The following is a 288,358-nucleotide window of genomic DNA, read 5'->3' as shown; positions in this document are numbered from 1 at the left end:
TTTTGGGAACAGTTATCCCTAAGGCTGGAGTCAGTGTGCTTCACATCTCCAAACCTGGATATGTTTCCACAAGCCCATGCTGCTGGTGAAAGGGATGGTTCAAAGCTTTCCCCTGGGTATGTTCCTGCCCTTTCCACTTTGGTTAGCACTGTCTGTGTGCAGGGGCATGGTGAGTTGGACCAATCAAAAAAATCACCCTATTGGATCCCACTCTGCTTAATTCAATGACCTAGTGGGCTTTGGGACACAGCTATGAAAGATGCATAAATATTCTGGGTTTTTACTTTTTTTTTTTTTTTTTTTTACAGAACACTGCTTTTACTTTTCAGAAAATGAGAAAGGAAATCAACAGGAAAGATTTTCCTTTACCTCAGCAGTCAAAATACACAGGTACCGAACAAATCCATACTTTCAACTCCTGTGAACACTGCCAGCATATCATGGTTAATAATGATACTGATAATTGGCCTTGGGAGACTGGGAAGTCTGGTTTGAGAGGGCCGCTGCTGTCACTGATAGATTTTAGCAACGACAGACACAACCTTTTGCAACTTTTTTGTCACCTGTGTGTTAAGTATTGCAATAGTTGTCTCTCTGTTTTGCCTGTTCTAAATTTGTGTATACTGTTTTTTGAGACAGAAAGAACAACTGGTTCAAGTGGCCTTTCTGGTGGAGAGAAACCACTGAGCCTTCTGCCAGGGCTGAAAGAAGAGAGCAAATGCAGGGACAAAAAGAATGATGCTGAAATTTATAAAATATGGAGAGAACAGGGTGCAAAATCCTACAATTATTTGATCTCCCCTAGGGACCTCTGTAGGATTTGCTACAATTCAAAATTGGCTAAAATCCATCCTGGAAACACACACCTTTTTGCAAGGACATTAAGGTTGGGGAAAAAGTCACTTACAAAACCTTTAGTCTCCTTTTCTGCCTAACCTGACTTGTCTGGCTTTCTCTCTTTAAAAAGTTAAACCAACTTGGTTTACCATCTAAAACCCCATGAATTTTCTTTAACATAAAAATCTTTTGATCTTCCTTGGGAAGTTCACTCTCAGGGAAAAAAAAAAAAGTCTAGACAGCTCTGCCTGCTGGTTTGGGGCCTCATCACAGCTACCTGCTTCCTGTATTACCAGGCACCAAGCAGTTGTCAGTGATGACCCTCTGTCCCTACAGACCCTGCCAGGATACATCTGGTATAAGAAAGGAGCAGAAGAACAAATCTAAAAACAGAACAAAAGAGAAAGATGAGACGTGAAGGAAACATGGATCTCTGAAATTTAGAAAGTACAACAGACAACTGGAAGAAATTTATGTAAGAGCTTTCTCTGCTTATGGAATCAGGTAGAGAGATACTAAAGAAAACTTTTTTCATTTAACGCAACCTTTCAGACACTCAAAAGTTGTTGAGCAGTTTAGAGAGGGATTAAAGAAGTCAAAACCAATTACCAGTTTAGCCTATAAAAATTTGAAAACATTGCTCTCTAAAAGAATTGTTTTAGAAAGTGAAGAATTTCATCTGAGAATACCAGGAAAGTAAGAAACTTGAGTAAGAAATTTGCAAAAATTTTTCAACAAATCTGAAATCCAGTCGAAGTCCCGTTGAATTAGACAGTTTATGAAAACATAATCTGAGGTCAAACAGAAATGGTATTAGAAATCAAGATCTCAGAAAAAGAGTGCTTAGATATCTTAACTAATATTAATAATATTATTAAGCAATTAATTAATTAATAAAAGAAGGCACTATCATAAAGAATAGAACGAAAACAGATGAACCTAAAATGATGGCCTTGGATAGTAAATATCAGGGTTTATGGAACAGGAAAAGGAAAAGAGAGATGAAGTTTGAAGAAATATCTGCAAAATACTATTGGAATGAGTTGATGTAAGATAGCATGAAAGGTTACTCAAAATCTTGACAAGGAGATAAACTGAGCAGTACTCAATGCTTGGATGGAGTCATTATAGTTGAAATGAAAACATTTTGCAGAAGCCTGCAGTCAGAGAACTGAAACTACCTAAAGAGAAACAAAATATGCATCATATGCTCAGTGAACAAAGAACAAAATTCCTTTATGGGAACTATTCGAGAGAAAGACACAATTAGAGGTTGTTTTTATCTCCTTGAATATGAAAAAACCTTTATGACTTATAGTTTACACACTCATATATAAGTTAATATGATAACTGTAGTCCATTAAATAAATGGTTTTAATAGAAAAAAAGAGAATCATATTGAACACAGGGATGTAAAACTCAGATTGTGCAGTGGGGAAAACACTTATTGTGAGTGACCATGAACTAGTTGCAAAAACGTGGCATGCGTTATTTCAGTAAATAGAATCCCTCCTTGGATTGAAAATATGGAATCCACTACAACTCATACAAAGAAGTGCCTTGGAATTAAAGAAGCAGGTAGGGAACACTTTAAAAGTAACTAACAAGCATGCAAAACTACAGAAAGGCACAAAGGCAGGTAGCAAACAAGCAAAGGACAGGAAGGCAAAATTTTTTTAAAAAAAGTAACAATGAAAAAAACAGCAAAGATAGGAGCAGAAACTGATGCTGTGTGTAACTTCGAGTATGTGTAAACAGACTCAAAGGCAGATTAGACTAATGATTATTAGTCCATTATGCACTGAATCTTCCCTTATGAGGTACCGGTTCAAGGTTATTCTCCTTGTTATTCAGAAGATGAAGAATTTAAAAATGCGAGTCTCCAGCATGTAAGATCATGCATAACACCCTGTGTGTTGCAGTTGACACCTTGGCTGGGGTGACAACAGACAGTGGACTGCAATTTCATTATGCATGTAAAAGTTGTGTTAATTAATGTGTTTTTAAGTGTCAAGCTTCAGCTGCGCACGTTCCACAAGCTTGTACAAACTAATGTAGGGAGAATAGCAGAATCACAAAATGGTTTGGGTATGAAGGGAACTCAAAGATCATCTAGTTCCAACCCCCCTGCCATGGGCAGGGACACCTTTCACCAGACCAGGATTCTCAGAGCCCCATCCAAACATGGTCTTAAATACTCCCAGGGACGGGGCATCCACAGCCTCTCTGGGCACCCTGTTACAATGCCTTACCACCCAAACAGGGAACCTTTTCTTAATATCTAATCTAAACCTACTCTCTTTCAGTTTGAAGTCATTCCACCTTGTTCTATCACTACATGCCCTTGTAAAAAGTCCCTCTCTGTCTTTCTTGTAAGCTCCTTCAGGTACTGGAAGGCCAGAATTAGGTCACCTTGAAGCCTTCTCTTTTCCAGGCTGAAGAAACTCAATTCTCTCAGCCTTTCCTCATAAGGAGAGGTGCTCTATCCCTATAATCATCTTGGTGGCCTCCTCTGAATTTTGCTCCAACAGGTCCGTGTCCTTCCTGTGCTGGGGACCCCAGAGCTGGAGGCAACACTGCAGGTGGGGTCTCACCAGAGCAGAGCAGAGGGGCAGAATCCCCTCCCTCACCTGCTGCCCACACTGCTTTGGATGCAGCCCAGGACATGGGGGTTTCTGAGCTCCCAGTGCACATGGCTGGGTCATGTCCAGCTTCTCACCCACCAGCACCCCAAATCCTTCTCCTCAGGGCTGTTCTCCATCTCTTCATCCCCCAGCCTGGATTGATACCAGGGCTTGCCTCAACCCAGGTGCAACACCTTGCACTTGGTCCTATTAAACCTCCTGACATTCCCGTGAGCTCATTTCTGAAGCTTGTCCAGGTCTCTCTGGATGGCATCCCACCCTTCAGGCGTGTCGACAGCAAATTTGCTGAAGGTGCACTCGATCCCTTCATCTGTGTCATTTAACGAAGATATTAAATAACACTGGTCCCAATATGGACCCCTGAGGACATCACTTGTCACTGAGGAAGGACTATTGATAGCTGGCCACCTGAGGTAATTTTTGCAGACACAAGCGAGTATGCATGGGCTACTCAGAACAGCTAAAGCTGAAACGGCAGGAAAGACAAAGTCTTTTCACATTCCTCCTGACTTCTGCACAGAAAACAGTAACAACTCTCAGCTTCTTCCAGAAAGAATATGGAACAAGAAGTGGACATTCAGAATTTAAGATCTGACACAGAGAAGACGGGAGAAGATGCTGCAGGAAACAGCCAGGAGAGAGCCAACCCCCCTGAGGTACCTTGGGTTCTGCAGGGCTGCCTGCAACACCTTGACACGAGGCTCAGAGTGCCAGTCCCAGCTCACCTTTCTCTTCTGCTTGCTGCCTTGAGACACGGTCTCCCATGTGCAGAACCGCATCCCCTGAAGGTCAGGCAGTCCCACGCTGCCTCCCTCCACCTCCTGCTCCTCACTGCTCCCCTGCCTTGCCTCGTGTGTAGAAACAGGGTTTTCTCCAGGGAGGCAGGTCAGCACAGTCACCTGGCAGAAAACATGTTGCTTTAACAGGTTTATTTTCCACCAGGCCAATGAGCCAGCTGAGCAATCCCAGCTCTCAGAGCCTTCCTTACAGCTTAGTTAACCTGATTCATTCATTAAAGACCCACCTAATTAGTTCTGACAAAAGACATCCTGATAATATTACATGATGTACAACAGTGGATTTTAGCACAGTCTTCATACACTGGCATGTGCCCTACCAGTTCTGTACTCAGGCTACACCACTGGAATACTTATAATGAGATCCACATCCATAACAGGAAAAATGGACTTAGTTTCCTTCCAAGAAAGGATTGAGGGGTTAGGAGAGAGAAAAAGAAATTTAAACCCACCAGTAATCACAAATTTGGTGACAAAATATCAACTGTGTCAACCAACTAGAATGTCAAAATTCCAATTGAGGAAATTTTTTAAAGGGTCCTGCACTGGCCTAGCTTCTTCCCTCACTAAAATCTTACCTTGGGATATTTCATGGATAAAACTTACCCCAGAACAAGATGTGAGCTGTAACACATAAGCAGAGTGGGTAATGAAGAGAAGTTTAGAATAAGCAAATCAATTCACTGTTTATTAGAAATTGGTTTATTCAAGGGCTGGTCACATAAGGAACCTAATTTTGCTATGCATGCAATCTGCTTCCATTGAACATTCAATATTGATCATGTTGTGACCGCTATATACAGAGACATAGACCACATCTGGTGTCTGGACAAGTGCCATGTCTTTCTAAGAGAGATGGGGTTTACTATTATTCTATGTAGGAGACTAAAAAAATTTGTAACTCAGACTCTCTGATTTACCATTATGATTTTGTTGTATACTCTCTTCCCAATGGCTATGTACAGAGTATAATTACAACCCATCTTTTTTTTTTCCTTAATATTTTTTTCTGCTGGGAAAAATGCAATTTGGCTGAAGCTAAATGTTTTGTGAAAATGAATAAATTCCAATTAAACATTTGCTAGGATGAATTCTTATACACAGGAGTCTTGGATGGAGAGCTAGGAAAGGTTGTGGAAAGAGTCTCTCAGATTCAAAATAACAATTGCTGGAATCAGAATGGACAAAAATTAATAAAACCTCTCTGCTCCAAAAGAGGCAAAGCATAGAATCTAGTTCAGCCATCCTCAGTCCATGCATTAAATACTCAGTAGGGGTCTGTTTGAAGTCTTTCTTCCTCTGTGAAAACCTAGTCTCACATTCATTTTACTGCAAAACGAAACAGGCTTCAAACTTCCAATGTTTCATAAAATTGATTCGCTTTTCCATTTTAATTGTAAGAGTGCCTTACTTAGAGAGCTGGCCAGCTTTTGTCACCACACAACCGATGTCTTGTTTAAGAAAATCCTTCCGACTGTGTGCTAGTTGGAAAGATGTAACCCACACTAAATCCGCTTCAAGTCACACAACAAAAGAAATGAGTACAATGCACAGCTACATTTTTGCCTGTAGCAGTTTCCCGAGTAATTTATTTATTTGAAGAAATGACCATTCAAAGAATCACGATGAAGTTCTTAGATTGGCAAAGGAGCTTTTGGAAGGGTAGATAGAATAGTGGATCACTCAGGTGGGACAGGTATCTTTTCCAGTGAGCTAACATAGAGGTATATAAAAAACTTTCACTTTTAAGATGCAAAGGTCCAGTTCAATACTGCTTAAACTGTGTTGTTTAAACATAGCCATGAGGTGAGATAAAAACCTGGGTGGCATCAGTCCACTCCTGGTATGACCATGGCTAAAATACTGTATTGTCTCAAGCCAGGAACTCCAATCTAGAAATGCAGTTGATCACTTCCACTAATTCTTCTTCTGTACACATTTACAGTGAATTCTACTTCTTAACACAGTTGTGATTTTAAAAGAAAATAATCTAAACCAATATTTTCCTTAACTCAGTCTTTTTAAGTGTTTATCAGAAAAGTAATTTTTTCGTTGACTTTTATTTTTCTGAAAACTACTGTATTACCCTAATAGCTGTAAGGTTCATGTTATTAAAAGGATCTACTAAAAGGTGTTTACTACAATAATTTCCGTAATAGCATATCTTAAAAAGAAAGAAAAAAACCATAAATATATAGCCTCACTTCTTTTTGAAGGTCACAAGTAGCATGGTTAAGCAGATGGTCTAGTCTAATACGAATGCTGGGGACGGGGGCTGAGAAAAAAAGGGAAAGAACCATCTACAAGAATGTTAATTAAAATGTGACAACAATTGATTGTGCCCTTTCACTGGGGGCACTTTAACAAATTTTTGCATTTGACCTTCACTGCTAAGCCACACGAACTATGAATTCATAGCATAACTAATTAATGATTGATCGCGTTACTGTTTGCGGCTGCAAAACCCAGGTGGTTGCACACACTGAGCAGCACAGGATGGAGCTGCGTGTGCAGTTCCTCACGGTGCCAGCTCAGTGTGCTACAGCCCCAGCAATCAGGGCATTGTGCTCTTTGCTCTGCTGGCTTTAAGCACTCACACGCACGTGGGCATGAATAGAAGTGTGTTCACACAGCTCCTCAAAGCACGCAGGGAGGCACTGCTTGGTTCTTCTCTCCCAGGGGGAAGAAGGGGAAAAGAAAAGAAAAAGAAAGGAAAGAAAAACGAATAGAAGAGGCATATAAATAGAGCTGAAAACCTGCCCTCACACACCCCTGTGTGCTTTGGGGAGCAGCGCTCTCCCTCAGGACCCCAGGATGCAGTGCCCTGCGCCCACCCCGCCACCACTGCCCCGCTGGCTCTCACATCCCCCACTCCTTTTGTTACTGATCCACTTCACACCCATATCCCTAAGGCAGGGCACATAGCACATCACCTTTCTTCCACAGGCTCTCCCTCTGCACCCAACCCGTTCATCCTAAAGCCGTGTGTTTTAGCAAAATACGTAATCCACGTGAGAGTGATGTGTGTTCAAAGCATTCCCACCACGGACAAGATGTTTGATTCTTTTCTCTGCATCACACTGGGGTTCTTGAGTGATGTTTCCTGTGTCTGGGTGCTGCTCTGCTCTGGTGAGATGAAGTAACCACCGAGTGAGGTGTGTGCTACCTTGTGATTGAAGGAGTAGAAATGTTGGCAAAGGTCAGAGGTGTAACATGTCTGGGGAACAGGTGAGGAGAGTCACCCACAAAATATGAATAAAATATCATAATAGGTACAAATAAAGCATCATAATAGGTTCATACTGAATCAAGCCTAATCTAAGACCCATATGTATTAATGTTTTGTCTCAGACAGGCCAAATAAAGGTATCCAGAGAATACAAAAATGAAGCAATTGTGCAGTAATACCTACCCAAAATGTGAAGGCATGGAATTGGGATTGTTCAGCCTGGAAAAGAGAAGACTGGGGTGATGTAGTTGCGGCCATCCAGTGCCTGAAGGGAGCCTACGAGAAAGACAGAAAGGGACTTTTTACAAGGACATGTATTGGCAGAACAAGGAGGAATGGTTTCAAACTGAGACTAGGTTTAAGTCAGAAAAAAATTCTAATTTTTGGAGATTGGGCTACAAATGTTCTCTTCCTCTGCTGTCCCCTCTATCCTACGTTGTTTGTTTGGAACCAGGTATCTATTGACCTAATTCCATGTCCCCATGTTGTTACACTGAACAAGATGACAGGCAATCAATTTTTACTCATCTTCTCCCAGCCATTCACCAGTCTGCAGGTTTCTTCTGTATTCATCAGCTTTTTCATTTTACGTTTTCCAGACAGAAGAAAAGTCACTCATTCACACCATCTGTTGGAGTTCTACAAATAATCAGGAGTCAAAATGTGACCTTTAATAGCAACAGCTTAATGAGCTCCATACTTCCCCAAAGTGGGTTAAAGCTCCTCAAAGCTTTCCTGAGGGGGTCCTAAGCTTTAAACAAGATAAGTCACACACCTGCAGTGACAAGAAGTACATTGAGTGCCAGTTGCTCAATTTCCAGGGGAAAAAACCTCTATTGAACATAGGTGGAGCAGCACAATAACGTCTTTGTGGAGTTAGGTTACCTATGCTATCTAAATAACCAGATCTATTTGATAAAATTAGAAAACTTGAACAAAATAAAGAATGTCTGTTCCAGTTAAGAGTATGTCATCAAAAATGGCTGAAAAAATTCAAAATATTGCTATAATCTGCTTGATTTTCCTGATGTTGTGGAAGAAGTAAGCAGGTGATTAAACATATTTTTGCAAATATGTGTAGACTTTCAGATTTTTCTGATATTGGTAGGATTTAGGCACCTACATGCATTTATAGATCCGCTTATAAGTGGTGGTTTTTTAAATATTAAAAAATTAATAAGCCCTCAAATAGGATTCAGAAAGCCTAGAGGCTCTCTCACCTGCTATTTAGTAATGCTCTCTCATTTCCCTATAAACAGAAAGATACAGTAATCTTATACAATATCTTATTTTAGCTTTTGGACATTAAAAAAACCCTTTTGCTTAACAGACTTACAAAGCTATCAAGGGATCAAAAATGATTGGCAAATATATCAATGCTTTTTTTCATCTCTAGTGGGTGATAACAGGGCAGTAAAGTGGTATGGTAATTAAAATTAAATGCCAGCTAGAATAAATTTAGGGGACGTTATTACTTATCTCTAGTAGGAGTTTAAAAAAGAACATGCTGCCTTCCCTAAACTTATTAACCACAATGTGATAGTGCATACTAGGATGTAAAGTAAGAGTAAGAAAGAGTAAGAAAGTCATGTAGGAATTATCCTTTCTGTGACCAAATCGATCATCCGTCCTTGCTAGCTCTAGTTTAGGCCACTGAAATCAGGAGATTAAAAACCATGGATCCAAAACTAGGATGCCAAGGCAGTAGAAATGCAACAACACACAGCTCAGTGCTTCACCTCCTGGGTACAAATGTACCAGCCATCTGTAACTCCACTCACAACCTGCTCCAGAACAAGCACCAGCTGCATTGCAGTACTAGATCATGATTCCATGAGGTACCAGATTCACCAAAGTGTAATACTAAAAGTCTTTGAAGAGTTGATAATAAAATACTGGAATATTCGCTTTGCTTTGAAATGCAACACCTTGATCACAAACCTGTCACAAAAAGGGTTTCAAAAAGGAAGCAGTGGTAATATCAGACAGCTGTAACTGTCCAGCATTGAATTTTATCCAGAGACAGAAAAATCACTACTTAATGCCTATTTCTCTAAGTCATGGAAAATATAAAAAATTAAGCCAAGAGTGATGGTAATAAAATGCGCAAGAACTTACAACATTGCAAAGTAGAGCTTTAGGTAAATGTTATCTGAACAACTGCTCAAAGAGTAATAACTCTCAACATTATTTCTAAACAATTAGAGTTTCAGTACTGACCCCAGTGATCTGGTTCTTACCTACTCCAATGCACAAAAATCTTTTGTGGAGGATCCATACCCAAATTCCTCACAGGCCCCTAATACATTAAAACTCCCTTTCTCAAGGGATTACTCAGCTCATAATGTATGACCAAAAAAAGGTATGGATTTCTCTCTAAGCTTCTCTTCAAACTGTGAGCTGTCAATCACTGAAAGAAAAAGCAAGGGAGGGAAGGGGATGGAGGGTAGGGGATAAAAAGGCCTGCACGTTTCCACACAAGAAGGAGCTAGAAGGCATTCCTTGTGATGAGTACATAAGACACTGCTTTCTGAAATCAAATCACCAAATTCACCCTCCCCCTTCCTGTCTGTCTTTCACTGCGTACTGTTTGTCATATTCTGTTTTCCCATCTGGTGGCACTTGTGTACACCTAATGAATCCTCCAAAACTTTCAATTTTGTACCCTTCTTTGGCTCCTCAGTTCGTTTACTGTTAACTTCTTCAAAGCTTTTGTCAAAAGCAGCCGCTCAGGTGACACGTTTCCTCTTTGCAGGTGTAAGGCAGGTATTACTGCTGCTCTCTGTGTTGCCTGCCCTGTTCTAAACCCCATTTTTATGGCTTTTATATTACAGTAATAGGCACACACTATACGGAACACTATTCACAAATGACCCCGTTGTTCAGTATGCTGCATCCCATATGTTTGCTTATGGCAATAAATCCAATTGCATTACTTCAGCCATGGCAGATTTATACCTGCTTCCTATCAGTCAATGCATTGACTTTAAAATTTTGTTCTGAGTTTTTCATTACCTGTCTGAATCATCTCTTTCACACCTATAAAAACTGGTCACCATTGATACATACCCTCAGTCCTTACTTTCTAATAATAAATCTCAAATTCATCAGCCCCCTTGCCAGGTCTCTCATCCATGAGTAGCAGAGCATTCACCTGTTATGCCCCTGAGCTGTGGAATTCCCTGAACTCAAGTCTCATCTCCAAATCCCCTGAGCTTTTCTAATCCCTCTTTGATTCGCACATATTAAAAATTACTTTTCTTATTTGATCCATTACTGACACATGCTGTAGGCTTTACTGACATAAAAATAGTTCTATTTTCTTTACAGATGATACACTGACAATGTCAAGACAAAAAAATCACCTTTTTATTGGCTTTCCATAGAGATTTCAAGACTTACCTTTCTTTATCTTTCTTTTCTTAGGTTAAGCATGAGTTCATCTGCTTAGGCTATGGTGTGCAGACCCAAACTCTGAAAACAAAAGTAGAAGTTCCCATTGTTGTTAGTAACATATTATGAATCAGATGTGGAGTACTGAGTAGGCATATCATAAAAATCTAATTTGTCATAAGGGCATTTTACAAAACATTAGCCTTGCGGCCTAATTGGGTGCTATGCTCAAGAAAACTGAAGCAGAGAGTCAAAAACCACAGCAGGGCATTAGCAAAGGGACTCAGGTGTTCCAGGGTCCAAACCCTGGACTGAGACAAGGTCTCTTTTTTATCAGTGGGTACTACCATGTCTTCCCTGCACACACTCAGTCTGTTTTTTATCAGTTATGAAAAAACATGTTTTATTGCAGGAGCACACACATTATTTGAATACTTTGAGGTGAAGCTCAAGATGCTCTGAAGCATATTAGGACTGTAACTCCTGAGGGCAGATGTAATCTTGACCCAGAGTCTGCATCCAAGTGACCTAAGCTTCATCTCACCCCTTCAGGGTGAAGAAAGTGATAGTTCTGAAAGCAGGTTTACCTCAGAAGAGCATATTTGTGGGAAGTGTGTATGAGATGGAGATTTCTTTTGTGATCATGTAAAATGGCTGCACTTCCAATTATTTCTATTCCCTGACTGAGTTTAATAAACTCAATAAGCTTTGAGTTTTCAGTGATCTCTCAAGCCTTGTATATCCTAACGAAACCCAGGCCGCGGGTCACTGCTCAGCTCCAGCTACTCTCTGAGCAAACATTTGGGAACACCTACCTGGTGTCGTATGCCCAGATATGAAAAGAATTGCCCAGTGGTGCTTGTTGCTGTATGATTAGAAATGTTGAATAGGGCTAATGAAGGGAAAACCCTGACAGAACAAACTAGTTAATGATGATGATTTCTCCTTTACATTCACATTCTCCACCAGTTAAACATGGCACAACAGGGTACATGTATTTGTCATACTTATCTTTACTCGTTGAGTTCCAGGTGAGCCTTTCCAAGTTTTGATCTGAGATTAATAGCAGTTTACCAACTCAACTTACAGCAAGACATTTACCTTCATAAATTATTTGCGCATCGAATTTGCTTTACCGCTCTGGAACTTATTCATTGTTCTGTGGTTTCTTTAAATTCAGCAGTATGGTTCAGAGAGTTTCCCAGCAAGCCCTTTTAATGCTCAGGTGCACCTTATCTGGCCCTGTAAATTCAAAACACCCTTTAGCTCTGACAGTTGCCATTTAGCGATCTCCCACTTTATTGATCGAGTAGAAAGTAGTCCTTATCACTGTCAGATACGACCAGATCACACTGGTTCTTTCCAAATCAGAACAGAAACATTCATTGGGTTCTTTTACCTTTTCTGTGCCGTGGTTGACAGCTTTACCTCCTTGTTTAGTATCAGCAGCGCGCCACTGTTAGTCTTCCATGTTTCTGCTGCACTGAAAGAATTTCCTCCTCTTTGTCCCACATTGTTATGCTCTAACTATTCCACACATATCTATAACTCCTATTTATCAAAGTACATTACTCCAACAGCTTCCCGAATGTTTTACACTGGGTTTAATGAAGAACATTATCCCCCTTCAACTGGTGAAGCCTTCTTACACCATTTCAAAAATGTAATTTTCTTCTCTAACTTTGCAAAAAAGAAATGATTCAACGTTAACTACAGTTTTCCTCAGTACAGTTTTGAAGCAAGTCTATTACTGGTTGAAGACAATGCTTCTTTGTACTTAACAAACAGATCCATATATATTTTTTCATTCACTAATTGATTTTCACTTTAATAAGAATTTCACATTTTAACTTACTTCATAATGGATAAATACTGCAAACAGAGACTGAGTGCTGGGCTGAACACTTTTTCTGCCAAAAGTGTTTATCCCTGGAAATTTTTTTAATATTAAATATAAAAATGTTAAGGAAAGAAAAATGCCTTCCATTGAGTATTCTTGTTTAGGAAAATTAAATGGCTTTATTGTATTAATTTATTACAAAATTACTAACACTCCAATAAACAAATTCATCTTTTTTTTCTTTAACATGAATGAAGCATGTTAATGATTCTTTTTTTTTTTCTCCTCTCCATATCTAACAGAGGAGTTCTTTAACCTTGCTGCAGAACAAGGTAAAAAATCTGCGAGTTCCCTGTGTCTGTTTTGAAACCATTATAGGGGAGGTCAGAAGAAGCCTGAAGGGGTAGGTTGCCACCTGCCCCAGCTGCAGAAGCTCTCCCACCAAGCACTGAAGGTGTAACTGGTGGGAACTGTGTGGTTTTATCTTCCTGAGGCTATTTGGTCAGACCCCACCTCACCCAGGTTTGGGAGAATGGTGGCAAGCATAACTGTCTGGAGGCAGGAGTCAGTTTTATGGAGGCCAGAGAGGATTTTAATCAAAGTGAGACTCCTTTGTACTGCATTAACTTTTCCTCTGCCTCTCCTTCAATCTACTTCTCTCTGTTTCACTTTGCCTTTCACTAAACTTACTCCTTTCTGCTTAAACTTGCCTAAATTGCTTCAATTTCAGTAACCATCATACTGTCACCTGCTTTGGCAAGCCACTCTCTCCTTTTTCAGTTGTGTTTATTTTAAAACTAGTGTGAGGAGCTGCCTCTGCCCTGTCTATCACATGTGTTAGGCTGTATCCAGGTTCGCTTTTCAGCACCTGTGATACAAAAGTTGATTAGCAGTGGTACCAGAGAAGGGAAAAGAGGCAACACATCCAGGTTTTTCACTTGTGAAAGACAGAAAAGCATAGCTTACTGTTGCTTTGGAGTTTTTTGATTTTTTAATTTTTGTAGATTTTAGAAGTAGTTGTATTTATTATATCCCTCACTCTTTAGCACAGCAGTTACACATACCCAACCCTATTACCCCATTCCATATCAATTCCCCCTAAATTCCAGTAGTATATTTAGTCTCTTTTTCAAGGTAGGCCTTCATTCTGTTTAAGAACATCTGCACCCTGGCCTGGACAACAGGATATCACCCAGGCAAAGCAACCTTCAAACCCAGAACCCCGAGGAAGATGAAGATGAGGAAGAGGGGGGCCCAAAAGTCCCCCAGACTCAATTCTGGAGGGACGGGTCAGGGGGTGGAACGGAGCAAAGGCTGGGGGGTGGATGAACAGGGATTGGATGGACATCATTGTAAAACTTGTAGCACCTGGGTCGGGGGTGTGCGTGTGGTTTGTATTCTCAGAGCCTGAGAGGCTTCATTAAAACCTTCCCTTATCTTACCTCCTACTTAGTTTGCCCTGGAGGTTTTTTTTCCTGGGTCTTTTAGGCAACATTACCTTACTTCACAAAGGCCTATTGAAGAGACCCCTTTACACATCGAGCCAGAATACTTGCTTTAAACTGATGATTGCAAGGTGTCATCAGAAGACAAATAACTTCTTACTGTGATCCTCTTAATTTCCCACAGCACCATTATACTTGCTGCATCAGGGAATGCAAAAGGGAATTTCCCCCCCCCTCCATGCTGTGTGCCCCGGGGGTCAGTGTCCATCCCTCTGGGGTTTGTATGCTAAATGCCCGTCATCAAGCATTTCAGGGATCCAGCCACTTATGCTGTGGACAATAGCCAAGGGACAACACTATTTAGGGCTTTGAACTTACAGTTTACAAATGGTAGGAGGGAAAGCGTCTGTTTAGTTCAAGTTTCTGGATGGAGAAGCTCCTCCAAGCACCACAGGCAGCTCAGGAATACATACACAAGTGGCTGTTTAAAAATTTAACAAGTAGGCAGTGGAGGCTGCTGTAACAGGTTGATCAAAGGCAAGAGCCAGCATCCTGACAGTGAATGAGAGGTAACAGCATGATAGGGTTGGACCTGGAAGGCAAAAGCAGTTATTTCTGATGCAGCACAGGAAAAGAAAAGATGTGAGAAAAGGATAATGAAAGAAGCTGATCTTTTCAGCGCTATCCTCCACAGCTACAAGTGCAGCAGAATGCTCTTTGTCAAGGCCAGAGTGAGGCGTGTTGCTGTGGCTGAGGCAGAAGAGAGGTTGAATGAGCTGGGTATAAAATCTTTAGGAGTGAAACCTTTTTCAGAAGTGCTAAAGAAGGGGAAGCTGTGAGGCTGAGATGTTGTCCAGAAGCCTCTCTAGTCAAAGTGAGCAGACTGTGGGCCTGACGGGTGTGGGTGAGGACAGCAGGCAGGAGCTCTTCTAGCACTGCTGAGGTTGCCTGGTGCCAAATGCAGGTGCCAAAGGTGGGGATGTGAGCTTAAGGAAAACATGCAGCAAACTAGGTGAGAGAAAGAGGGAAATAAATGTTTGCAGAAAATATTGCCAAGGGCCAAACAACAGGAGGGAGACAAGAAAAATAAGCTTTGAGAAACAGCTGAAGAAAGCAGGAAGCAGGGATCAGGATCAGACCTCTTGGTAAGTTTATTCCCGACTACTCAAAGACCCATCACTTCAATTACTTCATTCCTCTGGCTCATCCTGCACCTGCTACAAAGGACTGCAATAGAATAGTCATCTCAGGGTGGGGAGCACCAAGGCCACCTAATGCCAGCCTTAAGGGGGGCTGCCAGAGCAGGAGAGAAACAAAACACAGGCAGAGAGGTCAGTCACCTGTACTCATTTGGCATAAGCAATTGTTATAGCTTAGCAAAATCATCTGCAGGTCAAAGACAACCTGGGAATTTTCTGTGAAAAGTAAACTACTGCCTTTTTTCTTTTTAATGCACCATTTTATCTTTTCTAATGTTCTGCTTAGTCATTCTAAAATATTCCTTTCTGCTTAGCTATACAACACATGGCACAGTGGGAGTATTCTGTGGTTACAGATTAATTTTAAAATCAGTTTAAATCAATGTGGATACAATTTACCATGTATATGCCCTTAACATTCCCTTGGAAGTTGCATCCTTTATTACAACCAGGGAAAATCTTTTACTGTAGTTCTTTGGTTTTCCACGTTAGTATTTTAAAATAATATCATTATCCTTTAAACATGTATTACAGATACTTATGATTCTTACAGAAAACTAATCCACTTACATCTCTACATCCTGTGAACACATTGAGCTTATTGTTGTTTAAGGTTTTGGGTCTAGAAGTTCTTGCTTATAATGATTGTAAAACATTATAATATCAAGAGGAAAGAGGAGGATAATAATTCTGTTTATAAACTGAAAGAGTCAGAGGACAATCTATTGAAAACAGAGGCAAGAAAGCCATGGAAAGTACAAATCTCAGGACATGTGTGGATGACAGCATAACAGGCAATTAGCAGTTCAGGGAACAGATCTTTGGCTGTGAACAAAACTAGAAGGCTTGGAAATAATTTGGAAAAGTAGATTACTCAGGATTGAAGCTAAATTTTAGAAAATCTGGAACAGAAACACAGTTGACACATCCCAGGCAGAGGCAAATGGGACACCAGCATTTATTTAAGGTGGTAAAAAATGAATAAAAGGAGAGTGAGGATGAAATACAGATGAAGTAATCAAGAATGGGTTCAAAACGTTCAGGCCAAACAGACAAAAAAGAGCAGAGAACAAACCAGAAACACTAATACGCACAGCATTGAAGAGAGAAGGGAAGGAAAGATAAACTTACTTTTGTCAGACTTTGCATGGAATAAATTTGCAAGAAACTTTGCAGAGATAGCTGAAATGAGAGAAGAGCAGAAAGGTTTTGAGATGTTACCTTCGGACCACCTCCTGACCATCAAATTAGAAATGTTGTTAGAAAAAATAAAAATGTGAGAAAACAGTTTGACTTTGGAAGAGGAGTCTTACTTTGCATAGAACCATACAGTACTTTGTTATTTGAATATTTTAAGTGACAATTTCTCTGAAAATAGCAAATTTAACCCACAAATTACCAAATACTTACAGAAAGAGATGGCAAGTTGTAGAAGGGAATCTGAATTGAAAAGGACCTTCCGCTCTTCTGCATAGAGATATGACATATCTACAATTTTCCAAATCCAGTTGCTGCTTGATTTCACAGTTTCTATCCATTTTTACCTGCATTAAAATCACAGTTAAAGTCAGCTTGAAGATAGAAGCACTGTATTTATCTCTCATCTCAAATTTATACAATATCCTTGAGAAAGGAAATCCCCAAACCCTGATTTATCTACCTTAGGTTTTGCTGCCTCTTCTGTCCCTCAGGAAGCAGGCTGAGTGCCAGGTCCTGTTGGATAACAAAGAGGTAGGAATAGGACTTATTTTCATACACTTAGTTCCTTCTCATCAAATACTGGCAATTTGATGTCTTTCTTATATCATTTCTGTGATCATCCAAGAGTATTTCCCAGAGGCATTAAGGTATTGTTTTCTGCGTCTCTGACAATATTGTTTATTCATAAAAAGATGAGACTGCTGAGGAAAAGAGATTAAAAAGGTAAGTTGAAATCTAATAGAAAAATTACATAACGGGGAGAACCCTACATATTATCCCTTCAAATAATTATGAGAACATCCTGAGGTGAGAAAAATACCTGAGTCAGTGTGCTCATAATCATTACATCAGAAATTAGGTTGCACAAGGTGCGATCGCACTTGGATGAAAAAAAAGGTTATCCAAACAGGTAAGGCTGATGTGCACAGAAGTTCCCCAATGCTAGAAAAATCTATTTTTAGAGACTCAAACTGTAAAGTGACTAATGTTGTCTCAATGACAGAAGAACTGAGTACTGCACAGGATCTCAGTACCATCATTTTTGTGAGTGAAACAAAACTACTTGGGTGAGGTTTAAGTCACACTAACAATTAGTAAATTATCACAGCTACATTCAATTCATTAATTTGACTGGAAAAACATTCATAATTGGTAAAACACAACAACAAAATCCTAATTTAAAATATACATTCATATTTTTAGCATATTAGAATGAAGACTCCGATTTTCGGTGTACTGAATCGCAAATTTTGGGGATGTTGTATCAAAGTGAGCATGTGAACTCTACACAGAGAAGATGACAATGGGAAAGAACAGGTCAAATTTATCCCCTTTGTATCTTCATTGAGGCCCACAAGATGCCCAGAAGGTCAGTGAAGTTCCCCACAACTGAAAAGAGCATTCCATATGGATCTCCTTGCATTATTGGAGCCACCTAAAACTGTTTCTGCAGGTGTAGGCTTAGATTTATTTTATCAACTGTCAAAAGAAAGAAGTAGAAAGTAGATGCAGCTAAAATAAAGTTACATGCATTATTTCACATAAGGACCCATACATTTCTGGAAGGAGGAGAGATTAATTATTTTCTCTTTAAGATAGATTCAAACAGCAAAACTGAGAAAAAAACCAAACACAAATATCCTCTCTATTTAATTTAGTTTCACTTGGATAAACTATCTATCTGGTGGTGAAAATGAAAATTATTTTACTTTCTTTTTATCAAACTAATTTGATGCAGAAATTTCATTAGGTTAAAAGTAGAAGTTTAGTTAATACAGGAAAAACATTTCCTTGAGTATTAGCAGAAATGCTAGGGGGGTTTCAGTGTCAAGCACAATTTTTGAAAAGCAAAAGATATTGAAATCAAATGGGACAGTCATCTCAAGAGCCCTTGCATTATTTTTTTCTTGCCTTGTCCATCATGAACTGTCATCCTTTCCACTACCACTTCCAAGAACTGTTACAGAGCAGAGCTGCATGGGATGCAGAGGAGGAGTTTGTTACCTTTGCCTTGGGTTGTTGGTTTCTAACAATATGGTTTCTAACGAAAAACACTGAACAAGAATTTAATAAAGAAACGTCTCCTGTCCAAGATGACCCATGACCAGAGCTCATTGCAGAGTTCAGAATACAGGATCTAAACCCTTTTTCCCCACCCAGTTCAGGGAAGGAATCTGAACATGTACGTCTCAGATGCAGATTCTGACCAGCAGGAAATCTGTATAGAGCAGGCGAAAACAGGAGAGAAGTGGGAAAAAAATCTCTTTATTGCAGCCTCTCTTTACTCAGTATATCATGCCAGCCCCTCAAAAAAGCCAGCCTTCCTCATTCAGGTATATATGCTCATGAGCACATTAAACAACGCTGAGTGCAGCCTTTTGATCACAGGTCACCACAAAGTACGTGCCAATAAACTCTGCCTGTAGCGTGTAACAGTGTGCCATTCTTTAAAATTTTCAAAAGTTTTTTCAGAAGTTGCCAGCCAGAAAAAAAACTGGAGGAAAGAGCAGCGTGCTCTTTTTACCAGGAACATCCAGCTTTCCCTTGTTAGGCATGCACTTAACAACCAGGGCTGGTTCTTTTGCTCAGACACGGGCAGAAATATGTCCCATGTATTTTATTAGTATCAAGGGTACAGCTGAACATTTTCTGCTAGGTACAGGTATTTCATCTGAAATGCAGTGTGCACATATTAAGACAGCTTCATCAGATTGAGTGTGCTGGTACAAAGGTCTAAGATTATATCTTCAGACATCTATGGAAAGAGCAGACAAATGGTACTGGAGTAATAGCACATGATTGAAGAGGACAACTACTTTGAATATGCAGGCTATGCTGCTCAGAGTAAATTATATAAAACACAGGAAGAATTTCCCACAAACTAGTTTTCAAAACATACCTTTGGCCCAGGATCAAACAAACAAAAAAAATAAACAAAACAAGTCACAGTGAGCACTCAAAAAGGTATGGAGAAATGTTACTGGGAAGCTGTTTGAACAGGAAGAGAGGTTAAAAAATGGAAGATTCCAGTAACTAAATATTACAGAAGCTTTTTGTTTCACTGGAAGAAGTGGTAGGTGAAATGAGGCACAGTGAGAAGCAGCTATTTCCAGTTCTAGCACCAAGAGTACCAGTGCAATCCCATTGCCCTTCGCTCGCAGCCTCGGAAAAAGCTTCACTGTGGGGAGTTGAAATCACGCAATGAAATCGAGGACATTAAAGTAGCAAAGAGTAAGTTGCAGAGAAACTAGAGAAATTTCTGAGCTGATCTTTTACGCTGAAGCAGCAATAACATTTCCACATATCCCAGTGATTGTGCTTCTCTGCATAACAAGTGGTGCAACAAAGAACAGGCAGTCAGCGTGTGTCAGAGCAGAGAAATGCCTCCCGAGTTCATGTTCACACATAGGAGACAAGGAAAAGCTTGGGTCACACACACTAGATCCAGGAATTTAGGTTGATGTTTGTTCACCAAACAATTTGAATAATGCCTCTTTTGACATGAAGAGTGCTTCTTGAAAAAGACCTGCTATATCCGTTTTTTCCTTCTTTTCACACCACTAGAAGTGGAAGAGCAATTTCATATCTGATTTTCTATTGAATTATTTTCTTAGTTTAGTTATAGCAGGCAAAAAGATAAAGCACTGAATTATCCAGCTCCTCACTGCTTAGCATTTTATTCATAGGGAAAAGCTTGTTTTTTCAGCTACCCTAGTCCATTCTCCGTTCTGAAGAAATACTAGATTCTTTTAGGCTCTTTTGTTCTTCCTGTTTCTTTCTCCTAGCATGAACAAGAGCCTGACAACAAACGTGCAGGCAAACAAACATTTTCACAACTATAAATATAGACAGAAATAGCACATTTCTCTGTAGGAAGACACTGAGAAATGCTGTTTACATGTGTACAGAATATGATTAATGAAAGACAACATACCTGAAAGTTACTAATAAAGGTGTGTTGTGTGTTCTGTTTTGTTTTCACACCAACACAGAACATCTCAAAGCTGCATCTTTAAATATGCCAATAAATCACCATCGGGAGCTGAAGTACATGCCCTTTGTCGTTTCTAGGGAAGAACCTCAAGCTGAAAGGGGAAAAAAAAATATCCTGACAATAAAATGATTGTCAGAAAGTTGATATCCTTCTAGGTATTTCAATGAGTTATCTGAAGAGGTAAAGACCTGTTGGCACTAAATACAATGTGTTTTGTGCAAATGACTTGAAATAGCATTATGATAGAAGTCCATACACATTGTAAAACATATAACCTCCAGAAATAGAATAGGAAGAAAAAATGCCTTATAAATAATTGAGAAGTTCAAGGCTGAATTTTTGAAACATTGGCTGGAAAACACTGTTTGCTTGTGTAAGAATCAAGCTAGTCTATAAAATTCAAAAGTATTATTTCTCATATTATTTGTTTCATATTCACTGTTACAATGAAATGCCGTGACTGAAGTTTTGTACAGAAGTTAGAAGAGCTGCTGAAGTTTAAATGTCCTTAAACTCTTTTAGATACTTTGAAATATTCTTGGCTTGTGATGATTGTTTCACACTAGCTGATCTATCTACCTGTTATCAAGGTTTAGCTAATTATAGTCACGTATTTGTTTGGTACAGCTCAGGTAGCCTTGGCAGTTGTCGAAATCAGGCCTTGCCTGAAAAGTCTAAAATAACAAAACCAAAGTCTATGAAATATAAGCCTCAATGTCAAGCTGTGAATTTATACTTGTGTAAACTGAAGACAATTAGGAGCACTACTTGAACTGCCTATGGTGGTAGAGGAAGGCAAAAATAAAAGACTGGAGAAAATAAGAAAAAAAATCATAATGAACCCCATAAGGAACACATTTAAATTATCTTAGATTGTTCTTCTTTACCTGTGGACCACAGTCCATCACCATCAAGAGGCTTTCTTGGGCCCTGCTGAGGAGACAAGTTTTGGCAATGGGTCTAGGAATGTGGTATCCTCAGAAGTGCTGTGCTTTGCATAAAGATCGGTTGCAAGTGGAACTGACAGAGCAAATGCATGAATTTTGTTACCGTAAGGAAAAGGCTTGAGAGAGAGAGAAGAAATTACCAAGTTTCTTACATTTTTCACTGTTATAATACATTTTTGTCCACTCTCAGCTATCAGTTCATTATTTCAACTCCAGTACTACCTGCCATGTTATTCAAGTACCATACAGTAAATTTGTGCTAGGCAGCTTCTCTCCTTTCTACCATTCATATTTCCTAAGGAGACAGCACAGTTCTTACAAGAGGAGGCATTTAATTCACAGCCCTGCCACAGGCTCCCTGTGTGACCAGAGACAAGCCACTTAACCTTTCAGTGCTTTGGTTTCCCCTTTTCTAAAATGGGAAGAATAACAATGCATTTCTTACCTTTTATTCATTTTGTCTGTTTAGACTGTAAGCTCTTTTAGGGTGGAGGTTATCTGCAATAAGTTACAGGGACTGTAGCATTTATCAGTATAAAGATATCAGTTGCTCGTCTAAAATAGTTCAGAATTTTTATTTTCATAGAATGAATGGAAGTTCAGCACTATCTGAGCAAGTGCAAAATGTTCAAATGCTTTTTAAAAAAGCAACTAAATTGCTCCACACTGCCTGTGCTTACAGACACTGTGCTGTCAGCCTCTAACAGTGGCGTTTAAGCAGCACTGCTGTGCCTGGATTCCTGATTTCTGACAGCTGAGAATCTTACAGACAGAGAGGGGATTAGGGACTGCCTTGTCTCTGAATTCCCCAGCTTTCTCATTCAGTGCGTTTTTTATGTAATTTTGATGTAAATTTGCCACTGGTATGTTCTTGTTTGATGCAATAAGCAGAGTAGCCATAAGAAGCACAGTATTTCTTGTTTCAGTCCAGACATGGTGTGACAATTTGGGGGCTTAAACTGTTAACACTTAAATGCACCCAGCTACCTTGTATTACAAGGAAAGAAGAAATGTGTGTCCTGGCTTGCTAAGATCCCTGACTCCCTGTGAGCATCTATATTCAAGCACAGACCTTCCACCTTCAGCAGGAGGATTTGTGACTTTTGAGAATGGGGGAAATGGACATATTAATCTGTATTGAGACTCAGCATGGAACATGGTAGAATTGCCTGACAACCTTGTGGCAATGGAAAAGCATTTGTCTTTTAGGCTGTCAACCGTGTGGTTGTGTCTACAGGCTTTACTTGAGGTGCCACAGTCAGTATGGTTTTGTTCTCCTCTATGTGAGCTCCTACCCCTCCAAAGATAGCATGGGATGCTACACCTGGGCTTGAAACCCATTTTATGGAGTTCAGCAAGGCTGATTCCCCCTTCCTAGTGAATTCACACTAAGATCTTGAGGGAGAAAGACAGTACAAGGGACTGTGATGAAGAAATGCATCTTATCCAACTACCAGTACTGTTGAATTATTAATGTGCTTTCTAACAAAGGCTACAACATAGATGACAAGAGCATCAGCAATTAGATATGCCACCACTATGAAAAATATTTTTCCCCATTCTTGAGACAGCTAGGACTTTCTTACAGGTGAACTTTAAAAGAAGATTGTACTGAGCTATTTCCCGACTACCTTTTTTTTTTAGCGTCACACTCAGATTTATTCAACATACAAATTTACTAGTGCAATCTGAATTTTGTACCCAAGATGGTGACTTACAATTGCAGAAATAGCAAAGTTCCAAATCACAGGGACAGTACAGAAACCATTTCAGTTTTGACTCAGAGCTGTGTATTGCTGACGGCCCAGGTTCCCAGGAAGTTCGGAGGCTGAAGGCTCATACTGTTCAGCAGTCAAAGGCTGCCTTTGAAGTGCAGGTAGGGAAACATATTTTAAGAGTTTCAAATACCAGCTTTATTTCTAATCATCCAAGAGTGTTGTGTTTTTCCTTGAATTCTGTTCTCTGTCAGCTCTTTCTGGGTAGGTTCTTTCAGAACTGATCAGACACAATGAAGTGACAGAGAGCAGAAATTCTGGTGACATTCATAAGTATTCATGAAAATCAGAGGCTTAGAGCTGAGTTTTAATTTACACTCAAATATTTGAAATGTTAATCATCCTGACTTGTAAGTGAAAGTGGGTGTGCATCATGGTTTTTTATGATACTCAGTTTTCAATGTAAAGCAGTGATACCAAAATAAGAATTGGAATCAGTTGGAATGCAAAAAAACTAAACGAACCTACTTTAATATTAAAAAAAATTATTGAACTAAAAAGAAAAAATATTTATTTGTATTTTATATAGATGTGTCTGATTAGCTTGACCTATGGACAGTTTTACTTACTTCTTTTCTAAAGAACAATGATACCGCTAGCACAGGAAATAGTTTGGGGTTTTTATTTTTAAGTTATCAGTATTAATAAGCATCATGGTTTGATATATAATAATAGTTTTATATGCAAGCAGACATTCATTATTTTCATTTTTCCACAAAGTGGAAAAAAAGCAACATTTTTGTAGGGAGTTATCACACACACATTCACACATTAAATACTTCCTAGAAACAAACCTGCTACTGTTGGAGAGGATGTTGATCTGCCTCTTCAGGACATCCTGGCAGCTGGGAACTCCATCCTTAATGGTTCCTTTCCTATTAACAGGGAAAATGGATGAGCCTGCAGTTTTCCCCTCAACGCAACCAACAGCATTAATGCTACCTTGCTTCAGGCATAATTCCTAAACCAATCCTGTGGTCCATAATCACCAGAACCACAATCAAAATCATTTGCTATCTGAACAAAACAAGGAAGACAACAAACAGAAGGCAAACACGTATTTCTAAATATTTCATTGTAACCACAAATTATCAGAGGAAAAGTGTCAAGGCTGGAAGCAGCAGAGAAAAGCTGTTCATTTAGTAAACAACTGTAGATGGTAAAATGTAATTATCACAAAAGCAAACTTTACTAAGGGGATAACTGTGAGACTTTTAGAGTAAAAGGTCTCTTTGCATTTCTAATCTGACAGGCTGAGCGTTCTCTGGAGGAAACAGCTCTTAATAAAACCACAGAGGCAAGAGGTTCTTTTCAGCCCTGATTCTCCACTGAGCCTCTCATAATAAGCTTACAAAGCAAATTAAACTTGTTTGTTTGCAGTAGTGACCACGTGTGGAAGATAAACAAAAGCCTTGCTCTGTGTTCACTGGCAAAGTAATATAAGCAGATTTTAGAAAATGAATCATTCTTGACTCACAAGCTGAACTAATAATCTGGATCCCAATTCTTTCAGCCTTTGAAAACTGTGATAACTCTTTAAACTCACTTTTAGGGATGAAGTAAAAGTACTCAAGAGGAGTAATAAAAGCCAAGTTCATTCCGTGACCAGCTTTCTAGCCTTATGCATAGAGCTTTACATAGAGGGTACAACTAGATATAGGAGAAAACAGAAGCACCAGCTCTTTAAGAGCAACCACACGCAGTTTCTGCCTACATTTTCCCTTGAGAGCAATTTCCCCAGAAGTGTCTTTAATACTGTAGATAGATTTATTCAACATTTTAAATGGGACACACAGTTTTTATTTTCTACATTTTTATTTAAATATAGCCAACTCTCTCCTTGTCGTATGGCTTAAAAATCTATTACTGAGATCTTTCTTACTACTCAGTTGCCAAAAATACACATATGCAAATTCTGAATTGTAGAAAATATACCCTCACATGGGACTGGTGAACAAAAATTCCTAGTCAGGGTCCTTTTAGGTTCTGTCCCCACAGGAATGGCTACAGAGCTTTACTAAAAACAAAAGGCAGACTCCCACACAAATGTCAACAATCAGATCTGTAGATTGTAAAAGGAAGTTGATAAGAAATATTAGAGGAAAAATATTCTAAATGCAACCCTTTAGGAGACTAGGAGGAGGCTTGGAATAACCAGAAGCAATCTGTATTCCCACTTGCTTCCATTCCACAACTGTAAATCTATAAATCCCTGTTATATGAAGTCCAGTCAGCTTTTTGAAGGTCCAAAATGTCTTTTGAGAAAGACTTGGAATTGTTTCATCATTTTAGCCAATTAATTTGGGAACAGGTAGTTTGATGTTCTGAACATCCACATTTATTTCTTGCTTTCCAAGTCCCCAAGGACCAGAAGAGCTTCAAACCAAGAAATCAGTTGCCTGTGCAGTGAAAGACCAACCTGCTCTTCGTGAGTTATCATCATTCAACAACAAGGTTTTGATTGATAAATCTGATGATCTTTTTTCACAATTCTTGCTTGATTCTATTGCTCTTTTTCAGGCAAAGTTCCCAGTAAAGTTAAATAGAGCTATGCCCTGGTAAAGATGGTTGCTCTTAATTTAGCAGCTATGCCTATGTCTGTGGACTAGTGGTTTGTTTGTGGCATCACAATCACCTTTTCTGGTATGATTAAGGAGCCATCATTGTCTCAAGCTTCAGGGCCATAATGCCTTATTGATTTTGAAACAAACTCCCCATTGATTTAAGTAGGAAACTGTAAGTTTAAAAGGGAAAAAAGAAAAAAGGAAAAAATAGTCAATGGCATATTTTGGCCCTTGGAAGGTAAACAGGACAGGAGAAAACATTTGAAGATGTATCAGGCATTACAAAGGGATTTTGTTTCAAAACATGAGGAAATAAGACTACTGCATTGTCTGAACTTTCTTATTGATTTTCAGGCTCAAACAACATATAAAGAACAAACATACAATGCTCATATCTGCCTGAGGGAAAGATAATAAAACCTGCTAAAGTTGTGTTGCTACTCATGTCCAGTGCACATCTATAACAGTTGTGGAATGGAACCTGTATGATGATGAGGGCAGAGTGTGACTGTAGTTTCCTCCAGACCAATTATTTCACAGCTAGACTTGGTCAGAGAAAATATCTTTCCTCTAAGCCATAATCACTGGGAACTTAAAGTTTATTTGGATTTTAGGGTTTGAGTTTGTTTGGGTTTTTTTATCTTATTAGTTAGAAACAAATTGCTATTAGTGCATAACATTTAGGTTGAAAATAATAAAATAAACACCCCTAAGCGATACAGAGAAAACCTTCAATTTATATTACTGTAAGATTTTTCCAAAGGAAGGGAAAAATAAAGGTGCTTAATTGAAAAAAAACATGCATGCTTCTCCTGCATCTCTTCTTCTTGTTGGTCCTGCGAGGACATTGTAACAAGGAGCTACAAGACTCCAGCAGAGTCTGGTTCTCCTCTCCAAGAGCATCTCTGAATCTCTTTCTCTCAAAGACCAACAAAATTTTACAGTGCATTAGCCTGTCAAATAAAACCCCTAATATATGCTCTTCAATTCCTCGCTCATGTGGTGTTTAGCTCCGCTACAATGTAACTGTCCTCGCCAGGTTATTCCTCCCAGCGGCGCAGGTGATTTATTGTCATCGCCAGCGTTGTAAAACCATCAGAGCCAAATGGATGAGAGCTGCCTGTGCCACCCAGGAATAGCAGGATCGTCTCCAGCCGAGCGTGGAGAACAAGGAGAGGCACAGCCTGGGCCGACCTGCAGCCAGCCTTGAGATTCAAATAGCAAATATTGTATCAAATAGCACTCTGACTCCCCAGGATGATGTGTCCTTCCTCCAATTGCTGCCATTTCCACTCTCACAGAGACTGAAAGAGGGGGTGAGCTTGAGCTCTGCCTAAGTCCTTCTCTGCAGAGTCTGCAGCCTGAATGAGCGCGTTTAATCCCTCGCGTACAGACTGAGGTCAGGGCTGTCAAACTACAGCTGTATCTCTGAGGCTGGAAACTTCAGCTGCTACTGTCTGAAGTGAAGGATTGAGGTCTCTAGATGGGACTATAACAGACACACTCTCTATATATTGACATAGGTAGGGCTGTAACATGCTCAGCAGCAGGTTACATGTTACCTCTGACAATGTCAAACAGTATTATTCTCTCCACTTCCCATTCTCTGTTTGTGCTCGGATAGAAGATATTTGATCTTCCTACCTTAGGAAGATCAAATTCACATTCAAATTACAGCAAGAGAGGGGAGATGTATTCCTTTCATGTCTTGGTATGGTAGTAGCAGTCAAAACTTGGAAGAAAAAGATTCCTGTCCCTGAAGAGTTTTCTGAAGATCTCACATCTTTTCTTCCCTCCTCCTGAATCCTCCACCCCCTGCAATCAACAGCAAAAAAATTTAAACTGTGTAAATTGCACAAAGGGAATAAACAAATTGAATAAAGCTGTTAGAAATTTGGTATGTTTTGTTTTCTTTCATGTTGGGTTTGCCAGTAAGTCAACAAATTATTTTTTTTAATCCAAAACTCTAGTGAAAGAAAATAATTTCAATTAACAACTGATCACTCAAAATGGAGGTTCCATGCAATCAACTCCACCCTGTGAAAATATTTGAGCACCTCTGTAAGTCCTTGTGATGGTTTCTCTCCCTGTCCCAAGGGAGACAATTCCTTCATTCATTATGGCACCTTCCCCCCCTTCCAGCCAGCTGCTGTGACTATCCTGGCTGCCCAGCAAGGACACTCCACCCCACAGTTCCATGGACAGCTTCCCTAAGAAAACATACAACACCCAAAATGGGATGGGAAATACAGAGAAATTACTTTTCTAATACAATGGTGATGAAGGTACCTTCACAGACCTTCCTTCAAATGCTGTGTGCTGAGTATTCAAGGAGAAAATAAAAATGATTGAGATGTTATTTTGTCTCAAAATGGGGCTGAAAATGCAGTAACATCTCCAATAAAATGCTCAAGGGTGTTTTCAACTTGCAGTCCAGCACATATTCATGATCAATGAATAACCCATGATTTCAAGGTCTGTAGAAATTCATGCACATGTTATCCTAGGACTGCTCAAAAAAATAAAGAAGCTGTCACAACCTCTTTGTTTACAGATGAGCTTTTGAACGAGTTTTTAATGACAGGCGTACACAACAGATTATAATAGTTCTGAACATGAAGGTTAGTCAGGTAAGGGAATTCACACAATACACATTTTAAGAGTTTTGTGTTTACCTGAGAGACTCAAATGGCTCCTACAGAGCAATTATGTCAATCCAGAAACAGAGCATTTCAGGACAATGGTGCTCTAAGAAAAAGAAAAAAAAGAAACACATGTAAATATTCTGAACATTCCTCACATCACAAGAACCGAACTCAGAATTCAAACTGAAGCTGTCCCCTGAATGCATTGCACCAGGAGATTGACCTTTCCTGTGGCACTGAGACCAAAAACTGTGATCTTAGAGAAAGAGGAAATTTTTTTTGTTATTCAAAATATAATTCCTCTGTAGCTGTGGCTGTAAAGTGACTTCTTGAATTTCTTTACATTTCAAATGCATCTCCCTCCTTGAATAGTAGTGCTTAGTATTTAATAAGAGGGAGAAAAGGTGATTCCACTTTTAAAAATGCTCCTGTTACAGGTGGTGAATTTCAAAGCACTCTACTTGTTTCTGCTGTTATTTCTGAGTGCGAATGTCACAGAATAATTCTGCTGGTATTTCTCCATGTTACTTCTTGAGTTAAAAGACTTGACTGCTATACATTCCGAGGTTGCTGATTTCCACAGGAATTCTTCTGCATTCAGCCTTACATTATTTATACTGCTTCATCTGCCACCTTCATACCCAGCTGTCTTCTTCTTAAATATTAAAGTAACTTTTATGCATGCTTTATACTTAAAACAATATCATATGGCACAAAAAGTCCTTGTGTTGTCGAAGGAATCCAACTCACAAACCATCTTTTTTTCTTATTTCCGTTTGTCTTTAAGCTAAAGCACTTTGGTGTATATTCTGTTGTACTGTTTGCTTGAAAATCATAGAGAAGCATTATCAAATGCAATATGTAATCAAATGCAATTAATCAAATGTCTTTGTAATCATACTAGATGATTTAACTGAAAGCTCATGCAAGCTTTCAGAAGCAAAGGACAGGTTCGTGAAACACAATAAAACAGAAAAGGACAGCAAATGAATCAGAAGGATCACCCCATCATACAGTGTCTGTGACTGAACTAAGGTTACACAGCAACAACAAAACTTTCTTCAAATAACCCACCTAGGTAACATCATTGATCCTCCAGTTCAAACACATGCTGCTCTTTGGGGACCGGTGTTCAGAGCATCAAAAGCATTCTCTTCAGAAAGGAGAGCTCAGGTGGCTGAAGCAATTCTGAGACCTCAGCAGACCTTTCAGCCCGTGCAGGAGCTGGGTGGTATTTGCCGTGCGCTGCAGGGATTTGCAGAAGAAGCTCCCTTGGGGTCAGATCAGTGGGACATCCTACCCATGGCTGTGGGCCTGGCAACCTGAGTGCAGGGCAGGATGGGGAAGGTTAGCTGGCACAAAAACAGACGAGGCAACAGAGGTGCTTGCGACAAGAAAAAGACTTTATAAACTGAGGTCATGCTTTCAAGGGAGCACTGACGGGTTTCTTGCTTTGCTTGAGGTTCTGGAAATTTTAAACGGGCTCTGGCAGAAGAATGATATAATGATATATATTGGGTTTACTTTCCTCTATAATAGATGATAGATTTCCCTAGAGTGCAAACAGCCACAAATAACAAGCCGAGCTTACCATTTCTTGGGCCTCAGATGAGAATCCCTCTGACCCTTCTGAAAGACAGTGCTGTGCTGCAGAAGTGGATCACCTGGGTAGTAGATTTTTGTGGTTTTTTTATAGGAGAGGGTGAAGTCCTTTTCAATCTGCCTCTCTGGAGTTCAAATAACTCACAAGAAAAATTGATAAGCAGGTGCTCACTTCTAGGACTGTCTATTCCTTGCTTTTATTTCTGGTTATTTATTATTGTATTTTCTTTGCCTGTCTATCTGTTAATTAGGAAAACACTCAAACAAATATTACAAAATTTGTGAAGAATTGAGCCCTCAGTAAACAAACCTTTCATAGTGAGAGTCTAAAAAAGAAACATCTCGTCAATTTAAATGTCAACATGTATCAATAAATTGGAAAAGATGGAAAAAGCTGAATTTCCATACAGAGACTCCTATAGTAAGAATGAAATGAATTTGTGATAACTTCATTCCCCTTCCCTGGGTGAACAGTTGTCTAGCCATTGCCATGCACATATAGAGTAATGAAAGTGTAGATAAGTGATAACAAAATGTTCTTTAAGGTATGAAATTATTCTTATTGTTCACTGGTATTGAGACAGAATAAACACCTAATTGACAAATAAAAATTATTTTTATGACAAAAGACATCCAAGTTCCCTGACACCAAAGAACACTGAGTATTAATTCTGAAATAACATTCAGACTTTATTATGGCATAGCTTCATATTCTAGTAGCAATGGAATGCACTGAGCTTGCAAAGCTGTACATGAAATTAGCCTCTTTCTTTAATGTAATTTTTAAAAGAAGCAAAAGAAATTGCACATTTTCAGAATGGTAACCATGTCTTAAAAGAGGGGCTGCATAAAGCTCTACCTTTGGGTAGAGTTGCTGTGGTAAGGCTAATTTCTCTCAATTACAGAGTACCATGCAAAGCCCTGGGGATACTGATTCTATTATATTTTATTGTTCCTGAGTTCAGTGAAATTCTTTAAGGAGCCCATTTTACCAATCAAGCCACAGCAATTCTATTGTAGTAATCTGTATTCTTTATTAAGCATACATTTGCTGACTAAACAAACGTCTCCTGTTTATTTCCATAAGATAATAGCTCTGATGCTATATTTGTCTGCAAGTCTATTGCATGATTTGCTGCCCAAGGAAATTAGAGTTTTGGCAATGAACAAGATCCAACTGCAGAACCAGACCTGAACCCACCTGATCATAAAATGGTTATATTCTGTTGTTCACCAGTAACAACATTGAACATTTAAGCCTATTAAGATGCATTTCAATACCTCTGCCAAATGCAAATGACTTTCAAACTTTTCAGAGCAGTGAGATTTATCGTACCATTTAAGGAATGATTGTGCCTTCTTTCCTATACGAACAGGATTTGTTCTCATGAGTGTGCTCCCAGCAATTTAGTGGCTATAATTCAGTGGGCTTGATACACTCCGGTAAATATTTGTGATGGAACTTGAGTAACAGCCCTGGCACATCTACTTTGATTTACTGAGAGATGCTTTCAGGAATGTAACCACAAATCACATTGCAGTTAATGTTGCTAACTATCGAAGTAATTACACAGTTAAAACAGTTACACAATACAGTGCAGAGAGCGACTCAGTCTGTATCTCCTGTTACCAATAAGGATGTTGTTCTATGATAGGACATGGGATGACAGTTATGGAAAAAGGTAATGTTTATGACCACATTTTCATCTCCACTCTTTGATGATTATACATCACAGAAAATAGGTTACAGAATTAATAAACTTAGTGTAAACATACAAATGTGCCTTAGATTATGCAGATCAGACAGGAAATTAAAGTTCCAGTCCAAGTGCAGATTTCATGTAAGTTTGTGTAGGACTTTAAACTTAGAGGCTTTTTTTCTAAATTTCTAAATAGCCTGTGCTATTAAGGCATCAAAATATCCCTCAAATCACAGCAAACAACATAATACTGCAATCAGTTCTATTCATCACCGTCTGCTCCTTGTACCCACCACCACTCTGATATAAAGGCCAACACAGTGCCACGGTCACTACCTCTTCCATCTGTCACCCTGTTCCTTGTCCTCCCCTTCATTATGACAGATTAACAACTCCACTAACTACAGCTGATGTGGGAAGCACAGGTGCAGCAGGTCCACCCTCCTACACCAGTAATTACTACACAGAGACAAAGGCAAAATAACTACTCAGGTTCAAGCACTGATGAAGATATTTCCCAGTCACTGGCAGGGTTGCAGGGGAGCAAACTAATCCACAAGAACATGACAATGAAGTATGAAAACAGATCATGGTACAAGCTAATGGGTTCAGTATTTCTTTGTTCCACTTAGAGGTGTCCAAAGTTACCTGGAGCTTCTGGTAATACTTCTCCAAACAGGAAATTCTTCTGGTGTAAAAATATTGCCCAGAACTAGAGCGTCCAATTACATAACTTTCCAAACCACGTGTTTATTTTTATTTTTGTCAGATCTGAACATAAGTAAGGATTCTGCAAACAGGCAGTCTTTTAAAATTAGTAAGGTTGTGCCTTCATCAGTAAAGAATCTTTTTGATTTCAAAGTCTTTCTGATTGGATGTGAAACGGTAATCTGAAGTCAACAGACACCTGGAAGTATTTCCACTCTTCAACAGCCTACAGAACATGTTATTCCATTTATTTTCCCTGCGCACTGAAAGAAATATGCCTTGCAAACCTAGAGTACAGGCACTATAATGCCATTCCTATAATTCTGAAACTCTTCTCTGAGGTTCAAGCGTGGGAATTACTTGAAGCTAATTGGAAGAAGGAAAGATGCATTGGATAATAAAATGAAGTTAGAGCAATATATGAGCACCAGGAAGACTGTAATTACTCAGCACTGCTTTGAGAAAAATCTCTGCCTTCATTTTAAAATACCAACTGTCTAGAATTGTTGTGGCAAAATTACCCTTGAAAATAAATGTGATTAGTCACTTAAAATATATTTCTGTATTAGAAAGGCTGTAGACTTGTAAGGTATAAAATTTTAACACATAGAGTTAGGAATGTTAACAGCTAGTCAGAAATCATTTCCCTAAATGACTCCCAGCCTCAGACTGCCATCTCCAAGAGAAAGATTTTCTTACAGTCGTGAAATCTGTGGGACAGAAGCCTACTGCTTAGTTTGGGATGTGAGTGGCACCACAGATCTGTCTGGTTTTCAGGAGGATCCAGGAGTGCCAGGCCATCCAAAAGGAGCCTGGCTTCCACCCACCTAAAGCAAGGGTGAAGCTACTCCTTTCTCAAAGCCTTCACACCCTCACTGCCAGGCCTTCCACTCTGGAAGACTGATAATTACACAGGCTCTGAGCAGCATTAAACCAGGCCCCGGAAAGGGGCACAGAAGGACCTCGCAGAGCATCTCCAGAGCCTTCCTCATGCTCTGCCTTTGGGCTGCAGACAAAACCATCAGTTGGCAGGGAACACTGTAAGTCCATGCAAACCTACTGGAAGCAAAGAACTCCTTCCACTAACAAGAAAGATCTCATGTCCTGAAATAATCTGATCTTCAGGGAGATGAAGTCTTTGCTGGTGTGACTGGGTCACCAGTAGGCAGTTACCCCACCCCTGTGAAGATCAGTCACTAAGGGTTTCTGCAAACCCCACCATCACACCTGCCAGTGTGATTTGAAGCAGAGATTTCAAGGCAGGCATCTGAAAAGCTCCTGCCAGAACACAAACACAGTTTACCTTGTTCTGTAAACTCTCCCTTTGGAGAGGTGGTGAACAACAGGATGCTTTTTACTTGTATTTATTTTAGCCCAAACACCTTCATAGTTTTTGGAAGTAAAACTCACATATCTCCCTCTCTCTGAAGCTTTCCTTTACTGGACCAGAATGCAATAATTACAATGTGCCCGATGTCTGGGAACGATTTCAGGAATAGACATTTTGGCTAAACCTACTAAGACAAATGTCTACATAAGACAACTCCACACAACAGCTTTAATCGCATGTGCAGTCACCTTTCTTCATGGTTTGGCTCTACCCTGAATGTGACATTTTTTCCTGGAGTTAGCTTGCTTTCTTTTCTGCTAATGACAGGTGCTTCTTTGTTGTTGTGGTCGTTTTCCACACTTGACATATAGAGCATATTTGCCTAGTGAAATAAACAAGAAAACAAGAAATACACATTTTTTTACAACATGATATCCAAGGCTTTGGCTATTCCCCCCTTCTGTTTTGCATTACTCCAACATGAATTTGAGTGAAAGAATAGTGATCACTTAATTTTGCTACAAACCTCCAAACTTAAATGTAATTTGAAGTTATACATGGATACATATAATAGATTTTTTTCCCTGGTGCTCTTTGAGGGACTACTATTCTGGCCTTTCAAACTATTATTCCGGTTTTGTAACCCTATCTGCCCATAATCTATAAATGTGTACAGTACTATTTATAATAACATAGTCTACAGTCACTCAATATATAAGTACTATTTCAACTTGAAGTCTGTATGCACTAGATATGACCAAAAAAATGGAGGAAACTGAATGAAAATTACAAGTTCAACATCACTCACAAGGTTTCCTAAGTCATGTAATTACCTCAGTGAACACTGAGCTAAAGCTACAGTAGCTTGTATTAATTCTGTCATAGAAACACTCCATTCAAGTGGGTCCTCTACCCTGCAATCCCTTCCTAAATGCATGTTATTCAAGCTCAATTACTAGTTTTGTTAGAATGGTACAGAAGCTTTCAGATACTTGCTTAAAGTCATGGCAGCTCTGCAGAGTAGATATCACATTATTTATTATTCTTTAAATAAAAATCATGGCCATGATCAAAGGGAAAGTTTTATACTATGCCCCCCAAGGAATATTTAAGGGTTGACTCCACTTTCTATATTCCCTGCAAATTTACCAACCTTTTTAAAAAGGAACAATTAAATCCAAGTTCAGCAAAGACTTTCAATGTGAATGTAAAAAGTGCATCAGTGAAATGACATTTTATGTTGTATGACCTTCAGACTCTGAATGTAATATTTAAAATGTACTTGTTAACCTTGGCTCTAGACTTTAAATTCCCAGAGGCAGAACTGGCCAGTAGGTATCACTGCACACTGCCTGATGGAGATTTTTACATTTATGTATAAAGGCACTGCAAAGATATGAAGTTTTCCTTGCAAGCTGTTCCACATGCTGGCTCCAGCACACAGTTTTACTGAGGTGAATGTAAGAGGTTATGAAAATGAGGTGTGCTTGAATCCCTTAAAGGATGCCTGAGCTATTTTGGAGACTTGCAATATGTCAGGTGTATAAAGTTTCGCCCTCAGAAAAATCCTCCCTTTCCTGAACACCATGAGGACTTTTGCCAAAACACAAACAAGCTACATATAGTATTTCAAGTATTATGTGACAGACTAAGGATGATTCTAAACCATTTCATTACAGCCTTAATTCTCCTGGCACACCAAACTCAGAAACAGAACTACCCAAACTCTATGACATCAGCTGCTGTTCAAAAACATCCAAATGAGACACTCTTGTCTGAATCCAGTGAATGCATCTTGGTGCCATTTAAGTGATTGTACAACTGGTACTGCAATGGTGAATTTGGAGTAGCAAAACAAGGTTGCATCTTTTAAATTATATGTATATGTATGTATATATACATATATCTTATCTTGGAAAACATACCAGAATGTAATAGGCACCTCAATAGATCCATTGGTCAGCACGTAGTGAACAACTGTATTGTGCACCAGTTGTATTTCTTGGGCTTTATTCCTCTCTCTATTTTTCTTATGTCTTTATTATTATTATTATTATTAACAACTTTATTTAAATTATAAAACTGTTTTTATCTGAACACACAGGTTTTTTTCTGATTCTCCTCCTTCTCTCTCTCCTTCCCGTGTGGTACTTAGTTGCCAGCTGGGGTTAAACCATGATAGTGAGGTAGACATCAATTTGACTTAATCTGTTTTGCCCTTGACTAGATTACAACCCCCTGAAGAATTAAATACTGCTAATGAGCCTTGGACTATATTCAGAAAGCCAGGCCTTGTGAAAACAGGAGTTTCAATTCAGCCCAACACTTCAGAAGAAGGGTATAATAAAGTACAGAATGTGAGTGTATTTGGGAGAACAGAGTGGTACCTTATGAGCCTCTTCAGAACCTACAGTCTTGACACCATAATGCCACATGTCAGTGCTCTTACCAGCTAAAAGTTGGCTATATTGACTAGGGACCAGTAAAGAGGGGGGAAAACGGAAGAAGAAGGAAAGCAAAAAGTAGTTTTCTAATAAAGCATTCATACTGCTATCATGTACCTGCCTTGAATACAGGAAATACAGTTTTTAGTTTGCAGCTGCTAAATTTAGTTCACTGCCATTTCACTATCATAAAGAAGTAAAAAGAGTTCCTGAAAATAATCGTGCAGGACTTCTCATGGTTTTGTACAATTTGTTATTTGTTTGGTTGTTTTGGGTTTTTTTTTACATAGACCAATTAACATCAATACAACCTGATGAGCTCATACGAAAAAATAAATAAAACTCCTACCTTTTCCAACTCACTCCTGTCCAAACCAATCAAACAGTTTAACTCAAAAATTCTAAAGGAAACGTTCATTACCTTTGTAGACACGATCTAATCGATATGTCTTTGTCCTCAAAGATTTTGTATTAGAGTACACGCAAGCTAAAAACTTACAATAATACGCTGTACTAAAGAAAATTAGGAAGAAAAAAAGGATGACGATAGAATTCAACAATCCAGCAGTTACACTTTCTTTCTCATGCCATGTTCTGTTCTGTTTATACCCATCCCTTGGACAGCTGCTGTTTGGAGACAAAAATTCCTCCCAGGTGTGCGGTGACTGGGGTCCACCAGCCCTGGCCATGCCAGGTAAGGATGACACAACGATGGGACTTCATCATCTTCTGGAGCTTGGTATTCCATATTTTCTCCTTCTGTCTTCAGATGGACAGTTGGGCTCTGACCATCTCAATGATACCATTACTGCCACACTGTTGCAAGATCCTGAAAGTTAAAGTCATAAGTTCCCTCTGTTTCTGCTTTGTATTGCACGTGTACTTGCTTTTGGGGTGGGAGCCTTGTGGAAGCAGAGGGACACAACTCTGCCCTTCTTATTCTGGTATAGCTAATGGTTAGGGAATTTATTTTCCAGTGAAGTTGATCAAGGCCTGTCTCAGACTCCCACAGGAGGTACAGACTACTTTTCTGTCCCTCTCTTACCCCAAAGGATGCTAGGCTAGGCTGCTTTAATAATGAAAAAACACACATACACACAACCTCCAACACTTTTAAAATTACACTAACAGTACAAGTAGGCTAGGATGGTTTAAGAAAGGGGCTTATGGGTACCTTCTCCTGTTATTGATGAAGATCAAACAATGAAAAAGTGCTTTTCCTTTTTCTTTAAAAATTGTGAAATAAGGAAGCTGGTTTGCTTTATTCCTCCAGACAGTGCAAAGTACAGCTGTCTAGCTGGTGGCAAGAAAGCAGCTTAGCATACGGTGATTTTTATCCCAAAGAAGACTCCTTCCCTGCTGTTCGAGGATTTTTTTTCCTTCTCCCCCAAACCCAGCATTTGATTGCTGTCTAATTCCTGACTGAACTGCACACAGTTGTCTCACTCCATGCAGTGTGTGACCCAGATATCTAGCTTACTGCTCTGCAAAGCACATTCCCCTGCACTGACAGATAAAGCAGTTTCTTGTGGCTGCTTAAAAATAGCAGCTTTAGCTGCTGGAGAAGTTCTCAGCAAGTGGAGGCAAAACACGAAGGAGAGTAATCCACCATGCTCTCGACAACCAAAGGAGAGCCCGATGCACTTGCTATCACCAGCCCCCACATACAACCCCACTGGCAAAGGAACAAAGCTGGAAAATCCTCGAGGTGCAGTGGAGGCTGCCAGCAGCACTAACATGATTAGTTAAGGGGATCTGCTTGTTTTCCTCACACAGACATGGGAAGCGCTGGTGTGGTTCAGCTGGGGCGCTCCCCTTAACTGGGTCATCTCTGCTGCAGGCCCTGAGTAGACATAAAAGCTGCCAATTTGTGCTAAATGCTGTCAAAACCAGCCTGATAATCTTGTCGCTTTTTCCTCAGGTATCAGCAGAATTGGGCTTGGTCAAGAGGTAACTCGGCTACTTGTGTCCATGCCATAGCTTTTGGCCAAGGGTGCTTGTTCCACTTTTCACTCATATCATGTTCCATTACAGACAAGCCCCTAAACAACACCTGAATAGGTAAAAAAAGCTTGCCCAAATGATATTTTTTTCCCCCAATGAAAACATTAGAGACTAAAAGACTGATAATTTAGTGAGAAGTGTCCCCTTCTACCTAACCTGACTTAATACAATATTTCTTCTCAGACCCTCCCCCAAACCTTCTGGCACAAAAAGCTCTAAAATATAAGCAACATTATGAAACACCATAAAAAACCTAGTGGTCATAGAGGTGGCTTTAGAAACTAGTGGAGTTACAGGATCTCAACTGCAATCCTTCATCCAGACAATACACTCTATGATATCTGTAAAATGAGTATTGCCTGCTTGTGGGGTGTGGGGTTTTTTGTTTATTGTTTTGGTTTGTTTTTTGAGAATACAAGAGATGTCATTAAAAAGTGGGAGCAGGTGATGGCGACTGCAAAATATTTGCTACATATCCTCTTTTCTGATGTGAAAATAACAATTTTTGGTTATCCATTTTGTGTACCATAAGGTCCACGAAGGATATCTTTAAAGCAGAATATGGTCCTCAATTGAAAAACCTGAGATGTGAAGAAAAAAATCTTTAGAAAGGTGAATTCATTCACTGCAGTAATTGGGTCAGAAAGGTCTACGAGGAGGTCAGCCATTCTTGTTAAGTGTTTAATCACTCAGGATGATTAGGAAGTCTGTGCACATATACACCCTAAACCAAAGAACAATATTGTAGCTATTGATTCCCCCAGAAATATAATATTAGAGTCAGACTATCTACCCATTCAATTTGATGGATATGTTTTCCAAAATCCAGCATATTTTCCTTGAAGCCTGTCAAATCTTGAATATTCACATTCAGGGCAAGCTGGGCAAGGTGATCTAAAGGCAGCAAGAAAAAAGAATGAAACTCCTTTGACAGGTTAAGTTTTGTGGCACATGCTGCAGACAGGAGGTCACATTCTTATCAGAAAAATCCATTCTGACCTTAGAAACCTTCTGAGCAATGCTAACATGCCTAGATTTTTCTCCACATTGCATACAGCCCAGAATGAAAACTCTAAGATGGCTCTCCAAACATTATGAGCCTGATTTTTCTACCACTTGCCTGTTCCAGGAATTTGTAAAAAAAAAAGCTAATTAAAGATTGAATAAAAATAGGTATAAACCTTTTGAATAAAAATAATATTTTTTATTTCACATAATAGTGAAAAGTAAATATTTTTCAGTTGCAACACACTAGATAATATGGCAAATGTGAAAAGTATTTCTTACGCTGTTTTTCATTGAAGACATCGAGTTTTTTTAATAGCTTTGTATCTTTACATGCTGCATGAGGTTATCCTCACTTTAATCTTACCAGTGAGATCAGTCAGCAGAACACATTTCCCCAGGAGTACTAATTCTAGTGGCTTGTCCTCCAAATCAACAAGAAACAAGCCAGTTCTAGTCTGGAAGCCACAGTGATGCGGAGTTCGATCCAAATTGAAATGCAGTGTTTCTCATCCAGCTCATGGCAGGGCCAGCCCTGAATTCATGCACTTGAGAGGTTTCCAGATCCCAGTTGATCCTCTCTGAGTGTGGGCTGAATGGATGCATGACTGCTGCTGTCACAGGAATACTAACTCTCTGAAAAGGATGCTCAGTTTACACACACGCTGTATATTTGTAGCCTGCTTGTGAGTCAGTTCTGTTTGCTGGGAACAGGCATCCTCAGAGGGCTTCACAAAGGCTCCTTTCAGCAGCTCCAGCCCTAAACTTCCCCCTCCCTTGTACTTTCTATATTGTTCGTGTTCCTCAAGTATCCCCCACATCAGCAATTGGTAGGGTCTGTGGGAGCTGGGCAGTAAACCTCCAGTAAAATTGGTACTACTGCTGCAACACTGGTCTTAGTGGTATCCAAGCAATAAACCAGAAAGGAGGAAGAGTAATTGCTGAAATTGATTGCTGTTAAAAAAAAAATAAAAGAAGGGAGAAAGGAGGTGGGTAAAGGTGTGCTCACATACTGCAAACGTACTCTTAGCACTGACATTAACCCCTTCCAGAGTTGCCTCTGAACTCAATAAAGGCAAGCCCAAACCCTCTGAATGCAGACTAATTGTAGCAGTAAACCTGCATTATATGGGAAAACTGTGGTTTGAAAGTGTTTCAAAATGGCTTTTTGTGGTCCCTGTGCTTTCTTCTTCCCAAAATCCCCCATGGCCAGATCTTATCTCTGTCCCAGGAATGTCCTGGAAGATACCAAGAAGTCTTCTCATTGGACCTTTAACCCCTGCCTGCGATTGGGTGTTTTGTAAGACCCCTGACCCCGTAATTGGTCACTCTCTGAATCCTCCAAAACCCTATAAATGTAACCACCTCATCAATAAACTCCCTCTCTCGCCTCCTCTCCAAGTCCTGTGTGCTGTCTGTCAGCGGCTGCCATGGGACCACATGGATGGGGGGAGGGGTGAGCACCTAACCCCTCCATGCGTCCAGGACCCTGAAGAAACCCCTGGAGCTGGAGTAACCCCTTCCCTATCCACCTCAAGCCTTCGGAAATGGAACCCCACAATGGGAGGAATGCACCCAAAACTAATCACTTCCATGAGGAGGATCATAATTTGCACTATTATTTCCAGGACAATTAACAGGAAACCATGGTTGCTAGTATCTTTAACTTCATTTGTGGCAGCATCTGTGGCACAGTTCTGCTGAAACTATACCCCTCTCCTAGGCCAATGCAGAATGGTTATCTGCTCCCACCTGGCAGATTTACCTTTTAGTTGCCAGTGTAACCAAGTACCAGGTATTAAGCCAGTTGCAGATTGTCCCTCTTTTAAAAGCAAAACCTGATAAAAATACCAACTATTTCATCGAAGATCATTAAACTGCAAGAAATGTCTTTTGTTTCATATACTGTAGGTACCGAATCAAAGAGGACTCTTTTATTGGAAATTTTCTGCTACTTTTGATAAACTGCCAGAACCTACATGCAGAAAGCAGAATGGGTAATAAGGAACAGTAATTTGCAGTTCTCAAGAATCTTATACTCAACACTTAGGAACATAAAAAATATTAATAATTTAATTAAACCTTAGCATTTTACCAAATCATATCAAGAATCCCTTCAATAAAATGGTCTGTCACTATTGACTTAAAATCAATATCTAGCTTTTAGCCAACACAAACTTAGTTGATAAGCATTAGTTGTATTCCTGTAGAAGGAAATAGGTACTTATGAAGCCTCTCAATACGTGTTTGGAATCAAAAAGTATTCATATGATTCTTAAGACAGAAAAAGAAGGCAGAGTGTCTGTAACTCACTGATTTGCCCTTTTTTAACCCAAGGCATATATGGGTTATATAGGACCCCACACCACTATCAAATTTTACCAATAATCCTTGAAGCTTTCTATTACACTATTTTTCATTCAAATTTAGAGCACTCCAGGAAAGATAGAGGAGACAGCATTCAAAAAAACCTTCAACACATGGCTGAAGTGAGAGACTTAGTTTGGAACCATCTGCCTTGATGTTCCCTGAAGATTCAAAGTTGCCAGAGTTTTAGAAAGGTAAGAACATTGTGCAGTTAAACAAGAGGCACTTGCATTTATATTATACTAAAAGAAGGGGCAAAAAACCCCAAATAACCCAGCCAGTACTGCTTGGCACTGTGGTAGATGGTTTATATAGTAAGTATAATAAGTATGTAGAAAATCTTCGAATCTTAAAACGTCTGAGAGTGTAGAGCATTTTATCTTTGGATTCATACCTACCAGAAAAGCTGTAGCTGTATCAGTCTGTTTAAAACAAACCTCCTTAAGAAATGATCACAATTCTGATTTTTCTGCAGCTCTGGAAATGCACATTGACTGCACAACCCCACTGTTACTGCAAAGCTTTAATCTCATTTGTATATTCTGGTTGTTCTCCAATCCTAAACATGCCTCTAGCAAAGCAGAACTCAGCCTATTAGCACAGATTTTTAATCATTTCTCCCTTCCTTTTCTCCCTCATTTTATTCTATTTTTTTTATATTATCCCTTTCAAAGTGCTTGCTTTTTTTTTTTTTTGATTAGACACTAAATTTAAGTTGATGCAGTACATAAAAACCTGAATTATATCAACTGGCAATAAATACATTTAACCTAAAGATTTATTTCTTTACTATCCATGTATTCTTCCCCTGTCATACTTCAAGGTCTATTGTAATACATCTGGCTAAAAAATCTTGGTTTATTTTTCAGTAAAAATATGGATTCTTGCTGACAGCAAAATTTTATTGCAGAGGTATTTGAAAGTAATATCTGTTCACCTAAGAAGTTCTCCTGAATTCATGCTACCAACTAGAAACCTGTTGGGGCTCATTTGTTTTGTCTTTTTTTTCCCCCAAGTATAATGGAGGCCAGAGTAAAAAGGCATCCTTGAAGGACAGATCTTGAAAGGTCATCCTTCAAAAGCATTACACAGTATCCAACTGCATTTTCATAGCTGAATTTTCTTTCAGGTCTGTGAAAAGCAAATATTTTATGACCCTGTACACCTGTTCCCATTAACAAAAAAAACAAACCATCCAAAACAACACATGTGAGCAAGGAATTCTTTACTAAGACAACACACCTTCAGCTCTGAAAACAGGGGCTACATCTTTTGAACACAGCTGCAAATAACTCCCTTGAAGTAAACACCAACTCTCAGAAATACACTGGGTCCAAATTCTTACTTGTCTACATTAGATTTTATGAGAGAGAGATACTCCTATTTTTAACTGAGCGTAATGAAATGTAGGAATACAAATTTAGCTGATCTGAACTACCACTACAGTTAGGGTTGGAAAGCAAAACAGTGAGAGAGCTCAGCCAGGGACAGGGTACCAAGCACCCTCACTCACTGACTAATATAATTGTGGTGCTACTTAAAACAGTAAAGATAGCGGCAGAGACAACTAGTTTAATACACTACTAGAAAGGGGAATTTTTTGTCATAAACAGTTTTGGGGGTTTTTTTTGCCATAGATTCTTAACTTTCTGTAATATTGACAAAATAAACTTGCACAAAGATTCTTTGAAGGGACAATCTTTGCTCTTAATTACACCTCATTTTTGAGAAAGAAAGGCAGAAAAAGTCACTGTCAGAAAAATAAAACCATAAAATTGTGACTTTTACAATTCCTGATTTATATTAACATAAGGAAGAGAGAAACTTTTGTCATCAACAAGGTTGGAAAGCAAACAAAATTTAAACAAACAAAACATGATCATTTCCAATTAATCACTCCAAACTCTTCTTTTTCTGTTCTCCATTTTTAGATTAATCATATTAATTTTTTCATATGAACAGTTTTTCCATGTGAGATAGTCAGAGCTAGGGAGAAATCCGAGAAGGTGCAAATAATTTTTTAGACTTTTAAATTTTTCTCATTGGTAATATTTCAATACTGTGAGACAAATCTGATTCTCTGTATTGCTATTCCTCCTAGAATTCCTCTGCCCCATTAGCGAGGCTGATTGGAACGTCATTACAATTCAATTCCTGTGACTTGAATTTTTCTCACACTGTTCTAGTTTGGCACATTGAACTGCTTTTATTCCCCTTGTATCTTTTTACTATATCAAATTACTATAATAAACAATAGTCTTAGCAGAGAGTTCATCAGCAAATGACAAGTAAAAATTCTACCCCAAAGTGGGTGACTGTAGCACCAGCTGCAGTGAAAGTGATATATATTTCTAGAGTGTGCTCAAAAAATGAGACATTACTGGGAAGAAAGTTACCTGCTTGGCATCCCCTATTCATAAGCAGTGCTGAAGTGATTCCTGTACTCTACTGCCTTGTGTACCAAAAATATTCCTGTACTGTTTAAAATGTTAGGAAGTGTGAAATTAAATTCTCCATTCCCTTTTCACAGTCTTCTAGGAATGAGATCAGTTGAAGTGATGCCTGTGCTCCAGCCAACATATCGAGGCCACAGGGTTCAGTTCTTCACGGTCCCTACGCACCCATCTGACCTTCTCAGACATGCTGACACAGATCCACAAATCTTGTTTGGGCACTTACTTCCTTATGATTATCACAAAGTGGGATAACTCAATTGGTTTGTTTAGCTTGAAGTCTGTTCAGAAACAGGCTGAATCTTCAGGTACTGTCCAACACCTCCTGGTACTGAACTCATCATTGTTGAGGCCTTCTGTCACCATCTGAACACAAATAAAATACCAGCAGCTGGCAGAACAAGCTCCAGTTGTGGGGCTCAGTTGCCACAGCTGGAGAAATTCTGGCCTCCCTTGTTTAGCAGCACTTCAGCTCACCACACTGTAACTGTTCAGTCTTCTCCTCCTTGAGACCACTTCTCTTTCCTTTGCATCTCTTCTTGGTCTCCTTAGTTGGGTGTTTTCAACCCACTTGATCTTTTACCCAGGAGAGGTTTAGGAGCATGTATCAGAAGATGTTCCATCAGTAGGAGGTTTCTCAAGTATTTTGGTCAGAGATGATTTATTAAAATGCAAAAAAAAAGCCCAGACATTCTGCAAATAGAAGCAGTAGTGCCTGAGGAAGTGTTATACAATAATGATTTAAGACATGTATACATACTCATGTAACATGCATGTTCCTCTGTCACAAGAGGTAACTTTCTACAAAGGCACAGAACTGTGCCAAGTTGATCATGACAACTCAGGAATCAGAGAGGGAAACAGGAAGCTCTAAACAATGAATTACCATCTATCAAGATGCACCTTGTCTTAAAAATTATTGTAGCATAACAAATACCCATCTTTGTGTGCCTAGATAGAGAATCTCTTTTTCCTCGGTTACTGATATTGATCAGACAGACTATAAAAGCAAATTTTCAGATATTCTTCATATGCATGTACCATTTTAAATGCATTCTCTGCCATGGGTTGCTTCAGAACCACAGGACTGTATATGGTCAGCATAGCCAGGATAAGAACTAACTATGAAGCACACTCTATTAATCAAATTTTATGTCAGGAAAGATGATAAATCCAGAGCACCACTGATGGATTTCTCAAATGAAATATGAAGTTGAGGTTGACCTGGAAAATGTTAGTTGTCAGCAACTTATAAGTTTAATTCCCATCTATGTCTTATGAGCAACTGTACTCCAGATGGGATGCTTTGTCGTCAGGTTCTGCTGGAACTATTTCAAATGCATTGTCTATGCACTGAATCATAATCAAGTTTCAGACATGTTTAAGAGCACATTTGAAATAAAAGTGAAAGCAAGATAAATCTTTGATCTAAGGAATAAGCAGTACGACAAGAAAAAATGTCTCAGTTCATATCTCAAAACAGAAGGAACTTCATCAAATATTAACATGAAAATTTATATGTATTGAAAAGTCAAGTTATTTTACCATAAGATGATAAAGGCAAAATGATTCAAATGTCATCCTGACTTAAGTGCGTCATTATGATTCTTTATACCTGGAAATACAAACCATCTCCACTTTAGGAGTCTAAAAATTTGAGAGCAATATCACCCAACAACCTCATCCCAATTTATTGAATTTTGCTCAGAAATTTCATCATGAACTTCTAATTTACGTCAACCTCAAATAGCTAAAATTCCAAAGATCTGGTTTAATATGTATTTTAGCCTGTGAATATCTGGAGGGCTAGCATACAAGTGTCAAAACAATCAAACTAAACCCAAGATACCTCTTGCAGGTTAAAGACCACAGATGACACCACTGGACCTTTTCTCTGTTGCCCTGTTCTGCAAACAAAGGAAGCAGAACACCAACCTGCCAGTTTGGGCACATTCAGATTCTGGCCAATAAAGCACTCAGGGAATCTACTTCTAACCCAGGATCTATTTACAAATAGCCTACATTTTAAAACTGAAACTATTTTAAAACTTTTAGAGAAGCTTAGAATGGATCTGACCTACTAGACTATACCCTGAGCAGCCACTCACTGTAATGGAGAATGAATCTAAGGCACCAGAACCATAGATCTTATTAACTGGTCTGGATCTACCTGTATGAGAAAAAGAAATTTCCAAAACATCCCTGAAAATACAGCTTGGACATCAAACTTATAAATCTGTCCTACAAGAATAGTGACTCGTACCACCAGAATGGGGAGCAATGAATTATTTCAAACTAAATCCTAAGTGTCATTGACTAAATATGGACTCCAAAGGGGACTGTAAAAACTGGTGATTTAACTTGAAGTGGCTTAAGAGATGCTGAGTTTCAGATACCAAAATAAAATTGCCAGAAAGTTTTCTTGCTGATGCCGTACATATCCCAGATTATGACGAAAAAAGCCTCACCCTTATCTACCACATTTATCAAATTGAACATCGATCTACACTCAGAAATTTGACAGCTTGCCTTCCTCTTCAATAAGTCTGGGAAAACATTTGCATCTCTGTGTCCCTTTAGCACAGGCAAAGAATTCCATCGTCCCCCCAAACTGCCACCCAACTTGCAAAATGTGTCTATGAATTAAGTCATGACATGTGGAAAAAAGGCATTTGTTTTTTAAGAGCAGAATGCCTGTACAGAATGCAACAGACTCTGTGACAACAATATTTTCTGTTTAGCTAAAGTGTCAGGCAAAGGATGTGCTTCATCCCACCTCAGTGTCCCTTCAGTTCAAAAGGCAGTATCCGTATTGTGCAGCCTCTTCTGAGGAGCAGCTCTCTTATTTCTTCATCAATTCATATCTTTCAATACAAGTATATTTAAAAGCCTCAAGGCTTGCAGTCCTAGTGGAGGCTAATTGACTGTTTTCCAAAGTGGAGCAGAAAAACATTCAAATACTTTTGAAAATACCAAGAAATGCTTCATGAAGAAAAATGCATGTGAAAAATAATTTTCAACCTGTCTGCTCTTAGCATTCCTCTTCTAACTTTTCTCTTAAATCTCATAGCAACAACAGACTGACTCCAAAGTATTAAAAAGGGAAAAAAAGAAATTTGCTGTGACTTGAATGTCACAGTTGATTGAGACACCCACTTTTCATAGATGGTAAGGAGTTGATGTTAATAATTTTATGACATCATTAATACCTTCCATTAAATTTGACATAAATGACTAAATCAATGCTTTTTAGAACCAGGGTTATGACTTGATCTAATACCACTTGAGGGCTCATGCCTAATTTCATGGCAGTGAGTCATCCCCTCTTACTCTCTGAGGCTTTCTCCATCAGGAGCAGGGCAGCAGTACATCAGAGACATCCAAACTCATTCCCAGAGCAGCACACACTTTACAGAGCTCCTGGATTGCAAAATCTCTGCTTCTGTGTTAGGAAAGTATCACACTTTGTTGATCTCATATACAGTTTCCAGGTCTAAAACCAGAGTACTGAACACCTCTGCAGGGATCTGATGTGATTTTCCTGGGCTGGACACTAAAATATCTAAATAAAAAACAAAACAAAACAAAACAAAACTGTTGTTCAAAACCTCATGTAAATATCTTGTTTGCAGTGGGAAAATATAGCATACTAGAATATGGCTTGAGGAACACTAGGAATTAGGACAGTATTAAATGCATTGTATCAAGAGGGATTGCTAAATTTAGCAGTATGTCAGATAGTCACAGTTAATTCAAGGTTTAGTTTTTGCTAACACTGAGCATAATCTCTTTGAAGAGATTGGTTTTGGGTGGGTTTTTGTTTTGGGGTTTTCTTGGGTTGTTTTTCCAAAAAAAAAGGAGCTTACATGTAACAAGTAGTGGCTAAACCAAAATATATTTCAGAGAAAAAAGTGAGGATTTGTACTACTATAGGTCATTAGGTCAAACAACGTTGTAGTCTTCACTCTAGTGTTTACCTGGACCTAATGCTAAAACGCCAGCCTTTACTAACATTTTTATTGTGTTATTTACTGCATTGTGTAACGTCCATAAAAGCTTTCTTTCCCTTTCCTATTGGGAGTTTGCTCTGTGTGTGTAGTCACACCTAATACTGCCTCCATTACTTGACCCCTGTGTGTGCACCAGAGAGATGTGATTTTTACTATAGGGCCATGATTGGGCAGGTCACACACACACTGCAAATTCCTCCAGCTCTCCCATGACCACAGGAAGAGAAGTCTCTGCAAAGGCAGGTAATTATAAAGCTACATAAAGCTCTGTGTGGAGTTCTACACTCCTTACCATCCACAAAAGGAAGAGAAGCTAACAAAAAGAATGATTATAAGTAAGGAAGAGTAGACCCAGCTAAGAAACAAAAAATCCTATGAAGTTTTATCCCCCTTTAGTCATTCTGCATGTAAGAATCACAGTAGAATCAGTACCTATAATGTCAGATTCAGGGGTATTTCATATTCAGCCTTTCAGAGTATGACAGTGTGCAGGGATTTACATGTAGATCTATAGGAGTGAAAATCAGGACAAGAGTTACTATTCAGACCTTATGTGGAAGCCAGCCAAATGTAATTATAAATGGAATTAAGAAGAGTCATCTACTTCTAGCCATCTATTCTAGGATTTTTTTGGTGGAAAAAATGATCCAGAATATAACAAGCATGCTGAGAATCTGTGTTAGGCATTTCTACACATCTTCTACTCTGCACTTGATTTTTTTAAAAGCTTTTCTTTCAATACTGCCTATCTGAAAGAACAATTTTTTTCTATCTTTCTTTTTAAAAACAACAGTGTATAGTCAGTTCTTAAAGGGTTAGAAAAGTCAAACCAGAAATTATAGGGAAATGAACTATTTACGACAATGTAGCAATTAGAAGGCTGAGGTTTCTCCTTCTTGCCACTCTGCACACATATGGTGATCTCAAATGATCAGCCTATATTTTCAAGCGCCACACAAAGTGAATTTCCAGCAGGGCTGTAAAAAGACTGGGAAAAATCACCTTGCAAGTCAGTTCACTTTATTTTTTAAAGCTCACCAAGGTCACAAGCCCAAGGAAAGCTTAATTAAAGTCGATGGAAGATGCAGAAGCGAGGCAGAAAGAATAAGATGGCAAGAAAAATCATTTTTTAAAACATATTAGATTATGTGAAGCCAGAGAGGCTTGACACCATCGATTTCAGAAATGGGTTAAAGATAAGGAACCAAGTATTGTAGGAATTACAATGAGGCAAAGCAGGCTGGGAACATCTGCTGCACACATCCACTTTCTCATTCCAAGGGATACAACGAAGGCTAACACTTAAGGGTGTCTAAACCCAAAAGACTCTCATGTGGAGCCACATAATTAACTCACAGGTCTACAAGGAGGAAAAAAACCCAGGCCAGTGGTGTTGCTGAGCAAATATTTTAGTTTAGCCTCTTGTTGATTGCTAGGAAAACCCACAATATTTTTCCCCCATACATCTATATTTTACACAGCCCATTTTACCCACACCACCATTAGTCCTGGGAAAGGTGTAATCTGAAACATTTCCTGTTCAAGAAAACAAACAGCTTTCCAGCAAGCTGAGAAGCTGCCTCAGCAAAGAACAGAAAATGAAACAACCCACAAGCCCAACTAGCACTTATTATGCATAAAAATATTGGCAACACACGATTCTTTCATGCAGCTTCTCCTTCTCCTCGTTGTTTAACAGCCAAAAACCTCTCCACAGGTAATATGGAGTTATGTATAAAGCACTTTTATACAACTGCATCTTATACTGAGTTGAATGACATAAGGTCAGTGCTTGAAGGTGTAATCCCTGTCAACAGAGTAATTTTCACTATCTCGGTGAAGAGTTTGCATCTTAACCTCCAAGACACTTGACTCCTCTCAGCACTCATTGTCCCCCAGTGTGCTCTGCTGCAGGGAGCAACACCACGGAGGTGAAAAGCCACATGCAAAATAAGGAATGGAAGCTCCTTACATGCTGTGTGCCAGCCATAGGCAACGAGGTCAATTACAAACTTCAGAAACCAGCACAAGGAAAAGCTTTCTGAGGGTTTGTGCAGAAACACAGAGGTGTGTGGGAGACCAAGTGCCACTGAACTCAATGGTCAGGGGCATTGTAGAATCAAGATGAGGAAGGGTTCTCATTCAAGGAACTTCCCAAAATCTCCTAGGAAGTTTTTAGCTGAAAAATTAATATGATTATTCCCTTGCTTTTTAAATAGAAAAATAGTGATCTTTTCGCAAAACATTTGAAAATACGTTCCAGGGTTTTATAATGCAGAGCTAGAGTCCCTTTGCAAAGCAGAAGAGCTGTCTGATTTCAATATGATAAATGCTTTTTAGCATGAGGCTGTGGTGGCTACAGCAGTATTAGAAGATTTGTAATCAATTTTACCAGCCTGTGTTGTTTTCATATGCGCTTATTGATTATTAGTTTCAAACAGTAATATTTAGTCTGAATAAAACGTAAGTAGTCAAGAATCACACAAAGATTTAATTACTAAAAAAAAAAAAACAACAAAGGATAAGTTAAAGGGCTGTATGTATACCAACAACTACCATACCTTGACATACCATGTTGCCTCCCTTCCTGAGAATGTGATGGTTGCTCAGTGGTCAGATGAAATTAATGAAGAAACTACATCCACCTAAAAATTCTAGAGGATTCTGGAGTTACCTGATTGCTCTTAGAATTACCTGACTGATTACTAGCCAAGGAAAGAATTTGACCAAATACCAACGTTGTAATATGTTCAGTACTACTACATTTATGAAACCCATTTTCTCTGCTAATTTGACCACACTCTTCTCTTGTGCACCACCAGTCAAGGTACTGTCATTACTACCGAAGGAAATCATTGCCTGTTAAGTAACACATGAACTATACATCTGCCTCTACCATTTGTCCTATATATAGTCTATGTAGAACAAATAAATGAATTTATTGTTCACAAAGATATTTTCACTTTTTCAAATGCTGCTACAGTCTGTAATTATTTGGAGATCTTATGTCAGCAGCATTTGCCCCATGACATGCTTCAAAATTCTGTTTAGAGAATTAATATTACTGTTTGTAGTAGGTAACCTTGAGATATGTTTCTGATCTTCCCTTTCTTGATGGTACACTTCATTATATTTAAATACATTCATGGAGAAGACAGACTGAAGCAAAGGCAGTTACGGGAAGCCAGGTTAACAGATCAAAAAGTTTAAGTGTTTGGGAGTTTTCTTTTTAACATATTGCAAAACTTATGTGTTTCTGAGCACCTCTAAATATCTGTGGCCAGATATTTTGGATCATTTTAAGAAAGTTGGCTGCAAAACCTAATGGCCAGACTTTCCCTCATGGCAAGGATATATGGCTGTGTCCCATAAAATCCAGCCTGCGTCAAAGGTTTCTGGTTCAGCTGCCCTCCTCACAGACCCCTCTGTCAGCACAGTTCTGCTTGCATACAAAGAGCAGGTATGAATATTTTGGTCTTCAGAATCCTGCTGTTAGCACTCTTCACAAGGATTGCTGTGACAAACTAGCTGACTGTCTGTGTGCCCAGTCCTCCCTGAGAAACTAAAGGGAGGACCCATAGGTACCACAAGAATAATATCTTCTTGCTGAACCTTTGGAAGAGTGAATTTCAGCGAAGATTTGCTTGTTTCAAAGAAGGACTCACTCTCGGTACATCTTCCTAATTCATTGGCAGATATCACCTGCACAGAAGTGAGAGACAACAGCAAGGGCAGCAGGATGTGCAGGAAGAAGGAGGAAATTTCTTTAAACAGGTCTCCCCAGATCCTGTTTAGAGCTTCAAGGACAAGATTCAAATTGTTTTCAAAAGTGTGTCCTTCTCAAGGCGGTTCTGATTAGGAAGAAGTGTATAACTGATTGGGAAGAAGTTTATAGTGGATAGACAGAAAAAAAAGAGAAAAAACCCAATTCAGATAGATCAACAATCACCCTAGGGTGAGGTATAAAAGAATGTTTACAGTGTGGCTGTTAAAGATTATTCTATCATGATTCTACAAAGCAAAATATTACAGAATTTTATTATTGGAGATACTGAATTGTTCTATTGAGTGTTGAATTTGTATATAGAGCTAGATAACAGTGGCACCTGGGACACCAAGGAACTGGGTCATTTAGAGTCATAGAATCGTTTAGGTTGAAAAAGACCTCTAAGACCATTGAGTCAAACCATTAACCCATCACTACCGAGTTCACCTCTAAATCATGATACTAAACTAGGTGTCATGCCTACACATCTTTTAAATACCTCCAGGGATGGTGATTCCATCACTTTCCTGACCACCCTTTCGGTGAAGTCATGTTTTCTAATATCATGAGCCATTCCTACTCTGAATGCTTCCTAGGGAAGAGAGAGGGAAAAGGGGAAGAGAGAGAAAAGAGCCTTCTGACAAATTTAAAACCAGAAATCTGTATCTTTCACTTTGACCTGAAATGGATTTGGTATACTACCAAACTGATTTCAGTCTATTTCTCAAACTTTCGTACAAATAAAATTTCATTCACAGGAATACAAATATTTCTGAAGAGATGAACATAAAAATCAATAGGACATGGCCAGGTGTTTCCCTTTCAACATAACTCCAAATATTTGTGATTTATTCTTCCTGTTGTTTGCCCAGCTTTAAGTTGAACCTAAAGCCTAACTATTCACAGCCTTTAGGGGAAAACCCAAGAGTTCTCTTCAGGTAGGCTACAGCAGTGCTCTGTCTACTTGGAAAAAAATAGAAATTATACCATTTAGTTTGTTGAGCTTTAAATCCTTACTAGACTCTAAACACTGCACCTTCACTAAAACACATTACCTTTTAAAAGTCACCTTTTTCTTCTAAATACTCAGCTGGCCGAGTAGATAGAAAATTTTGGCTTTTTATATTTTTCATGGGACAGTATTTAAAATGTCCTATGTCAGGCTTTGGTAGTTCTCACAGTATTTCATAATGTGGAAATTTGCACTGGTCACTGCCCTTACCACTGTAACTCTTAATGGTGGTGATTAAATGAGAAGGAAAAGCCACTTCTACTTTATCTTTAGTTTTCAAAGGATAATGGCTACAGTGCAATCTTAGTGTAAACCAGAGATGCAAAGAAAGGTTTGATCCTGAAAGTACTGGAAATGGATGCTTTTTGGAATAATGCCCAGTGAACTGCAAGTTTCAGAAAGTGAAGAGAGTGTCCTATTAAATCTAAAAAGTTGGTTTGGCTAGTTGTCAATAGATAGTAAAGTCAAAGAACAAAAGTCAGATCGACTTGCTGAGTCATTTCTCTGCTGGAACGATGATCCACCTTTCACCATGTTCTGCTAAACTACCATAGTCCTAATCAAACCTTTATGCCCATAGAGGTATATGAGCAACACAAGGCAAATGTCAAGAGTCAACTCAGAGATCCTAAGGCACGTGACAGAATTATTAACACCTATTTCTGCCTTTTAAGAAAAAAAGGGGCATATATTGTTTAAACACTTGACAGGAATATCCTTTTCTTTCCAGGACTGACATTTTTGCTGCGTGACCCATTCCTCTCTCCGGTATGAAGCTTCCTCCTCTGTTATCCATGGTGATTTATGGGGAAGAAGGCAGGACATGGTCTGAATTCTACCAAAACTCAAGATATACTTCCATAAAGAGAGGAAATGAGTTGTTATGAAACAAGTTACCTGTTTTTGAGCACCTGCTCAGGACTTAGTCTCTTAGCAGAAACCCCAGCAATAATGCTGTTTCTCTGCATTCTGATGGCTGAGTCTAAAGGGGCTTTGTTTGCCCCAAATAAGAAGCTTGACTCCAGAACATCCTAACTCTCTTTTGAGGAAAGAAGCCAAACCCTTTCTCTCCCTACTCCTCGTGTTTCTACCGGACAACTTGCAAATGGGACAAGAGCCACACAACACCTGAGCTGGTGACAGAAAGCTCAGGTTGCACAGGGGAGCGTGTTCAAAGCTCATACTAAACAAAAATTATTGGACTTGATCTTCTTCTCTCCACTAAACACATGTGATTCCTTCTCCTTGGCTAGCATCTCACAGAAATAATGGTTGCAGAGCCAGGTATTGCCCTTACTTGTAGTCAGCACAGAATTCTGTCGTGTGATTTCACAGATATCCTTGAGGTGCCACTTAGCCATCTTCATCATCATTTCCCTTCAGCCTCAGGCTGAAAATGAGAATGAAACTGAAACAGGAAATTAGCCCTTGGGTCACAAGTATGAACATGTGAATGGGACCTGTGTCACCAGTGCAAATGGCTTATTTCTGCTCTTCCTTAGAAACAGGCAGGAAAAGCAGTGTCAGACTCTGAATCCCTGTTCTCAGTTTTAATGAGCATGAGAGAATAACACTGAAAGGACTCACATGTTTCAAGCTGCAATACATCAGGCTGTCAAAAACACTAGGATGCTACACATTGTAATCTTTTCTTGCTCCCCATTGCACAGTCAGTACAATTATCTTGTTGCAGCAAATTGGGGGGAAAAAAGTATCAAGAGTAAATTAGTGTTTAAAAGCTATGAAATCTGTATTGCAGGTTGTCCCATTTCCTATTAAAAATAAATAGAGGAATGTTATGAAAGCATAAAATCAGGATGTGATTTTTTTTTTAACAAGCTTATTTCTCCTTTCCACAGCATTGCAAATACTTTTGGTGCCCAGTCATGACACAATCTTTAATACTATCGGTGACAAAGGAAAAAAAATTAAAACTGGACAAGACCTGTAATTTTAGAAGCAATACATAACAGCGAACAAATCTGATGGAAAATGCCATGAATAGTAATTGTTGGCTTGCAAAAATATGAAGGTCAGGAACAACACCGGATAAAGTTTAAAAAATAAGAATCCATCCTGGGAGAAAATAAGAAATTGTTTTTCATGTAGATGCTTTTCTCAGTCGGCATAAGATTTTCATTGCATCTTTAAAATGCTAAGTGTACTCTTCACTAAAAATAATTAACGGTAAATAATTTGAAAAACTTTACCTCTTTTCAGGTTCCTGGTGTTTATTGCACTTTAAAACTGCCAGGATGAATTATCCACCTCTGCTTGCTCACAGAAGTTCAAGAACCACATGCAGTGCTTGGATACTCCATCATCAAGATTCCCATATCATATCAGAGGTACAAACCTAAAAGGGCCATGGACAAACAGAAATAAATTACCCTATTTGGTCTTGTCATTATTATTAAGAGAAGAAAAGTAAGAAGAAAATATTAGAAAATCAGTCTGAGATTACATATTTAAAACATCTCCTAAAATTCGTCCATTGTGAAAAAATAAATAGGCTGCCTTTTGTCAGTGATGGAACATTATTTTGGAAGCTGTGAGATTCGTGTATCTGTTTCCCAACTGGGCTCTTAGGGGGTGCTGCAATATGTAAATATTCCAAAACATGTATTCCCAAGGAATGATCCCTAAATTCAGTTGTCCAAAGTTTCTGTCTCAGAAAAGTTTTGGAATCTGTTTTCATTTTGCTCCTGAAGGACTTTGCAGTGAGCAATGGATGCTGATCTGCTAATGACCCTCCGTGGCTGCAGCCTGGTGCAGCTCTGCAATAGATGATTCAGCTAATGCCTCTAAACATATTAGTCTTCACTGTTGCCTTGTTTTGGACTCTTGTTGTACTTCTAGTCAGTCCAGTGGACTTCCAGTGAATACACACTAATTTATTCTATTGTAAAAACTAACCTCCTGATGGTGCTTTTGCAGCAGTAGCGACTAAAGGATGCAAGACAGATTAATTTTTTAGGATTAATATTACCTCTCTTTTGGGCCAATATTAATCTACACACTATTACTTCCACGAGCACCATTTACCCATAGAGAAGCTGGTGCGAGACTGGGATTATCAACTTTGTGTTTCTCCTTGGTGTAAAGTCAGAGGACTTTTGAGTAAAACACAATTTTTTTGGTTTTTTTTTCTTGGCTGGATGTTGAGCTGCCACAAACTACTATTTCTGGGTGAAAAGTAGGTGTGCTTGTACCTACTCTAAACTGGGAGGCAGCTTCATGCAGTGGGCCAGCTCACAGTGCCACTGCCACCGACCTGGCAGGAGATCCACTGGCTGCCCACCAGTTCCAGGACCCTCCCTGGCTTCATGACCATAAAAACATGGGGCATTGGAAGACTCATGCAATGCCAAAGCCACATCCTTGTGTAGACCTGGCTTGTGGCTGAGGCACATCATCAGGAGGCACAGGACGTCTTGATGCCATGTTGTTGTTTCCCAACTCGATAGGCAAGTTTATGTGGATAATTTATGCACAGAGAGGCATTCATCTACTATGGTAATGGGAGCCATAAAAGACCTAAAACCATTTGCTTCTGTAATTAAATCATGCATCTCAGGACAACCAAGAAAAAACCTGCAAATGGAGACTTTTCAAATTAAAAAAAATTATGTGGGAAATAAATATTTAAAAACCACACAGGTTAAATGGGTTTGCCTTTAATAGACTGAATATCTTGCTCTTATAAAAACCCCCAAACCAAAAAGAAACAACCACCACAATAACCCATGAAAGCTGAAGTTATTCACTAAGTACTCACTTGGTCTATTCTGTCTGACTTAGAATATGAAGTTTAGGGATCTAAAACCAGATTTGAACGGGTTTTTTTAATTATTATTGATCAGTTTTCTTCTATCTTATGAAAGCCCACCAACAGATGAAGTAGCCATTTCATATTTAGAGCTGTTGGTACATAATTCACATGTGTAGAAAATTTAACAGTTGTTTGTTGTTGTTCTTGCCCTTTTAAAGAAGTCTAAAGGGGTTTTTGTTACTTCACCCTGGTACCCTCCTTTACTTGAAAACATCTTTTCCATTTAGATAAGGCTTCTTCTTTTTTTTATTTTTTTAATATGCCATCACACCACTGTGCAGATTAAGGGAGACATTTGATTATATTGGTGAACCCTGCACAAGGGGCTGCCTTCAATATCAGCGTTTAATCGATTTTATAGACACAAACAATGAAGCCCTTGAAAACCAAATTCATACTTGAAGTGGCTAAGCCTTTTCTGTACATCCCTCTAACTCCAGCATTCAATTCTAGCTAAGAAAGATCATATTCTTCCTGAAGTATTTTTCTCCACACATTTTTTGGTGATTAGCAATAGAAAGGAGTAAAATGCCTGATGTACCACATTAAGAAGGATGCTAAGCGGTTTACAAATCTCAGTAATTAATGACTATTTTTATCACAGAGAATATAGACGACTTTCTTATATCTATCTGAAACTCAATATAAGCCTCTATAAGCCTCCAGGCTGCATAATTGGTGCAATAGAGCTGAAAATGAGATGGAGGATATAATACAGCTCAAGTAATCCTGCCTTTAGCTGAAATGGAACAGTGGAGGCTCTGAGCATCCAGAAATGTTGTTTCCACTAAGATTTAAAGCCAGCCAGCTGTCGGCTGCTGCAGTGAAAATTGTAGTGTTATTTACTTTCTTTAGTATACTTCAAATATTTAAAGTGACACAACCATATTTATGGGCATTCTTTTATCTCTAGCAACTTACACAACGTATATGTTCACATTTTTTCTTGTTCGGGGACAAATGAGTGTGTATTCTTCATAGAAGTTTCAATTCAAGCACTCTGGATATTATCTCAAGTTACAGCACCCTGGAAAAGAAAAATTTGGTTTTACCTCCACTATGCAGTAGCTGTGAGGAATAAAATCTTTTTAAAATTATAATGGGTTTATAAAGGGTTTAGAGAACGGGAGGGAACATAGAAAAGGTTTATGCAGTGGTGACATTTAAAGATTGAAAAAGAGTGCTTGTTATACAGAGACCTGTCTAAATCTGTCAGGTTGGGATTTACTGTTTAGCACATTTACCTCAGATGTGAAATAGAAAAAAGTTTTAAAAAGTAAAATTAAAAAATCCCACATCAATCTCACCTTCTCTTTCATTTACAGTTTGCCTTGCAGAGAAAGTTTGAATGGACTGATGACAATAATGACAAAATCATTAATATAAGTTCCTGTAATTTGTTATGTAACTTATTAGTAAATGATCTCCTTTTTGTGTGAGAGCATTGGAAAAACCCTCAGATGCAGTGTCCTGGCTGAAATACACCCATCAGTTTAGTTTTTTTTTTTATTATTTTTTTCCCTATGGAAATCCTTGTTATTTTAAAGTTATAACAGACAAAATGCAGTCTATAACCTTAGGTTTTGGTTAAGGATTATATCTTTTTTTAATTGTGTGCAAGGAGCCTAGCAGAACAGAGCCCTGAGGCACTGCTGTATAACAATCATTAAATAACATTAAGCCTGTGGCAGGGGAGGAGGAATCAGTACAATCATTGTACATCATTCCTCCCAGATCCACTCTCAGCCCAGAGTGTAGTCCTTGGTCTGCTGCAAATGCCATCTTTTGATTACCCTAGAAAAATCCCATTAAAGTTTCTGCCATTACCACAGTCCTACTGCATTTGTCCTTGTGACAGACACATTACCACGTTCTGCTTCATCATCTGCATCACTAAAATAAGGACACTGATTTTCTGTCTCAGGGATATGTCGTGGATCTTGACACTGCTGGACTGAAAATGATGCGGAACAGCAGAACATTGTTATTACTGCTTAATAATGTTGAACAATACTTGGAAGCTTCTTCAGACTCCCAAGTCCTGCTCAGAAAGTGCAGCCACCTCTCAGAAGAGAGGACTGGTAGGCAATCACTAGGCACTGTGCTCCATCCAAATAGGCAATGGAAATAACCTCTTGTAACACTTCTGTGGGAACTGCCCTTATGCTACAAACTGTACCCCATGATCACTTACTGAACACTGAAAACACTGTGGGACTGTGAGCAGAGAGTGTTGGAAGGAGAAACTTGAAGAGCTGGTGGTACATGGTCAGTCATTATCACCTCCCTACAAGAGAACATAGAGATTTCTCAGTGCCTTTAACCCAAGAATGGATAGGTTAATAAGAACTTGTTCATCCCAGAGATCTTGAAATTCTGTTGATTGTGGTCCAGCCAAAGCATCACTTAGAGTGACAAGAATTTAGTTTTAAAACTGCAAGGATGAGGTATTCTGACTTTTGTGGATGGACAGAAGTTATTTGAATGTGCTTCCCCTCATGGTACAGCTCGGAGCTCAAAAGGAAATCTATGCCCTCAATTTATCTTTCTTTGTACTGCATCATTTATGTATTATTTTGTCTTTATGGATCACACTGCCAAAGATCTGCTAGGTATTATGCAAAGAGATAATATAAAATGTTATACTAAAAACTGCTTTGTCACACATTAAACCAGTGTTATCAAATATGTTTTGGTATTCACTGTGGCATATAGAAATGCTTCTCCTTTTTTTATGCTAAACTTTCACAGTTTTACCAGCATCAGATTTGAACAGCTTTGCCTGGCTGATTTCTTGGAAAACTGGGTAAACGAGGAGGAGGGGGGAAATACATTAAGTTGGAGACGTTGTGAACCTCACATTATTTTCTTTGGTTCCCAAAGCCCATTTGACTGTATGAGCATTTACTCCAGGAATATAAGACCACTCTTTCTGAGTGGCAACTCCCCCATTAAGAGACAGGCTTATGGGCCACAGAAAGTTTTGATGATGTTTCTGGAGCTATACATGACCAAGGTAACAGTAGTTTGGTTGAAAAGGTTGCAATATTGCCAGATGAAAACTTCAGCTAAAAGAAAAAAAAAGTGGGGAAGCAGGACTGAAAATTCGCTCTAATAGAAAAAGTAATAGAGCTGTCCTTATGAAGATCACATTCTCTATTCATGTCTTGGAAGAACTAATAAAAGTTTTGATTTTACTGCTCAAATCTCCTCTATTTTTTTCCATAGGTTTTCATATGTTTCAAATTTGCATTTGCAAATACAATCATCATCTTTCTAGTACCACCTCCTTCTGTGGACTGCTGATGAACACTGTCTTCTCAGAATCACACAACTCATTTTTCTGTTGCCTTCTCAGTATTTTCCCTTTCATTCCTTCCCATATTGACCTATTTTCAGGAACAGTTTCTCGTATTGTCAGAGTTTGAATCCAGGAGGATACGCATTAGAATTAAGTTTTAAAAATCAACCTACAGGGTAAAGGGACACAAAACCTCTACCTGTCACACTTTCTCTTCCCTGCAACAACAGATCAAGATGACAATATTGCTGTCTGGATATACACACACACACACACAGAGATTGCCCAAAGTTTAACAGACTTGTGCTACAGGGCAAATGTTCTGTTAACAGCAACTTTTAAAGTTTACTTTATAGAATTTAGTCTAGCAGATAAATCCAGTGTGGTTCCTAAACCTCAATAATACTGGATCGCACAATGAGTTATCTATTTCTTAATGTTACAGGAACACTAAAGTTGAAAATTGTGCCACTTGCTCAAAGATAATGTGTAGCCTAAACTTTTGAAGCAGATTGCTTGCACAGTTCCATCGCCAAAGATATATTTAACACATCAGAGTGGATGTAGGAAGAGGGAAAAAAAAAAAAAGAAAAAGAAAAAATACTTATCTGCAGTTGGGAAATAATTATGGGAGGATAGTTATGATATATTACATAATATATTATTAAAGCCATAGAATTGTTGTCTGCTGAGCCTTCTGGGGGTTTAGGTGCCATATAAACTGTAAAACGGTGGCAGTCCAGGCACAGTGTGAATAATCTGACCAGGTAGCTGAGGGAAGCCGATCCAAGAGGCTCAAAAAAGTGGAAGGCTTTTGGGAGAAAAAAAAAGAATTTGTTTTCCTGTAAGATTATCAGGTCCAGCTTGGTGCATTAAGTCTCCTGGGATCCCACAAACTCCCTCTGCCATACTGAAGGACAAGAAGCTCTCACACTGCATGCAGAAGCCTAAGGAGGAGTGTTTATATTTCCCCTCATTTGACCTTGATACATCCACAGTATCAAACTTGATCTGTGGGAATGGCAGTCTGCATCTGCCTGACGTGGCCATCCCCCACTGCCACGAGCACTGTTCTGTGGCAGCGAAGGCAGACGACTGACAGCTCTGCTCTCCCTCCCCTGGGAATAAAATAGTGACACAGAACCCATCGGGGAGCTAATGTGCACTGCCCAGGGAGTAGGTAACTTTTACTCCAGTGGGGCTGCAGCCCCATAGGCCAAGGGAAGAAAGCTGACATGTTTCCACTGTTTCCCCTATCAGTTTTGTCAGCCTAGCACTATATACATATGTGTATATATGTATATACATATGTGTACATATGTATATATATATGTATATATATGTAAAGGGACATGGTGCAACTGTGTGTGTGCATCTGCACAGCAGACTAGTGCAGAAGAGCTGGGGTCAGCTCAGCACTGCATAGTTCAGGAACAGCCATTTAAACTCGAGTCCTGCTGTTAAGGAACCTTCCCAGTGTGACCATTCACAAGACTCTCAGGCAGTCACACTCCAGGCACCACAGACTTTCACTGCTGGGACTGAGGCCCTTTCACAGCAGTGGCTCCAGTGACCCAACAGGTCCCCTCTTGACTCCCTGCACACCTGACTCACACAGTCACACCTCCTCGGTTCCTCATCGGTTTGACTACGAGCTTTCCGTATTAGTGTGTCAGATGACTCATTCCATAAAGCAATTTATTCATGGTGCACTAAAGCAGAAACAGCTCGAGTTGGTGCCTCTGAGGAGGGTCTTCGAACAAAGGAATCCCTGGGCTTTTTTTCTCTCCTAGTCCAAGTATGTCAGACTCACTCCACCCAGAGCTTAACATGCAGCCCTGAGCCACCTGCACTGAATGTATTCCTCAGCACTGCCATCACATTCCCAGGGGAATACAGCACCTGGGACATCTTCACAGAGCTCTGGAAGGATATACTGTGACATCCAAGCTCAGCTCTGACCCTGCTGGGTGCATCAACTGCAGCAGAGCCCCAAGCTCACCTTCAGCCGCTCAGGGACCGTGGTGCTGTCCTTGTGAGTTTGCTCAAGATGGATGTTTCTGTATAGCCTGAACTGGACACAATAACTTCTCCTTTGCTGTCTGGGGTTTAAAAGAGAAGGAAACAGAGCTCTGATGAGCATGAGGGATGAATTGTGAGGCAGGTAACGAGCAATCCTCTCTCAAAGGAAGAGAACTAAGCTCTCTCCTCCTCTCTCTGTGGATGCTGTGAGGAGGCTGGTTGCACTTACCGTGGCTGCTGAGCAGCAGGCCTAGTTACTGTCTGCACACTGACAGGAAAAAAATAAGCCAAAGAAGTAAACAACTAGTATTTATTTGTGTAATTAAAGATGACTAAAATATGATAGAAATATCTAATCACCACAAGAAATCCCGTAACCAATTTCCAACGTGATTAAACTCCCATTGTTGCAAAATAAAGTAATCTAATCAACAGCCTGTGTTCTAATTACATCTACCTGATCTTGAAATATTCCTGAGCTTGTTTATATCCCCAAGCCTTTTTATCTTGACGTATTGTAAAATCGTTTCTAAAATGAATCAAGTAATGTGTTTTTCTTTCCGCGGCAGGTACAGCGATGTGAGCACAGAGAGGTTCAGAGAACACTGCCATGAAGTGATGATTGAAAATCTCAGGCAAGTGGGGGGAGCAACGGAGAGGGAAATGAGAGTGCTCAAGGGGAAGAATTATACCAACTGCTGGAAAAGAGAGGAAAATACCCTGTATACAAATGATGGTTATAACAGACCAACAGGGTGAGAAGAAACTAAACAGAGAAGGAAAAGAAGGGAGAGCAGAGAGATGAAAGCAGGGTGATCAGAGGCACTTAGAAGTAGGATGGAGGAAGTGGAGAGAATTCAAGACTTTAAATTACCACCAATTAAGTATTAAAATTTCATATTTCTACCTCTTTCTCACATTTATTCATTTAAGCATTTCCTCAAATCTGATCTTTGCTCTTGTAACCACAGGAGTTCAAACAGTAAATGATAATTGGTGGAGGAGGAGACGGATGGAAGGTGATATATATATATATATGCACATAGCTAAATAGTTAATATTGTAAGAAATACAATAAGTTACCTCCAAAAGATAGCAAAGGATAGGGACTTTGGAGACAGGAAAAACTATGTCTTCCTGTTTTGCTGTACAGTAAAGTGCATTAAGAGGTTTTGATCATGTTATTTGCTTCTGGATGCTACAGCAACATGGAGAATTAAAAAGCACGGCATGGCAGGGGAAAAAGGCAACATGCTTACAACTAGAAAGACTAGAGACAGGAGCGTAGATACTTTCAGCAGCAGACTAACCACACAAACGATGAAGAGGAAAAAAGAAACTTTAAAGGTTTTATTTTCTATTATAAATTCTTTCGTTACTCAAACTACTCGAAAAACCTTCCCCCCACACAAACACATTTTACTTCCAGTGTTATGATTTAAATCAAGCTTGATGAAAATCAAAAGGACACGTAGCACACAGGCAGGGTCCCAATTAAAAAAACTCCACAGGAAACACTGCACAGTGTTCCCCCTCATTTCTCTGACAATAGGGCCTTACCTCAGGTAAGAAAATGGTTAGTTACTTTTAATCTATGTGACAACAGCAAGACCATTTGGACAGGGGAAAAGGCAGAGGAGACAACTTTCAACTGACAAATAAGAAATATTCAGCTCTTGCAGAGATGGGAAAAATTATGGTGTTTCTTTAACATTCTTGAAGAATTCAGGACTTTGGTGTGAAACATCAGCTCTCCTGCTTTCTTGCTTCTGTGGGTAACCAGAAGGATACAATAATTCAGAAGAATAATGCAGAGAATAAAATAATGCCTTGTTTAACATACATGGAGTAAAATTCACCATGTGAAAGCTTTTTACTTCTCATCTTTTTCATTTTAGATCTCTGAGATTTAAGGCCTTTCCCATTGTTAGTCACTGTTAATGAAAAAGCTCTATTATGGAGCTCAGTACCTGAGAGAGTGCTCTGTCTTCTTTGAGAAACAGCAGGGTTGTGAAATTTTAGCAGGGTTCCTCTGAAGCACATCTAGAGACCCCTCAGTGCAAATAGGTACTCAAAGAGGCAGCACCTGGAAAACTGAAGAGATAATTAATATTTTGATAATGACCTCCATATCCAAATTGAAAAGAAAAGAATAGAAACCCAACAAGAGCTGTCACCAGGAAATGTCATGGATGCAGCTTCAGATTCAGAAGAGAGGAAAAGCTTGGCTCAGACTTCCACATTTACTTTGTACGAGACAGGACCATACAATAAGGTTAAAAATACCTTTCTCTATGGAGAAATTGGCTTTGTTGAGAACCCAGTGTGTGACACACATGTCCCAGAGGAGATTTTTCCCAAGATCTGAAGGGTCTTGGGTGCCCAGTCCAAAGGCAAAGCAAGGAAGGGGCTCGGAGAACAATTTGTTACAGGGGAATGCCAGCAGATCAAACTCTCCTCAACAAGTATGAGATAGAACAAAAATGAGAGCAAACCAAAACATGCAACAACAACAAGAACAAAAATTACCTGGGTTAAAAAAATTAAAAAAAAAAATCCACAAATTCAGAACAAGGTTAGCAATTCCCACAAGTCTTCACAAAACTTACATGGCTTTTGTTCAGCTATACCAGTGCCTATAATACACCATAGAGACACTCAGGCCACTTTATAATAGGGCAGGACTGGTCATAGGGAAAACCCTGACTGTGGCAGCCAAGAAATCAACACCTAATCACTTACCTTTTTTTCTCACCTCTTCTCCTCTGGCTGCAATGTTTATATTACTTAAAGTGCTCAAATCTCATTTATTTGTGTACTGCCCCTTTAAGAAGGTTTCTGAGCTTCTGAGTCTTTACTGTTCCTCCTAAAACAGAGAGACAGAGAAAGAGGAAAATTATGAACTTCCAATTACGCAAAAAGTTAGCGTAGTTGCTGATGATTTATACTTTGTTTCATCTTTTATAGGTCATCTTAAAAGTTAACATTTAAATTATTTGAGAAATTCTGACTCTTAAATTGCCTGTTTCAATAACATTATTGCTGCTGGCTCCCTCGAGTGCTTGTGCTCTTAGTTTCCTGATTTTAATTATTAATCCACCACCGCATGTTGTGTTTTTCTCTGTAGCAGCAGAAAGGTTAATATTCATAACCAGTGTTTAAGGCTATTTTTAAAGGTAGGTTAGGAACAGTGCAGGGGAAGATGGAGCAGGGAATCAAGTTTTAATTACTTGTTAATATCCATATCTAGGCTGTGGAGCTGATTGCAGCTCTGCTGCTTCCCAGGCCCTTTCCACACACGTCCAGAAGCACAATTCCATCCAAGGGTGAACATCACTCCCTGCCCCTCTGACATTACCTCTGTGCCAGCTGCTTTCGGGAACCTCTGACCATCAGCTTTTGTAATACTGATCTGCTGAAATGAGGAAGAAATGTTAGAGAATTTTTCATAAAACCAGAAAGCCTGTACACACATGTAATCTCCTCCACTCTCATGCTGCACTGCAATCCAAATAACACATATTGGCTTCTTTCTTTGCTTAGGAAGGACCAAACCCAACTGCATACCTGAGCTTCTCTCTGCCTTACTCCTCAGTGTCTCAGACTGCTTTTTCTCCTGACAGAAATCCAGACTGAAACAATCATCACAATTTATTCCCTGCTGCCTATCTCTGAGACTCCCAAAAGCGTAAAAACTTCTTTTCTTTTTTTCCTCCACAAAGCCACACTCAGAAATCTTCTTTTATATCAGCTAGGATTTCTATCACAGGCTCAACTCTACTTTTATTATCAGAATGCAATATTTGATCCTTTCTCAATAACGGGTGCACTCAACTACATCATTTAGATTGAAGCCAAAGTGAGAAAGAAAAGAGGAAATGAAAAAAAACCTTTCATAACCAATCTTCTCCCCATTTCTATTCCTCATGACAAGGTGAAAGTAGTTCACAATTAGTCACCTCAAACTTGAATCAAAGCTCAGAATTGCCCAACATAGATTTCTACATGTCCCTGCATAACATCTCTGTGTTCAAACAGGGAGGCTCCTGCTGGGATTACTTGCTTCAATTCTACCCTAAAAATAAAGATTAAAATGGACCAAATTTCTACCCTACAGTCTTTTAAACATATAAAGGAAATTGAGACACACACACTTTTGTGCCATTTTAAATTCTCAGCCCATTCAATAGAGAACCAGAGGTCACTTTCTTCCATTTCCCAGTCTCTCCTTCTCTTCCTCTCAGAAATGAACCATCAGGAGTTACAAGGTAAAAATTCAAGTCTTCCCAGAAAATGGAATTTTTTTCCCATGTATTCTCATCAGAAAACTTCAATTTAAAAGGCAACCCAGCAGATATTTATGGAAGACAGAGTAGGATACATACTATAATATTCATTTTTCCCCTCTCACCCAGAGGTTCAGGATTGTCTTTGTAATAGGAAACCCCTGGATCAACAGCATTAGTGAGTTCAAACTCAAAAAGTAATGTTTACTTGGCACTCCTCCTCTTTCCAGTCCTGTGAAACGTGTTCCAAAGTCCATTTTCCCAGGTTCTAAGGGAGTAACACAACTACAGTACTGCCACATAAATTAAATGTCAATTGCCATCCTGACAAGCACCCCACATATTTAACTGATGAACAAGTAAAGTAAGGATTATATATATTTTAGTGCAAAGTAAAAAAAAAAGTGGACTTGATTACATTTTTTCTTGTAGGGTTGTTACAGAATGAACCTCATGGACACTATTATTGCCATTTTTTTGTTTTCTTTGCTTTCAGAATTATAATGCTTTGTTTCACTGCCTGTTAAGACACAGGCAGGACTAGGAACAAAAAATCATGCCTCACGTTTTAGATAGTTTCACTCATCTATATTCACTAGAAGACATTTACCTATTCCTCTATACTGTAAAGATAATGCAAATATTTATTATGCACCACCACTTGAAAAGCCTTTTTTATGTTCTACGTCAAAAAGATGAAGTGAATGAAAACTGAAAGTCTTGCTGCATACACAGAAGATAAAAATTCTAACCTCTTAACTGCACACCATTTTAAATCGCTTTTTCTCATCAAAAAAATGATGAAACTAACCTCAGCTTATTCCCTGTCACCAGCACACCTGCCCATGGTTTCATGCAGAAAGCTGAGTTTTAACTAAGATTATGCACAGTTAAGGCAAAATACTTACAGAGATACTGTATTGATGTTTCTCTGAAGACACTGAAGTGTTATTTCTGTTCTGTCAAAGTCCTCTAGATGGCATCCTTCGGTAAACTTTAATGATTGTGCACATTTTGGCCTCAGTGCAATTTACAGTGTTTTCACTAATGTTTTTAAGTTAATCTACTGTAATGATTGTCAGTTTAATGAGTTATTAGAAGATATTCGTGCTTTTGTAGTGAGAAATGTAAGAAAAATAGAATAAATAACAGCTAATTTATTATAAAATATCATAGAATAAAATATATTTTTGTCTGAAATGTGTTGCAGGCTATAGGAAAAATAAAAGAAACAGTATTTTCAAGCAATAAAATATCTCCTGGAACAGCACACGTGCCTGCAAATACTATAGCAACCCATCTTCCTCCTGAAGTAAGGTGTTTATAAATGAGAACTTCACTAAGTTTGAAGAGTTTATCTGGTAGGGATTCTCTGAAGGCAAGAACAGTTTTACAAGCAGAGCACCTAGTAAATAAAATGAAAACCTGCTGCTGGGTTCCCTGCTTAGCCTTACATCAGGATGCTGCATTCATTTGTAGTAGACCCACAAATGTCAGTCTCTGGATAGCACAAGCCCTCTGTTACTGCTGCATGGAGCCCCATAGCTTTGCAGAAGTAGGTCCCAGCACTAAGGCAATCTGTCTGGAAAAGGACAAGTCAAGGAGACGCCGACTGTTGGTGCCACCAAACAAGGTGATAATCTCCCACTGTGGGTATAGATACATGTGTCAACTGAGATTCTTCCATGCCAAGTCAGCACAAGAAAACTGGACCCAAGCAGTGTGGTTACTGAACAGTTCACTTCCCTTTTATCCAAGGCTATGGGCTACCTGAAGAATCCTGACTCACAGAAAATTGATGCTGGCACAGGTTCTCCAGGATATGGAATGGGCACATCCTTGTGTCCACTCAGATTTCCCACTGAGCAGTGCAAGTTGTGTGCAGGTTCCCTCATGCCAGCGCTGCTTCCAAGTCCTCATTCAGGGCTGTGTGGACTGAGGGCTGCAGGTAACAACGTGCTGACTGTTCCCAGACCATCCCTACACAACTTGCCTTCTCCTTGTACACCTGCTGCTTTCTCACCTCCACTTGATTTAGGGCCCCTTCCCAAGTCACCTCTTGCACTCCTTTCTCTCAGCTGCCACACTCCTCCCTTCCTCATCTTTTCCTTCATCTTCTTGCCCAGGTCCTAAATGCTTGGAAAAAAGTACAACAGAGAAAGCCTTTCCACCTCCCTCCCAGGCAGCACCCAAATATTGAGCTGGATTATAGATCCTGACCCACACAAAGCTACCTGGTAATAATTGCTCTGGGGCACGTCTGCAAGCCTACATTCTTTGCTAGGGAATGTAGATGTTTCAAGGAGACTTGAGAACCAAAACTCTAAACCTGAATCATTAGTTAGTTATGTTTAATTCAATAAGTACATAGGTGTTTCATTTACTTTTTTTAACACCCCAAATTAAGCCATGTATTCCCTCTTGTCTGTAGGCAGCAGGTGGATGCTACTGCTTGCCTTATGCTGAATACCATAGGAAAAAAGAAATGAACAAATGCTATATAAAACAAGCCCAAGCCAAAAATACCCTGAGGTTATTTCAAATACCAGCAGAATTTTGCAGTTGTTCTGGACTTCAACAGCACTGTGAGACTTTTTCATTCATGTTCTGCTGGCTTCCTGGAAAACAACACTGATGTGAATATCCAATCTACAGAAAAAAAAGCCCAATGTATATTTCAAAAGGAGAACTGGCCTTATATCCCAAGGATTATTACAGAGCCGTGTTCATAAACTGTGCCTAGGCATCTCAGGCATGTTGATCTATTCAAGCATAAACAGAGCCAAAATTATTTATAGTTCTATTGTGTCATATTGGATGTTGCAATTGGACAAATAATAGGGCCCAAGGTGACATACTTTAATATTAATAGAGGAGTAGAGTGGGAAATTACAAAACTGAAGAGCTGGGATATCTACAACCTATAGCAAGAACAGACAATGTCATAAGAAAGTCATTCCTGACTAAGACCACATGGATTCAGGTTCCTTTTGATCATTTTGTCTGGTTGTGTACTCCGTTTTATGATGGTTTAATTGTAGCTGTACTTCAAATGCAGTGCACTGATGGGGGACAGCATGGGAGCATTAGGCATAAAATTTAACTGCAAAGCTCAATGCAATCCTAATTATTGTGCTGCTGTGACACCTCCATAATTACTCATTCTTATCCACTGGCTCTACTAAAATAATTCACAAGAAAAAAAAGCAAGCTGAGAATGCCAGCATTGTCACTGCAGCCAGGACTAAAACATGGTGATGCTTGGCTTTTCGACACCCACATCCCTCCATAGAATTTACAGAAGCTCTAATTTAAGCACTCAGTTTCTGTATAATTCAAAGATCATCTTAACTAAGCAGTAGAAAATGTGAAAAAGTGCATAAAATTTCATGTTCCTCAGGTGTCTCTACGCAATCAGCGTTAGTTGTTTTTATTCAGTCAGGATCCACAGCCCTGCAGGACTCGGAAACACTTTTAACACAGGCAGACAACTTACACTTTCCTTTAAAAACATAGAAACTTGTCGAAATAGAAGTGGAAGTTTTTGCTGCTATTTTTCTTCTTATAACAACCTAGGAGCAGTACATTTCATTCATGGACAAAGTAAATAAGCATTGCCGTGCCTTTGTCCCTCTCTACACCAGGAATGCAGTGACAGGACTGACATCCTCAACTTGCTTCTTGTCTCGTGAAACACTGAGTGGAGAGAGTGGATAGGGAAGAGCGATGATAAATGTGTCACAGCAGAGCAGTAATTAGGATTCCACTGGGTTTTGCACTTGATACAGGGAGCATGGATCAATCTCCAGCCTTCTCCTTGCCCAGGGAATGCCCTTATCATGGGATTATGGGGACAATCCTTCACTCTTTTTAAAGATTGGGCAATCCAGCCTCCAGCTTTACAATTAGGATACTTTGATGGGAAAAGACAAGCAAGGATCTGCATTTTCAGTTAAAGAATTAATTAAGACTTGGATCCTCACAGGGGATATGTTTTAGGTCTGGGGAAACCCCCTTCCATTTCCTCCAGACATGTTTATAATGTAATGGAAGCTAAATCAAGACTAGACAAATAAATACTTTTTCAAAAAGATAGAAATCTTGGCTACACTGTTGAAAAAACTCTCAATTTTAGCCACCCTGACTAGTCCACTAAGACAATACAGGTGTCTATTCATAGTCCTTTCAGTGTCAAGAGAGTTGTTCTGTACACGGCACTCTTGTACTTGTGCCCCATTTTACATGCTTTATTTTTTTATACTATATGTCTCAGTGTATCATCAGAGCTGGAGGAGCTACATAACTCCTGATAACCTGTAACACACACTCTGGGACCTGCAAAACGACAGGAACCTCTTCTGTCACAAAAAGGTTAAAGAGCACCTGTTTTGGCTGTGCAGAAAAGGTTGAGGACAATAACTAAAACTCTCCTTGCTGCATTTCAGTGTTTCTGTCCTCTAATTTTAAAGCAGCATAAGTAGGGTAAAAAAAATCATTTATTGGATCATGACACAAGAGTTCTTTAAATTTTCAGAAGGTTAACAACAGACATACAGGTTTCCTCTAGTACTAATAAGTTCAAGTCGTACAAAAAACCTCAAACGCTTTGAAATAAAAAGCTTTGAAGATCTTTTGAAACAATGGACAAACAACCCATAATTTTAAGTTTTTCCCTTCTAAAAGTGAACACTAAAACAAACAAAACCAAAAAAAACCACAAAGAAAACCACAAACGCAAAATACCCCCTCCAAAACAAACCTAAACACAGATTCTGCAATAACATAAAACTCTGAAACTAAAATAAGACACCACTTAACTGCAAGAACTTCAAATAAACAGTGACTTTGCAACACTGTCCCAGCTCAGCTCATTCATTTACTGAGTGCAAGGTCGGCTGATAGGTACTGACAACAAATGTTAGATCAACTTCCCAATCTGCTGGAGGTGTTTAAAGGATTACTACCAAGAGACTTAATAGTATTGAAACTACTTGATTCTCTCTGCTGTTCTAGGCTATAATAGGGAGCTTCTTCCCTCTGCCTACACCACAGGAAAATATCTAATCAAAGGTAAAATCAGATACATTTTTCCTTTCCTGATTATTTCTGAAAACTGAGACCCATTTCACTGAATCAAACATGTGAAGCAACGTGGACCCCTAAAGCACAACAGCCCATCCATATATTTGAGGCTCAGGGCAACAAAAACAGAATGCGTGTTGTTGACTATAAAAGTGAACTATGTGTTTGTTTCACAGTAATCATTTTTAAAGTAACCAAAATATTCTTTCCTACCTCAAATTTTTGCTTAGAAACCATCTAGACCCATGCTTCTGTTATATCAGGATATACATATATATACACACATATACATGCATGTAAGGATACACTGATAGTGTTCCCTGAATTATTTTCTAAATGTAACTTGAAATTCAAAGCTTTCTCTTCATGCGCACTGACAAAGCAAGGGAAAGGAAGTTTCAGTGCTTCACTTCCCTGGAATCAGATTAGGAGTCATCTGCCTGCCTACCAAAAATGCATCTATAATGTAGATGGAAATGTGAGTGTACAGGCAACTAGACTTTTATTATAGTCGGCACAGAAACGGAGGTTTATTCAGAGTGTGCCTGATTGCATTTGAAGGTAAAGGTCCAGGTGAGACTAGAGGTCTAAAAATCTGGTGAGATTTTAGCCCATTTACTGGTCCATTCCAGAAAATGAAAAATAACAGCAGATTTCCATTACAGAAAACAATTAAAAATCAAACATCTTCAGAACGTGTACCTAAAAAATGCTCTGGATTCAAATGCAACTTGCTTTTTTCTTAGCATCTAAAAATCAAATACTACATCATCCATTAAATTGCATATTTGCAGCTCTTCTGATTCAAAACATATAGAGAAACCGAAGCTAACTAAATTTTCTTTAATCTCAGAAATATAATTTTGAATCTGAAGCCTAACATGGAACTTGGCAAACCAGAAGGGATCTGGCTAAGGAAGCTGTGGAAAATTTAGGTGAGAATGGTTAATGAAAGACAGTCCTAAATACAGTCATGCTGCATCAGCACAATATGAACATTTCAAAACCAAAGATATCACGAAGAAGGATTTTTAAAATATACATATTTATAATGGAAAAATTTCCAAAGACACATATTATACATGAATTATTTTCCTTTTCCCACCCAGAACAGTCTGGAAAATATCCATCTGGTGCCTGTTATCTCTTGTAAGCCTACCAGGGAAGGACTGGATAGGTGAACATACCTTGCAAATGGGATTGCAAGGGAGAGGTTACAGATTCAGGAATTAAAAAGATAGGAAGGGTTTTTTCTGCAAAATGACTGACATCCATGTTTCATGTAAAGTGTTCTATTTCACTATTAGTTGTTCACAGATAAAAGGTAAAGTGCGCATAAGAAAACTGTTAAATCTGAGTTGTTTTGGTAATACAGAGCAGAAACACGCGTCTAAACCTCTGTATGTCATTTCTTTAATGGAAAAAAGCTTCCTTCCTACTGTAAATATGTTCATATACACATACAGGAAAATGGGTAATTATGGTGGTGACCTCTGTTATTTATTTAAGAAAATTAGCTGCACAATAAAGAAGTACATTTTGTCTCTTCTGTAGGAACAAATCATCCTTCTTAGCCTGTAACAATTCATCACAACTTTTTTGCCATAAGCTGAAACCACCAGCTGAGGGGATTTTGCTAATTAACTACAAGTTGCTTGGTGCAAAATTCATCCATCAGTTTGTTTCTTCTTCTTCTAAAAGATAACATATTCAGGACATTCAAATGCTTCTGTTGGCTTTATCTTATATTCTTAAGTCAAACAGAGTTATTTAAGAACTAGAATAAATATTAAGACTATTAACTAGTAAAAGCTAGTGGATGATAGAGGTCCCATGATGCTAAAAGTGAATGCCAAAATGCTCCAGCAAACTAGGCCATTAGATTTTCCACCCACTAGGCTGCCAATAAGGCAAATACAATGATTTCATTTATCTAAATAGCTGCTGCTAGTCACAGATAATGGCAGCTTAAGCTACTCAGTGTGCAGGAGGCCACTTGGAGAAGCAAAACAAAAACAAAGCACACTTCAGAGGACTAAAATAACCGTGCAGTTGCGTGTCTAGGCTTTTATGGGGAGTGACCATCACTTGTGGTTACCAGAGGGAGCACACAGGTGACCAGATAACTGCTTGGATAAACAAATGTTCACAGCATAACTCAGGCACCAGAAAACTGGCCCGCAGACCAAACGTGCACAACCCTGAGCATAAGTAGCCTCTTTTTTCTCTCTTTTTTCATGCCTGCATGTACCAGATAAACTCATACTACTCACAGCCAGCGACTAGAACAAATGAGCTCCTTCAAAGTGGTGTTGTGAGGCGCTCTCTCACTGTACAACCAAGTGCCATTTTTCCTTTGCGTGCTCAGTGCCATCTCTAATCCAAAGCAATTGCCCTGAGGTGCCAGACACATACAGAATGAGACAGCCAGGAACACCAAGTAGCATTAATCTGTCTCCTCCAGATACTAAGTGCTGCTGGACAGAAAACTCGTGCTCCATTCTGCATGTGCCCACCCTTCCAGGAGAAGTCGTAATAATCTCAGCTGTTGCCCCTCAAATCGCCACAGTAATTCTGTAACGAATGTGTCACTAAGGAGAGAAAAGTCATATAGATTCCTTCAGCAAAGAATACAAAGAGGGGGTTTAATTACAAGCAGGATGCTTTACTTTTGGACAGTTCACAGTTATTTTTTTTTTGCCCTGCCATCGCAGGAAAGATGTTTCAGCTGATAAGCAAGCAGACCTTGAACAACCATTATTTAGAGAACTTCAGTGTAAATTGAAGAAGAAGTTGCTGATTTACGCCCTGCAGCTGAGGCAGTAACTTTCTCAGCTACATTATGCAAGGCTTCCCATGGTCATGTAGAAACCCTGGGGATGAAGTTAAAAGAAGTGTGTAGAGAGATTATCAATAAACATTTCTAGAATCAATTGCTTGCCAGAAGATGGTGTAACTCATATGCCATGTTTGAAGTGGGCAGAAAAATAGAAAAACCAGAGAATGGACTGGATTTTTTTTTCCTCAGTCTGCATGTCAAAGGACTCTGAAGCCTCACTAGTACTTCCCTTCTCTAGAGAAATTAAATATTACCAAAAACTCAAATATGTTACAACAGAAAAAACAGGGTAAGAAAAATGGCTTATTGGTAGCTTGAACCACCTTTGATGAGCAGGTACTCTGGCCTCCAGAAAACCAATGTAAGATGAACCTTGGAAATTCTCTGAAAGAGCTCTGAGTAGGTTCTTCTTTTTAATCTCTTCCTGGGACGCTGATATTGTCAGTGGTACAGCGAATGAAATTACAATTAAGAAGCCTGTGAAGAAAAATTAGCATTTAGGATTATCAGTACTCCCATAACATAAGGCTTAGAAGGACAAAGATAAAACACAAAATTATCAGACAACTATTCTGTGTTACTGAGGAAATACCATTTCACCAGAAGAAGCCTCCACACGGGACCAGTGAAGCATTTTCCACTCTCTGAAACAGGATGGTTTCTCCCAACAGTAACAGTGTAAAGATAACTTAGATTAAGTAACAGGAGATAATTTTTTTTTTTATGGAAAGCCAATTAAGAAAGGACTGTTCCTCTAAAGGCTGAAGTGCAGCTGAATAGAGCCCTTGTAACTGGTGTTTATTGGAGGGTCAGGAGCACCCAGGAGTGGAGGGAGGCCACCACCAGGGCCCACATCCTGGGCTTCTACCTGATAGCAGGAAAATCCTCTCTCAGCCCACAAATAACTTTGGGGTCTGAGTATCAGCTCATGGAAAAAACATCAGTGCAGTTTCACTGATTGCTCTGATTTTATCTCAGGAAAGGTGTTCTGCCCAAATCTTGTACTTTTTTGAACCAGAAGAGGCTGTGACCAGCTCTGCTACCACACCAGGTAAAATGCTGAAGGGCTCACATGTGCTTAACACAGGAGGGACCAGAAATCAGCATCAGTGGGTGAGATCAAAGCAGAGCTGCCTTTTTCTTCCAAAAAAAGCACCTGATTTCAGTCATCAATTTGATCTCTGCCATTAGATGTGACCTTGAAAATGTCGCTTGTTCCCTTCCCTCCTTTGCCTTCCCACCTGTAAAGCATCTTGAGAGTTGCTGCTTATAGAAGAGTTAAGATGGAAGGGACCTTAAAGATCATCTAGTAATGCTTTATGTACTAGTGTGATCTAAAACCTGCAAATTATTCTTTTAACCTGCAATTTGTCATAATTAAATTTCATGGATTCAATTTTATTTAAACCCCTGTATTTTACATCTTTCACATATTTCAGCAGAAGTGTAGCTCTTATTTTTTCAAGAAACACTTGACTTTTTTGTTATTAACTGTACAAGATGTATCTGTTCCCCACTAATATCTCTATAATGTAGAATTTAATTTACTTTCCACCATTTTAGTTTTAATTACTGCAAGACTCCCAAGCAATAAAGTGAAGCAACATATTGATGGGACAAGCCTTTTAAATGATGAGGCGTAATAATTATTAATTACAACTTAAAAGTCCCTAGCAGCATTTTTTTGCTATAAATACTGGCTGGCTTCAAAAGCTGGAAAGGACTAGTATCGTGCAACAGTCAATTAATTAGATATACTGCAGATACCTTTGTTAATGAATTTGATTATTAATAGCACAACTCTCAGATTGAAATATTGACTCAAGTATTCGCAACCATAGATTTTTTCCAAGGAGAAATATATTAGCATGTATGGGCCACCTAATTTAATTGCAAATTATTTTCTCTACTATTGTGGACTGTGTAGCGTCTTTGGAGTTCACATTATTACACTTATTCGAACAACTGTGCTAGGTGGCAAAACTTTTAAATCATCCATAAAGACAAACAATCTCTTTTGCATTTCTTTGTTCTGTTATTTTCTGTGGAACACAACTGAATTTTATTGTTAGCTTGAATAAGAGAACAGCATTGTAAAATTGCATGCCTGTCACAAGTAAATCAAGAGTGTCCCTCTTAAAGATATGAATATGCTTAGCAAGTTTGTTTTAATCCCAGGCATGTCTGGGAACTGGTAATTTCTTTTCAGAAGGTATGTCTCCACAGGTAGGGAAGTTACTTTGTCAGTTCTGTGAAAGAGCTTTTAATTACCTGCATTTAATTGAGTCTTATACATACACATCGGGAAACAATTTATGAGGTTTTCTGAGTCTACAGCATAGCTCACATAATAAATCATTCCATTCTGTGTTTACTTACCCCACGTCTTGTCTTTGAGACATGGTTTGTTTTTGTTTTGGGTTTTTATCTTTTCAAGGAAAATGAAAAGCACAGAAAAATGGTCTTTTGGTACCAGTAGAACTGGCATGGACCAGGGTTTAGCAGAACAGGATAACTCAGTTTTCTTCTCAGCTGTGCCAGTTAAACATGAGGAGACTAGACAAGCCATGTCACCCTGTCATGGTTTGAAAAGGCCCAAAATCCAATTCTGATTCCTAGCCCCCCACCCACATCTCAACCCCATGTGAGATGGGTTTTCCAGACAAAAACACGAGACTCAATATGGGGGAAGGAATATATTACAAAGACTATACACATAAATAAATACTATAATACATTGCATACAATCTTAATTCTATATCTATCTCTACCATGACAGTAATATTTACAATGGGCCAAATCTCTTCTCCCTCCAAATAAAAGTCCAGGAGAGAAGAAGAAGAAAAGACCCCTTCCAGTCTGTCAGCAGCAGGCTCTCTCTAGGCAGCAGGCTCTCTTCTTCTCTTCCAGGCAGCAGAAGCAGTTGCTGGCTCTCTGCCAGCACACACGAGGGGGTCTCCAAGCCCCTCGGCCCTCCGTCTTCAAACGGGGGTCTTTCCGTGGACTACGTAACCCCAGACAAGGTCGTTCCACCACGGTCATATCACGAAGCACGGGGGTCTTCGTGACAGTCTGGTATCTCCAGGGGAAATCAAGCCCCTGTGCAGAGCTCCCATGCTCTGCCTCAAAGATGGCTGCCAGCTTCTCTGAAGCTGCAGCAAGGGGGGGGGAAAGCCCAAGGTCACCCCCTCCACACACATTCCTTTGGCCATCCTGGCTGAGCTCTCAGGAGGCCGGAGCTTCTTAGCTCCTCTCTGTAGTGCATACTGCACTTTAGGACTCCACTCAGTCCACCACCCCCTCCTCTTTCTCAGAGGGGTCTCTGGCGAGTTTGGGGGTTTTGGTTTGTCCAGTTCTTACCCTCCAAAACTCTGTTCCTGCTGCTGGCTCGGTTCTACTCCTGCTGCTGCTTCTTCCTTCTCTTCAGACATCTCTGTGTCTTCCATGCAGCATACCGGCATCTGCTGCTTCTCTAGTTCTTATCAGTTGGCTCTTTGCCACTGCTCTTCGGACACTGCTGTGTCTACTGCTGCTCCGTCTGCTCCCAGCGTCTCCCACTTCTATTTACAGGGGAGAAACTCTCCCAGCTCCTAGCTACAGGCACTCAGTCCAACTAACACTGTTCCAAGTCTCTGCAGCCCCCCAACCGGGGGCTGGGGGGGCAGAGGCCCCCAAGGGGCCGGAGCCCCGTCTCCTCGTGGCCTCACCACAACATGGCCACCCTTCTTCTCAACAAGTACCACTGCTTCTCTTCCGGTCTCCAGAGATATGTTTATATTTTGCAGGAGCACTGATTGGGTCAAGCCCCAAGGGTCACCACCCCCTGGGGGTTACCACTTTCTTAGTTTCAGGGGGAAAACCTGGTTCAAACCACTACACACCCTCAGTCTGGCATTTGTATCGATGTGGAGACAAGTATTTTCCCATTTCTGTTGCAGTTTTTTTGAGAACTGAAAATTCCCACTTACGAATAAAATACTCTGTGACTGCTTTGTAGAAGGCCAAACACCAACTCATGCTAAGATAAAATTAAGCACGCATTTTCTAATTTCTTTCTATTTGCAAATTGGATTAACTTAAGCAAAATCCAGTAATTTCTGATGGTGGTCACAACTTCCTGCAAAGGTAATGGGAAGAGAGATGACTAATTGCTTGACAAAAAATCCAAATATTTGAACAGCAGCAGGACCCAGAGGTCCCAGGTAATACCAGGTAGAAAACTGCCTCTGTTCTGGCGTGCTCCTTTCAGGGATAGGATGGGGGAAAGGAGTAGCTCTAGTATTATTTAGCTAATTAGTATCTTCGTTTGCTCTTTGTTTTACACAAGACATGGAAGGTTTTCTGTGGACAAGTCAGACCACAGAACACACTAAGAATAAAGTGTTAAACATAAAAATAACCTGACTGCACTGGCTGCTACTGTGGGCTCCAATATTCTCATAACTCAGAAGAGTGACCCTGCAGCGAGGAAGACTTTTGTTGCATTATGTTCATGAAGAGAAATGTCACTAAGAAATACATGTGATGCTAAATGCAAAATGACATGGTGATATCCATTTCTGCATGCAAAGCCATGGCAAACATTGACCATACACCCTTGACAGATCCTTCCCCCCTGATCCTTAGCTCTTGACCCCGTGAAATTTTGATACAAAGATTAAAACAAGCATATATAGCAAATGATGGAAAAACATTGATAAAGCTGATAGAAGAGTGTGGTACTAACTGTAAAGGTAATATCAATCTCCTGAATAACTGTATTTTAAAAGTGTCTTTAATTCCTTATGAAAATTTTAAGGCATTCTCCTTGGGAAAAAAAAATCCTATTGAGATAGAGAGACTCCTAATCATATTTTGTCTAAATTCTTCTCCCTAGTCCTAATTAGTTGGAGATATTTGCACTGAAACAATCTCTTTTTCTCCTTCATTCATTTGATCAACTGCTTATCCCTCACCTGGAGCCATAATCTCTTGTCTGTAGCTTCATAATCTTCTGCACTGCTGAAAGGATTAGGTATCCAGGTGAAGCAGGAACAGATGATCACACAGGAAACAAGCACTATTTTGATTTTCAGATGCCACTTTTCCCTCTGGTAATTAGGCAAAAACAAACCCTAACCATCACCACCTCTGAGAAAGCAAAGAAAGAACTCAGCAAACAAACAGAAGGAAAAAAACCCCAACCCAAACCTTAAGCCTTAGCTTTTTAAATAACTCTTCCCCAAATTAAAATGGCATGAAACTACAAAATGAGTATCATTAAAAGTGACTAAGCAGATTGAATAAAAAAAAAAAAGGGGAGATTATTCTAATGCTTTAACAAAATTGTTGGAATTTTTACAATGCAAATATTGGGCACTCTGAACCCAGATGTCACTTTCTCTGGGCTTCCTAAAACACTGATGGAGCTGAACTGGGGGTGGGAAGTTTACATTTTCCATCTAGAGTTTTCACTGGGGAAGACTGAGTCTACCTCTTTACAGCCCACGCTCACAGGCTCATTTCTTTCATAAAGTTATGGGGCATTTCTTGCATCTGACTTGTTTTAAAGCCAGACCACCTATGGAAGTAAAGCACATAAAGTGTAAAAACCCAAAGTGTAAAGTGTTACCATAATCTTCTACTGTGAATCATTCTAATTACTTGTGCTCATTAAAAATGTGTGAGAGAAAATTTTGTAATATTCAACATGCTTTCCAAAACTGTAAGATCTAAATCCACCCAATTCATACCCTTTTTGACACACCTGATATTTCAATATTTTCTTTTGTTATTTACCATTTTGCTCTTTTCCAACTAGATTTCTAACATTAAAGTCAAATATAGCCCTCACCAACGCACTGTACAACTGGAAAATCATCAGTAACTACTTTGATTGTCTAAAGTTGTGTGAAAAGAAAAAATTATTTTGATATGCATTAAGCTCTTTCATTAAGTCTGGTTATACAATAAGTGTTACAAAAACCAAACAATGGCAATAGAATACGACTGTTTTGATTATTCAGTTACGCTTATATGTGGGAATTGAATAGTTTCTCCCAGAAGCTGCCAGCATCACCTGGAAAATGAAGCCACTGGAGAATCAAAAAGGAAAGTCAAGCTATTAAAAAACACATATATCTTCACACTCCCCTCTCCAGTTAAAGTTACAAGGTGCTCCTACTTAATTATTTACCAATATTGTCCAAGGCCTAACAAAGTGTTGGTTTCTTCCCTCACAGTTTAACGAGCAATAGATGTGCTCCTCTCCATCACCAGCCTACGGAGATTTACAGTAAGTAAAGCAAGCAAGCCAAAGCCTATTCCCAACAAGTGAACAATCCCTTTCATCAATTAGAATAGATTTCAGCAAGCCAGTGGATGTAATAGATGAGGCATGAGGTTGTAAAGGTTGCTGGAGATCTGCACAAATTCCAGTCAAATACAGATTGAGTTAACACAGTTCTACTGATCGAACAGGTCCCTCCTGAACTCCTGCCGGCAGCACACAGGCAGCACCTGGAGAGCTGTCAAAGGGCTTTAGCTGAGCAGACAAAAATGAACACCTGAGCCCGGGGAGCTGATATTTGCCTATGCCTACATCTCTTCTGAGCAGTTATTTAAAACCTTATCATTTAGCAAAACCCACTGAAATGTAACAGCCAAACAAATGCAAACTTTACCTGGCGGTCCTCTCTGCTACATCATCCCAGACAAGTACACGCCCTCGATTTCAGGCATGGATGTACATGGAATTGCAGCAATGCATACGTGGGAACTGATAGTAAAAATTCAGCAAAGGTTTAGGCAAGATGGAAGTCGTGTGCTGACTCTGTGTCGAGAGCTGTTTCTGGTGGTGTTGCCCACATTAGGTACTTCAGCTTATGGTTAAGCTCATTTCCAAACAAAAATGCAACACACTAAGTTGAATTGAACTATGAAAAGAATGCAAAAGGGTGCTCACCGGGGGAGGTTTTTTTTTTTTGCCTTTTTTTCCCCCCTTTGAAAACACTACAAGTTTTCTGGGACATGCATCACTGCGTGGAAGTTTACAGGAAAAGTTACTCTACTTAAGCTATTTGCTGTGATCTGAAAAACCCCTCTCAACTCCAGCTGTGGTCAGAGGCACAGGGACAGCTGTGAATAGGGTTTGCCACACAGACAGCCACAGTGCTGGGCTCATTCCCCTCATTCCCCTGAGCAGCTTCAGGCCATTGACCTTCCAGAGTAGGCTGCAAGGCTCATCTCTTTCCTTGTGTCATGGAAATGGAAAAATGACTTAAAGGGCAAGAGCTGAGACTAAAAAAGCTGTGATATGGAACAGGCCGATTTTTTTTCCTCCTTCACGTTTATATTCATCACTTTAATCACAGTATATACTAGAAAAGCCTAGAATCTAGGACAGGTGCTTTAAATGCCACATACAACTCCAAGTCACTAAATATCTCAGAAAATTGGAACATCATCAGTGATTGCTCAGGAACTAATTAACAAGGAAGGACAAAAAAATCACTGAAAATGTGCTATTTGGCCAAGAATTGACTGAAAAGGAAAGTGTGGAAAAGAAAGTAGGTATATGTTAATGGAATAGGCAACATTTAAAGGCTACAGGCACCTAAAGAGGAGGAAAATTTATACTTTCTCAGACAGCCTTAAATAAAAATAAAAGCTACACAAATTTAAAGGTCATTGTTAAATTATAATTAAAAAAATCACTCTTATTTTGAGTAGGAAAGCTTTAAAAATATTTGTATATAAACACCAAAGAGTTAAGGCATGATTATGGAAGAAAGAATTTTAAGTAGTGCTTTTTACTAAATATTAATTGTTCAAAACAATTCTCTTAATGCTAACTTACAACATTTATCAGCCATATAAGGTTCACAAACATAGCAAACAGAACAAACAGAACAGGCAGTCCTTAACAAAAGTTTAATAACTTATTAGTTTGAATATAACAAAGAAAAAAATTAGAATACACTAATGAAAAAATGAAACTATAGTGTGACAATTTGACTTTGATATTCAACACCTGCACAAGATAAATTTACTGAAAACTATTAGATTTATGTTTTTAGAGAGTGGATATTTGGTATTATCCTGGTTGTTGAACATCAAGTAATCTTTCTTAGTAAAGAAGAAAGAAACAGTGTTCTTATTGAATCTCAATTGATTTGTGCTATGTTGCTGCCAACACAGGCAAACACAAGAGATTAGTAAAGGGGAAAGTGCTTATTTTATATATATATATCAGGATAAAACGTGATCCATCATCCATGAAAGCACACACTGTCTATCTCAGCTAAAACTGCTCCTTGCAGCCGTCTGGCCTAGACTATCATCTGCTCAGTCTGGGCAGTTTGGTGCCTCGGCAGGTTTTCTGATGCCTATTAAGTGCTGTTTGGGAATTGCCTGGCTTTGCTTTGGTGCGCAGTCAGGGAAACTTGACTCAGACACAGGTGGAAACAGAGAAATGTGTATGCACAAGACTGCACGAGGGGGGAACAGGGTGGCTGAAAGCAATGTGAGTAGAAACAACACAGGCATTGGGGAAAGCAGCAGGAATTCTTCAGGGTATGGAGTCACAATCTTTCCTCTTTCAAGAACTCCGGATGACCTGCCCAAGTTTATTTAACGCCGTCCTCAGGTGTTTTTTGGTTTTCGTTTGGTTATTTTTTTAACTTTTACAAACAATACGATAGAAGATTTTTACCTTTAACTTAGGCAAGTTCAGTATCTGACTTGTTGCTAGTTCAGAAAGAATCCTCCTTTCCTTTTTCTGATTCATTCACAGTCCTAAGCACAGTCCAGAGTTCCATCAAAATTCTTGTAGCCAGGGTTAAGCCAGTTTGCCCTTCAACTTCTACCATTTTCCATCAGCATTCATTGTGCTGGAGTACTATGAATGTCCACGTGTGTTCCAGGTATAAGCTCATGGGGAAAGTATCATGATCTGAGCTGAAGCATTTGCCTTTCAAAACACAGGCCTAGGTTCAGTTCAGGGGCTCAGTACCAGGGAAATTTTAATATTTCCAATTACTTTATTTTTTTTCCTTTCATTTGCCTTTTCTTTTTTTCTTTTTACTCCAATCGCTCCGTATTTGCTGCAGGCTGTGTGTTAGGTTCTTAAAATCATTGCAGCTGTAAAAGTAATATCTTGACTCTACACTAAATAATATAACTGCCCTACAAGGATTGTTAATTCTGACCTAGCCTAGTTTATTCTGAGAGCACGACAACAGGCTGCAAATGAGATAAAAACATGCACTGAGAATGCCTTGTTGAGATGTAATAACATTGATAAGTTTGCATACACTAATATTTTATGAGGATTCAGGAAGGTACAATGGTAAGATTTGAAGAAAGAACTAAACAGCTGAGGGGAAAAAAAAAGAAATGCACTGGGAAATGTGCCAGGAAATAAAGGCTGAAATAACCAAAAACCTTCCTGTCAACAGTAGAACCTTGAGCCTGTAAATGGTAACTCAAGGGAAAGGCCTACCAGCAATAGTTCATGTCTACTCTAGATGGAGCAGGTGAACTAAATACTCAATTTCCAGCATTTTAAATCAAGGCACTGGAAAGCTGAAATTCTAGTTTATTATGTGAAGGTTATATCGCTTGTTAGTTCAAGTGTTTAAGCTCTTTTTATTTTTAGTTCAAAAATGTTAACTTTTGTAGTCCATCAATCCAACCATCTCAGAGCTGTTACTGGAGCCAGAAAACCTCAGAAGAGAAAAAAATTAAAAACAAATTAATGTGGGGAGATAAATCAAGTAGTGAAGTCAAGAGTAAATTATCAAAAGATCTTTTATCGAATATGAATAATTTTTTCTACTTCAAGTGTAACCCATTAATTTTATTCCCCCACTCCATCCCTTAGCATGATTGTAGTTCAAGCAGCATAATATAAAAATAGGCTTATTAAGATATGAAATGTGTTTAACTCTCATCATAAGCACCATAGTCCTTCAAAATTTAATTTAAAAATATATATAAATCTGGAGAGCATAAAAGCGTTTGCACTTGACAATAATTAAGGGGAAAAAAGCATTTATAATTGACAAATGATAAGCAAAAGGGAGCCAGAAAATAAATGACATGGTTTCGATTTGGCAACCACTAACAGTACTATAACTGCTTTCATTGACCTTAAATGAGCTTTTGCAGAATTCCCTACAGAGTAATTTAATTTTTTTTTTCCAGAAGGAAGATGTAGGAAGTCCAGTGTGATTTAATGTAAATCAGAGTGATTCCTTGCATATGTGTATCTCAATTCTATACGATACTGAGCTCTCCAGTCCTGAATTAAAAAGAGCACGAAACGAGAACCGTACCACATATAACTCAGCTTTAAGGATTCTATCTCACTGGCATCCCTCAGCTAAGCAAAACCTTAAATTGCTGTCTAGACTGGCCAAAGAGAATAAAGACTTCTTCATTTGGTTCATTCCCTTCTGCACGATCCTGTGCATCCCTCTCCCCATTCCTCTCATGGAGTAATCACCAGGTTAGAAAGCACAAGAAGGTTCCTTGGGCCAAGGCTCAATGGTGCTAAAGGGAACATCCAAGACACTGCCAACCTTGAAAGCAAGAATGTGAGCACAAAGATACTACAACGCAACCACACCACAGCAAACTCAGAGCCGGGGGATTCGGCTGCGGTGGTTATAAATCATTCTGGGATAACTGGCACAATGCTTTCAGTGACTCCTGGGGACAGAACTTGTTGAGAGAGCTTGCAACAAAATGATAAGGTAAATCACAGCACAGCTCTTTTTATATATACATATATATACACACACACACACATCAGGAACTGTAGGAACCCAAATTCTGTTTCATAATTCATATGCAGGCTGAACAAGTAGGCAGAATTTTAATGCTAATTTACAATATTAAAACACCCCTGCAAATTTAGTAAACTCAACCTTGAATCCTACCTTCTACTTCACGTCATTCTGACCCTGAGGTATCAGTTATGGTAACTGCATCTCTGTATTACAAAGACAAAACCACAGCTTTAAGGAGGAAACATAATAATTCCCACCAACCCAGAGTTTGTGATCCCAGAACTTTCCTGATGGACTACATTCACTTGCTTAAGTGAAGTCAGTTCAGTGAAAGATTCAAAGAAAAGTACTGAACAAACAGCTTTGAAACTATTTAATCAAGAGCATTCAGGATTACACAGACTCCAGGCTGCTTTAGCAAGTTGTCAGGACAACAGTTTCACTTAATATTTAAATAAATATACTTAATGTGAAAGAAATATACAGGCATGTGGTATTTGCCTGTCTATTTTCCTTAATGAGTGCAGAGCCTATAAAAAAAAGGCTCATTAGCAGAATTCCACAAGAGAAAGATCAGACTTTTCATCCTGTTCCTGAAAAAAAACCCAAAACCAACTTTGTAAATGATCAGTCTGATGGTACGTTAAGAAAGTTTTCATTATTTATTTGTTATGCAGAAATTTCTAGGAATTTCTTAAGTAAATCGAAACTTTCCTGTTAGGTTTGTTCAGGTACACAAACATAAGCTGTTCCTGACCCTGAAAAGGATGAAATCTAATAAGTATCAATGCAATTTGAACTGAAATAGAAGTATTAGAGATACATATTTATGTGCACATACATATGCCATACATACATTCATGTACGTGGGTTCACATGACATTAACACCAAGACCTCTAAAAATGGTGTTTGAACACACATGAAGTGTTTCAAGGATTACAGAACATTTTGTTTCACCTTGGTAACAAAAGAAAAAAAATCTGTTAATATTTGTACCTTAAATAAAATCCTTTAATATTTGTACCTTATTGGTGTGCTGAAAAAAACCCAATAAATTAAGTTATTCACCAAAAAAGACACTGAGATTAGATGGAGAAATCTGTTTTAGTTATTGCTGGATTCTTATGGAAACTGAAGGATGAGTTTTCCTGGAGGACTGAAATATTTTAATAGTTTTGCTTAGCCTTCTTAAAAATTTTTCAAGATGATTTTTTTTAAGCTTTAATGGAAGTTAAACTGCATTTATAAATAATTTTTGCTTTCTGTGATATCAAATGAATACATAAACAGGGATTACTCTATAAGCAACAAATTATTTGAAGTTAGTATTTCTTAACTTCTATGCTGTAATCTGTACTCAGCAAGGCCAGAACCTGACACCATATTGGACAATTTTGTGCCTGGGATTTCTTGCAACAACCACAAACATGAATTACTGAACAGCTGTTATTCAGCCAGGGTCTCTCTATAAGCATCAGATTCATTGGACCACTGTAACTACCAAAGTACAGATGCCTGTGTGAGGTTTTCCAATGAAAAACAAGACTAATGTTTCCTCCTGCAGGTCCTTCCATAATCTTGATTTTAGTCCCTGGCACAGAGCTACAACCAAAAAAAAAAAAAGACATTTGAATAACCTTGATGATTTAATTTATAATTAAATTAATTTTTGCTTATATTGACTACTATTTGGATATAAAGGTATATTTGGTTTCAGGACAGTGCATGGATGTCTTCAGTAGGCCCATTGAGTGTAGTTACCTAGAAAAAATGTTAATTTAAGGGAAATCAAACAAGGTCTCATATGCAGAGCCAGGGAACACAGTAGCTATACACCCCAGTGTATACAGCAAACACATCCTTTGAATAGGATATTTACTTATATATACATCAGCTTCCCTGGAGTTCCTATGTAAGGCCAGGAAAGTGAAGGCAGGACACTTGGAGTGCTTTGGACATGCTCAGCACTCCTGTGCCATGACCTGTCTGTGCTGCCTTTGGCTGGAACAGGTTGGGATAGTGGGATGACAGTGCCTGGCACGGCCTTGGCAACCTCCATGTGGTGGGATGCAATTTTCCTCCAAGGCACTTAAAACTGGCACAAGAAAACATACATTTCTTTTTCTCACCCATCAACTGCCAGCAGGTGTGAGGGAGGGTGTTCATTGTCCCTGTGACTCCAAGACAGTTCTCCAATGTGACTTCTGGGATAATAAATACCCTGCTGCCACCTGATGCCTGGGCAGTGCATGCCTCCAGTGTCCAAGGACGGACAGCACTTGGAGGCCTCATTTCCCTACTCCAGAAATACAACTTTTGCCATTTATACCTTTTTGATCCTGTCATGTACCTTTGTTGTACAACATGACACCCTCCTCAATTACTGCATTTGCTGCAGAATGCAACATTACAGCCCAGTGACAAAATGCAGCAGAAAATAAGCAAAATATGTGAAGGGTATCAAGGCCTGTATTCATCCCATTCAGCTTGCAGACGTGCTTTACTGCAATTAAACAAAGAAGAATTTTGTAAGAGAAATGCATTGCAAGGTCTGAAAGCAGTGAATCCTCGTATGAGCAAAGTACTGCAATGAATATCCTGAAATATATCCTTTATGTGACAGATCCTTATCTGTCAACCGGGCCTATATCACTTTTACTTCTCCTGAGCTTTTGTTGAGGACGCAAATCATTCCCCACAATCCCTTATGTGAACATAATCATGGAGGGGTTTGGGTTGGAAGGGACCTTAAAGATTATCCAGTTCTAACCCCCCTGCCATGGGCAGGGACACCTCCCACTAGACCAGGTTGCTCAGAGCCCCATCCAACCTGGCCTTGAGCACTTCCAGGGATGGGTCATTCACACCTTCTCTGGGCAACCTGTTTCAGTGCCTCACCACCCTCACAGTAAAGAACTTCTTTCTAATATCTAATACAAACCTCCTCTCTTCCAATTTAAAGCCATCCCCCATTGCCTGTCACTACATGCCCTTGTAAAAAGTCCCTCTCCATCTTTCTTGTAGGTTCCCTTCAGGTGGTGATTGTGGCACAAGGAAGTATAAAACCCAACAAAACTGAGAACCAATTCCTGATTTTGAACTTATGGTCAATACCAATGGGAATGGAAACCTTCAGGTGCAGCAGACTGGAAATGACTTAACTGTTTTAACTGAGTTAATTGTTTCACTGTGTGCTGCTAAATAAATTAAAAACCACCTCACATAAAAACTGCAACATAAAACTTGTTAAGCTTTAAAAATCTTCTGGCACATGAAGACAAATTAGTCTCAGTTAAAAAAACCTCCCAAACCAAATTACAGCTGCCATCCAAATATCCTGTTGGTAATGATTTTGTTCACTGAAATATTACATGTACTACTTCAATTTATAAATCTGCATTTCAGATGAAAAAGTGCAAAGTAAGATCTAGGAAATTAGATATTAAAGATTTTGCTACTGCCTGCAGTTTCTGTTGCATTAGACAAGGACATTATTTGCCTTAGCAGGCAGAAAAACAATGACTAAAAGCTGTTATTACGCCATAACAGCTACATTAAGATAACTGTAAAAATAATTGTAGATTCACAACATCAGTTCTGTGTAAACATTTCCAGAAACATTTCTGTATCCTTAATTTGGTTTGCAGCATTACATAAAGAACAGGGTTTAAGCAAAGGAATATGGATTGACAATAGTGAAATCCTGCAAATTTAGAAATTAGGTTATTATGCTCCTTCTATATTAGCAAATATTTTAGGACCTGGTCAAAGTGGCTACTGAGCTCCTCACACTTCTATTTCATGTGTTTGGGGCAGTATACTGTGGATTAGAGGCAGTCTTATCTCCTATGTTGAAGATTCCTGACAGGAGGAGTTATTAGATGCACATGGAAATTCCTTGCAGTGGACAGAGGTTGCGCATGGAAATATTGGGGGTCGAAGCAAAACACACCAGGGGACGTTCAGAGTGCCTTTGGAGAAGAGGCTGTTGTTTATCTCTACCTCTAAAGAATCTTCATTTTTTTGTCCCCAAACCCCTCTGGGAATTGAGTTAGCCCATGGTAAGTGGAGGCCATCAGGGGACTCACTTCAAAAGTGCACATTTACCTCTCTGATCTGGACCGTTGCTGCAGACACAGACTTGCAGAGCTACCAAACAATTTGCAGCACATTTATCATTCTGAACTCTACTACCACTTTTCTGTTATCACTTTAAGAGGTTCAGGCCTTTTAGGTAACACTTCTGGAAAAATGTCATGTAGTATTATTACACATCACTTGGTTAATTAAGCAGGGTAATTTGCAGAAATATTGTGCAACAGTAGGTTGCTGTTGCTAATGACGCAACTCAGAGATGCAAAAAGAAACAGAAGTGGGTACAAAATACAGCAGAATGTGTATTTAAAAAATAAGGCCCAATTACTCATGTTTCTGTGAGATATATCAACAGGAGATTTAAAACAGAAACATATCAGAGATATCTAGATATTTAGTCCCTCTCTGTTCTACACAGATTCCTCTATCATGGGCCCTTCATCCCCAGAAAAACCTGGTTTCCCCAGAAGCTGGATTATCACACAGATACCTGCTGCTGGCTGCTTGTTTCTTTTCACAGCAGCAGTCACTGTGAAAGATGAGACAAGCACATGATCAATTCTAGTAAGGACTGGAAGAGAGTTAAGAAACAGTAAACTCTGGGTGTACATGTTGTGTGCTTGAGGTTTCATATCCCTGTCTGTCTCGGTCATTCTGTCATCTGAGTTCTTGACACTGTACCTCTAATCCCTACATACTGGTATGGATATGACCAAGCCCCCTGGAAGAGATGGGAAGAGTGTGGATTTGATTGTACCAATCCAGCACGTTGCGGCAGGATTCACATCAAGTCTGACTCATACTCTGGGCACCAGAGCAACCTCAGCAGGTGATGTGTCATCACAAGTCCTTCACATCTTCCTACTTTGCTTTGCTTCCCCCAGTGCAAAAGGCTGTACCTGGTGAGTTTTGGAGCTATTCTCTCAAATTCTGGGCAAGTCACCTGCCACATATTGGCTTTTCAGAGTAAATATGTGTGGGGCACAAAGGAAACGGACTTGCTCAGACTTACAGTTTTTCCTCATGGGGAGAATTCCCAAACCATAACACGCAAACATTGCTCAGCAGATGACATGAAGGAATAAATTTAAGAAGCTGAAGATGGTTCATTTGCACATCTCTGATTGCAGTTTACATCTGTGCTGTTATAGTAATTGCTGTGAAAGCAACAGCTGAAACACTATTAACTAATCCTGAAAGGTCAGGGACAGCCCTGAAAAGGGGCCCCCAGACCAGAGTGACACAACCTGTAAAATCTGGGGAAGTTAAGAGTTAGAAGCTGGGCCTCTCATGACCAAAGGATAAAGTAGAACATGGGCCAACACATTTATTTGTGCTGCAGTCCCCTTTGTCTCCAAGCACCTGAGAGATTTGGCATTAATAAATCTGCTGATGGGCCCAAACCCTTGCAAGTACCTGCACATCAACATACTCACCCTGCTGGGAGGGAGACAGAGAAATAGGAAGGGATAAGGACACAAAGGCTGCTCAGAAGATCCATATGGTTTGATGCAGTAGACTGTAAATAGCTAGAGGCATGTAGGGCTCACCACGGCATAGTCCTGCGAGGAGGCAGGACTCTGTAGGGAGCACAAGCACACCAGACACCTGCTAACATCATCCAAAATAAACAGGAAGATTCACAAGCTCTGCCCAGAAAAAAATTAAAAGCAGACAAGACAGGTTGAAAGCTTTGCCTGGCAAAGCATACCATGGGTTGAAAACCATCAAAGATGTCAACTCTAAAGGTATTTAATTAGTCACAGGAATGCCTACCTGTGAGTTGCTGCCAATGAAAAATCAGCAATTACCTTTCATGTTTAAACAACTTGCACAGTGTTTTACATAACAAGGTGTGTATCACCACTCAAGTTTAAATGGGACTATTACAATCAACCACTATAATAAGCAGCAGTGCAAGGCAAGAAATTCCCGATGAGAACTTCTACAGCAGATGCATGACTCCAGGATATTTGCTCCCGTCATGTTTTGTACCAGCTCTACTCAGTGAGGCAAACCATGTTCAACTTGTTTTAAATACTTAATCAACCTACTCAATGAATCCTTGGGGATTTTTGAAATAGCAGTTCATTGCCAGGAAGGACATGTGTCCACTGTGTTAATCCGTGAACATGAGGTATTGTATTGCATTTGTCTGATAAGTTTGAGGAACAGGGGGTGGTAGATCCAGAAGGTTATTGAAAAACAGGAGGAGTTACTTCTGTCTAATAGCCAGCTTTTACACAGCACAACTAAAACAAACATATATATTGGATGCAGTAATGTAGTCGTCCCCATTGATAAGTTGCAGGAAGACTGAGATGTCTCAGTTGTAAAGAGTCCATTTTCCTTCTAGAGCTACATATCTTGGCAGCTTATGCCACTAAAGAGAGCTATATTTCCCCCAAATCACTTTTCCAGTCCAGTTCATCATGTGGCATCACCAGCAGTTGTGCAAGGACCATCACCAGGACAGCTTGATGCACCCAGGAAAGAAGATGCTGAGGCAGCAGCCTGGCCAAACCACTGCCTGCCAAGCCTACCCAACAGGCACCAGGACAAAGTTACATAGCTGATTTGAATTTTAGAAGCCCCAGGAGGCCTGTGGAAAGCCAACCCAACAGCCCCATCACTTTACACACTTATTAAAAACTAAGTCACTTATTTTCAGAAGAATGGTACAAGAATTCACTCTCACAATTAATTTAATGAAAGCCCCTCCATGCAGCCACTTACACTAACAGCGTTAGAGCTGTGAGTGCCCATGCTTTGCATACTATGTAAGCATTGATGTTGCTTAGTATTCTTATTTTCATAGAACTGTTCTGGGAGAGTTTTTGACAAATATATATTTCTAGGAAAATGCTCACTTGTAATAATCCAACATTTTTCATGAAAACATATAATATTTGAAATATTTGAATATTTTTTGCCTTGGGAAAGCAGTTTTTGCACAAACAGCTATTCTCTATGCCATACAGTCTATCTACTTCATTTCATGAAGTGATTAACACTAGGTCCTTCAGATAAACAAACCTGAATAGAAAAACACATTTCATTTTCACGATGTGTTTACATAATTGGCTTTCTCATGCTAGTCTAAAGACGTGATTTTTTTGGTGCTGGACAGGGTTAGCTGTTTTTTGACAAAAACTTGCCATAGTCAAAGACTTAAAATGATAAGTGGAATTGCAAAGGCAGGAATTTAAGTGGCATTTAACAAAAGCAATACACATCTTCAACCTCCCCTCTTACCCTAGAAACCCCCAAACCAAAGCTAACCCCAGCTTATGACTGAAAACTGTGATTGCCTCAAACATTCATGAGTATGAATTTGTTCATACTCGAATTTGTGCATAACCTCGTTACACAGGTTTCAGAATACAGAAAGACTCAAAGTGCTGCATTTGGTCTAATACCACTGTTATGAACAAAGAAAAAAACAACAAACAGAATAGCAGTCAATACCTGAAAGGAGCTTTGTGCAAAAGCAACAGTTAAAATTCTGTATATTCCAAAGTTCAGGGTTTTACTAAAGTTAATTTTCTGTATCTTTACTGTACCAGAGGGTAGTCTTTTGATAGAAGCTTCTCCTCCCCTCCTCTTTTAATAGTGAATGAACTTTTATGAAAGATTTTACATTAGAAAGTACTTATATTCTGAAGTAGAGAAGTATTTTTATACTTTTCTACAGGGATAATCATGTGCTTCTACTGCAAATGAACAGGTCTGAGAATTTTTAGCATTTAACAGACTGAATACATAGACTTTGTCTGTTCCTTCACACCGGTGATACTTTAACAGCAGGAAAATTAACCTACTCCATTTATCTTACTCTATAACACAAGACACACACTCAATATTTTGTGAAAGGCAACTAAGGAAGGTTGGGATTTATCCCCTATCTTTTTCCTTCAAAGGACTTTCAGGTGACTTCATCAACTTTCATCTTGCCAGCCAAGTTCCTTCTGAGGTGAACAGCTCACTCGATTTTTGTTGGAGGTGGTGGGTTGATCTCAGTAAACAGATAAAACACCCTCACAAGTCACTCTCCCACTCCTCCCTCCCTCCAGACTGGGGAAGAAACAGAAGCAAGGTAAGAAGACTTGTGGATGAAGATAATACTTTAACAGGGAGAGCAAGAGGTGCATGTGCAAGCAAAGCAGAAATACGAATTCGTTCATGACTTCCTGTCATCAGGATAATGTCCAACCATTTCCTGGAGAGTGGGGTCAGAGTAGGAGATAAAAAGCCTTCACACTGTGCAAGCACCATTCAGCACCAGCCAAAATGCTGGTATTTTATCAATACACTATTTTAGGCACAAACCTACACCACCAGACCCAGTAGCCCAGGACAGCTGCTTGGCCCCCAGTCCCTCTGTGCTGGGTTTGCCTGGGGTAGAGATCATTTTCTTCAAAGTGGTTGGTAAGGGGTTGTGTTCTAGATTTGTGCTGAACACAGGGTTGATAATATAGAGGTGTTTTTATTATTGTAGAGTAGGGCTTAGACAGAGCCAAGGGTTTTCCTGCTTTTCTAACTGCCATGCTGGTGAGGAGGCTGGGAGTGCATGGGGAATTGGGAGGAGACACAGCAGGGACAGGTGATCCCAACTGACCAAAGGGATATTCCAGACCATATGACATCACACTCAGTAAATAAAGTGGGGGGAAGAAGGAGGAAGGGGGGAGGACATTTGGAATCATCTCACTTGTCTTCCCCAGTCACTGCTACACACGTGATGGGGCCCTGAATTCCTGGAGGTGGCTCAGCATCTACCTGCCCATGGGATGCAATGAACGAATTCCTGGCTTTGCTTGTATGCATGGCTTTTGCTTTCCCTATTAAACTGTCTGTATCTCAACCATAAGTTTTCTCACTTTTACCCTGAGCTGATTCTCTCCCCTCAATCCTGCTGGTGGGGGAGTGTCTGTGTGGGGCTTGGTTGCTGGCTGGGGTTAAACACCCTCTCTCCAGTAGAGAACAGAAAACAGACTGGAGTTGGTTTCTTTTTTATAAAAGACTAAGACTGCTACCAGAAAGTAGCACAACAAAAAAATTACCACAGGGAAAATGCTACAACATTACAGCATTTGTATCTTAGTGTTTGCAGTTCAGTGTTTGCAGACATTGCAGACAGACTTTCTTCCTAAGAAGAGAAAACTGTATCTATTTTGTCAAAAACCTCATATCATTAGCAGAGATTGAATATTCAATTCATTAAATTTACATCATTCTGTCACAGACTGTCCCTGTTCTATACATTAAAATTATGATCTGTGAGGCATAGTCAGAAGAAACAAGCAAGTTTAGAAAGAGTTCCCTCTTAGCTTTTAACAATGCTGAAGATTATCTTGGAGTCAAATGGCACGGGTGATTAGTGCTGCATCAATCTCCTAATACTGAGAAAGTACTGTGTTTGTGTTACCTTTATAAGACAGTTTTCAGGTCTAGTTCAAGTAACCACTTAGATCTTTTTTCAGTGTTCAGAATAGCTACGTAAATGTGCAAAGACATCAGCGGAGACTTATTACTTCAATACATACATGCTCTTACATTTTCTCCTTATTTACTTTAGGCTCCTTTTTACCATGAATATCCAAGACCTATTTATATTTACAGGGTATATATTGTACTCACAGACATGAAAAATACAATTTGTCTTATCTAGTGAGTCATCATTAGCTTTTGTTTCTACGTTTCTATAAGCGGGATATTTTAATGTATTCAACAGGAGTTATTTTTACCCAACAATTTATTTAATTGTTTTTAATAAGATTGGTCATAGATCAGACCATCACTACTACTAAAGCTTACTTTCAGATAAATCAAAAATGAAAAAGCCTACATAAAGGAAACATTGCATGAAGAAGAAAATACTTCTCTATATATAAGGGCAAACATAACTTAAAACTTTTGGATTTTCTCTCTTTTTTTTTTTCCCCCCCCAATGCTCATGAGGCTTTCAGAAAGATGCTGCTTTTCTCCTCAAGAATTTAAGACCAAGTCATAATCTGGAAACTTAAACAGAATTAAAAAATAAGTTTGGCAAAAGAGACAGTGCTCCATCAGAGCAAAAAACCCTCACCCTCAACCCCTTCAGAAGACTTGCACCATATACTATGAGGTGTGAAGACACACACGTGCAGAGTCTTCCTTGGCAAAAAACTCCTAATTAATTGTTACAAAGATGCCACTTATAGGCTGATTTTTATGAAACTCAGATCCTAGCTAATGTATGATGTATGAAAATATGTAAAATACTGGTTCATCTCTGTAGCAGTACTTCAATGATGACGACATGCCCAGTTTGGAAACATCAGTCAAAGATAAAACTCTTAAATGCTGAATACTTAAATTCCTCAGAAAGGGAGTAATTTATGAAACAGAAGACAGACAAATCATACACCTTAACATATCCCAAACAGAATACCCACATCTATTTAAGTTAAAAGAAACAATTCCTGCTGTTCATTCAGTTAACCCTCTCCCTTCACTACTAACGAGTTACTTTTAATCCCTGAGAACAGAGATTTAAACAAACAGGAAGTTCTTCCTTTAACCATTATTGAGCCTTTAAGAACCTGGAGTCATGAAAAAAAAAAAAAGGGGGAAAATAAAACTATTTCAAAATGCTTTAAATATCATTTGAGAGCAGAACTGCGACTGACAGATTAACACAGAAAAATATCACCTTGCATTACCTGCTTACCCAGTCTGGTGCTTACTGTTCATACAGCTAGTCTCCTTTTGGCAGAGTATCAGCTACACCACATTCCTGTCTTTCAGAGCACATAGTTAACAAACTTCTCACTAAATTTAATATAAAAAGCAAGAAAAATTTCCTAGAGAAAAAAAAACCAGAAAGCTCAAACAGTTTTTTTTCCACTAAAATCGGTTTTCCTGAAGTACTCACCAAGCTGAAATAACCACTTCATTCTTCATCTTCAAAATAAACCTCAGGATAGTAAGGCTTGAATTGTGGGAGGAGGAGAAAACAGCAGGGAAATCAAAACTTATTGCTCACAGAATACACCAGTCTAGTGGATGCCTTCCTGTTATCTCAATAACCACCTGGTTCAGAGAATAACTTGAATTATTAAGTACAAAGAACCATTCAGCACATACAATGCAAGATGGAAGGAAGGTCAGCCTGAATCTTTAGATAAACTGGCAGGTGGAGACGAGCTTGAGTTCTCATTGACTGTGAGAGAGACCATGGAGCAACAACTTCTGAGGACAGAGCTACCAAGTATTACCAGTACTCTTACAGGTGACAGGGAAGTATATATTTCTAAATGTTGAAATATAAATCCTCACCAGTCCTTTCAACCAAGAGAGGCTAACTTTGAAGAGTATTCTTTCATTATATCTAAATATCTTGTGGAGAGTTTTGTACCCTGGGATATATCACCATGGGCCACTTAATTTACTTCTGTGACAGAGCCAAAGAGGACTGATTTGAGGGGTACCCAGTCAGAAAAAGCTCTGGAGCTCATGTGCTTCTCAGAAGGAATCTGAGGCTTCAACCAGTCATGGTGACAGGCAGCTACAAACCTCAGTGCATGATGGCAAGGAAGGACCTCGGTTGCAACCTGAGTGCCACCAGATACAAGGTGAAAGCTGAATTTCTCTTCATAATCCACCAAAATTCAAAGAGCAGGTGCAAGAAATTGGCCTTCCATGGGTATTGCAAGAAAAAAATTTTCCAGTCTTGCAAGACAGGCAGGAGTACACTCACCACTGAAATGTAGAGGTGGATTCCAAAAAAGCCCCGATTATGATATTTCTTGTATTTACATGTTCACCTTACATGTAGTTTGCTTACTTACAATTTTGTAGTTTGCTTTTATTAATCTATCACTATATCAAAGAAAATGAGCACAGGACAAATATTCTACCAGTTTCAGAGTATTTATGACCAAGATAAGTTCCTGATTTCAAGACAGAGTAAAATCTAATCTGTCTTCCAGTGTTAAGACTGCTGTACAATTGTTTTACAATACAAGCAATGAAACCATATATGAATTTATTTTCTCCTCCTCAGAGTTTATTTTGCATGTAATTTTACAGTTTATACTTCACATCATACATTTATTCCTTCTCTTGAAAAAAGGTTTGACACAGACGCTTGCCTTGCATTACATTTTGAAACCTGGAACTGGTGCCAGTAAAAAAACAAACCACCCTATAAAACATATTAGATCAATACAATGTAAATATAACATGTATTAGAAGTTGCTCGTTATTTCACTACAAGGAAAACAATCTGGGAAAAAAACCAAAGATAATCAGTTCCAGTTGCTAAAACAGTTCTGTATATTTTATTTAAAGTCATAGCGTAACAGGAATGCTTTTATTAGCCCACAACCAAACAATGATCAAACTGGTGTAGAGGAAAATGAAGCATGATCCTATAGTACTCAACTGCAATATAAGATTCTCTGTCACACAGAACATATCAGACTGGGGATGTTCACAAAGTCCTTTCAGTGTGAACTCTGCAAAAGACTGTTTTCCGTCATGCTGCATTATTCCATCCCTTATTTTGCTTAAGAAGTAAGCCACAAGTAAGCATTCCAAGAACTGTGAATGGATTTTCAGTGTTGGCACAACTATTCAGTAATTTACACAATGGTTCACAAAGGAAACTGGGCAAAATTATGACTTGGAAATGGTCACGGACATCTTCCTCTTTGGCTATTTTAAAAGTTAGAAAATTCAGATTTGTACAAAAGACATTCATTTCAGAACCAATTCAAATTTTTAAATTAATGGAACAAAATAAAGCATGGTTCGTTAATTTGGTATTAATTTTCCAGAATACTCTGCAACATTTTCAAATATACAAAATCTTACTCTTTACAAAAAAGTTGTAGCTCATGAAGGAACTCACTTGAATTATCTTAGCAGCACTCCAATAATTAACTATCTTAATTTTAATCAAAAAAACACCTTAATTTGATCACTGTATTTTGAGACTGCTTCTTCATGAGAAGCAATGTTTCAAAAGTTATAAAAGTGCAAGAACATCATCATGTTCCAAGCTGAAAGGCAGCTTCTGGAAGTAGTGAAATCAGTGTTGCAAGGTCCTGATGTCAGTGAAATAAATCCAGTGGGAAGAACTACACTTTAAATACATCTTCCAGTGTGGTATCATTGCAGTAAGAACAAAACACACTTCTCACTGAACATTTAAGTGATCTAAATAAAATAGTTGTGTAATTTTTGTCCAGCTGTAGCAAGTGAGATGGACCAACTAAGTGATTTGGGTGGGAGCAAATAAGCAACACACACAAGAGCATCAGCCAGGTCACCAGTCGATTGGCCGGCTCATTTTGCTGTTCAGCATATTTGTGCATTTTTAATTCCATAAAAAATGGCAAAGTACGATACTCTCAGAGGACCTTCTCATCCATTTGGATAAACATTTCTAATTCCATGCTGGACTTCATTGAAGAAGAGGAGCCTCAAATTAGGTCCCACAAACCATTAAGGCTGCCTTTTAGCCAAAAACTTCTGGTTTTTTTAAGCAAACTACTTACTTTTAGTAAGAAGCATTCATATATAATGAACATTTGAATTCACTATCAAAATGAGGATCACAAGAAATTACAAACTTTGGAGCAGGATCACTCTTATTATTCCTGATAAAATTCTGTAAACAACAGTTTAATTGAGAATACCTGCCGCTCTGCAACACCTTAAGTGTAATTTTGTACTACTAGAACTACAAACCCAACATTTTCCTTTCTGCCTCTTTGTAGAGTTTCCTCAAAAGAGGGTCTAGCAAGTCAAGAGCTCTGCAATTATATGTGAATATTAATCTTACATTTTAAACACCTAATGTTACTATACTCAGTTTCAGAAAGCCTCCTTAGAGCAAGTTTTGTTATACTTAGTACTAGCACAGTGTTTCAGCACTTCTTCTATGACTTGCTTCTTCAGTGGTAGTTACAGAGAACTTCATTTTGGGATATCCATATTCTGAAGCACAAGAGCCACTCTGCTTGGAATGTACACCTAGTGAAAATATGACAAGAACAAGAATAGCTGAAAAAAGCATAAACCTTTATAGGAGACAACTTTGAAATAACAGTTTGTTTTAAAAAAATTAACTGTCCAAAATCTGTCATTTGTGCAGTGTTGTGGGTCATCACATTTTTAAAGAATGACTGCTTAGTCCCCAGCATTTGAATTACACAAGATAACCTAAAAATTTAAAAGATAGCTTGATTGCAACCTCTTTTCTACTTTTTTTTTAATGCATATATTTTACCTTGATCTATTTTAGGTGGCTACCAGTAGAGGGCCTCATTGACTTACAATGACCAGTTTCAAAAACCTGAGGACATGTAGGTCAATAGACCGTACAATGACAAATGACAAAGTTTCACAACACCCTTCTGCTGTGAATTAAAGTTGCCCCAAGGTCTGTGATGTCATTTCATACAGGTAAATACCAGCAATATGACACAGCAGCATATTCTTCTCACTCTTGGTACCTATGGAATGTCTGTGTCTGAGCAATAAAACTCACTTTCAAGACCGGACAGAATCAAAATTAACCATTTAAATTATCACATTTTCTCGCCCCTTTTCCTGGATACCATGAAAAAACCCCCAAACATATATAATCAAAAAACTCCTCATAGATCACACAAAAGAACTCGTGGCAATATATTTTACATGACATTCCTTCCAAGCAGAGTAGAGTCACAATCTGCAAACAAGACCGATATGTACTATCTACCAATTACCTTGATACATGGTACTCCATCAATTGTCAAGTCTATGAATGTGTTCTCTGAATAAGTCAATAAAAATGCAATTATAAAAGGTAACACAAGATTGAAGATTATTGGCTTCATTCTGACAACGTCCTCTTTCAGGCTATCCTTCATCCCTGTGGAATGCCTAATATTCTGCAATTTCAGCTACGTTATCTGCTAACTAGAGCCTGATGGCATGAAAGGCTTTCATTGTTTTCAAAACAGAATAAAGCAATGAAGCAAAAAGCTTTAGGAAAAGGAGAAAAAGGAAAAGAACAGCTGATCTTCATTGAACCAGACAGAGCTATGTCCAATGCTTCTTGAAAGGCAGTGAACATAATGATTTCCCCTAAGGTTTCAGTGATAAATAGCTTCTATAAATCTGTGCAGGAGAGGAAATACTTAATGAAGTCAACTACCTCAAAACATATAGATAAAGGAGAGATCTTGAAATTGTGTATTGCGAAATTCAGCACTCTGGGTTTGGATAATGAAGTGAGAAGGGAGAAGGAACAAACAGAAATAAGTTTTCTAACAAAGAATTTGCAAAATGTTACTTCAGTTAAGGGAATAAAAATTAACATTAATACAGGACACAGCAATTCTCAATTATATTCTGGTCAATAATATGCCAGATCTTCGAAGGAGTAAATTAGCCCAGCTCCTTTAAAGTCAATTTACATCAGCTGAGAGAGAATCTGAGAGCAGTGTGGAAGCATCCCACTCTAACCACTTCGCTGCCAATCAGAATTTTAAAACTGGCTTAAGCACAATTTCAGAACTTGCGCAGATGATTGTATTCAGACTAATGACAGATGTTTTCCATTTGCCATGAAGATACATATCTGCCAGCTTATTACTTTAGTCACCTGTTTCTTCCTTACCTAGGCAAATTCAACATGCATTTTAATGTCTTTTTTTGTCGTGGTGGGCTTTTTACTAAATCATAGAATAGCTACATATGGCACTATATCCTAATCTCAACTTATTTCATTGATCAGTGCAACCATCTCCAAGGCTGTTTACTACAAAAAGCAACAATTAAGGCATGAACAATGAATAAATATTAATTATTGATTAATAATCACAAATAAGATGATTAAGTATTCATTACGCTGGTGTAAAATTTTTTAGAAAGGAAAAATACTACACAAGTATTTGGTAATTCCTGTTACAAATATATAGGTAGTATTTCTCCTTCCCAGCCCACTGGTATTTCAAGAAATAAAACAGTGAATGTGCTCTGGGCTTTATTATTTATTTGAACAGATAGAACATTTGTGTAATGGACTGAGGGAGATATATGTCTATCTATAAATAGATTAGTAAAAGTATATAGAGGTATCCTGATTAAAACCATTATAGGAAATCTCAGTATTCATCAGCAAGAGACATTATGAGAGATGTGCAATTTTTGACTTTTCCCATACCCTGGGAAGAGGGTCTCAGAAGTTTATTTTGTTGTTGAATTATATACTTTCAATTACCTGCTTCAGTTCTATTGATTTCTGCTCTTCTAACCTGCTTCTTCTGATCACGAGGTTTTTCTCATTCATATCTCCTTGACCATTTCACAAGGCTCACTTGATGAACATGGACAGAAGTGAAAGCCCAAAGAACAGAGTACTAAAGAGAATGTAATCTGAACTAACCCATGTCTTGACTATCATTCAATCAAACCACCCTCACAATCTCTTCTGTTTCAAGCTTTCTGTTCATCTTGAACATCCTTCTCAGCGCTTTCCTCCCCTTCAGGCTCACCCATGTGGGAAAGGGCCTCAGGAGGCCCAGATTCCTTGAGCTCTGAAGTCAAACCAGGTTATTCAGGGCTTGAGATTTCTCAGTGAATCATCTCTCTACTTTCTGTACCAATTGCTTAATTATTACCTCAAGTCCTCTAAGGTGTTACATAAACTCTGCTATTTTAGGAAGCCATGAAGACATCTAAAAACACACATATGAAGGCTCACAAGGCCCTTTCTGATGGGGGACTGGAATATGGAGACGAGAAAACATCAGGTCTGTTTGGGACAGTCAGGATGACTCAGCTGTACAGATGAAGTTTTTGATGAAGTTAATGTTCAAATGTTTAGTCATCAAATAATATTGAAATACTTTTTTTCCTCAATGGAATATTTGGTAGGAATGGAGTAACTGTGGTTGACTTCACCAGCAGATGTGCTAACAGAGAGGATGATGGAGGATAGGAATCTTGTTTATAAGTCAAATAGAAAACTGTTTTTTGTTATCCCCTTTTACCTTTTTTATACTGCATGTCCATTTAAACTATGAGGAAGTTACACTGTCTGAAACTAGGCAAACCCCACAAAGATTAAGGTTTCTGGCACTAAAATAACATAGCCATGTACAGAGGTAAAACAAAAAAAGAAAAAAAAAAAGAGGTTTATTATAATCAACCTCTTTTCTACCAACATACATATGGAGTTCTATCAAGATCATAGTTATTCATGATGGCTAATTCAAAAACAGGGAGAAAAACCTGGTACTACTACTGGCCAGAAACATAAGATGCTTTTCAGCCAAATGATTACTCATACTTTTTTTCCCTGTGAATATCCAGATAATTTCAAGAAAAAAAAGCGATTAGAAAAGCTAAGAAGAATACAGGAACACCACGTGTAGGGAGCACTTGTGAACAGCAGCGACTACAAGGAGAAATCTCACCTTACATATTCTAGGAGAGGACTAAAAGACACAGCAATCTCCAAATGTATCTAAAACCCCACGAGCAAGAGGTTCTGCAAATGACAACTGCAACTTTCAGATCTGTCAGACTAATTCAGGACCAGCTGCAAGCACAACTGAAATTGGCTGGAACTCCAATGAACTCCTCTTCATCCTACTTTCAGGACTGGAAAACACCAAGCCCTAAAAATAATTTCAAGGTCATTTTGTAACAGATGGGAGAATTACTAGAACTCAGAGTTAGATCAGGCACTGCAGAAAAATATTTGATAGCACATATTGCAGCTGGTAGATGCAGAAGGCAATGTCACAAGAGTCTGTGCCAACACTAACCCAAACTTTTAATTAAAATGAGGGCTTTAGATAATCTCATGTCTCTGTATCACTACTAATTGTCAGACACTGACACTATTCTGAGAATATAATTAACCATCAATGAATAAAATAGATGATAGCTTTTGCTTTTTGACTATAATTTACTATACAAAACCTCAGACATTTTGGTTTTCATTTTGCTAGATATTGCACTGACAAAGGAGGTATGCTTCAAATAAGGTGAAGTTCTGCCTTTCAATTTGTTTTTTCAATTTTACAGCTGTACAGAATGAATATGCAGAAAATAATTTCTTAGACTGTCTTGCTTCATTTATGTAAAAGAAGACCATATACTGCACAGGCTGTATCTCAGAATTTCTCCTCTATTATCTTCTGCACTTTTTTTCCAGTTTATGAAAAGGTACTTTAAAAAAGACAACGAAAACCCCAGACAAACAAGTAGACTGAAAAATAAGATAGGATGAAACAAAATTACCAACATTGCATTTGCTGGTGGTTTTAAGAAGTCAAACGATCGATGAAGATGAGCAAATGAATCTATAAGTCTTAATCATCAAGAGGTAAAAATAACAAAAGACCTTTCTGGTAATACAGTCTTACTGATTCCCTCAGTTAGAACAGTTAAGTTTCTAACTACAAACACTCCTTCCTTTAATCTGTATATCTGTGCATGTCAGGGGAGAAAACAGTTAAAGATTACATCAGTCCCTTAAAATTCAATACATAAATCCTTATCGTGAAAGTTATTCAAATGAGTTTTCAAAGCTAAGGTCACTAAAAGCTTTTAGATCATTTCACTCTATGTGAGTACTTTAATTTGTCAATAGACTCAAGGAAGCAGGAAGTTGCACTTTGACCTTGAACAGTATACATTAAAGTCAAGGTTAAAAACCCAACCCTGTAATAAAGATATTCTTAAAATAAACTATATAATTTCAGTTTCATTTAATGTGATAAGATTATATCAGTGAATTCCAAAAATAATCAGAAAAAAGACAGCACCGGAGACTGGAGAAAAAGAATACTTTGACATCTATTTGTTTTTTAACTAATTGAAATGAACTACAGAAAAAGTAAACCTAAAAGTTGAACTATGTTAAACAATTATATTTCTTGATAAACTATATACTACTTTTCCAATGACACAACATACTCTGTAATATTCCATTTAATCTGTTTATTACTCAGGTCTGTTGGTCCATGAAGTATAAACCCCACCATTTTCACATAAATCCTAACTTCTGGTGTGTTACAAAAAAAAATTTACTAGGACACACATTGATATCTAGTTCTTTTTTATAGCAAAATTCAGTCAAGTTGGATACTTTAAAAAAGACCAAGAAAATATTTTGAATGACATGTGTTATAAAAAATTATTATTTTTCTTCCTTCTGCCCCAAATCTAAGTTTCACATCCAACTATAAAACCGAAGTAACCAAACAAATTACTTCATCCCTAAAGGGGCACTAGGATCTGACTGGAGTTGAAATGCGTGTGCAGCACTTAATTTACATCTTACAAAGAGATGATAAGACATAAAAACAGAAGGCTTGAAAAAAGCACACATCTTTTTATAAAACATACCCCAAAAAAGCTATTATGAGAATAACACAGCGGAGATGTAAACAGAAATAAAGTTGTGCTAAAAAGAATCTATTCTTCCAGTGACAAAATGGTTCACAGCTTATTAGAAAGTTTGATAATGTGGAAAGTTATGCACATTTCATACATTTGTTAATAATCAAGAACAGAAAAGGCAGTGAAATGGAAAAAAAATTATAATAATTATTTACATAAGTCATATAACAAAGAACTTTTTTGTGCATTTTTCTATGCAGTTTTCAAGGTTTGTCTGATGATTTTGAAATCTGGCCCTTGAGAGCTTTACTAAACAAGCCTGAAAATTGTACAGAGAAATGCCTAGCAGTGCTTACAAAGCTTCCTCTTCATCCAGGGTTCTTTGCACCAGGAATTTCACATCTCTCTTTTCTGATTTTGCTATGTCACCTTGAATATTTCTTTTATTAGGTGATGTTTCCAGAATGAATCCTGTCACATTTAATCTTCTATTTTCGTAACACATTTGTGTGCTATTTAAGCTTGACTTGAGAAGCAGAATTATTGCATGTGATTTCATTTTGTCACAACCCTCTGGGCATGTTTTGCTGACAATGTTTACTTACACACCTTAAGGGAGGTGTATCTGTCATTAAAAAAATAATTCTTTGAAGTTTGTGGTAGAGGAAGAACTAAAATTTTTGAAGCAATAAACTAAAGTCTCATGCATTGTGTAAAGAGAATAAAATAATTGTTAAACAACAGGAAAAGAACTTTTATGAGTTTATTGGGGTGGCATCATATGCTTTTTGAAAAGAAATTGGAGGGGAAGACTTCTACTTGGATTTTAGAAACTGCTTTTAAGACTAAAGGAACTCCCAAGCAGGACAAATTACCCAAGAACTTGGATGTAAATTGCTATTTAAAATAAAACATCTCTGTTTTACTGCAAAACAGCTGCTGGAGGCATTTACTGTAACCTTTGCTCTTTCTTAGTCGAAGATCTAACCTGCTGAATTTAGTCAAGTTTTCCAGATTTTTTTTAACTTGCTTACTTTTACTCTGTGTCCTTTTGTGAGTATTTTACCTTTAAGTGGCGCCATTCTCCGGGGGTGTCGCTGGAGGTGGTCTGTGAATTGAATTGCTGAAGGACACAAAAGAAAGTTTACCCGACCCACAGTGCTGGGTTTCTTTCTAACCTACAGGTGCCATTGCCATGCCACAGCTTATGCTGCAAAAATGCATTTGCTGCTTTGTTTGTCACATGCCTTGTCTTCCACATGCTCCTAGCAATCCACATCTTCACATTTTTTTTTCCCCTGTCTTTCATGACTTGCACTCGCCGTCTAAGAGACTAAATGTGAAATGAACATTCCAAATTACAGTTAATTGGCTCGCAAAAGTTGAGTTAGTGGTAGATAATTAAGATGCTCTCCAATCACCAAAGCGAGGTATTTGAATTGGACACATGAAGGAAGAACTCTGGAAGCATTAATTTGCTACATAACCTTACCTTTCTTTGTGTGCAAATTAGCACAAATACTTACCCACACTTTGAGGGCATTGTCACATGCATATATTTTAAAAAAAAACCCCACCCCAAAATATTCCCAAGATCCTTTACACCAAGCACAACAAAAGCACAAGAATTCTTTCATGTAATGAAACTATTTTGTATCAAGCAAATGAAAGAAATGCCAATATTCTGAATGCAATGAAAGAAAGAGAGAGATTAAAAGTGACAATTCTCAGGAGTTTAGAGTTTATGAGAAATGTTAAGAAGTGACACTAGAAATTCATGTCTCCATTCTGTCACGGAAGAGGAGTGGTTCTCACAAATCAGTGCAGGTACTCCATTTTTGTAGGCTAAGATCACAAGTGTAAGTTATTTATAGGTGTTTATATTATCAATAGACCTATGCATAGAGACACACACCCTTTCATCCATATATATATGTTTTAGATATAAAAATCATCTCAGTGATATAAGCATTTTCAGAATTTTTTCACTGATCTCTTGCCTTAATTCACAGCCTTTTTGCATCTTATTTTCTTGTGCATGTGAACATACAACCACATACATATATGTGAAAACTTATAAAGAGTGGGACATACGTGCATATATGTATACATAAATAAAGAATAGGAAAAATGACATTTTAAAATTGTTAATTGTGGTGATTGATTTCAAGAGTAGTTAGGAAAGGTAGAGTTTTATTAGTGACCATCTCAGCTAACAGAAATTGTATGCAAGGATGTGCTTCCCACTCCATCTCAAGTGATTTGTGGGAAAGCCTTTATCCATTATTCATATCACTTTAGGACTGGAAAGTCTTAAAATTCTTTATGTGAACCAAGAAATCCTGTTTCATTTTGCAAGGTTTTTCTGTAAACTGAGGAGGAGAAATGCACGATTTGCTCAAACTTGTATTCGAGGAGTTAAGAACATGATTTTAAGAAAGCGACGCAAAATTCAGTTTCTACAGAGCTTTAAATCAAAAACATGCATGAAGATGGAGTTTCCTAGGCATGAAAATAAAGCAAATTATAATAATAAAAATGGCAACTCAAAAGCATATCAGTAGGCTTTCATGCATGTTGGCAAGGAGCACTGCATGCCAGACACTAAAAAAGTGCACAGAAATTTAAAAGTAGTGTTGAAAAAGAAAAATCAGTTAACAGTATTAGTTATAATCAAGCCATAACATTGTCATCTCTACTGTATTTACACAAAGGCTGATTTCAGAAAACAAATTAAAACTACAACCCACAAAAATACTGGAACAGACTCCATATTTGTGAAAAACAAACAAACAAACAAACAAGCAAAACTTACACAGATGAAAGTAGAATTAAGAAAAAAATAAATCCTGCTTACCATAATTGAATGAGGTCGATAATTGTGAGGATATTCTTCAGAGAAGTACTCTGTATTGTGGTCCAGCCTTTGATGCCCTCCATATTCTCCAGCATCAGAATCCAGAAGGATTTTATACTTAAAAAAACTGTTAAGGAACTATGCCAAGTTACTTTAAATTGGCAAAGAAATCAAAGCAAAAAATCTAGCAGAACTGCAGTAACTAATATAACTAATATACTCAATATAAAGCACAAACAATAATAAAATTCAAGAAAAGAGTGGAAAACCGAAGAACATAGAAAAGTTGTATCACATTTTGTCCTGAAAATTTAATTTTAGCATAGTAACTCATATTAAAGAAAGTACCTTCCAGTCTCTTCTGCAATCTGTCATGTAAGTTTACAGCATTACAGCAGCTATGCCCAGCACTTCAGGTGAAGAACTAGACAAAAAATATTCCACTAAACAAACTGATGCATTTGAATTGCATTTAAGAAGCAACATAATTGTGACTGTATTCAGCAATGTTTAATGGTCTGTCAGAATCTGATCACGTGTTAATGAGAAAAACATAATTTTACATAAGAAAACCACATAACTCCTTTGAGAGTTTTCCAGAAAAGAGTTTGAATTCTTATAGTACAGAGGAACAAAAAGAAAGTATATTTAATAGAAGACTTTTTAAAGAGATAAACATTCTGACTGCAGTTGTTAAAATGGTGTGAACTATTTATCAAAGAGTAACAATGAGTTGAAATACCTGTAGAGATAGTTAAAAGGATTCAAACAGACTTGGCAAATAATAAAAGATAAAGTTGAAAGAATAAAATCAGAAAGCGTAAGGGAATAAATGGGAAGACAAAGAGCTAACTCATATTCAAAAGTCAATTTCTTCTTATTTAGAACAACAACAAATAGAATATTTTAATTTTATGATTCTTTCAGTGCTTTTTAGTTTCTTGATTGGACATATTCAAAGCATTCTTTTCCCTCCTGAAGTTACAACAGAAAGCAATCTCTACTCTCCAAAAAAGAGAGGGAAATAACAGTGCTCCAAAATCCACAATCTGCTTCCTCAATTCTAAGCCATGGAAGAATCTTATTTTCCTACAGCTTGTATTTAATAGGATTAGGGATGAGGGAAGCAACACTCTTTCAAAGTCAGTGGTTCTTAAACTGCTCTTGGCCTTCTGCGTTTGCTCAACCTTTTTGAAAATAGGCCTGCTCAAAAATGTGATATTAACAGAATTGTTTTTAAGTCTTTTTACACAACTTTCTCTCAGATGAGCTGGGAAATTTCCCAGCCACCAGCCTTACTGCTTGAAATCTCCAGTGACAAGGGAGACTGAAGCATGACATAACACAGAAGTAACTGCAAATTTACTATGAGACACTTGAGTATAAAAGATTGCACAGGTTTTGCTGACAAAGGCAACAAAGAAAAATAGATGCACAGGAGGGAAAAAAGCAAAGCTGTCAATTAGCTACCAAATCACTAATGGTAACTAATCCCTTCCCCACAAGTATTTGCAGCACAATGAGAGAATGGTCCAAAACTGCTAAGTTAGTTTCTGATTTCTACAGGGCAGGTGCCCAAAGATCACCACATTCTCTGGCAAAATCTTCATGATTGTGACCTTTTTTTTTTAAAAAACATAAGTTAGGAAAATTATACTTTGACAACTTTAGTCCTCAATGGCTTTTTTAGATGCACTATATACACACACCTCTCCCCTCCTTTATTTTGTAAACACATTCAAATTACCATTCATTTTGTTGTAATGCACAACATACCAAAAGCACAAGCTACAACTTCTAGTCCTTTCAGCATCAGCAATGTCTTCTACTATTCCTATATATATAAAACAATATTCTGTATATTTTTTTTACATGGCAAGAGAATATCTCTGTCAAGCATTTCACTCCTTGCTTCTGTGATCGACACTATACATTAAATTTAATAATTTATCAATGTTGCTGAAAGCCCTGACATGTTTAATGATTCCCTTAAAACTAGTTACAGCAAATGCCATTGTTATGGCTACAGTATTTTAAAAACAATCTATCAAATTGTGCCTGAATCCAGGCTAGAGAGCAATGCTAAAGTTAATATCACTGTGTCTTCACACATATATAGCATATTTCATGTAAATACTGTTAACCAGATCCTGAACAATGGCATCAAAAAAGAATTTTAAGATCTTCACAAATTAGGTATTTCGCTGGAAAAAAATAACTAGTTTAGTAAACATGCCCATTTGCCTTCCAACTTAAAACCTCACAAAAAAGTCACTTTTCACATTTCAGAATTTTACAAGCATCTGGTTTTCTGAAGACTACTTTCACTAAAACATTAAACAATAGTTGTGCATTTTAATTAAGCACATAATAAAAGTATTTCCTTTTGCAGTGAGCTCTCTTGTTTTAGTGACAGACTGTTGGAAATACTAACCTGTATTCTCATTGGAAAAGAAAAAAAAAGCCTGATTTGTGTTCAGTTTGGTGCTCCAACTAAATTTATTGCCCAATATAGGGGAGAAGAGCAGCAAAATCCATGAACTCTTCTATGGACAGAGCTGCAAATAGAAAAGCTGGCACTTTATCTACCACATTACTTACTGAATTACTATGCTTTTACAATACTTTGAAATAAATATTTTAATGCAATTTTAACGTAATCTTATGCATGTTTAATAACATATTTGCAAGGTAAATGCAAATCACAAAACAGGATAATTTGGATTTTGTTCCTCAACCCTTACTCAATCCTTATAAACATTTATAAAACAATCCAAGTGCTATTTGAGGGGGTGATGGTCCAGCTTCATTTAAAGCTTTGCAGAAAAGGAGGTAAGAATTTCTATTGACCAGCTGTAAAATGATGTAAGGTTTATTGACTATTCATAGAGAAACTCCCCTTTTCTCTGCAGTCTGGTTTGGCTTACCTAAACATCTATCACAAATCAAATACATTCAAATAATATTAAATAGATTGGGTCCTCTGTATTATATGCAACTGCCTATTACAGAGATTTCCCATCAGCTTAGAAAGCCTGGACACAACTGAGCAGGACTCAGGAAGATATTAAAAAAGATTACAGGTGATCTTGACTGTTTCGTGTCCATCCTTTCATAATCTGTTTTAAAATCAGAATTAGGAACTTCTATATATTATACAATAACATGTGTTGCCTAAATAAGCATCCATATTTCTGTCTTTCTGGTGCTTTCCAGACATGCAACTAGAGCATAGCTGTGTATATAAATATTTATTTTCTTTTAAATACATATGTAAATCAGTTCTCATTTTCTCACTGCACTTCAATATACAAAAGATTACTTAATTAAGATTTCATCTTTATCTCTTGCTACCATTTCTTGGCTAAAAGCAAAGGATATGGTTCTGGCAACAGAGATGGGATGAAGATAAAAGTACAGACCAAAAAAGATAAAAACTGTGCTGAAACATTTAATACAGAAGCTAAAAGGACAAAAATTTATGCATTAAGACAGATTAAGGAAAGTAAGAACTTGGTCATCAAATGTCCCATAAACACAGGGAAAATGAAGGAAAAGGCACTTTCGAGTAGGACTGTAAAGAGTCCAAAATGGTTAGGTCATTTTGTTTTTAATAATTCTTGAATTTCACTTAAAAAAACCCAACATAATCAATTTGAAGACGAAGGGCACCTTTGTTTCTCCTCTCCACACACTGCTAATTTTGGAAAAGACTAATCAACAGAAAGCATTTGACGGTATTTGGCTGAATTTTGTAGTGAAATTAAACACCTTGTCCTGATGAAATTCAGCTCAGAACATTTAGAAGACAGAGGAAGCTATTTAGCACTCAACTCATGAACAGGTACTGAGGAGAAAGGGGGTACTGTAGCTTTTTTCTTCAACAAAATATGGGTGTCTTTTGCTTAAACCAAATGCAAATTTAGAGATATGTAAATCCATATTGGTCAGTAATCAAACATGAAATGCAGATTTATTTTTGTGCTAAGGTAACAAACCTTGCTTAAAAAGGGGGGAGATATATACATATAGACTTCCAACAGAGCGCAAAAATTGTTCAACAAAAACCAGTGTGGGATCTTAAGGAAGGAAAAGCAGTAATTTCTGAAGACTTTAAGCCTCTTTCCTGTTCTTTCTCCATCCTTTCAGCCACGTTCTTTTTGAACAGAGGAAAGAAAGTATCCGTATCGAACTTTTACTGCAGACTGGCCTTGGAACTCAACCACTACCCCACAGAAAGGCCTAGTCACTATTAAAAACATAAAACTGGAAACTTATGAATGGTTTTCCTTTTAACATTCAAAGTTTTATCTACAAGCAGAGAACTAGAGACAGCTGACCTAGATGTTGATTATTCATCTACCTCAAAACTGAAGCAAATTAGGCCGAAATAATTTGTTAGTTCAAGTTGCCTGTTTCTCATGAAAAGGCTTCTGAAAGAGCATAATTTATGAAGTAAAATTCCAGCACGAGCACAGAAATGTTTTCCTTTTGCCTTCACATAACGACACAGAAACTGGGCAATAGAAGATGCCACTCTAACAGTTACACTGACTCATAGTGCTGGAAACCTGTGTCTTTCCCCATGCAGATCAAAGATTCATTCCCACATTAGTATGCTGTGTTTCTTATTCACACCTATTAACCTTAGGTATCAACTACCTTGATAGAATTTAGCATTTGACTGATCCTAAATTAAAGGTTTTTTTGTCTCAAGGTGCCAGATACCCCCTGAATTCTAACAGGCAGGGACAGTTACACAACTGCACTTCAAAGCAGCCTGTGAAGCAGCATCTTTGCCTTCAGCAATCACATGCCAGTGACTCATTTAAGTGACCTTAGGTGCTCATTAGGAGCTCTAGGTGCATGTTGTAAATGTCAGAGAGCCTGAATTAATGTGTGGGGTTTTTTTCCTTAAGTATATTTTTGCAGCATTTTGATGACAATATTTGTGATACCCCAAGTCTCACCTAGCTGTTTGCTTATGGACAACTCTGGCTTCAAATTATGGAATCACAGAATACGCTGAGTTGGAAGAGACCCACAAGGATCAAAGTCCAACTTCTGGCCTTGCATAGGACATCCCAAGAATCACATTGTGTGCCTGAAAGTACTGTCCAAATGCTTGAACTCTGCCAGGCTTGGTGTTGTGACCACTTCCCTGGGGAGTCTGTTCCAGTGTCCAACTTTTTCCTAACCTTTTCCTAATATCTAACCAAGCCTCCCCTTACACAGCTTCACAGTATTCCCTCGGGTCCTGTCACTGGTCACTAGAGAGGAAAGATCACTGCCTGAATGTTCTTAAGCACCCTAAATTCAGAGCACTCTTGAGTTCATTCTCTCTAGGATTAAAATGCTTTGATATGTTATGCTGTGCAAAAATGGCAATGTGTAAAACAAAGTAACCACTTTTCCCCATGACTTCTTCTCTTGCTTTACCAGTATATGACAGGAGTTGGACTCGATGATCCTCGTGAGTCCCTTCCAACTCGGCATATTCTGTAATTCTGTGAAATAAAATTCTCCCAGCAAATCGGTAATAATTTTTTGAATCTCCCTCAATGCTAAGAATTTGGACAAAAATGCAAAAACAGCCAATTACTCAAGAGTAATCATTTACCGCTTAGCTGATCTAAGAGCAAATTTTCAGTTCACCCAGTTTTAAAACAGAAATTGTGCAACCTTCCTGATAAAGGTTTACACTGATGCATTTTCCTGTGTGACTGCATGCATAGCATCACCTTACTGTGGTCACTTTCTGTACTTCATTTAAGTTTACTTGCTTTTTCAAGCCTCAACACAGTTCCAAGAAGCAAGAAATCACAAGTCTTTAAATTGCAATTTTTTACTCATGCTATCTTCAAAATTATCTCTTATGAAAAAAAGATAAATTTCTAAATTACTTTTTTGCTGTAAACAATTAAAGCAAGATTGTACTGACAAGTAATTTCTTACCTTTTCACTACAGTTTGCATTCACATCAGAAAACAGAAATAAAACCAGTTTTCAACTTCTAAAACTTTTCTGCACAAGCAAAATGGTAAAGAAAAGGATATTTTCCTGGAGTTTCAATACCCACTCTGTAGTCCACGTAACTTTGATATGGATGGAAGTTAAAAATAAAAACAAGACCTGCTCTCTCAAACGCTATGACCTTATTGCCTTCATGCTTTTCACTCACATAGGCCTGGGAAAGAAAGGAAAAAAAATAAAACAACAAACCAAACAAAAAAACTTTAAAATATTTAATTTCTAATGGAATTAACAAAAACAAGAACTCTCCCACTGTTTCTATATCTCATTTCACTTAAAGATTCAAGTAACAAAGATAAGGATGTTAACAGGCAAACCAAAATTGTTTACCTATGGAATGTTGTCTAAAGTTTTTGATTACTAAAGTGTAGTTGACAGTTTTTATAAGGTAATAAAAAATTAAAGAGGTAGATACCTGGCTGGCACAGAACAGTTGACAAATTCTTGCTCAAAGGTTCATAACATGGTCTTTTTATCACACTTTCCTTCAGTAAAAAAATGGATTCCTTTTATCAAATGAAATATTCAACCTACTTGTTATTGAGGGGCTGCATCCCACCTACTATTATTAACTTAGAAAATGAAGGGGTTTTGTTTGTTTTTTTTAGAAATCTCTGTCAGAAATAGCTTTGATAAGCCACATTAAACTGCTGCACATACCACCTTTTTTCTATTTGCTAAAGCCATTATTAAATAACTAGATATCAATTTAAAAAAAATGATTTAAAGTGGATTATGTCTAAAATGAAATAATTAAACACTGAGAAATTATAATAATTGAGTTTCATAAAAGTTACAGTGGATACTTGAATAAAAAATGCAAATATAAAAGAGGCAGGTTGAAGAGTGGGAGACTATTACTGAAAGTTTTTTCTCAGAATCAGAGTAATTATTTTTATAAAGTGTATTGTCAGAACAATTTACACTTTCCCAAAGCAACACTTAGATTGGATTATGGACAATTTCATTGTCTGCTTTATCCAATCCACAGTTACTAAACAAAAATAGGAAAAATAATGGAAAAGACCTTGCTATGAAGCTAAGAGGAGACTGTTTCAGATTTCTATTATCTGTGGGAGATATTTCAGTGCCATGTTTTGACAACTTGAAAAATATGGTGAGGCCTTAAGCAACACATAATAAAGTGCTGTTTAAAATTTCTGCATGCAAATTTGGTATTGCTGTTAGTCTGAACATGTACCCAAATGGTGACTAGAACTTATCATTTAGTCTATACAGCTTACCTGGGGAGATGCAAGCCAGCCAAATCTTTCCTCCAATCTATTCATATCTCTATCAAAGGCATTTAGAAATTTATAGCGAAGAAGATCATCCTCAGTAAGATTAAACTGCCTCCTGGCATAGTGGTAGCTCTCATTATTCCCTATTCTGGGGAAGTCAAGCCATTCTGGATGTCCAAATTCGTTACCTGTATTTAAAAATATTAAGGATCTGTGAAATTACACACTAAAAATTACACACTGAAACTGCAGAAGTAAAATATATTAATGTATAACTTTCTACAAGTTAGAAATTCCAAACAATGTTTCTTTATATAAACCGCTAATTTTATTATTAATATGTGTCTCAGAACTTCCACATTTGTTAGCAGATTTGTTTTGGCCAGAGCAAAATATCCATGGACTCCAGGGGAAGTAAAAAGTAATGAATAAACTATAAATTCCATGCTATCATGCCATGCTTAAAAATTTCCCATTCTCATCCCTCAAAAGAGGCAAGACAAATTCAGTCATCTGGGATACAAACTTTACAGTCACTATGAAACCTAAACCCATCATTTTAATACTAAAATCTGTTGGTTTAGAGTCCAGTTCTGGGCTCCTGAATACAAGAAAGACATGGAGCTCCTGGAGCAGGTCCAGTGGAGGGCAACAGAGATGATCAAGGGACTGGAGTGTCTCTCTCACGAGGAAAGGCTGGGCCTGTTCAGCCTCGAGAAGAGATGACTGAGAAGGGACTTCATCAATGTCCATCAGCATCCAAAGGGAGAGTGGCAAGAGGATGGATCAGGCTCTGTTTGGTGGCACTAAGGAATAGAATGAGAGATAACAGCAAAAAACTGATGCACAGGAAGTTTCATCTGAACATGAGGAAGAACTTCTTGACTGTGCAAATGACCCCTCATTGGAACAAAGTGCCCAGAGAGGGTGTGGAGCCTCCTTTCTGGAGATATTCAGGAACCATCTGGATGCAAACCTGTGCAATGTGCTCTGGGATGACCCTGCTTGAGCAGGGAGGTTGGACCAGATGACCCACTGAGGTCCTTTCCAACCTGACTCATTCCGTGATTCTGTGAAATCAGAGCTACCATTCACACAACCATAGAGAGAGAAACCTCCCATTTTATCCATTGAACTCCAAACAATCAAAGACCAGTTGCATGCACTTTGACCACCTTTTCAGGACTTTTTATCTTGGCAATGAATTATATTTTCCAGTGATATAAAAAGTAACTATTAAAAAAGATGACTTGAATCTCAGTTCCTGACTTTCTAGAAAAATTCAAAAAGACATTCCAGTTCAAGCAGCAGCCTAGGTAGCAGACAGTAAAGCACAATGCTTCACGATGATGCATTTAGTATTTTATACTGAAAACCAGTGACTTAAGGGGTGTGACAATTTGGGGATCCAACAGTATCTGTCAATTCAGCAACCTTACAAGGGCAGCTCCTTTTCCAAACATAACATACTACTGTGTGCACCAGAGACACATTTCAAGCTGTGATGAAGGATGTTTGAGTGCTGTGTCCCTCTGTGTGACTATCAGTTAAGGTTCCTTTGCACATGTGTAAATGCCATTATATTTCAATTTGTTTTTTTACAGCACTATGCTTCATAAGTCTCATCCTGATTATCTTGCCCACACTACTGAACAGATTTCACTTGAAGACAAAGGTTCATTTAGCCTTGGATTACATTCCTTTAAAAAAGAGGGAAAAAGGTTGTCATTTAATCAAGAAAAAGATTAGCTTTTCTTACATAGAACCTCCAAAGGAAATCTCAGCTGTCAAAGCTAAGGATTCACAGCAAGACCTCATTTGGGACTCAGTATTTGAGTGATTTTCAGGTATCCAAACTTTTCTTGGTTTATATATTGTCATTTTTAAATTTGAGATAAATTCAAATGGATTTGATGATCCTAACTCATGCTGTAACCCATTGCCTAGCAGACTCTCAGTCATTTTGGATGATTCATTTTACACAGGCTCAAAATATGTCAAGTACTTTGAAAGTTAAACGCTCATTTCAAAACCTATGAGCAGTTGGCTCACGAAAACCATTTTGGAGATTACACAACACCTCCTCACCATAAAACAGAGACAATAATGGTGTACCCGGAAATATGTAAGGAAAAACAGTCCTACAAGCCGTTCCTCAAGTTTTGTCAATGAACTGGAGGTTTGTGGACCGACAAAGGTTAGGGATGCCAGGGGAAGGCAAGTGTTTCCTGGATGGATACCCTGCATGTGCAGCCCCAGTGCATCTGCTGTCTCACCCAGCTTGCACTGCCTAGAAGGCCTGGAGCAGTGACAACTATGGACTTATACTTCTGCAGTGATTTTTGTGTAATTCCATGCTTCACGGGAACAAAGAAATGACCAGAGAACAAAAGAGAAAAGCTCCATATATATATATATATATATATTTAGGAGAATCCTTCAGAGTGGTATCCGCTTTGTAAACGAGCTGCCAAGTTGTAAATTAAATTTCCCATCCAAAAGCTAAACCACTAAATTTCATATTCAGCTCAAAACTGGAGACAAATACAAAAGAATCAGAACCACAGCAGGGCTTTCAAAATGACCTTGGAATAATGCTGGACTGAGCTCTTAAACTGTGCTAACAATAAGGTTTGGAAAATGAGGAAAGCTATTACTACAAAACAGACACTGTATCTAACCAAATTCAATATTATTCTCTGAAGAGCTGGGCAAGGTATTACCTTCTTTCCTGATCTGCACACTATTGAAAAGATAGACTACATGAGACAGCTCAGGTAAAGACAGGAAAAAACATCAGAAAGTCAGAGATGATACATATCTTGAAACAACAGCCAAGGAAACCATACCTATTTGTTCAAGAAAAAAAACAAACAAAACAAAACAAAAATGGGGGAAATAAGCAACAGAACATAGCAAATAAATTAGACTAAACTAGCTCATCAGGTTATTTCACTGTAAGTAGAGCATGCTTCCTCCACTGGCTTTGCCTATTTCCCCACCACAGTAACTAGTGTTGTTCCAATGCTGTGTTTTGTTGCCTTGTTTTTTTAAAAAAAAACATAAACAAATACAAAAAAGCAGTCTTAATTTCCTAACTATTACTAATGGCAATGAAGAAAAAAAGGGAATTTAGCACAGGGCAGCAACTTGACAGAAGACTAAAATACTTGCTGTGGTCAGAAAAGCGTGTTGAGGGTCTAAACACCGCACGCACTTTGACACTGTTTCTATGGGCAACTTCTGCACCATATACTCATGAGACTTTTGCATAAGTTGCTTGATTTTAAGAGGGCCTTTTGATTTCTCTTTATAGAAAGAAAAATAGAAGTCCATAAGTTATAACTGAATGAAATCAAGTAGGCTATCTTGGTTATGTTTTTAACTGTAGGATAGGGAAAAGGAACTAACATGTAGGATGTAGCAGGTCTATCAATAAACTCCCAAGTTGATTCTGCACTTGAGATGCATTAAGGCTATGTATCCTTTAAAAAAACCCCACATCTGATATCTCATTTTTTTCATTTGTTATTTTTTTCCTAGTTTAAGTTTATAAAAAATTCCAGGAGGGACTAGGGAAGGGAAGGCACAGGTAAGGGACCAGGACTTACTTCTGGAGACAACTAATGGTGGTACCTGTGAAGAGTGCTCTGCGTCCTTCCCCACATTCCACTTCCATTCTTGTGAAAGCCTCTAAGCACAGAAGTACTATTGGGATTCCTTTCCCTCTAATTAATTTACTGTTTGATGTAAATGTTCAAACTACAGATTGACAAGAAGCCAGTTGCCACAAATGATGCAAATCAAGACAATGGAACTAAGGGGGGGAGGGGGCAGAGAACAAAGCTGAAAATTGGGAAATTTTGATTAGAGAAACAAAACGAAGACAAATCCTTGAAGTGCAATGCATACTAATTTTATCTAGGAATTAATTCAAGTTTGTTATTTCCTGCATATTGCACATACTGGACAACCTTAGTATGCAAAAGATTTCAAGATCACAATTCCAACAAATAAATTGACTACCTATTACCATAATGAAAATTTCTATCACACCTGTTTATTAGGCTAGAAATGCATTTACACCACAAAGAAGTTACACTGCTGCTGATTGCTTTGAGGTTGTGCCCCACAGGTCATTCAGACATCTTTAGACATTCATTTAAACATCTTTACTAGCAACTCTCTCTCAAAGATTCAGGCTAAGCAGAGTTGAAGGGATATTTAAAAGATGGAGCAGGCAGTGTCAAGAGATGCCTGCTATTTTGGATTGTTTGTATTTTGAATTAAGTATGACACTTAATTCTTAATTAAGTATGACACTTAAGTATGACTAACATTTTACTGAGCAGAGCTCAAGACTTTCTGCAATTCACACAAGAAAAAAAGAGTACCATGAGAAGTTACCTAAAGTAGAAGGGACCCTGAGAGGATGGTTATTTTATTTGTTTACTCTTAGAAACTTTCAGTCCTGAAAGTTTACATTTCAGCACCCCTCTCCTAGTGTAGAATAAAATATTTCAGATTTAAAATTTACTCCATACCCTCATAGAGCATTTAAAAAAAAATAAAAGTAGCAATTAAATTATTTGTGGTGTTTTTTGCTGTTTCCTATTAGCTGCAACTTGGTAAAAACAAGAGACTGGCTTTGATACTGTGGCATTTCCACCAGGCTCTGTGTACATGCACAGTATACATTATTTAGGTAACCACTTCCAAGAGCTCACTAAAATATTAAAAAACAGAAATATTGCACAACACATTGCAAAGGTTAAAAAAGAATAAAACCAACAAAACCAAAATTCAACAAAAACATACAAAACCTATGTCAAGGAACTGTCTTGAACAGAAGATGCAGTCAGAGAAGTTAAGCTAAATGTGGTGCATTTCTGGGTATTGACTGCTACCACAACTAACAGGTTAAAGGGCCTGAAAAGTGAATCTAGGACCAGACTGGAGCAGGATAGAGGTCACACAAAGAAGGATATTCAGTAAATAGCAGTTTACTTAGTGGTATCAGTAAGTACAGAATTTCATTGTCCAACTTTGAAAGAGCACATAAAGGACTGAGAAAAAAAATGTAAACTGAAGAAAAAGACCACTTAATATTTGATGCACAGGAAAATTAAAGCTTTTCATGGTAAGTAAATAAAAAAATTAAAGGTCAGTATTATTCTGTTCTTGCTATACGAACAAATCTAGTTACTTCAATAACTACGAGTTTGTTAACAACACAAAATAAGAAAATTTTAAATGAAAGTTTGGGAAAAACTTCTTAAAAAGGAGAGGGGAAAAAAGAAAAGGCATCCTAAAGCAAATGTTAGTAAGCAAACATGGACTGTGAGAAGCCTTGCAGGTTGTGGAAAAGTAATTTGAAGGAAAAGAGAGACATGGGGATGGAGAAGAGGGAAGTAGCATAAGACAAAGCATCAGATAGACAATGGTTAAATTAAATAGTTTTATCTGGGGTGAGGGAAAGGTAGGGAAGTAGTAAAGTACGTTTGCATAAGGGAGAAGTCACCCAAAAGATATTTAGTAGTTTCTGTTACTTCTTTTTGCATATGCAGAGACATCTATTGTATCCTTACCAGCCTGACTGAACACAGTATTGTCACCCCAACCCTCACAAAGGTGAGAAGAATGCACAGAGAGCATCAGCTCTCTTGTCTTCAGGCACTACTCAAATGCACACAGGGTCCATCTGCAACTGGCACATCATCTATTCTGGGAAGCTGGCTTCTTTCTTTTATATAAATAATTATATGCACTACAAATATTTATATCTACATAACACACGCTTCATGTACAGAATTGATGTAACAAGGAAAAAAAAGGCAGAAAAAACACTGGTTGAAAACTTATTCCACTGTCTACACACCAGGCAGGTCATCCTTATGCCAAAGTAGGAAAAAACAAACAAACAAAAGAACTAAAAGGTCTTGTTTTCTTGAAACAGTACAAATCAGCCATCAGAGTATACTTCTGGTTACAGGTCTAAACCTCTTCTTACCTAATGTCCTTATGTATGTTCCCAAGATTCTTCCTAGACTCACATATCACTGCTTTGAGAATATATTAAAGCTTCTTTCTGCCAGCTGCCTCCTGCCCTCCATCTGAGGCTGACTTGACCCTGCCATGCTGAGAATGTATTTATAAACTTCCTGAAAACATTTGCTTTATAAAACATCTTCTCAAGACCTTCACAGTTTGAACCATCTCTCATTTGCTGTTGTTTCCAGTGAACCCATGCATTTACTAAGGTGTTTTCAAAACCAGAATGATGTGTTTACTGTAAGTCTTTGAAAAGGCACAGAATCATACCAGCTTTTCCTCAAAGAAATGGAAAACTCCAAACAGCCACCACAGCACCTGAAGCAAGTGGCACCTGGGCACGGTGGCACAGTTCTTAGAGTCCAGAGACTTGCCCTTGATGTGCTCAGTCCCAAGGCTGCAGCTGCCAATGTTAAACTCCTCTGATGCAGAAAACCAATCAATGGTATTTCTAACACATTTCTAACACATCCATATCAGATGTGTTTGACTGCAATTAAGGAAATGGAGTTATTTTTTTTTTGAATGTTATATACGTGGTCTGTGAATTTTGAAGGGACAACCAGTATTCTGTCTGCAGGATTTGGCACTGTTTCAAAGCAAACTGTTACTGTAACATCTCATTATTGCGAACTTGTGCATAGACAAATATATATAAACATAAAAGGGAAAAAGGTAATGAAATGGTTTATTTTTGTGTCTAAACACAGTTCTGTAAAACAGCTGACATCTTAGGTGTAACTGACAACTAACTGGAGCCACACTTTAGATATGCAAGGATATTTGCCTAAGAATCACTTGGAACAAATAGAAAAATGGTAAAATCAAGCAGAAGAACAGCTATAGAGCCAGGCACATTGCATATGAGCTAGTCCTTTTCTGGAATAATTCCAGTGTGCAACATTCTCCCTGCAGAAGACTTCACTACAACAGAGACCACGCTATCCACACATTTTTCAGCAGTGCACTCACAAGTTGAGTTGTGCTACCTGTTTGCTCACTCTTCAGTCTCTTTGTGAAAATATATAGGAGATAGTTCATGTTGGTAGGTTATGAGTGTTCTTTTCAAATGGACATTCTCTAGATTTACGAGGGCAGCCAGGCTGAAACATTGCTTGCACTTCAAACACAAGGTTGCAGGGTTGTAACAGCCCTTACTTGAGGAGCTTATTTCTTGTTCTCTGATCGCATTCCATTGATATCTATTCATTCAAAGAACTGCTTCACTCTGACCTGGAGTCAGAGATGCCCATCTGTGAGCATGGTCATCAGCAGGTCTCTGACACGTGGATTGTATGACATGTCCCAGCACTACACTTTGCTCTGAGATATGAAACAAATGGGAAAGTTATGCAGAGGACCAAAGAAAGAGCAACAGCATAACCTGATATATTTGTGTTAGGTTCCAGTTGAATGGCACATGAACTTTCAGTGCTTAAATAGCCCACACTTTACATCCAGCACAGTTCTGGTGAATGTACAATGAACTGACCTGCTGTGAGTGAATACAAACCCTGTATAGTCAGATCTGGACATAGTTTAGTCTCCAAGACTTATCTCTGAGATAATTTGTAAAGCTCAAAGGCCTTCTATGAGTCCTTGCACAAAACAACAACAACAACAGATATGTGGAAATCAGCATGGAAAATAAAATTCAATATTCTAATCTCAAAATAAAAGTTTAAAGAGCGAAAAGGAATACAAATTTTGATATCAACTTATAGAACTCCCATGCATCTTGAATGTTAGCAGAGAATTTCACCACACTGAAGTGTGAAAAAACACTAAAATGATTCTGAAATAAGCCACACATCATATTTTGTAAGAAAATGTGTATATTAAAATCCTTCCAGGTTCCTTATTCATCAACTAAACATCATGGCAACATATGGCAAAGAAGTTTTTGACCATAATCACATCTCCCAATTACATACTGTTCAGAAAATAGAGACGGGTAAGATACAGACGTTTTTTCAAAGTGTTCAATTATTATGGAGTTTGACAACATCACTCCAGCATAATGCATGGAGTGCTTGGCCAGTAAACCCAAACTGCTCATTAAGGAGAAAGGCAAGTGCTGTGACCCAGAATTGCTTATTAGCAATGTTTCAGAATACAGAAAGCCTTACAGAATGAGTTGCAAGCGGTTTAAAGTCAGGTTTCTCTTACAGAACGTTCTCAAATAATTTGTTTCAAGAAATAGACTTGCCTCAGTGAGCTGATAAAAAGCACAGCACTGGCAAATCCAGACTTCCTACTGTTCAGCTGTGCATTTTCTCTCTACAATTACTTCAGTTCCACTACTTAGCAGGAAAACATTTAAATTTTTATTGTACTCCTGCCTTGCAGCAAAGGCATGTAAGAGACTGATGCTAAATAATCATGTACTGAGGATTCAAGGTTAGATCAGTTTAGTTTGTTGTTGGTTAGGGTTTTTTTTTTTTTTGTTTGCAGTTTGTGTGGTTGTCTTTGTTTTTACCCAACAGATGAAAATAAATGCCAACTACTGACACTGGAAAAGATTGGCCAACTATTCCTTTTGCATCAGGGCTACTGCTGAGGGATGAATGAAATATTAGCCATCTGTAAAATTCAAACGTGTTGGGGAAAATGCAAACACAGAATCCACATTTTGAGAGTCATACACTTCATTAATAGTTTAAAATAATCCTGAGACATGATATATCAGTTAACTAATCCATTTTTCTATACAATTATTAAAGTAAATGTGCTACGGGAGATAAAATTCTTTCCGTGAATCTTCTTATGTGTAGACAAAGGACACTGTGGGCAACAAATAAAACCAAATACCTCATCCTACCACTTTCAAATGCTCATACTACACCATTTTCTGACATCAATACACTGTAAGAGGTAAAAGGGCCCAAAATATCACCCAGATACATATGCTTGAGTTGGTGGCTAATTTGTGTGACTGGAGTTATTTAAACCAACAACAGTGCTTCAGTATGCTTTGCTGGGTTTTAGAAGGAATCTTTATCTAATAACTCAAGTTAAAACATGTGGCTGTTCAAGAAACCATCTAACAGTAGTTCAGATAGATTTGAGTGGTTAACAAAGAATGACAGTACCTGAAATCAAAACTGACTATTTAAGCTAGGAAAATACAAGCTTGCCAAAAACCTCCTGGTGGAAGTGTGAATATTTTGAGCAACCTGAGGAGGAAAGAGGTAGCCTCGAAAGTTTCAAATTCTCATTTGGCCTGTGCAAAATTAAACAGTACATTTACATTATGATTCATTTTCCTTCTGCTTACTAGTAAATAAATACATGAAGCAAGCACCATAACCAGTTTAAACTCTACCAAGAGGAAATAATTTCCTGATTTTTCCTCTCACAAAAATTAGACTTTTCCTCTTAATCTGGAAAGAAAATTAGCTTTAAAATATACTGTTATTCCAAAGAACAAAACTGCTGCTTTGCAGTGTGTTTCAAAAGCAGTTTCTTCAGTGGATGGTCAATATTTATGCTGGTATAAACATAATTAATGTGTGTATCAGAAAAACGTCCCCCATCAATTTACGTACTTTTTGCATTCATTGTTCTGGAGTCTTTTGTTTCCTTCAACTTGTTCATTTTTAGCTTCAGGCGGTTTTTTTGTTTTGTTTTGTTTTCTGGGGGATTTTCTTTTTTAAGATACTCTTACATAAGAAATGAAAGATGATGAGTAGTTTATGTAAGCCTCTAACCAGACACTTGAAAGCGATTTTTCTAAGTGATGTTTATTAGTTTTAGCATATTTCAAGACTGCTAGCATAATAATCTTACAGTGACAGCATAATCTGTTGCAAGATCTCTGCTCATTAGAGTCAATCATAACCAGGATGTCTAAGGCAAGATTATTTGTATTGTTGGTGGGGTTTTTGTTTGGTTGGGTTTTTCTATGTGGAAATGGATATTGAAGCCTGCAAGTTTGTTTTTTCAGAGAGAACAGTTACAGATCAGGAGTCAGGGTCTTTGGCACTTTGTCATGCTAAAAAAAGGGGCAGGTTTTAAGAAGAGTCTCATCTGCCTGACAATCAACTGAAGTACTGATGACCATCAGTCAGTACATTGAACTGACTAAGGAATTGACTGTTCAGTCCTGAAGCAGAAAATATATAGTTTGAATTGAAATGCCTTGTTTATCTGTAAATAAGATCTACAAAAGTTGTGTATTAATGAGAAAAACCTCTGATGATGTAATTCTGACCTGTTCAAGGCATGTCCTGGTGTTCTCTCTCTCCCTCTTACTAGAATAGGGGCCAAATCTCATATAGTTTCTGAAGAGTTATTCTGAATTTTCTGCAAGATACTATGTGTCTATCAGAGGGTGACTGCACCTGAATGATGTTAAAAATCAGAATTCATTTAAAATCATTGAGATGTGCTAGTCCCACAAAAATACTTAGTCTTGGAATGCTCACTGCTCCTAGATTTGCAATTGCATCATGTGGACATTACGCATACATGTCTTATATGAAAGGAAGTGTTACAAAATTTGATTTTTCAGCAGCTTAAACCTAATCTTTGAGCCATCTTTAGTCACATCTCAGAGCACACAAAGGAAAAGTTAAAATATTGTAACAATATAATGCTTGCATATTGTCGCAATATTTTTATGGCTCTTTACAACACCAGAATGGGATAAAGAAAGGCTGTAACTTAGAACCAGCCTTGAAGAGCATCTCCTTCTAATACTAATCTACAATTACGCCAGACACTGAACATTTCTGATGCCATGTTTTTTAGGCTATGAAATAAAAACCCAAAACCAAATGGTTTTGCATAATGTAGACTCAGCAACTTTATGAAGCAGGTCTCTGTTTGGGTAACTGAGGAAGGTGCTTCCAGTCTGAGTGGGCACATGGAGACTGCAAATACAGCAAAGGCTATGGAGACCCTGGTAAGCAGACTGAGGAATGAATGGGCTGGATTCACACTGTGAAGATAGTCTTGACTCACCTGGACATTAAATCAGGGTCAACGTAACTGAGAAGTGAGTAAAAGAAAAAAAAAAAACACAGGGAAAGATAAAGTAAAGAAGAAAAAAAATTAGCAGGTATAGATATAGCCTGAAGCAAAGCATTGTTCCTCAGATAAAAAAAAGGACTTGAAGAATTGGTACTGATGGCACCTTTGCTGCAAATAGCAGGTGAGTTATAAAATAACCACCAAAATCTGAAACCTGTAAGATCTGAGCACAATTGTCCAGTGAGGCCTTCATCTTTTTGCCTTTTTTTTTGCTTTTTGACATGTGGGAAGACAGGAAAAAGTAAATCACAATATTGAGAGAACTGGGTGAAAACAAATTGTTTGTTGAAATTTAAAACATAAAAGGGGGAAACAAACTATAATTGCATGTTATCACAGCCTTTCAAAAATCAATTGTGGCAGAAAAAGCCCTTTCTGCATGTTTAGTTAATCCTTCACACTCTCCTTCCCTTGTACTTCCCAACAGGACATGCCTTACAAAAACTGCTTTAAGAGACATCAGATGTGATGTGCCACAATGTGCTCTGGCTTAAGTGGCATTAGTCCACTCCTCTTCCTTCAGGTAATCATTCCCACTACAGCCAGAAAGACTGGAGAAAAGATTTTGGCCATTTGCTCCCCAATAACAGGTCATTTGATCATGGGCTTTTAAGAGGTACTCAGAGTGACATCAGGCAGAGCTTCTGCCAGTTTTCTATTTCGTCTCCCAGTTTGCAGGGTTTAGTATAGAAAATTGTTCCAATGACTAGGAAATCCCAGACTCCCTAATGCACACTCCAACACTTCCTGATGGTGGTACATTACCTATGTAACTCCAGATACACATCACCCCATGCATTAAGAATGCTGGTATGAGGCACATGAGCCAAGCATCATGGGTTCACAAACCTCAGCAGAGGATACTTGCTAGACTTCAAACCACTGGTGATGGTTTTTGGCTTTTTTTTTTTTTTTTTTTAATTTGTAAGAGCCTCAGAAGAGTTAAAAAATGTCTAAGAACTTTCTAGAAGTAACTTGTTGAATTTATCACATTGTCTCATGCCACCAGCTTTTATGAAGGGAGACATTGCTCAGCATGTTTTTCCTCACCCAAAGCCAACAGGAAAGCAGACACTACGTGTTTTGCTGCACATATGTCGCCAGGAAGATGGTCTCAGAGTACAGAGTTAGGTTAGTGACTGAGACACTAAGGGTGACCAAAGTGACTTGCCTAAAGTGATGGGCATATACGCAATAAACCAGAAAAATACGGCTTTTTACAACTCCAGTTTACTTCTCGAATTTGAGAACAAGTCAAACAGGATTTTGTAATAAAAAGGAATCTAACCAACTCCTCCTGCAGGGCTTCACTGGGAAAAGATCAAGTGCTCTTTCTTCCCGGCCCCATGGTGTGGGTGTCAAGAAAAGCTGCATTTTGGATGGTGTGTTCTTGTGACAGCTGGGGAAGGGATGACTGAACAAGTGTCTTCATAGATCAGAATGCTAAATTTTGCCTAGAGTTGTTCCCAGATTGCTTATCTGTCTTTACACTCAGGTTTTTTCAAATCACTCTGTTCAAAGGATTTTAGGAAACAAGTAAATAGTTGAAAATGAACAGTCTAGAACTCTGAACCTTTGAGATTCAACTTCAAGAAACAGAGGTTCACCATGAGCTATCCCCTCTCTTCATTCCATTACCTCGTGCCTCTTTATTTGTGGATTAGAGCTATCCCTTCTGGCTTTGAAATTCAACAATTTGCTATATACACAGAGGCAAATATTCATCTTATACTCAAAACATATTTAGGTTAGCCCTAAGAACTGAATCAGCTGAAGGCATAACAAAGCTCTGACTCTTTCAAGACATAAGTAACTAATAATTTTAGATTTCTCTTGTGACACCAAGTTGATAGACACAAAATAACTTTACACTAATAAATGAGAATCAGAGTGGAAATTATTTCTAGATTACATTATGGCTGCTTAAAACATGATAAAATTTTAATTTGTTTTTCAGGTTTTGAAACAAATACTTCTGGATTAGTGCATAAAATAATATGAGCAATGTCATTTAAGTAGCCATCTCCAACTTTTTCCCTTGAGCAACTTTTTACTAAGAACATATTTTCATACGTATTTCTCCTTTCCCTACCCCAAAGTTTCACATAACTGCTGGAATTTATTCTGTATGCATGCATTCATTAATTTTTTAAAAATCTTATTTCCAAAAATAGCATTTCATTTCACTGAGATATGCATGTATTCAAAGTGCTACGCTTCATGCTGTCTTTTCACTGTGTACAAAGAAGTGACACAGCTTTCTTAGGGCCTAAGCTGAAAATGTACTGCAGCTCTATTTGGCTTTTTGTGCCTCTGAGACAAAACTTCTCTGTCAAGGGAAAAAGTAAACTTTGATCTCAGGAAAAAAAACCCCAAACCTGCTTCAATGTCTGAAAATCATTGTGTTACAACTGTTTGAGGAAAGCCAAATATGTACAAACACTAAGATGATTTCTCCTCTCCCCCTCCAGCGATGCCGTATGGAAACTCAAAGTGACAAAAGCAAAACACAAAACAGAGACAAAAAAACCATCAGAGATTACTTGCACAAAGACATTTTGAATCTGGCATATGCAATATTTCTCAGCAATGATTTTTTATTCCTTTGTGGGTTTTTTCTTTAAAAAAAATAAACTTGCTCAACTGATAAATGCTTTACATGGATCATCCATAAAAAAAAAGGGAAAAGAATCCTCTGAAATAAGTAAAATTATACCTTTATCTGCAAAAAATGATTTGCCAATGTCATTACTCATTCTGTTTTGTTTCATTTCATTCCTTTACACAGCCACACTATGGTGGTAGCTTATTTCACTACTTGTTTTCTTATTTACATCTTAATGGGAACGTTTTCTTGTCAGAAAACAACATATCCTTTGAAAACCTGATACCTCATGGTAACAGCAGGAAGGAGGAACAGAGAGACAGGGCTGTAATGTGTGACTAGTAAAAACTTCTCACGTCCCCAAGCCCCGTCTCTTGGTATCTCGCATCATCCCTTTATAAACTAGCAGATGAAAAAAAGTCTCCTTACAGAAAGATATGCTACAACTTCTAACCCAAATACAGTTGCTGCTGCTTTCTACAGGCTTTCCTCAATACCCATTCCTAGCACAAACATTTCCACATTTACATTTAGGCACTGAGGAGTGGAACACAAACCTTCAGTCACTCATCATACTGTTTTCCATCCCTTGTTCTAGAGTGCTTGGTCTCTCAAGTGTTCTCAACATTTTCATATCACAGAAAACAACACAAATCAAAAACTTACTCAGAGAATATAACATGTAGACAGTTCTTTCACTAAGATAAATTTTATTTATTTATACAGGCCTCTTCCTGGATTTAAGTTCTCAGAGACAAGCAATGGACTTAGTTCTGTATTCTTATGTGCAGTGTACAAACCAAGCAACAGCCTTCCATGTAGGCAATAAAAACATAAAAATACAGTCTTTCTGGCCTACAAATATAAAAACAACTAGTAAATACAAAAAGGGATTTCATAAATTTTCTGAAAACTTCAACTATGTCTAGGTTGAACTCCAGAAAACAAAGACTGTTTTAAATGAAGATTCATTTTCAGTCGAGACTCCTCATTCCATCCCATACATAGGAAAGCAGTATATTAATATATAGCTACTATATTTCTAAGACTAGTCACAGTCAGCACTGTAACAAGCTTAGTGCAATATTGATTTTTCTTTTTTTCCCCTCCCCCTCCAAACAGAACAATACATTTAACACACTGGAGAAGTCTGCATAAATAAGACACATTTTCTTTATATGTATTGAAATTATTATGTCAATATTCTGGCATATTTATCAATTTATGGAGTTTGAATAGTCATAGCATCATTAAGGTTGTCTGCAAAGTCCATCACCAAACCATGTCCCCAAAAGCCACATCTACACGTCTTTTAAACACCTCCAGGGATGGTGATTCCCCCAATCCCCTGAGCAGCCTGTTCCAATGCATGATCACCCTTTCAGTGAAGAAATTTTTCTTAATATCCAATTAAACCTCCCCTGGCACAACTTGAGGCCAATTCCTCTTATCCTAGTGCTTGTTACTTGGGAAAAAGAGGTCAAACCTCACCTGGCTACAACCTCCATTCAGGTTGTTGTAGAGAGCAATAAGGTTCCCCCTTGAGCCTCCTTTTCTCCAGGCTAAACACTCCCAGCTCCCTCAGCCGCTCCTCATAAAATGTGTGCTCTCCACCCTTCATGTTAAATTTGACATAAAAAGGCATCGCACAGTTTACAGCATAGCATCTAAAACTCAGGATAAAACTTGGGGGTGGGAAGGGGAGTAGCAATCCTTGTGACAATGCCAGATATAAAACCTAACCTGGAGACTGATCTGGCTTAACTTCACGTTTCTCTGATTGAAAAACACCTGCAGGCAGGAATAGGAATTATCCCAAATAGCACCGCCATTACTTTAAAAATACATTGAAAAATAGATTTTAAGAATGAACTATTTGCATATTCAAAAAGATAATACATAGAAGCTGCCTAAGTACAGCTAAATAGTACACAAGGAGGAAAAAAGCACAATAACACAAGTGAAGACATATGGAAAATAGAATATCCATTTACACAGTATTTCGGTATCTATAAATAACTAGCACTTTGACTAGGTTACATTAGATGAAAGAAAAAATTTGATTTATGAAAGTCCATCTATGTTCAGATTTCTGCACTTCTCCCTTCAAGCAATACTATCTACAATTCCTCTCTTGCTAAAATGGTGGCAGCCATTAGGAACTACAATAAATGACAAATCATGAACATAAACGGACGCAAGAACAAAACCTCAGCCTGTACAAAGTTGATGGTTTGTTTTTTAAAAGTCATACATGCATATTACCCCAGTCTTAGAGAAAATGCATGCACAAAAGACACATATCCAGAAGTCTAGAGAAAGAAAACCAAAAAAGGTGCTTATACATATCAATTAGTAAGAAGTACACATCATAATTTGAAAATCTGTGCTTTTCACAAATTAAAAGAGCCTAAGATAAACAGTGGAAAACATGTTGCCAATCCAACACTGTGTTAACAGAGGTTAATGGTTTCCTTCAGATATCTTTTTTTCCATTAATATTTTGAAATAAGACCATACATTTCTCCATTATGAAGATAAAGGTTGTGAGCTTAGGCTGCACAAAGAGCTGACCTATAATACAGCTATCCAGATGATCCAGGCTTTCCTGCAGTACTTTGTATTAACAGCTAGCCAGATTAAAAAAAAATAAAATATGAGAGGCTTAAGGGAGCTGTTTCACAGTTTATGGACTGACTCTTAAATCAGGAGTGAGTGGATTACCAGATTGCTTTTAAATAATCTCTCTAAAAATACCACTTGAGAAGATATTCAATGGAAATACCTTGCTTGCAGGACCTGCTCTGAATTTCACAAAAAGATCTGAATAATTATCCCAACTGAGTAAAAGTTCTAGGCTTCTGGCCATAAACACACTGCACAAACCCTGTTCTCCTTGAGATGTTAGTCACTTGTCTTGTTACTCCTCCTGCCCTGCACTTTTCTGTAATACATTAAGACAGAAGTAGTGTTTTATATTCAACAAGACCTTCCAACTCAGAAGGCACCTGTACTACTTGGAAAAAAGATAAAAATCAAACAAAAAAACCCAACAAAACAAAACAAAAAAACCCCCACAACCAAAAAGACCCTAACAAAATTCATTTTCTTTTCAGCCAAAATTAATTTTATTGTCTTCTTAAACTCCCTTTCTAATTTACTCCACTATAAATTCTGCCTCTCCCTTCTCGAAAGCTGAAGAAAATCAGCTCTATATTCATACTCAAGATTAACCTCATAACACTTACTCTGAAGTAAAACTAAAATACTTCATTTTCACTGTATTTTTATCTATTTCCATGAGCTCACAGAAATAATTTACCCTGACTTATGTAAAGGAACACGTCTTTTTAGCCAGAAAGATAAAGAGACTCTCCCGGGTTAATGGAGCCTGCAGCTCCACTCCAATTCCAACTTGATTATGTCCTTCCCTCACCCCTACATCATCCTGGTTGGCTTCCTACCCTGCACACATTTCCTCCCTCCAACACCAACACAGAGCTGCCTCTCTATGACTATACTATACAAAAACCTTTTTCCATTAAATATCTTGCCATATGGAATCACACCAAGTGGGTTAGGGTGCTTTCAGGCTTTTTTTTTTTTTTGAAAACTTCAATAAGGTTGTAATGAATTACAACAGAAATGTAACTCCTAATCACAGCACGTGGTCAGTGCTTGCAGTGATACATTCCAGTGACACCTGAAGCCCACATAATTTTAAGAAAGAGGGCAGGTTTAGATTAGATTTTAGGAAGAAATGCTTTACTGTGAGGGTGGTGAGACACAGGTTGCCCAGAGAAGCTGTGGATGTCCCATCCCTGGAAGTGTTCAAGGCCAGGCTGGATGGGGCTCTGAGCAACCTGATCTAGTGGGAGGTGTCCCTGCCCATGGCCAGGGGGTTGGAACTGGATGATCTTTAAGGTCACTTCCAACCCTAACAATTCTATGTTTCTATGAAATTTCAAACTGAAGATCTCAAAAGAGATCTGAGAAAGACAGGTCAGCATTTATAAAAGATGTTCTAATACGCTTTGCTCTGCAGACTTTACCACTTCTCATGAAAATTTGCTTAGAAAATGCCTTACCCCTTGAAGATCAATACAAATTAAACTACAATGTTGTTAAAATTCTTATTCTAGTAAATTCCTCTGTGTGTGTCAGATTGATGGCCTCAAAAAATTAGGACAATGAGAAGATTTTAAGCTAATAAGACCTTGTGAAAATAAGAAGCTCTTGAACTCATAAAGATATCTTTTTTATTATTCCAATGCCATCACAAAGTGTTATCTCAGCTTAAACTACATTGACTGAGGAATTAATGACACTACTGAGATAAACTCATTTCAAATTACCACAACTGCACACATTAAAATCCAAATTGAAATATATGCCTAAGGATCTATTATTCAGACTTTACAAATACAAAATGTCACCTGCTCAGTCATGTCTCAAAACAACAATTCCTTACTGAGTAACATGTGGGGTTTAATTCTATTTGGCTCTGCACTGCTCAAAACCAGTCTGGGAAAGAACAATATGTAGCTAAAGGAAGGGCTGCTGATTAACAGATTCCTCTGCAGCCTCTTACACCAGCTCACTATAGTTTGATGTTGCTAAATTACTTGATTTGGATGTAAAGGAAAAACATGGATTGTGTCACCTCTGTCTCTCTCTCTTTAAAAGCCAGCCTACACAGTATAATCAGGAAGAAATTTTTTGCTCTTTGGTAGATGGCTTTGGACAAATAGCTCCATTTTTCTCTCAGTCAGGCAATTGGTGAGCCCTTTCCAGGCTACTGAGTACAGACAGGCTGCAGAAAGCAGAAGTGAAACACATTTGGGTGTGGTAAGAGGCTGCTGCTGTAGCTTCTTTTTGTCATGGGGGGTTTCAAAAATTAAGCAACTTAAAATGAGCACTGATAAATTATCAACATCAAAATTGCATGAAGTACAGTGACCAGTAGGGAGAAAAAGCAAAAGCTTTAACATCAACATCATATTTGAACTGTTTGAACAGGGCATGTCCGGCTTTTTTTCCTGCCCTTACACACAAAGTTCTTGCACAGATTTGGTTTTTTATCAGGTATATCACTTCTGTAGACACCTGGCAGCTAGGAAAGGAGTGACCTCCTGCACCAAGCATTTCATTAGTGACACTGAAACTTGGAAATAAACATTACTCCTCTGCTCTGTGACGTGGCAGAAGCCAAGTTTTGTGTGAAAACCACGTTATTACATGAACATATTGAAGGAGGTACAACAGAGGGAAAACCCTCCAAACAAGTCTACTCTCTCTCTCTCAAAAAGGCAAATTATAATGGAGACCTGAATGATGAACTTTGGTTTTATCTGTAGATCAACTTTGTACTCACTTGAAAATCTGAAAATATGTTTTTATTTAAGTTTTGCATTGTGTTTTCCAACAAGGACCCAGAGTGCCAGAAGCAGGAGTTTATAGGCCAGATATAGCAAGTCTGCTCAAGCTGTCATTCTGAAAACAGTGATGGACCAAAATCTTCATGTGAGTAAGAAAAACACATACATATCCCCAGAAATGCTCTCTGCTCAGAAGAGACAACCAGCTAGATCATTTTTCCTCTCTGAAAAAGCATTATAAGCAAAGTCATCTCACAATGGCATTTTTACACACCTTTAAAGATTGAGTTTCTTTTGAAGCCCTAACAATTATAACAAATTGTTCATAAGGTGAACCAAGCTTTAGAAGATTTTAAAAATAATTATAAGTATGTAACATTTTAAAGCACAAGATTATGTAAACAGAAAATAGTCAAAGCATTTTGTTTAAATCCAATTTAACCACAGCATCGAACATGGAAGATGGTTATGCCTGATTGCTTACACACTGAATGAATCATTGAGCAAAGAAACCTCTCTCATAGATATAAAAAATAAATTTTCAATATATTATCAAATTTACACAAGTTATCAAAATTCCATACTAACAGGCAAGAATATACTCTCCTCTATAAAATTCTTAACTTTGGACAACATCTGAAGACTCACGTATAAATATGTACCTTTATATGCCCTCCCACGAAATTTGAGATATAATTTTATGGCAGAGCTTTTTCAGTGCTTACATTCTGAATTAAAATAGCAATAAAACTGAAAGAGAAGTAAACTTGTTGCTTTAAAATTTATTTGGATTCCAGGGGAAGAAGTTGAAAGCAAGATATAATTTAATAAGAATATTGTAGTCTTTATATCTATTTCTTCATAAAAGACAGCTAACTAAATAAATGTCATCTGTAAATAATTCAGTTATAGTTTACTGAAAAGAAATTTTGAATATTATAGCTTTGGAGGGAAAAAAAAGTAATTATGAAAGGAGAAAATAACAGCCATGCTCTGTAGAGTTAGAAATCCAGAAGATGTGAAAAAAGTATTTCATAATGATATTAACTTTGTCATAATTTCTGTAATAAATTATCATTTTGAAAAACTGAAAAGAGAAATTCCTCAAAAAACCTGTGCTGAAAGTGTAATAATCATAAGATATACTGTAAAGCTTTAACATAGAGGCCTATTTCTGTGATTTTTCTTCCAAACAACAATAAAGCAAAAACAAAGGCTGTCAAAGAAGCAGACATGAAACTCTAATAACTCCATCACACCTACTATTCCATCAGTAGACCAGGCTTTATGCACTCATACATGGTGACAGAAAAGCTGTTCCAAGCCTCAACTCTGAACTGTACAAATGCAAGTCAACAGATGGAGTCTTAGGAACAAAGCTAGAGACATTAGTAGAAGTTCCAATAACAATATCACTATGGTTAAATGATGGCATAATAATAAATAAAGCATAATAATAAATAAAATACAAACAAAAAATATGAGTCCCATCCATAAAACCAAACTCAACATCTTGTAACTGAAGCACAATGTCAGAATGGCTTGATACACCATAAATCTACTCCACTGATAATTCTGGCATATCTGACACCCAGCAGATGTGGGAACAAATTAAGGGAACATCAAGATTACTCTGAAAGACCTTGATTTAGACTATTCTCCCTCCCATCCTGGAAAAACCCACCTGGATTTCACTCCAGGAAGGCAGTGATTGAACTGTTGATTCTTAAGCAGTTCTGAGGACGCTGCTGCCCATGAAGGTTTCTGTTTCCAGGTTCCTGACTTAAGAAGCCACAGTGTGGACACTGACACCATCACATACATAGATTGCTGCTACTGACCTTTTTACTGATGTATTTAAATAACTTGTAGACCTATGGAGCTTTATTCCCTATTCTTTCAAGGAGGATGTACAATCCACTCCCACAACATTAGTATGTCCTAGTATTTGGACATAACAATTTGTGAAGAGAAGGTGGGATAAGATAGGCTTGCATGTGTGTGGCTTAGTTTCAAACTATGAGACAGTCTTTAAGTGCTTTTTTCCCAGTTGGTCTAATGTGTTTTGAGCAAGTGTAGAAATGGAGTTTGTTTCAATCAACTCTTAATGAACAACAAATATTAACAGCTTGCACTTGTAGACCTTGCAGAAGAAACTCTTGAAGTGATTAATGAAGACTAATATATATATCTGGATTCTTCCTACTGCCACTGCCCGACCCAAGCTGTGAGTAGGGGCACATGGTGTAACACACAACCAAATTGTAGGTGATCTACCACTAAGTCTTTGACAAACGGTAGGAAAGATTTCAGATCACACCCTTCTTGTTTCCTACCTTAAAATGAACATAATTGTTTTCTGTCAGACTGCCATGAAATTAAAGCACCCACCAGAACTGGTAGCACATTTGTCAGCTACACCAGGTAAGCATATTAAGAAGGATGACTTCAAACTGCTTCTCCTAAAGCTGCAGTTTGCACCAACTGAGCACTTCAAGGCTGTTTATCAGGAGGAGTCGACTGAAGTGAGCAAGTCTAAAGAGCATTTGCTCTTGCAAGGCCACATTTTAGGTCATGGTCTAAAAAGTCACCAGTGCACAGGAGTAATAAGCATTAGAAAGTGTACAGAAAAAAGTGTAAAAATGCAAGTGATTTGCTTGCAAAATGCCTAGGAGAACCAAACTCTCTCAGGTTTAAGCTAATTGTCCTTGTTCTTGATAACATTCTTTTTTATCTAGAAAAAGTAGCAATAAAAGTAGTAGTTCAGATTCTGTCTAAAGGAACATTCCCATTTATATTGTAAGTTATGCTGTATAATTTTTATTTCAGGTTTTAATCAATAGTCTTAAAGTAAATGGTATGTTTCTTTCCCTGATATTTGTGCTACTGATACAATTTTTGCACCGTTTCTGTTCTCATTTGTCAATACTTTTTCAAAAGCCTTCTGTTATGAAATCCCTTAGTTTAAAAGTAAATAAATAAAAAAATATCCAAGTTTCTCTCTCTAAAATACTCAGAGGAATATATGATGCATAGGATTTTATTTTTAAGGGTAAAGAAAGAACAAGTTCTCATCACACCAAAGCATTAGAGAAGAAATTGTTTTGGTGCATTCTAAAAACCCTGATGACTAGAAAAGGTGGATAAAACTACTGTGTAAATAAACTAACAAGTGGGAAAGAGGAAGCTTAACAAATCTGATATTAGTGAAACAGGTAAATGTCAACCCAAACAGTAACACCATCAGTCAATGCTCATGATTGCAAAAAATGTTCTAGTTACTGCAAATCACTGTCTAGCTATATATGGAGATATATCTATCTATATATATATAGATATAGATATATATAAAATCTCAAAAATTGTTTTGTAGAGAGGAAGACTTGCTCTCTGGAGTCCTAATTATGAGTTGTTTTACTATAGAAGAGTAATGAAAAAATAGTGCTAGAGGTTCTTGTAGGAACTAATCCCCATTTAAATCAATAGATATGAGTTTAAGCCAATTTCAAATGAAAACAGAAGAAAGAAAATTCTTGTTAGTAAGCTGAAAAGGAAGACCCTACAGAGGCATAAAACAGTAAGTATTTGTGCTATGAAGGACCAAAATGCTATTTAAGGCCCCTTGGGTTGGATCTTATGTATATTCAAGGCAAAAAAACAACTACCCTTGCTTGTCTAAATCTAGACAAGCAGATGTATCTTGCAAGATATGGAGAGAACTTGGAAACAAGTTCACAGAACTGGCACAGCTTCTTCACATGTCCTGCAGGGTTGAAATGAGGAAGAAAATAGAAAAAGAAAATTTAGAGGAAAGGAACAATTTACAGTTGTCTACAGCTTTTCTTCAGGGGTAAGATGGAAAACGAAGCCAAAGGAAAATGGAAGGATATACAGAGAAAACAGTTTTGTAGTGGTACGTTCAATATTATTTTCAGGAAAAATATGTGTGAGCCTTTACTCTGAAGTTAAACACTGTCCAGTGGGTAACAACAGTGGTTGCTTTATTTTCAAGCTGAGTCAGAAGATTCCTGTAATATTCTAGAAGTATTATAACAACTTCTATTAGTCCTCGTTTAGCAATCGAGGAGATAAGACTCAAATCTCAAGCCTCTTTGTTATTTTGTAGAGGGCTAAAACTGACAATTAGGAATTTTAGTCAGATACAGGGTTTTCATTCTGGATTTGTTTTCAAATCCTGATATTAGGGAGGGTAGAAATCTATGCCCCAAATATTTTTCCACATACTTTTTTGGTTTTAAGTTAATTAGATGCATATTGTATTCCAATATCACAACAACTACAAAGAAAAATACTTCAGTACGAATAGAGGTTTTTTTAATATTATTTACAATTAAAGGATTACTTTCACTATTTGATATAGACACATTGTAACTGCTGAGGTCCTAAGTGTCACTTAAGTTCAGACAATCAAATGTGCATTGTCTGTGCCAATGTCTCCATGGAAAATTCGATGTGAAGAGATAAACCCTTAAAGAAGCAGCACATGTGCTCCTACTAAAACATTGCGCAGAAGAACTTGGAATTTTTGTAACTTCCTAAAGTCCCATGACATCTCCTGACCAGTATTGGGCAGCCTCAGTATTAAAATCTCTGCTTAAAACAAGAGTTGGGTTGAACAATTGACACCTACGTTGGGATTGTTGAGCTCTACTTGCTCTGAAAAAAGAGAATCTAGATATGGCATAAGTTTCAAAACAATTGCTAATTTTTTACTATTACTATTGTTTACTACGAAACAAACTGGCCTTCCAGAGTGTTCATTCACTATAGCAGGATGTTTATCATTGTTATTCTCATTTTCAGCCAAGCATATAGAGTTTTTCCTTTTCTAGGTTAAGTCTTCCATGCCAGATGCACACATGAAGCCCCAGAGATCACTTGTAAAGCTGCACAGAAAACCAAAGCACAGACTGGAGGAAAGAACGCTCCCCAAGGTTTTTGTTACAAGCAAACCAATTTACTGAAACGACAAAACTTTCCTATTCACATTTAAGTTTGCATACATCACTGATTGCCAATACCAGGATACAAGCAACTGGAAAGAAAAATAAAAGCCTTTGGTGAAAATTAAACACTCAAACACGAAAAATAAGAACCACAACTTTCAGGATTTTTGCAGTGGTTTCCTACAAATACATGTAAGAAGGACAGAGAACCACCCAGTGTGGAGAGTGAGAGAGGGGAGAAAGCCACAATCAGTGTTCGGTGTTCAACGGGGCACAACTTCCCTCAACAGGGCTCTTGCACGTGTGTATGAAACACAAATGTTGCCCCAACACACCTGTAATTAAACATTATTCCAGATTTTCAAAGAGAAGTTCCAGGATACATTTGAGAACACAAGCTTCCACTCCTGACCCAACATTCTGTAGATGCAGTTTGTTTTCCCACAAGGTGAGCAAAGCACTGAGAAAGCAGCGCGTTGCTTTGCTGTCTTTATTCTCAGAAAAAGAAGGTATAAGATGCTTATGGGAGGACCCAGGGAAGCACAGAGGCACCTGGAATGTCTTCTCCAGGTGTTGTGAAATAAGATTTCCACTCCTTCCCCCACCCTACAGGAGGCTTTTCTTTCTTACCCCCAACATTCACACAAAACTGGAAGTTAAAGAATTCATTTGTCACTGTATTTGCTTAACTAGATAGCAGGATGGAACACACATTTTAAGCACACAGGGCTACCAGCATTCTGAATTTATATGCTTCCTCTGCCAACATTTATTACAATCTTTTCACCTTTACATATAGCAAACTATTATGTAGTTACTGAAACATTTGCAGTACGCAAAGATACCCAATATTAATTGCTCAATCAACCTTCATTGACACACTGGATTTAACATGCCACATTGAATTACTGATCATTTTTCTAATCTTACCAAGTCAATCTGGGGCAAAGACAGGTGCAGTTTAGCTGGAGTATTTTTTAAACACCTGCTTCCTTAACTATTGTAGTATCACTAATTTGAATGGATGCATACACCTCACACCTTGCACGTTTTGGTGCCTGATTGCACACTTCATAAATATTTATTTCATTAACTCCTCTTCACTCCTGAGAAAAAATTCGGTATTTTATTGGAAATAATAGTTTTACTAGTGTTGCATATACTGAATTAATTTGTTCTGTACTGAACTTGCTTCAATTCTTTTTAAGAAAACAAACATGGCATTTTTTTGTTTTCCTCTGATACCAAGAAAGAGAACATATACCCCTACAGATGTGCTTGAATCCAACATCACCACTGCCTTATGTTCTCTAGTTTTTTAATCAGAAAAAAAATGTTGTGAAATATACTATCATGGAAGAAGGGCAATATACATTTAACAGTCCACTTTGACTTTATAAAACAAACTAACAAAAAAAGTAGAAGAAAATACTGTGCTAAAATTTCTATACTTTTCAAGTGGTTTATGATCAGAAAACTGAAATGGTGATTTTACATCAGACTTTCAGCCTTTTTTTTTTCCCCTCACAAGACTCACAACTGCTATACAGAACTTGTTACACCACATGATGAAATTGTGATTTTTAGTACAAAGTAAGAACTATCTTGCAAAGAAATTGAAGGAATGCATATGGTAAAAAGCAGCAAGCATAAATAGCTTCAGAAGTTTGGATGAAACTAAGAACAACATTCCACTTTTAAGATGACCACATGGAACTGTAACTGGCTGATTAAATGAGATTAACAATTGAACTTTCCTGTAGAAACTGAGGTTAAGAAGAAAGGCAACAGTTGTGTTCTACAGCTTATGGACAAAAAGAAAGTACTACTAGCTCTTACAATTTCTGTGATTTCATAGGAGACTGTGCCTCCTGTCTCTGTGATTTGTCCTTGCCTTTCTCATTAAGCCTCTGCTCTTCACTAAGAAGCAATGAAATACAAGTCAACTGATCCCAGACTGCGTCCTGACAATTCATAAAAGAAATTAACACTATATTAATGAGCTATCTTAAGTAAATTCACTGTGATCCTAAAAAGTTTAGGAAAGTAAAAGAACAGAGACAAAATACAACCCAGCTGCATGAGTCATGGCTCACCACCTTTCAAACTTGCAAAACAACAATTAAAATACCTGAGTTGTAAATAAAAGTACCCTGAAATAGAGCTTACCACGTTTTTAAAAGTTATTTCTGTTACAGTTAGGAACCATCTTGATTTTATTTTCTTGTCTTACAATACATCTTACAGACAGAAAAACAACGCATATCACCTTTTGTACTAAATCTATAAAAGCATTTATGCTCTAAACTTCAGCATTGTGATAAACACCGTGGATGTAAGATGATGTCAGATCATTTTATTTCCCTGCCAAGCATTCTGTAGATGAGAAAACGAGAGACTTGTTCCCAAGATTACTTACCCATGAAGTTCAGATAGCTCTCCCCTCCGAGGGCATGAGTAATGAGACGAATCATTTTATGAAGCTGTATTCCACGATCAATAACTGGCGTAAGAGGCATGAGCACACTCATGTTTGTGTACATCTCTGCATCCATCAGTCGAAAAGCCAATGTCTTATCACCAACAAGTGCCTAGAACAGTTCAAGAAGACAGAAGTGTTTCTAATTTTTTTTGGTTTTGTTTTTTACAGCAGGTGCTCTGTATCGTAAGGGGAGGACTTGCAAGATCGGTCAGGAGCCAAGGACATGGCTCAGGGTGCCTGATCTAGTCCCTGTTCCCAAAGAAACCTTCCTGCCACTGCCTATGATCAGCAGGTCACAGCAACCCCACCTTCTAATTACTGACCCTGTGTGTTGTGTGATGTGCAATCATGTGAGTGTGATACAGATCTAGTCTGAGGTCAAAAAGAGGAAAGGTATAAACTGAGGCAGGGATGTCCATGAGCTGAGCCTCAACTGGATGTCAGACTCCAGTGTCTGTTTTAACCCTTCATGTCATTACTGGGGCTCCCCAGACTGACAGGATAATATTATTATCGTTATTATATGATAATAAACAGCTGTCTAACCCCCTCTGACGTCCTACATTTCACCTGATGGGATCAAACTGCATAATTACTTCTAAGAACTTTCTTTGGTTTTGCCTACAGATATCAAAATGTGACATGTCAGCATCAACTCAGTAAGTCACAAGTGACCTACCATTTGGGACTTTTTATAGAAAACACAGAAAATGAGAAAGCAAACACCCCAAGTGAAGTTCCTGGAATGTGAAAATAGAAGGGTATTAACAAAACTCCTGATTTAGAGATGCAGAATGAGTATGAAGCATTCATTTATACGCAATCAAGAAGGCGATTGGTTTTCTGTGATTTCACACAAGAGAAAAACAAACTAGTAATTCTGTCTAAAAGCAAGTGACTGAATTACCAACTTGCTAGTGCTTACTGCTACTTGAGAAAGGCCACACAAATGCTATTCTAATATACTATCATGCAGGTAGTTGAAAACGTTTTGGAGCAATTATGTGTAAATAGCTAATTTTTGTTCAATTAGCCTAATTTTCATTTTATACTCTTGCATGAAAACTCACTAAATTCCAAAGGGACAGATGAATTGTAAGCAGGTCTGGCTGAAAAGCACAATCATCCTTTAGATTTCCAACTGACAATATAAGAGACAATCTACAGATTATCCCCTTAGGTAAAAAACAAACTTTAAAAAAAAAAATTAAAAAATTCCTACATGACAATGACAAGATTGAAGACTGCAATGAACTATTCTCTGGACTCAGAATGTGGCATTTGTTAGTGTAATTTAATATCCCCTAATCTTTCTATTCAAAGAGAAGGTAAGTGTCCCCTATTCTTGTTTTCTATGACAGCCATGATTTTATTAACAGATATATTTCCCCCTTCAATGATCACTTTGCTACCCTGAAGAATCTTACTTAGTTTTCTTCTGATGAAAACCAATCCACACCTGCTGACCTTCTTACCAACTCTCTCACACCACTTTTTCCAGATATGTTGTATATCCTTGGAGACAAAGGACCAAATCTGCCTCCAACATTCAACATGCACACGAACCATGAAAGACTCCGGGCGTGCTGACTGTGCCCTTTGTTCTCCATTCCATTCATAATAATTCCAGGACTGCATCTGCTTTTTTGACAGCAATTAGCTTCAAGCTGCTATTTTCATGCACTTGTAACCACAAGCCCCTGTATTCTGACTGGTAATACTCAGTTCATAGCCCATTATAAAATATAAGAAATTAGAATTGTACCCTTACATGCATCACTTCCAGCATCTTCAGACTGAATTTTATCTTCAAGCCCCATTTTGTTTCTCTATCCTACTTTTTACATATCAACCCGATGTATATCTCCAATCATTTTTTTTATTTTAATTAAAAATAAACAGATTTTTCCCAAATATGAGATTCTAAACTAAAAACATATAGTGATATAGAAAACAACCTAATTAATAAAAATCAGCACTAAATAAAAGAACAGCAACAGTAATGTTATATGCCATGCTTTAGGATGAAGAACTAGCTTTGATGAAAGTAAATTATCATACAATAATAGAGATTTCCAAGTAATTTCTGAAGTTCTTTACCAGGATCATGACTATTGTCTCATGCCTTAAGTGAACACTGTAAGAGTCTGAGATTATAATGTAAACAGGTTCACAAAATGAATATACTGAATGATAAATGCAGAATTCTCCTTTTAAAATAAAATATAGACTTTGTTTTGCACACTTCTGTTGACTTTTATTATAGAGGTACAGGAAATAAAATACCGACTTCTATGTAAAGGAAAAAGTTGGAGGTAGTTACTTAAAGAAAAAAAAGATATTAATTTCTAATAAAAGGTTTAAATTCCTAATTTTATAGTTCTTGACTAATGTTTTCTGACTCTTCAGAAAAAACGGTCAAAAAGATTGGGGGAGATGACTGTTATCCAAATCATTATTTTTTCATTTTCATACACAGAACTATTACTGTTACTGTGTTTTGAACCAAAATGTTACAGAATATTTCTTTCTGGTCTCAAAAGAGGATGTTTCCTTTTAGAGAGGAAAGATCTTCATGAAGGGAATACAACAGTCACAAACACTGATTCAATGTACAAATTTTCTAAATTGGGATGTTGTTTATGCTTATCATAAACAGTGCTCCAGATTGCTGAATGGAAACAAGATTTTCAAAAGCATGGATTATACACCTTCCTATGTTCCATGACAGACAAAACAAGACACTACCACTCATTTCTTAAAAATAAAACAAAACTGAAAACCAACATTACCCACCCACTCCAGGCAGGACTCCTTTATTAAAGTGAAGGATCAAAACAAAATAAAAAAAAAAAACCACAAGCAAACCCAACAAAAAATAAAAAAAATGAGCAGTAGTCCACATCCACCCATCTCTGAAATTCTTGCCATCCTTCTCAACTCTTGCCTCATTTTGAAAAAGAAAACCCACCAAACCCATAAACATTATCTTTTACTTCTTATAAATAAACAAACAGATAACACACCTGGTCATGACTCTCTGCATAAGCAATGTATTTTTCTTCATACCGTCTGTTTGTTAATGTATGCACAATATTGCCCATATTCCAGTCTTCATCTTTCAGCTCCTTAATTATCTGCAGGAAAAAAAAAGAAAGAGCCCTGAAAATTTATTGCTGTTTTAACTAAAAGCAAGTAGCATTTTCTTGGCACAGAAATGTCCAATGGATTTTGAACAGCAGTAATTCAACTTCTCCTGTTCTCGTTTTAAAGCGATGAGCTTTCTCTAACCATCCAAAGAGATTTTTCTTTTTTCTTTTTCAATTCTACCACATAAATAACTAGAATACTTTGTTTCTCCTATACTTCCATGTGGAAGCATGGACATAACTTGCCCTCTATTGCATGAATCCTCTGATACAGCAGATAATGTGATTGATAGGACCTGCAAGAAAGCACTGCACCAAAAACCAGGAAAAAATATGTGGGTACACACCCACCTGGTCCACAATATCAGGAGATGCAACCCTGGTATATGAGAGCTTTGAAATACTTCTTAACCACTGGGCTGTGTGGTGCTACCTCCTGATTTTCAGCAATTTAAATTAAATCCCTTTAATAGGAATTTTCTGCCTCATATGACATTATTTCTTCCCTCTTCTAAATCTGGTTTAATTTCAGTGTTAGCCCTTTCTTTTTTTCAATACTACTTTATAGACCTCCATTGATCACTACAACTTAAATACATATACATAAATATATAGACATAAAAATAAAAGTGATAAAAAGGCAATAACACCAAGATGGCTAATATCATGCTGTAAAATTTAACTTTCTGATTCTAACTGGTCATGTACTCCTGAACAGCCATGTTTTCCTTTCCTTGTTGTTTTTTGTCTGTATTTTGGGTTTTGTGTTGTTTTTTCTTTCCTGAGTCCATAAGCTCTGTCTCTGAATACATCCAGGTCCTTATGTAGCATCATATTATGTACTACACATATCTTCAAACTGAACTAGTACAGTCACTGTTATGACAAACAGTTTGTCTTTCTTACTTCTACAGATTCCTCAGAATTAATTCACGGAATCCTTCAGTTTTAAAACTGATTTTAAAGAGTTACCTAGAAAACTTACTATTAACAGGTATACACTTAAAAACTGGAGAGAAATGAGAGTAAGCAGTCTAGGAGAGTTTGATAACAACTGATAGACAACTGGTTCAAACGCCTGCCTTCCGATCATTTCAGTTTTATTTCCCCCCTCAAGAAATGTGGTAACAAACTAAATACATCAACCTTTCTTCAACTCCATGTTCTCTATTGTGGCTGCTTGTTTGCATTTTCCTTAGCTAAAAGCTTCCTGCCTACATCACACAACATTCTTGTGCAATGAGCACGTTCCTAAATAACTGGAGTTCTGCTGGGAAACAGGCTAGACTATCATAGCTGATCTGCAATCCCATCAGCATCCCATGCCTGGCCCATGACAAGTACATGTTTAGGCTGGAAGAAGTGAGATTTCCTCCCACTAAAGAACAGAATTTACTGCATCATAACTATGTTTCCTATCCAGGTGTTGCAAATTAAAATAAGCAGACCATAGCAGAGATTGCTAAATCAGATCATCAATTTTTTTGTACTTGTAAAATTATCAAGTCTGGGGTTTTTTTCCTATGTAATATGAACTTGGCCACTTGCACTTTGCCTATCTGGGAAATTGCTCATCTTTGCCTATCCTAAAGCGTGATAAGGAAGTTGAAGGTGTAAAGAAAAAAAAACAACATCAACAAAAAAATTCCTGCAAACAAACCCCACACACACACTTCAAAACATCACAAGGTATTTCTTGTTGCTACAAAAATCTGAGCCCTCACTGTGTTCCAGGATCTAAATATCTAAATACGTAAATTACACATTCCAAAGTTTAAGGATGCTGTCCCTGCTGGAAAAGCTGCCAAGTTTATCTCCTTTAAAAAATTGCTTTGAAATCTGTTTTTTCAATTGGCTCTCCACCTCCTAGTTACAAAATTGAAAGATGCTGAAGATAAGTTAATTTTTTTTTTATTTTTAGCTACTCACTATATTTATTGAAGTATTAGGGGTACTATAAAACATTTATTGCTTTCAGATCATTGTGATAGCCCAAGGGATTTCAATGTTATCTTCTATCTAACTGAAAAACCTTCTCCAAAACATCAGTTTTGAGATTTTTTGAGATCGTTTATTGTTTTTCTTTTTTTTGTGATTCTCTGTATTAAAGAAAACATGATATAAATCCTTGTTGTAGTCAGTTTTTATTAGTATATTATTGTTCTTGAAGAGCATTTACAGATTTTTATTATTCTTTCTGTAGCCCCACTGTACCAATTGCAGATGTTTGCATAATTCCCTTGGGTTTACTTTGGTTAAAACTTTCAGTTCTATATTCCATTCCAAGTAACACACACAGTGCCAGGAGGGTTTGTTGCATGTTTTTGGGGTGATTCTTCAATATTTATATGCATATGGTTAACTTATTATCTACCTGTTCACATTCCATATAGATTACACATTCTACAGCAGTTGCAAGATACAGGTTATTTCAAACAAATTGAGTTTAAGTGTATTGTATGGAGAAAACAAATATCAGATAGAACGAAAATACCAGCCCCTGAACTTCCTCCATGATATCTGACAGTTCTCATTTCAGCCATTAATACCTGTGCTCAAGCCTGTCAGAATTTATTTCAACAGGACATTAACAGCAGAGAGAGCAACATTTGTCAGTAGGATTCAGAAGTGTCTATGTGTGCGCACTGACAGAGAAACAAGTTGCTCTGAAGAGCAGAATGTGTTTTTGAAGAAGTTCTTTCTCACCTGTATCCACTTATCTGGGATAGCCATGGCCAGTCGATAATCAAAGCCCCCTCCTCCCTCTGCGACAGGACGACAAAGCGCTGGCATTCCAGAAACATCCTTAAATAGATTAAAAAAAAACCCCACAGCATAATTTCTATGGCATTTCAATTATCAGTTTGTATTTTCTATCATACGGTAATACTTGTACACAAACACTCTCTAAACACAATTCTATAAACAGCTTCAGAGACTCACCTGGTTAAGGGAGATTAAAAAAAATAAAAATCAGCGATTACTACACCCAGATTTGTTGTTTGAATGCAAAAGCTAGAGGGAAAAGCATTATGACTTCTCATCAAATACTCTACCTCAAAATACTTTAATCGAGCAGATATTTGAAGGGAAAGAGACCTCGGTAGATGCAGAGTTCGAAATAATTAGCTCTCTTGAGCTCCACGTAATCAATAGAAAGTACAAAGTAGTCAACAAAAGACAAATTAAACCTTCATTTTGTTTATTGAAATTTTGCATAAAGAATGGAATGAAAAAAAAGGCTAAATATTAAGTACAGTAAGGAAGTAAAATATGATCCCTACTATTTCCCCACTGTGCAAAACCAGAATTATTGATCAAGCTAGCCCTGGAAAGTGACATGCTCTTTGCATAATTTTTCATCTTCATGTTGATGGAAGCTGACCATTCTTAAATTTGTAATTCCAAGTTCTCAAAATATTTATTTCAGAATGTTCTGAGGCAATTTTATCGCACAGCATTCTCTTGCTGAAGTTAGCTTATCTGGACAGAAAATGCAAGTCTCCAATAATTACAAAATATCCATCATTACTTGATGTTAATAACTTATGTGGTGGAACGACTTTTAACTGACAAAGGTTATGGATTACCATACACCTCTCACATCTACACATGAGAATTTATGGAATTAAATACTGACTAGAACCAGGGCCTAATTAGGAAGCTCATTCTGGTTTTCTGGATTCAATCCAGTTTTCAATCCAATTACTGCATTGGACTACTGAAAAAGATATTTGCAGTTATACACATACACACACACTGACATAAGTGAGATCAACCACATCCCCATGAAGCTCATGGATGGCACCCCAGGGGTGGAAGACAGGGCTGCTATCCAGAGGGACCCTGACTGGCTGGAGGAATCAATCAACAGAAAGCTCAGGAATGTCATCAATGACAATTGTCAAATCCTGTCCCTAGGATGGGCGACCTCCTGCATCCACACAGGCTGGGGAGCAGCTCTGCTGAGAAGGCCCTGGGGCTCTGGGCCAACAGCAAGCTGAGCATGAGCCAGCAGCCTGCCCTGGCAGCTGGGATGGCCAGCAGCATCCTGGGCTGTGTGAACAGCAAAGCCAGGAGATCAAAGGAAGGGATTATCCCCCTTTAGTCAGCAGTCATTAGATCACACAGAAAACTGCATGCACATTCCACATGCTGTAAAAACCAAATAATTAAGCGGAAATTCCTTCCAAACTTTTTGATGTGATAAAAGGAAGTTCAATAGCTCTCCTATGTCAGTCAGGAAGGGTAAAAACAGGCTAATGGTCTCCAAGTCATACAGGACATGATGATATGAAACAAAAGCCTTTTTCTGTGATGCCATGATGCCTACCTGGACAAGGTCCAAGTCTGAAATTTAAGCAGCTCACATCTATTTGAATCACAGTTTTGAAAGCCAGGTTTTTAGGAAGTAAAATTCTAAATTTAATACTATTTATATCTATCTACAAATTTTAACTGAACACTAAAAAATCCTCATAAAAATAAATTCAGCATTAGTTTGTTCAGTATGTCTTCGACCAGGAAACTTCCCAGCCTGGTGTGGCCCTCAGACTACCACCCATTATTGATCTTCCATGTAGGAGGCAATGAGGCATCAACATGTAGTCCAAGGGCAATCAAAATGGGCCTTGGGAAAGCTGGTAAGGGAAGCTGAGGCACAAACAGCCTCCTCTGTAACTCTCGTTGAAGGCAGCAACACCGGAAGAAACAGATGGTCTGAGTCTATTAATAAATTGCTCCACAGGTGGTGTCACCACCAAAGCGTTGGCATTTTTGACAATGGAATGGCCCGTTCAGCACTAGGCATGCTGGCATTAGATGGGAATCACCTCTTCAGCAAGGTCCAGTTTAGGTGGGCCCATGGGAATCTCATGAGGTTTAACAAGACTCAAGTGCAAGGTGCTGCATCTGGGGTGGGGTAACCCCCAATATCAGTCCAGGCTGGGGGATGAAGAGATGGAGAGCAGCCCTGCCGAGAAGGACTTGGGGTGCTGGCAGATGAGAGGCTGAACATGACCCAGTCATGTGCACTGGGAGCCCAGAAAGCCAAACATATCCTGGGCTCATCCCACAGTGTGGGCAGCAGGGGAGGGAGGGGATTCTGCCCCTCTGCTCTGCTCTGGTGAGACCCCACCTGCAGTGCTGCCTCCAGCTCTGGGGTCCCCAGCACAGGAAGGATACGGACCTGTTGGAGCAAGTTCAGAAGAGGGTCATGAAGATGATCAGAGGGCTGGAGGATCTCTCCTACGAGGAAAGTCTGAAAGAATTGGGATTGTTCAGCCTGAAAAAAACAAGGCTTCATGGTGACCTAATTGTAGCCTTTTGAGTACCTGAAGGGAGCCTACAAGAAAGATGGGGAGGGACTTTTTGCAAAAGCAAAAAGTGATAGGACAAAGGAGAATGGCTTCAAACTGAAAGAAAATAAATTTAGATATCAGGAAAAAGTTCATTATTGTGAGGGTGGTGAGGCACTGGAACAGGTTGCCCACAGCAGCTGCTGATGCCCCATCCCTGCAAGTGTTCAAGGCCAGGTTGGATGGGGTTTTGAGCAACCTGTTCTGGTGGAAGGTGTCCTTGCTCATGGCAGGGGGGTTGGGACAAGATGATCTTTTAGGTCCCTTCTAACCCAAGCCATTCTGTGGTGTTACAATTAAGCAGCTAATTTCTAAACATTTGTTCAGACCCAAGTTTAAAATGAGCTGCATATAAAACCAGAAACCTCAGCAGTAGAAACCACAGGTGATTTTTTGCCTGTTTGCTTTTATAATACTTCAGACATGATGTAATTTCAATTAATACTTTTTCTTCTCATTATAAAAAACTTTAATCACAGCTCTATTTGGAAGACAAAGTGAAAAAAAACAAGCATATAGTCAGTAACACCTAAAAACTTCACAATTACTAAGAAAGTGAATATACAGAATATTAAGAAGCTGTACAAATCATCAATTATATTAATTAAAGAATATATTATAATTAGTTATGGGTAGAGAAAAACATTTTTCTCACGTGGCACTCATTCCATAGGCAAGCAGACATTCTTCATTGACTTTTGTAATTTTCAATTATGTCAATAGTTTCTCCTTCTCAAATTCTCCTTTAACCATGCAGCACATTGATCAATTCTATGATTTGTGTAGCAACTCCCCGAGGCAGAAAATTATGTATTGAAAAAGAAGCAGCTTTCAACTTAAGCAAGAGAAACTGAAGACACATCTTATTGAAAAAAAAAAAAAAAAAACAAACAACAAAAAACCAAGAACGAAACCACCAAAACTCTTAGGCCAGGTAATACAAGACAACTGAATTCAGAATTTCATTGGTAGGAATGTTTATGATCTAATACCACCTAGAAAATTTCACTTCAGATAAGCCAATGAAGCCACCTCAAGTTTACTAGTAATTGCTCACAGATGCTGTTTTTGATAGCTTGTTGTTTAGCTTTTAGCAGTGGTTGTCTATAATAGAAAACTTTACCATAAGTAAGAAATGAAGTTAAGCTGTATTTTGTTTTCCGAAAATAAAGAGGGAACTCTTAAGCAATACAATAAGTTTTATTAGAAATACAAATAGTCCCTACTTTTATTAGATCAATCCAACTTTTCTTTTAAATAAAATGAATTATTGAAACATAGTAACAGAAAAAAATCCTCAATGTTTAGGTGTTTTTTCTCTTTTAGATAAAGACAAAATATCCGTGAAAACACACCTATTCATAGAATTTTAATGCTCCGGTGTTTCATACTATAAGTTCCATATGCCAACAATATTTTTCTGTCAAAAGAGTTAATTGATTTCAATCAACTCAAATAATATAGTCTATTAACTCCCTCAGAAACCTGGAGAAACTTAATAGTAAATTTAAATTAGCCTATACATTCAACATTTATAAGTTTATTGCATTTAATTTGAAGGGGAATTGTCAGTTATGCCAATATAACTCAAAATATGCAAAACCACACTAGGGCTGTTAATCTTTAGTACCCTGAAGCACTAGTGACAAATGGCTATCATGCACAAGAAATAAACTAATAAAAACAAATCTTATTACAAGTTCAAGGTGATGAAGGAAAAAAAAAAAAGAAATCACCACATTAATTAATAACCTATTAATGCAGAGAAAATTCCCAAAGCACATATTCAAGTTGTTTTTCCCCACCAGACAAAGTCTGTCCACTAATTAATAGTTTTCAACTCATGTCAGTTCTTGAGTATCCAAAGTGTGACTTGATAATTAATAAGAAATTCACATCCCAAAGCAAACTAATCAATATTAATCTCATTGAAGAAGGTAAATTCTGATCTTACCTCTGCTATGGTTATGCATTCTGGATGCAAGGTATTAATCATGTGATTGGCCAGCATCAGATAACACAAGGCATCTTCATCCACATGTAGACCAAAATACTCATTGTAATCTCCACTGAACCCTGTGCCTAATTAGACAGACAGTTTTAAAAGCCACAGTCAGGTTCTTTCTGGAAAACATATTTTGCAATATTCCATTTTACAAGCACCACATTTATTAATGATTTCTGATCTATCCGTAGAGCAGCAAAACAAGCTTTTAGAAAATCTGGATTTTTTTGAGCATTTATAGAATATGCTAAGTTGGAAGGGACCCACAAGGATCACCAAAGTCCAACTCCTGTCCCTGCACACGACAGCCCCGAGAAAAACACCATGCACCTGAGAGTACTATCCAAATGTTTCTTAACTCTGTCAGGCTTGGTGCTGTGACCACTTCCCTGGGGAACCTGTTCCAGCAGCCAACCACTCTCTGGGTGAAGAACCTCTTCCTGATATCCAGCCTAACCCTCCACTGACACAGCTTCAGGCCCTTCCCTCAGGTCCTCTGTCACCGGTCCCCACAGAGAAGAGATCAGTGCCTGCCCCTCCTCTTCCCCTCCCAAGGAAGTTGTAACTGCGATGAGGTCTCCCCTCAGTCCCCTCTCCTCCAACTGAACACATCAAGTGCCCTCAGCCACTCCCTACACAGGTTCCCCTCCAGGCCCTTCACCATCTTCGTTGCCCTCCTTTGGACACTCTCTAATAGCTTAGTGTCTTTTTTATACTATAGTGACCAAAACTGCACACAGGACTCAAGGTGAGGCCTCCCCAGTGCAGAGCAGAGCAGGACAATGCTCTCCCTTGACTGGCTGGTGATGCTTTGCCTGATGCTCCCAGGACACAGTTGGCCCTCCTGGCTGTCAGGGCATTGCTGACTCATATTTAACTTTCCATCCTCTAGGACCCCCAGGTCCTTTTCTGCAGTACTGCTTTCCAGCATCTCATTCCCCATATACATACATATACATACACATATCAAGGGTTGTTCTGTCCCAAATGCAGAATCCAGCACTTGTCTTTGTGATCTGGGGATTGCCCAGCACTCCAATTTGTATCTCTGCAGGGATCTCTTGGCCTTTGAGGGACCCAGCAGCCCAGAGGCTCTCAACTGTGCCACTGCCAGCTGTGAGCTCCATACATTCCAGCCCCTTCATCACATATATCACCACCCTCCTGCCTCTTCTGCCCTGCCTATCCCTCCTGAAGAGCCTGATATCATCCAACAGGGCACTCCAGGCACAGGACTCATCCCACCAGGTTTCATTTATGCCAATGATGCCATATCTCTGGGACCGGGCCAAAGCTCCAATCTCCTCGTTTGTTCCTCACACTGAGTGTGTTGGTGTGGAAACACTTCAAATGTGGTTTGTTATAGCAGACATCTCATGGAGCAGACTGAAGGATCCCACTAGCACTCAGTTCCTCAAATTTTGGTGTGCCATCCCATTGCTCATCACTGGCAAGCCTGGTTTTATCCCTTTCCCCCTCTCCTACCTAGTTTAAAGCTTACCAATGAGCCCTGCTAGCTCCTGTTCTAAAACCCCTTTTCCCCCTCTGAGAAACAGTGAACCTGATAGCATTATTTCCACAGCAACAGCTGCAACAGGACTGTTGAAATTAAAGTTGATTAAATTACTTACCAATCCCATGATGGTGATACAACATAGATGTAACACCATCAAACCGGAACCCGTCAAAACGATAGTCTTCAATCCACATTCTCAAATTAGACAGAAGGAATCTCAAAACTTCCCAGCTGAAATAACATGAACATATTTTATAAGCTTTAAAAACCTTGGGATCAACTAGAACTCCTTATACTGTGTTCCCCACTTGCGCATGTAGTACTTGTACTGTGCATTTTACCATTTTAATGGTTTCTTCCCCATTTTTCATTGACCTTTCCCTAAGAAGTTTGTCTTCTTAAGTCTTTGTCTTTTACTGCATATAATTTTAAGAGTGCAGATAGGAGGTTAGGAAGAACTCTCAACTATCTATGTAGACATCTAACAGGCTAGTGTCTATATATATGTACTGTATTTTACATACTTGTTGGGATAATTTTCCTTTGCCTCCCTAAGGAAAAGATGTTACAGAAATGGAAAGAAAATTATAATAGGTAAGATTTTGTCCCCAAGATTTTATGGATTTACAGAAATTTTTAGGAATAAAGAAAGTAAAAAAGCTGTCTTTCCCCACCTCCCTCCCTGATTAGTTACAAATCACAAATCACCAGTAGATTACCAAATCACCTGCTATTCTGCAAATTTACAGATTTGAAGAGTAAACCAACTTATGGAAGTTGAGGAGATATTTTTTGAAATTCAGAACAACAGGAATGGGGTATAACACACACACACACACACACACAAAGCAAGCATGGATGTGAAATAAAAAATATAAAAGTGGTTCCAAAGTGAGCAAGCATGGGGAGACATTTGTGAACAGAATTTGATATTAAGGAATAAAACAGTTTTAGGAACAATTTTCCTACTACTCTTCACCTCCTCTCCTGGGACACTGGTCTCCATAGCTTCAAAAGACTCCCCATATCTTGTTTCTACTCTCCACCCTCCAAGGCACAACTCTCTCTGTCACCCTCAGCATGGGCTGCTTCAGGTGCATCTCCAATGAGTTCCCCCATCTCAACCAGCCAACACACGACACAGTGAAACTTTTAATGCCAACATCTTCAACACTTGCCAATTCTATGATTCCTCTCTAATTAATTTTCCAGGACAGCACAACTATAAGCTCACTTCCTACCAAGTTTCTGTTCAGAGAAGAGAGCAAGCTACACAGCAGGACGCAGGGTCCCACCTGCCACTCTCTGGTGGGTGAGGTGGAAGGGGTCACCCAGCACAAAGCACCTCAGTCAGCATCCCTGTTCCAATTTACCTGTGCACATAGTAGGCACAAGGCAGTGAAGGGGACCCTTTCTACATTTCTTTTAACAGGCATCAGAAACAGTAAATTCCTGAGGAAATTATGACACAAGGAATATACTCCATTTTGACAAAACAAATGTGCCCAATTTCCTTCCTCCAAAAAGCTTTCCACCTATGCAGGATGCTTTAAGCCTCATGTTGGTTGTATTACACGAAAAAAATGTGTGAAAACACTCCCAAACTGGTCAAATCCCGATGACACCAAATAGCTAATTCTTATTTATTTCCATAGAATTAGAACATTTCTCCTTTTCTTTGCATGCACTGCACACAGATATACATTCATGCATGTAAAGACAGAAATATTACCAAACCAAACCCTCCAAATTCAGGAAATGTGAATTCCAGCTCACTGTGAATTGCCTCAGTTCAATACCTTTCCTTGGCATGCATTACATGATAAGATTTTTTTTGTTCCATCCCTGTACTCCCCTTTCCCCAATTCATCCAATTCCCAAGTTAACACTATACGAGGAAGGTCTCAGGAGCTTGTCTGAAGAACCTTTTATATATTTGTTATTTCTCAGGTGAGATGATTTGTAATGAATGAACAAGAAAGAGAATGCTCTGACATTAAAAATAATAGAAAGATATAAAAAGTCCTACGAACTGGCAAACTGGTCACAAAAATACAGCTTTGAGCAAACATTTGCTGTATCTTTTTCTGACCCAGCATGAAATTTGCAGAAAGCTATTTTCTGCAAGCTAAATACTGTGAGAAAAGTCAAAGCAGTAACTGTATTACAACAAAAATAGTATCTCACACAGAATTAAGATAACACATGCACAAAGAGTACATTAATTACTACAAGCACCAACCAGACTTAAAAGCTATTTCTTCTCATTAGACTGCTTGACTTTATAACCTTAAAGTCCTTAAGACTGTGAAGAGGATTTTTACATCTGTAAAACACACACAGAAGTCTCAAAACAGATAACAAATGTATTTCCACCATTGTTGGCACTGAAGATTGAACTTTGGGAAAAGATGGAGAACAAGTTATGAAAATAAATTGTAATGACTTTTAGATGAAAAAGTGACTACGGATAAGAACAAACAAGATGAATTTGTTCAAACAAAATATTAGGTAGCAAATTGATGAGATCAAAAACCTGAGCAGGAGCAGCAGATGTTTTCCAACCATCTGATTGCACATGGGAGAGAACATAATAAATAAATAAATAAATATTAACTCTCATTCCAGTGTAAACTTGGAAAAATTCAGGATAATTTTTAGGAAAGATATCAAGTACTAGAAACCACATTGACTTTTAGAGAGAAATACACAGCTCCAAAACATGAGCCAGAATAACAAGTTTTTTTGAAACATGCAAATCACACAAACTATACAGAGGTTCATTTTTTCATCCAAGTCAATTTGTTTATGGGAGCAGCAGCATTAGACTTCGAAGTTGACAGATGTAACAAATAGCTTGGCAGAATGCCAGTAGAGGCCAAAATTGAAGAGGCATAATTGAAATACATCCACCGCAGAAGCAATAATTCTGGAACATTTCTAAAACAGTACCTTCTTGTAATTTTACAGAAAGATATGGAAACTGGATAGCATTCATTAAGAATGTAATTTCTTTTGGGTAAAAGCCATATCTTAAATTATATCCTAAAAGTCTCGCATTTTTGCATACCATAAAATTGAGAAAGTTCTTTCATTGCATGCATGATCAAAGAGAGGAAAATATATGCTGTATCATCATTAAGGAACAGAATGATTTACAGTGCAAGAAATTTAAGTAATTCAGAATTCGCTCAGACATCATTCAAAACAAAGAAGGTCTTTGCAGAGGAGTATTGCTGAGGTTTTTTTTCCCTCACCCTTGGAGCCCATAGCTCACTTATTAAAAACAGATTTCTTGTTTGAAAAAGTGAAACGAGCACATCTACCTAGATGACCCAGTTTCATGAGGTGATAAGAAATTTAACAGTTTTCCTATACCAGGTCAGCAGAAAACCTGTGAAATTGCTTACAAGACACACTCATTATTTACTTTTTTCCTCTCTACTACTAAAAAGAGCAAAATAACGATTCACCATAAACATTCTAAATTCCAATCCATGATGAACATGAAATACTTAGATGTGAGCAATGCATTTAAACCAGTTAACTTTCTCACTATGGACAAAAAAAAATATTGGCTGTACCTAATACAGTTTGAAGATGTAATTCATGAACCATATTAATGTTGACCTTCAGAAATTGCATTTATTATTATATATTATAGAACTGCTGACCTTATATGAATTGAGACTTTTATGATGATATACCTGTTTCAGTTCTTAGTGCTTAATTACCTTAACACATAGTACCACTTAACTGCTAAAATACTACTTCTCAAACTATCTCCAAACATTTCAACAGCTGACTGGCTTAAATTCCACCGATGGATTGTTGAACATAAAGAAACTGGCATTCAGTCTGATATTGTTAACTTTCAGTGAATCTGGTACAAGTTATTTTATGGACTAAACATCTAGATCTGATATAGAGATGTTCTTTTTTTTTTTTCTTTTTATCACTGCTTACCAGCACAGATCAGTTTGCCTGCTATTTAGATGCACTTTGTTTAATCAGTTATACCAAGAGGGCAACCAGTCTTATCCTATTTGGAAAACAACAACAGAAACAATAAAACCTTTTGTATTTCAACCTTCTTAATTTACCACAAGTAATTCCCCTCTGTCACAGTATCATTCCCAAATCCCAAATCATCTCTAGCCACAAGGGATTGAGAAGCTGAAGCAGTGCAGGAGGTGCCTGTGTTTTAACTCACACTGCCAGACTGCTCTCCAGACCTGCACTCCTAATTATTCTGAACAGCATTCCATGGGAATATACATGTCTCTGACAGTCAATAGAACATGATAAAGTCGTTAACAGACCAAAAGAGCTTTTGCCTGGCAATCCAAACAGCATTATGCCTCCAAAATGGACTGTGCAGACGACAAACAAAAGAAGAGCTCTCCTCTTGGGGCATATGATAACCTGTGAGCAAAAGGGGTCAGCAGCAACATGTCACTACCCCTGTATCAGTCCCAAGAAGAGACAGAAGCAATGAATTAATTTTTTTCCCCACAGCAACAACCAAAGGCACTGATGCAGAGCACGAGTTTTTCTGGACTTGGGAATCTTGGAAGTGCATTGCATGACTACATCCTGTACAGCCAGAAAATAATAATTAAGAAAAATCCTCCCCAGGCAGTTCTATTTCAGCAATCTTAAGCCAACTCACATTTCAAAGTTAGTATTAGGACACAGAATAACTTAAGGAAAAAGCTTATTCTGGAAACAATTAATAGTAGTGGCACAGATATAAAAGGTGACAAGTTACAGGAGACCAAAGCTTTCAGTTTAACATGCATTGAATTTTTAACATTAATTTAAAATAAATAGAAGACAGCTAAGAAAAATCTTGAGGACAGTCTCCTGTCTATACTCCAATTTGTAGTTGCACGAGAGCTTGACAGGTAAAAGCTTTCAGAATGGCTGCAACATTCTTGCAGTATTCTTGAATTACTCTTCAGAGTGCTACAGTACTTTGGATGTTATTAAAATAAATTGATATGATGACACTGTTTTTTTAACATTGCCACCATAAGCAACCAATGCAAAAGATAATCATTGTGGTCATGATCCCTTTGGTGAAGCAGTTCCACTCTGAAGGTGATCTGGGGGCCACAAGAGGACTCCCAGGTTAGGTGCATAAGTTCTAATGTCTCTACTACTTGTCCATCACAATTTTGCACACGGATGAAGCTTGAAATTTAAACTTTCAGCAGCAGTAGATCTTTAAAGAGCTTGCAAAGATGTTACCCCTACTGCATGGATTAGAACTGCACTTTCTTGGACAAGCTAAAGGGGACAGTTCCCAGTTCTCTAAGTCTTGCTGCTACTGGCACAAGACTTCCTTAACAGGGATTTTGGATCATGAAAGGAGATTATCTCTTTCAGTCATATCATGATAGCCACTTTTCTTCCCTTGAAGCCTATTATTTATTTTAAAATAAATATTAGCTTCAGATCTAGCTCCCTGAGTTTTTTCTCAAATTTCTCAAATATCTTAATTACTACCCCACTGTCTTCTCCTTCCCTAAGTACTGCTTACAAACAATTGCTTGTCACTTTACCTCTGTTCTCTTTATTGTGAGGTTTCGTTTGTTTGTTTTAAAGGGAAACAGATCCATACCATGACCTCTCTGTTTCACTTGATTAGATTCTGTTTGCTTTGCTACCTGTATAGAATTCATACCCTAAAATTATCAACCACAAAAGCTGATAATTTATATACTGAGATGCAGCAAAGTTGTTGACAGCGTCAAACAAAAGATTTTGTAACCTTTGATCTTTGGTCTGTAAAGAAGCTTTATCTTTTAAAAGACATTTTGAACTCCAAGGTTTTTCTTTAAGGTCCTGTACGACACTGAAAACACTATTAGAGAAGCTTCAATCACCAATTAGATACCTTAGGTTAAAAATTTCAGTCAACTCTCCTTACAGCTAACAAAGGGTCCTCACTTAGGAAATCTTGATTGACATTGCAAGTTCTTGGGACCCAACCTTGGAACAAAGATAATTCACTGCTGCAAAATGCACATATGTCATTGCAAGAGGGTGAAAGGTTTTGACAAACTGCAATTGCTATGTAATTAAAAAAAAAACTTTCAAATTATTTGCTTGCTCAGGTTCATGCACAAGCAAACAGCACTCTGACATCAGTAAGGGAACAAAGACCTACATTAGGGACACATGAAAGAATTCTGAACTATAAGGAAATAAATGAATAAAGAAGAACACTACAATTCTGAAATAATAGAAAAGACAAGCAAAATTGAGTATTAAAATTTGAAAAAACACCAAATCTTAACCTCAGGAGGTAGAGACAACATTGTTCTGAAGAAGCACTAGATTATCTGACTTGCCAAACATTAACCCACTTCTGTCTGCCCTAGAAAATCCTGTCCCACTGGATCTCAAAGAAAAGCAGAGTCTGCACCAGAACACAGCAAGTGTTCTAAGCTGGTCTGCAGTAGAGAGCCTACCCTGAGGCCAAAAGGGGATGCAATTCCTATCACAGAGGTCTGAGACACTAAGTCAGTAATCAAGATGGAGCCTCAGTATGATCCTGAAAAAAACTTGCAAAGTTTCCCTGTGGCGATCAAGGACGTTTCACTATCTGAAGAGACAATGAAAAAAAGCTCACGAGTCCCCATGGACTTAAAGCAAACCCCTGGTGACAGCGAGGCGAAAAAATGTCACACAAAGTGGATGGGACCTGTTAAAAGTCACTCTCAGTCTGTTTCTTGTCAGGTATTCAAGTATCAAATCCCACATTAAGTCTGCCAGATGTGAGGAGAACAGTGGTCACAGCAAAACCCAGCACTTGCTCAGATCAATGTCTATGAACCCTTCAGACACGTAGTGATTGGCATCCAGCTTCCACTGGGAAGAACAGATCCCTCTGCCCAGTACCACAAAAGGTCAGGGCTTTTTGCTGCGCTTTTGTTTTCAACAAAAAGGGTGCTTAAAGGTAGTAGTGGTCACTGATATCAATTTTCCCAGTAGGAATGGACTTCTGATGAACTGCTTAAGCAGTTTTCCCATCTAGAGCAACTGGTCATTACACAGTTGATTCCCAGAAGAGTGAAGTTTCCAGTTGGTTTTCTAACTGGAAAACAGACACAAACATTACCAGATGTGGGTCAGTCAGTCGGGTTTTTAAGGAAGTCAAGATTGTACTTTTCCATGTTCCAAGATGGTATTAGTTTACCTTGAACACAATAGTTTTCAGGCACGTATTTCTCACAACTATTAAATGCCTCTCACTCATAGAAAGAACTAAGAGAAAAGACGGATGGCCATAGGAGTGGAAGACCTTTCATCACAGCCTCTTACTCTCAGCTGCTCTGAGCACTCTTACAGAAGGATACAGATCTTTAAAAAGGGCAGATAGGAAAAAAGTTGCTTTCTCTATTTTTACGGGACACTATTCCATTAAGCTGAACTGTGTATGAGGTAAAAATATTAAAAAAAAAAACAACAAAACAATAAATGATTAGTGCCTCACTTTCATGAGCAGTAAGCAATAAGAGGCAGTTGAGACCCTCCATTATTTACAAACCTGTGCTGAAGAGAAATTCTGGAATCTTACATATGTGAATTGAAATGAATAGCAAATACATGACCTGAGCACTTCTAAATCCAGGAAGAGGATTTTATTCTTAGCCACAGAAATTAAGGATTTATAAATAGAAAGCCAATGACATTATGTAATTATAGACTACATCAAATAAGTCACTGAAAGATTAAAAGTTTCCTCTAACAGTTAAAAATAATGGCTACTTTTACCAATAGTTGTGGCAGAAGACATCTTTGCTAAAGTGTTAACATCCCGTTCCATGAATTAAAGTGGAAAAGCTGAAAAGCATTTGAAAATTTCAAGGCCAGCATCCAGGAAAAAAAGTCTTTAATTATTTAAGTGTATTATGAAAAAGTCATGAGAAATCAAAGTGAAGGGACTATTTTCAAATTTGGAAGCATTTGTTCAGTAAAGATCTGAAGTTCTTTCAAACACTAAATCATACTGGTTTCTACTAGAGTGAGAAGGTCTCCCCTGAACCTTCTTTTCCCCAAACTAAATAGTCCGAGTCAGTTTATAAAGATATATATATATCTGTAATAATGCTAATATATATTATACATAACATACATTGTGTTTTATATAGTTATAGTTTTCTATTTAAAAATTCCAATAAGCAGGACACTGGTTATTACGTAGCTTTTCATTTTTTTCTTTTGAGAGTGAACAAGAGTAGAAGCTTTGAAAATGCAGAGGATTTTCTATTTTCATTTAAATTGGAATTCTAGAGAGCCATACCCTTCTGGAAACATTAATCCTGATCCCCAAAAGTCAACTGTTATACAAGGAGAAAGCACTTTCATTCAATATGCTGCAAACAATATCATAGCAATATGGATTTATTAGACTTATAGACTCCTATTCAGCAATTACTTCAGGAAAATGATTTCTTAGAAAGAAGCACATCCTTTATTCATATACAACCAGGAGTTCTGAAGTCTTCAAGAAAGTATTTTAATTTTTTCTCCCCCTCAAAATTCTACTTCATCTGTTGGTGCAAAGCAGTACCATAGAGTGAGGTCCTTGAGGAGTTATGGCACAGATGATACAAGACCCAGTTAAATTAGGGGTGACTGAACACGTGCTGGGTAAACAGTGATGAATAGTCTGGCATTTTGGCAAGGAAAAAGAGAGATGATAGAGGGTAACTCCTTCTCCTTCTTGCAGGTTCTCCCAAAGTCACTCTAAGTGATCCCAGGGACCACACTGCCATGTGTCCTTGGCAGCTGATTCCTCCCAAACACGAGTGGAAGCAGCCCCAGTCCCGCATTCACACGACTTTACTGAAATGCCAATTGCACAAGGAGAAAAATTTTCTCCTCAAAATGAACTATGGACTATAAAAGGGTTTAAAATATCAAAGTGAGCAGCAATGTCCTAGGCTTACATTTTTCAGGCTACTCCTACCTACACTTGGTAAGAGTAAACTAATATCCAATAAAGCACTCAGTTATTTGCCCTATAAATGGAAGCAATAACTCAAATACTACTCAGTAAAGGTTATGCCCTGCAAAACATGAATATAAGAATAGCCTTGGAGGCAAAGCAGGTTGGTACTTATTGTAATGAAATTTAATATTCTTGATGCTTTTTGCTCAGAGGGCTTCCTTAAGTAAATAGAAAAAAAAAAGTAAGTCCCGAAGACAATTACCTGCAGTTTTAACAGAGCCTGCAGGGCACACACAATTTAAAATAGAGAAAGTATCAAAAATAAAATTACAAAACTCTTTAAAGTGCTGATAAAGCCTACATGGATTTCAGCTATGATTTGGATAAATTAGCACTAGTACCACTTATGTTCAACCCAAGTGAATTACACACTAACAAAATGAAAATCTCTGAGATCATTTAAAATTTTATTCTCTGAAAATAAGCTTCTTAGAGAATATTAAACTTGTTTAGTCATATAATCAACCCTACAAATTAACAAAAAAAAATTGCTATTCTGCAACATGCAACTAAACCACAACTTTTAAGATGTACTGTCAGAATTTGCATACAATTTTATGCAATTGGTGATTTCTATAATTAATCTGAGATCTCAAGCATTTCACAGTAGTTTACTGTTCAACACTGGGTTTGCTTTCAAATTAAGTCTAAATGTAGTGCAGAAATAGACTACAAACTACTACATGGGAGGTGATTTGAGGTTTTAAACAGACCATTATCCTGAACTTTACCCAGAAAACGGCACCAGAGTTGAGAAGGGGATGGTGAAGATTCAAGTGTCAAGAACTATTTAACTACTTTGTTGAGAGGTGTTTTTTCTCCCCCAAAATAATATCCTATTATATACACATATAAGAATAGAAAACAATTATCCTCAACCTCTATAGGAAAACAAAATGACACTCAAAATCAATTCATTCCATTAGCAGTGACAAAAATATTAACTACCTGGCAAATTGTTAACATTTTTAAGCTCTACTGTCTCAAAACCATCGTATCAGAAGCCTGAAACAGTGCTTTCTATAAACCTAATTTCATTTATTACTTTAAAATACTGGTTCCTCAATTCATGCTCACACAAGAGACTCCAAAGGGACACTGGAGTGGTGTTTGGTTCACTGCCTTTCCCTCGGTGTTTCCTACCTGACCTCCCATTCCCAGCCTTCTGTCTGAAGAACCAAAACAGAAATGTGGTTGACATTTGCAACCACACAGCTCAGAAATGCTGCTGTGACCCCTATGCAGATCAAGGTAGGATTTTGAGCACACTCCATCCCCCTCAAACACCCAGAAACTAACAAAGCACTAGCCCTTCTCTTTGCTGGTGGTAAACATGAAGTGCAAGAATGCCAGTCTAAAACCAAATTCACAGACACACAAAAATATTTAAAGCATTAGTATTATGCCTGTACCTTTCAGACAAAGATATAAACTGGTTTAATTTGAATACAAGTGGATTTTTTTCTAATGCTAATGAATAGAAATAGGTATTTAAGAAGGAAAGAAATAAAATTCTTCATAAAAGAGAACATTTTGAAAACTCCCAAGTAAAAGCTTTAAAGAAATGAAGCAAGACCAGATCTCTGCTCTTGAGAAAATTTCAACATTAGTACAAACATATCATCAAATACCTGCTTATCTAAAAGATAAGTGCACTGATTTTTGAGAAGTCTTTTCTGGGTACAGATGATACCAGAACACAGTTGCTGTGCTGGTGTAAAGGCTCAAGTTCATATGTACCAATAAGACACTAACAGAACCTTATCAATCTATCATTCAGTGTCCATATGCTATTACAGGTTACTTTTTTTAAGCAATTACCTTGAAAATCTCAAATCAAAATATTAGTCCTAAAGCAAAGCACGTCAGCTACTTTTTATATTAACATGGCAAAACCAACCTCAAAAGGAATAATTATTATCACATAAGAAAACTGAAAAGGGAGTGACTCTTGCATTTTACCATCTTAGGACTTCTAATTGAAAATATGATCTGAATATCCTTTTACTTTAGTCCCTCAGAGACTGGCACACTGAGCCCCTGAAGACTTAATTGCCTGTCTGTATTTTATTGGCCAAAAGACTATCCTTCCTTTCCTCCCAACTAGACAGTTGGTAGCAATGCCAAATCTATGGAAGGAGAAGAAAATTTCAAGATGAGTAGAAGTGTTCATTATCAGTCATCATCAAGTACAAAGAACACAGGAGGCTTCTGAGATACTGACTCCATGTCCTGAATGGTAATCTACTGAAAGGAAAGCAGGATCTAAGGGAAGTTCACTCTTTATACTAATATTAGCTAATACAAAGCTTAGATTACTTCCTCTTACACTACCAGCTTTTATCCTCAGCATAAACAACTGCTCTGCATGCAGTCTAAAACCTTCTTTTCGGCACCAGGGGACAAGACTGCTCAGCTATGTGACAGACTCCAGCATGAAGGGCAAAAAGTTTGCACAATGAATTACTACCTTCCCAGAAAAACATTTCCAGTGGAAAGCTCAGAGATCCTGAAAACTGTTTTGTATCATCCCCAGCAAAAGACTCAGGAAATGACTGCAAGGGTAAGCAGCCATCTGGCAAAATCGATCCGTGCTTGCACCAGTCCCCATCATCTTCCAGCAAGCACAAAATGCAGAGCGAACAAAACAGCCCAGAAGATCTGAAGTAAAGGGTTCATATTAAATAGGAATCCGTTCTCAAGCACTGCACTTCTCTCTTTGCTGCACTTTTTGAAGTTGCAGTCTTCAGAAATGTAATTAAAGGTAGATATTAGCTCAGATTATGCTGTGCCTGTAGAGTTGTGAACTTGCAAATACGTTTTCTGTGTGCTTCGTAAATACTTCATCTATGAGAACTGAAAAATAGGTTTATATTCGAAGACACCTAGTTTTTAATCTCAATTTCCTACTAGATACTGTCATTTCAACTATATAATTTGTACTTCATGAAGATTAATATGAGGACAATAAGCACATTTATAAGGATTGTTACAGCAGCTTTGTTTAGAAAAATATATAGCAAAATTATTTGTCTCTGGCAAAAATAGCTACAATGTAGTATTTTGTATTTATTCACAGCTATACTTTGTTTTATCTATTATTCTATTTTCCAAGAATTAGACACCTATTTTAAGACCTTCTGTGACCTGAACACGTTTTAATATACCCACTATCTTTCTATAGCCAGAAATTTGTAAGCTCCACAAAAGACAGGTGGGAAAGATGCTGTCCCAAAACATGTTACATTGTATTTCCATCAATTCACTGAAATTAAACTGTGACAAAGGAAATCTCTGATATTACCTTAAAATATTGAGAGAATAAGCAGTGTCCTTCTATTAGATATAAATTACAAAAAGCATATTCTACTGTCTACAGTTTTTTTGGAAAACTGTCTAAAACCAAAAGATTCCTCCACATTTCAAAAACCTTTGAGTACTGTATATATATTTTCAAGTCAACAGTGGAAAGGGAAGTTTAGATAATTTTAAAATCAACTTATATTTCTCAAAGATATCTGATTAGTGCACTAGAACTTGTATATTAAATCACAGAACCACAGAGTTATTTGAGTTGGAAGAGATCTCAAAGATCATCTAGTTTTGACTCATCTGCCATGGGCAGGTACATCATCAATTCAAAGTCCTGTCCAATTTGACCTTAAATGTTTCCAGGGATGTTCAGTGTGTCATCACCCTCATTGTGAAAAGTTCCATCCTCATGTCCTTCCTTGTGATCTAAATCTACCCTCTTCCAGTTTAAAACCACTCCCCATTGTCCTGTCACCACAGGCCTTGGGAGGCAAACACTGCCTTCCTTATAAACTTCCTTTAAGTACTGAAAGGTCCTAGTAAGGTCTCCCTAGAGCTTCTCATCTCCAGGCTGAACAGCCACAACTCTCTCAGCCTGTCTTCACAGCAGAGGTGCTCCAGCCCTCTGATCATTTGTGTGGCCTCCTCTAGACTCAGCCTAACAGGTCCATATCTGTCTTGTGCTGGAGAGCCCAGGGCTGGACACAGCACTGCAGGTGAGGTCTCACCAGGGCAGAGCAGAGGGGCAGAATCACTTCCCTTGACATGCTGGCCACGCTGTTTTTGAGGCAGCCCTGGGTGTGATTGGCTTTCTGGGCTGCAAGCACGCATCACCAGGTCACGTCCAACTTTTCATCCACTTTCCCCAAGTCCTGCTCAACCCATTCCTCCCTGAGCCTGTACTGATACTGCAGAGTGCCCCTGTATTGTAGAGTGCCCCAACTCATGTGCAGGACCTTGCACTTGGCCTTGTTGAACCTCACAAGGTTCACGTGGGCCCACTCCTCCATCCAGGTCCCTCTGGATGGCATCCCTTCCCTCAAGACAATCAACTCCACCACCCAGCCTGGTACCATCCAGAAATTTGTTGAGTGTGCACTCAATCCCACCATGTTCCTGAGGGACATCACTTGTTACTATCTCCACTGGGATGTATTAATCTACCAGTATAGTTAACACATTGGAAATATGTATTTATTTTTAACAGTAAGGTTTTTTCCTGAAGTTCCATGATTTTTAATTGAAATGAAAGCAACCACTACTACTACAGGCATCTCCTATTTCAAATCATATTTCAGGGCAACTACTACTGATCCTGGCTTAAGAGGGAGCAGAATGATAGCAACTTTTGATTAAAATATAAGCCTGAAGTAGAAACTTCATAACCTTGTAGAAAAACAAATTTTGTTATCTAGGCCAGGATAAAATACAAAGAAAGCTAAAGCTAAGATTCTCTGAAACAGCTTAAAACAAGTTTGCCTTTGCATATAGTGACAGTTCAGCACTGCAGGCAAACGAGTTGCTCATATCTTGGACTCCAATCAAATTTTTTTGTTTTTCCAAATTTGGGTGAAGATGGCTCTGTGCCAAGAGCAACTGGAGATGCAACCTGCAGAACATTCAGTATACAATTTCCAGTATACAGTATATATATTTCCAGTATACAATTAATTAGTTTATAAGAATGCTATTTCACTCTACTTTCTGCCACTAGCTTTGTTAGCCAATGCTGGATAAGGATTAGAAAGAACATCCGGCTTAAAGTTGTTTCAATTTACCCATTTCCTGATAGACTTTCAGTTTCCTCCCCGCTTAACCCAATGACAAAACAATTACCCTGGAATTTCTTATAATATAGTCAAAGATTTTCATCTTTTCCAATGCCTTTATCCAAGAAGGTGGTGGCAAAGGAAGCCTGAAAACATTGATAACGTAAATTTTATTGTTTTGTAGTTCACTTTTTTCTTTTCCAAAAAGCACTCACTTTGTGAATCATCTATGATGATTAGCCCCCAGTTAATTTGTAGGAAGAGAAATACAGAATTTCAGATTTCAGGGTAGTGAATAAAATCTAAAAATCCAGAGTAATAAACACTAAACACTCAAATCTGAAAACAGGGGGAGATATAGCAGTGGAAATCTTTTGGGATGTTTTTTTTTTCCAAAGAATGTGTTTGGCTGACTGATTACTCCAATTCACCAGTTCCTTGAACATAGACACTATTTGGAGAATCTCATGACAAGAGTTAAATTTCAACAAGAAAAAAGGAATTTGACCTATTCCTGTTGTCCCTAAAATCAACTGCATATTTAGCAATTTGAAAGATTATGCTATTTATTTCCTTAATTTAAACACCAACTTTAAGCACTTGCTTCTGTACAAGTTGAATTAAGTCCAAGCCAAATCCATTTCAAATTAAATAAATTAAAAGAAATCCATTAAATTTAAATTACATGGTTCAGGATAAGAAACATTTTTGGCTTGTAGCTGTGACTACTTTTACAACCTCGAAAGGTCATTCTTTCAGACAAACTTGGCACATGAAGCAATAAAGTATATAGCAGATTTCCTTTGAGTGAACAATTCTATTTATTATTATTATTTATTATTCTAATTATTTCCCATTCTGACTAATTCAGTGCCTTAATAAATGAAACAATAACTGAAATGTTTTTTTCTTCCTTTTTTTTTTTTCCCCCTTCAGGGGAGAAGAGGGAAGACAAGGTGGAATTTAACACTGCCTCCACCTGCTTGCAAAAGGTCAGGATATGAAAATGTAACATTGACCAAAACAAATATCTCAACTGAATAGTACTCAGAGGGATGATTTTATTTCCAATTGTGGTTTAATAATGAATGGATTCTTTCTTCAAAAGACATCAATTTCTCTTTTACTTACTGTACTAGAGAACTGTCTTTGAAAACTTAGATATAGTGCAACTAATAAGCCTGTGCCAAAACGCGCTCTAAAATTTCACGCCCTGATCAAAAGGTATCAAATGAAAATGCCAATCTCTGAATTTTTCTAAGTTAAAAAACACAGGCCCTGGGTCTGAGCTGGATGTTCATTCTGACAGGGTGAAAGGAATTTGGCTTTACTGCACATCATGAAGTAACAAATTCTATGGTGTCTACATAAATCCCTCCAGCCAAGAAATGTGTTTATTTAATCAGGAAAGTGACAACAGTCATTACTTTACTTTCTTTACATGTCTCAAAAGGAATATAGAGTAAAAATAATGACAGTAAAGAGCATTCTTTTCTTCCTTGTGAAGCCCTTTGATAGATAAACTCAGCTAAATAGCCTGAGTGCAATTAATAAATGTATTATAGATACAAAAAATCCACAATTTTACTTAATTCTCCAGTGAACATCATTCTCAGCTCTTTGTTTGAACAAACTGAGTCATCTTCTACAGAAGAAAATTACTACAGCATATACTAGTGACTTATTATATATGGATGTGCTTTTTAATTCCTGTTTATTTGTTCACATGTATCTATCCTTAAAACTACACTTGACAGGACTTACTGCCCAATAATTAAGACTAAAGGAATCAAAAGGAGTAAGGTCTACAAAGTATTGCTTGTACATTTGCTTCCCTCTCTGAAATAAGAGGGAAGTTAACTGTACTAGAATAACATAGGAAAATTTCTGTCAACTATCTAACCTAATAACTAATAATGAGGGCAACGAATTTCTTTTCTTTCTGAAGAAATTTATAGCAATTTTCAAGAGACCACAAGGAATTGTAATATAGACATATACATACAGACCCATCAGAGAAAAAAAATAGAACTCTTTTTCCAGACCTAGTTTAGGACAATTCACTCTGTTCCCAGGCATAAAGCTTTTAATACAGTGTTTTCCTTATTCATTAAGACACATTTGACATGATACACTATTTCAGTTCTTCAGACTTGTCCTGTTAATTGTATCAGCCAGAACAGAACCTAGAAGGAAGATCAGCAACAGCTGTTCTCTGTCCATCCAGTACTCTTACAATGGGAACAGTAAAAGCAGGGGGTTTTTTATTTTCTTTACAATTTCACCAATCATTTTGTAAGTATGAACTCCAATAAAATTTCTCTCAATAACACATCAGTTCCAAAGGCATGTTGGCATTTAAATAATCCCTGTAGAGAACATTCATATACAACTGAGTGAGACCTTAAAAATACTCCCTAACTTTCATCAAAGTATCACCACAGTCCCATCCAAAGCTGAATCTCAGTCAGGGACTGCAGCTAGGAAGCAATTTGGCAGGACAAAGACAGTCACCACATGAAGCAACAGCCTGGCCAGCTCTGTTGTCTGCACTGATCTCCATCCTCAGCTTCAACCGACTTGTAGGGACAGGAACTTAGTCCTTATGCTAGTCCATGAAATGGCATTCCTTAAGAAAACATGGCACCCCTTTCAAAACTGTAAGTAATACAACAGGTCAACATGATTATTTGCAGATTATTTCTGACCTGTTGGCCATGCACACACTACTAACTTCTGGAAATGCCGTAGCATTTTGGTAGTTTGTTGTTTTCTACTTTGTAGACACAGTTGTTAATTGTTTTGCTCCCTGTTATCAATTTTCTTTCTCTCTCCAGTGAGCTTTCAACAACTGGATTTCCAGCGGTTCTCTACATTATACAACATACACACACTAGAATCAGGGGAAAAAAAACCAAACAATTGTCTTAATGATCCCATCTTCTTTCCCTGCCATGAGCAGTACCATGCCTAATTTTCATCCAACCTTGAAGTTCTTTTGATGAAACCCTATTAGAAGAAAGTCAACAATCCCCCACTTCATTTGTGGATTCTTTAAAACCTCTTCCTTATCTCAACCTTATACAACAATCACCGTTTTCCCCAGCACAATCTTCTATTCACAACAGACACTGCTTTTGTAACCTGCTGCTGTTGCAGTAATCATTTAAGAAAGCTGTGAAAGTTGTCAATTCAGGTGTGGATTACTAAATGCAAGATCATTATTGCATTTAGACTGATGCAAAATTTTTCTCTGCAGTGTGTTGGATCTTGTCTGATTTTAGATCTTTATTGAAATATCATAATCAACGTCAGGAAAGAGTGGCTGCATCTATTCAAGATATGATTGAATTTTATTGGCTACAAGTGGTCACCTCTATATTTCAAAATGTGTGCCTTTCCTCCACATATCAATATATTGTTTTATTACTATACCACTTTTTGTGCAGCTACATTTTTGAAACTTCACACAAAGCTGTAACTGCTACATTGGAGGTTAATATGGGAAACTGGACACTTCAAAGAAAGGTACCCACAGTCTTATAAGAAATTCTGAGTTTTAGAGCAACTACAGATTTAAAGCATCCCAGTCTATCAATCTAAGTGCAGTAAGACAATTCAGCTTCTAGATGAATGTTTAATTAAAAAATTAAAGCAACTCTATAGCAGGTCTAGACTTCATATACTATAAATCATATGCTCATGGTTGGAACTTTTTTTTGCACTATTATTTTAATTTTTCCAATTACATTGCAGGAAGTTTCTATATATCATCCCTTCCATTAATGCTTTCAGTACTCATTCCCTTCAAAAAAGGCAATTTATTAACTGCATTGTCCCCATATTTGTAAGTGCTTACTTGCTAACATTCACAACTATTACTTAGAAGAAAACAGAAACAAAGATTTTCAGACTTAAGACCTTCAGGTCTTAAACTTTAAGGTTTAAACTTTATAAAGTACTTTTATGCTCTCACAGTCACCATCAAAGTCCAGTCAGCAGAAGGTGACTGCTAAGGACATAAGCAAGCAATTTTTTTAATGCCAATCTGTAATCAAAATAATTACATTTATGAGAGTTGGGGGAGGAATAAAAGTCTCACTATTATACTACAAGCAGTGCTTCCTTAAATCAGTCCTTAAGAAATAATCTTTGCCAGTCAAATGAAATTGCAATGCATATTATGGGGATCTTTAAATACAGAGCTTTCCTAAACTAATTTAGTGGAGGAAGACTGGCAGGAAATGAATTAAAATCAGCATAGCTGAATGTTTTACATCACGAAACACAATTTACGCCCCTGTTCCTACTGTAATTACTGTAGAGCCAACAATAAACCAAAAAGATATCAAATGACTGAGAGTCTGGCTCATTGACAACTATCACTGCATTGCCTTTAATCCAGGTGGAATTATGGCCAAAGTATCTCTCCAATACTTGTGGTAAACATGGCATGCCACTGGATGTCATTACTACTGCCTCAATGCAGCTGGAAAAAGGTCACCTGCACCTTACTAAATCCTCAGAAGCTGCACTGCAGTTCTTACACTCTGGGAAGTCAACTCTTTCCTATATGATTCACTAAATCTTCTGTAATCTTCCCCTGCTGGATTTCCCTCTCCTCTCACCCCTGTCTAGGGGATCAATTGTGTCCCAAAACCTGCACAGTTTAAGCCTATAAGGAAGCTGTTTAGTTGAGAGAAAACTGAAAAAAAGTCTTTAGATTACAACTGTTAGAACTCTCAGAACAAGGTAGGAAAGGTAAAGTTACAGACAGACAGGTTTGTTAGGAACTCTAGGATTCAAAAGGAAAAACATAGAAAGGTGCAAAACAGCAAAAAGGATAACACAGCATCATCAAGGGTCTGTTACGAGTAGTGGCAGTTTCCTTCCTCCCACCTTACTGATGCTTCCTGGCCAACAGGGTCTTTTCAGGTGTCATTTTGGAAGCAATGAGTGTACTGACAGTTTTTAAATCCTACTTATCCTTTGTGTGTGTTAATTAAGTTTGTGGTCAAGTGGTACCATCCTTGCACTCTAAAACATGCATGAACAAAGTGACCCGGAGACACATGGTAAGAACACACATAGCTTATCATCTGCATTCTGTAACTCATGCTGATGTCCCTCTTTGCTTAAATTCAATCTTAGGTTAGGCAAGGCACCTAATAGTGTGGTGCTTCATAGAGCATCAACTTACAGGTATTTAAAATGCTAACAGTGCAAGTGATAAAGAATAACAGTGTATCCATGTCATCCTGCAAACTGACTGCTACAATCCATGGGGATGCTCCCAAATAAGGCAACAAGCTTTCACTTCCACAGATATTTAGAAGAGGTCGGCATTGAATTGTAGGCTACTTACACAAGTTCTGGACAGCTATTCTCATAGGAGAATTATGAGCCCAGCCCTACTGAACAAATACCAAACCCTGAAAGATGTATTTTCCAATTCTTTCCACCTACTAATAATATTTTATCAGTGGCAGATAAAGATTGGGAAAGTTGGCAATCAGAAGAAAGAAAAACAATTCAGGTGAAGAACAGCTGTTTAAGGAGAAACTAAACACTGCCCTCAATAGAGGGTGCTGAAGATGTTTGAAGATCGACATGTCTTTAAGGAGCCAGATCCCAAAGTGAAGTAAATTACTACAGACATCAGAGGACCTTTTATCCCCCTTAAAACACAGCATGAGGTCAATGAAGGATTTAAACACTGGGTGGCAGAAGAGGCCAGAGTCTCAGCAACCAAACATAGGAGCACTGTGTCATTTTACATGCCAGAGAGCAGCCAAGATACCCCCATGGGGCTGGGCCACGGGACAGGGAAGAAAAGCCCCAGGTGACCCACACCACTCTGGAGGGGCAAGCTGGGGAACAGGCCACCTTAACCAGAACTAACACATGTGCTTCAGCACCTAACAGCTGCCCTATTGCTGCTGCACTGAAAGTGGGGTTAAAAGCAGTTTCTGAGCTACGGTACTTTATAACCCACCTTAAGAAAAAAAAAGTACAGAGTTATCATCACCTGTTCCCCCAACAGTTTAGAAGACCGAGCTGGAAAGAACATCTGGTTAGGCAGCAGGGGACTAGCAAGTCATCTGTTGCCCTGATGTAAAAATTGTGGCTTGAGGGACAAAACATTTATACTCTAAACCCATTTCAAAGCACATTTGGCAGGGACGCCACTTGAAACTTCATAAAACTGAAGGAGGAAGAAAAGGCTAAATAAAAACAGAGATTTCTCCCACTATATAGCTTAGTTATGATTTTTAAACCCCAAGGTATGGACACAAAATCCAGTCTAAAAAAAAACCTTGAAAACAAGGCACCAAAAAAAGCCCCAAAGCAGATGCCAGGACACCTGCTGGCCCCAAAACCTTGTAACCAACATCATCTCTTACTGATCATACTGCTGCACTTAAGAAAGCTGTACTAATCAAAAATAAAACCAGAATGTAAATCAACTTCTGACTTTTGTGCCAAATTTACCTCCTAGACTGTGCAAGAACTTCAAATTTTGGCTAAATGCTCAGGTGGAAAGCCTCACAGTATTAAAAAAACCCAAAACAACTAAACAAACCATCCCCTCCCCCCAAAAAAACCCACAAACCAAACAAAATTCAAGGCATCACATGAGTTCTGAGTTTTACTTCTACTACTATTCCTAAAGGCTCACAGAAATATATAAGAGTACCTATTGACATTTATAATTGGATTAGGACAGAATAGGATCTAACAAAGTCTAAGGAGAAAACAGGAAGAGACTTAAAAATCAAAACAACACACTCAGATCTCAGTAAGTCTAGAAAGGCAGCATCATTTAGACATTCTATTTACATGGCACTTGGGGAAAAAAAAAAGCAAACCCTTAACTTTGCTAGGTAATATCTTGTTCTCAATTATTTTTAAATTGTTTTGCCTGATTAGTATTTTAGACACATTTGCTATTTGGAGAAATGAATTTAAATCAAAACACAATCAACCACTCTAGTTGTGATCCCACCTGGTCTCCAGAGTCTACAGCATCACTTTTAATGAACTTGGCAGCTGAATAACCTTTGAATATGATTTTAGTAAGAAAAAATTGTTATAGTTAGCTTTTGCAAAATTAATTACAAGCAGAATCCTTGCTTAAGATGGGAGGGTGTTTTGCAGGTATTTTAAGTGAGCTACCTTAAACAGGAACATAATAGAGACAATTGATTTACTACAAAATTAACTAGACAGTGCCAAGTAGAGTACAGGTCCAGAGCCTGTGGTAATAATAAAAAAAAAAAAAAAAGAAATTAACTCCAATTCTCAGTCAAGCTTTGCGATTCTGGTTTTTGGGTTGGTTGCTGAGGGAGGAAGGGGCTGGGGGATGGACACAGACATAGTCAGCAAGGGATGGAGATGAAGGATACTAAGATTCACCAAACTGGCATTTGAGGGGAAAAAAAACCCACCCAGGATCCAGATTTTAGAAAAATTCAAAAATGTGCAAAAATTATGGAAATTATTAAAGTACAAGTTTATTTCTGTATATTTTGGTTGATTTTTAAAGCATAATTTATAGTATTTTTATTGAAAAGAGTTAAGCAGAAAATATTCTTTTACTTGTCCATTTATCTTACCTGCGAATTCTCATTTCAATGAAATTGAGGTTTTATTCTCCTGTGACGCCATGAACAGCAAATTTTAAGCTGCTGCTCAAAACTTACAGAAAAGCTCCCTGTTTATACACCACTTGTATGATCATAGATTAAAAAAATTAAATACAAAAACATGCTTTCACCTTTTTAAGTAGCACTGTAGTGCAAAACACAAAATCCAAGTTGTCCTTTAAACAGTTTTACTGTTGCTTTTCTTGGAGCTACTCTCGACTTATATGAACTTTACTAAAAAATAGTATTTAAAATATACCAGGCATATAATTTTTTTTTTTGGCATGGATATAGATTTTTTGTCACATTCTGTTACAGTAAGTATTCACAGTCCCCTTTGCAGACAGCTGAATAATCTTGCAAATGCTGTGAGATAAATTTACTTACATCTTGGCTTTCAAAGAAAATGTAGACAGACTAAACTGATAAAGCAATTGTTCCTTAATCTCTTTCGTGGCAGAGAATTAGTTTCTCTCAATTCCAAAGTGAATTGAGCATTCTTTGCATTTGATGTTTAAGTACCTGTGGATTTAACAGTTCTTCCCACTACAGAAGGAAAGGGATTTAGTACAAGCACTGTACAGGACAGAAACCTGTATTAGCTCAAGAAATTTCTCTCAGCAAGTAAGCTTTTCTGTAGACCATTCAATAGACTGTGTTTGGTGTCCTCTATTTTCAGCAAATTTTCAACACCTGCCAGCAACTTGAGTCTCTCGGATTTTTACACTCCCCTCTTCCAGACTAGAGCTGTTCATTCACTGGTATGGAAATTAGCAGCATGTCTATATAGCCTAAACAGAAAAAAAAATAAATAACATTTGCAATGAAGTGTCAGTTCTGATTCTTTCACAATTTTGTTTGGGACTTGTACACACAAAAACCCAGGAAAAAAACCCTATTTTTTAATCAGGTTTAAGTAACTTAAAATAAACATGATGGTTATACATTTTAAGCCTTAAAATTTTACTATAAACATATACAAAATATTTAGTGTTTCAGATATTACGAGGAAAGAAGCCCTTAATGACTAGAAACAGTTCACAGCTTCCTGTGCTTGAAGGGGAAGGAAAGGTTTTCACAAAAGTTTAAAAAAGGAAACTGAAATTTGTTGCTGGATTTCACTAGAGGGCAGGGGATGGGAAAGGACCCTCAGTCATCCAAGTGCAGAGACTAAATTTCTCTAGTCTTTGCTATTTTCCTAATCTCATCTCATCCCCTCACAGCTCTTACCACTTCCCCTTTCCAGCATTCAGTCTGGCACCTACTCCAGTTGCACAGGATGAAAAATAATGACACATCAGTGTCCCTCCCCGACAAGTACAGGTACATATCACTGACCAAACAGACCTAAAGAGGTAGTTCTTCAGTCCTGAACAAACGCTTAACATTGCTAAGTGCTACCTAGAAAACAGCTTCTTGGTCCTCTCATTTAGAAGTCCTTCCAAGCACTCAATACCAGAACCACTTTATTTTCCTGCCAGGAAGAACCTGCCTCTGCTTGGAACAGAGAAAAGTCCATAATTGCATTGTATTTATTTTCTCACTAGAGAAGTCAGTACTACACATTAAATTATACATAGGCATCAAATGAAATAAAGTGTGCAACACTACTGTATTTATATTAAAACTTTGAGATCATCCAAAATACAATTTAGTGGAATATGAACTTAAAGATTAACAGGAAGAAACTCAGAAAATTATTAAACACACTAAAATGCATTTTTTATAATAATTAAAATCCCAATTCAGAAAGTCCCCCTGAATTATTCTGCTAAATTGCCCCAAGTAAATAAATAACAGTTCATCCCATTAATTAATATAGTGCATAGGATGCACTATAGACCACAAAAGGACCACTTTTCACACTGGTCACTTGGTTTATTTGAAACTGAGTTACCCTGCAGGAGTTTCCATTACATGATTGGCCTATGCCGTGACTTCTGCAATAGTCCAACGTTAAACATACCCAGTTCATGGCAATTCAATGCAAATGAGGGAGAAAAATGGGAAAAACTTGCAGTACACAAAACCTAACAACTAATAGAGACAACAACAAGAGACCAGAACTCTACAGATGCTGAGTGATTGAGTCACCACAGGAACCACTCCAGTGTAACCTTTAAAGGGTTAAACCAGAACTTTGCAATTGATAGAAAGGTCAAACAAGATTATCATGCAATTCAAGGGGGAAAAAAACCAAGAGAATTTATCCTGGAATAAGTGAGTGATGCTGTATAGAATTTAAGGCATGCTTTAAGGAGATTGTGAAGTTAACCAAAACTGATTGTGGAATGTTTCAGGGAAGAATCAAAGACAAGGAAAGGGAGGAATCAAGGTGGTTCAGGGATGAACAAACATGTAAAAATGTGAGAAGACTGAAACAAGCTGGCTGCCTGTGTCTGTTTCTCCTTTTAAACCACTGCAATATTCAGCGTACAACATCAATCTCCTCAGCCCCAATACCTCAGAGAATACACAGTAAACAATATTAAATGTTAATAATCATTGGGGTTTAATAGGCATATTGACACACACTATATTTATACCAGGTAATTAAGTGTGTCCAAACTGGGTCTCAAACTGTCTACTGAACACAACCCCTGCTCTGTATTAACTGTTGATTGACCTCTGGAAGCTCTTTGGAATGGAGCTAATTGTCCTGGGGGGAAATTTTTCCTATATTTCAACAACCTGAAAGTCTGACAATAAGTTTCCAAAGCTTACAAGTTTTTCTTCATCTCTTCTCATCCTTTTATTTTGATATAAAAACATATATATAATGTGAAAATACAAATCTATTTTATAATGCATAAAATACAGAATTAAATTATTATATATACATATTCATTAAATAGGCATTTATACATATAAATAATGTAAAATATATAATATATATCTACACTGTTATGTAATACATACAATGCACATGGTGCATAATATGCACATATGTAGCTATAGATGATGACAGAAGAATAATGAAACCTCAACATTATCATTTAGTGTTAGATTTTAGGTGTTTAGATCAGTAGAGGATTTTAACTCCACATATTGTAACTGTTGAACAACTCAACTGACTTCATTTGGCAAATAGTGTAGTTTTAATGGAACTGGAAAGAAATAATAACCACTAACACAGCTGAAGTGACATTTTATACCTACTTTGCATAGTCAAAGAGCCTGCTGTCCCAGAGCTGATGGTTTCCTCTGTAACCGGAATGGAAGAAGCAGGAATCCGTCCCATCAAACTGGTTGAGACCATCTTCTGAGTTTTTTGAGGCGTGGCTGTGCACAACATCCAGCAGGACTGTGATGCCCATGGAGTGAGCGACGTCAATCATCTCCTTCAGGTCATCTGGAGTTCCGTAGCGGCTGCAGCATCAAAATGGAACGTGTGAGGAGTTGTTACAAATCGGGACTTACGCTGCCAATGCTGAGCGTTAATCAGGAAAACTACATCAAAGTCAGCAGTCCCTCATCACCAGTTGTACACAGGTTATTTTTTCAGCCTCTTAAAATGTTAGTTTGTAAGTAATAGCTGCTACTTAAACAATTTTTCATTATAAAAATTGCATTGTGCATGTAATGTTTTGCGGAAATAGATTCTTCCATTTTAATCTATTGATGCATCAAATTCAGTATAAAAACTGATACAACTTTAAACTTCTATTTAATATTGAATGTGAATTCATGTTTATCATCAATTTTCACCCGAGGCCTCAAACCTAAGCACAGCCCGTTACAAGCCCAGGAAAAAGTCCCTACAGAACACACAGAGCCATGATTTTAATCAAGTGTATTAGGAGCAAGCAGTGTATAGTTCTGTTTGTCAGAAAAGAATGCCCTACACATCCTGTCTGCTACTGCCAAGAATTCCACAACACAAAACCCATGCATAAAGACTGCTGAAGGTGGATTACCCAGTATATGCCATGACAGCTGAAGTTACTTACAATCTTTTTGTTTGTATCCTACACAAAGTGTTTCACAGAGTAGCTGATCACTATGCCAAATTGATTTCAGATTTAAGAGTAAGCTTGAGCAAATACCTAAGCCATTACTTTCCATTAAACACTCACTTGCAAACACACATAGAGAGATACTGATTTCAGTGGATGGGAAGGAAGGTAAAAGAACAGATGCTGAAGTACTTAAACCTACCTTGATGCTGCAAAGAAACTTGTGACCTGATAACCAAAACTGGCATAGTATGCATGTTCCATAATAGCCATCAGCTGGACACAGTTATACCCTATTAAAAAAAAAAGAAATATAACAAAAAAATTTTGCCTTAAGGATAATTAAAAGAGGATTCAACACCTGCAACATTCATTTCAGTCTTCTCCCCTTTTAGTTGCCTTTGACTCTAGTGATTTACCACTAAAGATCCAGTAACTTTCAAGAGGCAATTCTACCTAATAGTTTATACTTACATGATCTTCCATTACAAAAGAAACAGTCAATTTGTCAAGTGATCTACACATAACTAGGTATATTGAAACTGCCAGATGTAGAAAGAAATAAGTGATATGCAAGTATAACCTTTATTTAACTTTAGAATATTAGCTATGCCAATCTGCATGTCCTAAACTTCTGCTTCACTTTTGACACTTGCAGTCATTGGGTATGGAGTTACTGACTGGCTGCACATACTGTGATAGAATCACAGAATGGTTTCTGTTGGAAGGGACCTTAAAAGACCATCCAGTTCAACTCCTCTGCCATGGGCAGGGACACCTTCCACTAGACCAGGTTGCTCAAACCTATTCCAGGGATGGGGCATCCACAACTTCTCAGGGTAACCTGCACCACCCTCACACTAAAGAATTTCTTCCTCATACCCAAACTAAACATATCCTCCTTCAGTTTAAAGCCATTCCCCCTTGCCCTGTCACTGCATGACCTTCCAAGAAGTCACAGAATCAATCGGGTTGGAAAAGACCTCTGAGATCATGAAGTCCAATCCTTGATCCAGCACTGCTGTGGTTCCCAGACCATGGCACTGATGCCACATCCAGTCTCATCTTAAAAACCTCCAGGGACGGTGACTCCATCACCTCCCTGGGCAGCCCATTCCAATGTCTGATCAACCTCTCTGTAAAAAATTTCTTCCTAATATCCAACCTAAACCTCCCCTGGCACAGTTTAAGACCGTGCCCTCCTGTCCTGCTGTTGGTTGCCCGGGAGAAGAGACCAACCCCCACCAGGATCCAACCTCCTTTCAGGGAGTTGTAGGGAGTGATGAGGTCTCCCACTCCAACTTTCTTGTAGGCCCTCTTCCAGTATTGGGAGGCTCCTATAAGGTCTCCCTGAAGCCTTTTCCAGGCTGAACAAACTCAGCTCTCTCAGCCTGTCTTCCCAGGAGAGCTGATCCAACCTGATGACCTGATCTTCTCCATGGCCACAGTATTTGCCACACAGCCTTAACCAAAGCAATCTTGAATATCAGTGAATAAGTGACACAGATAACTATCAGGTGAGTACTACCAACAACAGATAACTTTCAGGTTTTATCTACAGGCTGTTAAAACTCACACTACCACCACTTCTCCTAGTTTGAACAAACTCTTCATTCTTTAGTTTAGACAAGATGCTGCAGGTTTTATTTTTCTTGGGTTTTTTTTACAGCTATGACATTTAAAAACAGAGCTATTATTAGAAGACAGTTGGCATGAGCTCAACAATTTGTCAGATTCATTGCTGGTTTATAATTCAGGCTCATTGTACTTATCCTTATTTACAGTAGTTTTATAAATAAACAGCAACACAGCATCAAATTAATCTCATTCAATTTGCTTGCTATTTATTTCACTATTTGTCATGCACATATTTCTATAAACTATTAATATATTACAATTCTTATATAGTAATGTCTTTAAACTTATCCTAACAAGTAAGACATTCCAAAACTGAATCTAACAGACCTTAAAAATACATTTAAAAATACTTAATTCCCACAGTGTCTACTTAATAAGAAGGAATATTAGCTATCATCTCTGTACCCTATCTAAATTTGATACTGCTTTTATTTTGAGGTGTATCAGCCTTTTCATGACATTTCTGCACAAAGAGAAATGCGTAGGTAAAGCACAATGCTTTCCTAATTCTGTAAATCATATTAACCTCCTGGAACAACTGAAATTCCTTGGCAGTAAGGAGCCACAGATACATAATGCTGAATCCAAATTTACTTTTTGTTGAGGGCTCCCAGACATGTAGATGTCCCTCATCCCACCTGCAAGCTTAACTTTATCCAAGGGCAAAAGCCACATTCTGTGAAACGCTGATTTAACATGTAAACCTACACAAAAACATCTGGCTTATTCAGGGACTCTGATAAATAAAGTAAAAAAAAATCAAGTACAAACACAACCACCATATACAGAGATTTCAACTATGGGTGTCACGTTTATTTTACAGCTGAGTGTAACAAAACATATTTCATCACAAGGCAGTAAAAGCCAGGAAGCTCTAATACTGTCCACTACAGGCACAGTGCAAAGACACCATGGGAAAAAATAATCCAAGAGAAATTGAGTAGAATATGCTTCCTCAGATAATGGTGCCAGCTGTTTCACATATCCTCTCCAATATACAAGTTTTTTTCCCGAAGAATATTTTTCACATTTAAAGTTTCCATGTTCTGATACTTCATAGCTACTGTTCAGGGATTAAAAACAACAACAACAACAACAAAAATCTACATTGCTTATTCTGGCAAAAAAACAAACACAAAAAAATCCATGTACTTCTTGACCTCTCCTTAGAATCAAGCTTTACATTAGTAGAGTCATTTAAGAATGTAGTATTTTCTGAAGACTTTCTCACAAAACCAGCTCCTTTTTCAAGTTGAAGAGCATGCTAAAAGCAAACTGCCCTGCAATATTTATCTAGGCTTTAGCAATCACATTTTGCTTCAAAGTAAATGCAAAATGGATTTTGATTCACATACCCTATTTCAGTCTTTGTTTCTTCTCCATAGATTTCACTTGTTTCTAATTTTTGCTCACCTAAGAATCTATATTTATAGTAGGTGTAATCAAAAAATGCAACTGTAAATACTTGACAGTTATCTTTTCTAATAAGAGCACAGGTACATAAATCTCTGTTACTACTTACCAAGATCCTTTATTCTAGGTAGTACATTGTATGTGAAGTTTTTATAAGAAGCTACTTTCCCTTCAGGGGAAGCAATCCCCACGTGAGATTCATAGATTCTTAGGCTTTTTAATCTCTTGGGGGAAGGATGCTTATGCTATAAGGAGAAAAAAACAGTTGTCATTAGGAACAGCTTAGGAGTGTTGTCACAATCACATGGTTTGCACAAAATGAAAAGCAATTTAAGGTATGTTTTGGTTTTTTCTCTAAGAGCAGAAACATTTCAAAAGTAATTAAGCATTTTAAACTGTTAAAGCAAATATCTCTTTCAAATTAACATTTTTATGAACAAGAAACTGGACATTCATGATTCAACACTTTTCCTATACCCTTTTTTAATTACACTAAAGTGTACAAACTGATAGTAAGCACTGCACTGAGAGTTCTTCTGAATTACTATGAAGCTTGTTTGAAAATAAAAGAGAAAAATAGAAAGATAAGCTTTTATTTTCCAAGCAAACCTGCTTTTTGCAGGTATTTGAAGTTGTTCTGCCTTCTCCAAACTGAAATTTATAAACATTTTATTCCTAAAGAATACAGTTCCATAGCACAGAATCACCTATATTTCAATTACTTAGGACTAAGAAATAATTAAAAAATCCCAAGTCTGTAGATGAGTACACAGAACTTCCAGATGGGAGAAAATATTTAAAGAATACAGAGGCAATTGAAGTTAATCACAAAACCTCCTCCTTACACTTGAAGAGCTTGTACTTGATCAGGATTTTACTTTTTAAAACAAACTGAGAAAGTCTGAGAAACTTTGGAAAACCACTCCAGAAAAGTAATGCTTAAAACTTATTTTTCCCCAAAAGACATTTCTTTTCCTCCCTCTCTCAATTAAGAAAAAATTACAAGATTTTATATTCCATATGTTAGTTTATTATTCAAGTGAAATTTTGAAAAGGTAGGGGAAAAAAATTAAAACCATATATATACAAACAGAAATTAAAGGGACAAGGAGAAGAACAAAACTTTTGGTTGACATGTGTTGCTTGTGTTTTACTTCCACTGGGCACCTCCCCTGTTCATAAAGGGACTCTTTATTTTTGCAGTAAAGCCTTGTCTGCACCCATATGTTCTTGCCTCCTTTTCACTCCAGGTCATATCAATCACTGCATTTCCAATTCCCTCTCCATTCCTTTTCTTACAGAGGATTGAGGTGTCACAAAGCATCATAGCCAGTGTAGGCCACTACACTGATAAAAACTATACATTTAAATAAGAATTACTATATATTATGTTTTCTATTTTTTTAAGAAAATATTTATTTACTCATGTGAGTAAACCTTTCTCGGTCAAGCAGCTGCTTCACAATTTGAGGTGGATGCTCAAATTTAATTCAAAACAGAGGTTACAGCGTCTCTTACACACTGCATACCCTTGTGAAAAACATCAAGAATTGTAATATGAAGTAACATCACTTGGATGGTCTGAAGTTTGCAAATGTTCTCTGAGGGTAGTTTTTCATATATCAGCTAAAGAGTTCTCTCTCTTATAGCAGTACCTGAGAAGTAAGAGGGCTTTAAACTCAATAAATGGATTTTCCTGATACCAGCAAACTAGGATTTGACTGGAGCATGAGCTTTTTGACTGGAGCACTTTTGAAAGCTTTTCTTCTGACTTCATACAACATTGACTTATTATTGAGTACTGAACTTAGCATTTGAAGATAGCTAACTCTTAAATCCAGCACTGATAATTCCCTGCTCTCCTCCATACCAGGAAGGGACATCGAGTCATGGAACAGTTGTCAATCTTGCCTAACAATTGGGAAACCAAGTTTAAAATACTACTTCAACAGGTAACTATTTTTCATATATTCTACTGAAGAATGAAAAAAGTAGCTCAAAAACATCCATCATAAAAATCACCTGTTTCTGTCAAAGCCGTGAATAAAACCCCTTCACTTCTCAGGTAGCTACTTTAACTAGTTTGCAATCCCCCTTTTGTGAAATAACTTATTTTATTCCAAACAGGGACACAAAGATGACATGATACACGGGTTCATGCACCTCTTGAAAATAATATTTAAGCCTTACTATATATGACTGTGGTGGATTCCAGTGCACCCAATCATAATTCACTTTGTCTTCATCACGGACTACATATCTTGCCCAAGGTGAAATACGATAGAGGAGGGCGCCGTTCTGAGCACGAATCACCACCTATAAAATAACCACAACATATGCATGCAGTCACATATAATTCATATAACACCTCCTATGCAAACCATTGTGGGGAATGAAATAGTGCACTACACACAAACTTAATTTAAAGGACACACAAATACACAATGCAAGTCGAGAGAGGGAAGAACGACTCTGTTCACTGAGATGATTTGTAAAGGGATAGCAAGCCAAACATGCCAGACACAGGAGTGATGTTCACGAGCAAGAGCTGAAAGGTGAGGATATATACAGGCTTTATATAAGTAATGGGAGAAAAAGCCTTCCCAAATGGATTACTGTTAGGTTCCCTAATTTCCCCTGTCATTGCTATTTCCTTTCCGTGTTCTCATAAATTTAAATAGACATGCAGTATAATGCTATGAAGATGAGAACTGTGATTTGTTTAACTTGGCAAACAATTTAATAAGCCAATTTTAATACCTTAATTTCATCTTCTTTTCTATGCTCTGTGAGTCCTTACCAATGTCATATAGACCAGAACCACAAATAACACAAGAAAGCACAGGGCAGTTTTTGGGTCAAAAAGAGGAAAAAGTGAAATTTAAATTGCTGGGTTTCTTCTGCTGCTTTTCAGTTTCTCTGTTATCCTTCATCATTCTAATGCTAAAACAAAGTATTACTGTTGGTTTTACTCTCCATATTTGGTTTCCTCTGTTTTATAGGAGGAAAAGGGACCATTATTTCCTTCAAAAGCTCATAAAGCTTCCCTTCACCAGAAAGAGTGACCAAACACAAACTAGGAGCTCTTTTGGCCTACTTTAATTTTACAAAAGAAAAGCAAAATTGAAATAATGATTAGGCTGATGTTGAACTAGGACCTTGCAGCAGACATTGCATTTGAGGAGGTGGTGTTGCTGACTGGAGGAGTGTTGCATGTCTAGGAAGTAGGGCCGACAGGTCCATGCTGTGCTGTGTCCCCTGGTTGCAGGAAAAACCTCAGCATCACCCCCCGTGGTGATGTTGACTCTGCCACCGGAATGGCCTTGCCTTTGGCTGCAAGTGAAGCATGAAATTCTCATGAGAAAAGAACTCTTGTTAGAAGTAGAGTTGTTCTCTTGTAAAAAAATTACATATACTAACTGGACGGACCAAAGGGGAGAGCTTCTCTCCAGGGACAGGATCTGTTCCACCCAGCATGCCATGGCCAAATCTACCAGGGCACTGTCTGATGCCACATTAATGCAGACGGCCCAGCATCTGAAGGTGACTTTCATCTAATTGAAACAGTTATCCTATGAAGCCAATTGTTGTCATACCTTTCTTCTTGAGATGCAGAATCCTGCTCCACCTCCCTGACTTCCCTTCACCCCATTCCACCTCCCCTTTCCTCAGTGCAGAAGGAACAGCACCACTCTGGTTTTGCTTGGTATCTTGGCTGCCATTATAACAGTAACACAGAAGGTTTGCAAATTTACAACCTAATAATGTACAAGCAAGTGAAGTCCTGCAATTCTTCATTCTGCTTTTGTTAGGAAACCCATGGCTGGGTTTTTTTAAAAAGTGTTTTTTCTTTGCTCCCAATTCCTAACACATAGTCTGGAAGAGGACAATTATCAAAGAATTGCCTTTTCGCCTCCGGCAAGTGTCTTTCATTGTTTTGATAATCTGTATCCTTAACCTAACCACAGAAAAAAGTAGAATCACAGTATCATAGAATAGGTCAGTTGGAGGGGACCTTTCTGAAGTCATCTAAACCAACAAGGAGGAAAACATGCAGAAGGTTGATGGAAGTTGATAGAGTAAGGCAAGGAAGTAGGATTGCTGTGTCTCAGCATATACTATTACAGCTCCAATTCAAATTAGGTTTTATAGGAAGGAGTAATTGAGACTAACCACCTCATCAGAAAAAGCTGAGGAAGTTATTGAAAACATGGTACAGTTGCATGGAAAATTTCTTCTGGTAACTGTGCTAGAAAAGCTGGCCCAAAGAGTATTTCTGCATATTATATCAGCACTATTAGGATCCTCCTTGCTGATAGCATTGACAATTTGCAAGTTACTCTTAAAATAATAAAACTTATCTCCTCTTTGTGATAACATATTTCTGATGATGCTATTGCTTCTTTTATTATTTTGTCCTGCTTTACCCATCACAGAAGTAAGATGATTACTGAATATAAAAACCATAACTAATTATTCATGTTGGCAATCCCTTTTCTTTAATATTTTGGGGCAATTTATACTTGACAGGCTTATAACGGGTGGGCACCACTTAAGAAATATGAAGTAATTAATCTACATTCAGAATATTATTTAATTAGATGCAGTACTGGTTTAATCCAAAAATGATCCTGGAGGGGGGGAAAGTTTATTTATTATGATATACAAAACCCAGTCATGCACTGTCTTTAATTTAAACTGTTAAGCAAAGAAAAACAGTTAAGAAAAAGAGAGATTATAAATCCATTTAAATGAGCAGCCAGTTATCTCACTTTTTAAACTCACACTTCTACAGTTATGCTGCACATGTTAAATAACCATAGCTCTGTATCCCATCCTTCTAACAATGTATAAGAACTTCTGTTGCTCTGTAGTCACTCAGCTCAAATTGACCGTACTTTCCCTCACTTTTGAGGCATTGGTGCATTTGATTTACCAGCTTTTCAGGAGTCATTTTGTTGAAGTACTAGCTTTGCCTTCATTCGAAACATCTACAAAGTCAAGTTCAATGGTTGGATTTTTCAGGAACTGAGAGACTTATAGGGACTCATACAAGTTTCTAACAACTTCCACAGTCAGAATTTTAATAGCTCTAAACTAAAACTTCCAAGAAGAAAAGACAAACATTTATTTGTCATATATTATGATAGTAACAGTGTCAAGACATGAACGGGTGGTGGAAATCCACCACTTTCTCTCAGAGTTGGGTTTACACACTTCAACAGTATTAGACCTTAGAGTCTGCTCTATTTTAAGGCTCACAATCTAAACTTTTGGGTTCATTTATTTTAAAATTTTACTTTCAGTTCTATTATGTGAATAAAAGAAAACTTCCATTGCTTAAAGGAAAAGGATATACTTATCCAACAATAGAAGCCACAAAATTTAACCATCCCAATATCAGGGGACAAAAAAAAAAAAAAATCACTAAAAATGTGGGGGGAGCACTTATTTTAAACAAATTTGTTGCCTTCTTCACAGTGTACGAGGTGTTAAATATTTTTCAAATATATCCAGCCATGGTTGTACCTTAACCTCACTACAACAGTAGAAACCTCAGTTTTTCTTATGTGTTGCTGTAAGTTTTGAACATCATGGGCTGTGCACACAGAAAGCAGAGTCAAAGGGAACATCACTAACACAGAACAGGAATCCTTACAACATTAAAGCTAGTAAAGTTGAATCCTTTCAGTGTCTGGTTTACAGAAGCATAATCAACACAGCATTCTTAGACCTCTATCAAGTGATCCCAGACAAATTCAATTCTTGATTCCTATGCTTGCTTAACACTTTTCTTAATTTTATGTGAATCTCATTTATAGAAATACTCCTAGGTTTAATTACCAAGCTCTGCACTCAATCAACCTATTCTTCTCTCCTGATACTGTAGAAGGTTGATCTATAAGCTATAAGTAGATTTCAAATAATATTTTCTAAAGTTTATTGGGATAGAAACCCCACACCATCATGCCTGGTTGACACATGAGAAAAAAAAAAAAACCTGCAAAAAGCTGAATGGTGCCCCAAAACAAAGAGCAATTTGGCCCAAGACTGACAGAAATCACACTGATACAAACACTCCAACAGCTTTCATTCCCATATTTGCTTTGGCAGTTCTTGAAACAATTACACCGAAGTAAAAACTGTACTAAAAGGAGTAATAATACAAAACACATACAAAACCAAGACAGATAAAACCTCTTGTTCCACTCACCCCAATACTTGTGGTCCATTCTCTACACTGTTCAGATATAAAAAGTATCTGCCATGTATACTCTGCATGTGCTGCTATGAGTTTCGTATGTATAAAGAATACTGAATATAGTCCCTACACAGCCCTTTTGATGCAGTACCTATAAGTCTATTTAATAGATACTGTATTTTTGCTCCAAATTAGTCTGAACTGAGTAAAACCAATTTCAGAAAAGTTGCAGCTTAAGGTAGGTACCATTTAGTCCATCAACACTTTATGGGTGACTTTACATTTTCTAATTAACTCAAGAAAATGTTCTCCAAAGAACATGTTCGTTAAATTGGCTTCTTCAAACTGGCCTTGGGATTTACCTACTTTATTTTCAAGAGCTATGTCTTTGTTTTTTCCTTAAGGTACATGAGGAGGCACACCACACCATTTGATACAAAAGCTACTGTTGGTTTAAACTTAAAAAAACCCAAAACTGGTTAAGATAAAGAAATCTGTATCTCAAAAAGTGTTACATTTACAAAATGACAGATGTAAAGAACTGGCCACCATCTACATTAAACATCTCTTTGTCTGAAACACAAGATAAAGTGGTATTTTACTGTCAAACTGCATAATAGGAGGACAACATAATTTATTTTTTTTTTGTGCATAGAAGGAAGTGTCTTACAACAGCCAACCTCTGTTCAGAATTCTATTAAAAAGTCTTTCCCCAACTTGCCCACAGTCTCCAAGGTGTCTCACGCAGCACAAATTTCTAATAAAATAATGTAGAAGATTCAAAGTTGGTCATGCCGAATCTGCCTACATCAACTCCACAAATGGCTCACCCTGAGTAGTTTTGTTTTTTTTCCCCCCCTCCTCAAGTGGTAAATACATTCACATAATATGTAAAAATGCAAAATCCTTGATGAGACCATTGAAAGTCATGATTTTGGCTTCCAAGTCAAATAAAAATACATGTAAATAAATGTTCTCCCACAAGTAAGTGTCAGAAAGACAGAATGAAAGCATCCTTCAAAACTTGACATTAAAAAGTCAATTTGCTCTAAAAGTGGACATGGCACAGATATACAATTTATATAAGCCCAACTGTAAAACAACAAGAGTGAATTAATTTTCCATTATAGAGATGTTGAGTGTATTTTCAAAATTTCTATCTGAAGTGTTTAGCCCACTTGAATTTTAGCATCCAAAACCACTGTAATTACAGCAGTGGATTTTGTAGATGAATACACCCAAGACAGCAAAAACGTGTTGGTAACCTGAGGTTTAAGGCTTCAGTGCTACTGCAGTGACTAATTTTGAAGTAAAAACTTTCTGATCAGAATAAAAATCAGTAGAAAAACAAATGCATGGTTGTAGTAAAAGGAAACCCATAACCTACAGAGACTGGCTTTGAAGGTATGTAAAAAGTGGTGTGCAAAAATTATCCAAAGGCTGGACTGCTGAAAGACAAGGCAGGACCTAAATCTCATAAGAATATTAGTATAAAAGTAACATTGTCCACTAGAGTATAAAAAACTCATGAAATGGAGAGTTAGCTGTAGGATAAAACTAAGTATAGAGGTTATGGGTCTGTTTGGATGATCTTTAAAACTCTCAAAAGGAGTTTATTACAGTTAAGGGGAAAACATCACTCTAAGGGCAGTCCAGTGTCATAAAGAAAAAGGCAATAACACATTTGGAGCAATTCAGAAGCTGAAACAGGCTTCATTTAATGTAATGGTGCTGCCAATGCAGAACAAGCAAGATTCAGGGGCCTTGAGTTTTCTGACATTTGAGACTCTTGGGTATCCCACTATTCTGCCCTTCCAAAACAGCACAGGTCTTCCATATCACCTCTAGTACATCTGACAACCCCTTCTGGATGTCTCAGGGCATTTAAAGGAAAACTCTGCACTTACAGCCAGGCAACTTTCAACTCACTGTGACTCAGGGAAATTTGCTGGCTATTTATAAACAGAAGCCACACATTTTTTTCTTACACTATCCACAATGATGAGTCTGAAAGTTTCGCAACACTTTAATAATTCTCTCACAAATGTAGATAAAAAGTAAACCCATGTGTAAAATGGAGCTTAATATGGCCATGCTATTAATGACAGAGACATTGTAATTTTCACAGATGAAACTGTGCAGAAACAGACCACAAACCACTGCATTTAAACCGCATTTAAAATTCAAATGTCTATGAATAACCCTTTTTTCTTTTTGTGTTTGCCTACCTTCATCTTCTCTTCACATCAGCTCCATTTGGCTACCTCAACTTCCAGTCTACACATACACAGATCTTCAGAACAGGGTGAGAGAATAATTCAAGTGACAGTTACACAAAAGATTGGGCAATTTCTCTGCTCAGCTACCATTCCTTTAGTTGTCAGTTCCTGCATTTAAAGCAGACTTCAATTCCATACATGAGCATTTTATTTGATTATGATGTGTGCTCCCATAAGGTGCCTGCCTCTGTTTCCACTGACTAGACTATAGGGTCAAACAACAGAAATAAAAAGCCCTGTTGCCTTGATGATTCCTTATTTTTCAGATACCTATTTTCATTTACCTCTATCATCTGGTGGGTTTGTTTTTGAGGGTTTTTTTTAAGACAAAAGAATAAGGAATTTAGACCTATTTCTGCTGTTTGAGAAATTTGTTATACAGTGGTTTGTCATTTATACTCAAGCTGAGGAAAGGAAAATGAGGAACTGATAACTAGATAACTGGAATATATGCAAGCCAATAAACTGCTCTGAAACACTGTATTATTATTTCATTACTTTAATAGCTTGAAAGCAGTTGGAATGATTGTTGGTGTATGTGGCTTTTAATACAACGATGAAATTAAATCAGCCATCAAACCAACAATAGCTAATATAATGAGAGAATGGACTAGCTTTAATATAAATATGGAAATGTCAGTGACTTGTTATTTATATAAGGGCAATAAGCTATTATTTCAGTATTTTACAATCTATAGCATTTCATTAGCTTCAGATCTATTCATTTCTGAGACAAGATTATCCAAATACAAAAGCCACAGGAACACAGGTGGAAACACCACCTCATCTCAGTAATATGCATCTGATTTAAAAGCAAGTTCAGCCCCAAATCTAAAATGTGGACAGGATAAGCTGTTAGAGACTCTCTAGGAAGTTTTTTAGGTGCCATAACAACATAACCAAATTTTTCTACTGCATGAAATGTAGTAGAAACTTAATATCACGGTATTTCCCTCCCTCAGTTGTTCTATAAGTGCAAGGAGAAGGAAAACCACTGCTTATACACAAAGGTGGTTTTTAGTATAATGGGCACTGTAGACAAAAACTACATTTTGACTTTTGCAAAAATAGGGTAAACAAGAGAAAGCACTAATAATTTACAAGAATACAAAAGATTCTGACCCAATATACTTCAGACACATTGCTGCTGTAGGAAAACCTGGTCTTAAATTTTATTTCATAAATGCTGTTGAGTTTCAAAGACAGTTCCTGCATTCTAGACACTGATACAATCCTACTGTAAGATAATTTATTTTTTTCTTAAAATTGTTGATCCTTTTCTCAACTCCCTCAAGTTGCTACAGAAACAGAGAATCACAGAATGGTTTAGGTTGGAAAAGATCACTGGGTCCAGCATCACTGTGTTTACCACTAAATCATGTCCCCAGCTGCCATATCCACATGTTTTCTAGAACACTTACAGGGATGGCGATTCCCCCACTTCCCTGGCAGCTTGTTCCAATGCCTGACCACCCTTTCAGTGAAGAAATTTTTCCTGATATCGATTCCACGTGTCCCCAGGCTTAACTTGGGGATTTCCTCTCATCCTGTCACTTGTTACCTGGGAGAAGAGACCGACCTCCACCTTGCTACAATCCAACAGCTGAAAGTGCCTTTCCCTGCACACCTCAGCCACCACCTTTTCTTCCACAGAGCAAACTCAATCTTGAGTTTAGCCCCTAGGATACAACACACAGTTCTGACAATCTTTTGCCAGTGGATGATGTAAATTGAGCCCATTTACAAGAGCAGCTGAAATCACATCACCACCCTACCCTCCTCACACACACAGAGGAAAGTGGAAGAGGGCAACTATTACCAGTCTCCTTCTACAGGTCAGCACTGGTTTGGGAGAGAAGCACTACAGTCTAGAGGGTATGTTTGGCTCTTAATGCATGGCACCACAGCAGAACACTTTCTGCTAATGCAATGCAACCTGCTGCAGAACCCAGGGCCAGAATTTAAAGTTTCTTGGTTGACAGTTTGCTTTAAAGAAGGTTTAGATAAAAATACAAAAGCCTGAAAAAAAACTGGGATCTAACAGCACTGTTGAGAGCATTATTCTGTAATTGTCTCACTCTACCTGACAGATTTTCAGAGACCAGATAAAACATTTCTCTCTCTAATAGCCTCAGAAACAGAAGGCAAGGAATGAAGAAGCAAACACAGCATCACTAGTGCCTCGCTCTTCTTGCTACTGCTCGGCCCTTCCTAACAAAGCTCGGGAGAGGCAGCAAGGAGGAAAAGGAATCAGCAGCTGTTCAACACTTCAGCTTCCCCTAGTCAGGAGTACCTTTCCAAATGGACCCTCCACCCAAACTGGTGGGGCAAGACACATGGTAAATGGGAGATCTTCCAGAACTCAACTTCCGCTGGAAAGCTTTACCATATTCTATTCCTACCGTTCCCAACAACCAAGAAATCAAGCATATCTGTCAAGGTGCTTGCAGTCACTGAAGTTATTTCCTAACAGCGAATTGAGTACAAACCTTGAAATTAAGTTTTGCAAAGAATGGATAGCGTGTTGCTTCTGCCAGGCTGTTCTCCTTCCTAAATTGCAAAATCAGTTACACCAGAAAGGAAAAGTAATAGAACACCAGGCACATTATTCAGAGTCTCCCTTTCTCCAGCTTTATTTTCCTTATCAATTTACAGTTACTGTCAAAACTAAGTCAGCTGATACAAAGTTGTCTGGTTTGTTCTTTTTCTTCCAAGCAATTTTCTGGCAATTAAATCAGCTAAAGGGGCAAGCATTCAAATCAAATATTGAAAAAATATTCCTTAGTTATACAACACAAAATAGTGCTTTTGAGCTGGTTTACATGTTTAACAAAGTTCTGCAGATGAATTTGTGTAGTTCAGAAATCACTGGAGAGAGATTTATTTGCTGTGCAAACTATTTTTCTGTAAATATATCATGACATCAGCTTTCATAATCTAAACTTATTAGGGATATTAAATATTTGTTCACAATTCCCCCTTCTTTCAGCTTGCCTTCTCCCCCAGGGAAAGAAAACAAATTAAAAATAAAGTACAATCAAGATATGAAAGAGGGAAAAGCCTATCTAAGAAAAGTAACAAAGTCATGCCTTGACTTTCCAAAAGAGGGAGATATAGCTCCATTTGTGATTTAAGTATTTCTATTGCTTTCAAGAACTTATGAACATGTTTACCTAGTTTACTAGATCAGATTAAAATGGAAAGCTTTTGCTCTTTTTTTTATTTTCATGCTTCTCTTAGAAAACTGAGAAAAATTAGTAAATAGTAACCAAAAAAAAAACCCACAAAACACTATATTATTTGTTTGAATACAGAACTAACTCAAAAGATGAAGCCAGTAACCCAGTATTACAAAATATCTATACAGAGAGAGATAAAAACAACATAGGAAAATCAAACTGTTAAAATCCAGGAAACCATAAGAGAGTTGTAAAAAATGAAAGCAACATCACACAGAAATATTCCCAATTGATTTTAACAGGTACAAGTGTAGGGAAAATGCTTCACTTAATCATCCAGGCACATGGATTTATAATTGTTAGCTACACAAAGGTGGCATCATTAGGTATGAGGGACAATCAGTTTATTTTTACGAAGGAATAACACACATTTGCGCTGAGGGATAGCATTCAAACTTTTCTTTCAGTCTAGAATCCAAATTTTGAAAACCTTTTTCCAAAATAAAAATCAATAAATCAAAGGAAAACTGGAATCTCTAAAACACAGTTCAAAAAATACTTTTTCTGCCACTATGACTTAACCAGAATCAAGTTACCATAACAACAGTGGTGTAGCTCAAATACTATTAAAATTTGTAGGCATGATATAAAAACATTCCTACATGTATTCTGTTAGCCCCTGAATTAAGATGCTTGGGGTACAAAAGCATGGTTTGAAAAGCAACCACAATAAAGCACATTACACATAATAAGTGTAAATTATTAGAGTTGCTTCAAGCCATGTCAAGCAGAGAAGAAGCTGAGGAAGTATGTAACAGGGGCACCCAAGCACCCACTCATCCTCACAGCTACGAAGAATTTGTATAAAGGACAACTGCTGCATAATGCACCTTGCAACTGGGTGCTTGTGGCATGGTGGATTTACTTTTTGATTCTCCATTCACAGCTGTTTCAAACTGACAGTGAAACATCTTTTGGAGATGAGGCAGGTCATGCTCAACACCTCTGCTTCCTGTCACATACTCCCAGTGTCTTATAAACTGGGATAGCCTACAGCCCCCAATGGTCATTCCACTGTCCTCTCCCTCCAGTTGCTGTTGTCTCCCTGTCCAACAATTCAGGAGACCCGAATACCTTAGTTCACACTCTCTTTGCTGGATAATAAAAAAGTGCAGCAAATGGTGATGTGTTTCCTTCATTCTGAGCTCACCTGATTCTCCCCACACATTGTTAAGTGCTTTAACTCAACTGCTTTTCAATACTCTGAAGTAGCATACCTAGAATATTTTATCATAATGCCTCAGAGGAGTCCCCCTCAAACAGCTCCAGTGTTGGCTGTGTTGCCAATATGGATTTCATCTGGCAAGACTTGGGCATCCAAGGTGTGGAGTAAGTCCACTAGAATACCAAAGTTTATCTTCAACTTTCTCCTTGACCTATAATCTTCTCTGAACATTAGACACAAATACAGTTGAAAGGAAGTACTTGCCAGTAACTCACACTAAAGAGAAAGTCAGGAGCTTTACCTAATTAGTGGCCATATCCTCAAAACAAAACCAATTCCCACAGGAATCACAGCCATGTCTATATATACTTCATATGGACTCTCAAATTCCATTTCAAGACCTCTTCTTCTTTAAGGTCTCTCCACCTTTTCCTCAAAAAACCCCCACATTTTGCTTTAACATACACCTAATAGCAATTGAAACAATTAGTCTTCTGTATGGATGAACTAAAAGCAAAGTATTTCTAAACAGCAAAACCTCCTACCAGAGAATTGTGCAACCTTCAAGTCACAGGAGAACTGAGCCTGCCAAAACAACTGAACAAGAATATTTAAAAGTGCTGAGCTCAGTCTGCTAAAAAGGCTCCAAAGAGCAACAGCCCAGTGCTTTACAATGGTTCATTGCTCCTACAACCTCTCCTATGAGTCCACCAGTAGTTGCACATTGTTTACTAAATCCAAACAGGCAATGTCAAGAGACCATTTACCTCCCAATGAGTTAACAACTCTTCCTGCTAGCAAACCCAATCTGTAACCCAGAAAAGTCCACAACAACTTGCTGAAGGGTCATGGCTCACAATCAAGCAATGAAACATGAATATTGCCACTGATTTAGCCAATGTTTTACTTCCATTCAGCTCTGCTGTTATCTAGAAACACATATGCTGATGACTTTAGACCTGTTTCACAAAGTTCAAAATCCCAGGAATGCCACATCTGCTGCTTCTTGCACATAGGTTATACACCATGATGCTGCAGAACACTTGTTTCATTCCCTGTTCAGCTTTGCAGACCTGGAATTTTTTTTTAATGTGCACCCTACACACCATTTAAGACATGAAATTTAAGTGATATGGAACTTAGCAAATTGAGCAAGGATATTCCCTTTACCCCCCAGCTAAGGTGAAAACCAGACCAATCAGAAGTGTTTATCTTTGTACATGAAAGGAAACAGCAGACACTTTATCAGGAAGCTTCCCACTGAAATCAAGTTCAGTATCTCTGCTCAGGGTACCTGAGGCTCCCTTTGCAAAAGCTGTCTCACTGCACATAACCTATTTCACAATGAGAACAATCTCCCCAGGGAAGTGCTGGAGTCCCCAGTGTTGGACAGGGTGCTGGGCCATCATGACCAGACCACGCTCTTCCCAAGAAAGGTGGCACCAGATGATCCTTAAGGTCCCTTCCAACCCAGTATTCCATGTTTCTATTTGCATCTTACGTTACTGAAAGCCCACCACATCTTTAACACTTTTACACCTAGCATCCTAACCACCAGCCTGTTAGCCCATTATTAAAAACTTTCCTGGTTTTTCACACTCATTAAAAACACCTTCACATTTTTGACTGCAGACTGCTTGAAGTGCATGAGGCCTGAACTCAGTGCTGGTCTGATATTTTACTGCTGGACCTCCTGATCAGGAGGGTCAGCTGCAACACCATCTATTTCATCAGTGACAGTAATTACACTTGATGAATTTTACTAACAGTGGTTCCCTGACACTGATTAACCTACCTGCTTGCTATACTTGATTTCTTCTCAAGGTTTACAAGTTAGACACAGAGCATGCAGATCTATTACAAAGTATAGTTTGCAGTAGTAAAAACTGGAAGAATTAAGTTTTTAAAATATTCTTCACAACTAACTTTCCTCTACCCACCACCTCCTGAATACAAATGTATTTTCACATACTTTTAATCATGATTAATAAACTGTTAGTGTTCTGACTCTTAAGTTCCTCCTTTGCCCACTTGAATATTAAAAAGTGTAACACGTTTGGACTAGAGAGCTTAAAACCAACAATAGTGAACTTTTCAAGCATTCTGTACAAACTGATGAAAAAATGTGACTGTTGTATGTGCCTGCCCCAATTTTGTATTGCACTTGGCACCTATAACTACTGTTCAGCAGTCACTGAAACCACTCACACATGTAAGAGTGAAATACCAGTAGAAGAATGTTGTGTTATCAAGTGCACAAGATATCAAGTATAATCACCTCATTAAAGTACAAGATACTCCCTCAAAAAATTATAACTTCACCATTTAAATACATAGATATGGATACATATACAGATGTGTGTGAAGGAGAAAAGGATACAGACTTAGCAAATAATGGAATGCAGTTTTTAAAAAAGTTTCTTCCATTTTCTGAGTGACCTTTCCAGGAGAAAACATATGTTATTTGTTTCCTGAGCTGTATATATTATTAGTTCTGTCAGCATACATAGAGAAGTGATGCAGGCTACAATGGTACACAGAAATTATCTGTTAAAAAACCAACTAAAATTAACTAAATTAACTATAAAGGTGTGGGGTTTTGGCTTTTTGGGGGGTTGTTTGGTTTTGTTACTTTGTTTTTTTAATCTATCAATTAGATAAATGTCAACTACAAAAGGGTAGCTTTCTCACATAACTCATGGGGTTCAAAAGTGTAATAAAAAACCAACAAACTCAGTCACTGATATTTTACAGACAACTTCCTAGTCTTTATCTGGTTCTTGGTAAAAGTTGCATTATGGAGGCATGTCAGCCATTCTAACTCTTACCTTCATATCAGAAATACGCCAGAATCACACTGAACTAGATTCCATGAATACATGTGATGTTTAGTTACAATACAGAGTTTTGTGCACCTACCCAATATATTGCCAGATAACGTGCCAGATGAGTTTATTAGTATATAAAATTCTTGTTGTCAATAATGTCAGAAATTGCAGATCTACTATCATTACTAAAAAGTTGAATAATTCAAATTGGTTTAGTATATCCTCTTCAGTTCACAAAAGAAAACTTAGTACAGATCTATTCCTATTCAATGTTCCAGGGCAGCAGGTAGCTCAATTGTAATTGCCAATATATTTCAAGTACTGGTCTTGCCATCTCTTCTTATTTATCTGTGTGAAGATATTTTAGAGCTTGATAATCAGCCATGAATTCGGGAATTATTTTCATCTAAGATTCAATTTGCTAATTGTTCTGCATTTTCTATTTTGTTCCTTGGCATTCTTATAAATAACATTAAATTCCCCACTGCAGATACTAAGATCTCAAGTTTTACTGATGCTACCCCCATCCCTAAACTCCACTGACTATTTTAAAATTAGGATCTTGCCAACTACAGTTAATTTACAGGTACTTTTAAGCGGTTGGAAAAATCATTTATAAGTAAACAGTAAAAGAACAAAGTGAATCACTGATTAAACTCCTGCATATGTATGACAATACATGACAGGACTTGCTATAGAAGTCTATCCATGTTAATTTTTCTAAAAGCTTGCAGTATCTTGTAAAAAGGTCATTAAGAACACCAACAATGAAGAAAAAAATTCAGTCATTTTCGACCATGAAAGAAGATAAGCACAACTGCCATCACTGCAGAACACCCTAACATTTAAGGAAAACATCTTTCAAGCTACCCCATTACAAATAAAGAGAGGTAAAGAGGGTTCATTTAGTAAAGCATAAAGTTTGGTTTTGGGCCTTAATCTGTACTCAGCCTCTGACATCTGCCAGAAGTTTAAAAGCAAACATCACACAACTCATTCTGAGCTCCCAACAGGAGAAAGAAAAAAAAAAAAAAGCCCTTTTCTAGCAGGTAAAACCTTATTTTGTAGATGGGTGTCATAATCCACAAGGGAGTCACTCAACTGTCATAAGCATCCATCTCTTCAAACTGAAAAGTGTCAGAAGACTTACAGCAGGTTTTTTAATGACTCATTTTCTTCAATGTTTGTATTTACTTATGAGAAGACTGCCTCAAGAGCTACAGTAGGCAGTCTACTACTATTGAAAACAGGAAAATGCTTGACCTCTGCTCCTCATTTATTTTCCTACAAAAATATTTTGTGACCTGATCTAAATTAGTGTCACCAGCTACACTCCATCCCTTTCCCATTCTGGTTTAGATATTACTTATTTAAAAGGAGTGACCTTGTTACTATTTCAGAACTTGGCATTCGCCTGTGTAGAACTGAGGATGAAAACAGTGTAGACAGAAGCCTAAGATAAAGACCTTCTGGAGGAGACTTTCCCCTCATAACAGATTAATCACCACATAAATCTCTAAAGTTGACTATTTTAACTTAAGTATTTAAAATCATATTGGTAAAAGAAACTGCAAAACCTGCAATTCCCTTAAGCTTCTTTAGTAAAGAAAAACAAGGATTACTTTCATTGCTAAAAAGAGTTTCTGTTACCTAGTTCAGTGCAGATATGAGTGCCTGTGGATTTAAACATTACCTCAGCAATCTGCACAGCAATTTCCATCTGCAGACAACCCAATATTCTCAGCTTCTCTGTGAAGAAAGGACTGCAAAACTATGCTGTAACACACAAGCCCTCAGGTTGCCAAAAATACATACGTTTATGAACAATCATAATCTAACAGAACGACAGTTCAAAGAAAACTCTCAGAAAAGCAGTTTTCTGAACCCATCAGTGGAATGAGAGAGAATAAGACGATCAGTTGTAGCATGAGGGTAAGGTACCTGCCTACTAGGTGAATATTCCAATCTCATTCCAGCTTTTGTGACAGAAAAACTGTTTTTGAACAATGTTAACTGGAGGTTTTGTTTATATCATCTAATTACATCACAAGAACACATTGTGATGTGTTAGATCCAGCTGTGCGGGCACCATGGAACAAAAACAGTGTCAAGAAAGATTATTAGCGAAGTTACAGATGAGGCTGGGAGTAGTTTCCTGTAGATGAAGTTATCAATTATGACTATGTACAATTGTGAATCAAGTTTCTAAATCTTTGGTTTTGGTTTGGGTTTTTTCTTTCCTAAGGAATATACTCAAAAGCAAACCTATTTCACAGTCCTGGTTCGCGAGCCTGTTGGACGATCACGTATTTTGAGTGTCAGTGACAAAAAAACAAAACAAAACAAAAAAAAACACCAAAAACAAACAAAAAAACACACACAAAAAAAAAAAACACATTCTACTCTGCCAGCAGGTATCTTACAGCTTTTCAGAAGACTCAGAGCAACTACAGAGCCACAGGAATTCATCTTACTAGGGCACCAGCACCAAGGGCAATCAGTAGTCAAAAATTCTGCATACTAAAGAAATTATGTACAATGCAATCTTTGCTTTATGGAGTTTATATTTCAAAGAAAATGCTGAATAGGGAAAAAGTACTATCAAGACCTGTACTTCAAAAATAGGTGATGTGACCAGTGATTATATAGGAAGAAAGACAACAAAGCAATCTCAAGTTGCTTCAAATGCTTTTAAGAATCTATGCTTTATTGTTGTTATGTTAATAATTATTAACTCTTATCACTCACACCTCTTATCTCTACACAGAGCACAGGATATTCTACAGTAGATGAGGTCAGTAGTTTTGTAGATAAAATATAGAAGGTAAATTGAGCAACAATGAAAGAAATCTAAACTACTTACATCTCAAAACCATGGAAAATATTAAATAACCATTCTTCACTGTCACACATTACTGCGTAATTGCTGCACTTCTGAGCTGAAGACAACTGTTTTCTTTCCTGCTCCATAAAATAAAAACAGCTTTCTCGTCCTTGAATGATTATTCCTAATTTTCAATTTATCCATATTTATTACTGGGATGATTTCATAACCCATAACAAAAAGCAGAGAGATAAGCACACACATTGAGTAGGCATTTCTATACTTATTTTTGTTTTAACAGATTTCTTGTTTCCCTAAGCCGATTCTCAGCACAAAAATGAGGATTTTTTTCAATATGTTAGTTTTGTTAATGGGAGCCCTGAAAATGTACTAGTATTATACAAATGCTTCCAGTTTCTTGATTTTCCTAATCTTTAGATAATTCCAGTACATTTCTTTCCTTAACTACTCATTACTGTCCCCCATTAGCATCCACTGCCTCTGGAATTCAAGCTCTGACTGCAACAAAGTAAATCTCCAATTTAAATATTCACCTACAAATAATCAACTCTGCTGATAGTTAGTTGTCATTATGTATATCTGCACTAAGCATAACAATTGTGGCATTTGACAGATCAAAGAAACTTTCCATTACTATCTGGAAGAAAGCATTTTATCCTCATGTATACTCATGAAATACAGCTGTATTCAGTTTAACTTACTTAAGCCTACTGCTCTTAATTCCTAAAGGATAGGTACAAGTTTGACAAATCTGCATGCACCATTAAAGCAATGCAAAGAGATCACCTGAAAAGCCACAGCTAAAAGAATCACAGAAATTATCAAGGTACTGAGATCTGAATGTGATCTTGAACTCAAGTAGTTGCAACAAAAATATAAAGAATTTATCTGTACATTGCTATTTATTTTTCAAGTTATCAACATGTAAATAGTTTTCATCCTGTAACATGACACAATACACTATATCCATGTTTCAGCCATATATGCCTGTTCCTAAAAATTTAACTCTTTGTGATGCTTAATGCTTCACTCCTTGAGGTTGCTTTGCACCACAAGTAGTTAAACTGATTCTGCTTCTTAAAACAATTAAAAGATAAAGTTACTTAAAAGAAAACCAAAAGTACAACTGAGTAAGAGGGGGTACAAGAATTAGAGTAAGTGTAGAACCGACACCTTTAGCTTTGATCCATGGCGCACAGCAGGACAACCATCTTCTCCAGGTGGAATGAACAACTCCCACTTCCCATATTCCAGCTTCTTATATGGATGGGAAAATGGATTCCAGCCATCTGCAATATAAGAAATAATATTAAGTATTTATCTTGAAATGTGTCCAATTACAATTCAAAAGCATAACACTGTGTTCCATCTTTTTCAGAGTTCACTTCAGTGAAAAGCAGACAAATATTTTTATATCTGATACTATCACACACATTCAAAAGAGGTAAAATGAAGTGTGTAAGAGTTTCACTGTGAAACCATACTCCAATTCTAATTTAACAATGATTAAATTATTTCTACTTCCTTGTCTTTCATCAAAGTCAACACAACCTTCTCCTTCCCCAAAAAGCCTATTGATTTTAATACCACAAAATCATGGTGGTATGAAAACTAGTGGCTGAAAAGTAAGGCTTAAGGTAGATTTTAAAACAAAAACCTCACCTCTCCTAAACAAGTCAGCAGAAATACTTGTTACACTGCTCTGGAAAAAATTAATGAGCAGATATTGGTTATGGAGAGGGGAGGTGGACAAAATGTAGGCAAAACCAGCTTCCATAAATTGAGTACTCAGACCAGGCTTACACACACACACACACACACACACACTGCTCACTGCCTCTATTTTGACAAGCTGATGTATAAAATAAAAGTGTATAAAGTAGGACAAACACAGGGAAAACTGCAGACAAAACTTGGCAGCAATGGGTAGAAAACCAGACAATAGCAACACAGCCAGGAAATGTGGCCTGAAATGCCAGTTTTAAGTCTTGAGGAAGATTACTTTTCCATTAAATTTTTATTGAAGCAAGCTTAGATACAATAATTCAAGATTCTTTGTTCCATTTGGATTTCCCGAGCACTAGAGACGGGCAAGGTTGGTCATTATGACACACCCAGCTGAACAGACATCTGCCAAGGTGGGCTTGTGTGTTTGTAGGCATGTCCAAGGTTAACTCATGACTGAGAGTGAATATATTGCTTCTGAACTGACACACTGTGGCAATGAAATAATTTCTAGAAGGAAGTAGCAAGCTAAGTTTGAAAATTACCTTTTTTTTTTTGCCTTGGAATATGTCTATCCAACATAGTTCAAGGCAATAGACTCCTAAGCTAAAAAGCAACCAGTTGACACAGAAAATTGTATTACAAGACATTAAAGCAACCCATGCTAATCTTCCTTCATGGTAATTTATTTGCATGCTATGGCCTGCTGTAATAAAAAACAAACCAAAAACCACGCCTCAGTGAAAGAAGAATAAGCAGCCTCCAATTTAAGAGTATTAATCTAAGCTCATATAAAACAACATTGCAACTAAACATGGTAGTCAAGGTTAAAAGCAATTAAATGAAAAAAAAAATGGACATACGACCATAGAAATCAACAGGGGAAGTAGAAACACAAAGGAGTTATAGTCAAATCAAGATGTATATTTTCTTAAACATCAGTGACCAAAAATATTGTCCGCTGTGCAACAAAAAGATAATCTTCTCTAACAAGATATGGATGTCTTGAGTTTCAGAAAAAGACCAGGTTGCTTTCAAAGTTGCTCCTCGCATTTACACAGCTGTTTAAACCTGAGAACTGCCAGTCTTTAAAGAAAGCTGAGAGGTACAAATCAAACAGGCCAGACAATGTGACAAAAATAACTATGCAAGATAAATCTTCTAGTACCTATTCATTTTACAGTAGAGAGCAATGTCAAAAGCAATAAAGAGATTATTATTATAAAACATTTCCCGTGCTCAAAAACACAAACGCAATTAATTCAATACTCCATTTAGATGATAGTTTTTATCACGATTAAAGTATTTGGATAGTGCAGACAAATTGCACATATTAGCAGAAAGAATGTATTTACTAAACTGTTGCTTGATTAACAGCAGAAGAGCTTGTGTATTAGTAAGATTTAGATGGGCCCTCACCATTGGTTTTATTCTGAAGTTCCAATCAAGAAAAATACTGAAATTAACACTACTAATGCCTACGAAGACCAACATCAAAGAAACAACACCTTAGCAATAAAGCAATACTCCTTAACAGAATGTCTAAATTGCAAAGTATAGACAGTATTTATACACTATAATACATTTATTTATGTATTTCAGAGCATGGCAAAAGAAGGTAAAATACATCATTGCATTTGGTGACTTAAAAAAAGGTTAAATGATTAATTTTTAAGCTAAAAATAGCTAGACTGTCTGAAATAAACGTTTCAGGCAAAAATGAGAAAACAGAAGAAAGATGAAAAATGTAGCAATGTTAAAAAGTTGCAAGAAGACAGCTTTAAAGAACTGGTTAGGATTTCTGATAATCAAGACCCATCTTATGGGATTTACTCCTAATTCCTTCAGTCTTGTCCCCCCAGATATCTGATCATCTTCATTGCTTCTCATGAAACTCTTCCCAATTGAGCTGTACCTCTTGATTACAATGCACAAACTGAACCAAGTATGCCAGGTCATGACTTGCTAATATTGAGCAAAATAAAATATGTTACAGCAAAAAAAAAAGTCTCAGGCCCAGTGTCTATAAAACTCACTCCGGGGAATCTGCATGGAGTTCATTATTTACACCAAAACCACTGAATTCATACATTGTTAAAAAAATTCTCATGGCTGCTATTAAAACCATGGCTCTTCCCTCCCTCAGAGGGGGAATGGTTGTATCTCCCTACCTATTTAAAATCTCTGCTCTCCCCAGGCAGATTTGATAATTCTGCCTAAGTTGCTTAAACTTTCCCCTCCACCTGCCAGCAACACCAGATGCTCCTATTAATCCCTCCTGTTCCCAGCCACAGTCCTTCCTGATTGAGTGCCTGTGGTTCATGACTTAAGAATAGATGCAAAGCAACAACCATCTGCCCCAGATGGTCCTACTTGAAACCACTGTTTGCTACTTATCCCTGGACAGGAACTCGCTTTGGAAGGTTATAACAGAAAATATTGATTTGTATTAAGGCAAGAGGCATAAAGAACTTAAAACACCTTGAAAACCGAAGGCTTCCTTCCAAGAGGAAATGGCTCAGGCTTCTCAGTTTTACTGCTTAGTTTTCAGATTTTTCAGCAAAACTTAGCCCAGAATGCCTTAGGGGACAACAAAAAAAAACAAACCCAACCAACCAGCAACTGATTAACAGATTTAGGAAGCTGAAAAAAAGAAGTCAAAAGAAACATTTTCGATTGAGAACAGAGACTTCAAAGACTCTGCCAACAGCTACAAACAGAAAAAGGCTGAGAAGATTACCAGAAGTTCAAATAATCAGCTCGAATAGAACTTAGGAAAAAAAGGACACCATCACGGAATATCCATAAGCCATACAAAAAGACAAAAGCTTTGTGCAAAAGTTCAAGCCCCAGATACATCTTAATCCAACACAGAAAACATCTTTAATAGCCTGATACTTTAATTTTCTCTCATCTCTGTGATTACGTCTTCCAAATCATACCAATTATTTAAACATTACATCCCATCTCAGCAATGAGGCACAATGGAACTTTTTGCTCAGAACTGCACCCTTGGCATGCCAAACAATCATGAACTGAGCTTTAATCTAGAACTCAATTCAAAGCTATAATGGTTTGGTTACTACTATTTGTCATGAAGCTCAATTTAAATGCAATACTTAAATGCAATACAAAGCTAAATCATAATTTAAGTGACTTCTTGTTCAATCTCCTGACTCTGTTTTCACATTGACAAGTATATAGCTATACAGCTCTGAGTCTCACAGCTTAAACTGGGAGTTTCACACCAAAAAATAAACACTTCTCTTGCTTCTCATAGAGGAAAGGAGCACTTCTTGCATTTTAACCAAACCATTGCCTCTTTCCATTTAAGAGCTGATACATCAGTGCAATGCTGTACCTATTTTTTCAAAAGTGAAAAAAGACTTCATACACTGGGGTTGAATTCTCAAGTGAAATAAACCCATCTCTTACAGCAATTCTATGTCCACATTCCAAATACTTTTTGATCAGTTGGAAGATGCCTGAAGAGAATAGAGTCCAGCAAGCATTCACACAGTGACCTTGAGGAAAGTATATCAGACAAGCAGAAGTTCAGACAAGGGAAATGACATCAAAATCCTACTGTCCCAATAAGATGCCTTTATTGTACTTTATTAGAATATGAAATCAGAACATAAATGGAGAGGTTCTCCAAGGACACTATACTGTTCTACATAGTGGCCAATTAGGTCTTCTCCCACACTGCCTTATTTCCAACAGCTCAATAGCAGATCACTAACATAATCTGCTTAAAAAGTCATTAAACAGCTGAAACACTGACATAAAAACAAGTGTCATTACTTCTCAGATAGGATGTTTCCCTGGATATTAATATCAGCTTATACTCCAGCCTACTGCCTTCAGTCACCTGTAGCCACAGAAGTTTTGCTATTTGACTTTACTCATCAAATCTAGGTATTTTTCTATAAAAATCTTTGAAAGAAGCAGTAAGAACTTCAGTATGTTATTATAATGGTATCTAGAAGCCATTTTGGTAAAAGTCTGGGAAAAAAAAACCCTAAAACAATCTGATATGAAGTTTCCAGTCAGCTGTCAGATATCTAAATTATGAAGGCTGATGGCTTAGGCTCTCCTTTCTTCACTCTGAAGGAGGCCTGTCAGAGCTTTAATAATAAATAAACATCCACCTCAAACCAGTCAGCCCATCTTCCCTCCACTCCCAGCAAAAACCTTCCAAAAGAGGAAGCAAAAACCAAACAGACATTCTACAAAACATTTCAGACCTCATGTTAGCTGGGAAGGAGGGTAAAGAGGGCACATAAAAGAAAAAAGGGGACTAAAGAACAGAAATCACTAATATGACAATATATTATACCAAATACTGGCTTCCAAAATAGCATATGCATACTTACTCTTTCAAACTATTTTTTTTAATTAAAGTATTGTTTATAGATAACCTACTGAGTCTCTGCATGGCCAAATACAATTTTGAGTGTTCTAATTCCCAAATAAATTCCTTGGGTTAGCCTCAAAACTTGCAGTTCTCTCAGTTATTTTGAAATAGTCAATTGAAAAGTGGCAATAAATTTCCAGCAGTCACCACGTTCCTCAGCAATACAGCACACGGATGAAATATTCAGTGTTATCACTGAGAGCTTTTAAGGGACCCATAATGTTGATTCTGCCTCTGGTATGGGGAATTCAGCTGACTAATTGCCTCATACACTTGATTTACTGAGATGCTGAAAGTACTAATTGACAAATCTTAATGGTTTTGGATGTTCATCTAATACTTCTCAGGGAGAGTAAAAGCATCATACTAGAATACCAACAGATAAAATACTTTTTTTTCTCTCCAGTTATGGAGTTTTAAAAAGACAAAACCAACTCTTTTCTTGAATTCATGTTTTCCCATTCTCCCATTAAAATACAGATTTGTGTGCTCCTACTAGTTTCAGTGATACTAAGATTTTTTCTATTGTTCATTACAAGTTTCTCAGAATGAAGTATAAAAATACCATTATTTGAGTCAAAATACCTTAATAGCAAAGTTTTATTGTCTGCTATAAGGCATAAGAGTCATTCACAAGAAACTTTAAAGGATCAAGGCTTCATGGATATATAATTACTGAAATAAATTATTCATGTTTATCTGAAGCACAATTAAGCTATTATCAACTATCAGCTTAATTATAAATTTTGAAAGAAGTTCAAGGTCTCTGTACCATACTTGCCATTATAATTTTTACCAGTTTTTGATTCTCAAAAGCATAAGATGAAATAGCAGGGACTAATATTCTGTTTGATGGAAAAACACAAAAAGAGACACATCTAAGATTTGCAGACAATACCCTATCAAGGAAAACACTGAGAATTCACTGCTATCCATCTCCAAAACCAGAGCATGAATGGACAGTTTTTATATTATATAGTTCAAAACTCAAAGAGCTCCTGTCATCTAAAGTTCAACGTTTATTCCTTTGTATAAGATCTCCAGCTTTCCCTACTATGGTTACACTACAGGTCTCTTGCAAAAAAGTTCTATATAAAAAAAAAATTATTAAAAGCAATCCCAATATCCAATTTAAATACAATATAAACATAAATTTAGTTTGAGACTTTAACCTGCTTGAAAACTTAAATAAAGGTTAAAGGGATTCAGTTTTAATTAAACATATCTGTAGCAACCTGATCTAAGTCTCAGGGTTTCGCAACGCAATTTCTCATCAGAATATTATTAAAGCTCATCTGAGTTGAATGACAATCTTCCCTTCCTCCAGGCTTTCCAACTACCCTTTCATCCCCTTTCAGAATGAACACTTTACTGTGATTTCTATTATTACTATTATTATTATTTACCATGATTATTATCATTATACTTCACCGAATAATATATAGGAGAAACAGTTTTTCCACATTAAAGTGAATTTCTTTTCAGTTTTTTTGACTTCTAACACCTTTCATTAGTGACTAGATAAAACTACTCTACGATATTAGTCCTAAAGTTTTGCTTTGTATGATGTATTACATCAAATATTTTGAATGAAGTAGAGTTTAGAAAGTCATTCCAGTTTTTAGCTACTGTATACACACACTTCCCTCCCCAACCTGATAAGCTAATTTATAAGTTATAACCTCCATTTAAAATATTAAACGTTTCATTACAAGTCTGGTTTTAAAGTTACCATCTATTAAAGAACATGTTTAAAACTACTGCATTCTAGCCTTCAACTGCATTGAGTAATTTAAAGACTATTACACCCATCACAGCACAGGAAAACCTTGAGCAATGGGTGGGGCTGCAGCAAGAGAGATAAGGAGGAGAATTTTCTGCATCTTTATACATATAAAGTTAAGCTCTTAACCTCATCTAGCTGTCTTGCAGTTGGTATTGATAACTGAAATCACTATTATCTAGCAGTAGGTGAACTAGACACGATTCATTACTCAGTTCTGAATCAGAGGACATATCTGATTCCAATATTAAAATTCAAGTACTGCACTAACCTATTTTATCAAGGTCTATTCCAATAAAATGACCAGGAGTACTTCAAGGAAAGCTGCTCTACCATTCACTAGGTTAACCATATCAAACAGGGTCATGGCTGAAAACAGTGGTGCACTAACTTTACTGTTCATCTTTTGCATCAAAAAAAAAGAAGATTTTTTTTTAATAATAATTTTTTTAATAATCACTGTGAATAGTGGATCATCTCTCAATTTAAACAGACACATTATATAGCTCTGTTTGGAAAACAAAGCACAACATGAATATTTCAATGCTTTCTTTTCCTTATTTTGTTTATAAATGTATTGATCTTGGGACTGGGGAAAAGCAGTACTAAAGCAGATTGCTATGAAGCATTGAAAAACTTAACAACAGATCTGAAAACCACTTTTTATTTGATTTATTTCTTTATTACTACACACATTTTTACAGAAGTTTAACCACAGTACTTTAGAGAGCACGACTAAATACTACAAATAATGGCATATATAGTTAATCTTACTTTAAAGTTATCTAAATACATATGATTTTAAGTTCATTACTTCCTTCCTCAAATACAGAGTTTGTCCTTTCAAGTTTCCTCAAGAAGATGAAAGAAAGAAGGAATACTCAACATTTAACTTTGTTTTTAAGCACAAGGACTAACTGCCTCAAACTGGCAATTTATATACCATTTTGTAATATAAATACATAAATTGAGCACTCCCCCCAGTCAGTGACAAAATCAAAGTTGGATAAATAACACTGCATGTTTCTGAAACACAGTTAAATGAACAAAATCATTTCACAGCCAAAATCCCTGTTCAGTAAGTACCTGCAAGGAAAGATCGAGTACCTTGATGGACTAACATCTAACCCTGAAGAGAGAGACTAGAGAAGTGAAAAGGAAAAACAGAACAAAGCTCAAAAACCCCAAGCAAAAAAGAGATAGGAACTAGTATTGCAGGATTTAAGAGCAATGATGCACATCCCTTTTATTTAAGAGTTTGCAGAACAGGATTTAGCCTTCCAAAGAAGCAAATTCCCATTTTTGTTTCAAATTCAAAGGGAATAGTCTTCCTGGTTTTCAGAGCAAGCAATGCAATTCCTCTATGTAATCCTGCCACCTTCCCATTCTGCTAACATCCTTCCTTCTCCCCTCAAAACAGAATAACTACTCTTTCTTTAGTATTTTGGTTTGATTTTAGGCTAACATTTTAAAGCAGAACTTTTGCCTACACTCTCATGATGGGTGAGAATTCTCAAAGGCCTTGGTCCTTTAGCCAACACCATTGGTGATCAGTAAAAGAAGATAAAGCAAATTATTTCACTGTTATTTTTGCTTCTCTGCATACAGTTTTATAAAAGCCTAACAATAGAGCCTTAAAAAGAACTTCTGATAGTTTAGACACAGCCTAAAGTAGCAATGTGATGCAGTATGACACAAATTATAAAAACATGTATAAAACTGATCATACAACAGAAACACATACCTTCATAGGCTACTGCAACATAAAGGAAAATATTACTCATTTTAGCCATGACATACATTTCTACAGTCAGAATTTCATCACTGCTACAAAATCGTCTTTAAAGGTAAAGGATATTGATGTAAATAAAACACAGTGCAGGGGAGAAGAAATATTCCTAAGAATACTTACTGAAGTCACCTGCAAGAAACACCGCTTGTGCTCCTGGTGCCCACTCTCTACAATATATTCCACCTTCCAGAAGCTGGTTAACTCCAAAGGTTTTGTAACTCTTTGTAAATTTATCAAGGCCTTCTTCACATTGCTCAATGTTCTTCAAGTGGTTATAAAAGAGAGAGTACCTTTCAATGAAAATAGAGAACAGTTTTTAGAAAGTTTAGTAAGTGCCTTTCTTACATTAACAAGTGTAAAAACATTAAAAAAAAATTAAGCGAAACACACTGACACTGTCTTGATACTATAACATCAGAGTCATTGTCTACAGAAATAGAAAAAACCCATCAAATACAAACCACACAATTTTTCCATGGTTGTTACATAGTCCAAAGTTGCAATCTTCGCATTTGTTGGTACTTTCTCTACTTTATGGAACAGTTTGCACTTTCAATCTAAGACTCCAACTCCTGATTGGCAGCCAAGAAATCCCAGTATTACTACACAGCAGGAGAACTTCACACTCTGAACAGCCCAGCACTTTTTCCTTCATCTTATTAATATCAGACACAAGCCTCCCAGGGAGAGCTGTATAGCCCTGCTACGTCTCTCACAGCCAGTTTTAATGGACAGACAACCTCAGGACATTGAAAAGTTTGCAGTACAGCACATAAGTAGGGACAAACTAGTCTGGCCCTTGCAGAAAGCAGTTCATTAGGTGACCTCTTTACAGAGAAAACCAGCAAGACTCTGCAGTCCCCGACACTGCAACGGTTTGGAAAAAAATTTACAGTTTCATAGAAGTAATTATTTGGACCATACCCTACTTACAGCAGTAGGACTTGAAATGTCATAAACCTCTAACATAAAACTTTGCCAGTACCAGCTTAGAGGGTTTTGACATATCTTGCTATGTTTTCTCAAAGTGTGTTTTTGGAATTTGTGGTAACATCAGGTGTACAATATAAAGACGTGAGTCAGCTTTGACTCCTAAAGTGTGAGCTGTTATGTTTAGATGTGCAGAAGCACATCTAAAAGCTGCAGTTGAGCATTTAATTAAGGCAACCTGGACAGCTTTTCGCTCTTTGTTTTAAATAAGACACTCCTGTGTTAAATTAGAAATGTGTTTCTGTTTTCCATAAATGGTGAGGAGTCTTCTGAAGGGTATAAAACCTAATAAGAACCCTGGCAAAAAAGTGTATTTTGAAAAAGGACATAGAAACAGTAACAAAGTAAACCAGCACTATGGGATAATACTTCTGTTAGAGGATAAAAGAAGCAGCCTGCTTGCAGTGTCAGGGCTTAAGATAAAGCTCTGTGATTTGTTGTAAAATTTTGATTTAGCATTGGCCCCTAATTAGTTCAAAGTAGAAGATTAAGGTGTCTAATTACTAGTTAAAGTAAATAGCATTGCCTATATTAATTTAGAGTATTATGACTACTTTCAAGGTTAATCTCCCAGCAGGTTTTTATTATGAAGACTGATGCTCATCTTTAAAGAGAGCAAGATTTGAAAATGCCTCCAGGATAAACTATAGCAAATACACTCAACTTTTTTGCCCATCCACCTGCACCATTCCCTTAACATTTGCTCGTGGGTATAATCCTCAGAAGTGCATTACTAACTCCTCCTGCTCTGAGAATCAATTTTATTTAAAGTGCTTGAGGGAGAACATTTTGTCAGATTTCCAACTACAAGTGTATTATACACATATACAAACTAAGCTGACTGACTCACATTTCAACCAACTGCAACCACAAATATTTGCATAAAGTTTAAATACAGAAACAGAGCAAGTCACAAATAGCCTCAAAAGCTCAACATAGATCATTTGATAAAGTCACATCACTCCATTATTTTTGAAGGGTTCTCCCTAGGGAAAATAAAAAAACAGAATGGCATTGCAATATTAAGTCTTTCTTTAAAATACATCAGTTATGTGATATAAGAAGTATAATAATATATATACATATAATATACACACACAACAAGTAGTATATCTCCTTGAACAAGGAAAAATATATATAAAAAGAAGTATATTTCCAGTGTCATCTACAAATCCCTATTTCTCTGCCATACATACATGTCCTGCATTGTTCTCACCTCATTCCACTGTAGCTGAAGCAAGAACTGCTATGCTATAGGTAGCTACTGTAACTCCAAAGAAGATCTAACTGAAGTAATGAGTTTGACACAGGTAAAATAGAAAGGGTGTTTTGGAACATGTTATCTAATTAAAATTAATCTTCTCCCCCCCCCATTCTTGCCACAAATACAATTTCACAGCTTTAAGAACACCTTTGGTTGAATGGGATATTTCCCACATTCAGGAAAGAGGGAGAGAAGTGATGAGCATCTTTAAACAAAAGTCAGACACGAACCCTTGAAAGCTGAAGAATAAGAAAATATTAATGTAAAATTACATTTATTACCAGAGAAGAACAGCAGGGCAAAGAGAGGGACTGAAAGCTCTGTGCAGAAAAGGCTGATACCCTTCACACACTCTCCCTTTTCCATGGCCTACTCCTCTTCCTCAGGGTGAGCCTCCCTAGCACAGAGGAACCAAGCCCATTCATCTCATTGCAAGGAAATAAGCAGCAAAGAAATTCAGGATTTGAGCGTGGGCGGGATGAAAATGGACTTTCAGAAAGCAATTATGTGATTCTGTATCTTTGGGAAAAATCACAGACAGTAATACACACAATGTACGCTCTGGATTCTTGTTATGGAGGCCCTAAGAGTACATCCACTGCTTCAATTTTTGTCTTTCAGAGCTTAAGCAAACAAAGAGACCATGGCATTCAATCTGTGAAATGATCATGACTATTAGTGAAAAAAAGACCACCCTCTGCTCACTTTGCAGTAGAGGAGAGCAAGACTATATGCTCAATAACATCATTTATTTTGAAGGCAGGAGGTGGGGGGGCAAGAAGGGAAACAGAAGAATTCTTGATCAGGGGTATATTTTTACAATAGCTTTTTACATAGGACAGATTTTGAACAGCTAATACAGCATCATGTACATTCACTAAGAATGGTCCTTCAATTTGCACACAAGCAAACTGTGATAGAACAAGTTAATTCAGATATTAGTTTCATCATCATTGCAGAAATCAAGATTTTTGAAACAATTAGTGTTCTCCCTAATTGTTTTTAAATTATAATCTGGAAAGCCTTCAGGTGTGTTTGGGTTTTTTTTAACTATCTCCTGAGATTATCAAATAAAGAAAAGTTGCTCAAAGTTAACAAAAAAAATCCACCAACTTCTGAAATGGATCAATTACTTGTGCTGTGAACCACTCTATAAAGCTCATCTCAGGAGATGAAATACATCTGGACACAGAACAATGTTACTTGTCATAGAAGGTCTTGTAAAACAGCAGAAAGGTCTTGTAAAGCAGCAACTGCAGCCTGTTGTTGCTTTAAAGGAAAGGACTGACTTAGGTACATGTACATGTCCATATTTAGGGAACTTCAAGGTTTTGCTTTCACAGAAATTTCAGCATTCATTTCTACACTACTGAAGCTTGTTAAACTTTTTTTTTTTTAATCTTCCAAGCCAAAGTCTCGGGATTACACACCGAAAGTGACAGGAAAAAGTTTTTTGCCAACCAATTTCAAACATTTATTTTGTTCACTAATAGCATAAAAGTCTCAAAACTGGAGAGGTAAACATTATATTGATGAGACAGGATTTTGTGATCCCCTCAACACTGGAAGTTACATTATATTCAGTTATGCATATATACTTGTATGACATATGACCCTGGACACATTCATAGGTGAGAACCTCAACATTCTGGACCTGGGAACAGAGTCAACAACAGCATCCAGACCTACAAGTCACAGCAGAAGGCTGCCTTCTGCCTTCATACTTTTCAAGTTCTCACAGCTCAATGAGTGACTGCGAAGTCTCTTAGGATTTTTCAATTTCCTGGCGCTAAAGTTGACACTGAAGAGGATTACAAGGTAAAAACTGTACCCAAGTATGACTTAAAGTACAACCATTACTTTGGGACAAAAAACCTGAACAGAGAAACAATAGGATCTACAGAACTTCAGGTGCAGAGGGTCTGTAATAACTGGAAGTAGTTATACATGAAGTCCTTTACTACAGCCAGGTACAGCGCCACACATCTGAGAAGTGCAGACAGAAGGAGGGCGCGGCTTTTGGTGCATTCCTTGCTCCCAGAGTTCTTACAAAAAAGCAAGCTTTTCAGGTCCCATATCCATTTATCTCAATTCTGTTAATAGATCAATGTTTTTTAAAACTGAAGTACTGAAATTAAGTGTTTTCTTCAGACTTACTGGAAAGTCAGACCAGTCTTAGCATTTCTTCAAGCACACATACACCTAGATTGAAACAAAGTATTTTTCTGTCACCAAGTGTTCCTACACCAGCATTTCCCCCCTCCCCGCCACTGTTTCCCTGGGAAATACTGGTAATCGTAAACATCATTTGAAACAGGGTCACAACAGTCTTTTCCCACTGTTACATTCATAATTTTTAACACAGCATTGCTTTAAACCCCACGCTTTATATGCAGCTCTGTTTAAAGCCTTACAATAGAAGAGTAGGAATTGGCTGACTTTCCACTGAAGCAGGATTAAAACATCAAACATGAATTAGTATAATGGCTATCCAGAAAGCAAGTATCTTGCCAATAAAATAACCTTCATAGTGAACAAGTAAAGACAATATTAAATCAGTAGCCACTTCAAGGATTGGCATTTAGGGTGAGCACTCATTCCTCACGCTTCTATCACTGAAACATCCTCAAATATTCTGCTGTACAGATATCTACAGATCTAAAACTTTTACAGTAGAGGTACACACTTCTCAGAGTTCAATGCAAAACTACACAGCCCTTATACAAAAAATAGTGTTCTGTTTATTTGATAGCCCTGATATACTAAACACTCCTGGTGCTGCGTTCCTATAACCACTGACTTAATTCAACTATTGATCCCATTAAAAGTTTCAGGCATGTGTTAGAAGCTTCAACATGGAGAATAAAAATACAAGAAGCCAAGCCTCCCCTTCTTCCTCAAAGTCAGCTATTTTAGTGAAATAAGACTTCTGGCAGATTATAGAAGTCTGATGGTAAGTCAAAACACTGAATTAGAGCCCCACATAAAGCTTTCAGGTCTTTATTCTTCCAAGCAGCCAGGGGTACTAACTCCTTCTGGCTGCCTTGTAAAACAACAAAGAGGTACTGTAGTATTTTAAACTTTTATATTTAATCAGATTAGCTTTAGTTTCTTAGGCATCACAGCAATCCAAACAGAAACTAATATAACCAGAAAGGCCTTGGCAGCAAACAAGACACCCTCATTTAAACAGGCTGGTTCTGAACTCCAAGATGGATGCAAAACTTCAAGACATTTTTATGTCCACTCTCAAACTTTTTTATAAAGCTGTTACTGCAATTTATAGAACGGTCAATCAGCTTATTTTAAGACCTGTGGTACAAACACTGAAATTAGTGATTTTAGCCCCTCTTCTGCTTATGATGCTGATTTTAGTAGCTATTCATCCTTCACATTTTTTTTTGTTGATACCAGCTTTTTTGTCAGTTTATTTCTACAACATTGGCCCAGTATTAATGCTAATTTATTCAAAAAATGAAAGCAAATAGGAGAGATGTTGATAACAGCATCTGGTAACCACATGGAAAGCCCAATTCCGCAGATACTGAAGGGAAAAGGATGTGAAAGAAAACACTCAGTAAGGTACTCTCTGTAGCCAAGTTCTCCATTTTCCAGCAAATACAAACATTTACAGTAATGTCAGTGTTAAAAATAAAAACACAGGCCATAGCTTTATGAGGCTGTTCCCAAATTATCTTTTTCTAATATTGCTGCTATCACTTTGAAGATGCAGTTACACTTTCACTGACACCAAAGCCAGTGCAGAGTCCCTGATTCTCATCTTCCCCTTTCTCTGTAGCTAGTTATTCCCTCAAACTCTTGTCATTCAGCTGCTCAGAAGAGGATGGATTGAAGAAAGACAGAAGTAGGATAGATGAAGCTCTTCCTAAAGCAAATTTCTGCAGTCCAGCAAATCAAAGGCATCAGACCATGCTGAACTAGAGTTACGTGATATAGTCTGATGTTTCTATTTGCAATAGAAGTAAATTCCTGTTTGCAGCTGCTTCTTCTACTTCATTTGTCACTAGTGAAAATAAACCAGAACAGAAGCCTTGGATTCTACCTCATTCTTTTCTCCACCTCCTGTTATAAAAACTTTTCATTTGGCTCTTCAGAGTATTACACAAACTAATCATACTTAAGAAAAATTGTATGTAAAGGCACAGTAAATCTCAGGTAGGTGTGACGACATCAGAACAGCAGATTTACTGTATTTTTAACTTATATTAGTTTTATAGTTGTAGGTGATTGACTTGCACTTTCTGCATAGATGAGTCCTATGCCACTCAGGTAATCTTTTTAATACATATTTAAACAGATAAGGACCATCTGAACACATGCAACCTTTGAAGTGTTAGAACAATTCTGAGAGATATGCCTTAGAAGTACAGAAAGTAATGGCTGATGATTACAAAGACCCAGAAGACGACCATTTAATTTTGCTTTTCTGCAGGTTAAAAGTAAAAGATGTTACATGATTCTGAAATCATGATCTTAAGAAGTCTCTCTGTAGCTAAATCTGAATTTCCCAGAGGTTCTAATTCCTCCATTCACAAAATTATTCACTACAGAGGTAATTTGCCTCTCTTCCAAGTTGGGGGCAATTTAACACACATTTTCAGCTGAAAAATAAGGATCCTGCACGTTGGCCAGTGATATTAAGTTCCTTTCAGGTGTAATAAAATTAACTGTCATTCAAACGAATCGAGGAGACAGTTATTCCAATAAGGAACTTACACAGTTAAACCATTTTATGTTGCAATTCCTATCCAAGAAGGGTTTTATTACTAACTACTAAAAAACCATCCAGCAGAGAACTCACACGAGTGAGCAAGAAAGGCAAAAACTTCAAAAGCAACTTTTCCAATTCTGCTCTACTGGGCAGATAATGAATAACTCCCAACTCTCTTCGGATGTTCCATGATTTCAGTATGGATAGATAAAGCATTTGTGTGTGGAGGGATAGTGTAGTTTTTGCATCTCCAATTAAATGCAGTGTTATAAAAATTAAGAAATCTTTTCTTGGGGGTGTATAATGCACAATCTGTTGAAAGCCATCCATACAGGACAAGGTGACTGATTCAGAATCAGCTCTTTCCAAACTATCTTAAAGTGCCACTGCATGTGCAAGTCAAGCTATAACAGCAACACACAGTCCAGTACATAGGAGCTTGACAAAAAAACGGCAGAAGAAGAGAAATCAGAGTTTTTCTTGACATCCTACCAGCAGAGGATGCTTCTCTTCTAACAGAGATGGTAAAGACCTATAAGCTATGAAGCCTAATAAATACCCTTCTGTAGTATTTTAGCAAGAAGATCATTTGCTGACTGAAGTTCTGGCACTACTTTCTGCACAGTACAGGATACAGGACACCAGCAGCATCTTCCCTGCTTTAAACATTAAGGCAACTTAGTAGCTTTATCAGCATTTGACAACTGTAATGTTTTGGCCATCAGCTTCACAACAAACACACACAGTTCCCACTTGGGAACCAAATGCAGGGGTGATTACAAGGTGTATCAAATGCAAACTTCATGCGACCATTTAGTAATAATTGCTCCAGTGATTTATCCAAACCAATCCCACTTCTAAGAACAACCCTCCCCCACAGTATTGAGAGGCTCTCTTACACACATCCCTGCATGTTTGTTGATCTATCACCCACTTCAGTTTATTAGAAACACACGGATGCACCTCCCAGGGTAAGTGTAACAAATTACTGGTGTTTAGAAGGAGCAAGAGGCAATTTCTTTCCATCAGAAGCCCAGCAAACTACTTAGAGACACTAATTCCAGCCGGAGAAAAGTGTATACACAAAGTATCAACACTTGCTACAAGAAAGCCATTTTCTTTTTCCCTCTAATGACGTAAAAGGTATATAGTTACCTTTTAAAAATAACTACAACATACACTCCCCAAGGTAAAAAACAAACAAAAAAAAAACAAAAAAAACCCCTAAACACCATACAGCCAGCCCCAAAAACCTTATGATACTACACCGTGTTACAACCTCCCAGAATGGCACAGCACTCAAGACAGCTTCCCTGTCATTAGGAAACAATCTAAATAAAACAGCAATTTCAAAATAATGACAGTTCTATATATTTCTCTACATATAAGGAAACAAAGTTACCAGGAGCATACTTCATTTATTTAGTTTTACACATTAGAACATTTATGAGATCAACACTTTAGGTATAAGATTTCTTCATTTAATAGTCAGTCTCCCTATCCCTCTGCTAAGTATTCTTTATTATGCATGAACTGTAGACAGAACCCCCTCTTTTAGCTATAATAATTTGCTGCTCTGTTGTGATGATATCTGAAGCAAGTTGATGGAGCTCTTTTTGAATTAACATAACCACAGAGAAACTCCATCCCATCTGAGCAGAGAGCTGCAGAAACGCAGCGACAGATTGTCTCAAAACCAGTAGACTAAGACTGTGTTAGCTCATGTTTCATATTACACAAGAGAAAATAAACTGAAAGGTCAGTTGAACAGTTACAGCATTGCCCTTTTCCAAGGTAATCAGCAGAGCATGTAGCAAAGACGTGAACACAGGCGTGACTGGAAAGACAGTAGCTGATAAAGAGGCTCTTGCTGCCAAAAGTATGTGGGACAAGATACTGCTCTCAATGACTGTCCACGAGCGTGGCATCCTGCAGGCCCTACTCCACTAACTCTGATTTATTGCTTCAATTTGAAATTGTGTTCCTGTTAAACATTCAGATTTCCATATTGCCAAAACACACTAGAATATGTAATACTGAACATTAATCACATTCACAGGTAACCTACAGGAACAATATAATTATTAATTTGTTGTAATAGGGACATAACACAGTCAAAAAATCATCTGGTTTACTAATGCATTTTTATTTTAAGTTCAAAAATTCTTCACGTTATTCAGTACATTTAGGTGGAAACCATGGGTTAGATTTTCTCCCCATACTAAAATCAGTTTATTGTTCCTTTTATAATCATGTATTTATTAGTGGAACATTCCAACTGTTTCTATTCATCAGATCAACATATGCTTAAAAACACCCTAATCTGGAAAGAACTCAAATGTTTTATTTACCAGAATTAATTTTAATGAAGCTGTAGACGACAGCTTATCAATTCCCATTTGATTCCACTGCCAACTATTGCCAACAGACTGTCTTTGTGTTACTAGAAATCAAGGCCTAGTTTGGGGGAAAGAGTCCGTGATTCCTACAACACCAATAAAAAGTTATAATCAACACACAAAAAAGCCACACAAGAGGGTTCAGGGGGAAAAAAAACCCATAGAATTTCTTAAAAAGAATTTATAATTTCCCTCTTGGTGGACAGGTGTTATTACCTCTTGTAAGACTTCAGTAACCTGGAAACACCAGTCAGTACCATTTCTAAAGCAATCTTTTGTGTGGTGAGAGCCAACAACCTCCTATGGGTTGTAAAAGCCCTGCACATACTGACAAAATAGTCCAGACTTCAGTCACTCTTTAATTTTGTTTTAAAAGCTATTTTGTATATTGTGAGTTTGTGGTTTTTTTAATTAGCCTACCAGAGTAGCAAACATAAGCAGGCATCTGTTTCTTTTCAAACTTGGATTTCAAGACTGCTCCATCAGTTCAGCTTCTACATTCTTAGTAAAGATGCAAGTAACAGTAACTGCAATAAATGAAGCTCAACACACACTACCTTTCTAAATAAATACACAAGAAATTAAGAATTGAAAGTTTAACTTGTCTACCAAACAGGGAAAAGCTTTTAAACCACAAGTCAGAACTCCAAGTTATTTCAAATAAAACATCAGCTATTCCTCACTGCCTTTGCCACCTATCCCACTTTGGTGGGAACGTGATGGAGTATGAATTGTTATTTGAACTCCATAACAGAAAAGAGCACAGCTGCTCTGGCTACATTTCACTGCCAGTTTCCACAAGTCTTACTTCACCTCCTTTTAGAATATGTTGCACAAATTAAAAACTAAGTCATGATTTAATGGATCAGATCAAGAGTTTGTATATTCCAGCAGTTCACTATTTGAAAGTGACTTTTTGAAAGGTATGTTAAAAACTTAATTTTCTCATCCTTGATAATTATCAAAAATCGCCCTTACTATAGGGCTGTTTCTTTGTCAAAATTTAAACAGATTTAAATGGACAGCCATCTTAAGAGGCTGTCAAAAAGGTAGCTGGAGAAAAGGTACCCATAGCAACACCCAGATTCTCTACTACCTCACCAAACCTTTCTCCGTGTAACAATTATCCTCTCCATAAACCTACAGTATTCCACCAAATTAAATAACCCTTTAAAGCCTATTAGTTTAGCCTAAATTTTGGGGTGTGTGTGTACTCACACACCACCTACACCAAGTGGTTTGTTTTCCCTTTATCACGCACACAGATATACTCCCAGTGTATGTTTCTTCTTGGCCTTTAAATATTTGTCATCCACTTTTCAATTACCTCTCTATTTTATTGCAACAAACAAAACTTCCCAGCACTCCAGGAAAGAAAAACATGTGTGAGACTTTTACATACAGAATCATAGTTAGAAAAACAAGTATTAAACACTGAATGAGAAGGAAGGACTTTTGATTTTATTGCTGACCACTGTGCCACTTTTGATCAGGCATTGTTGGTTTGATCAAGGAGTGTTTTCTCTGTAGGCTCAGCAGCTGAGTGGGGCTGTTCATACAGACCACACATCCAACTACTCAAGCCTGGTGTGCTCTCTGGGTTTCCTGAAACGCCTATTAGAAGCAGCCCTTTTAGAGGACAGTTTTGAGGAAGAAAACGTTACCACCAGTGATTGGAAAACAAGACCTGGAGGGATTCGGGGTGGAGGGAGGAACACCATTATCACACCAGCTTCAGGCACCTCAGCAGAAGCACCACATTTGCTTCACAGCACAAGCTTGTCTAAATTTAATTCTTAACTGCTTTTACTGCAGACAGGGCCAGCAAGGGAAGCCAAGCACTCAAACATTTATACAGCCCACAATGCAAAGTCTTTATAATTTAGTGTCAATGTACTAGAACTACAATTAGAACTTGTGTACTTAAACATCTGTAACTAGTCTGAGGCAATCAAGTCTATTCCCACAGAAGAGGAGCAAGCAAAAATCATGTCTTCTTGTTGTATACAACAGCTTCTGTCATCCATGGCCAAGCAGTCTAAAAGTCGCTTTTTCCAGACTTCAGTCAGAATGAACACCAAGGCAAGAAATACCAATCGTTAATCACCCAAAAAAAGTATAAACATCAAATTCTTGAAGTTGTTATACTGAATATTCAAACCTTTCTAGAAAACAGAAGACTGCAGATTTTACATAGTCTGGCTCTTTTCCTGAAACATTAAGCTACTGTACCTTCTCCACACTCTCTAATCTGACTACAACTGTATGAATTCCTGCATGCCAAAAATTTGTTAAGCACTTAACTGCAGAAAGAACACTGCTCAGCAGCTGTTGGATTCATCCCAACCATATACCCACTTTCACAGGATTTAAGCTCCTAAGTACATATGACATAACTTCCAAGGCACCTGCCTTCTGATGGGATTGCAGCTGTATTTGATATTAGTAGGCACAGCTCAATAATCTCAGACCTTATCATTACTTTGCAGCCTCGAAGCACATGAGTCATTTATAATGTGATTTGTCTGTCACAATATTAGAAAGCTTATGATTCGAGTTTTGAATTGATACAACTAAAGGAAAATTGCAAACAAAAGAGAGGGGAGTGTATTAATATTAACTAACACTGCATTACTGTGCAAGACTCAAATCACTTCACTCGAGACACAGCAAGACAGCGAAGTTTACATCAGAATTTTAAATATCTGAAGTGATGAGGTAACTTGGGACACAGAAAAGCACTTGCAACAGTTCAGGGTGTGGGGGAGAAGGAGGAAGCAAAACTCTACAAACAGAGCGCCTGGTATTGCCATCCTGATATGTTGCACATACAAGTCTAACTGTGGTCTTATTACTATAAAGTACTACTGGGAAAACTTCAGAGATCGTGGAATAAACATTTGTCTAATACTAGGAGTTAGGAAATATAAGATGGACAAGCTATCTGCTGGGTAGATGAAACCATTCTGTTTTCACAGTTTCAGATTTATCACATCTGCTTTAAGACTATGTGCACCTTCTAAAACAACTACTAGAGATGTCTTTCATGTTAAATTTTGACATAAGCTTTATTCACACAGAGCCTTTTGTGCAGAAAATTAATATTTTTAAGCACTCACTTCAAATGGATAAACTTAAACAGCAAAAAGGTTGAGCAATGTAGTAATGGATTACATTGTGATAAACAAAGTCCCGAGTTTCTATAAGTTTTTTAATAGGAGTTTATTATATGGTAAAAGCAAGCAGCCGGCTGGGTGACAGAAATGGGGACCAGTTTCCCAAATCTGCACACCTACTACAGGGTACATTTAGTATTTATCTTAGCTACTTCATGCATATTAATTATATCATATACATTCTACAGGTTTTTGCTAAGTATTTAATATATGGGTTTTCTTACAGCTAAAGCTAAATGGTTATCTCTACAACCAGTCACAATTCATGCATTCTTGGATGAACAGGCGCCTGAAAGACCAGATTTTATTCTTAGGATAGTAGGGAGGTTTTAGGGCCCCTTGACCTTGTAAGGCTCGGTTTTATTTCTTTATGGGGGTGTAATTAGGTTTTACAATCCATTTGTTTTATTTTGATGTAATCACCTATTTGTTTCACGAATCTCAATTATTTATCACGTTGAGCAATGTAGTAATGGATTATATGTTGGACAGAGTTTCCCTTTTTAGTAATTTGCACTCACTATAACGTTCCTATGACCACTTTAGTATGTTTTTTTCTCTTTATAGAGGAACTTAGACAATTCACACTGGCTGACCTGCTTGAAAAGTTGTATTTTAAAGCGCTTGTCTATCTCTAAAGTACTAAATAGAAAGTGCGCTACAGTCTTGACTGATAAATATAAATATGTATATGATTATCTGCAAATCTGGGTATTTACATCCCCTCTTCCACTTGAAACTCAGAACATAAAAATAGTCTCTCTTTACTGGAACTAAGCCTAGAAAATACTACTAGTTCCAACTCCCAACCTGAAGAGCTGCCAAAGAAAAGCCTACAAACTGAAGCCAAGCAGGACAACAGGTTCAGTCAGCACAGCCTCCTTATTTGAGGTCAGCTTGATATGCACCAGCACAAGTGAATAACACAGGAGGAAAACCAGGAGCCAAAACTTTAGGTAATCACTGTTAGTTAGGAAATTAACATCTTCATTTATAATGAGTATTACCTATTAAGAATAAAGCTGATGAAAAAATAATATTGTTAGGTACACAAAGAATTAACGTGTGCATTTTTCATCACAATGGGTTCATTGCATCAGAGTAGCTTGGCTATTTATTATTCCATAAATAAATCTGTAACCTGTAAACTGTATATAATACCCCCAAGTAATTCATTCTTAAACCTTTTCTTCTACTGCTAGAAAACCTGAACTCACAGTCAGCTCCTACAAGGCTACTCATACATTAGCATCTATAGGCATATTCTTTCCTTCCTAACACACATAATTTGTGTACTGCCAGTTAGAAGCCTTTTTAAATTGTCATCTGAATTGGGACAAGATGAAAGATTTAAGAGTAAAACATATGCAAAAAATGACAGGGGGAGCCAGCTAGACAGAAGAAAATAAATATTCTCTTAGGACCAAGGCTTCAAAGAGGGTGCAGAAGAAAACAAAATCCTAAACAATCCAGTCCCAATTCAACAGTAACCTGAGCCTGAGCAGGAGGCTGAGACATAAATAGCATTCAGAGGTCCCCTTCAACCAGAATTGTTCTGTGAATATTTAGTACTTTACACCTACTGAAGCTAGCCAGTTCTACTTAAAAACAAAGAAACAAACAAAAAACACCCAAAAAAAACCCCCAACACCACAAAAAAACCCACAAAAAAGTCACACCACAAAGAATATGATAATATATATAAAACCAGTGATGCACGTAATGACAGAAATACGACAAGCACTGCAAATGCCAAAGCATTCTAATATATCTTAGATTACTGGCAATTATACACACGTCCCCTAAGCCTGCATTAATTTTCTTTGTGCATTTATGCACACAAATAAAGGAATTCCACAATGCTAAAACATACAAAACCACCAACAAAACAGCCCAGCTGCTACTTTGGAAGAGTTTAACATGTCTGTCTTCCTTTGCAGAAGACAAATCAACTTACCTCTGCATCACCAGGGAGGGAATCGGGCAGTTTGATTCACTAGAATTAGTTTCATGCCCACACATGTAGTGTCTTAGACAGCAAAGAGCTATAAGGATGTATCTCCCTTAGTTTTTGATCTCAAAGATTGAATTCTTATAGTCGATCATTCATTTACTCTAAGAAAAATTCATAATTACTCTCACATTTTTCTGAGCTGAGCATTTAGTGCCTTTAAGAAGGTGCACACTAAATGAACTCTTGGATTTCTTTGAAATGTTAAGCCACAGCCCATCAGTGGGTGACTGTGTGACAAAGTTTACAGACACCTTTGTTCCGAAAGCCCTGGTGTGCTGTTCCACTGTGTCACATCACACAATACACTTGCATTGGGTTGTGACAAAAAGCTTTCAGCAACACTCCAGACAGACAGGAGACTCTGGCAGAAAGGCCCTTCTTGCTACCAGTCCCTTACTACAGGTCAGACATGTAAACACGGGCCACAACCACAAAATCCAAAGTATCACCCAGCTCATTTCAGGTCCCACGTGGAGTCACAGGAGCAGAAGCAGCTCATTCCAGGTTATCAGCACAAGATGGACATACCATGGAAGTGGGAGGAGGAGAACAATAAGCAAGTTTCAAGTCTAAACATTTGTTTTTCCTTCGCAGGCATCCCTACACATGACAAGGGGTTTGGAACTACATGATGTTTAAGGTCCTTTCCAACCCAAACCATTTGATGATTTTAAGAAATGCAGCTGAATAAAACAAATTTTTCAACTTGCCAGACAACTCCTTGAGAGAATCTTCTTAGGTTTATCAATTCTTCCTAATTAAGCATAAATATTCAGATTGCTTACTGAGGTAAAATCCATAATAAAAACAAGATTTTGAAGGCACATCAGTATATGTAATGAACAGCATGAACAAAAATTGATGTGGACAATATTAAAGAGTGCAAACCAGTAATTCATCCCTCTCTTGCAGTGTTAAGGAGTTGCTAGGACTGCAGGGCAATTATATAACATCTGAATTTGGAGGGGGAGAGGGTGTCTCACATCAGATAATACAGATTTCAACTTGCACTCGTTTCACACCACCACTCTTTTAGAGCCTTTAACAGCACACAGGACCAAGTCAGCTCGTTGGCAAAGAAGGCTCCTGGCACTTCCAAACTCCAGGGCAAGTGTCAAGCAGGGACAGCCAGGACCTGACCTGCTCTTTGCCCACAACCTTCCCTGTTAGCAAGACCTTGCCCCTGCTCTCCACCTCAGCTTGGAGCAGAGCCAGGCTTTGAACTCCCCGAGAAACAGGGCTACATTTCTCCATACAGTTCTCAAGACAAAGGCAAGTGTCCACGATACAATTTCATGAATCTGGTATTTCAGAGCCAAGACACACAGGGGAAAAAAAAAAAAAAGCCATAAAAACCAAACAAAATCCATTCTGCTAAAAGTTTAAGGTAGCATGAAGAGCAAACGTGTTCCTTACTTAGCTCATTATTTACATATTAAGTTATTGGGCAAAACAGGTAAGCCCTTGCAAAATATGTATTTTGGCAGAGATAGATGAAAACCAAAATAAGTGACCCTGAATGTGACATAGAAACTTTTTACTAAAACAATCTTGTCTCATTGCTGGTCAACTAGCTCTTTCTAAAGCAAATTTCAGTGTCAGGCACCCTCTATATTTCCTTTAAGAATAAATTCTAAGTAGCAACTAATTGTCACAGTGTTCTGTGTTTTGACGGAATTTCTTTTTTGGGGGGAGGGCAGTGGGCAGGGAGTGAAAGCAACAGAAACTACTCCAGCCTACTTGGTTATTGATTTTCCTGTTTTGTTTGTTCTCCCAGAAACAAAAATAAACCTAAAACTAAGTTTATCTTGCACCAAGGACATCTATTCTAAGACCATTCAGTGAACTTCAAAGTTTGCTGACTGCTAGAGTCCAGAAAATCCTCATTGCTTGGACAGTTCACAGAGAAATTCAGAGAACAAAAACCCAAAGCAAAACAGAACTCCATTCCCCCCAAAAAAGTCACCAAAAACACATGTACAAACAGTGGCCCCCCATCAAATCCATGGATAACACACCTTGAGCAGAGTGGAATAGCCAAATTAATCTCATTTCATTAATAACTTCAAAGACTGAAGAACAAACGCTGTCATAATTTAACTTCCACTTGTAATTTCCATTATACTTGATCAGTATGATTCCATGTCACCAGCTCCATGCAAACTGACAATATCCTCTACTCCCTCAGCCCTGACAGCACTCATGGAAATCCATGAGCACTCGTGAAAAGTTGCAGTGGTATGCAGCAGGTTTCAATTGATTTACTTAATAACACTGAAATATTGAGAGTTATGGCAATGATACAGAATCAAACCAATTTTGCTCCACAAATACTTTTGTTCTGAAAGTTTACAAATCAGATGCAGCACAGACACGACAGAAACAATAAAAAAATATCTTCTAGATTACTACCAAGTACTTGGGTATTTGATTATTAAACTTCCATCTTTCTAAAATATTATTCTTTCTTTTGTAATTAATGCTCTGAAGTGAATTTCCTCCACTACCTTGCAAGTCACCCAAGTTCAGTACTTTGCAAAGAAAGATTTATTATCAGCCTCAGAACCCCAAATTTCCCAAAGGCTATGAAGTGCTGGCTTGCACAACCACAATACATACTCCAGATTGCTCCCTGTGTAAAAAGTACACAATAAATGCTTACAAGAAAATGGTTCTGGGGGCAGGCAAAAGCACGAATGAGGTTGCTAATGTAACTAGCAAACAGAAGATGCAATGCAGAATATCTGTTAAAATGGAAAAACACACAAAAAGTCTGTGTATTTAATAATATTTAGTTAAATTCAAGATATCTTTGCAATAATCACAAGGGTTTTGCATTGTCAGAAATGTATCATGACATGTTTACACCCTACACAAGCCAAGCCAAACAAGAAATATTTCCCATAATATACAGCCTTCACTGGAGTACTGACATGATCGTATCCAATACAAATTGCATCATGAATAATGCAGAAAGTATCCTTTTAAGATTTGACAGTCATCTGAATTACCAGAAATTTAACAAAAAGCAGTTACGTGATTCCACCCACTAATAAAAACTTCTTAGCAATATCTAGTCAGGATATCAGAACACTAAGAATTAGTGAAGACTCACTGAAATATGCCACTATTCTACCTGAAGGTTGATAGCCATCTTGCTCCCAGGCATGATACAATCATGCAATTATATAAGCTCCCTGCATTTGACCATCTCTCTCATCAGCTATCACAGCAGAGCACAAAGGAATGAGCCAGCAGAGGCAACAGCCCACCACAAAAGTTATTGAGATTTCCTGTGAGCTGCAATTACCATGTCACTGCAATAACCGGCATGAAAAGCAACACTACGGGTTGCAACTACAACCTGTTTGTTCCAGTCATCTCATAGCCACCCTAACTATTATTAAAAAACCCTACCCAGACAACTCCCACACCACACACTTTCACTTCATAGCTGGAGAACAGAGCAAAGTCTGATACTTTTCAGAAAGGGAGGTAAGCCAAGGTTTCATCACAACCTTTAGAGATGGTCTGCAAATCTGCATTTCCTAATTCCTTTTCCTTCTGCTACCAAGTTTGCCTTGGCTCTCACACCATCCACACCTCTTCATTCTTTCTGTTCAGGCAATGAAGTTTATCAAAAGTTCTAAGATGAAATTATTCCACGGGACAGGAATTCAATTTTATATTACAATAACCACTGTGTGTGTAGGAAAACACATTGGATTCATCCAATCCACAATTTGCTTTGGCTATATTATGAAAGGCAGAAGTAGCAAAGTATACTAGAATCTTATGGTAAATTGCACAACAGTATCCTACTATTTTATCCTTATCAGGTCACCACCTATCCTGGATTTCAAGTCAATAATTAACCCTCAACACTAAATTTATAATCCGATATGCTACATTGCAACAGACGAGCTTGCTTGCTAGGGATACATACAATTTCAATAATGTTTATTTAGTAGCTCTGTCATTCAATTAAGGTCACACATGTAATCTATATTAGGCAAGGTCTATCACTGTAAAGGCTCTAAATTCAATTTCCATAATTTTGATACCTGGAGTAAAGATTAGAGAAGCAACAATAAGGCCAACAAAACCCATTCTGCTTATGCAGGACAAAGCACACAAATCAAGAAATACTAGAACAGACTACTTTTCTCTCACCAACTAGCAAGTTCTTTAAATGTGCTCACAAAGTGGGGGAAAAGTACACCTTGCACAGCCTGTCAAACACTTAGTAAGTAGTTACATTACAAACACTTATTTAAAGTTATTACAGCCTTCAAAGCTTCACCTGATTTCCCCTCTGAAGTCTATAGTTTCTCACACCACATGCACAGAAGTAACTACAAGCCCCCTGGTTATGCTCCCCACTTTACTGCATACCAAGGGAACTTTTCCTGAGTTCATCGGTCAAGACCGTGATTTTCTCTTCACACCAGTTTCCCTCTGGGTTCTTTTATAATTTACAAGTGGATCAGTTGATGAAAGAGTATCAATAGAAATAGCAGGAAAAAAGAAAATCTTAAGCCTAAGCTTTTAGTCTAACAAATGATGTATTCATTGTCAAAGCACATGCACAACACCAATGCCATCTCTACTGTTTTCTAGATGCCTCTTTACATCTTACAGGCCATTAGTTTTTTACCAGGTGAAAGCGTGTACCCCACTGAATTTTAAGTTTTCTACAATGCTTCTTTTCTTCCAAAGGGAAAAGCAGAGCAGGAACATCACCTTGATGAAGCACAGCAAGACCCAGAGAACTCTCAACCATCACTTTTCACTTCCTTCCTATCTTCTCCACCAGAGCTGCCCACGAAGCATCAAGTCTTGGTCAGCCTATTCTGCACAAAGCCTTAGAAAGCCAGAGGAGTAATTTACAAGCTGCAGGGGATGGAGTACTTTCTTTGCTTTGACATTTGAGAATCAAAAACTTCAGCAACAGACTGGGAAAGCTAATCTACTACAGATAGATTAAAAACAAACAAAAAAACCACAACAAAAAACCACCCCCACACAACACCCCATACCTCCACAAAAACCGAAAACTTTCTGGTTTAAAATAAAAATACCTACTCATCTGAAAAAATTGCATTGAAGTACACCATTACAAAGTATGAAAGACATTACAAAGCAGACACAAATTGCTGTTTATTCCTACTTTTCTGTTACAGTTTCTCTGTCACAAGAACTGTGGTCCTTAAAAAAAAAAAAGAAAACCTTATCCTTATTTTTCTGGTAAACATAACTTATATGCTTTTGCATGATCAGAAACACCAGAGGTGGGGTTTGGAGCCATCATACCAAAATTATGTTTCTCTGAGCCAGAAGGAAGCAAGTGTCAGCTTCCAGTCACTCCAATAAAGTGGTAAAAAAGTTGATTTAGGAATTTTAAGGCTTTATGCCATTGTTTCTCTGATACAAATTTGTCTTATCTTGCCCTAACTAGGAACACTCACTGGAAATACCAGAAGTAATGCTACGAAAAAAATTCCCTACAAACACCAAAAACACAGCACAAGCCATTTCTAGCCTTTTTTCTCCTGCTGCTTCTTCAAATAGTTGCCATCTCTACAGAAATTTCTGGAACACCAACTGATAAGACATCTACCCACTCACCTCAACAATATCTGTGCATTGTGTCTGTATTAAACACTAACAGACATGACTGTAAGCACCACGTGTCTGACACCTATCATGGAGTAACATTAACAGAATGAATGTCACAAAAGGTTCCAGAGGCTGAGAGCCTTCTCTTTGATAAAACCCTGGATTTCCTACAGTTCCTGGCAGGCAACCCACTGAGCCTAGGAAAGAGAATCAAGATAAACTTAGAAAACAGAATAAAGCAACAGCATAAAAGAATCTTGACTTTCGTAGCACATCTGTTCTTTTGAACAAGCAAGGACTGGATAGACAAACCTTTGCTCGGAAAAAGATGCAGAAAAAAATACAAAAGTCACCACAGTTTACTACTGTCCCATTGCTTTTCTTCACACAGACTAAACATGGCTTGTATTAGACAAATGTCATGAAGCTTTTATAGAAAACCCATCTGCGGTGAAACTTCAGTGGCATTTTTACAGTTATTTAAACAAGCAATTACACACATGCCCTGCTGACAAGAGTCAACAACACCAAGAACAGCCTCTGAAACTGATAACCTACAGTGATCAGTGGAGCCGAAAATCTGAAGTTCAATCAGCTTCCTCTTGGTAAAGTCCACAAGTTGCACAAGTGTGATGTCAAACTTTGTACTTCAGTCACACCCAGCACCCTCCACAGGACTTACACAAGATTACCTAGAAGCCGTCTCTAACCTTCCCAAATGTGAAGACTATTGTTCTAAAACCAGGCTTACATTAGAAATGCTTGTCAATGCATTAGCAAACACTACTGGTGAGCAACATAATTTTGCTGCAAAAGTCCTTAGTGGAGATGCCATTACACAAAGGTATTCATCACTACAGTCTGGGCTGGACTGGGCACCAGCAACAATTTGTATTATTGTATTTGTAAGCATGCTCTTGCATCTATAAACTGTATTCACTGCTATATTGGTAACATCTTTCTGTGGACTTTCTACTTCAATACCTCCCTTTTTGGTTTCCTTGTCAAAGAATGCAATGATTTTCCAGCTTACATCCCAGAGCTGACTATGCATTTTTGGGAAAACACTGTTAAAATTGAACAACAATAACTGACAGGTAGTGGGTTTGCAGCAAACTACACTTATCTCCACTGCATAAGGACAAACAAGCTGATCAGAGGGATATCTGGGGAAAAAAAAAAAATCTTGTCTTGACAGATTTGGCATTTCCTACCTCTGCAGTGCTTGGGAGATGTTTCTGTCAGAAGTCATTATGGCCAAAGTGGTTCACAATGACACTTAATGGACATAACTGCCACTTACAGCTACCTCCATTTTAAGCTGGAAACCATTCAGAGTGAACCACACATTGCTGAAAGCTCAATCTGATGTGTACTTTGAGGGCAATACATTATTTAAGATATTAAGGAAGGTCACGTCTTACTTCTTGTCCTGCAACTCAAAAGGTTCACATCTCAGATGAAGTATTTGCTTCTGCTGTTAAAGAAAGTGTGTTTATGCAATCGTTTATACTTCTTACTGCCAGGCAAAAAGCCAAATCCCTTGGCCAAAATACAGCATGGCTGATAGTCCCACTCAAAGACATCGCTTGTTATCTTATAATACTCAGTCCATAACTTCATGGTCCAGAAGAGATCCTATTCAGAAGGCAGAGACACTTTAATCCAGTCATTGTTATTGTGCAGTAACAACATTCCTGGTTTACTGGCTGTGCTAAAATAGTTGACATCCAAGTCAGGTCCAAACTTCATAAATTTTCAAGTGATAATATTCATTAGTTCTATTTAGGTACCTAATCTTTTTAGTAAAGCTTTTCATGTCCTTCCAGAATTCACAAGTTGTAGCTGAAAGACACACATCTCCATACACAAAATGAAAGTGCCCTTGATTTTACCCATTTGGAACCTGCAGACACCTTCTACCAGTTAAAGGTGTAAAGGACTAGGTTAACTTCTGCACTATGAACACTGCTTTTTCATCCTGTTATCAGTTCATGGAAATAGCAGTAGATTGCTCTCCTCAAATGAAAATGTGTAATTTTGAACAGATTTATACATTGATTTATTGATTTCACTGCCATTAAGAACTTTATCATCATCAAGGAAATTAAGCAGTTTATGTTTAAACAATCCATGCTTGAAATCTGTACCAGGAGCCTTGCAGAAGAGGAGCTGGTGACATCTGCTGTGTTTGGCACTTAGGGATTGAGAAGGCTGAAGGTTAGAACCTAAGTAGCCAGTCCCAGCCTGGAAAGTGGCTGGAGGGCCAGTCTGTGAGGAAAAAACGAACTTTAAATTAGCTTATGTGCCATCTTCAGTCCTATGTGCCATGCTCAGACCTGTCTCTGGAACAAAATACCTTCAAATCAGAGAAAAGACAAGTTCACACTGCAATTCAGCATTCATTGCATGGCAAATTCTGGGGATAAAAGGGCAGAATTTATATGCAAGTAACACAGCTAAATTTCCCCACATAATGTCAGTACATGGCAATATTACTCCACAGATTAAGTCTGGTAGTTAACTTCTCCCCAAGTCTTGCCCTCCTGCAAACTTGAGCTTTTCAACCCTGGTCTACCTCAGCAACATGAAAAACCCCCATATTTAATGCAATACATTTTTAGACACTGATATAATCCAAGGCCTCTTTCTCAAAAAAAATAAATAAAAACCAGCATCATGCCACAGTTAATATTGTTTTGAACTTTTGAGGAAAGTTCTACATAAACCTACCATCAACTATGTGGCATCTAAAACTGAGGGCACAGGAGGGGGATGAAGGGGTACTCTTCAGCTTTGAGATGTTAATTTACAGTGTTTAAGTGAAGTATTAAATAATCTGATTTATGAACTGATACATTTTGTTATTTTAGCACAAGTAAGTAGTAACTAGAAAAAGCTTCTCTGTCCAGAATTTTTTGATGATACCAAGAAAATGCAAAGAAGTTCAGCAAATAAATCTAAATGCTAACATGTCTTATTTATAATTTTTTGTCTGAAAGAACTAATCACTATAATCACATTCAAATTACACTGCAATACTAAGCAAATTTTTTATTAGTAGTGCTGCTATTTAAAGAAAGGACTGTTAGGAGCCTATTTTTTTCCCTTAAATGCCTTCCAATTGTTGTAAACAGGATTAAAATAAAGCATCAATATTTTGAAAAAACCTTCCAGATGTTTATAAAATTAGGCATTAAAGAACTCTTTAGAAAATTCATACCAAATATGCTATAGATTAAATCAATAAATTCTATAAGCCATACCTAAACTTGCCAGTGAACTCCAATGGAAGTTGGATTTACACACAGGCTAGCTAAAAACTTCTCCAAAAAAAAGGTCTGTGTATACATACACTTATGCATTAAGTACGTAAAGTGCAATTAATAAAGATATTTTTATGGCCTTTTGGGGAAAACACATGGAAAGCTGTACAGCAAGCAAAGGAAAAGCTAGTTTTCACTCTCATATCAAAAACTTCAGACCATTGAAAGCTGAGACAACTACCTTGATTTTTGCACAGACTAAAAACAGCTTTAGAGATACCCTTTCCTGTTCCCCTTTCTTTTTAGGGGGAGATGCGGGAGGGGTTGCATGTGCAGGCAGGGGAGGGAGGAGACCTTTCTGATGCTGTTACCAGTACCAAACTCCTGCCTTAATGGACCTTTTTAAGCCCTTTATCACTTTAGACTTCCCCCCTCGCTGCCTTACAAAGCAGAGGTAACGCCTTTTTTGATTTCCTTTCTCCAAGAAAGGGAAAAAGCTGCTTAGACAACGGATACAGCCCGAAGCTGTAACCCAAGTGCTGGGCTTTGCTCAAGCACCTCTCCCATCACTTCGGAGTTTGCAAATGGAGAGGTTATTTCTCTACTTGTGCTACATGCTGAAAGTAGTTCAGCATCCCACAAACACCTTCTGTTGTTCAAAACAATTGCCAACCGGTGCCAAGAATGTAGCCAAGGACTGAAGAAAGAAGCACAGGGACAAGGAGCACCCTAACTAAAAAGAGCATGGGCAAATCGGTACAACTACTTAAGCCTCCTAAACATTCCCCAAAAGGGAGAAGCACCATGCTGCTTGCAAGACGAGAGATTTAAAGATATTCCTACACCGTTTTGTTGTTGTGGGGGGTTTTAAGCTGTATTTTTCTAAATAATATCCTCTTTAAGCGAGAATAAAAAATTTACGGAACATATCTGATCCCTATAGAAAGAAATGAAAATGAAAACCCTTTACCAAGAGACTGTGCTTCACTGGAAAACCTCACACACATGTTCACAGATCCATGCCATTGGCAGAATTGGACACGTACTGTTTACTCTCCAAAAGTGAAATATATTATTAAAAGCAATATCCATCTATTGAACTTGAAAGATATGATTATCCATGAGCTTTCCAAAGATTAAGTTGAAGATTGGGAGTTCATGTCAGCTGAGAGAGAGGATTCATTTGTTCAGACAGCAGATTTGAATCACCAGGCTCATTCAGCATGAAGAAGCTTTACCTTGTTCTCCACTGCTTCAACATTCTCAAAAAAGCTGTAGTCTAAACAGACACAGAAGTTGTAAAGCTTGTCTTTTTTCAGCTCTGGTCCTTCCCTCTTACCAAGGAGGGATTTTCCCCCATTTCTCCTAGGGATGTTTAGGGTTTTCAGAGGAAACTGCAGAAGGGTGGGACACAGGAGGTAACACAAGACGACAAATCCCATCAAAATACAAACTGAGGAAGTATTCGAGAACTGACACAAAGTATTTATTTGCCTGAGGTCTTACCTTGATGCACAAAGTATGTAGATTGTTCTCGAATTTCTACTTCTCAAAAAGGTAGATTTTAGCTCTAAGCTCTGGAGAGCCCCTGCACCAGCTCCTGTCCCAGAGCATCACATCTACTCTTTCACAAATGCTGCCATGGAGTCATTGCCACTGTTTGTGTAACAATACAGACCTATTGTGCAAGTATTTACACGCTGCCCAAATTTCCTCAAAAAAGCTGGCAACTAAAGCAGTATGCAACACTTGATATTTCTATTAAGCCTCAACAACCTCCTAAAGAAGTAGGATTTGTCAGGAAGAGCTGTTTATTCAGGACAAATTAAACCTTGCTGAAAGGATCAAAAGATTCATCATTTCTTATGATGGAAATTGAAGTTTTTTTCTTAGAATGAAAACCATCCACAAACTCACAGCTTACCAATACTATCAAACCAGGCACATTTATACTGTGAATGTATGCTACAAAAGGTATTAAACAATTACGTTAACTGTTAACAGGTATCTAACAATGACAAAAAATGTAACAGACTTGCTAGCATACAAGCAGGGATGTCCAAGGGCCTTTTAGACAGCATAAAATACACAAGGTATCTGCTTAAGCCTGACACATAAGAGAGAATTTATTAAACTCTCTTTTTTTTTGCTGGGATAGCAGGTACGGTACAATCAGGATGCCCCCTAAAGCTGCTAAAATGAGCTGCTGACTCCTATGTTCATGCAGTGAATACATTCTAGATGGGCAATTACCAAACAGTTGTAGTAGTGCAGTGTGTTTTCATTTAAAACACACAGTAACTCAGCATGAATTTAATAGGAGTCTTTCAGACAATTCCCCCTGGCCCTCTTGCCTTTCTCCAAATGATCTTATCAAATGCTTATACAACCAGAAGCTTGGATCTGAGGATGACAACGCGACCATGGGGAACGCCTGGAAGCACACATCCTGCACACAAATGTAGCCTGCCTAGCAGGGACACATCAGGAAAAAGAAAGTGCTCTCAAAACACAGGTCTGACCTGCACACACAGTTGGCACACAGTTCAGCCACCATCTAATACATTGTTTTCTAAAAAAAAAAAAAAAAAAAATCCCCACACTAACTGTAATAAACTACCTATATCTGTGATGAGCACTAAAAGTTTACTTTTCACTTGACCCAAAACAGTGTCTTCTAAAGAGCCTTCTCTAGCAGCTCCCTCTTGAAGAGGAGGATGAGAACAAATGAAGATCAGACCCTAAAACATTGCCCAGAAATAGAGAACTAGTTCTCTTCAAGTTACACAGATTTGCAACCACCCTTCAAGATCAATGAAGTCTCTTTGTTGGCTTATCCACATTTCTAGAGGTCTTTTCTTGACAAAAAAAGGTGGGGTATGGTTTTGAATGGGAGGAATTAAAGAGGGAACACTAATAAACTTGAAGTCCACACTCTCCTAAAGTATTACTTTGGCAGGATTCCTCCACTTTTCTATTCCTACCGTAAAGGATATCATCCTTAGTTTGGCCTATCATACCAGCACAACTTGTAGGTGGGGAATTCAGATCCCAGCTGCCCTTTAAAGACTGTGGAACACACAAATCACTCAATGAATGCAAGACCAGTTCATATAACAAGGGCCAAAACTCACATTTTCCATTCCACGAATTATACACATCACAGTTAATTTGGTGTGACTGAACATCCCTCAATTCCTTTTGTAGAAATAGGCTACATTTTTTTAAACTTGGCATAACCTTTCACCAGCAGTACTCCTACTCTGGAGAGAATAAGTCCACCCTTACTGGAACTTCATGCTCTACTCTGAAATTATTTTCTCTATCACTAAGCACAAGGGCAGACATACCAGCAGTAAGAGAGGCAGCACAGTGAGGATACAAGGGAACCAAAGTATACCATGCCTGAATAACAGCTCCAAAAAAAAAAAAAGAGGAGGGTGTCAAGCATAAAGCATTAGAGCTACCTCCACATTCAAGTTACACCAGTCAAAAGAATCAGTAAGTAACTGTCAGTGAGGCTTTTTTGTTGTTGTTTTCAGTATATCAAGAGCATAGGTTAAAATAAGTTTAGCACTAGAAATATCCAAGATTAATGGAACGATTTCAACAGGGTCACATAAGGGAGCTAATTGACTTGGGTCCTTTCACAGGTCCTCAGACATCTATTTTGTCAAGGGCCTATCCTAACACTGAATGGCAAATAATGTCCAGATAACATTCATTGGGAAGGTGCTTCCAAGAGCAGCATCTCAGAGGCCTATTCTTTGCAGTATAGCCAGGAATCATCCCTAATAACTGGCCTTCAACTTCTTAACATGAGTTGCTGTAAGAATATCAAACTGTCAGATACTTGGGGAAGAGGGAGTCATATCCTACAAAGAAACTACTTTTTGCTGAATAATTTTTTTTTCCAGATGAAAACTCATGTTTTAAACATTTTAAACCTGATCTTGCTGCACTTGACACTTTGCCTCAAGACATTATTTTCTTTTTAACCTAATGAATAACTGTATGAAGCAAAGTTTCAGAAGTACATAGCAAACGGAAGCATGAATGAGAGGTTTTAGATCTCTGACACTGCACAAGTGAAAAGGAGCTTCTTTTGTGGGAGACAGAAGATGAAGGAACTGCTAAGATTAGAAGGCATAGTGGGAGTAAATAAAAGGTAACAGGGAGACTGGGAAGAAATAAGTGTCTATACATAAATACTGAAATTGAACAGAGGGAGAAAAGCACCTTGCTGAGATAGGATGTCAGTTTAAGACAGTCCTCCATAATAAGAATGCCTTCTTTACAGCTTTGATGTAGTAAAGAAACATGCATAAATACCTGACTTTAAAGTATTCAGCAAAACAAAGCTTTTCCTCCTATTACAATGAGATAGCAATCAGATTCCTGGTCACATAATATCACATTTTAAAATTCCAGGCCAATTCTCAGAACCCGTCCAACATGCTCAGACATACTAACACTACATAACACAGCTGAGGGGGCTTCAGTTCTTTTTTTCAGAGAGTACTAAGTTTTAATGTGTGTACAGAGGCAACTGCTTTGCTAACAAAATGCAATGCCTACATCTTAATATTTTGTTGCCTTTTTATAGAGTAGGCAGCTATTAAGACAATTGGCAACTTGAATCTTTTGATGAGGACTACACCCAGACACACATACACTAGATGTACATTGGCCTACGTAACTACTTCCTCACAGACTTAAAAGTTAAGGCCATCAGTGATGTAGTCAGCTGTGCTTGTCAGGGTTAGTAACCAGAATGCACATGAGCATTCTAGAGAGTACCATAATGCAGGATATATTCCATTAAATTGTCAGGGTTCTAGAATCAACAGAAGTCTGCTGAACTTATGAGATGACACCAAAAACAATAAAAACACAGCAATGTATGACATTGTTTTTCATGAACATTTAGTTCTGCACACTCGATACAACAGTCTGTATGAGACAAAACAGAAAAGGAAAATCCAGTTTTTCTGAGTTGATAGCTTGGTTCCCTACACTGATGATACATAGTGGTTGTGTTCATTTGTGACAGATCACACTCCAGTCCTTCTCCTCTCCCCATCTTCATCTAAAACTAGTATTCCAGCTGTGTCACTCTTCAACTCCATTCCCAAACTTGCTAGAATCCAACAGCTGCCTTCCTACTCAGCCCTATGAAACCCAACTCGACACCTCTTCATTTTCAATACCTCAGTCAAGTACCCACCACTCTGCACCTTTAAAATAGACAAAAAAAATACAGAACCATAAAGCAGCATTAATCTGATATTAAGCACACACACAATGAGAGAGACAACCAGAAGCATGGAAAGTACTTCCCTTTTGTAAGAGTGCAGGGATGTAAGAACACTACTAGAAACCTCTGAACCAAATGACAGACATCTTGGTAATTCATACAGCTACAAAAGCCACTGAGTAGATGTTCCTGTCTTCACCAACACTTCAGAAGTAATGGAACCTTCTCTCTCTCAATCCATACACATGACCAAGCACTATGGGCAGCATTTTATCTAACTGAACTAATCAGTGTTGTTTGAAGATAGAGACTGAAGCTACATATTGGTAAAATTTTTCTTATCTATTCTATAAATTGAACTATTCAAAAAAAGCTTTCACCAAGGACTACATAGTCAGGAGATTAGAGGCAGTTGCAGGGACTGGTAAAATATAATAAGCCATGCACATTGTTATAGCAGAAAATTCTAATGGGCAGCACTTTCTAACACCAGTTTGTAATTCCATAAAATGCAATTACACCACAGGCATTAATGGCTTTAATTGAACCAATTATGCTCTAAGAGGTAAAAGACTAAAAATACATACTGAATTATACAAAGTCTTTAGTATAAATAACACTTGGGAGTTAACAAAATACTTGTGGGGAAACATATCACAGATGGTCAAACAATGTAGCACAGTGATATCCTACACAAACACTATCACTTGGCGATTTTTGTTTGTTTGTTTTAAGTAGATTCTTGTTTAGAGTTCTGAATAGTATGTATTTGGGTCAAGGCTGAATGTTTCACTATTTATACATCGATCTTCTCCTTCCCCAGAGAAAATGCTCCCTCCTCAACTCAGGGTCAAATTCAGACATTCAGAGAAAGGAAAAATTACGGATTTCTATTTTCCCCATGAACACCATTTGCAATAACATGCCCAGGCATGACAAAGTATTGAAAAGGGAATGTGACCAGAGGTCTCGTTCTTCCTAGTAGTCCCTCATTTAACTATGTCAGTCCATACTCCATAACTAGGTCCTACCATCACATCTTAGGCATTACATCTTTAGAGAAGCCCTTTGTTCCCATCAAAGCACTCATTCAGTGTTTCTCAAGGCTTTATGAAAAAGAGAGAAAACAGTCAGCTGCCTAAAGCAAGAAGTTACACTTTTAGAGAGGTTAAAGGAGACAGTCCTTGAAAGCAAAAGGAAAATTTTCAAAACTTGAGGCAACATCATGATTCATATTATCATGAATCTGGCAACTCTCAAGGTGAATCAGTATAATCACACTACTGCTGAATCCAGGCTGATGTGACTAAGGCCTGTCCATCCTTCAGCAATTCCCTCCCTCCAAGAAAAAGGAATAACAAAACAAGGCTCAAAGATGTCATGAAGACATGGTCATCATCCTGAGGGTAAAGGAGCACAGCACAGGGCAGGAGAGGCAGATGTGAACCTCAGCAGGAGAGGCCTGCACTTCTCTAGGCCTAGACAGGCAAGGACACACCATGGCCTCTCTATAAAGGCAGCTTCTTATTCCTGGCCTGTCTTCTCCTACCACAGGTAGGGCCCCAGAGATGAGTTTCCTTGGATTAGGTATGAAAAAGCTAACTTGAGGAAGCATGGGTTGCTGATATCCATTTATAATTTTAATCTAAAGGGACAGGTGGGGGGAGTGCCTAAAAAAAAAAAAGAATAAACCAGGCTGTATTCCAAAGTACAGAGGAGAAAAAAGATCAGAAGCAACAAAGTTGCAGCAAGGGAAGTTACAGTACTTTAAAAAGAATTTTTCACAATGAGTGTAGCCAAACACAGGGAGAGGCTGCCCAAGGAAGCACATCCCCAGAGCCACAGCACAAACCAATAAAGTCCTGAGCAATCCAATCCAACAACAGAAATGGCCTGGCTTTGGCTGTGAGAATAAACCATCACCACAAAGTTAGCTGTGCATGATACAAAAGACAGGCATACACAGCTATAAAGTTTTCCACTAACAATAATAGGCCATGCTAATACAGTGCTATGGATAGAAGAGCAGAAAGACTCAAGCCTAAAGGGCAAGTCAGCAACTTGCTGATGTCACTGCCAAAAATAAACCCCAAGTCTTTTATTTTCCTCTTACTTCTATAGAAGAACTGTTACTGAGCAAGACAAAGGGAGGATGATTTCACATGTTTCTGCACAAGGCATAATATCAGGATCTTCACAGACAAGTGTTTAAAAAGCTTTGATTCTCAAGCATTCTTAATCCTCTGTCAGTCAATCAACTCTTAACACCCAATTGCTCGACAGCACAGCACATATTCCTAGTTGCTTCATACAGCCTTTTCCTACACCATGTATGGTGTAGGAAACCAGATCCATTGAATTACTTAACAACAGTCCCATACCACAGCGATGGGTCACATAACCACCAGTTAAACACATCAGGACCCTTCAGCCTGGAATAAAGAGCATGTAGCACCACACTGCTCAGGATTTCATGGACAGTGCACAGAGTTGTGCAGGGCTGTTCACCACCTCCCCCAGCACAGGAACTGGACATAAATAAGAAAGTCTCACATACTGAAGGCCCCAAAGAACTGGCTCCTCACATAAGCATCAATTAGGCTGCAAAACTCCTTTCTCCTGGGCCCTCTTGATGAAAGGCCTCCAGATAAAAAACACCTGAAGCTATTAAATACAGACTGAATCACAATTCATAGCACCTGGAATGAGCATTGCATGGAGACACCAACAGTATTTTCCTGTGCTTACAATTCCTCCTCCTTGGCACCCTCTACCATCCACAAGATGCACTACTTGTTTGGGCTTAGAACAAGACATCTAATTTACCACAGGTTGCCACAAAAGTTTTCCCTAATGTTTTTAAACATTACACATTTCCACAATAGTTCTATGGCAAGGGACCAGTTGGAAGTTCAGAAGCCAGAAAGTGACAAGATACAGACAGGACCAGTTCAATGCTCAAGGTGTACAAACCTGAGAAGTACACAAACATTTTGCAAACTCACTCTGTTCAGTACAGCTACCCTATCCTCAGAAATACAAATATCATTATACACAATCATTTAGATAGCAGGCACATTTGGGAAGCCCAAATGTTTTAATGAATGGTTTTATTAAGAGCCAGATCTGCCCACTTATTAATTCCTACACCCTGGCACCCCAATGAAAGAATTAGGTGTTTTACAACACTGCATGCGTGACTAGAAGCTTGTCAGGAACCATTGTTTAAAACACTCAGTTGTTCTGCCATTAAGAGATTACTACATACACTGCAAGTCAGTCTAATAGTTTACTTAATCCTTAATCCCATTTTAACAAGATCTAGCCATACCACTATTCAATACCAGAACCCCACAGGACACCTAGTAATGCTAAACCACATAGAATACAGAAAAAAAAAAAACAGACTTTGGGGGGAGGGAGTCAAATTCCTCCTTGCATCCCTTCCACACACACAGACTTTTCCAGACTTCTGAGATACAAGGCATTGGGCAGTATTACAATTATTTTGACTATCAGAGGACTGCTAGTGAAACACAAGACATAAACGTGTGGCATAAAAGCTCCCAGTTGCTCTGTTCACTCAGCCAGTGAGGCTACAGCAGCTTTTTCAGGCCTGCAGCCTGGCTGTGCAGGACACAGGCCACCTCTGCCCGAGCTGCTGCTGGCAGGCTTTCACCCAGGCCCTGGCCAGAGGGTTGGTGTCACAGTTCCCATCGAGAGGCACAAAAAAAGGGATACTCAGACCGACAACCTGGCACCAACCTAACGCATGCTCTGCTACTTCACCCACTGCAGGTCTGCTGAACAGCTGAGCTGGCGGTTCAGGGCTATCTCAAAACACACGCCTGCAGGAAAATTCTCCAGAAAGACGAGATTCAGGAGCAGTTTCTTTACGGATTACCACAGCCAGACTGAAAAACACTTTTATTAGCAACAGCAGCTCGGCGCACCACCCTCGTGTACTGACTGCATCCAGCTCTGGGTGCAATCCCCTCCCAGGGGGGAGCAGTGACCCGTTCCAGAAAGTCCAAAGGAGGCCACCGAATTGATCAGAGTGAGTATCTCTCCTATGAGGAAAACCTGAATTAGGATTGTTCAGCCTGGGAAAGAGAAAGCTTTAAGGTGACCTAATTGTGCCCTTCCAGTACCTGAAGGGAACTTACAGGAAAGGTGGAGATGGACTATTTGCAAGTGTAGTGACAGGACAAGGGGGAACAGATTCAAACTGAAAGAGAGCGTGTTTTGATTAGATACTGGAAAAAAATTCTTTACTGTGAGAGCAGGGAGACACTGGAACAGATTTCCCAGGGAAGCTATGGATGCCCCATCCCTGGAAACGTTCGAGGCCAGCCTGGATGTAAACTCTGAGCAACCCGGTCTTAGGGGGGGGTGTTGAAAAATAGATGATCTCTAAAGGTCTCTTCCAGCCCCGGCTACTCTGTGATTCCATGATTCTCGCAGGGTGCCCCCAGCTGCGCCCCAGGGGGCCCGGCTCGCCGGGGACCCGCCGCCGCCCCATCGGCGCAGCCGGGAGGGCCCGCGGGGCGCGGCGCGGACACCCCGGGGCGGGATGTGCCGGGTCGGGGCAGGACCCGCCAGCCCCGCGGCCGAGGCCTCCCCGCAGCCGCGCAGCCCGGGGAGGCCCCGCCGGGCCCCGGCGGCGGCTCCGCCCGCACCGGAAGGGCAGCGGAGCCGCCCCGGCCGAGGGGAGGGGACAGCGGGGCGGGCGGGCGGCTCTTCGCGGCGCTCCCCCCATGGCGGTACCTGCGCTGGAAGTCGGTCCGGAAGGGCGTCAGGTAAGGGTCCCGCTCCAGCAGCCGCTGCAGCTGCGGGGGCTCCTTGCTGGCGGCGGCCATGTCGCCGCCGCGGGCTCCGCCTGGTCCGCGCCGCCGCTAAATACCCGCGGGGAGGGGGCCGGGGCCGGGCCCGCCGCCCCTGCCGCTCCTGCCCATCCCCGCCCGGCGCCGCCCCCCGCCCGGGGCCGCCCCGCCCCGCCCGCGCCGCGCCGGGGCCGCACGGCCCTGCTGGGTTTGGCAGCCCCGGTGTCCCGGAGCGAGTGACACCGAGGGAAATAAAAAAATCTGAGGGGGAAAAAAAAAAAAAACAAAAAACAAAAAAGGCGTCTGCCCGAGCCGACCCATCGCAGGAGGAGGAGGCGGGGGGGGCGGAGGGAAGGGGGTCTGCCTGCCGCCGATCCGCGGTTCCCCCGATTTGTTTTCTTAGTGGCGCTTTGATGTGGGGTTTTTTTCAGCGTGTCAGCGGCAGGGTGAACTCTGCGTTCCCACACACACACGCAAAACCCACCCCGCAGCCGATAGCACCACCACCACCACCATCCCCCCAAAGTGATTTGGCTTCATCGTGAGCGCTGGAATAAATTTCTCGGCTGGCGTGCTCACAGACAGCTCAGCAAAACAAGACTCGGGACATCCGTGAGTTTCTCTCGTAAACACCCCTGTCTGTACAGCAAAAATGTCTCTTTATGGGACGCATGAAAAAAATCCTGAACAAAGTAAGATTAATTCAACTGATCCCAGTGCGGCTCTAAATGCTGAGTAGCACAGGTAGTTTTTGGTAGCTGTGGAAGTTTTTGACCTCATATCAGCATTTTTCGTTTTTTGGATGGGCCACCGAATATCCAAGGCAACTAATCACCAGCCTGACCATGCCTCTAGGCCAGCATTGAGCACTTTTATTTAAGGTCCAGCAATTTTGCTTTGTTTAGACATGTAGTGAGAAAGTTTATCTAGAGGCCTCTTTTGAATGCTTTTCAGCCATGGTTAATAAACTTTTCAGGTCCTAGATACCTTACTCGTTTCCACAACCATCCCCATAATTGTTATCCTCAGTTTGTAACTCATCCCCCCTATCCTGGCTTTCGTGAATTTAAGTGCTGCTTCCCCTTCCTGTCTGCCAGATAAATAACAGGACAGCGTGTGGTGAACAATTCATTTATTACTTTACCCAAAATTGGCTACAGTGGAAGTTTCTGTATTGATTTCTTTCCTCAACAATATGTGTACATTTAACTACGCTGTATTTCCTTGCAGCAGTTCCTATCTACACAGGCAAAAATCCAAGTATTTATGTCCTTTTTTCCTTGTGGATGGAGTGCAACAATTATTCTCTGTCCTAGGAATATGTAGGGCAATAGTCATACTGTTTACTAGAACAGTTGCCCCAGCAGGAGGCTCAAGCAGTTTTGGTTTGCTTATTGTATGAAGTAGTATCTATGCTGTAGAACTATCTGTCATATCCAGGTCTGATAGATCAGGATTTCTTTTTTCTTTAGTGACCACCATTTCTTCAGTCTCCCTGGAGACTGAAAAACTGTTGTTAAAATTACCTGGGCTTCTCAAAACTTTGTGTATGGCAGTGATTTCAGTGCGTGTGCTAAACCAAAGTTTAACAAGTCTTATCCATATAGCTTCTTGCCTAATAATATGTGCATCGTGTTCTTTTGCAAATGGGTCACCCTCATGCTCACAGTTAACTAGTTTGGCAGACTAAAAGGAGGAGAGAAATTCCAGCTGATTATCAAGAGCCAGGAAATTGTTGGGTTTTTGGTTTGGTTTGTTTTTTTACAATAGTTGCATATTACCTGTGCTCCTGCTTTGGAGCTTCTGGGTGTTTGGTACTGGAGAGGTCACCTGCTGTTGAAGTGGAGGTAGGAGAGCAATTCCTGCAGTCTTTGAATGCACAAGTGCTGGAAACAGAAGCTTCACTCTTAGCACGGTCTCTTTGGTTTTATTAATTGTCAGGAAGCTCAAGCAGGTTCACAACAGCGTTATCAGCTGTTTGGCATAAATACAAGAGAGAGATTTATAAATTAGCAGTTTGTGCAGGAATCTATCCGTGACTTGCACCTTCCTGAAGACAGGGACCCCTTTTTAACCTTCATTTGGAAGTTTTTAAGTAGAAATGACACAGTATCCAGCCTCATATACAAGCAACGTTGAACTTCAGGAAGTTAAGTTCTGCAAATAGCCCCTGTCCCTACAACAGACAAAGCCCAAATGCTGTATTCAACACTCTGTGAACTGGGAAATGGATAACCATACCAGTTTTGTCTACTCACGTTTCATTTTACAACTTGGGCGTGATTTTATCTGCCTACTTTATCAAAAAGTAACTCAAAAACACTAAGGCATATATTATTGTGATCATCTATTACACCATGAACCTGCTGAGACTCAAAGGCCGAGGTTGGCTCTCAGAACACTGCCATTTAATCCTCTACCTGGAGGCAAAAACAGCAGTTCAGACAATTAATATTGTCCCAACAGCTGAATGTGTCTTTGTGCATTTGTCAGAGATGGATGCAAAGCTGCCAGCTGCTGCTGCCAGTAGAAATAGGAAGAGGAGGACTGTTGGGTATAACTGCTCTTTTGTGGGGACAGCAGTGGATTGTACAGGAGTGGTGTCTAAGACGTGTGTCTGGCACCCAGTTACTGGTAGGGCTGGACTTTATCAACTACTCTAAACTAGTCTTTCAAAGGGTACTCGTGCTTAAGTTATGTATACTTGAAAATTTTGCATAGCAATATTGAGCAGTAACTGTACAGTTACAATTATTATAACATCAATTTAGATGAATATGAAAAGTTCAAACAGAAATCAAAGGTTTGGATTAAAAGCCATCGAAGATTTTGAAAGCATTGAAAAGTGTCTACCCCTGTCACGCAGAACCTCCATTTTGATGCACTAATAATATTTTGCACTTACTTTACAAAAGATACAAAGATGCTGAACTTGAGGAAAAAAGTTAGGAAAAAAGTCCTTTTTTTCACTAAGGCACTGATTCAGATTCTCCCTCATCAGTAATGTCTGTTCTTATCTCAGCCAGAATGGATCTGTGCAGTCTCTGGCCTTGACTGGCTCTTGCAGAACCAGTTCCTGAGTTCCAAGTTCTTCTAAACCAAGTGGCTTAGAGCAGCCCTGGTCCCTGGTCCTGACCTGGCTCTGTAAGATTCTTCTAAGCCTGTCAGAGTTGTCTTTGGTGTACAGGCTTCTGTTCTGCAGCTGTCATGGGTGACTCCTAATTTATAGACTGCCCAATCCCGCACTTCAATCTGTCTGAGAAGAGATGGCAGGTACCAAAGACAGCAGGCTATTTTTTAACTCTTGTGTTGAGAACATTTAAGAATTGCTAATCTCTCAAACTGACAAGTTACAAGGCATGTCCTTTGTATGTTTAAATTCAAGATACTTAAAAGCTATATCGAAGATTTGTCATCATTTCAGTCTAGGCAGAACTCCTCCAAGCTCAGACTTTTCCTGGAAGTCTTTTTACATGTAGTTATGATTGGCCCACTTTATTTGCTTGCATGTGAGGAGATTAATGCATTTTTTATTGCCATTGCACCTTCCTTAAAGGTGTCTTAAAGATGAGAGGTAGTCCATGAGAAACAGGAACACAAGCTGTCACTTGTGCCTATACTGGATCTCACAATGTGCACTATCAAGAAAAAGTGTTCCTGTGGACAGAGACAGCTGTTCAAAAAGTTTCATGTTTCAGTATTCCAGACAAATGGATTCTTGAAGGATCTCCCATGTGGTTTATATAAATGTCAAACATCTGAGCATGTTATGGTACACATTGGAGCTTCCCATTTTTGACTGGCTTCTGCACATTCAGTACATAACACAAAATGGAGTTCAGAATTTGAAAGAAAATTAGCTTGCTTTGCCACATTGGCCAGCCATACTTCTCCCTGTTATTTGGTCAAGGATCCATAAGAAATTAATTGCGCAGTTGTCATCCAGATCCAATGCAAATGCCCCCCTTAAAAAAAAGAAATAAAATTATCCTTTATCTCGATAGTCTTCCCAGACACATCAAACATTGGTCATGGAGATTTAGCTCATTGCAGGGAGGTTGGAGCAGGTGACCTTTAAAGGCCCCCTCCAACCCAAGCTGTTCTATGATCCTGTGACACGTATCCCTATGTTTGGATTCGCCAAGGTGAGGCACATTGGAGAAAAGAAAAGGCCAGTGTTGCACAGCTGCTGGCAAACATCACGTCACAGTTCCATAATTAACACTGTACTTCAAGGAAAGAGTCAGCCGTTTGATTACGTAGGAAGAACAAAGCACATATCCTTGAAACATTCCAAGTACCTGTTGGTATATCGTTTATAGGTTGGGGTTTCATAGAAATGTAGGGTATTGATATTATATTTTAAGGTCTTACCTTTGCCCTGTCATGGTATCAGGAGCTTTATGTAACAACACATCTTCAAAGATCCAAACTAAAGTACAATCTGAAATACTAAAAAGCCAGATTTGGTGTTGTGAAATTCCGGTAAGCACAGTCGATGGGAATGCCATTTTCACTTACCATTCTGAGCAAAATAAAAACACATTCCAACAACTTGAAAGTCCTAAATAATGCTTGCTTTCACGATATTACAGTGTTGTTATGATTTGGTGTCCTTATTTTATACAATAGAATATCAAAAAATGTAAATATTTTTCAGAGTTTTTTACACATTAATCAAGACATTTCAAAAAGTGATACCAATTTAAAAATATCAGTAGATGCAGAAAATATTTGTTGTGAAAATGCCTGAGTTACTAAAAAATCAAGTAAGAATTTGTGAAACACTTCACAGATACAAAATGCAAGAAAACTTAAGGAATATCATGATATTTTTTGGATGTTGTGGATACCCTGTTGTTTGTATGCCTTATATATCTATTTCTCAAAAGTAAGTACTGCCAATAATAACAACCTTCTGCAACTCCCAATACTGCTATTTCTTGGTGTTTGCACATGTGTTTATGTTTTGGGGGAAGAACAAAAAACTTTCAGACTCTCTCCTTAACTCCATACCCACAATACTTGGCAATGTGCCAAGGTATGTTTATCTCTAACACGTAAAAAATAAGTAACTTGAGCTCTTGTGTGAGTTGTCCCAGGGGAACATTCTTGCTATTATTGCAGTGGGATTCTGTAACAATATATTACTCTTAAACAGGGAACTTGTTAACAGTAGCCAAACATTGTGTGCTTTGTATCCAATATGCTTAGAATTAAGAATGAAATGCCACAGCTTCAGCACAAATTTTGCTTTCTTGTTGTTCATTGCCAGGTCTTTCCTAAAATCCCAGAGAAATGGTTTTGCCTGGGATGTTTCTCGAAGGCTGGCTGCATTGTCTCACATTCCTGCCTGAAGCACTACAGACGTTTAGGCTGCCTGGCCTTTTACTCAGACAAGAAAGTGAGGCTGCCAGATAATCGTTCAGAGGGTAACACATCTAATCCTTCGGGAGGTCAAGTGAGATGAGGAGAAAGGAGGAGACGCATAGTGCTAATGCTTTGACAGCTCTGTCAATAGAAATTCATTAGTATATGCAGAACTATTTTAGTTTTCAAAAAGCACAATAGGACCTAAATTGCATTCATGGGGCAAAAACAGGCGAATCTGATGCAAACTGTGTGAAGGGCAGAACTTTTGGAAGTTCAAAATCCTTTCCACGGACAGTCTTTTAGATCTTGTCAGCATCAGTTCTGGTTTACTTTTTAGTGGCAGTCAATGGCTGTTGACCCAGTCAGTTCTTAGGTGTGACCAGTAGTGTTTTGAATGAACAGAAAGATGGGACAGTTCTTTAGTGCTACACTCAAAATCTTGCTCTAGTCAGAAGAGAACACCATACATGGAACTAAGAATTTGCTGTTAGTCCAGTGAATATTTAACAGTTTCATTGTCCAAGAGGTCTGATTATCTTGGGGGGGGTAGGAGGCAGGGGGAAACCCAAAAAACAAATGAATAGTTCAATTTAACTTGTTATACAGAAAAATTTTTAGCACTATCTTTTTTCCTTTGTGGTCTTTTGTGATGATAACACTTTGGGGTCTGAGGGTATAATGATGTATAACCATTGAGCAACCACTGAGCAACTAAAATTACAGCTATGGCGTGTGAAATTCATGTTTCTGTAGATGTCGGAGACCACAGTCTTACTTTTAAAGTAATGATGTAATTTGCACCTTTACATTGCATAGGTGCCTGTCATACACTCTGAGAGAGTGCACAGTGATTTCTGAATGTGTATGAACATAAATGGACCCTCCATAGGTAATGGCACAATGAGTGGAGCTATTTTGTACTTGCACCTTGGTCAAATTCTGACCTAAGCAATTGTCAAAATGTGGAAAACTATAATCCTTACATACGTAACACATGTCTTGAGCCATGGTTTTCTGGAATCTGCCCAAAGAGACTGTGAAGAACATCAGTCCTGTTCAGTAATCCATCTTCATAAATGCATATCTCTCATCTCAGCAATGCTATACCCATAAATCTCCAAAGTTACCTGAATTAGTTGAACAATCATGCAAGGTTGTGTATTATAAACTTAAGTCACTTTTCAATACCCTGCCAGCTTAAGGACCCATGATTTCCACTATTTTCTACATGTCTTAAAATACCCCCAGCACAATAATTGAAGGTGCAGTCTTCACAATCCCAGTGGTACAGAGCTATTCTTACAGGTGTGCAGTCCATTGCCATAGGTGATTGTATTGTATGCAATACAGCTTTCCACAGGAAATATTTTATACCTGGGTACTTCACCTTTTCTTCTTAGAACACTCAAAATTCTGTATTTTTAAAAATACAGAAAGCTTCATCCAAGACAAACACATACACATATATATTTTTGTTACGAACATAGATATTAATGGATTTGAAAGAACTAATCTGTCCTCACATCAAGAAACAGGTTTTCTTTTGCTTAGAGATAAATCCTTTATCTTGGATCCTTTGTCTCCTATTACTCAGGTTTATATCATGCTCTTGTTTTTAAAATCAGCCATAGCATTTGAGTTAAAAGTGGTATGGCTTTCAGTTTTCCTGTATGTATGTAGCTTAATAAAATTATACAGTAAAGAAAACTAAGTGATATGCAGCTTAGAGTGTGAATACATTTGGAAGGGATTGTTTATACTGTGCTGTGGAAAGTAAAATGAGCAAATATTATTAGTAGTTATCTAAGTTAGCCAGGCCAAAGCATTTCCCTCAGTATGAGTTTGTGAGGATATCCAGGATTATTAGCGGCATTTCTGTTTCGTGGACTCTTTACATTGAAGTACATTCTACTGCAAGAACTACTTTGTAAGAAAATTTACTTCATATTATTAGATATCTTTAGTAATCCTCCACCTGTTTTTGTTTTGATTTGATTCCAGCTCTTCTTTGCAGCAAACAGCTAAATATTTATTTTTTAATCCAAATAGCAATTTCCACTTGTAAGATATTAATTACCATTGTGTGTTATATGGGTAACTTGGTTTTTCAAGTTAATGCAACCCCAGTTCCATTAGAGTAGTTTAAGCACAGTCAGTTTTCCTCAGTTCGAAACACTCTTTCTTTTTGATATTTCTTTGCGCCTTCTGTTTATCTCTCAAAATTCTCCCTGGATATCCACTTGAATATCCAGCTTCTTTGTTTCTTAGCGCTTCATTCTCCTCCTCTGCCTGCTTGACCAGCATAGCCCTCTGAATTGTGCAGGTCACAGCCTGTGCCAAGTGTTCAATCTTTTTGCATCATATTATCTTCTCAGGCAGCATCCAGGCTTGTCCCGTAGTTCCACCAGGACAGCAGCCTATCCCCAGGGATCAGGCTGTTCTTTGGTGTCTGTAAAGGTGAGGCATAAGCAATCAATTCCCTTTATCCTTTTGCCAGTCTGGTAGAGGCCTTGTTGGAAACGTTGTCCCAGTGTCACCTCTCTTTCACAGTTTTCCCATGTTGTTTCCATGTGTGTTTGTTCTGTGTCTGACTGTTTCCTTACTATATTACTTCCTACCACTGCATATGCACATGGACAACTTTTCCACTTCTGTTCACTTTGTCGTCCCCTTTTTGTCCCTTTTACCAAAGAAGAATATTTTACAGTAAATGCAGTTTTACAGCTTCTGAGCCATGCATTCTCATAATTTTTTGTTTGTTTATTGTTTTTTCTTTTTTACCATTATTTATTGTCCCCTAAGTCACTTCTTCTCTCATATGAGTTTCCAGCTCTTTCTGTACCATGCCAGTGTGTATAGGCCCTAAAACTAAATGCATTTTTTTGTCCAGGACATCCACTATAAGGTCTTAAAATGCACTCTAGTCCTAATTCAAGGCCTGCCTATCTCTACTGTCCACAAAACTTTGAACAGAGGCTGACAGCTTTTTCTGCTTCTAATACAGCTCTGCTTTCTTTTGGCTTGTGACCAGTTACCAGATGATACAATCTTTCAAATTCTGCTCCTCCTTTTAAAGCTCATACCGTGTTACACACCCACTCACAGTTGCTGCTGCAGGAACTAGCTGATTTGGACAAATCTGTTCCTCAAAGACCTAGTCCCTGCTGAATATGCCATTCCCTCAGCTCAGCCATTTCTTCTAGAAAGGAGAGGAGGACAGATATTTGTAGGAGCAGAGTGGACATGTCAAGTAAGAAGTCACATTAGGTTTTCTCTTTGATTCCCCTGTCAGTTTACCTGGTTTTGTCCTTTATAGGTAACAATAATTAAACCACTCTGTACTCAGCTGCATCAGGAGAAAGGAGCAGAGATCTCTGATCACATAGGACTATGATTAGAGGCTTTTAAAGCAACTGTCAGCAAACTTTGGGCTTCCATTCAGTGTCCACCTATCACCATCTTGCTCTGACTGCCTTCTATTTTCTCCTCTTCCTCTCAGATCTTCAGCAAACTAGCATTATCCATCACAAAGACTGCCACTTAGCTAGACAAAATTTGCCTGGAGTGAGTCACAACCAGATCATAGAGTGATGTAACTACTGTTTCTCTGCTTTCCTTGGATCACTGCTGATCCAGAAGTACCTGGGTTGCCCAGAATTCATCTGTTTTACAGCAAATGAGGTAACTGCCTGAACACAGGACTGCACACCTGCTCTATTCATTCCCAGTTTTCTATGGTGACTGTAGGCTTCCACCTACAGAAGTTTTGGCAGAGGCTTGGTTGCTCACCAATGTACTGGAATTGTTCACAAACAGGTTTGCCCATGTTTTTCACTGATTTCTTACACTCAAAATCTTGTGTACTACACCATATACACAGTGCTAAGAGTTTACTGTTAGTCCAGTAAATATTCTAACAGTCTAAATTATCTGATTAACGCAGAAAAGCCTCACTTTTCTGATGCTGTAGTCACCTTTCCACAATGTGCCTCTAGGTCCTGAGCTTGGCAGTCTATCTGATGCAGATGAGAGAGGGGGCTTGCTTTAGGACAAGTCTTCAGCCCCTGAGGTCTTCATGAGAAGAACAATGATGTTCCTGTTGCAGGATTCTAATTCCTCAGTCTGGGGTACATTTGGTTTTATTTTTAAACTTTTTCCTTGCACCATCTGCTCTCATCTCATTGATTCACAGCTAGTTCCCATATTACACGATGTCTTTACTCCAGGGCTCTCAGGAGATATCTGCCATCCTCTGCAATTTTACTCCACTATTACACAAACATTTACTCTACTAAAATCAGTAGTTTCAGCAATATAAAACTGTATTTCTTAGAGGAGAATCCAAGAGACAGGTAAGAGACAGGTTGATTTTTCAAACTTGCAGTAGTTTTGCTGAAGTGCATAGTCAGCAAAGCTGTATAAAACTGGAGGTCATTGCATTGTTAAGTTCAGATTTGTCATTTAGCTACTCGGTTAAAGCATCTATAAATGGAAGACATCACGAATATTTATAATGATGCAATATAAAAGTCTCTTTTACAGCCTGTCTGCAATTTAGTAGATAGTAGTATATAGAATATAAAAAACTTAAACCCAGTAACTCTTCCAGTTTGTTCTGTTTTTGTAGAATTTGCCAAATTTATGTTAAAATCCCAACAGACATTACAAAAAGCCTTATATCCATGACTGTTAAGGCCATGAGCAGATATGCTTGTTGTGCACTACTCTGTTACATTAGCCAACTGTTGATAAATATGCAGTAGAAATACTGAAATATTCAAAATGCTCTGTTCTGGGGAAAATTAACAACTGTTTTTATGTTGTCCTTTATTCCAGTTCTTTTTCCTCAAATAATTTGGAATATTAATAACTGTGGAAAGATAAATGATAATTATAATACAGTGTTATATAATATATATTATTTGATTATTATATTATTATATGGTAGATTTTTTGTATTGTTATATATCTATATATTGATATAGATACAAATTTTTACCCTAACATCAAACTTTTATAAATTTAACATTTTTTTTAAACAGTGATACAGTTCACTGTCTCTGGTCAGTCAGGCTGATAGTAGTCAAAAAGTAGCCATAGTACTACACTATAGTAGGAATAGTACACTGTAAAGTAAAAATCTTTTCAAAAGTCTTTGATGTCTTACTACCATTAAAGCTTAGTCTCATAAACCACACCAAGTCCTCTCCTGACATATTTCTGTTGGTCATTATCTGGTTCTTTTACTATTTATAGTTAAGGCATTAATTTATGCAAATAAAGAGATTTCTTCATTCATAAGCTAGTTGTCCTCACTGCCAGAATTTTTTGTTCTGTTTCCTCCTTCTTTTGTTTCAGCTGCACACAGTTAAAATACTGAATTACTCTTAAAATCCCTGATTTATCTTTTTCTGCTTGACCTATGCAGTCCTTCAGCTCTCTCCTCAGTAACTCCTGTGTTGTCATCTGATTCAACAAGTGCACAAGGAAAACTTAAAGAATGAGCTGAGTCATTCTCTAAATCGGGACCATCCTCCTCTGAACACAAAGTCTTCCTCTGCAGCACTTAAGGGCAAGTATTTTACATACAATGTTTTAGCTTCTCTTACTTTAAATTACTTGTGTGTCTACCTGAAAAGCACATAGTTTAGCTGTATCCACCAAAATTTTCTTTGTATCTGTATCATTTGTGTTACATAATGCCAAAAACTTATTCATCCTTCTCACTCCTATGTTCTATTTCCTTTGGGTTTTTTGTTGTTTCAAAACAGACTCATCTTCACTGGATTGTTTTTCGTACATACATGTAATTTCTGTGAACTGTGACTACTTTGCTGTCATTCAGGAACCCTTGAGTCTCAAGGAACATAACCTACTGTACAATCACATCGTTATTCCAATCATTCCATTAAAAGATGCTCACAGTGAACATCAATTTGGCTTAAATCATCCCTTATACCTACCATTTAAATAACTGACTAATGAGGTCATACATTAGACATTCTGAAAGGGAGGAAAAAGCAAGACCAAGTGCTTATGTCTTATTATTTTCTTAGCACTATAAAATATAAAATATAAAAATGTTCTTTGCATTTTTAAATGAATGGACTTGCTTTCAGTCTTGTCTCTATGCCTGCCAAAAATGTATGCTCTGGTAGGTTGAAACCACTCTAGCACTACTACAAGTGACTAGAACTATGATTTCTTCATGTTTATGTCCAAGTTGCTGGGTTACTTGCTGCTCTGAATAAGATTTACAGGAAGACTTCTTAAGAGCTCTGTATCTGAGTTGTATTACATTGCTCGAAATAAAACTTTTCAGCACATTTCTCCTATATAATTCTTTTCATGTTTGAGGAATTTTCATGCTACTTCTGTTATTATAAATACTGCCTTTATGAAATTTGTAATATCCTAAATTAGTACTTTTTCTTTTTTATTTTTTTTCCTGATTCATGTGCTTGTATCTTTATCTTTTGCCTATCACAGATTTGGGGTTTTTTCGGTTTAACATTGATTATTTTTTTCTCCTTCTTTTTACAGTAAGTCATGTGGCATTGATACCCTTAAGGAATTTAAAGTTGCAAGGAAGAAAATTGAGCCACATGTCAATGGATGAGATTGGCTTTATGGTTTCTTCATGTTCTCATTGCATGTTGGTGAAGGGACAGGGCTGTGAAATATGAGATGCAAGTATCACTGAAATGTGTCCCCGGTATTGCAAGGAGTTGCACAAGGAGCCATTCCTTTTCTGCAAAATGAAACATGAGCATTCATAACTGTAAAGACCAAAACCACTGCCATTATGTTTCCTGTTTCTAATTTCCTTTCTATAGCATGAAGTATAGATATTCCTATTAACAATTAAACCCCAAAAATAAAAATAAAAAAATACAAGCTATCACCTCTTGTCTCTGTTTTTCTTAAATCTAAAAATGTTTTGCAAATTTAACTTAAAATGTTAGTCGAATGCCTTGCCCTGGTTTTTCATTTTTAGAATAAACTGAAGTATTTCAGCTTTTAGTGTCTATCCTACTTGTTCACGTTTGTGTGTTAGGGATCAGTTTTTCAGAAACATCAAGACCTCTTTCAACACTGACACAGCAGGGAACTGAGGTGGGTTCTGTTGTGTTTCTGTAGCAAATTAAATTCATTTTATTACCTATTCAATACTCTGTAACATGAAAACAAGTATTTTTCTAAATGTGAATCAGGTACATTGTGCCTTTCAGGTTAATGTATTTTAAGTACTGCTTTGAATCAAGTTTGCATATTAACTGAATGAGGTTTGATTAGCTGTATTCTTTTCATTCTTTTCAAAAAAGTCTTTTACATTTTATATTAGCTCTGTCACTAAAAAGTATAAAATCTTCTCTGATAACTTTCCATTGTGTTAGAGAAGATTCAACAAAGCCTTTAATTTCTTTTGTCTTACATAGTAAACTGGGATAGTTAAGGGGGAAAAAAAAAGTCTTCCAAGGATATGGTATCTGCCTGTAAAAATAATACTGTTGTTCATCGTTAGAGATAACATGCAGAGGTTATAGCTGTGTGAGCTATTTAAAAATCAAAAGCAGCACAGTCAGAGCATAGTTGTGTTTTGAGGAGCAGTACATAAAAGTTATCCCTCAGGAACATATCGTTCTAAAGGGTGACCAAATATATTTATTTCATGTGGTGGCACATAATTGAGATGACTTGGAATTCCCCCTCTTGTAACACTTTCGATCTGTCTGCTAAGTTTGACGGGGTAAGGTTAAATCTCCTTCTGCTATCATGGATTGGAAAATACTTCTGGTGCTAAGAATAGCTCATTAAAGGTGGATGGAAAGTCTCCTTTTCTAATGTACATATTAATTACCATAACCCTTGGTGAATTTATCTTTGCTGGCAGAATGTCATACCTTGCTGCTGTATCTAAGAAACTTGAGTTTCTTGTTGATTAAAACTGTCACTTGCCTGGAATAACTAGGTCCAATAAAGTAAAAACATGAGAAGTGGAGCAAGATTTTTTAAAAATATACATTTCTGTTCTAAGGAAATCAGCTTTCTTTTTAGAGAGAATTTGAATTGAACACAGGACTTTTGAGTCAGTAAGCTCAAATGATACAATCCACTGTTATTTTGGATCTCATATTCACTCTGCTGAATATTGGTTTGCAGCAATGTCACTCATGGCAGAAAACATGTTAGTAGGAGAACTTAATTCAATCTTAGAATTTAAAGTGAGTGATGCCAGAGACATCTGTGGCCTGGAGGCAGAGGCAAAATGCTCTTTTCTTCCTACAATACATGTGGAAAACTCTTGGTAAGGAAGAAGAACTGGAGAATATATACATCACCAATCTGTATGTACATCACCAGATCTGTGTCTCTCTGTTTCCACAGGAGTGCCCTTACCTTTTTGCATGTTCTCTGCCCCAGCACAAGGAAAATCACTGTGTAATCACAGTTTGAGATGTGCTACAGGCTACAGGGCCTTCTCCTGTCCAATCTACAACGATTCTTTGGCTCACCTCCCAGAGTGCAGTGCGGGGTGAGTAAAAATATCACTGTGGAAGAGACCACAGTGTGTCATGTGGTCCAACCTCCTTGCTCAAGCAGAGTCATACCAGAGCACATTGCACAGGATTGCATCCAGACTGTTCTTGAACATGTGGCACAAGATTGCATCCAGACTGTTCTTGAATACCTCCAGTGAGGGAGACTCCACATCCTCTCTGGGCAATCTGTTCCAGCGCATGATCACCGGCACAGTGAAAAAGTTTTTGGTGTGCATCAGTTTCTGCCCATTGCCTCTTGTCCTATGACTTGGCACCACCAAGAAGAGCCTGGCTCCATCCTCTTGGCACCTCTAAATATAACCCTAAATAATTAGTAACATATGCAGTCTTGTTTAACTTTCTTTTCAGCTGCTGAAATAAGATACTGGTTTTCTCTAAGTGTGTGTAGATGGATGTCTGGAGCTTGTGAACCACCAAATGTGGGACTTGTGGGATAACTGTCAGAGCTGCAAGGCAAACAAGAAGCTGCAGAGCACTGGGTAGTGACAGTGCTTGTCTAAAATTCAGTTAAGGATCCACTGTTCTTAATGGGAAGGGCAGTCCATCTGCAGAGTTTCCAATAGACTGGGCATTTTCATCACATACATCATCATCACAAAGTGACAAAGTATAGAAGAAAGATCTCAGTACACTTTCAAAGCACATGGCACTAGAGGAAAAATTGCAAAATAAAATTTGCCCTATCTTATTGGAGCTTGGCCAATTTTTTAGCAGAAAACTAACAACTATTACATAATTATTTAAATATTTAACTGTGTCCACTCTGGGGTTGAAAGCATTAATTCTTTTAGAAACTTTTTCCGTAGTTGTTTAAACTCTTTTCTGTGACTTTGAAATCTTGTCTGTGCATTATTTTTGGTCTGTAGGTAATCCACAGCTAATTCTACAATGGTCTGGGTTGGAAGGGACTTTAATAATCTGAGACTAGAATTCATATCTTGAAAATTGAGTGCCTTTGTTTCGACTGAACTTGCGTGATATTCCTATTACCTGTGGATATTTAGCACACCACCACTGCTAGACATTTTGGCATGACTGGTTCAAATGCTATTTTAAATTATTTTTCTCTGATGGTCATTTAAATTTTTTTTGTTTATGTAAGGCTGTGATCATCAAAACCCAAAAGGAACATCAAATTACTGAGCATGTTCTTTTACCAATTTGACAAAATATTCCCAGAAATGTTTTTAAGCATTCACTGACTGGCAGACAGCAGTGCCTTTACATCCAGTAGCACTGTCTCCCATGGGATCAGCACCGTTGCTGGACCTTGCCTCTGCCTAATCTCCTCACAGTGCACAGTCTCTCTGAGTGACAGGGCTCTGCCCACGCATTGCCGTAGCAGAACTCCCCTGAGATGCTCTCCTTTGAACCTGCTGAGCCTACGGCATCCCATATTCTTTATTTCTGAATATAAATCTCCTTCTCATAAGTGCTTCCCTTAAATGTCTGGATTTCAGTATGTTTAATTCTTCCGAGTTCGAGTGTCTTACACCTACCAGTTTTTTTTTGGAGCCCAAAGAGGCACCTCTTTGTTTCTAAACTCATTAACACAGCAAGCCAAGGGGTGATTTGCCTCTGAGTGGCACTTCTTTCCAGCCTGCAATGAGTTGCACTGTCTTACAGAAGAAAGCAGAATGTTTCTCCACCTGTAGCTTGGTGTAAAGTTTATCCACTCCAATACATGAAGTAAGTCATCTTGCCAACAGTGTGCCAAGCAGTATTGCCAAGAGTCACAGGTCCCCCCCTTGGAAACCATTGTGTTTGTCACTGCTGCTCTGGGGAGGCAGCCACCAGTCTCTTTCCCAGGCTGGGTTCGCCCTGAGTTTGGATTGTAAAACTTAAAACTGGAAAGCAGGCCTGTAAACTGGAGAAAGGCAAAGTAAGTCATTCCTCAGAGAACAATTCCACCATTTCTCTTTTCACAGCTCATAATAAAGTCCTGGAAATATTGCCAATTACATTGCAAATCAGCCTGCTTCCTTGGTTCTTTAATAAATTTCAAGCAAATTCATCATGAAAATATTAAGCAGTTGAAGTGAGATATGTGTAACATTCATGAAACAGTTATTCCCCCATGTTCTAGGAAAGTCAGAGGCATTTACCCTGCTGGTGAGCTTTTGCTCAGCATAAGGAATGATACAATTATGACCCTTTACTAGTCGTTAGAGAAACCTAAGGCTGTTTATTTTAACTACTGCACTAACCAAACGTGATTGTTTTTATTGGAATGATTCTTGGTAATATAATAGAAGGCAAAAAGGGATTTTTTTTTTTTGGCAGACCTGATCCTTTAGCCACCCTAGGTAGGCATCTTATGTTCATCCCTTCTCAAAGAAACATCTGTAGGAGAAGTGGTGGCAATCTGAGGCCTCAGAAGAGTTCTCAAGGCACAGCTCACAGATAAGCCAGTTTACTGTAGTTCATTTCCTATCTACTTCATGCCACTCTACAGCATTATTCACTTTTCTCACCCTCAGGACTTCAATTTTTTTCAACCTGCCCTACCGAAAGGCAAATTAAAGACCTTATTTAATCCTGAAGAGCGAGGATGTTAATTGGGTTGAAAATGGTAATGATGCATCTAATTCAGTCTTATCTGCACTGCTCATCCTGCTCTCAGGACACCCGAGTGCACCTGCATCCCAGAACAGAGGCTTGAATGTGTATTTTTCTGTTACACTCAGCTCCTCCTTTGACCCATTATCAATGGCACATTACCTAGTGCATCAAAAGTGAATCCCACAATATTTCTTCTCATTCTGTTTCTGAGTAAGAGCAGGTATGTGGTCAAGACATTTTTTATATTTATTGCCTCAGTTAAAGCATAATTAGTTCCATGAAAAGGAAGGGGATTAGCCACCTCCACTTCAGCTAAAACCTCTGTCACCTTTACATTTCAAACTTTTTCAGCTATTTCAATTACCAGTCAAGGAAGGGTTTAAGTCTGCAGTGTAATAATACTTGCAATTACTAGTAAATAGCATTTTACAGCATTAACTAGTCTGTCCTTACCACATCCATTTTCAGGCAGGCAAATAAATGTTATTATCCTCATTTTCCAAACACATTGATTAAGTGACTTACCTAAAGGCCACACATCAGTTTCAATGTCAGTGCCAAGATTAGCACAGAGAAACTTCTGCATTGCAGACACAAAAAAGTGATCTGTATTATCAAGCCCACCCCTGCCCCCCTCAGAAGCAAACAATCCATTCTTGGTGTGCAGTCCAGAGAGCAATTACCCTCCTCACATCCCCCATGGGCTTTGTCCGCCTGGGAAGCTGCTCCTCGCTGGTGGCTCAAAATGGTTTCCCAAGTACTTCCTTATCTTGGGAAGCTTTTCCCTCTGCCTCCAACACAAGGGTTGGAAGGCACTGCCTGGAGAACCTTTGAAACTCCCACATTGGTGCCTGAGCTTGTGGAGGCAGAGGGGGAGGGAAGGGAAAGGGACTCATGCTGCTCGTCAAAGGCAAAGTGAAGATGAGGAATGACATGAGGAAGCAGCAGGGCCAGGATTTAGTAGAAATTAGGATGATCTTTTAAGATCTGATTTTAAGAGATTTTTTGCCTCTCCAACCAAGAAAATTTTCAATTTAAAGTTGTCTACAACAGGTACAGTTATCTTTTCTATTGCTGCTGTAGCTACTGTTTGAAAACTGTGGTAGGTGCAATGGTAATGCTGGAAGTTGGGTCTTCAGCTCTGAAATGCAGCAGCATCTCTAGTCCTCAGTCTGCTGAGCTATTCGGTACATTGCTCTATTTTAAAGCTCCTGCTTTTAAATTTGGAAGGAGTTTTGGATTTGACCTCCATTGCCTGGTTTAGACAGACAGACAGATCTAAGTGATGAGTAACAGACCTTTCTGCGTGCATGAACATAGAGCAAGTAACACCACAGCATGCAAAAACCTATTAAACAATACTGAGTTCCTAATGGTAAAAATCTACTCTGCTTATGGGCAGTTATTTCTAAGGAAGAATGTGTGTTGACTGTATTTGTTTCGCATCCAGAATAAGTCTCCCTGCCTGGAAAAACAAACCAAACAGAGACACTCGGGACAGCACTTTTAAGAGCTAATTAAGGCCATCTATGTGTAAGAGCGGCAATGTTTTGTTCTGATTCAGGTACAGGTCAAAAAAGCTTCTTGACCCAACTTCTAAATGTGACAGGAAATCAAAATAATCATAAATCTTTTGAACCGCAGTACTATAGTTCATCAGCAGGTTCACAAATCTACCACTAAAGCCCCTGGTGTCATCTGCCAACACCTGAATTTGACCTAGTCATTGAAGCTGATACTGTGCCAATGATCTGAAAGCAGATACATTGAAAAACTGTCGAGCATTTATGATAGATACTGGTATTTCAGACCAGAGTGCCAGGCGATGAATTATATTGCTAAAAAGCATACATGACAAAGTTAAATTTAGAAGTAGAATTTGGACTAGTTGCCAAGTTTTACTGAAGGTCATTTATGCCTTTTTTTTTTTTAAACTCATGTAGACACTCAGAGGAAATGTGTGAACTTACCTTCAAAATACCTCAAATATTAACAATATGAATTATACATTTGCCTTTTTCTGTCTTTTAAAAGATTATTTCTTGCATAAAACTAACATCATTCAATTTATTGCTTGTGAGTCACCTGTAGATTGCAGTATCAGAATTATTCAATAGGTTTATGCCTGTCAGAATTTCATATTAGCTCCATTATTCACTAACAGCAAAAAAATAAAGGATCTTTTTGAATGAATGCTTAAGCATGTGTGTTTTCTTGTCACTTCATTGGCTTGTCTTCTGTGCAACTTTAGTCCTTACTCTTCCACCTCAGAAATATTAAAGTGTCACATACAGAAGTGATAAGTTTAGCTGCATTAAACTGTGATAGAGGGTTAACCTTGTGTAGGGAAAAAGCAAAACATGGCTGGATGGCCAAAGATGTGATTATGTGTTCTGAAGTCTGATAAATATTGTATCATGCCATAATTTAAGAAGCTCAAGGGCTTCACAGCCTTAATTGCATTTTAATCATGGCAACTCTGTTCAATTATGTACTCTGGCTTCTTCAAAAATAAAAGCACTTCAGTCTTTAAAAAGATATTGTGCTACCTCTCACCTGCAGGGCTGCAGCTCTTTTGTCTTCAGTGGTGGTTCTGGGTGCCATGAAATGCAAAACCAAAATCTTCTGCATGGGGAAAAAATGCCAACGTAACTGAAAAATACAATCAAGAATGAAACAAAAGGAAGTAATACAACAGACAATAAAATAATGAAAGACAATGCCTTCATGTGTGACTGACACATTCTCTTCAGCATGCATGTTCTGCAGAGCCAGTAGCATCTAATGCTTCCTGAGGTACATTACACTGCACAGTGGGCACCTCATTTGAGATTGATCCTCTGCTAATACCACTGTTGAAAAAAAAGCTTTCTTATGGTTCCTTCTGTTTTGTAATTTATTTTACTGAGCTTCTCAGAAACTCTGTGCTACTCCTCGCTAAAAGAAATTAATGATTTTGACTAAGCACTTCAATGTCAATCTACTAAAGCACTTAGAGGAATGCCTATGCTCGTCTTCTGAAACTTTTAACAGTCTCATTGCCTTTGGTGAAACTTCTCATATTACTAGAGTCACAGGCATGTTTTAGTGTTTCACTGGATTAAGTCTTTAGCCATTTTTCCTTTGCATTTATTTCTACGATGTAGCTTCTTAAATCTCTAGTGGGTCGATGATACTTCAGCATTTTATGGTGTTTTTTGGCTAGTTTTCATGTGAAAAGTTCACAGATAATTCGTCTCTTTCGTTCACTTCCAGAATCTACTCATGATTTTAATAAATATCTCAAGTCATAGTGTATAATGAAATAAAACATTCAGCAGTGCTTTCAAAAGAAGTTAAAATTACCTAGTGAACATAAAGTCTGGGGCAGAAAGACTTATATTCACTTTCAGGAGCCCTTACAAACAAAAGTATTGTGTTTGTCCAGAAACACAATTTGTGCAGGAGCTGTGGGTGAAATTCTCTTTGCTTCCCATGTGTGAGAAGTCAGGTTAGCTGGTCAAAACACTCCCTTGTGGCCTTAAAATCTCTGGTGAATACTGAAGCATCAGATCAATGATATGTTATCTTTGTTTCAAAAGAACAATCCTCTGTGATCATTACTGCCGTGCTAGCTGATCTTTTTAAATTAACACAACACAAAACAATTTCACAAAATCAATTCATATTCTTTTCTCCAAAGTTCCAATTTTAAATATAGAAACAGTGGAGTCAGAAAATGGCCATTTGCAGGAAAATGGTGCTTTATATTTCCCAAACAATATGTCTGTTGTGGGTTGACCTGGCTGGATGCCAGATGCCCACCAAAGCTGCTCTATCACTCCCCTCCTCAGCTGGAAAGGGATGAGAAAGTATAACTAAAGGTTCATGGGTTGGGATAAGGGCAGGGAGAGATCACTCCCCAATTACCATCAGGGGCAAAACAGACTCAACTTGGGGAAATTGGTTTGATTTATTGCCAATCAAAACACGTTCCTCCCCAGCCCTTCCTCTTCCCAGGCTCAACTTCACTCCCCATTTTCTCTACCTCCTTCTCCCCAGTGGTGCAGGGGGATGGGGAATGGGGGCTGAAGGCAGGTCATCACACGTTGTCTCTTCCACTCCTTTCTCCTTTGGAGGAGGACTCCTCACACTCTCCCCCTGCTCCAGTGTGGGGTCCCTCCCACAGGAGACAGTCCTCCCCAAGCTTCTCCAATGTGAATCCTTCCCATGGGCTGCAGTTCTTCATGAACTGTTCCAGTGTGGGTCCTTCCCGTGGGGTGCAGTCCTTCGGGAATAAGCTGCTCCAGCGTGGGTCCCCTGCAGGGTCACAAGTCCTGCCAGCAAACCTGCTCCAGTGTGGGCTCCTCTCTCCACAGGTCCCTGCCAGGAGCCTGCTCCAGTGTGGGTTTCCCATGGAGTCACACCCTCCTCCAGGCACCCTCCTACTCCAAGGTGGGGTCCTCCACAGGCTGCAGGTGGATCTCTGCTCCCCCATGGACCTCAGTGGGCTGCAGGGGCACAGCTGCAGTTTGCACCCTGGGCTGCAGGGGAATCTCAGCTCCGGCACCTGGAGCACCTCCTGCCTCTCCTTCTTGGCTGACCGGGGTGTCTGCAAGGCTGTTCCTCTCACGTATTCTCACTCCCCTCTCTGGCTGTCACTGCACAGGACCACTGTCACTGATGGCATCCCTCTTGGCCAGTGGTGGGTCCATCCTGGAGCCGTCTGGCATTGGCTCTGTCGGACATGCAGGAAGCTTCCAGCAGAAGCCACCCCTGCTACCTGAACCTTGCCACGCAAACCCAATACACCTTCCATTATGTCTTGGTGCTTTTCAAATAAATGACTTCATGTAACTCACAACTTTTAGAGGGATTTGAAGGTTATTGCATTCCATTCCTTTCCAAGTAGATTGGATACTAAAAATAAAAAGTAATGACTCAGAGCTTACCTTTCCTGAATCTGGAGCTGAAATGGTAAATATTTAATAAGGGGAACTCTCTTCTCCAATGTTTTGGTCTTCAAGCAAAATTAGTTTCCAAGCACATAGCTGTCCAGGTACCACATTCATGGATAATCGTGTTTCCATAATATAGATGCACGAAAAAAGCATGTGAGGATTTTTACTGATGATAATAGCCCCGACAAAGACAGTGAGAAAATAATTGAAGAGGTATTTTACTGTTGAAAAAAATCACCCAGATATACAACCTTTCCCTTCACGCAATGCAATGGCTAAATGGACTGAAAAAGCCTGTTACCACGTACTTTACTGTCTTGATATCACTGGAACATCTGCAAACATGATGTACATATGTGTATTATGCAGATTACAGTGGATATTGAAAAAAATATGCATAATATATATAGAGAATTACTGTTCATATACTTGAGAGCCGTGGGCACAGTGCAGCATTTGTCCTTTAGCCTGCTTTTCAAACAGGGAAAAAGACAAAGGCATAAGCCTTTCTTTGCAAGGTCTGAATAGCTGAATATAATTTGTTTGTAATTCCAATTGTTAAAAGACATTTAGCTAGAAGAAAAAACCTATTAGGAGGAAACAGATGATGCTTTGTGCTTAACCAAGTGAACAAAAGAATCTTCTTACCATCATCCCAAGGAGACGCTGGAGCTCCTTTAGAAAATATCTCTCAGAATAGCACAATATCTTTGGCTCAAGGTAAGAGATAAATAAGGGTGCGCCAGTAGGGAAAAATGTGAATAGGGAGTACAAGGGAGGAAGTAGGAATAAAACTGCCAAGCTGGATATTTCAGCTCCCTCTCCAATCATCTTCCCACACTGTCAGATCCACACAGGTCTCGGCTCAGATCCTCGGTCTCCGAATGATTTCAAAGACACTTTTTTTTTTTTCCCTTAAGATGGGAAAATAATAATTTGTAGAAACTAGCTGGCACAAAAACAGCAAGTCTCCACAAATCTTTATCGATCCTAACAGCTCCCTGCCAAAAGCAAATGCACATACTGTAGGCACCACAAGTCCCAAGGAGTTCTTAAAACAACTCACATATAGGAAATAGCAAAGGTGTTCTCTAAGCCTCACCTCTCCACTGGGAGCTAACGTGAGCTGGGTTGAGGGTAATCTCGATTCAACAGCTCCTGGGGCTCAGATTACCTACCCTGCTTCTCACCTGGCCTTCCCGTGGCAGCACAGCCACGGTGGAGCCTTGGCATGGAAAGTGCGCTCAGATTGCTCGGTAAGTGCACACGGCTCAGAGGCCCAGGGTGCCCATCGTGTGTTAATCCAGCTTGCTGCTCTCAACAAAATCAAGAAAACCAAAGTGTACCTTGAACATCCTCACTGCAATATAAACTGATTTTCCCTTGTGCTCCGTGACTACTGTAAGAAGACGTTATCATTATCCTTTTGCTCTGCAAAGTACAAGAAAATGCTTTCCGCTAGGAGCATTAGGACAGAGATTTCTATCTTTTGAAAAGCAGCTAAGAGTACATCAGTAATAAAAGACACAGCATAGTCCACAAATATGTGTACATGGCCACCATGTGACATATTGAAGATGGTTTTAAATTAACTCAGGTAGCTACTGCTGAGTGACTGCTGAAGGCATCATGAAGGTCAGAGCTGTGCAAAACTCACTTTGGCATCTGGTTTGATAACCAGAGATAGCTGATGTTCAGCTCCTGAAGCTGAATTCCCAGGGTAACCTACTTTAAATCTATCTTTAGAACATCTGTACTCACCTGCAGTTCATGTATCTTAGAGGTATGTTATGGATGATGCCCCAGCTATTCTTTAGATTTTTAATTTTTTTCCCCTATCGTATACTAGGACTGGGATTGTAATGATCTGCTCTGGTTCAGACCTGTTCTAAACAGGCAGATTTGCATCCAGGATTAGATTTTAGTTTAAAATCTACAACAGACAGACAACCCATGAAGTTCACAAAGATCTGGATTTTCTTAAAGTTCACATATAATTGAACAGTTCAGAGATTATTTCTAGTTCAAATCGAGGGGTACTTCCTAGAAAATTCTTGTACCTGAAAAATGTAATTTCTCAATAACTTGCACTGCAAGCCTCCTTTACATTTTGCTTTTCAAACCTTGGTAAGGTGAAACAAACATGAATAAACTCTTCATAAAGAAATAAAAAGTAAATTTTTTCTTAAAAATGCATTTGCACCACGACACTCCGATTGCCTTGGGAAGGCTGAGTGGATGAAAGCTGCTATTTTTAATTAGCTGGCCGCTTTTAGAGGAAGGAAAAGATGTTTACATGCTTTACTTTTCTGACATGTGTTTCTCTGCATTTTGGGGAGGGCAAGAAGAAGCTTAGAGAGTGTTAGAAGGACCCAAGAGGAGCAGTCTTAATAGAGCAGTTATAGCTTCATTTTACCCAGCAAATGGTGCCAGCCTAGGTTATATCTGTTGGATCTGAATTCCTTGGCTAGGAATCTAACATTTAATTTCTTTAATCTCTCCCATGACAGGGTAATGATGTTACCAAACCCTTTCAAACCTTGTGAACTACTCACAACAATATTATTAGCGTTATTACTTTTACTCTTCCTTACAAAAAAAATGGGTGATTTGGGAGTCCAGGCATGAAAGTCAAAGTGTCAGAGGTACTCAGGGGTACTGCTATCTCTTTCCTTCTGCAGGCTCAACAGCCACTCCTCGAGCTCAATAGAAGACTGGGTTTTGTATTCCCAGACTGAAAATTTTCAGTGGTGCTAATTAAATAGTGTGCATGGCTCCAGGTTACAGCAAGTCACATATCACTCATGGTCTGCTGTTGGTGGTTGTTTTTATTGTTTAGCTGTTTGAAATTCTATGTTTGTAAGACAGATGCAACAATTTTTGGAAGACCATTCTGCATCAGCAGTCGTACTTACCACTTTACCTCCTCAAGAAAGCAATACCATGCCTCGTTACGTCCTTGTGTAAAATCAGAACAAAAAGGTGAATTTACTTTTCTGAACAAGGAGAACAAGGAGAGAACACAATCCCACCTCCCTCCCAGCAGCCTCCCACTTGCCCTGTCTCCTGGACCAACTTGAGAACAAGTTGGGTGACTACACGCCTGCTGAAGTGCATTTGTTTGTATTGTCTTGCCAGGAATTTAATTTCCCAGCATCACATGCTACCAGCACAAGCGTGTCATTGCAATTTAACAAGCATTTTGTTGGAGTGTTCTATATCTCATTAAAGTCTCATCTCCTTAGCCAATACCATATGCTACTCATCTGTAGCAAAGCTCTTAAATGTAATGAAAAAGGTATAATCACAATTGAGGAAGCAACCGTTGACCAGCAACCTACAACTACCCCAATGCCTGAAAGAAACAATGCTGCAAGAACAATCCTTTTAAAAGTTCTGGCATCACTGTGTGACAGGAAAATAGTATTGGGAATGGAGGTGCTCCTCAGTCCTTCCTGAGCTGCTCAGTGCCATTACAGGATTCTCAGATCACCAGATAATGCTGTGTCAAAGCGTAGGGCAAAAACCAGTTTAATTTTTTCAAGTGAAAAGAAAGTTACACCATACTGGACATCTTCTGTTTTCAAAAATACTAATTAAAGTTAAAATATTCTGAAGACATTTTGAGAACATTAAGCCACCATCTTAAACCTGTTGATAGTGATTTTTTTTCTTCCAGATTTTTATTGCTTTTGAGTCATGATAGGAATTTTAACTTTTTTTCTTACTATAGGTAGATGCATGGATGTTTTTTAAAGCATGATGCTTTCGAAGAAATAATTTTTTAGTCCTTAAAAATTATATTTAGTCATTATAAAACAAAAATAAAAGACCTGGTTGTGGTTAGAAACACAGTGACAGGACTGGGAAGGATGGGAGCACCTGCTCCAGGGAAGAGAGGAGCTGGGCAAGGGCTGTGAGCAAGAGGAATCCTATGTGCCTGCAGTTGCATTCCCCACCTATGACAAATAAGCCCAGACAGGGTTTTTATAAGCAGTGTTGGTGCTGATAGGTCACCAGTTCCTATTTGTCACACATGCACAGGTGTCTGTCACCTTGCTGCCAGGGGCACTAATTCTGTCCCAGGCACTGGTTTGAGAGTCCATGGTGGCTACAGACACCTAACCCAAAAGTCAAATTTCCATGGGTCACTCTCAACTGGGAGGTCCAATCAAACAAAGGTAACTTTTATCCCTGCAGGATTAACAACAGCTTCTTGAAGCCATTATCCTGACTCCAGTCCATCTCTAATTAAATCTAAATTAAATTTTGCCAAGCAGAATTACCAGGGCCTGATTTTTAGAGTCTCTCATAAATCCAGTTTCCTGATGGTGACTATCTATTTACTGGAGACAAAGATCCACTGAAGAACAAATAATTTTGGCCTTTCTGGGTGTATCAACTCACATCACAAGAATTAAGCTAGTAAATTTCTCCATATAAGTAGTATAATGCACATTTGCATTTAGGCACACGTTTTAATTATACCATTCATGAAATATGTTTGGAACTAAATCAGAGTTCTCAACATGAGAAAATAGCCATATATTCAAAATCTTAACTTTTCTATGTTTCTTTGGTGGGCAGCTTCTTTAAAGTACTTTCTTTCCATAGATCTTCCCCTATCCAAGCTCTATAAATGTGCTAATGGTTGCTTTATTAGTGGCTGCCTTGGTCTCACTGAAATTTTTTCTTTCTTTCTGTGAGCATAATTTATCTTATGCATGCCTTCCATCTGGAAAAAAATTGCACTGAATTAGATGGACCTTTATAAAAGAGCACAACTTAATGTTAAGTTTTAATTAATCAGTCTTATTCATTCATTATTTTTTATCCTAAGAGCCTCTAAATCATAGTCTCTTTCTGCCTGAATGTACATAGATTACTGCCTTATTTTATCTTTATATTTATATATTCACTTTGAAAGAACTTAGATGAAGCTTAAGAAGTTTCTGAGGATCACCTATAAATTATTTTCCATATGCTCCTTTCCTTCCATCTGTAAACACTGAATGAATAAAATAACTTTGTAAATCGAGCCCTGTAATTTTCAGTAGCAAAACCAATTAGCATTTCATTAATCATTGACAACCAATTAGTATTGTGAAAACAAAATGGCTGCATTCTTATGAAAATGCCACTTTCTCTATAAAATTTAGAAGATGACTGATAATTTTATGTGCCTCACCTTCTGAATGCCCAGCTTAGACCTGGAAGGCCCAGAGCACCAGATGGAAAACAAGATTGTCTAGGTGTAGTGAACGGATCTGTCTAATTTGGGCCCTGCGTTGTGTTGAGGTGTATGGTGATGCTTCCAGTTCCTGCCACAATAAAAGGTCATTTCCCTGCTTTGCTTATAATTATCAGTCTTTCTTCTGTCCTGTCTAAAGCATCTGCCTATGCTTTGTCCAGGCTGTCAAGTAGTCTGAAGTCCTTAAGCAATCCTGCCTATTAATGCTTAACAGTTATTCTGGATTTATTACCTAAAATGGCTAAGGAATTTATATTCCAGATGTTTACACAAAGCTGTTTCCCATGAATGATGCTACCTACAAAAAAAGGACTGGATTAATTCCACACATCTTTCATAAACAGCAAGAAATTGATTCTTAAATAAAGATGCTTACATCTGCCTCTTGCTCCAGATGGTGCAATTTAGCTGCCTATGTTACTCATGAGTTGGTTTTGGTTTTGAACAAATGTTTAACCCAGCAGTTGTCACGTGAAGAATTCTCCTTTTCTCATGACTGAAACCTAAACTGTATTGCTGCTTTAATTCTCAGAGCTTCATGTCTCACAGGTCAAAAGTACAAGGAAAAAAAAATCTTTTTAATATTTCAGCACATCAGCCACACTTGTAAAACTGCCTAATACTGTACCCTCCTGTTACTAGCAAAAATTCAGGCAGCAAACTTAATCTAAAATTCCCGTGAGGTCTGACAGTAGGACAGACCTTGAAGCAACTTTTTTCCCCCCCCCTTTTCTACCACATCACCTGGTCATTGAGTTTACATTTATGGTCCAGCCTCTGGGAATATCAGTTCCAGCTTACAGCAAATCCTTCAACATATATAGCAATGCTGTGTCCTTGCCCTAAAATCTGCCCAGGAGGAGGCAGTGAGCAGGCTGGAGCTCTCTGCCAAGACAGACAGGTGCTGGATTCAGTTTTTGTAGTTGAGAACCACAGTGCAATGGTGCAGCTTCTCCTGGGAAAACTAGAAAAAACCCAGTATGTGTGGGATGTCCTGTAGGAATGTAAAAACCACAGAATATGTAGTTTGACAAGGTCCTAGCAAAGTTATGGCCCAGATCCACCCTGTGACTGGATTTTATAGAGATTTTTGGATGAAATTCACCTCTCTGCTGGCATAATAAGCAAGACTGACTGAGAAACCCCTCTGCTATCCTATGCTGTAACTGCAATTTTTGCCTTGAAGCTTTATTACCAAACATCAGATTTTGAAACAATACTAAATTCTGAAAAGTTATAGAAATATTTCACTTTGATTTTGTAAAATCACAGTCTTATAAAACCAAATCCTTAGCCTGATTTTAAAACTTGCAGTGGTCTTGGGACTTTCTTAATAAAATTGATGTGTATTTTGTATGAACCCCTTCAGATCAGAAATACATTACTAGCTAAATTAAAAACAGAGTAAATGAATGCTTTTCCAATTATTATGTTAAGAAAATGATTGGAAATATCTGGTTTAAGAAGCTTGGGGAAAAACAAACACTACTGCTTTCCACTACTTAAATGAAAAACTTAGATCTAATTAACAGAATTTTACTTGTGGAATAATTTTGAAGCCAGAAATAGTTTGAAAGGTAAAATTTAAATGAAGAAAAATTTTTATTTATGATTTCTTTGTGTCCTTCTTTACTATTTGGATTTATTTTAAATTTTTTTTAATTGTTTTTGTTTGTTTGGGGGTTTTTTTGTTTGTTTTTGTGGGGGTTTTTTGTTCTGTTTTTTAAATTAAGATAAGAAAAACACTTGAAATAGCTTAAATCTGATTCAATTTACTTTTTCTTTACCTAAGCTGATATGTGCCTTCATTATGAAATTTTCTTGAAGACAAAAATCTCTTTATTCTCATGTGTCCAGGAAAAATAGCATCATGAAGAGGGTATCCACAGCTATCTAATCTTGTGGGTGTGTGTTGAGCACCCAGAAGTTTTTATTTTAGTGGACATTATCTGGATTTTGACCTGATTGTAACTGAAGTTACTGACAGAGACAGGAGTAGGCCCACAAGCAGAGCTGATACCTGAAGAATATCCATGTAAAAGTCATGTCATTAGAGGCAACCAGAGAGCAGGAGATTTGGGGTCACGTTTTAGACCTAGATGATCAAAACTTAGGTGTATTTTAAGCAATTTTCCTACAGATAAAACATCTAACCAGAACTACTGAAATGCTTTAGTGAAAATCCAGTAATCCTTTGGGCTGGTAGCCAGCCAAAAACAAGTCCTAAGCAGCTCCCTGTTTGAACAGGTAGTGCAAGACAAGTGATACTTAAAGAAACTCTTCCTGGTCACCTCTTGGCTATTCGTATCTTTTTTCCACCTTCTATGGGTAATTGGCTGTAGGACTGTACTTTTGGGAATGGAGAACTAGCACTGCTGTGGGTGTGAAACGGCAGGTAAGAGCACCCCATGTCAGCTCAGAGGCTCCAGTCAACTGCACAAGAGCTCTTCTTGGACAAGGGGCCTGGGTCTCACTGGGAAGTAATCCACAGTTCACACTGGGGAGGTTTGCAAAATTCTTTGCTGTGGGCATCATTTTAACTCACTGACACTGACAGACACCTGTGCCCATGTGCCTCGGATAATAAACTCAGAATGCCCAAACCCAAGTCTAATAGTCTTTTCAAAACCAGCTTAAACTAAAATCATGCTTTCCCTGGGCTCTTTATACGGCTAATAAAGAAATGCAGGCTGAATTGCCTTCTGGAGAAATATAAGGCATGAGCTGCTTCCTAATAGTTTTCTTGCTGCATATGCTACAATTCAGAAAATTTGACTCCCAAATTCTGTTCTCAACCAGGCATCTAAACACAGGCTGAGGGAATTGTAGCCACATCTCATGTTGAATTCAGGTTTTAGCAAGTAACTGAATAATATCCTACTGTTAACCTTCAGGCTGTTAAGAGTCCTCTACTACTTGGCATCTGTTATTAGGGGGACTTTCATTAGCGTGATGTTCCACAACACCCAGTGCGGAATTAAAGGTGGGAAATTGCCACCCTTTTGTGAGATTGAGGAGTCACATCACCAAAACAAAACTACATTTAGCAAAGCACTGCCCTACTCAGTTCAGTATGTGCATGCAACACCAAGATATCATTTGCTTGATATACAGTTTTTATAAATCTGCTACGCTATTGCTAAGCTGTCAGCTCTGACTGTTTCCTCTAGAGCTCAAAGATCCATGACTGAAAATTATGGGGGTTTTGACTCTATATTTTCCAACATACTTTGACAGTGAGTCCCAACCATTTTTTCTTCTGATGCACTTTAGTCCCTTTTACAGTCAATGAATGATTATCTGAAGGCACTGTACAGTACCAAAATCTTCCCAGATACAAATAGCCAATTATAAAATGCAACTCAAGGTTGAATAAATTCTTTACTGACCCCGTAGGTGAAAAAGTGATGGCCAGAGGTGGGGGTTTCATTATCCATGTCATTATCACAGCTCATATGACTCCCACGCTAATGCCCAGCAATTAGTCTGCTCAGATTTTCTATGAGAAATTTTCTGTGTGAACCCAACAAACTACATCCTGATCACTTTGTTCCAGCTTTCCCAGACAGAGACATAAACCCTCTGAGTGACCATATATCTATCGATTATGAGCTTGGACAGACTTAACACCCACACAATAATAAGGATGTCCAAATAAGCATTAGGATCCAAGGCAGATCAAGCATGCAGCAATTGTACCTATCAGCCTCATTAGCTACCCCTGACCATCCTTCATGCTTCACAGAAGTGCTTTCTGCATTTTAAAATTTGTTAATGGGAAAAAAACGTGTTTGGGATCTCAAATTATTGCTTCTGTGTAATGTTTTCCTAATGTGTTTCCATGAGCATTGGAACAAGCTGTTCATATATAATTTGGGTTGCCCTTCTAAACCATCAGACCCACTCCTAAACAGCACGATGCTGTACCAGGTATGCCTTATACAAAATAAAAAGTGCAACAGAGAAATGCCTAGAGATAATGACTTTTAGAAGTTTTATAAGTTGCACTGTTTGTCTTCCTCCACCAGAGGATGCCTTCCATTTATTCTTGTCCCCCCCCCATGGACTTCCCACCATTACCATCCCTTCCAAGATTCCATATGTGAAAAAGATGAATACTTCCCTGTAGCCCTTGTGCTTTGATAACTGAGGAGTCATTGGGGCAGTTGATAGTCTGTTTGATAGTGCAAATGAAAAATGACCCTTATAACTGATCAAGAGACCGCAATCACTTTAAAATTCCAATGTTTTGACACTCAGCTTTTCATCACACTAAAATAAGAAGTAAACCTATCAAGAAAGTGATACAAAATAGTGTGTGTGTGTGTCTGTATTCAAATACTTTCTTTTTTGTTTTAGGAAGTATTCATTAAGACAACAGATCCTGCCACGTACTGGTCAGCATACTGTGTCCCAGGATGTACAAAAGTAGCATGCAGAGAGATGATTTCACTTTGTTGTTGTTATTTTATACACACACAGACACACATATATATGAAATACATACATTTATTTATGAGTGCACATGTGTGTGTATCTATCTCACTCTCTCTATATATATATATCTCCCCAGGAATGTTTTTACCAGATCAAGAACTTCTAAATCTCAGGCCTCTGCAGTAGTTGCCAGGCTACAGATCACCAGAGTCCTTAACTTTCACTGTACCCATTTCAGCTCCTGCAAAACAATATACTGTAATGTCGTGAAGGAGAACATTTTTCAACAAAATTTCAGCTACCTTTAACAGAATAGCTTCTGTATCTTTCTAGATATTGCCATAGAATACAAGAGCCTAAATACAATAGAAAGTGTTTCTGACATTACAAGACCATAAACAGAACAGTGCAGCATGAAGAATGATGCCCTAACCCAGAAATCAGACTATTATTTTAGGTATTATACATGAAAGTATCCCTTCTGGTCTACCTCCGTTTGTAAAAATGAGCCATTCCAATGCCTGCTTTCAACCTGTGATCCTGCCTTTGTGCCTATTTGAAGAGGTATAATTTGGCAGGTCCTTTAAACTGGGATCCTAACTGGCCGTGCTTTATGGCTGCTCCCTTCAAGGGGCAGCTCCAAAAAGAAGAGGAGAGAGGAGCCTGTCAGTGAAATACAGTAATGGCTAATTCTGGGATACTCTGTGATATAAGTTACTGAAAAATGAAAACAATCTCACAGAATATCATTGTGCACAGCAAATGAGCCATGAGAGATTTGGTAGGTAGAATGAAAGGTAATACACCACTATAATAACTCCAACAGCTTAAGGACAGCCTGTGAACTGAAAGTACATAACAGCTTTAGTAAACACAAAGTTTGAATGTCAGGAGAGGTCTAAACTACAGTCCTTTAAAACAAAGGCACGCTTCATCTTTTATTAAAAGTTTGATCTCCAGCAGCAGACTTCAACTTTCAGGACTGTTTCTGATGGTGAAAATCAAAAAAGCATGAATTACTTTACACATACATAGAAGCCAACACCCCTCCCTCAGTTTTCCTCTTTCATTGTTGCTCAATATCTTTGACTATCAAAAACATCAGGATGCCTTCTGCTTGACTAGTTGTCTTGACTTAGTGCTTACCACATGTACACAGTAAGAGAAAAAGATTCACTTGAAGAGAAACAATATCATGCCCCACTCCACTGTGCTGTGTCTCCAATAACTAAACTGAATACTGGTACATACTCCGAGGTCCAGTTTTTGTAAAATGCTGAGGACAAGCACCATTTTTTTCCACAGACAGATACTGTGTATTGCCTTTTTCCTCTCCTTTTCCACTAATGAGCAGAAGACACCCTGGGCAAGTGTGCTAATTCTGAATACCAGAAGTAATTTCAAATTTATTTCAGAACTAGAAAAGGATAAAGGGGGACTACACACCATCTGAAAACAAGGACATGCACTGTCAATATCACCCCCCCAAAATAAGTCAGGTTTGAAAAAGTACTTGCAAACAAATAACTGCATATTACTTGCTGGACTAGTGGTTACTAGTGGTGTTCCCAGTCTGCTCTCCCTACTCCAAGCATGGAAAAAAGTAAAAATAAAACATTTTCTAAAGCTCTGTTATAAATTAGGAGCTTTCAGACAGCTTAGAAGGGCTTGTTTGCAGAAACTCATCTCTCATAAAAGGCTTGTTGCAGCTCTAGGGAGGAGTAAAATAGCTGCTGATGACATTCAAATCATGATCTGTCTTCTCAGTCATTAATTTTAAATATGATTCATACTCCATTATGCTCTGGAAACCAAAGAAATTATCCTTTATTGTGTCTAGCCATTTTTCATCACTATGTACTCATAATGACCAATTTTACTCTTCCCTTCTGGTATGTGCTCAAAAATGTGCAAAAATTAACCCCGATATTTATATTTGCCTCTAATTCAGCTTCATAAGGTTTTCACAGTGTAAATACATATTTATACAATAGAACAGGATTATTAGCATCCAACATCTATAAACAACATTAGCCTTTAAATTGCTTAAATATTAGGGTTCATAAATTAGAAACAAGTCCAGGTCAAACCTCAGGGAACAAGTGCTACTGAGCTTTATCCTACTTAAGCACAAATACATATAAAAATATACATTTGAATGGCTGTCTAAACCTGTGTGCATTTTAGTAATCACAGAAGTGGTCATATAATGGATGGATTTGTCATCCTCCTTCGTAATATCAATGAATTTCTAGTTCTTGGCTTGATTTAGGGTTTTTTTTGGGAAACACAGACCACAGAAAGTGATTTTGGCTTAAGTTTTCAAAAATCCAAATGCAATTCTTTGTTTCAGCTACGTGACTTTGGACAAAGCATTTTCTCTGTGACTCAAAATGCTACCTGTAAAATGGAGGTTTTCATTATGCATTTCCAAACAAAATAGATATGCTGCATAAAGCTGAGGCACCACTTTCTTCATGTTTAAGAGACAGGGTACGTGCTGTGCATCCTCCTACCTTCACCCAAGTCAAGGTAAAGTTCTTCCTCAAGAGCCTGTATAAGAGGTGACGTTACTCTGCTGTAACTCTCATTAATCTTTATTCACAGGGTGCACAGTAGTGGAATACTGTTTTTAATGTGCCTCCCTCTCTTCCCTGTCCCAAACTCACTGAGGAACCACAACTGGGAAGCACAACTGTCTGTCACTGCAGTATTACTCAAATAAACAATGAAATAAGATCACTGAGTTAAGTCTCACAGCACACAGTCTAGTTTGATAAATATCTGATGGATTAGAATGGAGAACTAAATAATACTTATATTCACAAGCTACTCATTAAATAGTAGCTGAATAAAAGCAGTAGGCAAGGCATGACATGCAGCATCCTCAAAGACAATGTAATTTTCATTCCCACCTGTTCAGCACAAGAGTTCATGGGTATCAAAGCCTGAGTCAATTGTTTATTATGTTTATTAAAAAAAAAAAAAGGCAAGCCTCATCAGTCTTTAAATAATGGTGATGAGTGGTGGTCATAACAAAGCTTATAAACTCCTGGGGTTTTTTCCAGAGTAAGGAGAATAAGGAGTTATCCCGACCAGTGAAGAAGGATAGTAAATGATATTATGCAGCTCATACAGCTTGTCACACGTGAAGCAAATTCCCCACTTCCCATGAATACAAGCTTCAAAGAGCACATTTTCACTTAATCACTAAGATTCAATGTTAAATTAGGTTATTGATGGATTGCAAGTAAATGTGAGATTTGAAGTGGAAAAGCCAGCAGCATCTGCAAAACCTTGAAAGTACTACAAGAAAAGAGGGATGAAATGTGGGGTGTCTGTGTCAAGGTGTTGGCAGCACAGGGGGGGCTGCTCCTCTGTGAGAAAAGTTTAGGGGCTACCCTGTCCTGGACACAGCCAGATCCACAATGGATCTGCCATAGGACACAGCTGAGCCCATCAGCCAGACTGGTGGCACTGCTGGGAAAGCACAGTAAAGAAAGAGAAGAAAATGCTAGATAGAGAGAAAAGGGAACAAAAATAGTGTAAGAAACAGCCCTGTGAGCCCCAAGGTGAGAGAAGGAGGAGGTGCTCCAGGTGCTGGAGCAGCCCATGGAGCGGATCGACACACTGCAACCATGGAGGACCCTGTGGTGGAGCAAGTGGATGTGAACCAAAGGAACTGTGGCCTGGAGGAACTGAAGCAGGTTTATCCCGAAAAATTGCAGGCTGTGGGAAGGACCCATGCTGGAGCTGGGGAAAACAGAAGGAGCAGCAGAGAGGACCTCTTACGAATCCACCGCAACACCCATTCCCCATCCCCCTTCCATGTCTCAGTAGGAGAAAGCAGAGTAGCAGAGAATGAAGTGCCTGGGAATAAGGGGTGGGGCAGGTATATTTGTTGCTGTCTTTATTTCTCACCATCCAAATCCAATTTAATTGGCAAAAAAAATTAAAAAATTCCCCAGGCTGAGTCTGTTTTGCCCGTGACTGATTGATGAATGGTCTGTCCTTACCTTGACCCATGAGCTTTGCCACTCTTCTCCCCCTGTCCTGCTGAGAGGGGGAAGTGAGAGAGTGGCTGGGTGGGTGTTTGTCCCTTAGCCAAGGTCAATCCATCACAACAGACAACTAACTTTCAAAATTGATCCTGAGTAAAGTCCCGAAAGATCTACACAAATTCTGAATGTGAAGGATACACGGAACACTAACACCTACAGGATCAGGTAAGGGAGCTCATGAAAAAAAGGCAGGAATTCTTAGAATCATTATAAAGGTTATTTAATTAGCCTGCTCTCTATTCAGCTTTTTCAAAATGTATTTGACAAGATCCCTCATTGGCAATAAAGTGATTCTAAGTCATTAATTGGTTCAAAGTTTCATTGCCAAGAGAAAGAGATAATAAAACAAGACTAAGAAGATGTACTCAAGAGAGAAAGATGTTGCTGGCACTGTGGAAAAAGCAGGAGTTCTGACAGCATGACATTTGGCATAATTTATAAATTGTCACTCTTAAGTTCAAAATTACTTAATAAAGAAACTTGTTTCATAATTCAGTGTAAATTTCATCAGTACTTCAAAATTGATGAATTTTGTCCTCTAACCATTATACCATTTATTTTGAAAAACAAAAAACAAACTCCTGAAATAGTAATTTTGAAACAAAACTAAATTATAATTTCATTCCAAGTATATTTCCATACTATTGACGTTTTTCTCCCTAATTTTCCTTCCATATATGTATTTGTTCCATCACAAATCTACTTAAATTCAACAAGCATGCCACACCCTTTCATCCAAGTTTAGTTAAGTCTAGGTAATTGCAGTTCTTCTAACAATAAATATAAGGACAGAAGACTACTGTATGAGGCTGTAAGTTTGTTAGAAATTAGGAGCGAGGACCAAGGAATTAGTTTAGGATAGTCTACAAATACAAAAGTCAGCATACTAATAGCTGGAAGTGCATTAATAACTGCATGAAGCAACCAGAAATAAGGAGAAGGATGGAAGAAACAAGCAGCTTGAATCACTCCAGAAAAGTTAAGAAGTAGACAATTCGATGGAAAAGCCTGAATTTTGTTCCTACTCTGTTCAGCCTCCTCTGCATTATTATAAATTACACTCATTTATATCAGAAGATGACTGATCCATAGTGCATTATCCTAATGGAAATACAAAGGCATCGAATACTGGCTACTTAATAAAGGAAAAGAAAGGTAAAACCATGCAATTTTCTATGGCAGTTGTTCTAATGAGTTTACGTGATGCTGGCCAGTACAATAATTAATTCCCATTCAATCTTTCATTTATCCTTGCCACATTTCTCACGATTTTGTTTTTAAAAAAGGTGCTTCCAGCATTTTAAGGAAAATATATTTTAAGGAAAATATCGTGTTGAATTTATCTTAAATAAATAATCCAAATCCTCACTTAAAATTGTTCCCATTTTGACCTCTGACTTGTCAGACAATGACTAATAAGCAGACAAGCCATCTGTGCTGCCCAAGTAATTGGCTGGCATCTAAAGGCCCCCTATCCTTTCCCATCCTACTATGGCATTTAACTTGCTTAAAGTCAAAAATCTTGGCCTCCTGAGCACTTTGTGCATTAAGTCAATTAAAACACTACCAGAACAATAAGCAGCAACCTGTAGAAACAAATAAAGACAAGTTAATTGCTGAGTAGAATTTCTGAGATGGAAAAACAGCATGAAAATTTTATATATACAGTCTCATAATCATTTCAAGAGGTAGAGACAAACTGAAAAGCAAACAAGCAATGTATTGTATAGTCACTTTCCCCTCATGTTTTTTTTATCTTGTCTCAAAATGACTGATAAAATTAAAATGAACACAATTAAAGCAACACAACATAAACCAATCCATGAAACTTAATATCCTAAAGACAGTTCAGTATGTCTGAACAAGACAACAGTCAAGGCTAAAAAGTTGATCTAATTATAACCCTTATGACCATTAAGTTATCTATGTTACAGAATTTGCTGTGGTTCTTTACAAAGCTTTAAACGTGTAATTTAAGAAAATATTTTTTTTCCTGGAAAATGACTGAGATGGCTGGTGATAAGAAATTAAAATGAACTTTATAGAAGTGAATGTATGGTATCATTTGATGCAATTCAGCTATTGAAATTGCCTTAGCAGTTAAAAACCACTTTTCTTAAATGATCAACATGTATTTCCAGAACTATTTTGGGTAATATGCACAGTTAAGAATAATGCTGAAATTCTTCTGTGAAGGAAATCAGGAAAAATATCTGGATAGTCATTTCCTAAGTGTCAGCAGGGTCTTGGCTGATTAGAAGGCTGCATACTGCAGAAATTGTCGTGTACAGAAACTGTAAACGGGGATCCAGTTCCCAGAAACTGTAACCAGAGAACCAAATTCTGCACTGGTTTGCATTCAGTAGATTATATGGGAGAAACATAAGACAGAATATCTATATATGCAATACACTAAACCTATTACAAGTTTCTTGTACTTTATTCTTCCCTTTTATACTGTTCTTTGACAATGACCGCTTTTGAAACAATATTTAGTTTGTGAAGCACACAACTCTATAAAAACAATGTCACTGATTTGAAGCGATTTTGGATCAAACTAGTGAGATAATCCTATCTCAACCTTGAGTTGGCCCTGTTCCTGTTCATTGTATACTCAGCTTTGGCTTAACCCTATCTACTTTCATATTAATGGAAGTTTATCCATGTCAACAAGCAAAAGCAGATCTTTAGTTCTTTTGCTTTACATGACTTACTAACAAAAAACCATAAAAAAGCCCCCAACCTAACTAAACTAACCGACCAAAAACACCAGAACCCCCCCCCCAAAAAAAAGGCTGCTAAATTCTCTGTACCTATTTCTCATACTGTTACTACCATGTACTGGAAACCTTTGAAATGGCTAAAAAAGACCTTTTTTTTTTTTCAGGGAAAACATTATATATAATCTTGAAAAAAAACCCTATGGGTAGTATGGGGGGAAATCCTCTATTTTTTTAAAAGAAAAATATGTTATTGTGGTTGACTGGTGTTATTTGTAGTTTATTTTGACTCCTATAAAAATGGCTTAAACTGACTTCAAAACATTTCTGTACTTCACCTGCACTGAGGTCATATAGAATCATCTGTAGTGCTTAAATTGAAGCATTTCCATATGGGTTTTCATATGAAAAGCTCTTAGTCTTCTTGAGAACCATGGTTTTTCCAGCTTGGGAAAAGAGAGTAGCCACACTCTAGCACACATTAGCTAGCACCCCAGTCTCTCCTAGGATAGGAGATGCGGGAGAGGAGGAATCCCAGATAAACAAACCCCATAATTATATACTTTACTGAGTGGGAAGCTTATTATATCAGAAATTGAGGAGTTTTTTCCTAGGCCATTGTTAAAGTTCTTTCCCTTTGACACGCACTGCAGAAGGGTCTCAGCATAATGAAAATTAAGACAGAGCTGACAGTTTCTAATGAGTCTTCTACACACACTAAGAAAGAGGAGTCATTTTCTATATATATTTGGGTTTTATATCCTGGAATTTTCTTACCAGACTTCTCCATCATAAGAGAGATGAAAGAGGTGATTGTCCCACTCTGCTCTGCACTGGTGCATCCTCACCTTGAGTACTGTGGGCAGTTTTGGGCACCACAATATAGAAAAGGCATGAAGCTTTTGGAGAGTGTCCAAAGGAGGGTCATGAAGGTGGTGAAGAGTCTGGAGGGGAAATTGTATGAAGAGTGGCTGAGGTCACCTGGGCTGTTCAGCCTGGAGAAGAGGAGACTGAGGGGAGACCTCACTGTGGTCTTCAACATCCTCATCAGGGGAAGCAGAGGAGCAGGTACCAATCTCTTCACTCTCGTGACCAGTGACAGGAATCAAGGAAATGGCTGGAGCTGAGCCAGGGGAGGTTTAGGTGATTTATCAGGAAAATGTTTTTTCGCTCAGAGGATGGCTGGGCACTGGAACAGGTTCCCCAGGGAAGCAGTCACAGCACCAAGACTGACAGAGTTCAAGAGGCATTTGGACAACATTCTCAGGCACACGGTGTGACTGTAGAGGATGGTCCTGTGCAAAGCCAGGAGTTGGACTCAATGATCCTGTAGGTCCCTTCCAACTCAGCATGTTCTGTGATTCTATGAAAATTTTACTACCCATAAAGATATATTTCAACTCGCACGAGGGAGCCACCAAAAGTTTTGCTGTATGACAGTGTCTTCAGAACTAAGTTTCTGGGTTTAGTGTTAAGAGATACCTGTATTATTGTAAGCATGGTGTGGTGAAGGCCACAGTTCTGAGGTGGTGCCTTGTGCCTGCCACTTTTGCTGTGCTCCGTGCCACAGGATCAGCTCCCAGTCACACCTCCCATGTCAGTCTATCACCTTCTGATGGAGACAACTGGCATATTCTCATCTTCCCAGAAACTGATGCAAGTCCTCCTTGCCCTTGCTTCTTATGCATACAGACAGCTGTACATCAAAATGAGAATACCATAAAGATATGTATATGCATACACGGGTATATAAATATAATCTCTATAAAAGCAGTAGTGCGATTGCCTTTTATTCAGCTTTAAACGGGAATTCCGTAATGTAGTTGCAAATATACTGCTCTTGGCAGTGCTAAAAATATGTCATTTGGATTAAATAGTTTCAAGTAGAACATTTTATAACTTAAATAATATTATTTTTATTCAAGATCCCATTTGGTTTAATGCAATTTGTCCGAGATCATGCACTAATTTCTGTTCTTAGCATAGCCTTGGGGAGATAAAAATATTAAATACAACTCTTTGTGGGTTTAAAAAAAATCATCTTGCCATATTTAGAATAGATTATCACCACCCAGTGAGCTTATAGCATTCATGATTATATGTGTAAGAAAAATACCAAAAGTATCATGTAACAGACTAGACTATATTCTGTATAAGTAGCTATTGAACTGCAGCCAGTATCCCAAAATATTGCCAGGTTCTCATTTTCTTAACAGCTGGAGTCTTTTGGTCAAGTAAGTTGCTTTCTTACATCTAGCAAAAGTTATTGCAGTAAGTTATTAAATTGAAAGTATAATTTAAGTTGCTAAATTGAAAAGCTCTATTAATTCAAAGTGTAAAATACAGAGTAGTCCAAAGGTATGAATGAGGAGACAATTGCACATAAAAGCACTGTCAAGTAAGGAACCCGTATGGATAGTTTGATGTTTACAAGTTGGATCTTAATATAATATGCAATTTTGCCTTCATTTTCCATCTTTATTGCCTTCATGTGAAAGTAGTGACTGGATTCCCAGTGTTATAAATGCAAGTCAAATACCTTCTGGATAACTTATTTCTGACAAATTTATATAAAACCTCTTGAAAAATTGTCTCAAATCTCCATCTTCTGTTTAACCCTCTGTTTAACATTTATATCTCTCTAGTGAAACTTAACAGCAGAAAGAGTATCGGTAATTCTGCCTGCCAATCTATCAAAGCCTTGGGTTTCCTCTATAGAATGAAAATACCAGGCTTATTGCACAGTTTCTAAACATATTAGACTGACTCCATGTCTTTTATGAGTTTCCTGTTTGTTTCTGACTGGTAAAATCCAAAACAAACTGACTTTTAATTGTAGCCTTGAAACTCAGAAATGGAAAGCAGAAAAATAAGTGAAAAAAATCATCTACTGAAGAAAGTTGAGGGCAGTTCTAAAGTTCAAGAAGCTTTTGAAAAAGGTAAAATGAATGTAATCTTTATGAGAAATATCAATTTTATTCTGGGCAACTGCAGTTAAAACATGAGGGGTTTAGCTGGAAGAGTTAAGAGCCATATGCTAAAAAAACTGTAAGAAGAAAATAATAATATAGGGAAAGGTTAACATCTTGACATTAAATTATGGGCTTTAAAAAAAATTATGATGTATTTTTACATGATCAGGCATAACTGACTACTATGGCAGGTAATGAAGTTAAAATGAAAAGACTTGATTCATCTGTCAGTATCTGGTTGCAGCAGAGCTCTGCAAGAAACTTAATCATGTGGGTCTTTGAACTGAGTTAAATTGCTGAGTGAAATAAACCATTTTTGCTTTTAAAGTCTCTGTTCTAGAGATAAAAGTATTATATTCAGACTGGTTTGTTTCATTCAGTAGTGTAAAAAAATTTATTCCAAGTTTCAGAATAAACCTCATTTTTTATGACCTCTTTTATAGGTTTTTTAATTTTGTGTTTTCATTACTAAAATTATCAAATTCATATATGATTAAGTGCAATGTGGTTCTTAAACCACACAAGTCAATCTTCTATGAGTTGCAGTTTAGACTACTTTTACTTTGGAAAAATGGTTTTCTAGAAAAATATGGCATTAGTGTAACCATTAGCAGCAATTTTATAGATTTTTTTTTGTTAAGTCTTTCAAAGAGCCTTTTTTTTTTTTTTCAAAATTGACTAAACAGATTAAGCCATGACAGCTAAGTTCCTAACTTGTTAAAGATCCTTGAAAATCATTATATGCTTAAATTCCTTTGGGAATCTGAATTGATTTGATGTATAGGAAAAGTCTCGATGCAGTTTCTGTATAAAGTTGTTTTCATAAGCATGTTAAGCAAAAGCTATGCCTTTCAAATCTCCTGTATTTTTAAAAATTGTTCCTCAACTTTCTTGTTGTTGTGAAATTGTTACGAAGAAGCTTTGTACTAGTGAAGCTCATTTTTCCATTGTCAGGGAAGTAACTATATACTGGTATTAGGCATATTCCTTCCACTTAGCAGATTTCCTATTTATATTACTGAACCCATAGTCAAGATCTTGTTCTTAATAAACACTTAGAAAACTAGAATGCAAAAATATATTTGCCTGTGTATCATACATATAAAATATACCCTATATATATAAAAATATATACTTCCCCTTCTTGTTACAGATCAGTGAACCAAATTCTTGTCTCTAGTTTTGCAACATTATGATATCATGAAGACTTTCATTCAGGGAAAAAAGAAAGGAGCAATTTGACTTTACATGTATGTTTGTGGCTTGTTAAACCATGTTTGCCAATCCATTCTTATCGAATAATTATTAAGTACATTTTAAGCATTGACAATGGTCTTATCACAACATATGCATTAGACATATAGTATCATATCACACCTTCAGTAGGAATTAATTCTGATATGTCAAATGTTTTCCCATAGGACTAGCATCTGTAAGTTTTCAACATTTTGTTCAAATAATACTCGTATCAGCTTTTATGAAACTTAAAGTAAATCCTTTTCTTTGCAGTATTGTCCTGTATTTTTCAACTGGACTTGACTTGCTTAAGGCCTGAAAGTCTCTCTTCTGCTAGCTGCAAAAATTGATGCTAAGGCTTAAAGAGCAGAACTCTAGGAAAGGTGAAGAGGAAAGTAGAGCTAGAAATCAGCTGAATCCTTTTTTTCCAGATACTTACAGATAAGGAAGGAGATGAGTGAAACACCTCCAAAAAAATGTATCCTAATATCTATTTCAAATTATCAAATAATCCATTCTGTCATTACAAAAAACGAAGGGTTGGTGATGATGACAAGCACGTCCTGTGAATAAGTTGCTCTCTCAGTGTTCTGCCAAGATCCAAAAAGGGCCAGATTGTGGGAGCTGCAGGCTGTCTGCTTTATAGATGACAGGTACCCTGAAGAGGACAAAGTCAAACACTGCAGCACATGTAGGCCAGAGGTATGACATTGCTGGAGATGTTGTATGCATTTTGTGACTCTGACAATCTCAGTGACAGCAGGCTGGAGAACAGAAATTATAGGTGTGTGCACGCATTTCTTTGGGGGAAAATTTCCAGCAATAGTCACTCATATTTAATAAGGCAATAATTCCACTTACTGTAGAGGTCTCTCTTCTCCATTTTACAAAGAACATTTATACAAACTATGTTTGTATAATTTTTCTTTCCAGTCATATGATACATAAATGGGAATTATTTCTTTATACATTTTTGTTTAGTAAAACAAGCAAAAAAAAGTTTTTGAGTTTTACAGGTTTGGAAAATAACCCCCCTAAAAGAAAAATATTAAATGTCTTGATTAACTGCAGGATGATAAATAATTTTTATGTCAGAAGATATTTCTATCCAAAACATCTTCTGAGAAATAACTTTTTGAAAAGAAAAAAATACTAGGAAGTGCTAGGACAACATAATCAAAATGCTGCAAGTTCTTTATGATCATACTGATTATACAGAGGTGATGATCAGCATCCAAAAATTAGCAGAGGAAGCTAAAGAATAAAACAAGACTTTGTTATGCCCTGCTATTTTTGCATTATTTATTGTTGGAATCAAGAGAAAGATAATCATAAATGGGCATAACCCATTTGAATGACCTTCACTTTGCTGATGACATTAATCAGTAACAGAAATGCCTGATTTTGTTAAAAAAGGCAAAAGAGATGCATGCCTGTTAATATTCCAGGAGTACTGCCTTAAACATCAAGTCTTTTTACGTACCAAGAAAATTATAGGCGCTATAATAGTGGCATCAGGCATAAAGATGGTCTTTAAGAACAAATGTCCTTCAAAAGCTTGAAATATTTTTGGCTACAGAAGCATGATCAACACTGACACAATAAAAACAATTTCTAATATCTCCTCTCCTTTAGAGATATTTCTGAAACACCACAATAATGAGGAAATTTCCTAGGATGCATTGCTCTTACCAGGAATTACAACAAATTGGAAAGAATGTACTCTGTCTTCTAGAAGTCTGAGGAGTGCAGACAAACTGAATCCATCAGATGTGAAACATGAACACAGACAGCAACTTCCACAACAGTTTCAGCCTGAAAAGAAAATAATAGGGAGGTTCACTGAAATCACAGAGAGATTAAGGAAAAAACCTTCATCATCATCAGGAGGATCGGAAGACCAAGCCCAGAATACTCAGTGACATGTGGTGAAGAGTTTTGACGGAGCACAAGGTAAAGACAGACATATTAAAAGCATTGCATGCATTTTTGTTTTCAACAGGATAAAAAGAGGTCTCACCAGTGCAGATTACGTTTTTGCTTTTGAATGTTGATCTCTCCTCACAGTGTGAACAAGAGCAGAGGTTAAAAAAATAACACTTCTAATATCACAAATAAAGGGTGACAGTTTGTTAATTACTGAACAGTACAAATAAACGGATGTAATAAGAATCACAGAATAAAATGGTTATTTTGTGGTCTGAAATTGTCAACAGGATTTTGGAGGTGATTTTCTCAAATAATCAATAGCAAACCAAATGTTCCTGTGACAACTATCATGTGGCAGCTGCAGTACTTTGTATAATCTTTGGGTTAAGTGGACTTTTTAGTACACGTTCAGTTTAAAAGTCTCTTCACTACCTTGTCCTCTCTCTAAAAAACTTTAAAACAAGAATTGAAAACATAAAGTCTATTATTTTTTCATGCAATTAAGGGAGCCATCTTGCTAGGGTGTCTGT

General features: G+C 38.0%; 1 protein-coding gene and 2 long non-coding RNA genes across 4 annotated transcripts; all 3 read right to left on the bottom strand.

Moving 5' to 3' along the window:
- Positions 1-54,827: 54,827 nt before the first annotated feature.
- Positions 54,828-60,032, bottom strand: LOC113972012. The gene is made up of 3 exons (XR_003535734.1): positions 58,938-60,032; positions 57,665-57,770; positions 54,828-55,267 (listed from the first exon to the last, which is right to left on the bottom strand). It is a non-coding gene; the product is annotated as an uncharacterized LOC113972012 (long non-coding RNA).
- A 3,691-nt stretch (positions 60,033-63,723) lies between these two features.
- LOC113972011 lies at positions 63,724-66,702 on the bottom strand. Its single transcript, XR_003535733.1, has 3 exons — positions 65,297-66,702; positions 64,822-64,932; positions 63,724-63,835 (listed from the first exon to the last, which is right to left on the bottom strand). It is a non-coding gene; the product is annotated as an uncharacterized LOC113972011 (long non-coding RNA).
- A 30,463-nt stretch (positions 66,703-97,165) lies between these two features.
- GBE1 (1,4-alpha-glucan branching enzyme 1) lies at positions 97,166-243,848 on the bottom strand. Of its 2 annotated transcripts, XM_027692623.1 has the most exons (17): positions 243,728-243,848; positions 210,364-210,533; positions 201,700-201,815; positions 184,159-184,284; positions 182,078-182,213; positions 179,120-179,210; positions 178,121-178,330; positions 153,325-153,440; positions 151,643-151,770; positions 147,038-147,136; positions 144,209-144,319; positions 141,120-141,291; positions 114,669-114,853; positions 113,448-113,578; positions 107,392-107,509; positions 105,601-105,657; positions 97,166-99,164 (listed from the first exon to the last, which is right to left on the bottom strand). In XM_027692623.1, exons 1-17 carry the CDS (start codon positions 243,817-243,819, stop codon positions 99,108-99,110), a joined length of 2,115 nt encoding a protein of 704 aa, XP_027548424.1. In that variant the 5' UTR covers positions 243,820-243,848; the 3' UTR covers positions 97,166-99,107. The 2 variants fall into 2 exon arrangements, with proteins under 2 accessions (XP_027548424.1, XP_027548425.1); XM_027692624.1 differs by lacking the exon at positions 105,601-105,657.
- Between the last annotated feature and the right edge of the window lie 44,510 nt (positions 243,849-288,358).

Source organism: Neopelma chrysocephalum, unplaced genomic scaffold, assembly GCF_003984885.1.
Source record: "Neopelma chrysocephalum unplaced genomic scaffold, ASM398488v2 Primary Assembly neopelma1_87, whole genome shotgun sequence".
Taxonomy (NCBI): Eukaryota; Metazoa; Chordata; class Aves; order Passeriformes; family Pipridae; genus Neopelma; species Neopelma chrysocephalum.
Note: the sequence above shows the minus strand (reverse complement) of the source record. Positions and strands in the feature narration are given on the sequence as shown.

Coding starts and splice junctions, on each gene's coding strand:
- GBE1 (XM_027692623.1), bottom strand. CDS start 243,819: ATGGCCGCCGCCAGCAAGGAGCCCCCGCAGCTGCAGCGGCTGCTGGAG. Junction 141,292..144,208: donor ATGCAGAGAGTCATGACCAG/GTGTGTTATCTG, acceptor GAACTGTTCTAG/GCACTTGTTGGTGATAAGAC. Junction 105,658..107,391: donor ATCGACCTCATTCAATTATG/GTAAGCAGGATT, acceptor TGTGTCCTTCAG/CAATTCAATTCACAGACCAC.